Genomic DNA, 281570 nt, shown 5'->3' with positions numbered 1-281570 from the left:
TAATGGTATACCTCTATTATTAGAGGTGGCAGTATGCCCAGCAAAAGCAGTGCATCTCTCAAGCCTCCCCTGCAACTAGGGGTGTCCATGTGACCAAATTATGGCTAATGAGGTAAGCGAAAGATCTTGGGGAGGACTTCTGGGAAAACTTCTTTAAAGGGCTTCCAGACATTTTGTGACCTTAAGACTGAAAGCCATACACTCACATAAATAAAACAAAAAGGAGACTGGATCTTTGATGAACACGGAGTGCCGTAACAGCCCTGAAACCATTACTCCTAGGCTTCTTTTGCATGATAAATAAATTCTTATCTAGTTTAAGGCACTGTTATTTTTGGTTTTCTGTTACATGCACCTGGACCTAACTCTTAAATGATACTTTGTCTCAAGGCAAAAGTTTCAAAAGACTATAAACCACTGCAAGGGGTTCCCTCTTCAACACAGCCAAATCGCTAGCCTTGCTCCTCATCTTCATATCTGCTTTTCTCCCTGAGAGTATCAGTTTTGTTCAAATTTCCTTCTTTAAAATTGTCTTTAACATCTCTACCCCCTGTCAGGAAATCCCATGCCCTGCTCACAGGAGTTGGTCTCATATATTAAGATCCATCCTCTTTTCCTAAGCCAGCGTTTTCCCAAGCATAAATTACCCATTCTATTTAGAATATGACTTTAGCAAGAGAGTCCACAGTGGGTGTAGGTGTTCCAAGTCCAATTCCCTTGGAGATATTTCCCCTTAATCCTTCCTGGGGTCCAGTAAGTGACTATTAAGTCAAACACACCCACATCTCCCAAACTCAGGCATTAATTCAGAGACACAGTACTCTACTGTGAGTACACGTACTCTTTCCAAGCTGAGAAAGAGAAACATTTGATTCTTCTGTTATCAACATAGCTTCAACCCTGCTCACTATAAAGATAGCATTTTATGATTTTATATTGCAGAACAATACCAGTTATTTTTTAATCTTCTAGCTTTCAAACTGTGCCTACCAGGCATTTAAAAAAAAAAGGCATTTGAAGTTACCTTAAGAATCAGTCCCATAATTGAGCCATCTATCTCTTAATGGCCACTACTTTGCTACACAAATACCAAACTTTGGAATTACCCCATGTCTTTCCTCTATGCCAAATTAAATTCTTGTAGGTGTCATCCTCCTACTACCCTCTACTAAATTAAATTCTTGGTTAAGGTCTCATACTCCTACTGCTCCAGTAGAAGACAGGCTATATGAAGACATTATCCTCTGATACAAGTAATCCTCCACCTCTAAGGGGGGTGGGAAGGAGATTTGCTTTTCTAGTTACATGAGCAACATATTCTCATAGAGAAGTCCTCCAGATTGTTCTTTTGTTTTGCTTTTCTGCTACTGACCTTTTGCTTGTTTGCCTGTTCAAGGTTGAATATTTGCCTGGTGCCCTGCAGGATCATATGAAGTAAACATCTTTTAGAACCATACTGGGGAGGGAGGGCAGTAGTTCTATCCAGTCATCTGGCATTGCAGGAGCCTTTCCACTGGCCTTGTAAACTATGATCAGATTTTTGCACAAGACTATTTCCACAAAGGGCAAATAAGTAAAAATAAAATAGATATACTCTAACCATTCCATCTGACTCCTTGTTAAACAGTTATATCAAAAATTTTAGGGGAAAAAGAAAAAAAAATTTAAGGGAAGGTTTCACTTAATGGCCAGGGCAAAGGCCTTGTTCTAGTCGCAAATAAAATTTATATATCCTATTAAAGATATGGTCTCAGATTCCTAAGAAGGGACTATTTTGTCCCATATAAGAACATTTATAATATTATAGGCATCTATAATATGTATCAACTTCATATATCTGTAGACAAATGGAATACCAAGGAAAGGCACATCAACTCTTATTATAGGAAGCTAACTTCAGTTCAGGGCACAAGAGTTATAGGTAACAGGTTCTTGGAAAGGGGGGAAAAAAGGACTTGTCCTTTTTCTTCTCCTATCCTACTCACAGCTGTTCCTCCACCTCTGCTTCTTTGAAAACACTGGGGTGAATCACACATTAGTTAACTGGTTAGGAATAGGTAAGTTAAGGGAGAATTATGATAAGGGCTGATGAAAGACAGTATTCAAGGCTGCTTGAGAAGAGTGGAAATATTTAATCAAAGTCAATTAATTGTTACAAAACTTCCAGGGAAGTGAACAAAAATGAACCTAAACCAGAGAAGAAATTTCAAGTATAATGAAACTAGGAAACTGACACAACCCTACCAAAAAATATGAAGAATACCTTCCAATTTGCATCCAAATTAAGGAAAGCAGTGAGATTTGACAAGCATTTCTTCTAAGTAATAACTCAGTGCCATTTTTTAGAAAGTAAATGAGATTGTCCTAAAAGTCCAGCAGTAATCTGAAATTTGAAGAAATAAGGACTGGTGACTTGGGTGGACCAGGGAAAAATTAAGAACACCACCCTTGGGAGGTCTATTCCAAGATGGTAAAGAAGGTAGAACTGAAGAAGAGACAATATGACACACATTTTGGTTTTCCAGGACTCAGTTTCCTGACCCATAACTGAAAGTTGGAAGTTAGGGGCTGCTGAAGGGTTAACAATGACCTGAAAGACAGGTGTGCAATCGTTGACCAAAGTAAACTGAGCAGAGTAAATAAACACTGATTATAAGATAAAAATCCTACAACAGGATGGGTCTCTCCAAAACACTCAAACTAAAAAAAGATTTTTTTTCTTTTAAATCTTATTTCCAGTAGAAATGAGCACGTCTCATACTCAGATCTTGGTTTCTAACCCTACACTCCAATAAAAGGAACCAGGGTTCCTTGGAGAAATGACTCATTTTAGGACTGGGGCAGAAAATATACAAGATGATCCTGGAGCATCTTGTAGTGTCAGAAAGTAAGGGAGTACTCAAAACAGACCAACAAACAAACCCAAAACAAAACACCCCACATTGATGGAGGTATGTCAAAGGAGTACAGAAGTCAACTGAAAGATCTCTCAATGGCTAAAACTGAAACACTTGGAGCAACAAAATAAAGTGGTACTGGATTATAATCGAAGTATAAAATAAATATCCATGAGTTGATAGTGATATAATTATATGATTGAATTAAAAATGAGGAGAAGTGACAGAATTCCTGTACAGAAGAATGTCAAATAATCTCTGTAAATACAGCCTCCTCAAGGAGGTACAGAATAACTCTCCATTCCTTGAGTGTGGGCTGTACATAGTGACTTCTTTCCAAAGAGTACAGTATGAAAAGGGGGAAAAAATAACTTTACAGTGAAGAAGGCTGATAAACACCAACTCAGTCAGGTGATCAAAGTCAACATCAACTGTGATAAGCCATGTTGACAATATGTATCCTTGATATGATGTGATGAAATGGTATTTTTTCTCTGTAATCCTCCCCAAAACCTATAACTCTAGTCTAATTGTGAGAAAAATACAAGACAAATTGCAACTGAAGGACATTCTACAAAATACCTAACCAGTACCCCTCAAAACTGTCAAGGTCATCAAAAACAAGGAAAGTCTGAGAAACTGTCACAGCTAAGAGGATCCTAAGGGGATATGATGACTAAATGTAATATGGTATCTTGGATGGGATCCTGGAACAGAAAAACAACATTAGGTAAAAACTAATGATATCTTAATAAAGTATGGATGATAGTTAATAACAATGTATTAATATTGGTTCATTAATTGTAACAAATGTATCCTACTAATGTAAGATGTTAACCATAGAAACTGGGTGTAGGGCATATAAGAAGTCTCTGTACTATCTTCACAATTTTTCTGTAAATCTAAAACTGCTCTAAACAATAAAGCTTAAATAAGAAACTGCTGTAAAAAAATAAATAAAATAAAATCCAAAAATCCAAAAAAATAAAGCTTATTTAAAAATTTTAAACCTTATAATAATGCTACATAAATTTTTAAAAACCCATCATTTTAAGTGATAGGATTAATTGGAAGAAAATACGGATATCCCTAAGGCAATGGTTCTTAATGGAACTTGCATCCCAGGGAATATTTGTGAATGTCTGGAAATATTCTTAGTTGTCACATTTGTGTGGGAGATGTTATTGACATCTAGTGAATAGAGTCCAGGGATGCCACTAAACATGCTATAATACACAGAACAGTACATCCCATCTTCCCGAGAATATCCCAACCAAAATGTGCTGAGGTTGAAAAATGCTGCCCTAATTGATGAGGTTTGGGGACCTATATCAATGCTGACAGAAACAGGCTAGATTTTGTGTGTGTGTGTGTACGTCTATAAGATACATTCAAAATATGTATGATATATATGTAAATTATGAGATAATAATAAACATCTGTGAAACCATCACCCAGCTAAAGGACTGAAAATGGTGAGTCATGTGCTTCTCTGGATTCTGTCTCCCTGCCTCCTCCCGAGAAGTAACCATTGAGTTTTGTGTTTATCTTTCCCTTGTCATCTTTTATAAAATTGTGTGTGTGTGTGTGTGTGTGTGTGTGTACACAATATATTGGTTAGCTTTGCTTGGTTGTGCTTCCTCTTTAACTTTATAGAAATGGTATCTTAGTATATATAGTTTTCTCAGATTCACTTTTTTTGTTGTTTTTTGGCCACGCTGCGCAATATGTGGATCTTAGTTTCCCAACCAGGTATTGAACCTGCACCCCTAGAATGCAGAGTCTTAATCACTGGACTGCCAGGGAAGCCCCTGATTTGCTTTTTCATTCAGTATTTTGTTTTGATTTATCCATATCATTGCCTATTGTAGTTTATTCATTTTCACTGCTGTATACTATTCCATTGTGTGACTATGCCACAATTTATTTGCCCATCTCTCTTGTTGATGGACATTTGGGTTAGTTGCATATCATGTTTATTATATAGAACAGTGGTGCTATGCATATTCTTTCATATGTCTCCTAGTGCACATTTCAAGTTTCTCTCGGTTATGTACATATAGGAGTGGAATTACTAAAGTGTGAATGTCTTTAAATTGAAATTATGTTTAAGAACTCATTTTCTATCCTGAAGTCATAAAGATAGTCTCCTAAATGTTATTCTAAAAGCTTAAAAATTTTGCCTTTCCTTTTTGAGTCACCTGGAGCTGCTCATTGTATGTGGGTATGAGGTTGATATCTATTGATATATTTGTAATGAGGTAGAGATAAACTTCCACTCTTTTCCCCATTGATCTAAATGCCTTCTGTGTCCTACATCAAGTTTTCATATATGCCCACATCTGTTCCATTAAATAATTTGTCTATCCCTATGGCAATACTACATTTTTCTTGATTATTTGACTTTATAAATTTTAAGACTTGGTGAGGCAAATCCTCTCACATTGTTATTCTTCAAGATTGTCTTATTCTAGAAATCATTTCATCAAATTCCTGGGAATATTGCTTGGGATTGCTTTGAATCCATAGATCACTTTGAGAAACTATATCTTTACAATTTAGTGTCTTCTACTCCATACATGGTACGTCACTTCTTTAGGCTGGGTCTTTCCTAATACAGTTTCATTTTTCTTTCCATAAGGTATTACAGACATTGGTTAGATCTATTCCTCAGTATCTTTTATTTTTGTTTTTATACAAAATTTAATGGCATCCTTTGTGTGTGTGAGTGATAAAATGTACAGAACACAAATTTTACCATTTTAACTATTTTTAAGTGTATAGTTCTGTGGCAATGGGATTACCATTTCTAAGTGATATTTTCTTTTTTTTCTTTCTTTCTTTTTTTTTTTTTTTTGGCCATGCCACTTGGCTTGCAGGATCTTAGTTCCCCAACCAGGGATCGAACGTGTGCCCCCTGCAGTGGAAGTGTGGAATCCTAACCACTGGATCTCCAGGGAATTCCCTCTAAGTGATATTTTCTAATTGTTGTTGCTGGTATGTAAAATGAAACTGATTTTCATGTACTCATACCTAGACTTCTTACTAAACTCATTAATTTTAACAATTTTGACATACTTTTGGGTTTTTCTATATTATATTAATTGCAAATAATGGGAATTTGCTTTCTCCTTTCCAATATTCACATATTTTACTTCTGTTTCTTGTCTTACTGTACAGGAACTATGGTATAATACTGAATAGAAATTTAAGCAAAGGCCCAAAACATAAATAAAAAAAGATTGATACATTTTATTTTGTTAAAATTAAGAGATTTTGTTCAGCAGAAGACACTATAAAGAAAATGAAAAGAGAAGCCACATGCTGGAAGAAGATATCTACTATAGTTATTACCAGGGACACCTAAAAACCAATAAGTAAACAATAGTCAAATGGAAAAAAATAGGTAAAATACATTACAGATATTATACTGAAGAAGATTCATGATTGGCCAGTAAAATATGACATGATATTCAATTGTATTAATAATTAGAAAATGAAAATTTAGGGCACACAAGGCATTTTTAAACTCACTGGCTAAATATTAAAATTGTATGATACCAATTGAGAGTATGAGCAATTGGAGCTCTCAAACACTTGATAATAGTGGTAGTGAAAATGAATAAAATCACATTGGAAACAAAGTAAAGATGAAGATTAGCAAATTCCATGACTCTGCAGTTCCACTCCTGAACATATAACCTAGCGTGTAGGACCTAGAGAAATCTCTGTAAGTGCCTCAGGAGATGGGTACAAGAATATTCAGAAAAAAGATATTTATAATAACACAACGGCAACAAGGAGAAACTAGAAACCACTCAAATATCAATCAAGAGAATGGATAAATTGTGGCATATTCTCATAGAGAAATACTGCACAGCACTGAAAATTAATGAACTACATGGAATTGATCACAGAATCATAATATTGAGTGAAAAAGCAAATGGCAGAAGAATATTAAAATATTCAACGATTTATATAAAGTTCTTATGGTTTAGGAATTTGCACAAATGTCTTAAAACTATAATGAAAGCAAGGGTATAGGATTACCACTCTTCACACTGGGGATGGAGAGATTAGAAATGGGATTAGAAAAGGACATAAAAGGACCTTCAATTTTGCCTTTGAAATCAAGTTCTCCTTGGTGGTGCTTTTATTATTATGCTTAATAATTTATGTATTAAATTATTTTGAAAAAAATTTAGACATTCAGAAAAATTGTAAAATTTCTACAGAGCATTCCTGAATACCCTCTGTCCAGCTTCCTCTAATGTTAATCTTCTGTATAACCAGACTACAATGATCAGAACTAAGAAATTAAATCACTCAATACTATTAAATAAACTACAGACTTTATTTGTGTGGTAGGCAGAATTCTAAAGGTTTTTCCCTCCAACAATATTCCCATTCCCTGGTTTTGTAAACACTAATTGTGGGTACTGCTTGGAAGGGATTTTGCAGATGTAATTAAAGTTCCACATTAGCTGACTTTAGAAAACGGAGATCACCTGACTCAGATAACAGCCCTTAAAAGCAGAAGCTTTGGGCTTCCCTGGTGGCGCAGTGGTTGAGAGTCCGCCTGCCGATGCAGGGAACACGGGTTCGTGCCCCCGTCCGGGAAGATCCCACATGCCGCGGAGCGGCTGGGCCCGTGAGCCATGGCCGCTGGGCCTGCGCGTCTGGAGCCTGTGCTCTGCAACGGGAGAGCCTGCAGCAGTGAGAGGCCCGCGTATCGCAAAAAAAAAAAAAAAAAAAAAAAGCAGAAGCTTTCTCTGGCTGATGGCAGAAGAGGAAGGCAGAAGGAGAAGTCAGAGAGATTCAAAATATGAGAAGGACTAGCCTCACCAGTGCTGCTTTGAAAATGGAGGGGGCCACCTAAGAAGGAACACAGGTAGCCTCAAGAATCCCTGGCTGACAGCCAGCAAGGAAACAGGGATCTTGGATCTACATTCATGAGGAACTGGGTTTTTTTTGTTGTTTTTTTGTTTTTGTTTTTGCGGTACATGGGCCTCTCACTGTTGTGGCCTCTCCTGTTGCGGAGCACAGGCTCCGGACGCGCAGGCTCAGCGGCCATGGCTCACGGGCCCAGCTGCTCCGCGGCATGTGGGATTTTCCCGGACCGGGGCACGAACCCGCGTCCCCTGCATTGGCAGGCGGACTCTCAACCACTGCGCCACCAGGGAAGCCCTAGGAACTGGATTCTTACAACAACATGAAAGAGCTTGGAAGCTGACTCTTCCCAGACAGTCCAGATAAAAGCCTCAGCTGGCCAATTCCTTAACTTGGGCATTCTGAGACTAAGGAGAGACCCAGTCAAGCCCATGTGGGGTTCTGATCTACAGAACTTTGAGATAACAAATGTGTATTCTTTTAAGCTTCTAAATTTGCACATGGTAATTTGTTACACAACAGCAAATAAATATCATTTGTATTTTATCCATTTATCCACTAATGTCCCTTTTCTGTTGCAGGATCTCACATTGCATTTAGTTGTCAGTGTCTCATTAGTAACCTCCAACCTGTAACATTTCATCAGTCTTTGTCTTTCATGATACTGATAATCTTGAAGAGTGCAACAAACAAAAAATATTTTGTTGAAGTTCAAGTTTGTCTAGTGTTTTCTTGGGATTAGATTGAGTTATGTATTTTTGGCCAAAATACCATAGGAGCAATGTAACCTTGTCAGTGCAGTCTATCAGGAGTTCATGTCAACATGTCATATTACTGTTAATTTTAACCTTGATTGCTTAGCTAAGATGGTATCTGCTGAGTTTCTTTACTGCAAAATTACTATTTTTCTCTTTATAACTAATAAATATCTCAGGGGAGATACTTTGAGACTATGCCATCCTATTCTTAAAATTTTGCTCACTAATTTTAGCATCCATTGGTGGATCTTGTCTGCAGCAATTATTCTAACGATGGTTTTCTATTTCCCATATTCTGTCTATGCGTGTTAATTAGAATTCATCTGTAAGGAAGAGCTATCCCTTTTCCTTCACTTATTTGTTTCTTCAACTATTTATTTGTATCAGTATTGGCTCACGGTTATTTTACTTTATGGGTTATACAGTATTATTGTTACTTATTTTCTTGCTCAAACTATTTCTCTTTTGGTCACCGGGAGATCTTTCAGTAGACTCCTGTGCCCTTTTGGCATGTCCCTATCATTTTATAAGTACTTCTTTACTTTTTAGCGCCTCAAGATACTCTAGGCTCATTTAGTATTTTTGCTTCTGCAGCCCTGGAAACAATGACTTCTCTGAGGAGTCCTGGTTCCTTTTACTGGGGAACAGTATTTAGAAACTAAAATGTGGGCATAAGTTAATGACGTGTCATTGTTCGGCCTTCTCAGCAGGTAAAGCTTGGAAATATAAGTATATATACCTACCCATGCCTACACACACATCTATATTTAATTGTGCTATATTGCATGTTATAGGATAGAACCAGCCCTCTGTGAGGAGGACCTCCTTATCTTAATAAGAGTGGAGGGAAAAGTGCCCAACCAAATGTGGGTACTTAGCAGAATATTCAAAGTATTTTGTGAAAAGGTGTTGAGAGAAGGCATACCTTACTTGCCAGTAGTCTACTGATCTGAACCCTGACATAGTCACTCCCCCTCCACTATACCCACCAAGTAGTTGAAAGGTGAAACGAGAATATAAACCACTGATATCTAGTCCTCTAGATGAATCAAAAGCAAAAAAAAATTCAATAATTCACAGGTAAGTGGAGAGATTTATGATCTCTCAATGACTCACAGTATTCTTTAGTAAATTTAAGATCAGAATAGAACTACCATCACTCAAAAATAAGGCACCCTTCCCTGCCCTACACAGACAAGGAAAAACAATTCTAGCAGAAACCCATGCCAAAAACAACAATCACAAATGAAGTAGAAGAATATAATATGTGAAAACATATGAATTGTACTTTTAAAGAAGAACAAACATGGATAAGAGGAAACCTTTGGGCAAAATACTTCTTTGCCCTATTTAGGTAATTAAACAAGGACTCCATGAAACATGAGATTTTAAAATATAGGTAAGATGTAGGCAAAACATTCTCTGACATAAATTGTAGCAATGTTTTTTGGGGGCTGTCTCCCAAGAAAAAAGAAATAAAAGCAAAAATAAACAAATCAAACTTATAAGCTTTTGCACAGCAGAGGAAACCATAAACAAAACAAAAAGACAACACATAGAATGGAAGAAAGTATTTGAAAACCATGTGACTGGCAAGGGATTAATTTCCAAAATATACAAACAGCTCATACAGCTCAATAACAAAAAAACAACAACCCAATTAAAAAATGAGCAGAAGACCTAAACTGACATTTCTCTAAAGAAGACATACAGATGGGGCTTCCCTGGTGGCGCAGTGGTTGAGAATCTGCCTGCCAATGCAGGGGACGCAGGTTTGGGCCCTGGTCTAGGAGGATCCCACGTGCCGTGGAGCAGCTGGGCCCGTGCGCCACAACTGCTGAGCCTGCGCTCTGGAGCCCGTGAGCCACAACTGCTGAGGCCTGCGTGCCTGGGGCCTGTGCTCCGCAACGGGGGAGGCCACCGCAATGAGAGATCCGCTCACCGCGGCGAGGAGTGGCCCCCGCTCACTGCAATTAGAGAAAGCCTGTGCCCAGCAACGAAGACCCAATGCAGCCAAAAATAAATAAAATAAATAAATTTTTTAAAAAGTGAATTGTTTAAAAAAAAAGAAGACATACAGATGGTCAACAGGCACATGAAAAGATGCTCAACTTTGCTATTTACTAGAGAAATGCAAATCAAAACTACAATGAGGTACCACCTCACACCGGTCAGAATGGCCATCATTAAAAAGTCTACAAATAATAAATGCTGGAGAGGGTGTGGAGAAAAGGGAACCCTCCTACACTGTTGGTGGGGATGTAAACTGGTGCAGCCATTATGGAAAACAGTATGGAGTTTCCTCAAAAAATTAAGAATAGAACTACCATATGATCCAGCAATCCCACTCCTGGGCATATATCCAGAGAAAACTCTAATTCAAAAAGATACACACACCCAATGCCAAGACATGGAAGCAACCTAAATGTCCATCAACAGATAAATGGATAAAGAAGATGCAGTATATATACACAATGGAATATTACTCAGCCACAAAAAAATGAAATAATGCCATTTGCAGCAACATGCATGGACCTAGAGATTATCATACTAAGTGAAGTAAATCAGAAAGAGAAACACAAATATCATATGATATCACTTATATGTGGAATCTAAAAAAAAATGATACAAATGAATTTTTTATGAATCAGAAACAAACTCACAGACACAGAAAACAAACCTATGGTTACCAAAGAGGAAAGGAGAAGGGATAAATTAGGAGTTTGGGATTAACAGATACATACTACTATATATAAAACAGGTGAACACAAAGGCCTACTGTATAGCACAGGGAACTATATTCAGTACCTTGTAATAACCTATAATGGAAAAGAATATATATATATATTTTATATATATGTATAGAATATATATGTGTGTGTATCTGAATCACTTTGCTGTACACTAGAAACTAACACAACATTGTAAATCAACTATACTTCAATTAAACAAATGTAAATATGGGACTTCCCTGGCAGTCCAGTGGTTAAGACTCCATGCTTCCACTGTAGGGGGATGGGTTCAATCCTGTTCGAGGAACTAAAGATCCCCACATGCCGCATGGCATGACCAAAAAAAAAAAATGTATGTATGTAAGACAATAATGAGAAGAAAAAAGAAAAAAGCTGGCAGAGCTAGTGAAAGAATAAGGGGAAAAATTAAATTATATAATTTTAAAGCACATTAAAAATAGTAAGGAATCAAATTAATGCTATAGAAATCTGAGTTATAGTTGGAAAGAATAGGCTTGAGAAAATCATACAAAATATTAAGGGAAAAAACATATGACATTAAATAAAAATAAGGAAACGATCAATCAGAGACCAATAAATAACTAGCTAGTAATGCGAAGGAAGTAAATAGAACAAGTATAACACAAATTGAATATAGTAAATAATTTCCAAATCAAAAGAAAGATTGTCTCTGCAAGGTACAACCTGTATCATGTATTCATTTAATAAAATACTGGCTACTATGTGCTAGGCATTGTTCTAGTTGCTAAGAATACATCTGCAAACAAACACACACGAGTATCACTGCTTTAACTGATTTTACATTTTAGCAAAGGGAGATGAACGATAAATAAAAATGAGTAAGTTATATATGTTAGAGTAAGGAGAAAAATAAAGCAGGAAGGAGGAGAGATAGTAGGGTGAGTATGCATGATTTCCCATTCCAAATAGAGTGGTCAGGAAAGGTCTTAGTGGGAAAGTGACATGTGAGGAAGGATAGGAAGGAGCAAAACATGTAGGGGGAAAAGCATTCCAGGAAGAGGGAACAGACGGTACAAAGGGCTCTGAGATGGGAACCTGACTGGTCCCAACTAGGAACTACCAATCTGATGTTCAAGGAAGAGCTCGAGGCTAGAGAAAAAAATTTGGTAATCATCAGGCTATAGATGATATTTAAAACCCTGAAACTGTATCAAGAGAGTAAGTATAGTAAGAGAAGGTCAAAGACTGAGTCTTGAAAGTATCTGAATGCCATGAGTTCAGAACCAGGAAAGAAGATGGGAGTGGCCATAGAAGTACAAAAACATAACAAAAATGCAGTGTCCTGAGAACCAAGTGAAGAAAGTGTATCAAGGAGGAGGGAATTGTCAACTTCTGCAGATGGTTTGATTTAGATGGGGTCTGAGAATTGCCCATAAGACTGTTTCTAGAAAAATTAATAATGATTCAAAATAAGACATATCCTAAATAATTATCTAAATTTCAAAGATGAAGAAAAACTTTTCCAAGTATCTGCCCAAAGAAATAGCTTATACAGAAGGAAAAAGACTGGCTTCAGTCTTTTTCACCATAGTTTAATGATGCTGAAGGAGAGAAGGGCTATAGCTATAGAGTTTTCTGGGGAGTGACTCAATAGTTCTTCATCCACTTAAGTTTTACCTTAGATAAGTAATAAAATTTGTAAGGACTCAGGAAACAGATAACCCAAGATCCCGTCTAAAAAAAATCTTGAAAATTTATTCTACTAACTGGAAGATGAATTTAAAAAACACAACACTGTCAGTTATGTCTAAATAAGTGTGATTATTTATAAAATGTAATGTAATGATTATGACTCCATAGAAAATTTACATAATGTGAGAATAATAATCCCCTGGCAAAACTGACTATAAAGAAGGGAGAGAGTTAGTGGAGGGCTATTTTCTTTCATTTCTCAGAGTGGAGTACATTGAATTGAATACATTTTTGCTTCTGAAGTTGATGATTTAAGTATATTATTTAAAATTTAATGATAATCATTACTAGAACTAAAACTAGGTCTTCTAATTTACCAGAGGAAGTTGCCAGAATTCTGATACCAAAACTGTACAGAGAGACCACAAAAAACTCTAAAGTGATCCCATTTATTAATAGAGATATTAAAACCGTAATAAAAAATATTAGCAAAACAAATGTACCAATGTATTTTTTAAAATGTACCTTGACACAGTAGGGCTTATTCTGTGAATGCAAGAATGGCTTGACATGAAGAAATTTATGACAATAATTTGCTGCATTAAATGAAATAAGGAGAAAAGCTACACCATTATCTCACAATCATATACCACATTACCAAGATAATTTCAAATGCCAAAATTCAACATCTGCTTGATGTGTTAAATTGAATATCTACCTGATGAAATTCTTAGAAAGCTGGAAATGTCACTGAGCCAAACTTGGGTCTGCTGGCCCACATGCAGTAAAGCCAATCTACCGACACTAGGTTGTGGTGAAGGAAAGTGAAGCGTTTATTGCAAGGCGCCAAGCAAGGAATTTAGGACAGCTAGTGCTCAAAACACCTGACCTCCCCGATGGGTTTCAGCAAGGCATTTTTTTTTTTTTTTTCTTTTTGCGGTATGTGGGCCTCTCACTGTTGTGGCCTCTCCCGTTGCGGAGCACAGGCTCCGGATGCGCAGGCCCAGCGGCCATGGCTCACGGGCCCAGCCGCTCCGCGGCATGTGGGATCCTCCCAGACCGGGGCACGAACCCGTATCCCCTGCATCGGCAGTCGGACTCTCAACCACTGCGCCACCAGGGAGGCCCTCAGCAAGGCATTTTTAAAGGCAAGGTGAGGGCTGGGGGTGGTCGCAGGGTCTGTGATCAGCTCGTGCACATTCTCTGATTGGTTGATGGTGAGGTAACAGGGCAGTGTCACAGGGGCCAACATTATTAATCCTTATGTGCCAGTAGGTCTGGGGGCTATGCTCATGATCATCAAGTAGTTAATTTCTTCCATTTGATGGTGGTTTTAGCATCTGTAAAATAACTCAGGAAATGTGCATCAGATACTATTTTTTTTTTTGGCCGCTCGGCTTGCGGGATCTCAGTTCCCCAACCAGGGATTGAACCGCGGCCACTGCAGTGAAAGCCCTGAATCCTAACCACTAGGTCACCAGGGAACTACCCAAACACTATTATCTGGGTACTTCAGAGAGAAGCTAAAGCAGAGGATATGCGGGTGGGGTCTGTCCTGGAAGGCCCCGTAGTGTCCTGCTCGGTTACAGAGACAGAAGAAAAGTTTCCTCTTGGTGCTAGTATACTTTTTTTTTTAATCAATTTTTATCGGAGTATAGTTGCTTTGGTGCTAGTATACTTCTTACATCAATACTTTGTTGGTAATCTCCCTTTTTATTTTATTTTTTAAAGTTTAATATTTTTTTGGCCAGGCCTTGCTGCATGTGGGATCTTAGTTCCCCAGCCAGGGATCCACACCCCTGCAGTGGAAGCGCAGAGTCTTAACCGCTGGAGTGCCAGGGAAGTCCCTCTCCCTTTTTATTAAAAGGAGAGATAGGCCTCTGTTCTAGAACCTTCAGTAGATAATAGTATCTAGGTAGAATTTAATAACATTTTCTGTTTTCACTGTATTTGTATTTATGACAGCTCTTATGGCAAGTGATCGTGGTTTTTCCATTTATGATAGTGATATAAAAGAAAATAATTTTAAAATAAAAATACTGAGGTAAAAAAGTGAGGTGATTTAAAGAAAAATGTTAAGTAAACAAGAGTGAAGATGGTACATGGATAGAGTAAGAATTATGGAACTGGTATTGGAATGACTCAAGTTTGAGAACTGTTTCAGGCAAATGCTTCTTAAATAGGTCTGTGAATACACTCATGGAGGTCTGAGGGTTTTCTGCAACTATGTTTCAATTTGTCACATTTGTGTTTATAACATCTAAAACATCATATAATGATACTCCAGATCAGGTGGATAACTTTCACAACAAAGTACTACCATATGAATTTAGTGCCAATGTTTGTATTTCTATTTGCTTTCCTACCCATTAGAGCCACTTTGTCTTGGGCTAATGAGAAAAGAGCAGAGAGGCTTGATATGTAGATGATGCATTTGATTCAGAGAGAGGGCAAATACCATGGCATGCTAAGAAATGAAGGTACATAGAAAGTTATTGATACAACTGAGTCTTTGCCACATTGCCCACTGTCGTGAAGTTATATCCATGCTGGTATCCAGCTAATTTACAAAGGTTTGGCCCTACTAGTAGTTTAAGGACATTAATTTCGAATGGTTGATACCCAATTAGCGCCAGTTACTAAATATTTTGAGCATCTCCCATATCATTGGCCAAAGAACCTTTACTGCAGGAGTCAGCACTATATTCACATTGTGAACAAGGTTTTTTTTTTTAATAGTCAAACGATTTTGTCTCCTGAAATTAATAACTGTTAACTTGGATTTCTATAGCCTCTGGAATTTTTACATTTAATTTTTAAATCTATTTTGTTTACTGTTGGGTAAGAATCTAGTCTAATGTTTCTAAATATTTAACTGCCTTTATAATAAAACTAAGTCAATGCTATTTTAGTCAATGCAACTATTTCAATCAATAGTTAGAAAATTATTTTAGGACAACTACTTAAGTATCTTTTCTTTAAAAGCAGTCCAGAGAGGGCCTCCCTGGTGGCGCAGTGGTTGAGAGTCCGCCTGCCGATGCAGGGGATACGGGTTCGTGCCCCGATCTGGGAGGATCCCATATGCCGCGGAGCGGCTGGGCCCGTGAGCCATGGCCGCTGGGCCTGCGCATCCGGAGCCTGTGCTCCGCAACGGGAGAGGCCACGACAGTGAGAGGCCCGCATACCGCAAAAAAAAGAAAAAAAAAAAAAAAAAGCAGTCCAGAGGTGTAAATTACAAGGTTACATGGATGCATCCTTTAAAAAAAAAAAATTGTAGATTTCAATGTATGTAAATTTTACCTAAAAGAAAATAATTGAGTGGAATGGTGGAGAGTGGGTGATGTTATAGATGAAAAAAGAATGTCAGAATATTGATGTAGAAAGTCCTAGAGTAAGACTATTAGAAAACAAGTGAGAAGAAAGAAAACTTCATAGACACTTAAGTTGCTCATGAGAAAAATGGACGATGAAGCAACAATGTGAAGAGGGGACAAGGCAAAAACTCTGTTATCAGTTCTCAGAAGTAGATGCCTGAGAGTAACTGTGGAAAAGTACATTCTGTGGGTTCAGGTTAGGAGAAAAAAAAGTTATTAGAAATATAGTCTGCCTTGGGTTTACCAAGAAACACATGCTTGAAGCTAAGGGGTAGTAGGGTTAGGGGTTGCAAAATAAACAGCTTTTGGTCAAGTAGTGGCTACAGAAGAATCTTAGCCCTTTACATCAAGGACACTTAAAGTTTGGTTCCCATACTATCAGTGGCAACAGCACCAGCTAGAAATGCAAATTACTGGGCCCCACCTCTGAAGCAGAAACAATCAATTTGTTTAACAAGCCCTCCAGCTGATTCTGATGCATGTTAAAGTTTGAGAACTACTGCTCTACACTGATAATTTTAGAATTATCAGTGATTGGTAGTTGGGGATCATTAAACAATTCCGTTTATTTTTATGTTTAAAATTTTCCACAATAAAAGATTAAAAAACTCAAAAAGAGAATATATTCATATATTACTTATAAAATTAAAAAGTTAAAAATTGAACATAAAAGCTAGTTCCCTGGCAGTCCAGTGGTTAAGACTGTGTGCTTCCAATGCAGGGGATGCGGGCTCAATCCCTGGTTGGGGAACTAAGGTCCCACATGCCACATGGCCAAGAGATAAAAATTAAACAAACAAAAAACTAGACTAAAAAAAAAAAAAACTGAACATAAGGGAATTCCCTGCAGGTCCAATGGTTAGGACTCAGCGTTTTCACTGCCATGGGACTGGGTTTGATCCCTGGTTGGGGAACTAAGCTCCTGCAAGCCACGTGGCACGGCCAAAAAAAAAAAATTGAACTTAAAATCTAAAATTGTGATAAAGAACCATTGAAAAAAATTTTCCAATCCTCTGTGGGTTAATCCTTTTGTAAAAATACAATAAAAATAACTAAAAATTGAAATAAAAAACAAATACAGAATATTAATCCAATTTTATTATTAGATTCAAGAAAAATATTTCTCTGTCAATTTGCTCTGAAAGTTTCTAGACTTATTCTCATATTCCATTCTTACCTTCTTAGGAACTAGTTAACAATTTATAAACCAGCACCTTTTCACAGTCCTCACCAAACAAATGATTCTTGAATTATGTTCTCAAGGAATTCTGATGCTTTGTAAGCACATAATAGTAATATGAAATAATAATTATTAATAAGTATAAACTTACTGAGCACTTACCATGTGCTAAACACTGTTTTAAGTGTTTTCCATGAATTGATCTGTTTAAACCTTCCCTAAAAGATATTAGAAAAGTACTATTATTATCCCCTCTTCAGGAAGCTGAAGCACAGCGAAGTTGGGTAATTTGTCCCAGTTCACACTTTTGGTAAGTGCTGGTTTATAAACTTTTTTTGTTTTTAAAGTTTTGTTTAAAAAAATTCTGACAAATCAGGAAATGGGGGTTTAGGAGTGGTGGTGATGCAAAAGAGGAAAGCCTTGGGATGGGGACAGGGTATTCTCAGGGGTAGGTGGCAGCAGTGTCTACTTCACCCCCAACCTGTGTGTCCTCTAAAGGGTCTATCCAATGTAGGAGGAGATGTCTATCTCATCAGAGTTCATTAATATTGACCTCAAAGTGATCCTGCCCATCACTGAGGATCTTGGCATCCTTCTCACCTGACACAAGTGTGATGCCAAGCCCTTGGTGCCAAAATGGCCTGATCTGGCCACATAATGTAGGTAGGTGTCAGAATCCTCAGGAATTGTCATTAAAGGCAATGTTCACCTGCTCAGTGTCCATGCGTCAGCCGAACAGGTTGGTAGCCACAAGAATTCATCATTGAGAATCTTTAAACTGTTGATACTGGGAAAGCCTCTCCTCCCAGGGGTGGCAATGGCTGGGATGGGACGTTCTGCTCCACTATGAGCTTGGCCAGGGCAATGCAATGCTGCACAGACTTCACAAAGATTTAAGATTCTAAACTAGCTAGTCTGGCTCTAGACCACTCTTTTACCATACAGTACTATTCATTTCAGAGGTGTTCCTTAACCTAACTCAAACAGTGCCCCTTTCTAGTTCTTTGTTGTAGTGAATAGAATTTCCTCTCTTTTTGTGAGCATGGGCAGGAGGGTCCTCAGTTTGAAATCAGGCAGGATCAAATATACTTAAGCATCTCTGAAGAGGTATGTTGTCCTCTATTTCTAAGAGATCTACTTCCAAGGAGGGCCTAGGAAACTCCTAGGTGAGAACACACCCTCAGGGTAGAGAGTAGAGTGTACCAGTCTTAAGGACAAAAGGTCAGTGCTTAAGGGGAATGATGATTCTCAAAAGAGGGTAGTGATTATTACTCAGATTGTTCTCCGGCCTTGTCCCAGACTCATGCCTAAATCTTAAAGGATTTTCTGAGAATGAAAATGGAAAGGGCTGTTTTATTAAGAACTGAGAGACGCTGGGACCTCAGTGATACAGTATGGCAAAAAGAAAAATTACTCTTGAAAATCCACTGCTCAATGTCCATGCCTCAGCTGAGCAACTGGGCTGGCAACTGCTACTATAGGACAGTGACGAGAGACAGCATCTTCAGTGCAAATGGTGGAGTGCCCTGAACCAAGTACTGGTCATGCTAGCAGCTTTACATGGAAATGATTACATCAGGGCCAGGAACAGGCTGAGGAAAACGGACATAACTCATGGTGGCAGAGAGGTCAGTGAGTATGCAGGAAACACTTTCATCTCTACTCCTCAGACAGTTGGGAAGGACTCTGAAGGAAGGCTCATCATACAACAGACTGAGAAGACTCAGTGTGTGTCAGCTATTATAACCTAGTCTGCCTACTAAGTTGATAGAGCCCGAAAAATATGAATTATACACCTACACATTTTTCTTAAGCCTTTGAAGTTATTGCTTAACTACTGAACAAATAACATGTATTAAGGGAACACTTTGCAATATTTCTTTTTTTATTGTTTTATTTTGAAATAATTATAGATTCACAATAAGTTTTAAAAGAAGTACAAAGAGGTCCCATGTACCCTTCACCCAGTTTCCCCCAATGGTAACGTCTTAATAACTGTAACAAAACCAGGAAATTGACACTGGTACAATCCACAAATCTTACTCAGGTTTTGCTAGTTTTATAAGCACTTGCGTCTAAAGGTCTGTGCAATTTTATCATGTGTAGATTTGTATAACCCACCCCACAATCAAGCTATAGTCCTGCTCCATCACCACAAACATACCCCTTGCTACTCCCTTATAGTCACACTCATCTCCTTCTCGCTCCATATCCAACCCCCCCGCCCCCCATTTCCTAACACCTGGCAACCACTAATCTGTTTTCCATCTCTGTCATTTTGTCATTTTGAGACTGTCATATAAATGCAATCATATGGTTTGTAGCCTTTTGAGTTTAGCTTTTTTCACTCAGTATAATTTCATATGTTTGAGTCTTAGCATATATATGTTAACAATTATGGTTTTATATTTATCAGGGGATAAAATGATATTAAAATGTCCACCTCCCAGATTCATCAAATGGCTGGTCTTATTTCTGACTTACATTGGCATCTCTGTATTATTTTTCTGTCTTAAGAAGTCTTACCTATAAACATGAATAGGGTAATAATGCTGGTTAAATGTTAACTACCACTGCATATTGCAATGCCTTAAGGGAAATGTTCAAAGGTTACATTTTGTCCAAACATAATAATGGAGGGGGCAGGGGTGTCTCTTATCAGATGAAGGTGTTTCAGGGGAATTTCTTAGAATAAAAAAAAAAAAAAGAAAAAATATTAGAATAAAAACACAGGAGGGTTAAATGCTAGAAAATTTATAAACTAAATTATTTTAACTGTCTTACTTTTCAAAAGTATAGAGCAATTAGCAATTAGCAAATAAAGAATGTGTTATCCTCTTTACCATCAAGAAGCCAGTATACAGAACATAAAGCTCTCATGCAAAGCCAGGTCATGTGGGTGACATCTGATCATTCCAGAAACTCAGAAACTTCTGCTGACATTATAGAAGGCCACGGTTTTCCAATGCCATATGGATTATGGGGATAGCTAGGGTTCTAAAAGTGTCGTAGCATAACTAAATTCCATACTATCTACTGTTTTTGAATCAGAGAAACTCACAAACCTGTGGAACTGAATCCATCACAAGTCTTTTAAACTTATGACCAAGAGGCAGGGGAAAGGGCAAGGTTTCACCTTGTTTTCTGTCCGGAGTAGTTTTCTGATTATCTAGGCTTCTGTTGTAAAACTGGTTGTTAAGTGTTTAGGAAATGCCATACAGTTCTATTCATCTTAGTCAGGTATACTTTACACTGGAGACTTTTCAGAGTTATTGTTAGTAACATGGACAGTGAGTTTGAGACAGACTTTATTTTTTAATATTGAAATTTATTAGTTATCTTAAGGCATTGGCTAAGAGAAATAGAACTTTTAAAAAAAATAAAGAGTAAATTGGTTCAGCTTTTTGGGAATCATTTTGGCAATATTTATGAAATCTGAAAATGCTTATGCCCTTTGTTCTGCAATTCTGCTTCTAGCAATCTATTCCTCAGATATAATTATATGTGTGCAAAGATGTTCATACATACATGATGTTCTCTGCAATACTGTTAATTATTTTGAGTAATTAGAAACTGTAAATTTCCACTATTTTGGAAAAGGTTAAATAAAATTATGGCACATGAAATTATGAAATACTATGCAGTATTAAAAAGAATTAAGTAAATGAAAAGTACTGCCATGAAAAAAAAATCTCCAGGATTTTTACGTGAGAAAAGCAAAAACCAGTGAGGGTCTTGGAAGGATGCACACACAATTGTTACACTGGTTATCGTGGGCAGTGGGTGGCTTGTGAAGAAAAATAATTATAACTTTTTAATATTGTTTGACTTTCCCAAATGAGCATGTATGCATATTATTACTTGTGTAGCTAAAAAAAAAAAAAATTAAGGAAATTTCATCAACAGAATATATCCCTAAAACAACAATGGCAAGACCGCATCAGCTATTTATCTTGCTGATATTTTTAATATCCATCTAGCAATGTAAGTTGGCAATGTTTACAACTGCAATTAGTATTTAGATTTAACATACAAAACAAAATATATTTGACCTTTTGGAAAGTGGGATTTAGGTTAGATACAGTATTTTAAAAATGATCTCTCTGAATAAGATACCTGAGCTGTTTGAAAACTGTTTTGTCAATAAATAAATAATAAATAAACTAAGGGAGGAATCGATGCAACCGCAAAGGCTGGGACCTGATTTTCTTGGATAGCCCTGCAGTGCTTGGCACAGAGTAAGTAATAAATATTAAGTTAATGATGGATGAATCGACAGTTTAAATCTTTTAGGTAGCACCCACTTTTAAAAAGAGGGATAGTAGCAAGGATAGATGATTGAGCTTCTTGTTACTGGCTTTTCAAATGAGGATGAGAGGGAGCGGCCCCCTCTTTCTACTCAGGAGGTTAAGAATTTGGTGGAGGACAGCGTTTAGTGGCTCCCGTTTTGGCGATCTCTGAATTGAAAAAGCATTCAATTTCGGAACCAAACAGAATATAAAAGGGAAAAAAAGCGAGTTGCCACTAGTTATATGCTTCTAATTTTGCTCAGACTATGAGGAAAGGGCTTTAGCGGGTGTGAAACTGTAGGCAAATCATTCTATTCATGTCTAAATTTTCATCTGAAAAACGAGAATAATCACTCCCTCATAGGTTTTTGTTGTTGTTTTACAGGGGGAATGTGGAAACTTTTATAAAATGCTAGCAATACAGTGGCCATTCCATACTGTGCGATGAATGTTTCCCACAAATTCGATCCTACACAGTCGAGGTCGAAAAGCCCTCAGAGACTAAAACTGTATAAAAACGTAAATATTCTCAAGTTCGGGGCAGTCTCTTTCCCCTCTTTCATTTTCATCTTCATCCCAACCACACCTATCGAGGGTCACCGGGCGGGTGACTGGCGCTTCCTGGGGCTGCACGGCCTGGGGCTCCGAAGACCACAGCCCGCGCCGGGCCTCCCTGCTCCGGGCCGAGCCACCAACAGCCTTGCCCACCCGGGGCAATTCCGCGGCGGTTCTGGGGCCCTCGCAGGACACTCCTACCTACTCTCCGGAGTCGGGTCCCCAACGCTTTTCCCGCCGGTAGAGGGAGGTGTCCAAGCTAGGCCGCCCCGGGCGCAGAAGCCGGAAGGCCGGCGGAGCCCGCGGGAGCGCGGGCGGGGCGGCGAAGCGGGAAGCACAAGGCGCGCGCTCCCGTGAGCGCAGGAGGGAGGTGGGGGCGGGGCGCGCGCGCCGGGGCGGAGCACCCGGAGGCGGAGCCTCAGGGCGGCCGCAGGAAGAGGGCGCCCTGGAGCCGAGCCGGAGGGCGGCTGTGGGCGGGGCGCAGGGAGGGCGTCGACGCTGAGGGGCGGGGTGAGGCGAGGCGGGGACGCGCTCGGGGCGGTGGGGAAGGCGGGGGCACGGCGGTGGCGGGAGCGTCCCTGGTCTCCGCCCCTGCTTTCCACTCTCTTTCCACCTTCGACCGGCCGGAGCTCCAGAGAAGCGCAGCTTGCCGGTACCCGGAGCCGCCCTGCTGCCGCTGCCTCCTCCCTCCGTTCGCGGTGGGCCCGTCAGTCTCCGCACTGTGCGCTCCTCCGTGTGGGCCATGGATGGGTAAGTGCTCGGCGGCCACCGGGCTGCGCTTGCCCGCTTCTTCTCGGCTCTCGGCCGGACGCGCCGGAGCGGCGGAGCCGGGTACGGCGCCGGCGGCCCAAGGAGCGGCTTGGGCCGAGCCCGACGGCGGGGCTTCCGGGCGCCTCCTCGGAGAGTCCCGAGTCCCGGAGGGGCGGTCCGCCGCAGCCTCTCCTTCCCCCTCGCGGCGCCCCCGTAATGTCCGCCTCTTCACACCCTTCGCCCAAGGAAGCGGAGGAAAGCCCGGTGCAGCCCGCGGGTGCCGAGGTCCGCCCCCTGCCCTAGCGTCCGGGGAGCCCGGCCCGGCCTCCAGACACTTCCTCTCAGAAAATGGTGCGCGGCGCTGGGGGAGGCGGAGGCGGCGCTCGGGGCGGGCGTTCTCCCGCTCGGAGAGTTGCTGTTTACCGGGGAGGTGGGGCGGGCGCTGGAGCTTCCTCTGGCGGGGAGGCGAGTGGCCGCGGAGTGGCGGACGGCGAGGGCACGCGCAGGTACACGTCTGGACGGCGACCTGGTCCCGGAGCCGGGGTCCCACGCGGTCTCCAGGCTTGTGCTGGAAGCTCTGTTAACGATTACCGTACACCGGGCGTCTGGACTCGGTGACCAGGGACGCGTGCCCCTACCAACCCCCCGCCCCCAAGAAACTTGTGAATTCCCTGCGATGTATGCAAAATATAGCATAAGTGTGATTTTCGGGGAGCTTTGAAACGCTTTAAAAGTGAATGAGGTCTGTGGCCAAAATAAAGATTTAGGATCACCGATATAAATATTTCTCTGAGGACCCAGGATTATGGGGTGGGACCAGACAGATATTTGAATGATTAAGAAAACAACTAGATTAGGATCTTGGTGAATTAGTTGAAGGTCGTAGCCTATGTGCATCAAGATCCAAAAAAAAAAAAAAATCTCTATTAGAGCCTACAAATCCACTTGTTTATTTTCATTATGCACTTGAGATTTTGTTTGGCCTTTTACTTGATTTTGATGACAAGATTTCTGTAGACCTTTTGGTTGTGGAGTATATGGAACTTGCTTGAACAGTAAAGCCTCGTACATGTTACCATATAGTTGATTGTAATTGTGCTGTGTAAAGACGATGGAATCGTCGAACAATTTTTGCCTTCATTAGATTTCGTTTATCCTAGTTTTATAATAAGTCTATATGATAATATATGGGATTAACCCATTTGAATGTACATTGCACACTGTCACAGACGTTAGACAAAGTGCAATTTTAGATTTCATTTGTGGTGGTGATGTTCTCCAAAGTATTTTTAAAATTTAATTGAACCTATTTTTATTGTTTAATTGAAGCTTCTCTGAGAGCATCGTTGAAAACTCATTTCACACCACCTTTTTAAATTACACTTTATATGTGTGTAGAATTTTGCTATCTTAATTATTTGTATAATTAAGCCAATATTTCAGTTGAGAAAGGCTGTGGAAGTAGTATTTCACTGTGTGTAGTGAATTGTCTTGACTAGTGGTTTGACTTGAGATATGGAAGCAGACTAGCTTTTTGTATTGGAAAATTTATAGTGATAAGAAAGAGGACTCTTGGCTTATGCATCTTGGCTGTTAAACTCTTGGGCAACTGTGAAGTGCAGACTTACTCTTTCAGATAGTGTTTAAGAAGTTAACTTTCTCTTCACCCTAAATGTGGTTTGAAAGCTAAGAATGAGTTTATTGGTTTAAATATGTGGGGCAGTAAGACATACTGGAAGGTAAGTTCATTTGGGAGTTCAAGTAGCAGCATGATTTACTCTTTGCATCGGGACCAATACCGTAGTACATATTATACAATCTAATTTTTTATGCACAAATGTCAGTTATCACATTTAAATTTCAAACAAAATCTAAGTTTCAAAAGAAAAAATTTTAACTCTACATGGTTATTGTTTAAAACAATTAAATTTACATCATTAAACAAACATAAACTTGTTTACTTTTATTAAGTAATGATGGCAGGTTATTAACAATATATAGAATTTTATTATAGCTTTCTTTTAGGAGATATGGAGACAAACTTAATTGAAGACAGTTTTTTTGGGGGTTGGAAGAGATGGATTTTTGCTTGGCAGAACTATGTGGGTTTTTTACATCTTGGTGTTACGGGATATGGTTTTGAACACAGTGAGTTTATGCTTTTAGGAGGCTACTTAAATTTCTATATTCTTCCATAGCCTGAAAAAAGTCCTTTTTCATTATTTTGGATAGTTAAAAAAACAAACCACCAGTCAACATATCTTTCTAGTTCCACCTCAAATCCCAACTGTCGTGTGTGTGTGTGTGTGTGTGTGTGTGTGTGTTCGTGTTCATTTCCTCCTGATACTTAAGCACAGTTTTGATGTGGTAGAATTTTTTTTAAAACAAATCTTTGAAAATTTTGATGTCTGAAGTTTGATGTTTGTGTTTTTAATTCTGAGAGACTGTCTTAGCTATATTTTGGTGAGCCCTTTGGGTGGTAGATGCAAATTTGCAAGTTACCGTCTATTTCTGTAAAATCCACTCACTGGTTTTGTTTCATTTAAAACTTTAAATACGATAGTTCATACCAGTGATTTAAAAGAGTGAACTTTGGTGATTTAAAGTTTTGGTTTGGATTTGTTAAATAGAGGTAAATGGATAAACATGTACTCATTTTATTGAAGCACAACTACATTTTTCTAAATACCAAAAGAGAATTTGATTTATTATTTGTTTCTTACATTGCTATTAAAGCTTTGCTTTTACACTCTGCTGTTGCTAGACTGTCCCGTCACTTTTCTTTGTATTAACATTTCACAACTCATCACATTCTTATTTTTATTATTTGTTATTATAATGCTTTTTCTTTTTTTCTTTATCTTATTATCTCTGTCTTTTTAAAACTTGTTCTCTAACTTTGTTTTCCATTTTCTCTTTTTACTTTTTCCATACAGTGTTGTTACAGATCTTATAGCAGTCGGTTTAAAGGTAGGAATCTTTTAATATCCTTTCATAAGCATTTTTAAATCTTAGTTTTGGCATTTTTTTTCCAATGGTGAAATCATCTCACCTGTTCATAAAATTATCTGTTTTATTGTATGATGATAATTTCATTTTTATTTAGCTCCAACATAAGTAGACCTGTAGCTAATTTTGGATTTTATGTGTTTATAAAGAGTGGTTACAATATTATCTTGTTTATATAAAATGTGAACAAAAAGTTTAGCCCCAAATTTCGCTTGAACTATCAGGGTATTTATTTGCTTTTGTTGTTTTAGCAGTTACATGTAACCTAGGCTCTGGTTTATTTTCCTGCCATGTCCTTTCTTTTATCTTGTCTTGGATGCATTTATGAGTAATAAAGTAATAAGAGCAGCTAAAGTTTCTTCAATTCCTATTATATGCAAGATGCTTTACATATGTTTCACTAATAATTGAAACAGTTCTTCAAGGTAGGTGTTAATATTCCCATTTTAGAGATGAAAAAATAGGTTCAGAAAGTTTGTGTTCAAGGTGTGGTGCACCAGAGTTCAAACCCATGTCTTTCTGGTTCAAACCTGACCTTTTTTTTCATTGTACCTCGCTGCCAGCAATGAGGGGAGGGTACTGTCTAAAAGGTGAACAGCGGGAGAGCTGGATAATTAATATTTTACAGTAATGATTCTTCTAAGTTATAAGTCATTTCAGTTTTATCAAAGTCTTATTTATTGGATTCTAAAATACAAATCGAGTTCATCAATATGAGGCTTTTAAAATGTAAATGGAAGTTTTAAGATTTCTTTTTGCAATTTGGTATTTGGTGCAGCTGAGTTGAGAATCTAGTTCTAGAGACCACTTACAGTTCATATTACTGTAGAAAATGGAAATAATTCATGTGTATATTATATGTATTTTATGTAAAGTTGTTTTGCTGCTTTCTGTCCATCATCTCTAGCTAACAATTTCAACACTTCTGCATTTGGTTTTATTGGATCTGATGGTGGTACTCATATTCCTAAAACATCTTAAAATATAAACGTAAAGATAGCAGAGTTTTAGACTAACAATAGGATGTTCAAGATTAGCATAATTGGGGACTACTGCTTATACTGTCTTTTGAAGTTGGATGGAGTTAGCTTGCTTTGGCAAACTTCGAACATATTTTATGAGTTGAAAATAAATGGAGAAGCCTCTTGGTGGGATATACTTTTTTTTTTTTGGTAGATACTTATGTCAATTTCTCATTTGGGAATGATACTCATAGATTAGAAACCGCAGGCTTATGTCCTGGATCCCTTTTGGTTTCTCCGTAGGGGCCTGTGAGGGAAGGGATATTTAAAGTGAGAGTTGTTTTGGTCTTACCATAAATGTAATTTGTGATTCTAGAGTTTATCTGGGAAAAATGAATACATGAAACATTTTAAAAACTTACATTTGGGAGTTGAGGAGTTATGCTTGAAGGACTGTCATGCCTCTTTTATTTTGGGGAAAAAATATATCTTGATGATAGATAAGAGAAAAATTTAAATGTAAGGCTCAGGAACTAGATTTGAATACGCAATTAGGATCTCTGACTACCTGTGTTGCAGCAAGCACTTTGGAAACAAAGATCAGATCCTACTCTAAAGAAAGGATAAGCTGATTAGTTGATTCACTTGGCAATACTGGAAATGTCTGTAAAATTACTCATTATATGAAGAAAATTCTCATAAGTTTGTTCTGCTTCTTTCTTGGATCCCATCCAAGGAAGTTTAGTTACCAAGTAATAGGCCAATAAGGCTCATATTTCCTCTAGATTGTATAAACCAAAATTAGCAAATTTAAATAAGTTCTTCAAGAATGTCACTTATTTTCTTTTATTTGCTGTCTGAATATAATGACACAAGAAACAGTTTTAGCCAGTGAAAGAGTGGATTTCAGGTTATGCTCCATTAGTTGCTTTCCTGATGCAGAAAGTAATACGGATTTTATTTTAGAGAATTGAAAATACTCTTAAATATGAAGTCCATTACCTTAGTGAAAGAAAACTAAATTGTTTTTTAGAGATTAAGTGACTCACTAGAATGTGTCATGAGGGCAGGAATTTTTGATATTTCCTTCACTACTGTGTTTCCAGTGTCTGGCACGTAGGCTCTCAGAAATGCTTGCTTAATGAATGGATGCCAAATCCTCACACAGTCAATTAGGTGGCAAACTTATACTGGAGCCCAAGCCTTCTGATTTTGCTAGTGTTTCTTCTAATAGGTATATACCATGGTGAGAGAGAATTAAATTCTTTTTTTAGATTAGAATTTTCTTGAAGATGGATAAACATTTTTAGGCAGCTTAGGGCTGTGCTGTATTTGAGATTTATTTAGACCTAGTTGTATACCCTGGATGTTCTTTGCAGGGTATCTTTGCAGAGTTTGAACCTGCAGGTTCTTTGCAGGGTTTTTGAGCCTTGCCTAAATTAGGCAAAAAATTAGCTTTTAGCTTTTGGTACTTCTCATAAAATATTTCTTTTATTTCCATATGTTATTTTGTATTCTGAAATGCTTTTAAAAACAGCAAGAAGTAATTGCTGTTCTTAATTTTCAATTCTTTTAAATAAAGAATGAACCAGGTGATGATGATTGATGCTGGGCATGTTTCAAGAACTTTATTATACCAGATAAATCAAAGCATCAGCATTGTGGGTAACATAGCTTTTTGTGTGTGTAACTAAGTGTATTTTAAATTTCTAGTTCATACTTTAATTATTACTAGCTAGTGTATCTTAAACTCATATTTCTCACATTCCTGGATAATATTTCAGCATACTATAGTGGCCATTAAATGATTTTTTTTACATCTTTATTGGAGTATAATTGCTTTACAATGGTGTGCTAGTTTCTGCTTTATAACAAAGTGAATCAGTTATACCATTAAATGATTTTTTAAAATGATGATCTTCCATATTAAATATATTTTAGGGATTTTCTAGTTTATCTTTCTATTTTAAATGATTAGATGAGTATAGAAAAACCTACAAATTTAGGAAGGACTATAATTGGCTTCTAATAATTATCATGCCTGTCGCTATATAGGAAAAAACACTACAGTGTATTTAAATTAATTTTGAAGATTGATTTTCTATTGCTCCACCAGGAGTTAGCAGACTACAGCCTGTGGACCAAATCCAGCTTGCCACCTGTTTTTGTAAATAGTTTTAGTGAAACACAGCCATGCTCATTTGTTTCCATATTGTCTGGATACTTTAACGATACAATGACAGAAGGGTTATAACAGGGGCCATATGACCACAAATTCTAAAATATTTACTTTCTGACCCTTTGCAGGAAAAATGCACCTGCTGCTTGCTGTGTTTGAACTACAGAAAAGGCCTTTGCCAGAAATCTTTTTTTTTTTTTTTTAACTGAGCAGTAACTTACATAGAGTGAAATGCACAGGTCTTAAGGGTACAGTGCAATAAATTTTGACAAATGTATCCCCCTGTTTCCTGTTGCCCTTTTCTAGACCCAGTCTAGGCAACTCTTTTGATTTCTGTCGCCACAGATTAATTTTGCGTGTGTTTGATTTTCATATAAATGAAATAAATATTAATACTCCATATATATAGCATAAGCTCTTTGATGCCTGGCTTTTACTCAGCAAAATGGATTTTTAGATTTATCTATGTTCTATGTATCAGTAGTTCTTTCTTATTTATTAACGAGAGTATTCCATTGTGTGACTATATCACAGTATTTAAAAATCCATTCTCATGTTGGTGGGCATTTGGGTTCTTCTCAGATTTGAGCTATTATGAATAAAGCGACTGTAAACATTTGTGTATGTCTCTGGGTAAATGTGTGTTTCATTGTACACTATGCTTAGGAGGAAAATTGGATATGTGTATGTTTAACTTGGTTATTTTTTTAAATGTACCACTTTACACTTGGAGCCGCTTTGTATTCGAGTTCAGGTTGCCCCACATCCTTGCCAACACTTTACTGTTAGGAATTCTAGTGAGTATAACTAGAATGCCTAGTAGCATCTCATTATAGTTTTAATTTCTATTGACCTGATGACTGGTGGTGGTGTGTACCGTTTCATGTGCTTATTAGCCATCCACTTACCTTCTTTTATGAATGTTAACTTTTTTGCCTATTCTTTTTTTTTTTTTGCGGTATGTGGGCCTCGCGCTGTTGTGGCCTCTCCCGTTGCGGAGCACAGGCTCTGGACGCGCAGGCTCAACGGCCATGGCTCACGGGCCCAGCCGCTCCGCGGCATGTGGGATCTTCCTGGACCGGGGCACGAACCCGTGTCCCCTGCATTGGCAGGCGGGCTCTCAACCACTGCGCCACCAGGGAAGCCCTGCCTATTCTTTTAAAGTGGGTTTCTTGTAGACAACATATCGTTAGGTTTTTTGTTGTTGTTTTTTTTAAATCCCCTCTGAGCAATCTGTCTTTTAATTGGTATATGTAGGCCATTACCATTCACATTTCAAGGGATGATTAATTTAGTTAAATTAATAAGTGCCTTGTTCATAACTGTTTGTGTTCATTGGCTTGTTCTTTGTTTTTATTTTCTCCCTCTCGTTTTTTTTTTTTTTTTTTTTGCCTTCTCTGGTTTTAATTGAGCATTTTATATGATTCCATTTATTTCCTCTGTTAGCATCTTATACCTCTTTAAAAACTTCTTTTAATGGTTGCAGTATACATTTACAGCTCATTTTAAGTCCACCTTCAAATAATGCTATGCTGCTTCATGTATAGTGCAGGTACCTTAAACAGAGCATTTCCAATTTCTCCTTCCTGTCCCTTAGGACACTTATCCTTCATTTTACTTAACCATATGCAGTAATCACACAATACATTGTTACTGTTATTACTTTAAATAAACAGACTTTTTAGATCAATTAAGAATAAGAAGTATAAAATACCTTCATTTATTCCTTCTCCAACAGTCTTCCTTTCCTTATGTAGATCTGAGTTCTGATCTACATAATTTTTCTTCTCCCCAAAGACCTTCTTTTAACATTTTTCATAGGGCAGGTCTACTGATAATACATTTCCTTGGTTTTTGTCTGAAGAAGTCTTTATTTCTCCTTTACTTTTGAAGGATGCTTTTCATATAGAATTCTAGGTTGGTGGGTTTTTTTTTTCTCCATTAACTCTTTAGATATTCCACTCTACTTTCTTCCTGCTTCCATGGTTTCTGATGAGAAAGAAACCTCTGTAATTCTCATCCTTAGTCCTCTGTAGGTAAGGAGTTGTTTTTTTCTCAAGATTTTCTCTTTGTTTTTGGTTTTCTGCAGTTTGAATGATCTGCTGAAGTGCATATTTTTTGGTATTATCCTACTTGGTGTTCTCTGAGATCCTGGGTTTGTGGTTTGGTCTCTATCATTGATTATGGAAAGCTCTTGGTCATTCATTACTTTGAAATGTTTTTTTCTGCTTCACTCTCTCTTTTTCTCTTTCTTTTTTTTTTTCCAATTCTTTTTTCTCTTTGCATTTCTGTTTGGGAAGTTCCTGTTGAAATGTCTTCAAGCTCATAATTCTTTCTTCAGCCACGTCCAGTCTGTTGATGAGAGTTTGTATAAGATTGGTAGTATTTTTTCCTTAAATGTTTGATAGAATTCATCAGTGTAGCTATTTGTGGGTGCATTTTCTTTGCAGGAAGGTTTTTAATTATGAATTCAGTTTTAAAAAATAGATATTGTGCTGTTCAGATTTTTATCTTTCATTGCAGCACACAAAGTTTGGTGTGCTGGGTTTTAATTTTCAGTCAGTTCAAAGTATTTTCTACTCTTAGTGTGATTTCTCTTTTTACCTATGATTATTTTTTTTAAGATTTTATTTTATTTTATTATTTTTTTTTTGTCAGTTCATTGGTTTGTTTATTTATTTTTGGCTGTGTTGGGTCTTTGTTTCTGTGCCAGGGCTTTCTCCAGTTGTGGTAAGCGGGGGCCACTCTTCATCGCAGTGCGCAGGCCTCTCACTGTTGTGGCCTCTTGTTGCAGAGCACAGGCTCCAGACATACAGGCTCAGTAGTTGTGGCTCACGGGCCTAGTTGCTCCGTGGCATGTGGGATCTTCCCAGACCAGGGCTCGAACCCGTGTCCCCTGCATCGGCAGGCAGTTTCTCAACCACTGTGCCACCAGGGAAGCTCTACCTATGATTATTTATAAGCGTGATTTAATTTCTAAATATTTGGGGGTTTTCAAAGCCAAATCTTGGGATTTCTTTCTATTTTTAATTATTTTTATTTTTATTTATTTTTTTGAAATTTATTTAATTAATTAATTAATTTATGGCTGCGTTGGGTCTTCGTTGCTATGCTAGTTGCAGTTAGTGGGGGCTACTCTTCGTCCTGGTACGCAGGCTTCTCATTGCAGTGGCTTCTCGTTGCGGAGCATGGGCTCTAGGTGTGCGGGCTTCAGTAGTTGTGGCACGTGAGCTCAGTAGTTGTGGCGCGCGGGCTTAGTTGCTCCGCAGCATGTGAGATCTACCTGGATTGGGGCTCGAACCCATGTCGCCTGCATTGGCAGGCAGATTCTTAACCACTGTGCCACCAGGGAAGTCCCTTTCTATTTTTTTAAATGCTACTTTGATTAGAGGACATGCTGTATACCATTTCACCCCTTTACATTTTCTGAGATTTGTTTTAATGTCAAGCTATAGTCTGTCTTTATGAATGTTCTATGTACACTTGAAAAAAATGTATAGTTTACTTTTGTTGGTGTACTGCCTTATAAATGTCAATAGAATAAACTGGTTGAAGTTTCAAGTTTTCTCTAACTTTCCTGATTTTCTTTCTATTCTGTTAATTACTGAAAGAGGAGAAGAATATTGGAATTTCCATCTGTAGTTGTGGTTTTTTTATTTCTTTTTGTAGTTCTGTCAGTTTTTGCTTTATATATTTTAAAGCTCAGTTATTACATGCATTCACATTTAGGAATGTTATATTTTCTTGATGAATTAACCTTTAAAAAAATCATTTGTAATATATATCTTTATCTAGTAATAATTCCTGTCCTGAAATCTACTTTGTGTGATAGTAATGTAGTCATTCTAGTCATTCCAATTTTCTTATGATTAGTATTTGTGGGGTATATCTTTTTCCTGCTCCTTTTCCTTTTCTTTTAATCTGTCTGTGTTTAAGATAGGTTAAAGGATGGATGAGCCAAAGAGATAACAAATAGCAAGATGGTAGGCTTAAATCTACTTGAAGGATTAGGTTTCAAAGGACTGGCTTCTCTTGCTTTCTCTTTGTTTACTCTGATAAAAGTGAGCTACCTTATGGAGAGGCCCATTTACAGAATGAATCCTGCCAGCAACCACTTGAGTGAGCTTGGAAGTGGGACCTCCATTTCCTCTACTGAGCCTTGAGATGATTGCAGTCTGTGAGAGACTCTGAGCGAGAGGACCTAACTAAGCCATGCCCAGGTTCCTGACTCTCAGAAATTGAGTTTAAAAATACTTGTTTTTATAAGTTGCTAGATTTGGGGGTAATTTGTTATGCATCCATTCATAACTAATACAACTACCTAACTCAAAGTAGTGAATAAATACTGAAAAATGAATAGTAAAATAGCTTATTAATGTCCAAGTAAGATCATGTAAATGCAAATACTTTTTTGGTTGTAAATCACTGTGCATATGACGTTTTTATATTACCACATTCTCTCTAATAGCTTACCATAATTTATACATACTTTGATTATTCCCTTTTAAAGGTTTTCTTTTTTCATAGTATACTAATGTGGTGAATTTCATTGATACCTTAGTTTTTTAAAACTTTAATACAAACTTACAGAAAGGTTGTAGAATAGTGTAAAAACTTATATAACCATTACCCAGGTAATTCACATTTGCCCCATTTGTTTTATTATTCATTTATAATGTTTCTCTCTTTTTCTTTATACATATGTGTATGTTACTTTCTGTAGATATACATATATCTCTCTATATTCTTTTTTTCACTTTCTGAATCATTATTTGGTTAGCATGATTGTCAGCCCAGCTTCTCCACTATATTAAGTTACTAATTTTCCCTTTGTAATTAATAGTTTGTCATGGAGATTCCTTGAAACTTCATTGATACTTTATTTTACTTTATTTTTTCACCCCTAAATACTTTAGAGTGTATTGCCTAAAAATAAAGACATTTTACATTACTGTAGCATAATTATCAAAATCTGGAAGTTAATCTAAAATGTTTCCTCAGTCTTTTTGATTCATGATACTGACATTTTAAAAGAATATAGGCATGTTATTGTGTAGGATATCCCTTACTTTGAGTTTATCTGTTTCTTATAAATAGGTTATGTATTTTTGCAGGAATACCACAGAAGTCATGTTATATTCTCAGTGTATTTTATCAGAAGGCAGAGGATGTTGATTTGTCCTATAACTTGTAATGTTAACTTTGATCACTTGGTTAAAGTTGTATTTGCCAGGTTTTCTGCTGTAAATTTACTGTTTTTCTCTTTGCAACTAGTAAGTATTTTGTGGAGTGGTACTTTAAGGCCATGCTAATATTATTTTAATTCTCAAATTTTAACATGCTAGTTTTAGCATCTATGTGATGGTTCTTGCCTTAATTCGTTATTATAATGATAGTTGCAAAGAGGTGATTTTCTAATTTTATTTTTGGAATCAAGATTTCATTCACTAGCTGCTAAAAATGAACGGATTAACTTTTCATTCTTTTGCTGTTTTGTGGAACAACTTTTTTCTTCAAAGTTTAGTTGATCTCACCTGCAAAGTCATCTAGACTGGGGTTGGTAGTAGGGGATAGGGATGTCTTTGTCTATTAGTTCACTGTCTTTAATTCTTATGGTCAATTCAAGTTTTTTATTCCTCTCACAGTAATTTTAGGATTTGGATTTGCTCTTTTGCTCCACTTTTTTTCTCTTTTGAGTTAATAATTAACTCACATATTTTAAAATCTTCTGTTTTCTAATAAATGTATTTACAACTATAAATTTATCTTAAAGTACTAAAGCTGGATCCCACAAGTTTTGGATTTGTGTTTTCATTCTTATTATATCTAAGTATTTTTATATTTTCCTTATAGTTCTTTAAAAATTTCCTTTATTTATTTATTTTTGAAGTATAGTTGAGTTACAGTGTTTTTTTAGTTTCTGGTATACAGCAAAGTGATTCAGTTACATATATATGTTTTTTATATATATGTATATATATTCTCTTTTTCAGATTCTTTTCCATTATAGTTTATTACAGATACTGAATATAGTTCCCTGTGCTCTACAGTAGGGCCTTTTGTTTATCTGTTTTATATATAGTAATTTGTATCTGCCAATTCCAAATTCCTAATTTATCCCTCCCTCCTCTCTCCCCTTTGGTAACCATAAGTTTGTTTTCTATGTCTGTGAGTCTGTTTCTGTTTCTTAAATAAGTTCATTTATATCATTTTTTAGATTCCACATATAAGTGATATCATATGATATTTGTCTTTTTCTGACTTCATTTTAGTATGATAATCCCTAGGTCCATCCATGTTACTGCAAATGGCATTATTTTATTCTTTTTTATGGTTGAGTAATATTCCTGTGTATATATATCACAACTTTTTTATCCATACATCTGTTGATGGACATTTAGGTTGCTTCCATGTCTTGGCTCTTGTAAATAGTGTTGCTAGGAACATTGGGGTGCATGTATCTTTTTGAAAAAGTTTCCTTTTTAACTCCAGAATTATTTAGTGGCTTTAAAAGTTTAGTTCCCAAACATTCGCCACTCTTTTTAATTTTGTTTCTAATTTTATTGCAGAGAACATAGTATGTTCAGTATATTCCTTTGGAACATATTGAGACTTCTTTTATGAACTAATATGGGAGTTGGCAAACTATGCCCAAGGGCTAAATAGGGCTCACTGCCATCTGTTTTTGTTTTTTTTTTTTTTTTTTTTGCGGTATGCGGGCCTCTCACTGTTGTGGCCTCTCCCGTTGCGGAGCACAGGCTCCGGATGCACAGGCCCAGCAGCCATGGCTCACGGGCCCAGCCGCTCCGCGGCATATGGGATCCTCCCAGACCGGGGCACGAACCCGTATCCCCTGCATCGGCAGGCGGACTCTCAACCACTGCGCCACCAGGGAGGCCCTGCCATCTGTTTTTATACATCCTGCAATCTAAAATGGTCTTTATACTTCTAAATGCTTGACAGAAATCCAACGATTAATACTTTGTAACAGGTGAAAAATAGATGAGATTCAAATCTCAGTGTCTATAATTAAAGTTTTATTGGAACACAGCCATGTCATTTTCACATTGTCTGTGACTGCTTTTGTGAGTTATGACAGAGACTGTATGGCCCACAAAGTTTAAAATCCCTTACTCTTTGGCCGTTTACATATAAAGTTTGCCAACCTGATACAATGTCTGTTTTTTTTTTTTTTTTTTTTTTTTTTTTTTTTGTGGTACGCGGGCCTCTCACTGCCGCGGCCTCTCCCGCTGCGGAGCACAGGCTCCAGATGCGCAGGCCCAGCGGCCATGGCCCACGGGCCGAGCTGCCCCGCGGCATGTGGGATCACCCCGGACCAGGGCACGAACCCGTGTCCCCTGCACCGGCAGGCGGACTCCCAACCACTGCGCCACCAGGGAAGCCCCAATGTCTGTTTTTATAAATGTTTATTCTTAGCTGAATGTCTGGTTCTGCATTCAGTGTATCTATTAGTTCAAGTTATTAATTGTATTTTTTTTTTCTGGTCATATTTTTTATGTTTGGTCTATTACTTGCTAAGAGAAATGTATTAAAATTTCAATTCAACCTTTGATTTATCTTTTTTCCTTACATTTCATCAAGATTTTTCTCACATTATTTTGGTTCCTGAAATCCACATATCCCTTCAGCTTCTACAGCTTCTCCATGGTTGATTTTGGAGATGGGAGTTAACAATTCATGTTAGCTTCAGGCTTCAGACCAACCTATTTATTACTTAGTACAGGAAGTACAAAGGACAGTGGTAGCTTCAGGCTTCAGACCAACTCATTCTAGTTTCAGGCTTCAGACCCACCTATTTATTACCTAGTACGGTGAGTACAAAGGACTATCACCTGGATATGTTATTGTGAAATTTTAGAGTTCCACCGATGAAGAGATGATTCAAAAAGCTTCCGGGGAGGTGGGGGCAGAAAACAAGTCAACTTCAAAGAAATGAATGTCAGACTGGCATCTTACCAGCCCTACTATATGCTAGATGAAAATGGTGAATCTTTTCCTAATTTTCTTAGGAAAAAATAATTTTTAACCCAGAATTCTTCGCTGTCAAATGATTAATTATGAGGATAGAATTTTCAGACATGCATGGAGCCAGAAGGTTTACCTTGGTGTTTACCATCATTTAGGTAGTTGTTAAGGTTGTACTCCAGCAAAATAATAATGAGAACTAAGGACAAGGAAGACAGTTCAGGAAAAAGTTGAGTCAACCCAGATGAAAAGTGAAAAGAAGACTTTAGTTAATAACTGTTCAGAAGTCCTAGAAAGCAGTCATTCTAGATTGAAGCAGGAGAAAAGGGGATTTTAGGAGGGAGATCTTAGGAAGAAAAATGAGGACTACATAGAATGAGTGGTGCCATGAAGAGTTTGGGGAAAATATGATGATATAGTAAAGGATAGTAGTGTGAGGAGAACAAAGACAGTTTAAAAATGTCACGGAAAGCAAAAATGAATGAATGAATAAATAAATAAAAATGTCTGATTATGAACCAAATTAGGATGTAACATAATGTTAAGAAATGGTAGAGTATAATAAAGAATCCATTTGATCTTGATTCTAAGAATAGTCTTTTTCAAGTGGTTCTAAGGTTGTGACATTAGATTCATAGAGTAAAAGGTGAAGTGTTCCAGGATTATGTTTCCTTGAACAATATTTATATAGTTATAAAAGTGTAAATGCTGTTTATTGATTTTCAACTTTGAGTCAACCTTTGGACAGGACAGGAATGAACAAAGCCCAGAATGCTATTGTTGGAGGGCAGAATGTAACAAGCATACCAATAAAAGTAAAAATGAAGTTGGCACAGGGAGGGAGGGAGGGAACAGATTACTAGCCCCAAAAGCTTTCTTTCAAAATGGAGAATCAAGAGGTAATGTCAAATTGACAAAACAAGCAGTAAAGATACAAGTGTAGTATTTAAAGTTCAAAGATACTTACACAAGAATTAAAATTAAGAGCATATATTTCAAACATTGAGAGAACAGAAAAAGGAATTATAAGAGATAAACTAAGTTTTCGTATTAGAGGTCAGCCAGTTTATTTTTAAAGTTGATAACTTAAAAGTAGTGGTATAAGCATATTATCTAATGTTGTGGTGGCAACCATTAGAATAAGAACTGTTTAAAGATTCTGTTTGGGTGGAGAGATTTGCTTTTATCATATAGACTATTTTGTAAAATTTGTTATAGTACACGTATTTGATAAAAGTAAAAATTAAATTCATGAATAAAAGTTAAAAGAACAGAAGTAATTCACCAAAAAATAAATTCAACTGTGTGTATAGGGAGATCTCTCATTCACATTGTTGTCCCCCTTCTTGTCTTTTCCCCAAAGATAACAATTTTATTAGTTTTTTCTTTACCCTTCTAGTACCTTTTTAATGCAAATATAGGCAACTGTACATATTTTTCTTCCTCTTCTAATATAAAAGACAGCATATTCCTGTGCACTGTTCTGCACTTTTTTTCTCTAAGACATAGGAAATCTTCATTCAAGAGAGGACTCCTGTGAGTCCTGAGGAGTTGTATAGCAGTTTTAGGTGAAAGAAGAAATAGCCACATCTATAACTAGTCATAGATTTCAAGATCTCTTTATTATTGATAGGATAAGTAGGCAGAACATCAACATTCTGTTCACCAGTACTGCTTTTGCCTCCCTCTCCCAGATTAAAAAAATGCATTTTATCCCTACCCTGCTGGGTATCAGTATATAAGAAGTCATTTTAAAAGGAAACTTTGCATATCTATTATAATATTAGACTAATTTTACAGAAGAAAAAAACCTGTGGTGTTACTGTAACATGATACCCTAGGTAAAACCTAATACCCTAGTGACGGGCTGGATTCAAACAAAGGTTTGTTTCCAAAACCCATGCTCTGTTTTTTACCCCTTGGTGTCTATTGGTTTTAGGAAAACTAATATTCCAGATAGTATTTGGTTAATAAGCTCCATTATTTTTGGACGTTGGTTTGTTCTGGGATAAAAATAGTATACCATTGTGTTAGAGATGGAAGCATAGCTTACAGTCTGCTAAAGGAGTGAAATATACTTGTAGTTTCACTAAGGTGAAGGGGAGATTGGAGTACAACCCTGTTTTGTTTTGTTTTTAATTAATTAATTAATTAATTTTAGGCTGGGTTGGGTCTTTGTTGCTGCACACGGGCTTTCTCTAGTTGCGGTGAGAGGGGGCTACTCTTCATTGCAGTGCCCGGGCTTCTCATTGCCGTGGCTTCTCATTGTGGAGCACGGGCTCTAGGCGCGTGGGCTTCAGTAGCTGCGGCATGCAGGCTTGGTAGGTGTGGCTCGTGGGCTATAGAGCGCAGGCTCAGTAGTTGTGGTGCACAGGCTTAGTTGCTTTGCAGCATGTGGGATCTTCTCAGACCAGGGCTCGAACCCGGGTCCCCTGCATTGGAAGGTGGATTCTTAACCACTGCGCCACCAGGGAAGTCCCACAACCCTGTTTTTGTGATGCGTTGGAATTCCATCCATTGAGACTCATAGCCATTCACTCTGCTCTTTCTCAACTAAAGTAACATGAAAACTAGCCTATGTTCGTTCATACAGTGTGGCTATTATAAAATTCAGAGGTGCCTTCAGATCGTTAAATGGTGCAAGAAAGAATTTTAAATTAAAAAAAATTTTAAACATTTTTGCAATGATAAATATGTTCCGTAGAATTGACCAAAAATTCCCATGAAATATATTTGATTGAAAGACCCAGGTATGGAGCTTAAAACAAATGTTGGCAAAATTTTTTAAGTTCTTTTTTTTTTTTCAAAATAAAAATAGCCCATTCCCTTTGATTAATTAATGTTTAAACGTGACAAGTAAAGGAGAAGGTAAAAGCTAGTAAAAGCTAGAAATAATAATTCCTGATAAAATTTAGGTGAGTTTGCTTTTAGACCTTTTCATATGTTCACAGTATATGTGCATATTTATTAGTAATTCGCTTTACAAAAATGGAAACAATACACGTTATAACTAATTTATATGGCTTAAAAAATGAACAGTATCTTGTGAGTTTGTATCAGGTTGATAAGTCTGGTCCTTTATCATTTTAGTAACTGTCTACTATTTCATTGCATGGATCTGTTGTAACTCATGTAACTAATCTCAATATGAACATAGTGGTGGTTTAATATATATATATATATATATATATATATATATATTTTTTTTTTTTTTTTTTTTTTTTTTTTTTTTTTGTGGTACGTGGGCCTCCCACCATTGTGGCCTCTGCCGCTGCAGAGCACAGGCTCCGGACGCGCAGGCTCAGCGGCCATGGCTCACGGGCCCAGCCGCTCTGCGGCATGTGGGATCTTCCCGGACTGGGGCACGAACCCATGTCCCCTGCATCGGCAGGCAGACTCTCAACCACTGCGCCACCAGGGAAGCCCGTGGTTTAGTATTTTAGTAGTTTAGTGTAGCAGTTAAAAGCATGGACTCTGAAATTGGCCTGCCTGGGTTTGAATCCTGACCCCAACTCTTTATATGTAGTGTAATTTATATAAGCTACTTAACTCATTTATGCCTTATTTTTCTCATTCACAAAATGTTAATAGGCTTTCCAACTCTTTGTTATGAGAATCTAAAAAATTGTTAGGATTTGTTTATGAATGTGTGAGAAGAGGGAAGTTTCAGTGATAGGCTTAATTTAAAAATTTGTAAGTTTATATGTATTTCAGAAAATGGTGTCAATATAATATTACTCTAGGGCAGTAAGTTATTAAGTATGACAACTAGCCAAAACCCAGACCTTGTAATTTTTATGGGACATAGCTATATACTTTCCAGAATTCAGGTGATCACAGGACACCTTTGTTAGAAATAACATTTATTTATAAGCAGTTTTATGACCAGAATTGTGTCTTTTTCTGCAGCTGTATTGGAAGAGGATGTTTTATCCTTGCCTTACAGAGATTTTTTTCACAAGCAGTTTAATAGTGCCTGTGGTTTCAAAGTTAAGCACTAATATTCCATTAGTTACAACCTTGAGGGGAAAATAGAGAGTTGAAAGAGGTTTAGAACTTAAAATGTGGAAAGGAAAAGGATAGAATTAGTATTTTTAATGAATGAGGTATGAGATGTAATATTTTGAACCAACACTGATCACCATAATATTGCTCAATGCTTAGCATTTTATGACGATTTGATAGTTCACTGATTCTAAGCCCCCCACCCCTTTTTTTCTCATATTAACATTTCTGACATCAGGGTGCATCTTAGTGTTGATAATGTACTACAATTTGGTTGACAGCACTTTTTCTTTCTGGATATTAGATAAAATTATGGGGTCTTACACTTGAAGCCTTCTTAGATTACACGAAATATGTTTGATAAAGCACATAGAACAGTACTGGCACATATTAAGCAGTCAGTATTAGCTATCTTTGTATTTGTTTATTTTGTTCTTGTAAAGGATGATTACATGTACATATCTTCACGTACAGTTCTAACATAAAATAATGTCTAGATGTGGAATAAATGAATCAAAGGATTGGCATAAGATATTGAGAGGAAATTTGTTTATTAGACTGGAGAGCAACAGGTATGTCAGGTGAAAAATAAACCAGGCCTAGATTTTAATTGTACCACCTACCCTCTCTGACCTATGTCGAATAATATAACCTCTGATTCTTTGAGGGATAATAATACCTACTTTACAGAGTTGTGAGAATTGGAGAATACGTATAGTAAAATCTTTAAAATATCTGTTCACTGACTATAGGACAGAATATTTTATATTTAGGCCTATTTGGGATATCCAGGACACCTTTGACTTCTTCTTTTTCTCTCACTCCATGTCTAATTATTAGCATATCTTTCTAAGTGTATTCATAATTCAACCACTCTCCCCAGTAACACTCCCTTTGCCCCTCATCTGGATTATCACCATAGCTTCCTACTGGAGTCTCTGCATCTTCCTCTGCTTCATTGCAAACTATTCTCAACACTGCAGCCAGAGTGATCGGTTAAAAAGTAAATCAGGGCTTCTCTGGTGGCACAGTGGTTAAGAATCTGCCTGCCAAATGCAGGGGGCCCGGGTTCGAGCCCTGGTCGGGGAAGATCCCATATGCCGCGGAGCAACTAAGCCCGTGCGCCACAACTACTGAGCCTGCACTCTAGAGCCCTTGAGCCACAACTACTGAGCCCGCATGCTGCAACTACTGAAGCCTGCACGCCTAAGGCCTGTGCTCTGCAACAAGAGAAGCCACAGCAATGAGAAGCCTGCGCACCGCAACGAAGAGTAGCCCCTGCTCTCTACAACTTGAGAAAACCTGCGCGCAGCAATGAAGACCCAACCCAGCCAAAAATAAATAAATAAAATAAATTTTAAAAAAGTAAATCAGATCATGTCACTCCTCTGTTCACAACTCTTTGTCCCTCGTTTCACTCAGTAACATTTTTTAGAATGGCTTTCAAAGCACCAAATGCTATGACATACCCTCCTTGTCTCTTTAGTTTTCTTCTCTCCTTGCTCACACTCTTTCAGTCACAGTTGGCCTCCTCACTGTTTTCTAGAACATGCAAGGCATTTTATCTCAGTTTCCTTGACCTACAACATTCTTCCCTCAGATACCTATATAGCTTACTCCTTACCTCCTTAAGACTACACTTAAATGTCACTTGCTCTTAAATCTTTCCTTGACCACTCTATTTAAAAATCTCATTTCTCCTCTTTACCCCTCGTTGCTCCTTATCCTGCTTTTTAAAAAGCATTATGACTTTAAAACATACTACACAATTTTCTTAATCTGATTGTTACGTGTTTCCATCTGCAAGATTGTAAACTCCACATGATAAGGGCAGGAATTTTTGTCTGTTCACTGGGATTTTCCCAAGTGCTTAAAGACCCTGGCATATAGTTTGGTGCTCAGTAATTATTTGTTGGATCTGTTGAGTGAATGAATATTATCGCTAAAACACTTTTACATATTGAAGTCAATATGTATGATCTATGCCTATATAGTAGGAACTAAATAAATATTCAGATGAATGGCATTTTGATTGGATGTCATGAATTAGAAGGCTTTTGGAGGAATAATTTTGCTAGTCATTAAAAAAAGTGTTACTATTTACTGCTATGAAGTCCATATAAAATGAAGACAATAAAAACCATTTTATTGAAACTGTGTCATAAATGGGATTGTGAACATTGTCACAACTGTATATTTGAAGAATTTACTCCATCTTTACCACCTTGTTTATTCTCATTGTCTTAAAATCTCAACAGTGGCAGCTTTGGAAAGGAAAATGTCACAAACAATTTGGTAACTATTCTTTTTTTAGGGTAACTGTTCTTTAAGAAATATGTTTAGAGATAATCACACTCATTTAGTAGATGAGAGTGTTGATGGGGCCACAGAGTTTGTGGGGATATGATCTCCAAGTCATATGTGAGGCTTTGGGGTTTGGGTGTGTTTAGAGCAATAGGAGCTGTGAATAGGTGAATGTTAACAAAAACCTAAATGTTAAAAAAAAAAAAAAACTTGGGGGCTTCCCTGGTGGCGCAGTGCCTGATCCGCCTGCCAATGCAGGGGACACGGGTTCGTGCCCTGGTCCAGGAAGATCCCACATGCCGCAGAGCGGCTGGGCCCCTGAGCCATGGCCGCTGAGCCTGCGTGTCCGGAGCCTGTGCTCCGCCACGGGAGAGGCCACAACAGTGAGAGGCCCGCGTACCGCAAAAAAAAAAAAAAAAAAGTGGAGTTATCACGTACTGCCTCACAATTACTCTGAAACCCTTACTGAATATTCAGTTTATTCCCTTGTCTTTATAATTATCACTCTTTTATTTATTTATTTATTTATTTATGGCTGCGTTGGGTCTTCATTGCTGTGTGTGGGCTTTCTCTAGTTGCGGCGATCAGGGGCTACTCTTCGTTGCGGTGCGTGAGCTTCTCATTGCGGTGGCTTCTCTTGTTTCTGAGCACGGGCTCTAGGTGTGCGGGCTTCAGTAGTTGTGGCACGTGGGCTCAGTAGCTATGGCTTGTGGGCTCTAGAGCGCAGGCTCAGTAGTTGTGGCGCACGGGCTTGGTTGCTCCGCGGCGTGTGGGATCTTCCCGGACCAGGGATTGAACCCGTGTCCCCTGCATTGGCAGGCGGATTCTTTACCACTGTGCCACCAGGGAAGTCCCATTATTACTCTTTTTTAAGCAAAAATGTTTTGAACACAGATTCCATTTCATTATTAGGTCCTGTAGAGGGGGATATAAAGGTGAGTCATCAGCAAGTGTATATAGTATGGTGAGACTGTACATAATAATATGTTTTTCTGTTTATGGAAAAACATAGTAACAGCAGGATCAACATGAGTTTTCTTCTCTGTGAAATGTTTACAAAGGGTCACTAGACCTTTTGCTAGAAATTTTACAGAGGGGGCTACCTTAGCTTTAAGGTAGGACTTGAATATTAATTTCAGTATTTAAGATTCTTTTATTTTTAAAAAAAGATCTGGAAAATTGTGAAGTTTTTTTTGATAGCTCCTTTTTTATGGTCATAATATCTTTATAGACTAAAACAAATGATGTCTTATTCTTGAATTTTAGGTATGGTCTGAAGTTTAACCATGAGTTAATGGTTTATTTTCAGAATCTTCCTTACATGTTATTTTACTGGCTGTTTCTCAGTTGTGTGGATTGCTTTTTATTATATTAATAATCTCACTTTAATGCTAAATAAAACCACTTTCCATCAAATTTGATAATAAAACACTTTATTTGTGCTGCTTAATGACAGTACTCTTTTGCTTTGTTGGCCCAGTGTATTTAATTATTCTTTAGCAGGAGAGAGCTTCAGTAATTGATACTTGAGGCAGTGAAGCTGACTGGTGTATTGACTTAGCCAGAGAGCTAACAAGTCCCCAGAACAACTGTTGCACTTATGTAAATTTACTGTGTGTTTCTAAGGAGACGGTTGATCCAGTATTGTTCATGCCCCACCCCCACCCCATGATGTCTTCATGATTTGATTTGTTAAAGCCTTTTTGTTTAATGTTAATTTGTTTACCCGTGGTACAGAGTCTTTTTTCTTTCACTTTTTAACAATTTCCTTATGTTGATCATCTATAGTCACTCATCCAAATAAGCTTTCCATCATTTTTTTGTCTTCATTCTTCTTATCTTCCATCTATATCAAACTATAATCTCTTATCATAGCCATCAGACCTTTTGAGAGTGACACTGACCCTCCTTGTTCCCCCTGAAAACAGGAAATAAATCTCTCATGTGAAAGTATCCTCCTTATACTAGGAGAGTAGAGGGCATCCTTATCACCAGAGATAGGAAATTCAAGGCAGAGAAAGGTGACTAAACAAACTTTGTTACTTCTTTATTAATTTGCTACCCCAAGCCCCAGACTCTTTGTTTTGTCAAATCTTCCCAAATAATTGTTTCTTTGTCTAAAAGGTATAAAAACTGCATGCTTTTGTCACTTCTTGGAGTCTCATATCTTTATGAGCTCCTGTATATATGAAATTAAATTTTGTTTTTCTCCTGTTATTCTGTCTCATGTCAGCTTAATTATTAGACCAGCCAAAGAACCTAAAAGGGAAGAAGGCAAAAGTTTTCCTCCTCTACTAGACTGATACTCATTTTTACCTAGGTCTGCATTGCTTTTCCTTGACTATCATGGAAAATTACTTTTCAGACACTTGGGATATAACTATTAAGCAAGTAGTCTGTAATTATAGGCAGTGATATGTTTTCAGGAGAAAGAATTTATGTCTAGGAAAGAAAAGTTTTTTTTTTAAAGAAGGAATCTTTAAAGTAACAGAACTGATTGTGTTTTTCTCACTTTTTACAAAGCTTACAAAGTAATATGACTCTTGGGATTTGAGCTTTATGATATTTAAAAACCTTTATTTTCTGTAATCTGAAAATGAATCCTTGGGGTAAAAGCTTAGCCAGTAAATTTTGATTATCAGAATTTTTTTTTTATGACTGCATTTTCAAACGTAAGCTCTTTTTTCTCTGTCTTTTGTTTATCATATCCTGAAATTATTAGGGTCAAAAAGTTACCAGTTTTTTAAAGTATCATAATTATTTGAAATATGTGTTGTTTATTCTGTATGTTAAGTGGTAAATCCCATCTCTGATATGAAACAGTTTCCAGATATGAAACTTTTGGATCAAATATTTTAATTTTTCTTATTGAGTAATAAGACAATAAAAATAAAAATAGGCATTCCAGCACTTCACTGGATACTATAGGGTTTGCTTTATTCATGCATTATTTTACACATATTCTTTTTTTTTTTTTTTTTTTTTTTTTGTGGTATGCGGGCCTCTCACTGTTGTGGCCTCTCCCGTTGCGGAGCACAGGCTCCGGATGCGCAGGCTCCGGATGCGCAGGCCCAGCGGCCATGGCTCACGGGCCCAGCCGCTCCGCGGCATATGGGATCCTCCCAGACCGGGGCACGAACCCGTATCCCCTCCATCGGCAGGCGGACTCTCAACCACTGCGCCACCAGGGAGGCCCCACATATTCTTTTTGAAAGCTCTTCCTGTTACTATTGAAAGATCTAGTAGAATTATCAAACTTGAATGATTTTATTTTGAAGACTCTGTAATGTTAACCATCTCCTTATTATAATAGTTTATATTTTGTGTAGAAACATTGAATGTGACAATTAAGATGTTGCATAAATTTACTTAGTATGCCATATAAATTTAAGTTAGTTTTTCCAGTTTTTCTATGTTTGACTATTTGATCACATTTTTAGACAAATTTTTCTTTTACAGTTAGAAATCCAAATGGTGATTTAGAGGTGAAGAATAAAGGTTTAGAAAAATCTGTTAAATGAATAGTTTTATTATATGTGCTCTACTGATTCATCATTTTTCCATTAGAGGAATTAGGCCAACTGTGAAGTTAGGGAACACAGTCCACAAAAGACTCCCCTCAATTCTGACAGAAACTGTAAGTCCTGGGGGTTTCCAAAACCACCCTCTGGTCCCATAATTTGCTAGAAGAACTTACAGAACTCACTGAAAGCTTTTGTACTCTTCATTACTGGTCATTACAGGGACAGGATAGAGATTTGAATTAGCCAAGGGAAGGAACACATAGGGCAGAAGTCTGGGGAAGTATCAAACACAGAGCTTCCTTTGTCTTCTCCCTATGGTGTCAGGACACATTACTTTCCCAGCATCAGTGTGTGACAGTACTCATGGAGTCAAACCGGGATGCTTACCGTGCTTTGGTGATTACATTTTTATTGAGGGGCTCCTTTATGTAAGCATACTTGATTGCTCTTGAGGCTGATCTTAGTTAAATCACCTCCAGCCCCTCCAGGCATGTCCTGACTCTAAGACTGTCTGGTGACCCAAAACCCCTCGAGTTAAAAAAAAAAAAGACACTTTCTCAGGCATGACCTTAAAGGGGTTTAGAGATTACCTCCCAGAAGGAGGGGGCAAAAGCCAGACCTCTCTTTGAACAGGGTTAAATTCTTTACAGACTGTGAGCCAATCTCTGAATAGTATTAAAATGTCCAGAGTTAGAGTCATGTGCCAACTCTAACAATATTTGAAAGACCTCTATAGAAGTAAAAATGCTTCTTAGTAGTCACTTGTAGTGTAGTAGGAACTTGAAGTTACTATATATACTGTTAAGCAGAAATTTGAAATTTCTTGCAGTTTTACCATCTTTTACCTTCACTCAAAAAGAAAAAAATTGTTTCTTTTACTTCTTAATATTTATTCTATGGATAGAATATAAAATATGGAAAATGCTATATTCTAAATAAATACAGCATAACTTATGGTATCAATAAATTACAAGTGATGCTAATATTTAGTAATAGGGGAATAGTGAGTATGCAATTATAGAATTTTAAGAATCCATTAAAAATAATTATGATAGAGACTGTAACAAGGTGACAAAAGCTTATCAGTTAAAAGGATTACAGAGAGGAACATAGATTCATATTATAACTTTGTACAGTGCATAGTAAGATAAAACAGGGGGCTTCCCTGGTGGCGCAGTTGTTGAGAGTCCGCCTGCCGATGCAGGGGACACGGGTTCGTGCCCCTGTCCGGGAAGATCCCACATGCCGCAGAGCGGCTGGGCCCGTGAACCATGGCCTCTGGACCTGCGCGTCCGGAGCCTGTGCTCCACAACGGGAGAGGCCACAACAGTGAGACGCCCGCGTACCGCAAAAAAAAAAAGATAAAACAGAACTATCAAAATGAAAAATGATCTAGCTAATTAACATCTACAGATCTTTTCCTGAGATAATTGGATAAGTATGCAAAGATGCTTAAATGAGGATGGTTATAGAGAAAAATTTGACCTCCTTTTTCTCTATAAACAAGTATCAGTGTTCTGCAGGAAAAGTTCTAATGCCCACATGTTTTATTCTTTCTCACTCTCAAAGGTTAATCATAAATGGGACTTTATTAAATCTCCTTTGCAATCCTGTACATTTTGATTTTATTAAAATCCAGTCTTTTATCAGTTCATCTGACAGAAGGAAATTTCCTTTTTGTTAGTATCAAAAAGTTTGTTTCTTTCTAAAACTTTAGAAAGTTTCCTTTATTGAAAGAATATCTTTCACATTTAGGAGATTGCTGTTCAGTACTAATTACATTGCATACATATAACTATTGGCATATATAGCTTTTGAAGAGGATTGAGTAATGAATCATTAGTATTTATTTGCCACTGTTTAATGAGAGGTGTGTATATTAGAAATATTAATCCTCGGAGCAACCTATGAGTATGGGTACCATTATGACCCTCATTTTGCAGGTGAACAACCTGAGCCTTAGAGAGGTTAACTAATATGTAGTATCATATAAAGGTAAGTTTGTGTAGCATTTTCAAACCTAGATCTGGTCTGCTCCAGAAGACTACATTTTAAACTGCTATACTATTATGCTTCTGTGTTCATTACAGCATCTGTTTATAGTAGTTCTCAGTTGGCTACACGTTAGAGCTTTGGAAATACAGGTGCTCAAACCTCAGCCTAGAGCTACTGATTAAGAATCTCTGGGGTAGGACCTGGTATATAGTATTTATTTTAAACTTGGATATGTGATTTTAGTCTATAGCCAAGGCAGAAAACCATTATATTGTACCTGACACTATGCTATAGGGCATGGGGGAATATAAAAAGTATAAGGCACAATAATAGACCTCAAAGTAGCTGGGAAAAAACTGTACCTATTTGACAAAATGTGTGATATTGATAGTTATATACATAGGAAGAATATATTACGTGAAGTGTACTAAAACCTAGGATCTTGCACATTTTAATGTTGAAAGACAATCAAAATTCAGGTCAATCTCTTCACTTTGGGGATGAAAAATTTTCCAGATGTGGTATTAATTATCACTGACCAATAGGTAGGACTGGATACGTTGTGAAGAGATAGTGTTTGAGGCAGGAGAATAGCATAAAAAGTAGCAGAAATAAAGATGATGTATTTGGGGAAAATTAGAAGACAGGAGTGTTATTGTGAGTAGGAGGTCCAGATTAGAAGGAGCTTTTAATCACCATCACAATACATTTAGACTTGATTCAATAAGCAACAAGGAATAATTTCACTTTAATAGTTGATTGGAGATTTATTTGTTAGGAAATTAGGTAACAGAGTTTACTGAATGAGATAGAAACAGAAAGAACCATGAGTAACTCATTTCTCTCCTCATATTGAAACTGAAATGGCATGTGTGCATTAAGAAGACCACAACTTTTTTGGATTCTTAGCTGGCAAGCCTTGTCTGGGGCAGACCTGTGTTAACAGTTTAACACCTTCTCTAGATGCCTTTTAAGTAATCTCGTGTAACTCCAAGAAAGTGCTTTCCTGAAAATTTGTTCTTTCTAGCTTTTTGATAATGAAATTACAGAGTAAGAATTGGTTCCTCTCAGCAGGTAACTTCTTTGGAGGGTGGAAAGATGTTTTGCACTTTTGGTTCTCTTATCCTCTCTTTGAAACATCTGACTTTTGTGACACTGCTTTATTCTTGTTTTTCACAGATCTGTCTTTTAACTCTGGTAGAATTCTCATTTGTCTCTCCCTTGAGCTGTTGTATCCCTTTGTATTTTGTTTAGGAGAGGCTATAATATTTTCCTAAAAACTTTTTTCATTTTACAAAGAACCATTTACTCATAACATAAAGTTGTGTCATTTTTCTGTTGTATGTTATCTTCTGATTCCTTCCTTTTCCTTATGTATAGATTCCCATAAGGAACTCCTGTGGTTGTTCTTTGAATGTTGCTTGTTTTTGAAGGGACACCTTCTGGACCACCATTGTATAGAAGGAGAGTGTGAAGGATGAGCTCTGAGAATGAGCTGTGGTAATTGACAGCTTGACCAGTCTTTTCTTATCCACTCTTTTTTTTTTTTTTTTTTTTTTTTTGCGGTATGCGGGCCTCTCACTGTTGTGGCCTCCCCCGTTGCGGAGCACAGGCTCCGGACGCGCAGGCTCAGCGGCCATGGCTCACGGGCCCAGCCGCTCCGCGGCATATGGGATCCTCCCAGACCGGGGCACGAACCCCTATCCCCTGCATCGGCAGGCGGACTCTCAACCACTTGCGCCACCAGGGAGGCCCTCTTATCCACTCTTGAGGGTTGAACACAGTGATGATGGTAATGACTATTCTAGGCTGGCAACAAGTCTTTCAAGTCAGTAGGGAGCCTCTGGCTCAGAATGATGTTATCTCTTCATAGTTGTGTTTTGTTTTGTTCTTAACTTTTTATTTTGAAAAAATTAGAGATTCACAGCAAGCTGTAAAGGTACTACAGAGAGATCTTGTGTACCTTTCACAGTTTCCCCTAATCGTTACCTCTTACATACTTACACTATCAAAATAAGGGCATTGGGTTCCTGTGCATTTCTTCTGTTTGTTTTGTTACTAAACACTGTGCCAAGCCCTGAGAGGGTTGCACCCCCCCGGTGTGTAACACATCTTGTGTCTCTGTAGCCTCCAGCAACTCGTATCTTTTGAACAAATCCACTTTGGCATGGGGACAACTCAGAATGCAGTTGACAAAACTGACTCGGAAGCAGGAACTATTTGAGCACGCCCCTGTAGAATACTTGTTTGCAACTTGCTGACTTCCATTGAAGCACGTGTGTGTGTGTGGGCGTGTGCACGTGTGTATGTGGGCTGAGCCCTGGTGGGTCTAGAAACTCTACTCGCCTTCCAAAAGCCATTCGATCCGAGGAGAAGCCCCACTGGCCAAACTACACAGATCTGGAGGGCCTTGGGTGGACCCCAGAGGCAGGCTCGCAGTTGGAAACCAGGCACGCTGTCGTGCTTTTGCTGGGGTCCTGAGCGCTGCCGTTCACCCCAGAGCCGACACGGCCTTCCAGGCAGGCGCGGCCTGGCATTTGCCTCCCTGCTGCAGCCGGTTCGTGGGCTCTGCAGGATGGGCTCCGCAGCCACACGGCCACCTGCCTTCCCTGGCTCACTTTTTTATGCACAGAGGGGAGGTGTGTGCGGGCATGAGGTGCGCCTCGGTTTATAACGTGGCTGCAGCGCCCTCACTTCCCGGCCTCAGGTGAGATGTTGATTTATTATTGCTGAGTAACTTCTCGTGGTAGAAACCAAATTTCTTTCTATATATTACATATGGATGTACACACTCATGCGAAATATATTTACTTCCAGGGGATCTATTTATGTTCCATTGGGAGACATTCTTTCCTATGAGGAGTCTCACCTGCTGCTTTGTGTGTTTGGTCAGGTTCCTGGCACGTTTTGTTTCCTGTTGTTTAGTAAAGATGCTCTTTCTGGGGGAAAAAAATCAAAACAACAACAACACGGTGGGATAGGGAGGGTGGGAGGGAGACGAAAGAGGCAAGAGATATGGGGATATACATATATATATGTATAGCTGATTCACTTTGTTATAAAGCAGAAACTAACTGTTCTGATAAGTATGTGGTGATGTCATGGTCTTAATTTTTATTTGAACTGATCTCTGTGGTTTTGATTTGCATTTCCTTAGTGACTCATGATGTTGTGCATCTTTTCATGTGATTATTGTATGTATATTTTCTTGGAGAAATGTCTGTTCAGATCCTTTGCCTATTTCTAAATTGCATTATTTTGTCTTTTTATTATTGAGTTATAAGAGATTACGTTCTGGGTACCAGTCCCTCGTCAGATAATAGATTTGCGAATATTTTCTCCCATTTTCTGGCTTGTCTTTTCATTTTCTTGATGGTGTCCTTTGAAGTACAAAAGTTTTTATTTTTTATGAAGTCTAATTTATTTTTATTAATCTATTTTTTTTTCTGTTGTCACTTGTGCTTTTGTTACCAAGGAACCATTTCCTAACCCAAAGCCACAAAGATTTACTTTTATGTTTCCTTTTAAGAGTTTTATAGTTATAGTTTTACATTTACGTATACACCCTTCTTGAGTTAATTTTGGCATATGGTGTGAGAAAGGGGTCCAATTTTCATCTTTTGCAAGTAGATACATAGTTTAGATATATAATTTAGTTTTGACTACTTTTTGAACTCTATGTAAATGCAACAATGTAGTATGTATTATTTTGTGATGGGTTTCTTAGTGTGAGATTTTTGTATGTTATTGTGTAGAGCAGTAGTTCATTCTCCTTACTGTAAATCATTGAATGAATTTATAAAGATTTGTTCATTCTATAGTTGATGACATTTGATTGTTTCCAGTTTGGTTACTAGAAATAATGCTGCTGAGAACATTCTCATATGTATAGGTGCACATAGCAGGCAATCTCTTGAGTGTATGCATAGAAATAGAATAAAAGAGATCCTAGGATATTTATATATTCAACTTTAGTATATTGAATCAATTGTACCAATTTACACTCCCACTAGCAACATGTAACAGTTCTCTCACTTCACATTCTTATCAAAACTTGATATTGCCAGCCCTTTTAATATGTTTGTATTTCATTGAGGTTTCAACTTGCATTCCCTGATGACCACTGAGGTTAAGCATCTTTTCATACGTTCATTGGGTGTGGTATTAGTCATTTAGATATGGTTTAGAAAAACATTTCTTGTGTACTTACAAAGTTGGTGGCTATTATGGAACTATACAGTTATGTTTTTATTCTGGGAATCAGGCTGAAAGAGCAGCTTCTATTTGGGATATGCTCCTCTTGTTTCAGAGGGGAAAAGGAAGAAAAATGGCAGAAACTAATTCTGTCAAAAGTTCTGCTTGGATTTAGGTCATGTAGGTCATGTCCATACATACTCCATAGGCCAAAGCATAGCACAAAACTGTGCTCAAGGTCAGTGGGTCAGGGAGGTATCCTCCACTCAGACGCATTGCAAGTCACATGGCCATAGATGGGGATGAATGATTCTTTCACAGGAAAAGAAGGACACGAATACTTTGGAACAGTAATAAAGTATACCACTTTACTTATGAGGTGCCTGTTCAACTCTCTTATCATTTTCTGTTACCTTGATTTTTTTCATATCAATGCCTAGTGGGGTACCCCCGCCCCCGCCAGCCTTTCTTCTTTTTCTTAGTAAGTTCTGGGTATACAGTCTTTGTTGGTTATATATACAGCAGTATTTTCTCCCACTCTATGACTTGCCTTTTTAATTTCCTAATGGTGTCTTTTGTTAATAAAATTCTTTTTTTTAATTGAGATATAATTGATAAATAACATTATGTTTCAGATCTACAACATAATGATTCAATATTTGTATATATTGTAAATAAAAATTATAACTTCATTTTTGTGTAGTTTATCAGTTATTTTAAATAATTGTGTTTCTTGTTTAAGAAATCTTTCCCTACCACAAGATTATGAAGGTGCTTTTTTCTGTTATCTCCTAGAGTCTTTATTGTTTTGTCTTTTACGTTTCAATCTGCAGTCCACCTAGAATTAATATTTAGTTGACATTTTAACATACTCCTGCAAGTCTAGAAAAGAGCTCAAGTGATTTCAAAGTTCGTCCGTCCTTCCTTCCTTCCTTCCTTCCTTCCTTCCTTCCTTCTTCCTTCCTTGCTGCGTTGGGTCTTTGTTGCTGCGTGCAGGCTTTCTCTAGTTGTGGTGAGCGGGGGCTACTCTTCGTAGTGGTGCAGTGGCTTCTCTTGTTGGAGAGCATGGGCTCTAGGCACACGGGCTTTGGTAGTTGTGGCGCACAGGCTTAGTTGCACCACGGCATGTGGGATCTTCCCGGACCAGGGATCGAACCCATGTCCCCTGCATTGGCAGGCGGATTCTTAACCACTGTGCTACCAGGGAAGTCCTTCTAAGTGGTTTCTAAGACCAAATTAATTCAATTTACATGTAGAAAATTGATATTTGATATTGACACTACACTCGTGTCGAAAATGTATCTATTAGTAACACATAGTTTATCAAATTCCTCATATATAAAAACATGTTGGGCATGTTTAAATTTTTACTACATTTAAAACTTCAAAAATTCACCTTTCTGTATCCGCTGGCAGGCAGCTATACAAAGTCTGTCTTTGTCTGCCAATATCTGTATTTCACATATTACCTGTATTTCACATACTCTCAGGAAGACCTTTGCTTTTAGTGAGGTCATAATCCAAGTCTTCCTGGAATTTGAGATTTTCAATTTTATTTCATCTCACGTGCTCACTTAGTTCCTTTCTCTTATTCCAAACTGTCTCTATAAACTTACGGGTGAAAGACCAAAGGGAATAATTTCTGGATGTTTAATACAGGAATTGTTTAAATAATTGTATTTATATTATGCAAACGCATTGGTGGTTTGCTTTTCTTCAGCAAAGGCTGAGGTTGTTCCCTGCAGAAGTGGTCCTTACTCCTAAACATTATATCTGTCGGAGCACTGTTGATGTTATAACTTTTGTAGGGTAGTTTGGGGATTAGGTTTTATCATCTAGTAGACTGAAATATTTGTTCTTAAAAGTTGATGGAGCTTGGGAATTCTCTGGTGGTCCAGTGGTTAGGACTCCATGCTTCCACTGCAGGGGCCCGGGGTTTGATCCCTGGTTGGGGAACTAAGATGTTACAAGCTGCGTGGCACCGCCAAAAAAAAAATTGACTGAGGGCTGAACAAACTACCAGTTGAAATAGGTTGTTTTTAAATTTATACACGGTGTTTATTGTACTTCCTAGATATAAACATTTTAATCTTGGTAAAAGATCTTATGGTTTTACAATGAAAAGGCTAGACTGACTTGTCTTTCAGCTTTGACAGTTCAATTCTGGAATTGGTCAAAACTCTTACCTGAAAAAAAGTGTAAATTACTTAAACAGTAGTTGTTTAAGAAATAGGGCTTCCCTGGTGGCGCAGTGGTTGAGAATCCGCCTGCCGATGCAGGGGACACGGGTTCGTGCCCCAGTCTGGGAAGATCCCACATGCCGTGGAGCGGCTGGGCCCGTGAGCCATGGCCGCTGAGCCTGTGCGTCCGGAGCCTGTCTGCTCTGCAACGGGAAAGGCCACAGCAGTGAGAGGCCCGCGTACCACAAAAAAAAAAAAAAGAAAGAAATAGTACACATTAAAGATCATTTTAAGGATTAATGAATGAAAAAATCACTTATTTAAAGGATTTGACCAATATAGAAATAAATTGCATCTTTGTGTTCAACTTTTAAAAATACACATCTATGAAAAAGTCAGGGAGTGCTACACAATTATTTGCACGCAAATACTTAAAAATATACTACAGGACTTCCCTGGTGATTCAGTGGTTAAGAATCCGCCTGCCAATGCAGGGGACATGGGTTCGAGCCCTAGTCTGGGAAGATCCCACATGCCGCGGAGCAGCTAAGCCCGTGCATCACAACCACTGAGCCTGTCCTCTAGAGCCCATGAGCCACAACTACTGAAGCCTGCGCCTGGAGCCCGTGCACCGCAACAAGAGAAGCCACCACAGTGAGAAGCCTGTGCACTGCAGTGAAGAGTAGTCCCCACACCGCAACTAGAGGAAGCCCAGGCGCAGCAGCGAAGACCCAAAGCAGCCAAAAAAAATAAAAAATAAAAAGCCATCAGTCCTTTATAAAAATATATATATATACTACAAAACTTAACATACTTAATACACCAAAATGTATTTAAAATATACTAAATATACTTAAAGATATACAACAAAAACAATGTCAGGATTCAACCCCTAAATATGGTTTTGACACTTCAGATGTAACATCTCAGAGAATTGAGTTTCATTCAAAAGGGTTGTGGGATTATGCCCCCAATTATGTGATGGCAGTTCTCTTTTTTATAACTAACAATCATGTGGATGTTCAATAATTTTTGTTTACTATTAAGTTCACTTCCAACCTTTAGATTTTATGATTCTTGAGGACTTCCCCTTAAGTGCCTTGATATTCAGATTAAGTAATATTAGCTTTTAATATTTTTAGTAGTAAATATGGACCATTATCCAAGACTTGTTTTATTAACAGAATATTGCTCTTGCTTTTCAGCGGGGTTCTGATGAGCTTCTTTCTTCCGACAGCGTTAACGGACCTTTTACCATGAACAATTCCACTCGTTCTGCAGGTGTGTATGGTGAGTTTTCATTTTTTCAAAATCTGAGATGTTTTCTTTCTCTGGGTTTCAAAAATATTTTTTTCACAATGTTCTTATTTTGCTCATCTTATAAACATGGAGTGCTATTATTTATAACAAAATCTAAAATTTGTGGCAATGAAGTTCATGTAGATGAAATTACTAGTTACAGCACTTAAATTTTAAGCATTAATTTGGATTTAATTAGATAATTACTTTTTTGACTGACATTCTTTGTTACATAGTTGTGATAAAATTATCACGGTAAGTAAAATTATCACAGTAAAATTATCATATAGTTGTGATAAAATTATCAGTAAGTTGGTGATCTAGAACTATTGAGTAAAAGCTAGATTTAAAAACTTGTGTTGAATGATGATGGATTTAGAGTAGAAGTATTAAAACTATAAGTTCACATGACTTTAAAAATAAATGTTCTTGAAATTTAAGGACTGTAAAATGAATTGGAGGAGTGCAATACTTGACAGAGAGTGAGCAACTGCTCACTATTGCTATTGCTGTATAGGAAATCCTAGTAAGGGAGGAGAATTTGTACTATAGCAGTAGTAGTTGTGATGGAGAAAATTAGAGAACTTAACAGAAGGTGAAATTGATGGTAATTGGTGATTAATCGAATGTTTGAATAAGGAATTCCATTGATGATTTATAGGTTTAGACTTAGATAATTGGATAGCTGAATTGTGGTGCCTTCATTTATATTAGAAAGTACAGGAAGAACAGGGTTGGACAATATGGCAGGTTCAGTTTTTTTTGTCTTTTGTTTTTTTTTTGGCCACACGGCATGTGGGATCTTAGTTCCCCGACCAGGGATCAAACCCGCACCCCCTGCATTGGAAGCACAGAGTCTTAACCACTGGACCGCTAGGGAAGTCCCCAGATTTTTATATATTGATTTGAGGTTCCTCTGGGGACATCCAGATGGAAGTGTCAGATAGGTAGTGGGTTCTGGTCTCAACATCGTAAGAGAAATTTGGAAGTCAATATCATATACACTTAACAACTGAAGCCATGAGAGTGGAGAGTCTCAGAAAAGGTGAGATTTTTATCCAGATGTTTTGGTGTTATAGGGAGTTAGGGAATGAGTAGACCTCACTTTCCAGACCCTGAGTTACATGATGTTTGGGAGAGTGAACAGCCTTTATGTGAAGACCCTATAAGAGAAGTGAGCCAGGTTCATTTAAGACAAAAGATGTAAAGAAAATCCAGTGAAGAGATTAAGAATGTTTGGGAATTGGTCAGCCATGGTACATTGCTCTAGAAGACTAAATGGAAGGATTTTTTAGGCAGGACAGCAGCAGGGGGTTTGTCCATGTGGAAGTGTGAACCAGGGTACTTAGAGCAGGAGATTAAAGCGGCTTTCTCAAAATTGACCTGGCATCAGAATCACCAGGAGGGCTTGTTAAAGCACAGTTGCAGAGTCCATCCTCAGAATTTCTAATTCAGTAGATCTGGAGTGGGTCCTGAGAATTTGCATTTCCACAAGTTCGCAGGTAATGATGATGCTGCCATATGAGGGACCACACTTTAAGAGAACTGCTGAATGAAGGAAATGCTAGAAATCTGAAGTTCCTAAACCTGATTATCCTCTTGATCTGGTAGGCTTTTAAGAAAATTTCGGCCCTTACTCCTAGAGTTAACAGTACGTCTAGGGTGGGACCCATGTGTTTGTTCTTTTTTATATAAATTTATTTATTTTTTAAATTTATTTTTGGGTGCATTGGGTCTTCGTTGCTGCACATGGGTTTCTCTTGTTGCAGTGAGCGGGGGCTGCTCTTAGTTGCGGTGCACGGGCTTCTCATTGCGGTGGCCTCTCCTGCTGCAGAGTACGGGCTCTAGGCAAGTGGGCTTCAGCAGTTGTGGTACTCAGGCTCAGTAGTTGTGGCTCACGGGCTCCAGAGCGCAGGCTCAGTAGTTGTGGCGCACAGGCTTAGTTGCTCCACAGTGTGTGGGATCTTCTTGGATCAGGGCTCAAACCCGTGTCCCCTGCATTGTCAGGAGGATTCTTTTTTTTTTTTTTTTTTTTTTTTTTTGCGGTATGCGGGCCTCTCACTGCTGTGGCCTCCCCCGCTGCGGAGCACAGGCTCCGGACGCGCAGGCTCCGGACGCGCAGGCTCAGCGGCCATGGCCCACGGGCCCAGCCGCCCCGCGGCACATGGGATCCCCCCAGACCGGGGCACGAACCCGTATCCCCTGCATCGGCAGGCGGACTCCCAACCACTTGCGCCACCAGGGAGGCCCTGTCAGGAGGATTCTTAACCACTGTGCCACCTGGGAAGCCCTTGTTCTTATTTTTAAAACTGAGGTCAGTTTGTTCGGTCATGTTTACAAACTACTGGGATGGATGACCAGAAGGACTGACATCCTGGTTGATTTATTACTTAGGAAAAGAAGTATGAGCTGTGAGTTTAGCTGGCATCAGTAGTCTGCTGTGTTTTGCTTTTATGTTTTCAATTTCTTCTTGTATCCCATTCCATTCTAGGCTCAGTGTTTTTCTTCTTAAAGCACGTCGTCTTTAGTAGCTATTTCAGCAAAACTCTATAAATGGTAACCTCTTAGACTGACTAAAAATGTCTATTTTGATATAACTATTGAATGGTAGTTAGCTATTTAGAATTCCAGGTTGACAGTTATTTTCTCTCAGTACTCTGAAGGTATTGTTTTATTCTTTTGGCATCTGTTGAGAAGTCTTTTGTCAGTCCAAGTTATTATTTTGTAGATAGTATTAGTTCTCTGTAGTTGTTTTAACATTTTTCTCTTTAATTTTGTTCTGTGGTTTCTCTAGCTGTGTCTAGGTGTAGATCACTAGTTCTCAACCCTGGATCTTCACTAAAATAGCTTGGGAAGCTTTGAAGAAAATACAGATATCTTGACCTACTCCACACCAATTCCAAAATTACAGGAGGGGGAAGGGGGACCTAGGCACTGTTTTTAATTTGTTTCTAAAGTTTCTTAGGTGATACATGTAAGGTGCGGCCAGGGTTGAAAACCATTGCTGCAGACTTACTTTCATTTATTCTGTCTAGGAGTGACCCTACTTTCCAAAGAATTGTTTCCTTTTGGAACTCCAGTTAGGCGTGTATAGGACCACCTCATTTAGTCCTGCAATTGTTTTAACCTCTTACATTTATTGCCACCTTTTTCTCATTAAGGTCCTGTATTTTGGATAATTTCCTTGAAATGTTTTTCTGATTCACTCATTATTTGTTCAGCTTTGTCTAATATGCTGTTTAATCCTTCTATTGAGTAATTGATTTCAAGGCATATATTTTTCATTTTTCTCTGTTTTATTTGATTCATTTTTAAAGATGATCTAGTTTTGTTATTTAGAAAAACAGTATCGTGTTCTTTCCTTATGGTTTCTATTGCTTTTTTCCCCTAATTTTTTAATTATTTAAAACAAAATTTTTGGGCTTCCCTGGTGGCACAGTGGTTGAGAGTCCGCCTGCCGATGCAGGGGACATGGGTTCGTGCCCCGGTCTGGGAGGATCCCACATGCCGCGGAGCAGCTGGGCCCGTGAGCCATGGCCACTGAGCCTGTGCGTCTGGAGCCTGTGCTCCGCAACGGGAGAGGCCACAACAGTGAGAGGCCCGCATACCGAAAATAAATAAATAAATAAATAAATAAATAAAATAAAAAATAAAAGTTTGCCACTATCCTTATTTAAAAAAAAAAAAAAAATTTTATAGTCTCAGATTTTACAATTATGGAGTTCTTGGGGGTGCTAATATTACTGGGTTTTGTATCTGCTAGTATTTGCTTATGGTATATTATTTTTCCTTGATTCATAATTTTTGGTTGTGAGGTAATCTTTGGCTGAATTATGTTTTTCTTCTGTGAGAATCTTGAGGGAAGTTTTGTGTTTGCTCCGCTAGACTTGCTAGGATATCACCAGCCCCTAACATGTCCTAATGTATATGTTAATTTATTGCTTTGGGGATTCCTACCAGAAGGGAAGAGAAAATTAAAAATCCAGACATTTACATTCAAATCCATGAACAGAGATAGACTTCCTTGTTAAATACCTGTGATACATGGAAAATTTCTAATTTTAGTTTGCCTTTTATGAGGGGATGGCCTGCTGAAGGGTTTGCCTGTTGATACCTAAAAACTTTTCTTTTTTTAGGTCACCTATACATTAAAAATACTTCTGTAATACTTGATTCAGTATTTGCAATTCTCTAAAAGCTTCAAAAACTAAAGATTTTGGTACTCCATTCCTTGACTTCTTTGAATAAATATTTCTAATTGATTTTGAACAAATCGTGTCAGAAAGTTTTTAGGGCTCATTTATAAACAAGTTAAATCCCTTTGTAAGTTACTTAAGTAGTTCTTCAAAGGCACAAATAATTTTAAAAATCACATTGATAATGGATAGCTAAAAGAAAGCCATGTATTGTGTTGAAAGATCTTTTTTGTATTCAGTACAGTCTTCAACACAAAATTTTTGTAGTTCAGTTAATTTAAATTTGGATTTTAAAATATTTGTAAAATTTGACGACTATAATTTTTCTATCTGTAGAATATTGCTTGTTTGGTAACAAGTTATGTGTGCACCAAATCGATTGCAGATACATGTCTACTTTATGGGACTGTCAGAACACTGTTTTTGCCATGACATCTTGCTGCACCAAAAGTTATATTTGTATTATTACCCCAAAGAAGTTTTATTTTTAGCTGAGTTTTTAAAACTGAATTCTCATTAGTGTCACACATTTCACTTTTGATAGAATGACTTCCCAAAAACTTGCCTTTGATTCCATTGAAAGTATTTAATATTATACCACTATTGGGTAATAACTGATTTTCTAATGTTAGCAGATGATGATAAAACTGATACAATTTAGCTGTTTGCAAAGTTCTGTTAGTGGTGTCAACATATTAACATCTGACACTTTATTGTTTACACATGGAGAAGAAACTTTGCAAGTTAAATTAATTCAGAATTACAGATTTATGGATTTACTATAAGATATAAAATGGAATGATTATAAACGGAATTGTATTTCATGTGTTACTGGCCTGTAATTCCCACATTTTCCACAGACTGGCAGCCTGGCAGCCAAATGAATAGCATAGGTAACAGGTTGAATACTGATGGAAGGAGTTAGGAGCTATCCTTAGCTACTTGTGTCCCAGTGCATTTCTTCTCTTTTAAAAAAATTTTTTTTTTAATTTAAAAAAATTTTCTTTTCAAATTGTTTTCTTTTTTTTTTCCTTTGGCTGTGTTGGGTCTTCGTTGCTACATGCGGGTTTTCTCCAGCTGCAGCAAGCGGAAGCTACTCTTCATTGCGGTGCACGGGCTTCTCATTGCAGTGGCTTCTCTTGTTGCAGAGCACAGGCTCTACGCGCACGGGCTTCAGTAATTGCAGCACGCGGGCTCAGTAGTTGCTGCACACGGGCTTTAGGGCGTGTGGGCTTCAGTAGTTGCGGCACGCGGGCTCAGTAGTTGTGGCATGCGGGCTCTAGAGTGCAGGCTCAGTAGTTGTGGCTCATGGGCTTAGCTGCTCTGCGGCATGTGGGATCTTGCCAGACCAGGGCTCAAACCCATGTCTCCTGCATTGGCAGGTGGATTCTTAACCACTGCGCCACCAGGGAAGTCCCCACTGCCACTGCATTTCTTTCCTTTTTTCTTCCTTCCTCCCTCCCTCCCTTCTTTTCCTTTTTAAATCAAAGACTCTGTGTGTTATCTGTGAAAAAGTCATGAAGAGATTCTGTCTCACTGGTTAACATTGGTTAACATTCAGATTTAATCACTGTACATGTGGTTTATAAACTACTAGATGAGACCATGGCAAAAACTGGAAGTTAAAAATATCAGTTGGATCTACTAAGCCTATTCTAGCTTATTTCAATGCAACTGTTAATAATTTTTTTTCAAAAGAGAAGATGTTAAACTGTACAGGTTGCTAGAACAATGATGCCAAATTGTGACTGTCCCAGGCAAACTGGTCGTTCTGCTTAGATATTAATATTCCTTAAGAATGTCTCTTAGCGTATAATGGACATGTGAACTTTAAATTATTTTGTGTAGTTCCAGAACAGCCCCTCATTCCCCATTCTTTCCCCACAAAATCTTAGGGATTCTGAAATGTTGATCTTTTTGTGTAATTATTTTTCCATCTGGGAATATGGCATGTGAGTCCATGGTTTTAGGTCTTATTTTATGTCCTTTGATAATTATGAGAATGTTTTATACTTCTCTACGTAAATCATATGCTTTTCCTCCTAAATTTAATCTTAGGAATTATGGCAGAGACTGTTTGTTGGGTACCCCAATACTTTCTATTTTCTTTAGCAACAGAGCTCTAATTTTTATCTGGGCACATTGCCACCCAGATTAAATGACTGCTTTTCCAGTCTTCCTTATAGCTAGATGTGGTCATGTGATTAAGTGCTGTCTAATGAGATATAAGTGGAAGTGTTACTTCTGGGGCATCTCTGCATGTTTTTTTCCTCTTTCGTCTTGCTGCCTGTAGGAGTTCTAGCTTCCATCTGTGAGAAAAGTGCTCCAGAAACCTGCCCTTGAATCTACTGGTAGATATTAAGCCACACGTGCCTTACCAGTAGGGATGGTATATCAGCTCTAGCATAAAGGCTATTCTAAACCCACCCTAACAAGACTTAAAAACAAGCTTCAAAATAATTACCTGATCTTAAAGTAACTTAACTTTTTTCCAGAAAGGAGTCTGGCACTTTAAAAGAATAAAACAATTCCAGTGCTCACAATGTTGAGCATTCAATCAAAAATCGCAACCCATAGGTAGGAGAAAAATCAGTCAACAGAAACACACCTAGAAAATAACAGATGATGAAGTTAGCAGATTTGTACTTTGGAACAGTTATTAAAGTATGTGAAAGGATTTAAAGGAAAATATCAACATAACAGAGAGAAAATGAAAGCTAAAAATCAAATAGAAATTCTAGAGATAAAATTATAATATCTAAAAAAAAACATGGCGGTCTTCCCTGGGAGCGTAGTGGTTGAGAGTCCGCCTGCCGATGCAGGGGACACGGGTTCGTGCCCCGATCTGGGAGGATCCCACATGCCGCGGAGCGGCTGGACCCATGAGCCATGGCCGCTGAGCCTGCGCGTCCAGAGCCTGTGCTCTGCAACGGGAGAGGCCACAGCAGTGAGGGGCCCGCGTACCGCAAACAAACAAACAAACAAACAAACAAACAAACAAAAACATGGTATGGCTGTAGCAGCACTAATATTCTGTAAAAGAAATGATCAGTGAATTTAAAGACAGCAATAGAAACTAAAGCACACAGACCAAAAAAAAAAAAAGACTGAAAAAGAAATGAACAGAGCCTTAATAACCTGTAGAACAAAATTAAGTGATCTAAACATATATATAACTGAAGTTCCAGAAAAAAAGTTGGGGGTGGGGAAACAAATATATCTGAAGAAATAATGACTGAAAATACTCCAGATATGGTGGAAACTGTAAAGCCACATATCCAAGAAGTTCGGTGAACCACACGCAGGATAAACACAGTGAAAACCACACCAAATCTCCTCATAATCAAATTGCTGAAAACCAGGAATGCAGAACAAATCTTAAAAGTAGCCAGAGGAAAAAAGTCACATTTATTCAGAGAAACAAAGATAAGAGTAATGAGAGAGTGCTTGCCTGAACCTGTGCAAACCAGAAGACAGTGGAGCAACATCTTTAAAGTACTGAAGATAAATACAATGAAACAAATTCTATATCCAGTTAAAATATTTTTCAAAAATAAAGTTAAAATAAAGCCTTCTTTGAGGCACACAAGAGCTGAGAGCATTTGTTAGTAACAGACTTACATTTTATGAAATGGAAAAGGAAATTCCTCAGACTTGAGGAAAATGATACCAGGTGGAAACTTGGGTCTACACAAAGTGGTAAATATGTGGATATGTGACTTTTTCTTTCTCATTTTTTTGGATAATTTAAAAGATAATTGAGGGATTCTGGGAAGATGGTAGAGTAAGAAGCACCAGGAGTCTGTCTTTCTACCTAGACAACAATTGCAGTGGCAGAATCTGTCTATAACTAATTGGGAACTCTGGAATCCTTTGAAGGCTTGCAAGTTCCAGGGGAAGACTTGGAAGGTAAATTGTGGTTAATTTTGGTCAATTTTAGCTCTTAGCGCAGTAGCAGCTACCCATCCCTCACCTCAGTCACATGGCAGGCAACTGTGTGGTTCCAGAGCAGCTTACAAATAGGAGCCAGGGTAGGCAAAAAGGACCTTGTCCTTCAACTTCAAGGGGTCTGTACTCTGATTGCTGATTGCTTCTTCTCATCATTCAGGTACAGACAAAGAGGTAGGCAGCCATTGTTCTTGCATCTCCCCCTATTGTTGCAAGCCAGCACGCCCCACTCCCAATATATGTGATTTCCAGAGCATATAAAGGGCTAGTGCTTTCCACACCCTCCTCCCCTTCATTTTCCCTTTTTTTCCCCTTTTGGGAGCCAAATATTGAAGACTAGGACATTAAAAAACAGCTGCATCTACAGGGAAAGTTAGAAAGTGATAGTGCATGCCCAGGAAAAGGCTCAGAAGACACCTGAGAAGAACTTAAATTTACACCTCAAGCTGATCCTTGGCGTAAACACAGTCTAAGACAATCAAAAACAATAACACAAATGAGAAAACCCCTAGAAAGTGGAAGAATCTGATTTCCAGAGTTACCATATTCCCAAATTTGATGAAAAACATGAATATAAACATCCAAGAAGCTTAATGAACTCCAAGTAAGATGAATTCAATGAGACCCACACTGAGACACCTTTATAATCAAACTTTCAAAAGTCAGAGACAAAGAGAGAATCCTGAAAGTATCAAGAGAGAATCAACTTATCACATACAAGGGATCCTCAATAAGAATATGACCAGATTTCTCTTCAGGAACTTTGGACAGAAGTCAGTGGGCCAGTATATTCAAAGTGCTAAAAGAATAAAACTGTCAACCAAATATCCTGTGTTTGGTAAATTTTTCTTTCAAAAGTGAGAGAGAAATTCCCAGATGAGCAAAAACTGAAGGATGTTATTACCACTAGATCTGCCCTGCAAGAAATTTTCAAAGGAGTCCTTTAGGGTGAAATGAAAGGACACCAGACAGTAGCTCAAAGCCATATGAAGAAATAAAGATCTCAGTGAAGGCCCTTATAAAAGCCAATATTACTCTAACAATGGTTTGTTATCTACTTTTTGTTTTCTGCAGATTTAAGGGGCTAATACATTTTTTAAAAATTATTAATCTAAAAGCTACCAAGTGACTTGGTTTGTAACTCCACATTTTGTTTTCTAAATAATTTAGACTAATGCATTAAAAGAATTGTTTGTGTTTCTGGGCACACATTGTATAAAGATGTAATTTTGTGATAATAATGGAAAGGGGTGGGGACAGAGCTGTAAAGGAGCAGAGTTTTTGTATGTTATTGAAGTTAAGCTGGTCTAAATTCAAATTAAAGTGTTATAACTTTAGGATGTTAAATGTAATCCCCATGGTAACCACAAAGAAAATATCTATATGATATGCACAAAAGGAAATAAGAAAGAATACTTAGAGTAGTCAGAATCTTAGAGACAGAGAATAGAATGGTGGTTGCTAGGGGCTGGAAGAAGGGAGGAATAGGGAACTACTATTTTTTTTTTTTTTTTTGCTGTACGCGGACCTCTCACTGTTGTGGTCTCTCCCGTTGCTGAGCACAGGCTCCGGATGCTCAGGCTCAGCGGCCATGGCTCATGGGCCCAGCCGCTCCGCGGCATGTGGTATCTTCCCAGACCGGGGCACGAACCCGTGTCCCCTGCATCAGCAGGCAGACTCTCAACCACTGCGCCACCAGGGAAGCCCCTCAATTGGAAGCTTTATGTCAGTTTCACTTAATATAATTATTTATGTAGTTGGGTTTAAGTCTTTTTTTTTTTTTTTTTTTGGCCATGCGATATGCAGGGTCTTAGTTCCCCAGCCAGGGATTGAATCCGCACCCCACTAAGTCTTTCATCTTGCTATTTATTTCCTTTTTGTCCCATATATTTTGTTCTGTTTTTCCTTTGTTTCCTGGCTTTCTTTAGATTATTTTTTATATTCCATTTTATTTGTCATTTATTATTTTGTATTTCATTTATTTATATTTCTTGATAAATATATGTATCCTAAATATATATATTCACCTAATTACAGAGCTTCAGAATACATAAAGTAAAACTAATAGAACTAAACAGAGAAATAGACAAATCCACAATTACAGCTGCAGATTTCAACACTCCTCTCTAAGTAATTGATAGTGTAGTAGATAAAAATCAATAAGGATCCAGAGCAGGCATTAGCAAACTCTGCCCAGTGGACTACATCCATTCCATTGCCCATTTTTGTATTGCCCATTAGCTAGGATTGATTTTTACATTAAAAAAAACAAAAAACATTTATTTATGTATGTATGTATGTATGTATTTCGCTCTGCCTGGTCTTTGTTGCGGCATGCAGTATCTTCGTTGCAGAACGCAGGACCTTTAGTTGCAGCACACGAACTCTTAGTTGCAGCATGTGGGATCCAGTTCCTTGACCAGGGATCAAACCCAGGCCCCCTACATTGGGAGTGCGGAGTCTTAGCCACTGGACCACCAGGGAAGTCCTGATTTTTACATTTTAAATGATGAAAAACACAAAGAATATTTTCTGATACATGAAAATTTTCTGATACATGAAACTTACATGAAATTAAATTTTGCTGTCTATATATAAAACTTTATTTGAACACAGTCATACTTATTTATTGGCTTGGCCAAAAAGTTCGTTCGGATTTTTCTGCTAAATGTCAGCTATGGCTGCATTCATTTTACAACTGCAGAGATAAATAGTTGGTTCAGAGCCTGTATGGCCCACAAAGTCTAAAATATTTATGTGACCCTTTAGAGGAAGTTTGTAGATCACCTAATATAGAAGTTTTCAACACTATCAACCAGCTTGACCTCATTGAGATACGGAACAGTCTCCCGCACACCATCATCATACATATTCTTTTCAAGTTCACATGAAATGGTCAGCAAGGTAAACTATATGCTGGGTCCTTAAGTCTCAGTAAATATGAATGCATTAAAATTATGCATTAGAATTGTATTAGCAGTTTTAAGAAATGATCCTCAAATATGTGAGAAAAAAATCTCCAGTTGCTTGGAAAAAGAAAGTAACACTTAATCCATATATCACATAAGAAGTCACAAGGGAAATTAGAAGATATTTTGAAGTGAATTAATATGAAAACACAACTTACTAAAGTTTGTAGGGTTCAGCTAGAGCTGTTCTTAGAAGGAAATTTACAGCTTTAAATATTTTATTAGAAAAAAGTCTAAAATGAATGATCTAAGCTTCTAAGCATAGCATAAGAAGAGCAAATTAAACCCCAAGTAAATAGAAAATATTAAATATGAAAACAAAAGTTAGTGACATAGAAAATGAGGATTAATGAAACCAATAGCTGTTTTTTAATGGATCAATAAAATTAATAAACCTCTAGGTAGGTTTATTAAAAAAAGACAGAAATTACCAATATTAAGAACTATCCTGTAGACATTAAAAAGATATTGTTATGGACTGAATATTTGTGTACCCCCAAAATTCATATGTTTAAGCCCTAACCCCCAATGTGATGCTATTTGGAGATGGGATCTTTGGAGTGGGGCCCTCACTGGGATTAATGTCTTTATATGAAGAGATGCCAAAGAGCTTGCTTTTTCCCTCCACCCCTGCCATGTGAGGACCATGTGAAAAGGTGGCTGTCTATAAGCCAGGAAGAATCCTCACTAGAAAGTGACCATGCTGACCCTTGATTTTGAACTTCTAGTCTCCAGAACTGTGAAAAAGTAAATTTGTATTGTTTAAGCCACTCTGTCTGTCGTTTTTTGTTATGGTGTCCTGAGCAGGCTAAGATAGATATCAAGTGAAAATTGTGAACAATTTTAAGCCAATAAGTTTGACAGTTTAGATGAAGTGGACCAATTCCTTGAAAAACACAGGTGCAAAAGAAATAGAAAACCTAAATAGCCCTGTACTTGTTTTAAAAATCAAATTGATAATTAAAAAGTCCTTCCAGGGCCTCCCTGGTGGCGCAAGTGGTTGAGAGTCCGCCTGCCGATGCAGGGGATACGGGTTCGTGCCCCGGTCTGGGAGGATCCCATATGCCGCGGAGCGGCTGGGCCCGTGAGCCATGGCCGCTGAGCCTGCGCGTCCGGAGCCTGCGCGTCCGGAGCCTGTGCTCCGCAACGGGGGAGGCCACAACAGTGAGAGGCCCGCATACCGCAAAAAAAAAAAAAAAAAAAAAAGTCCTTCCAAAAAAAAAAAAAAGTCCAGGTTCAGTGGTTTTTTGTGGCCATATGGGTTATTTGTCAAAGGTTGTCATACTCTGCATTTAAAATGCAGGTGGATTTTACTATACCTAAAGAATACCCTAATAAAGTTGAATTTTTAAAAAGATCCATATTTCTGGGATAGTTTTCTTGGTAGATCCCTTCAGTTTTGAGATGGGAATATATGAATTTTTAAAAAGCCTCTTCCACTTATCTCTTTGGAACATAATTACTATGTAGTAGGCATTCAGGACTTTTCATTATATTCAAAAAATACAAGATTTATGCAGGCTAAGTATTTTGAATGCTTATTTTCATAATACAATTTTGGGAAAGTCTGTGGTATATCCTTTTGTACAGGGAATAATTTGTCAAAGTTATGTATTCAGTGCATTGCAATTTTCTTGTTTTCTCTTTTATTAAATTATAATTCCATATAATTGCTTATGTGCATTTTTCATTTTTAGATTGTTACATTTATCAAGTCTTTAGATATAGCCTTTTTGGGTCATCTAGATGAGTAGTTCTTAGGCTTTTAGATTACACAGAATAATAAAATTTTCAATTAATTTTAAGCAATGTCAATTTTGCAAAGTAAGAACATCAAGAGAAAAAAATCCAATGTTGTCCACAATCATTATTTTAGCACCAAAAAAGTAGAAAGAACATACTTTCCAGGTAAAATAAGCCCTCCTAAGAAAATCAAGACATAGATTATTGATCACTTTGTACTAGGCATTACACCTAGCATTTAAATGTTATCATATTTAATTTTCCAAATACTCATACTACATTTTCCATATACTGTTATTATACTCATTTTATCGGAGAAGAATCTCAGGCTCAGTTATGTCAGAACAAGATGTCTGATTTCATAGCCCATGCTCTGAACGTAGTGCAGGCACTTTTATAATGCAGAACAATTAACAACCTAAAATGGTGATATATTTGCATAATTCTTGATAAAAATTTGTCACCATAGGTCTTTATTTGATAGTTCAGTGCAAACTCAAATAGCTTGTGTAGGTATTCATTTTTTCTCACACATAGTTTTACAGAGATTCTGAACACCTCAGTTAAAGAAACAACCTTCTTAATGTTCATTCATTCATTTTGGAATATTCTGGGTAAACTTACAAAAGCCTTTGGCCTTTAGTATGTTTTTCTAGTCTTTAACACTTTGTGCTGGTTAAGAACGCACAAGGTGGTGGTATTGTTGTCTAGCCATCTAGGCTTACAGCGGGGGAGGGTGCAGAAAAGCACTTCATGCTTGGCTTTCACTCTTGTCCAGGAGGTGATATTTGGCATTTAATCTAGTGACAGTATTATCATTATAATCCTCATAACCCTGAGCATACTCTGAAAATTTATTGTCACTGTCAAGTTGCTTACTTTTTTCTACAAATGGTAAGACACTTTGAGATTTTTGTGGTTAAGAAAATTACCTTTAAACTTAAGTTTGAATAATGCTTTTATCACTTGCTAGCTGTGTACAAAAATTATTTAATCTCTGAACCTCTGTCTCTTCATCTGTTAAAATTAATAATATTTAACTTAGTATATTTTTGTCAACTCCAGTGAAACAGTGTAAATGAAAACAGCGTGAAAACTAGAATCTAATGGACATTTTAGGTAGCTGGCATCCTGTCAGGGTTTTTAGAGCAGGATAATGACATGATACATCTGTTTAGGTTGATATGATGTTGGATCTGAGTGGAAGTGGGGGAGGGGTGAAACTAGAGGAAGGGAGAGTAGAAGGGGCCAAGATCATAGGTGAGGTGATATTGAGAGTGGAGATGAAAATGGAATCAGTCATTTTGGAGGGAAAAATCAATATTTCATGATGAGAAAGGAGAAGGAACCTCTTGCCTCCCAGATTAATTTCCAACAAATATTTGCTGATTATTTTCCACACTCTGTCCTAGGCATTTGTTATATACAGGCACAGACCTGTAGGGACCTCTAGGAATTGATGGTATTTGGGTCCAGGTAGGATGTTGCCTGCATTCATGAACATAGAGAATTTGGGAGCAAGTGCTGGTTTTGGTATTAAGTCAACCTATATACCTGTAAGCAAGTTGAGTTCTGTGCCACAGCTATGGATACAAAATACTGCCATATAATTTTTACATGGTCCTCATGAAATTTGTTTATTTAGGATCACAGACACCTGATTGTAAAGTTTCATTAGTGTTTAGAAAAATGATAATCTTAGGTGTTTGGAAAGATTATATTTTCCTCCTAATACTGCTAAGTATTTTAGTATTAAAAAAAAACACTGTAATGAAACTTTTGGCTTTCAGATAATTTGCATTCAGTCTTACTTGGTGCTATTTCTGGGAGAAAAACATTTCTGAATCTTATGTACATAAATTTGAGTACTTGTTACAGGCTTGTCAGTTCTAGTTATTGTCACTGTTAAAACATAGGCTTTAAATAAAATTTGGCTGTAAACTGGCATAATAGATTTCTTAATTTTACAGCAGTGGTTCTCAAACTTTAGGTTGCTTCAGAATCATCTGGAGAGCTTGTTAAAACACAGTTGCTGGGATGTTTCTGATTCAGTAGGTCTGAGGTGGGGCTAAAAATTTGCATTTCCAGAAAGATGATGATGCTTATGTTAAGAACTGCCTGTTATATCATAAGGAATAAGATTATCCTAAGAAACCACAATTTAGGTTCTAAAAGTACTTTAAAAATAGAGTGGTAAAAATTATATGATGCCTAAGAAATAAACTTATTTTCATAAACATGCGTCTCAAATCCAAATCCTCGTAGGGTGTGATAAATATAAAATTTTTATTACTGTCTTTCCTAAAAGTTGTTATTCTTATTTGTTTAATTAGTAATAGGACAAATTAGAAAAATACCTTTAAAAATACATTAAAGATATTATAAATATTGTTCTCTATTCACAACAAATAGTTGACTATTTAGAGGTTTTGATACCTCTAAATATGTAATTCATTTACCCAGCACTTTTCCTTGACGTTAAAAATTAGAGTTCGGGCTTCCCTGGTGGCACAGTGGTTGAGAGTCCGCCTGCCGATGCAGGGGACATGGGTTCGTGCCCCGGTCCAGGAAGACCCCACATGCCGCGGAGCGGCTGGGCCTGTGAGCCATGGCCGCTGAGCCTGCACATCCGGAGCCTGTGCTCCGCAACGGGAGAGGCCACAACAGTGAGAGGCCCGCGTACCGCAAAAAAAAAAAAAATTAGAGTTCAATTTTTAAAAAATATAATACCTGCAGTGAAAAATCAACCCATTCATTGAAAGGTGGATAGTTTTGTTTTCCACTGTCTTCTACTCTTCTCCCATCAGCCCCGTAGTTCCTGAATTTCAAAACCTGAAACTCTTGGAATATCAAATGTCAAATGTGATGATATGGTTAATGTAATATGTCAACCCAAATCAGTTTCAGTAATTTTTTTTAAAATCTTATATTTTTTAGCTAATGGGAATGACAACAAGAAATTTAAAGGAGATAGACCTCCCTGTTCGCCTTCCCGTGTTCTCCATCTTCGCAAAATTCCAAGTGATGTCACCGAAGCAGAGGTCATATCATTAGGTCTACCATTTGGCAAAGTAACTAATCTTTTGATGTTGAAAGGAAAAAGCCAGGTATGTAAGTTTTAAAGATTGACCCACAGTTATTATCTCTGGGTGTTAGTGATAAAATGATTTTTAGGGGGATTACCTGGCAGTCCACTGGTTAGGACTCTGTAGTTTCACTGCCAGGGGTGCAGGTTCAATCCCTGGTGGAGGAACTAAGATCCCACAAGACGCAAGGTGTGGCCTAAAAAAAAAAAAGATTTTTATTTTCTTGAACTTTTTTTTTTCCCCTAAATTTCATTCTATTTAAATAGTTTTTAAAACAGAACTTTTTAATGACAGGAAGCAACAAACAAAAATGTTAATATAGGAAACAGGATTATATCTTATTCATTGACTTGTTAACAAACATTTTATATTCTTAATTACAAAATGGTTTATGAAAATATCCTGTGATTATCAGAAGAGATTGGATTGATTACCATCAGAGATTGGATAATGATGTCTGATTCAGACTCCTCTATCTTTAGTAAACTATTTAACATCCCTGTTTAATGCAGATGAGGTTATTAAGAACTGGAGAAGTTAAATAATATGTCTTAGTATTCAGCCCTTGTTGTGTTTACACATTTTTCTTGCATCTTCTGGAGATAGTGCATGCACCTGGATCTTTTTATCACAGATGCCACTATTGAGAATAGTATGGTTGGCATGGTTTGAAAGAGCCAACATGACCATGTCTAATGGCTGTGAAATGCCTAACTGCCATGTGTTATGTACATTATCGTGTTTCGTGTAGTGTATCCTATGTTTTTTGTCAAATAGCTCTGAGAGGCAGCAGGCAGTGTCACACTTTCCTTTGTTTCTGCAGTTGGTTCTAGGTTTATATTTATCTGTAGTGCTAATTGACTGTTATGTTAATTGCTTGTCTTTTGATCATAAATCCTGTTTAGAAAATATCTTGTTAGTAATTACTTCAGCAGGAGATTCTGATGTGAGTCACTAGTAGTACTTGTGAGCATCATCTTTCCCATGGTTCTTGTAGGTGGAGTGTTGAGGACAGAGTAGGGGTTATTTTCACCAGCCTTTCTGTGGGTAGTGACTTTCGGTTTTCTCTCCACCCTATATAATGAAAATTGATCCCTTTGGATGCTTTGGGAAAACATAATTCTTTTACTGGACTCCATGTGGAAAAATTTATTTTTACATATGAATTTTTAGGTTGTATATACATTTAGGAAAAAATTCCTGTGATAAGAATCATATTCCAAAGACATTGTTCAGCTTTTCCTTTGTGTGACTGATGTTAGACATTGCAGGAGTTTAGAAACATTTAGAAAGGAGTTTGCAGGAAGAGACTCTCCCCATATAATGAATATTATTAGAATACAGTTTACAAATTCTTTGTTGAAAAGATGATTAAAAACCAGATAGGAAATATTGCCATAGCTATTTTTGTTACCTTGATCATTTTTATCCACTTCTCTTAGAAATATTAGAAAAAGTGTATTATTGATACAATTGGATAGCAACTTTGAAGTGTGTTGTGGACATCTGTACCTTTTAGATAGTATAAATGACTCGAAGTCTGTTTTATTCATCGAAGATAGTGATTTGGATCAGGGGTTCTTCCTGCATTTTAAATTTGAGATGTTCTTATAGGTAGTTCTGAGGGCTCAGAACGCTTAGTAGATGTCTATATTTTATCTTCTTAACCATTAAGATAGGGTGATAAAACCTGCCACCTTAAAGGTCTGTAAGTATCCTATTCCTGTCATAAGTTAATGGGAGTCCTGACAGCTAGGAGAAGCTTTATACAGAATAAGACATAAATACCAAGGAGCTTCTTCTATCTCAGTTCTTCTTGTGTTAGTCTTCAAACAGCTAATATTAGTACAGTGATTACCAATATCCAAAAAAGGTCACCTGAATGACCCAAAGCAATATTGACTTAATGTAAGAAGTTCTCCCATTTCCCTAATTTGTACAATTGAGCCTTTGCACCTGAATGCTCTAATTGTATTCATAAATGGCTGTTTCATAAAAAGGTAGAGAAGAGCAAATCATTATGCCTCATCTCTGTTTGAGAATTTTTTAGGAAGAAACTGAAAGCATCTATTTATAGTAGTGATGCACAGGTTTATTTTTGCCTTTTTAATTATTTCTAGATTTTAGAAGAAACAGAAATAAGAAGAAAATCAAAAACCACTTAAAATCATTTAATCAACTGGCAATTTCCCAATCCCAAATCGTTTATTGAACCCAACTTTTTTCAAATATGTTTTCAGTTACTGTCAGTGATACACTTTGAAACAAGTCTTTTCATCCCCTTGGGGGCAATGTGATTTCTCTTGAGAATACGTGGGTTTAGAGCAAGCTGGAATGACAAAGTAGTTCTTAGCTGCCTTTCAAAAACATGAGCTTTCACTTTACTTTCTTGTGTTTACTGCAGGCTTTCTTAGAAATGGCTTCTGAGGAAGCTGCTGTTACTATGGTGAATTATTACACTCCTGTTACTCCTCACCTTCGAAGCCAGCCTGTTTTTATTCAGTATTCCAATCACAGAGAACTTAAGACTGACAATCTGCCTAATCAAGCTGTAAGTATTAAAGGTATTTCTAAAAATAGTTATAAGAACACGTGATATAATAACTTAAATATAATTTTCTGTTTTTCAGAGGAAAAAAATCATGTGTTTTTCTTCATCTTAGAATGCTCTACTGGTAAAGATTGTTTATGTAAGTTCTTACCCAAAGACTTAAGAATAAGAAAGCACTGCCATTTGGAAGTAAGTTTGAAGATATGGTGTTAGTAATGGCAGATATTTAGTTTTCCCTTGAAACTGTTTTCATGAGTGGAAAAAAACATACGTTGTTATGTCTCTCTTAAAAATCTCAGATCTGAAAGAAACTATAGAAGTCAATCCTTTTCTTTTTACAGAACGTGTAACATTTGTGTGTTTAGAAGTCAATCCCTTCTTTTTACAGAATATGTAACAAAGGCATTGAGAAGTTGAGTGATGCTTCTATTGTGATGTTAACTAACTGAACTTAAGATGTTAATAAGAATTTGTATAGATATGTTCATTAAATGAATTTTGACTCTCCAAGATGAATGTGGAATATAGAATATGAACATTTCTTACCTCATTTTCCAGTTTTTATTTTGATATAATTCATGTTCAAACTTCTGTGTCTCTCCAGGTTGATTTTTAAGTAGCTAAAATAGTAATTTGAAGTAACTTCAGGGTAGGAAAAATTTATCCACAAAGCAAGTACATTTTAAGAAAGAGGTTTTTTTAATTACGTTGAGAGCAGTTTGGCCGTGATACTCTTGCTCTAGGCAAAAGAACTCCTTCAGCTCTTTGACTCTGTTGAAAGTCATTATAATGCAAGCTGCTGAATTTATAGTTTTCTACATTTTTAAAAACAGTGACATTTCTTGCACACAATCCTTAACTTATCTAAGAGATATTAATGGCCTGTAATAAACTGTCTAAACTTAAGAGTAAATGAAATGTTAGATATTTTTAAATAGTATAATTTTTTTTAATGAAAAATTGCCTTGTAAATTGGATACATGCTCATGGTAAAACATTCAAACAATCCAGAAAAATAAAAAATAAACAAAACAATCCAGTTACCCAGATATAACTAATTAACTAACATTTTACTGTGTACCCCTTCTCTATTCAGGTTATTGTCTATGTATATAACTTTATACCAATGGAATCCTAATAGTTTGAAAACTACTAAAAACTAATTATTTTTTCTCTACAGTATGTCAGGGATGTTGTTTTATGACAACAAATATAGAATTACTTCATACTTTTTTTTTTTTTTTTTACTTCATAATTTTTAAATGACTGCATAATACTCTCTTCAAAAGGGCAGCCATAATTTATCCCGTTTCTTTTCTTTTTTTAATTTAACATCTTTATTGAAGTATAATTGCTTTACAATGTTGTGTTAGTTTCTGCTGTATAACAAAGTGAATCAGATATATGTATACACATATCCCCATATCCCCTCCCTCTTGCATCTCCCTCCCACCCTCTCTATCCCACCCCTCTAGGTGGTCACAAAGCACCGAGCTGATCTCCCTGTCCTGTGCTATCCAGTTTCTTGTTGTTAGATTGAGATTGTTTGCCATGTTATGCTCTTACAAATAGTGCTATAGCAGCATTCTTACATATCTTGGCACACATGCAGCATTATCTTATTTATGTTTCTGGCAACAAAATTGCTGGGACTAAGCCTATGCATGTTTTATGTTTCAATATATGTTGCATGATTGCTTTCTCTAAAGCTTATTTGCTGATTTAGGGTGCCACTGATAATATATGAGTAAGTAGTTTTCCTGTCCATCTGTGTTAATATGTTAACAAATTGTATCTTACTGTTTACTCTCTTTTATTTAATAACTTGTGAAGTATTTATAGTGATTTCTGTTAATGCAGTTTTTCCCCAATTTTTTCAATTGTGGTAAAATATATATAACGTAAAATTTACCACTTTAACCATTTTTAAGTGTATGGTTGAGTGGCATTAAGTACATTTTCATTGTGCAACCCATCACCACCATCCATCTCCAGAACTTTTTCATCTTCCCAAACTGAAACTCCATACCTGTTATACACTTACTCCTCATTTCCCCTACCCCCACCCTGGCAGCCACCATTCTATACACTTTCTGTCTCAAAGTTTGTCTGCTAATGCAATTTTAAAAATATTTTTATATAATAGTCAAATCTCTGAAGTTGTATTATGGTCTCTGACATGGGTACCATACTCATAAAAACCCAGGATAGCAAGATTAAAAACATTTTTTTTACCTATGTTTTCTTATACTTTCATGTTTTGGTTTTTATTTGTAGAGTTTAAATCTTTGTTTTGTTAAGAATATTTTGTGGGTGGAGAGTGAGGCTTTGGTCTTTCTCTTACTCCCAGCAACCAGTTTCTCTTTTGTTGTAGTTGAATAACCCATTTATCAATATTATCCACTCATGGGACTTCCCTGGCAGGCCAGTGGTTAAGACTTTGCCTTCTAAGGCAAGGGGTGTGGGTTCGATCCCTGGTCGGGGAGCTAAGATCCCACATGCCTCGTGCCAAAAAACATAAAACAGAAGCACTATTGTAACAAATTCAATGAAGACTCTTTAAAAAATGATCCACATCAAAAAAAATCTTTAAATATATATATATATATATATATATATATCCACTCTTGTGAAACTTGTCTTTTGTCATGGTCTAGTTTTCCATACACAGACTATGCGTACTTACAACCCGCATATATACACTTGTTAGACACAACTACACATTCTGCTTGCATGACCCCCATCTACCCTCATGTGTGTGTGGCTCACATGGTATGCAGTCCATGTCTAATATGGACTACCTTTTGGATTCTGTTCTGTTCCATTCCTAATTCAGTGTCCCTAAGGCTTAATATGTTGTAGGGCAAGGCCCTATTCTTTACCCTCTCTTTTTCGAAATTAAATGGATAATATGTTTTGTTTATTTCTCAGGGTATATTAGCATTATTTTGATAACTCCTAACCCCAAAAAACACAGTTAGAATTGGGTTGATTTTATAGATTTATTTGTAGATAATTAACATGTCTATATTGCTAACTGATCCTTTTGAGGAGGAAGTTATATTTTATTTCCTATCTTTCAGAAGAATTTTTAATTCTCCTTCATGTAAGTCATGCAGTTTTCTCATTAGTGTTATTCCTAAATATGTTAAAGTCTTGAAGACGATGTAAACAATTTAATAAAACTCTTAAAGACTGGATTATTCCAAAGGGAAACAGTGAGAAATCCCAGTTGCTTGGCAACCAAAGCCAGCCCAAATGACCTAGTTTATTCTTAGATAGCCTTGATTTCTTCCCAGTACCCTTTCCATTTTGTTACTTTTGTCCATTTTTTGCATTGGTGTTTGATAAAATAATATTTTTCTTTTATTCAGAGTCCTACACCAAAGCTGAACTCAAAATTGAAGGTCCTGTTTGCATATATAAAATGTACCAGATGTTTTTCTATTCAGACAGCCCTCAGAAACTGATAAATTACTGTTTCATTCTCTTCTCTTTGAATAGCAAGCTATCCCAAAACACGCACATAACTTCTTTTCCAGCTTATGGACATACTTGGCAGAGGGTGAGGTGAATATCAAGTATCTTTGTCCCTTGGTTTAAGCTAAAATTATAGGTAAAAAATTTAGATCCTATTTTGAGGTACAGCATTTGAGGAGTGGTTGTATTAATAGGATTCATTTTTGTATAGACAGTTTTTCTTGACCTTGTGGGTGGAAGTTTATAAATTTGCAAAGATGACCATGGAAGGACTTCCCCTTAAAAAATTTCCCAAAAAGTCATCCAACTGAACACTTAAGATCTGTGAATTGTGTTGTATATTCATTTCCATCTCAATTTTAGAAATGTCTTCTTCACATTATCCAGGCATGTTTAAATTTTACATGAAGTATATATACCTCCCCCACCTCAATAAAATATTTGTTGATTTTTCCATCATACTACTGCTGTTTCCTTTACTACTAGTTAATGTAACCATTCCGGAGGATTTGTTGCTGAAACATTTAAAACTATCCCATAATAAGAATTCTGCTGCCTCAAAATGTTTAGTATCAGATACACAGAAAATATGTCTTCTGTGTACCTGAAATACCTCTTCATGTTAAGAAGACATTTCTTTTTTTCCCCCTCACTTTTCTGTTGTCCTCAGTGGAAAGTATGCCTCCACTTTCATTTTTTTTTACCTAAATATTTTTGCCTAATTAAAAATTGAAACTATAGAGTTACTTATTAAATAAATCTTTTTCTCAGACTTTTATTGTCAAAAAAAATTTTTTGCATGCCTGCTTTGCAGAGACTTTTGTACTCTGTGAAGTACTAATGCAGAGTATATTGACAACTCTAGAATGATAAGGACAATATATACCATGGCTTCTCATGTTTCTCCACTGTGGTATCTTCTGTGCCAAAGAGGAAAGAGTGAAGGAAGAGAAACAACAACAGTAGCAACAATAACAGTAATATAACAGTAGTAAGCATATATATAGAATTGTTTAATAAAAAGGATTGATAGAATGATTGATGGGTAATGAAGTAAAAGTCAGTGAGGTTGGGAATTCCCTGACGGTCCAGTGGTTAGGACTCTGCACTTTCACTGCGGAGGGCCTAGGTTTGATCCCTCCCTGGTCGGCGAACTAAGATCCCACAAGCTGCGCAGCGCAGCCAAGAAAAAGTTAGTGAGGTTAAGTTTCCTTTCAGTTATGCAGGCTTAGTTTTGATAAGATTTAATCATCCTGATAGAAGAAAAGGCACCATTATTCCACTGACAGCCTCACTATGATGATTTTTCCTAGATATTATGAAGTTGTGATGTCCAGTATGGTAGCTGCTAGCTAAATGTGGCTAAATTTAAATAAATTTAAAAATAAAAAATTCAGTTCCTCAGTTGCACTAGGTACATTTGGAGTGCTCACTAGCCACTTGTGGTTAGTACTGTCATATTGCATACTATAGATGTTGAACATTTCCATTATCACAGGAAATTCTGTTGGACAGCACTGTTGGTCTTCCATGTCTCTACTTAACCTTTTTTTTTCTGTGTGTGTGTGTGTGTGTGTGCAATACAGTTTTAATAACTAATGTTCTTTTCTGCTGACTCTAATCCCTGTGTTAATTCTGAGTCTTTTTTGAATGACCTCCCAACATCATCATTGCCTATTTAAAGGCTCAAAGTGGAAATGTGAGCCAGTTTTCAAATTTGAAAGCAGTACAACCCTTTTTTCCAAATAAAATCGTACTGGGGAGCCCACTATAAAATAGATAAACTGCCATGTTTGAAGCAGAATTAGGATGCTCAGTATTCCACACACTTGGCTTTACAAGAACATAGTTTTGAAAGCTAATGATATAAAATATTCAAATAATTCATATATTGTTCTCAAATATGATTTGGAAACAGCATTTGGTAGTTTGTGTTTTGCTTGATACATAAAAGTATGTATATGACATAAAAATGCTGTTAAAAGGTTAAAAAAAATGTATATAAAAGTGGAAGTTGTTCAACTCTTAAGTGTACAGAAGTAAAAGACTGCCACTTTTCCAGAAAGATACTTATTTTAATGTTATTTTTCATAGCAAAACGTTGGAAAGCTACTAATCTCACATTAGAAAGGTGGTGTAATAAATAGTAAATTAAAAATGAAAGTCATGAAAACAAAACAATTGTTCATATGAAAAACAAAGTACTGTGACAAAGTACTGTGTTCTTTAAAATTGCAAGTGAGTACAATATGTAAAAATGAAAGAATCTGCATTAAAGTGGTAGGATTTTTTCATTTTGTGGCACAAACATTTTACTAATTATCACCATTCTTAGGAAATTATAAGTACGGAACAAAAGACTGATGAAAACTTGCATTTAATTTCAATAACCATTAACCGTGCTTTTTTTCTCTTCGATTTTCTCCTCTTTCACCTACTTTATATTTTAAATAATTGTTTTAAATTTTGAGACAGTCACAAAATTTAAAAAGAGTTACAGATATAATACAAAGAACTGTTGATTCCTTGAGGCATTTGGGAATAAATTGTTAATCTGGTCTGTGTTCATTGGCCAAACTTTTAGTGTGCATTTCCTTCAAAGAAGAGTATTCTTCTACACAACCAGAATACAGTGGTCAAAATCTGGAAATTAACATTTGATGCATTACTTCCCTCCAATCCTCAGTCCCCGTTCAAGTTTTTCCAGTTGTCCCAATAATGTTTGTTTCAGCAAAATAAGCATTATTCATAATCACATGTTCCATTTAGAAATCACATCTTCTAGTATCCTTTTATGTGAAACAGTTTACAGGGTTTTTTTGACTTTCGTAACCTTGACGCTTTTGAAAATTATGGGCTACTTATCTTTTAGGCCATCCCTCAATTTGAGTTTGTCTTATGTTTCCTTGTGATTAGATTCAGTGTATGTAGCTTTGACAGGAATGTCACAGAAGTAATGCTCTTTTTTTCTCATTGCATCGTATCAGGGAGCACATAACTTCAGTTTGTTGCATTACTGATGGTGTGCTCTTTGATCACTTGATTTGGCTGGTGTTTGCCTGGCTTCTCCACTGTAAAGTTGTGACTTACGAAGGGGGAAAGAAGAGTGTTTGGGGGAAGGTACTTTAAGGCAGTGTAAATATACTGTTCCTTATCAACTGTCAATCTATATCAGCCTATGGACTTAATGTTTCCCATTTCATTTGATGGGTTTTTATTTGTTACAGTCATTATTTTGGTTCTCAAATTGTCCTATATTTGGCCAGTGGGAGCCCCTTCCAGCTGTCTTCTGTGTCCTTTTGGCTCGTTCCCATCATTCTTTGAAAACTTCTTTGCATTCTGGTACAAAACAGCAACAGCAAAACCCCCACAAAACCAGAAAAGTTACACACTCATCTTGTGCTTTCCTTGCTCCAGCTTTAGAGTTAGGCATTTTTTAGAGCACCTGCTTCCTTTTAGTGGAGCATGATATTAAGAAACTTTTCTGCCTGCCCCTGCTTGGCTTCTAACATCTCATGCCAGGCTGCCCCTCCATTGAATTACTTCCTTAGTCCATTCAGGTCCCCATGGACCGACCTCCTCTTCACCCTGCTTAGATTATTTTTACTACGTGTGGACCCCTTCTTAACTCTCCCTGGGTTCTGACAGTCCTGGCTAGGCTACTCTCCTCTGGATGCCTTTCTTACCCATCTCATGCTCCCTAGGTTCTGACAGCCAGCAGTGAGCCACCCACTCACAGATACCTTCCTTACCTTGTTTGGGCTCCGGTTTCCCTTACCAGGCGGACCTATCACATGGATGCACTCCTTGCGTTGCTCAGGCTCTGATGCTCCGTGCCAGGACGCCTTTGTATAGGGATGCTGTCCTTGCCCCACGCTGAACCACAGCTCCTCTCTTCCTCCGTATTTAACGCCTATCATATGCCACCCAAAGGCTTTAGAACTCAGTTGTCCAGGGAGGAAAAAAGAAGAGGGGGACTTCAGTGATTTTTTTAAAGTGGCCTTTAATGTTACTTTCACACTGTCTTTTTTCCTATTGTCATTTAAAAATTAGGAAATAAAAGTAATATCCAAATTTTCTTCTTTTTTGGCCATGGTTTTGTTTTCATTTCTTCAAGTAAATTTAAGAACTTTCTTAAATATTGTGTCATTGTGATAAGAAGGCAAGACTTTTGATTCTTGACTGATTACAATTTTAGGATATATGCATCCAGAGAAAGTAGATATGTATATTTTTATTTAACTATATTACTTCATATTAGTTTACATCACCTAACTTTAAGGATTATATACTGCTTCTGTGTAACCACAAGTTCTCATTTGGTATTGTTAAATAGAGAGCCCAAGCGGCACTGCAGGCTGTCAGTACTGTCCAGTCAGGAAGTCTGGCCCTTCCTGGAGTTCCTGCTAATGAAGGCCCAGTCCTGCCTGGGCAGAGCCCTGTGCTCCGAATAATTATTGAAAACCTGTTTTATCCTGTTACCCTGGAAGTTCTTCATCAGGTAAGGAGGAACACTCTCACGAAAGCAGAGTCAAATATGACCTCTGTAACTTTGGATGTTTTATGTCTTTAGTTTTTCAGGTTGTTGATTTTGGTTAATGTATTTGTTTAAATAATTTAAAAAAATCTTCAGCATCCTGTTTCATGCAAGAAATAGTATCAATTAGAGATAGTTTCTTGAAAGCCTCCATTTTCTAACTTAAATACTTGATTTAAAAAGGTATGTAAGAATTCTGTTTTTTTATACCTAAGCATGAAAATGAACAAAGCACAGACTCCTATAAAAAGCACCGGTAGTAGTTGTTCCTCAGAAAGTAACATCAATATAGAAAACAACTAATCTGTTTCTATTGACTCCTCCCTACACTTGAGTATTTTTATTTTAAAAACTCTGAAAGGAAAATATGAGTCACTTAAATAAGGAAGTATCATGTTAAATACTGACTGATTCTCAACATAGCTTTCATAGACTACCCATTACTATGTCTAAACTGTCTTGATAAGAGGCAGTGTATCACATCATGGCCTACTGTGAAGATATAGAATTTAAGAACTGGAAGATCGACCACCTACCTAGTTACATAATTTTGTATTGAATAATACTGAGGCTCAGATACTTGATGAGTTGAATATTGTAAAGTAATTTAAGAACCAGTTAGAACTCAAGTCCCCTAATGTCACCTCCAGTATTCCATTTCATTATACTTGACAACCTAAGTATAAAAATTATTTTAAAACACTAAAACATATTATATGCTTATTTATGTATGTATTTATTTATTTATTTATGGCTGCGTTGGGTCTTCGTTGCTGCGTGCGGGCTTTCTCTAATTGCGGCGAGTGGGGGCTACTCATTGTGGTGGCTTCTTGTTGTGGAGCACGGGCTCTAGGCACACGGACTTTAGTAGTTGTGGCACGCGGGCTTCAGTAGTTGTGGCTTGTGGGCTTTAGAGCACAGGCTCAGTAGTTGTGGCACACGGGCTTAGTTGCTCGTTGCGGCACGTGGGATCTTCCCAGACCGGGGCACGAACCCGTGTCCCCTGCATCGGCAGGCGGACTCTGAACCACTGCGCCACCAGGGAAGCCCCCTCATTATATATTAAACAACATGATCTCAGGCCAGTCTAGACTCATTTAACTGTTTTCCAAACCTTTGGATTTGTACTACTGAATGAAGAGTCATAGGGGTGTGTGTGTGCATGTGTATTTAAGAATTGAAATGTATCCTATCCTATTCTCACATTTTACAAATAAGGGTACTGGGGACCTTAGAAGTTGTTACTTTCCCCACAGTCATTGTACCAATTGGTGATAGAACTCAGATATATTTCCTAATATGGTTCATGTGCTATGCATGTAAATATCAAAATATACCATTTATTATGCCTACTTTATTCCCTGTGATAGTTTCCTGAGTACCATTTTCTAAATATGTGCATTTGTGAAGCATGTCCTATGGAGGGTTTTAGCAGTGGTATCCGTAGCCACCGTTGGTTTCCTAAAAGTGTTCAGCAGTTACTTAAGTGATTGGTTTCTTTGTTCTGGTGGATTTTCTTTTCTACTGTTTATCCCACAAAGTGGCATTGAACCCTCTGTGATCCATCAGCATTTTTTGTTTGCTTTTGCTACTGTGGCACTGTAGCTACTGCTAACTTCTACTGCTTTACAAAAGAAGTTATAGCACCTGTGGCTCAACATTGCCATCAGTCAGCAGTGAATTTAGTCAAGGTTGTGTGGGCCTGTCTTGTCATTCCACTTATCATTTCCCTCAGACCAGTAACAAACCTTGTTTCTCTCCCAAAAGATCATGGGTCCTTCAGGTGAAGAGAGGTAATTGAAAGAGTCTTCAATAGTAACCATTGGGATAGGACTCTCAGCCCTTTAGTTATGGCACTCTCCTGTTTAATCCTCCTTCACATTGCTGTAGGAAAACACCAAAACTTCTTAGCGAGGCACTTAAGTCCCCATTCGCAGACTTCTCCCCATCTCTTTAACCTCAATTCCTAACTCTTCTGCTTATTTAGCACCCTAGCTTTTCTGGCCCTTTGACCCTCTCCCCCTCCCCCCCTCTTACTCCTGTCCTTGTCCATTTCTGTCTTCTATTTCTTAGGCCTGGAATACTCTTTACCAAGATAGCCACTTAGCTGAATCTACATCATTCCATTTGCAGCTCAAATTCACCTCCTCAGAGAGTCTTTCTCTAATTACATTAATTAAGCCCTCTCCCCCTGACACTCTATTCCATTAGCCAACTAAAATGTAGTATAGCATAATGATTAAGGATACAGTATCTGGAGCTGGTTTGAATCCTAGCTCTACCACTTACTACCTCTATAACCTTGGACAAGTAACTTACTCCCTCTATGTCTTTTTCTTATTTATATAATGGGGATGAAGATGGTATCTATTTTATACCTTCATTGTGTGGATCACATGGGTTAATGCATTTAAAGCACTTAGAACAGTGCCTGTTACATAGTAAGTGCTCAAGAAATGTTAGCTGTACTTATCAGATGCTAGTAAATTACATTGTAAGAAACTGATCCTTGGTCTTGTGGGTAAGATGTAATTTCATAAGTAATAGCATAAAATGTGATAAATATTGTGATTGGAAAAATACATGGAAGTGTGGCATTGGTTGCACATGTTATAATTAATTAGTAAGTAGAGTTGACATTAGCTAAACTGCTCTCTAACATCTATGGAAGCTAGTGTTTTTCCTTTAGCTCATGGTGAGGGGATTAATAATGACTGAGATGGGAGTGGTGCTATTTCAGATGAGGTAGGTTAGGGGAAGTGTTTACAGTATGTTGACATTTGAACAGAAGCTTGAAGGATGTGAGGGTGTAAATTATGTGTATATATGGTAGAACAATGATCCAGTCAGAAAGAACAGCAAGTGCAAAGTCCCTAAAATGGAAGTGTGCTTAATGTGTTCAAATATCAGAAAAAAGGACTATATCATTGGAGTGTAAAAAATAGGAAAGCCATAAATGATAGGCTCAGAGAAGGTGTTAAGACTAGATGATGCAGAGCCTTTATAATCTTTACACTGAGTAAAATAGGAAGCCATGGAGGATTTTGAGTAGAGGAGGGAGATGATAGGTTTAATGTTCTTGTGGCTATGTTAAGAATACACTGTAGGCTTAAGTGGAGGCTCTTATCATAGTCCAGATGAGAGATGGTGGGGACGTGAGCACTGCACATGGTGATTACATATATATTTGGAATGATTTGCTGATGGGTTTAGTAGATGTGGGTTATGGAGAGAAAGAGAGTAATCAAAAATGCCTTCCAGGGCTTCCCTGGTGGCGCAGTGGTTGAGAGTCCGCCTGCCGATGCAGGGGACACGGGTTCGTGCCCCGGTCTGGGAGGATCCCACATGCAGAGCAGCTGGGCCCGTGAGCCATGGCCGCTGAGCCTGTGCATCCGAGATTGTGGATGTGAGCCTCTGGTAAAATAGAGCTATCTTATGCTAAGATAGTAAAGACTGAGGGCGAAAAAGATTTAGGACGGGGTGGGAGGAAGGGGAGGAATCAAGAGTGTGTTTTGGACATGTTAAATTTGAGATACCTGTTAGACAGTCAAGTGGGAGATGTTGAAGAGACAGTTGGGAAATAAGTCTGGATTGGGCATAAGAATTCACGCTGGAGAATTGGTAATCATTTGCATATGAGTGGTAATTACGGCCATTGGATTGGATGGCATCACTTAGAGAGTATTTGTAGATAAAGAAGGCATTCATCAACTGTTCCATTACATAAACTCAACCCTGCATTCTAAAAAATTTCTTTTGTGTACTGAAGGAGTAGGTGAAAACAGTATTTTTGTGGAATCCATTACTTCCAAGTACTGTTATATGTGGGGTTATTTTATGAATGTCCAAAAGATGAATCTCTTCAGGATAAAGGACTTATCTTTTTGAATTGCAAAATAAAGATAAATAGCTTGCAAAAACCAATTATTATGGTATCAAATAAAAGAATCAACACTAGTAATACAAAATTCTAGTTCTTAAATCTTGCTGTTTTGTTGGCTACAAAAACTACTATAAACAAATTGTGGCCAATGTGCTTGCCATTTTAAAAAGTTCTAATAATGCTTTTTACAAGTGAATACTGGTGAACAGTTTCTGGCAAGCCCTCTTTATAAACATCACCCTGAAGATTAATTTTATCAGAATTTGATCTTTAGTATTTTATTAGTCCCATTTTAAAGTCTAAAAAGATTAAAATGCACAAGAAATGTCAAGAGTTGAGTATGTGTTTCTTATGTTTATGACAGCAAAGTAAATATATTAGGAAATAGTCGAAGACCTTGTAATCTATAAAAATATATATTAAACTTTCCTAAACATTGATCTTTTGAGACCAAATCTATTTAAAACTGAGTATTTTGATAATTATAAAAAAGTTGTTAAAAACCACACTTCAGGCATTCCTGAATTCCCCAATGTTGGTGCTCACTTACTTTATTCAAAAGTATCAGATTGGGGACTTCCCTGATGGCGCAGTCGTTAAGAATCCACCTGCCAGTGCAAGGGACATGGGTTCGGGCCCTGAGCCAGGAAGATCCCACAGGCTGTGGAGCAACTAAGCCCATGCGCCACAACTACTGAGCCTGAGCTCTAGAGCCCGTGAGCCACAACTACTGAGCCCGCGTGCCACAACTACTAAAGCCCACATGCCTAGAGCCCATGCTCTGCAACAAGAGAAGCCACCACAATGAGAAGCCTGTGCACCACAACAAAGAGTAGCCCCAGCTCACCGCAACTAGAGAAAGCCCGCGCACAGCAACGAAGACCCAATGTAGCCAAAAATAAATTAAAAAAAAAAAAAGTATCAGATTGATCTTTGCAGCTACTCTTTCAGTAAATACAATCCACGGGGCTCTAGAGAGCTATCCATGGTTAGCCAGTTGAGTTCATTCATATTCTCTTGGCACATTCAGATGAAAATTACACAGCCAAACACATCTGTCAGGGAGGATATGCTTCAGGTTGTTGTTCAAGTTAAATGAGGGAAAGGAATGGAACCATTAACAAAATCTGAAGGTTAAGTGGAAATTAACTAGGTTCTATAGCATAATACAGTATAAAATCCCAAATTTTAGAGCAAATTATATGCTCTTGTTACTTCATTAACAAGATATTTTACATCAAAAATGTTTATCATTTTAAAAATTGCATATTGCCATAATTCTTCAGTCAGGTCTCAGAGTATAATTTGTTATCAATTAATAATAAGCATTTACTCTGTGCCTCTTATATGCCAGGAATTGTACTCAATGATAGAGAAATGATTAAGACAAGGTATATACCTTCAAGGAGCTTTCAGTCTAAAGGAGACATATATAAACAAGTGTATAGACCAATGTAAATAAAACAGCTAGATAAATATTTGTATGAGGCCAAGAGGGGATATTAATATTTGGTACTAGAGAATGAACTCTATTGAGATTTGGGTGAGGCTAAGGATTTTCTGGTGGCATTATTCCCTGAGCTGAGTTTTGAAAAAGATAAATGAAAATTTACTAGGTATTAGGTAAAGAGTTACAGGAAAAGGGAAAAGCCACATGTATAGGCATGGAAGTCTGAAACCACTTAGTGTATCTGGAGAACTACTATAGACAATTCCTTACTGTTGATGTAAATAGTGTGGTATAAAAAGTGTCAGGAAATGAGGTTGGAGAGGTACACCAGGAAGAGATTGTGTATGTTATACCAAAGAGCTTGGATTTTACCATGTAGATAATGGGGAGATAGTGAGGAATTTTAAGCAGGGAACAGTGTAATCTGACTTGTACTTTAGAGCATTACTTGTGTCTGCAGTGTGAAGGAGGGAGGTTAGGCAGTTACTTTATCTCCTTTTATATATATACATACACATTTTTTTTTACATACACATTTTTAACGTCTGTTACTACTCCTTTATCAGGTGAAAAAAAACAAACCTCAGTTGATGCACTTACAATATATGGATTGATGTGTGTGCATGCATGTAACACCATAGTATCACCAAGGATGGAAATTAAGAAAACATAATACCTTTTCCCAAGAATGCTTATACCTATATCTTAAAGAAAGATACAACATAAAATCTTTGACAGCTGAGAAGAAAGTAAATTTGGTATTCTTCTATAAACTTTAAGAATATTATCTAGGACATGAGGGTGTACTGAGGAAATAACCTGTTACAAGACCAAAGTTTTCATCAAAAGAACAAAACAAAAAATTTCCTAGTGTTTTTCAAAATACAGTTATAATGAGGGGTTAAGGTCTCAAAGTTCTAAACCCTGAAATATGACCATAATGAAATTAACTACATTTTATTAAAAGTTTTAAATTTCAATAAAGAGCCTTCAGACTATCTGACTTTTAAGGAATGGCATTTTCTGGTGATCCCTTCCAAGACAAATTGATTACACAAATCTTGTTGATCTTCTTATCTCTTATAAGAAATGTTTAACTCTAAGCTAATAATATGTTAAAGCATATCTTGCCAACAATGAGTATTTGGACTTTAGGATAGTTATTTTATCTTGGAGGGTGGTAAAATACACATAAATTTTATCATTTTAACTTTTAAAATTGTACAGTTCAGTGGCATTAGGTACATTTATATTTTTTTGCAACCATCACCAAATAGCATGTATCTCTAGAAATGTTTTCATCTTCCCGTTGAAACTCCTGTACCTATTAAACAGTAACTCCCCACCCCATTCCTCCCTTTTCTCAGCCCGTGGCAACCACCATTCTTCCTCCTGTCTGTGAATTTGCCTACTCTAGGTTCCTCATATAAGTGGAATCACGCGTCATTTGTTGGTTTTTTTGGTGTTTTTTTTTTTTTTGCGGTACGCGGGCCTCTCACTGTTGTGGCCTCTCCCGCTGCGGAGCACAGGCTCCGGACGCGCAGGCTCAGCGGCCGTGGCTCACGGGCCCAGCCGCTCCGCGGCATGTGGGATCCTCCCGGACCGTGGCACGAACCCGCGTCACCTGCATCGGCAGGCGGACTCTCAACCACTGCGCCACCAGGGAAGCCCTCATTTGTTGTTTTGAGACTGGCTTATTTCCCTTAACACAGTGTCTTCAGGGTTCATCCATGTTGTAGCATGTGTCAGAATTTCCTTTGTTTTTAAGGCTGAATAATATTTCATTGTACGGATATACCACATTTTGTTTATTCATTGATCTGTGGATGGATACTTGAGTTGCTTCCATCTTTTGGCTATTGCAAATAATGCTGCTATGAACATAGGTGTTCAAATATCTCTTTGAGTCTCTGCTTTCAATTCTTTAGAGTATATACCAAGAAATGGAATTGTTGGATCATATGGTAATTTTATTCTTAATTTTTTTTGAAGAATCCCCATACAGTTTTCCATAGCCACTGCACCATTTTACATTTCCACCAACAGTGCACAAGGGTTCCACTTCCTCCACTTCTTCCCCAACACTTAATCTTTTCTGTTTGTTTGTTTTGGATTTTTTAATTGCACCTGTCCTAATTGGGGCATGAAGTGGTATTTTGTTGTAGTTTTTATTTGCATTTTGATGATTAGTGATGTTGAGCATCTTTTCTTTCTTTCTTTTTTTTTTTTTTTTTGGCCACACCACGTGGCTTGCAGGATCTTAGTTCCCTGACCAGAGGTCGAACCTGGGCCCTTGGCAGTCCTAACCACTGGACCGCCAGGGAGTTCCCATTGAGCATCTTTTCAAGTGCTTGTTGCTATTGATTATCTTCTTTGGAGAAAGATCTATTCAAATCCTTTGCCTGTTTTTAAAATTGGGTTTTTGTTGTTGTTGAGTTGTAGGAGTTTTTTTTATATTTCTGTATATTAACCCCTTATCAGATAAATGATTTGCAAATATTGTCTCCCATTTTTGTGGGTTGTCTTTTAAAAGTCTGTTGATAGTCTTTTGATGAACATAAGTGTCCATTTTGATGTAGTTTAATTTATCTATTTTTTCTTTTGTTGCCCATGCTCTAGGATAGTTATTCTTTTTTTTTAAGATTTATTTATTATTTACTTATTTATTTTTGGCTGCATTGGGTCTTAGCTGCGGCATGTGGGATCTTCATTGAGGCATGCGGGATCTTTCGTTGCAGCGTGCGGGATCTTCGTTGCGGCACGCAGGCTTCTCTCTAGTTGTGGCATGTGGGTTTTCTCTTCTCTAGTTGTGGTGCACAGGCTCCAGCACGTGTGAGCTCTGTGGTTGTGGTGCAGGGGTTCCAGAGCACAAGGGCTCTGTAGTTCGTGGCATGCGGGCTCTCTAGTTGAGACACGCGAGCTCAGTAGTTGCAGCACACAAGCTCAGTAGTTGCGGCGCGCAGGCTTAGTTGCCCCACAGCATTTGGGATCTTAGTTCCCCAACCAGGGATCAAACCCATGTCCCCTGCATTGGAAGGCAGATTCTTTTTTTTTTTTTAATACATTTATTTATTTTTGGCTGCTTTGGGTCTTTGTTGCTGCGCATGGGCGTTCTCTATTTGCGGCGAGCAGGGGCTACTCTTTGTTGTGGTACACCGGCTTCTCTTGTTGCGGAGCATGAGCTCTAGGTGCACAGGCTTCAGTAGTTGTGGCTCACAGGCTCAGTAGTTGTGGCTCATGGGCTCTAGAGTGTAAGCTCAGTAGTTGTGGCGCACAGGCTTAGTTGCTCCTCAGCATGTGGGATCTTCCCAGACCAGGGCTCAAACCCATGTCCCCTGCATTGGCAGGCGGATTCTTTACCACTGGACCACCAGGGAAATCCCTAGGATAGTTATTCTTGATCATTCTTTCTGATAATTAAAAAGCAGAACCATTTGCCTATTAAGGAGACACATACATAGTATTTGATAACAACAAATTCTTACCAGCATAGGGAATACTTATGTTTTTATCCTTAGAAGCAGAAGGGCGAGTTTCTGGCTCATTAAAATCCAGATTTAAAATGGAATGTCAGAGGAAAGCAAAATGCATTGTAGTAACCCTGGCCCTGAACTTGTGGTGGGGAAGTATAACAAGTGTTGTAAGAGCATTGGTAACCAGCGGTCTGTCAGGAAACCTTCCCCCAACTCTGTTTATTCCGCTTCTCTAAAGACTCTTTAGAGACGCCTTCCTTGAGCACCCTTGCACCTTCCCAACTTGCATTCCAGTTCACTCTCATCCCTTTCCCTTTTATTTTTAAAACAAAACACTTTTTTATGACCAGACATTGGTATTTATTGGCTTATTTGTTTATCGTCTGTCTTTCCTTATGAGGGCAGAGACTCGTTTCTTTCTTTTTTTTTCTTTCTTTGAGGATTTTCCAGGTATTTTTTTTCTGTTATTGATTTTTAGTTTAAATCTATAATTGTTTGAGAATATACACTGTATGATTTCTATTATTTTAAATTTGTTAAAGTGTGTTTTATGGCTCAGAATGTGTCTATCTTGGTCAGTGTTTCATGCAAAATTCAGAATGTGTATTCTGTTATTGGGTGCACTGTTCTATAAATGTCAACTAGATGCAGTTGATTGATGATGCTATTTAGTTCAGCTATATCTTTACTGATTTTCTGACTTCTGGATCTGTCAATTAGTGACAGAGTGGTGTTAAAGTCTCCAGCTACAATAGTGTTTTTATAGTCCAGCAGCTTTTTTTCTCAAGTATTTTGATTCTTTTTCATTAAGCACATACATATTAAGGGTTGTTATGTCTTCTTGGATAAATGACCCCTATTATTATTATATACCCTCCCTCTTTATCTCTGATAATTTTTCTTCAAAAGTCAGCTTTGTCTAGATTTAATATAGCTGTACCAGCTTTTCTTAAAAATTAGTGTTAGCATGGTGTATCTTTCTCTCCCTTTAGCTTAAGTCTTTATATTTAAAGTGGGTTTCTCATGAATAACCTGGAGGTAGGTTTTGTTTGTGCTTTTTAAAAAGCCCACTCTGACAAGTATGTATTTTAATTAGCATATTTAGAACATTCACATTTAAAGTGATTTTTTATATAGTTGGACTTATATCTACTAGGTTGGTAACTGTTTCCTACTTGTTTGTTGTTTCTTCCCCCTTCTCTTTCTGCCTTTTTTAGGTTTTTTTTTCCTGTTTCACATTTTGTTTTTTACTAGAGTTCTTTAGAGCATTTTTAGTTCACAAAAACCTTGAGCAGAATATATATACCTCCTTACCGCCACAGACATACACAGTTTCCCTCTATTATTAACATTAGTATGGTACTATTGTTTAAAATTGATGAGCCCATATTGAGACTCTTGTTACTGTTTTGTTCACTGCTGACTTTCTAGAGCTTAGAACAGTGCTCTATGAGTATTTGATGAATTCATAGAGCATTGAACATTTTGTTGTTCATTTTGTTGAATATTTTGTAGTTTTCCTGTCTATAAAAATTTCAAGAAGTAGATGCTGATTCTCAGGCTGAAATAATTGATCTGTATGTATATACAGGTATATGCTTTGTAACACCAACATCTCATAGCATTAATTAATTCCTCTTGTAACCTCCTGATTCAGTATTGTGCCATTTATGACATGCTATAAAATAGGTTAAATATTTAGTGCCTGTTATGTGTCAGGCACTGTTTTAAGCCATGCATGAGTATTGAAACATGAACATCTTAGGCTTGATTGAAGTAATTTTGGTACCAATAGTTTTAATAGAGGAAATTATTTTCATTTAAAACTGGGATTCAGGGGCTTCCCTGGTGGCGCAGTGGTTGAGAGTCCACCTGCCGATGCAGGGGACACGGGTTCGTGCCCCAGTCCGGGAAGATCCCACATGCCGTGGAGTGGCTGAGCCCGTGAGCCATGGCCGCTGAACCTGCGCGTCCGGAGCCTGTGCTCCGCAACGGGAGAGGCCACAACAGTGAGAGGCCCGTGTACCGCAAAAAAGCAAAAACAAAAAAAAACCCTGGGATTCATGAATCAAGTTGTATTTATAAAGATATGTTAGCAAATTTTTTCCTTAAATTTAACCTAATGTGAACTTTTTTCCAGATATTTTCTAAATTTGGCACAGTCTTAAAGATTATCACCTTTACAAAGAATAATCAGTTTCAAGCCTTGCTTCAGTATGCTGACCCATTGAATGCACATTATGCCAAAATGGTAATTATGATCTTTTTTTCATTTTTCAATTGTTAATCAGTCACTTCAGTGATACCAAAGAAAGCCATCATGTCTTCTCCTTTGCTGTAGTTTACCATGTGGTTTTTTTTTTGAAAATTGTAATAAAATATACATACTGAAATTTACCATTTTTAAAATACTGTTCCATATGCTCTTCTTATAGTCTAAAAATTACTTCTTTCTTCATATGAAGTGGTTTCAAATCACCTGTCATTTCTCAGATTTCTGGGACTCATTTCTGTTTGTCATATTTAAAGTCTAGAGTTGAGCACAGTACTTCTGATATAATCTGACTAATAAAGTAGGATTATCTTTACCCTAGTGCCTCATTTTCTTATATTAAGTGAGCCAAAGATTGATTGATTTCAGTATTTTTGCAACCATATTCACTGTTGAATTTCATTGAGCTCTGAATTGCTAAAGACATTAAATCTTAGGAAATATGCTGCATTCAATTCATATTGTCTTCTTGTTAGTACATGAGTGCTTGACTTTTGACAAGATGTAAAACTTCACATTCAGTTTGGTTACGTTTGATCCATCTCCTGTTGAGATCTATCCCTAACTCTAATTCTATCTTGTATTGGTATCTGAATTATTTCTAATTTTTTTCCAAAGATAGGGACTAAGGTTTATAGTACTTTTGTGTATCACAAGGTATCTAGCTCTTGATTAGGAATAACATTTATATTTGCTGTACCCTCTACCCACATATATTATTTTGTACCTTTATGATGGCATACTGGTCAATAACTATTATGATAAGTCTGGTTTTTGTATATTTTTATGTTTTTTGTTTTATTGATATTTTTATGTTTTGGTTTCTGGTATTTATTTTTATAAATTGAAGTGTTTGTGGAAGTCATAAGTAGCTATAAATATCCCTTTGGTAAGTCTTTATTATTTTCAAAGGAGGGATTGCTGATTTTTGGTCTTGTATCTGATCTGACTCAAAACTTCCCTCAAGTTTATTACTCAAAGAAAATAAACTTACAAGAAAAACAGTAAGTGGTAGATAATATTTCACATATTGTGGTTCTGACAGGTACCATTTACAAAGGCTTTATTTCATCTTAGCCTATATAAATTACACTAAAATGAATTAAAATGAAATGTAAAATTTAAATATCTTTAAACATTTAAAAATAATCATAATAATAATTAGTACAATGTACAATAATGTATAATAGTTTTCTAAGCTTATACATTTCTCCTCTTCCATTTGCTCTTATCATAGACAAGATAGGGATTATTATCCTTACTTTACAGATGAAAAAACTGAGAAATAGAGATTTTCATTTTCTCTCTTAGGCTCACACAGTGACAGAGGTAAAAGTAAACACAGGTCTTTGGCTTTTAGTTTAGTCCTCTTTGCTTTATGCCTGATTGCCACTCTGTCAAAGTAGAGGCTACTTGATTTATTATTGTTATTACCTTGCAAAACATCAGTCCCTTTCTTACATGCTTTAGGCTCTGGATGGCCAGAATATCTATAATGCATGCTGCACTCTGCGTATTGACTTCTCCAAGCTTACCAGCCTTAATGTGAAATATAATAATGACAAAAGCAGAGACTTCACTCGCTTAGACCTTCCTACTGGTGATGGCCAGCCATCCCTTGAACCCCCTATGGCTTTTGGTGAGTAGTTCTATTTTGGGTCACAGAACAAGCTTTCTGAAGTTAAAAGTTTCATTTATTAATCCATATATGTCAGGTGGTTTCTTCTTGGATTCTCTCAGGATTTCTAAAGAAAAGCGAGAATCATGGAACCAAAACGTGTTCATTAATTGAATCTTGATATTAGTAGATTCTATTAGTTGGCAAAAACAAGTAGATACCTGAAATTGAATTTATTTTCTAACATTAATATTACTCGTTCTTTATAAACCATACAACCATTTGCTTGAAATTAATAGTCATATATTACCACTGGTTTAAATAAGTTGATTTATAAGGTTGGCCAAAAAGTTCCTTTGGTTTCTAAGTACAAATAAAAGACACATTTTTCATTTTCACCAAGAACTTTTTTTGCGGTACGTGGGCCTCTCACTGTTGTGGCCTCTCCTGTTGCGGCCTCTCCCGTTGCGGCCTCTCCCGTTGCGGAGCACAGGCTCTGGACGCGCAGGCCCAGTGGCCATGGTTCACGGGCCCAGCCGCTCCGCGGCATGTGGGATCTTCCCAGACTGGGGCACGAACCCATGTCCCCTGCATCGGCAGGTGGACTCTCAACCACTGCGCCACCAGGGAAGCCCCACTAAGAACTGTATTGAACAACATATTCACCCTTTTGTTCCACTACCTTCTGCCGTTTTTCAGGCAACTTCATAATTCCATCTTCTCAAAACTTTTTATCTTTTTGAGCAAAGAACTGTTCCAGGTGCCTTTTACAGTCTTCCGGGAAATGGAAATTTTTTCCATTAAGAGAATTTTGTAAAGACTGAAATAAATGAAAATCCGAAGGTGTAATGTCTGGTGAATACAGCAGGTGAATCAGAACTTCCCAGCCAAGCTGTAACAGTTTTTGTCTGGTCATCAAAGAAACATGTGGTCTTATGTTATCCTGATGGAAGATTACGCATTTTCTGTTGACTAATTCTGGACGCTTTTTGTCGAATGCTGCTTTCAGTTGGTCTAATTGGGAGCAGTACTTGTTGGAATTAATCGTTTGGTTTTCCGGAAGGAGCTAATTAAAATAGAGGACTCCCTTCCAATCCCACCATATACACAACATCCCCTTTTTTGGATGAAGACTAGCCTTTGGTATGGTTGGTGGTGATTCATTTCGCTTGCCCCACAGTCTCTTCTGTTTCACATTATTGTACAATATCCACTTTTCATCGTCTGTCACAATTTGTTTTGAAAACAAAACGTTTTCATTACGTTTAAATAGAGAATCACATGCGGAAATATGGTCAAGAAGGTTTTTTTCGCTTATGTGGAACCCTAACATCAAAGCGATGAACATAACCAAGCTGGTGCAAATGATTTTCAGTGCTTGATTCGGATATTTTGAGTATGTCAGCTATCTCCCACATGGTATAACGTTGATTGTTCTCAATTAATGTCTCAATTTGATCGCTATCAACTCAACTGGTCTACCCAACTGTGGAGCATCGTCCAGCAAGAAATCTCCAGCACAGGGCTTCCCTGGTGGCGCAGTGGTTGAGAGTCGGCCTGCCGATGCAGGGGACACGGGTTCATGCCCCGGTCTGGGAAGATCCCACATGCCGCGGAGCGGCTGGGCCCGTGAGCCATGGCCGCTGAGCCTGCGCCTCCGGAGCCTGTGCTCCGCAACGGGAGAGGCCACAACAGTGAGAGGCCCACATACCGCAAAAAAAAAAAAAAAGAAAGAAAGAAATCTCCAGCACGAAACTTTGCAAACCACTTTTGACATGTTTGATCAGTCACAGGACCTTCTCCATACACTGCACAAATCTTTTTGTGTGTTTCAGTTGCCTTTTTACCTTTCTTGAAATAATAAAGTATAATATGCTGAAAATGTTACTTTTTTTCTTCCATCTTCAATATTAAAATGGCTACACAGAAATTCACCAATTTTGATAAGTTTTTTTTTTTAATGCACGCTGATCTGATAGCTGTCACAATACAATCTAACAAAACTGTTTCAAGTGAAGTTAAAGACAACTAAGTGCTACTAAAGGCATCTTACAGAAAAAACCAAGCGAACCTTTTGGCCAGCCCAATATAACCAGCAAAATACTGGTGTAAGTGGTCTTGAGAGAAATACTTTTCCTTTTTTAAGTAGTGATACTTTAAAACAAGGACCTAAATTAGTAGTATGTTTTTCCTTTATTCAAAGAAGAGGATTTACAATTTTTTGTTTTTGTTTTTTAAACATCAGAACTTTTCATCTTAACCCTAAGTTTGTGTGAAGTTGCATTTTTGCACTAATAAAATAAGTCTTCTGCATTACTCATGCAAATGTTGCTTTGGAGAGCTTCCTTCTTTTATTTAAAATTAGTTCTCAATAATTTAAACTTTAAAAATAAACCTTTATGTAAAGGGAAAAGTAGTGGAGAGCCTACTTGGGTATATCATTAGGTTAATATACTTTTTGGTTTTGCAGCTCTCGAAGTGTGGTTTATTATTTAGATAAAGTATTTTAATTTTATTACCCTTTGTGATAGATTTTTCTTTCCCAGATGACACCATAAAATATTAGTTGAGACTTTAAGTGATATTTAGTTTATCTTCATGTTATAGGTGGGAAAAAAGAATCCTTAGCCAAATTGTTGTCCAAAATTTTCTAGAAAACAGATAGTAAATTTAGTGTAAAAGCCTTTTGTTATTTATAACTGAAAATGCCAAGTGGATTGTTCAGTTCATGTTCCTAAATTGTTAAAGTTTCTGTTTTAGTCTGACCAAATTTTTGTGTTTTATACAGTTGTGCTTCCATATCTACAGGTTTGGAATCTGTGGATTCAACCAACTGCAGATCAAAAATATTTGGGGGAAAAAAATTCCATAATGTTCCAAAAAGCAAAACTTGAATTTACCTTGTACCAGCAACTATTTTACATAGCATTACAGTGTATTTACACCTATTTACATAGCATTTACAACACAGTAGTTATTATAAGCAATCTAGAGATGATTCACAGTATGCAGGAGTATGTGCAGAGATTATATGCAAATACCATACAATTTTATATAAGGGACTTGAGCATCCTTGGATTTTGGTGTCTACAGGGTGGTGGGTTGGGGAGTGTGCTGGAACCAATCCCTTGTGGATACTGAGGGACGACTGTATTTGTTATCAGCCCCTACTAATATGTACAATTTGGGAGAGCCAAAGGTCTTTGTAATTACCATTTTAATAACAAATGATAGAAATTGGGGCTATCACTCAAGTTTGCCAAAACTTGGCTATCAAATGCAGAACTGCACATATTTCAGTAATTGAATACATACTGTTGGTATAATTAATGTTCTGCATTGTGGAAGGAGGACATTTTTAAAATACAATTAAAAATTTTGGTTTCTGAATATAAAATAATCAGAATGTTACCATCCTTTTTTTATTGTATTAATAAATCCTTTGTCGTTGCAGAGTAGTGTCTACATTCTAAGATAAATAATTCATCAAACAGAGAACAGTACTTTTTTATGTGTTGTGTGAAAGTTTACTCTGCCTCTCACAAATATTTGAACAGTTCACTATTCCCTCTTTTTTTTCTCCTGGCTTCAGAAACACCACACTTCCATGACTTTTTCCTTACCTCACTGGCTGTTCTTTTCTTTCTTTTAAAGATTACCATTTAAAGGTCTTAGGGCTAAGTTGTGAGCATTCTGTCCCTCTTTTTAGAGAAATATATTATACCTATAGAAAAGCTTGTAAAACATGTGAATACAGTTTTAAATACCCATGTGATTACTACCCAGATTAAGAAATAAAATTTTTACACATACTGAAGAAGCACTATTTGTACCCCTCTCATTTATTGTGTTCCCACTCTCCCTGCTCCAAGATAACTGTAGTCTCAAATTTTTGATGATAGTCATGCTTTTGCTTTTCTGCTTTTCCCCTGTGGTTTGGTTTGGGTTTTTTTTACTACTCATTATGCAGCCCTGAGTGCTAATTTAAAAAATTCTTTTCTCCTATATTTAGAACTTTATCTAAATGGAATCATACTGTTTGTTTTCTTTTGTGATTCATCCATGTTCACATATGTGGCTATCACTTATTCATTGTCAATACTGTCAAGTGTATAGATTCCCATTGTATGAATACACTACAGTTTGTTTATCTATCCTACTGTTGATAGACATTTGGGTTGTTTTAGTTTGAGGCTATTATGAACAGTGCTGCTGTGAAATTTTCTTGATTACCAATGAAGTTGAACTTACTTTATTTATTGGCCATTCTCCTTTATGAATTTTCTGTTAATTCTTTTGCCTGTTTTTGTGTTTGGTTTCTTGTCTTTTTTTGTTTATTTGTGGGAATTCTTTATATATCCTAGACACTAGTCCTTTGTTGGTATTATGTGTTGCAAATAATTTCTCTCAGTTTTGGCTTATTGGTTCATTCTCTCCATGGTATTTTTATGTAGTCAAATTTATTTGCCATTTCCTTTATATTTGTGTTTTTGTGTCATGTTTAAGAAATCCTGTATTACTTTGACATTATAAAGATAAATACTTATATTTTAAAGTTTATAGTATTTTAGTAACTTTATTGAAATACTTTAAGTTGCAAGAATAGTTCAAAGCATTCCCTTATATCCTTCAGATTCCCCAGTTATTAACATCATGCCACATTTACTTTATCATCTCTCTGTTTATATGTGTGTGTGTGGTGCTGTTGTTTTTTTTTTTCCTCTGAGTCATTGGAGAATAAGTTGCAAGCATGGTGTCCCTTTTAAATACTCACTGTATATTTTCTAGGAACAAGGACATTCTTACCTAAATACCGTTATCAAAATCAGGAAATTAACATTCACTCAATACTATTATCTAATCCATAGACCTTTTAAAATTTTTGCCAGTTGTGAAAATAATGTTCTTCATATGAAAATTTTTCTCAGTATCAGGTTAATTTATTTGTCATGTCTCTTGGGAGTCCTTTAATTTGTAACATTTCCTCATTCTTTGTCTTTTATGACCTTTAAAATTTTAGAAGAGTTCAGGGTTGGGTATATAATAGAATTTCTCCCAACATGCATGTCTGGTTTTTTGGCTGAAATAATGTTGTGTCTTTCTCATTTCATTATATCAGGAGACACATAATGCCAGTTTATCCTATTCCTGGTGATATTAACCTTGATCACTTAAGGTGGTTTCTGCCAAGTTTCTTCCCTGTGAAGTTACTGTTTTTCTCTTTGTAATTAGCAACATATCCTTATAAGGAGGATACGTTGAGACTATAAAAATAGCCTGTTTCTTATGACTTTTCACCCTTTAGTTTTAACATCCATTGCTTTAATTAGTTGTTACTTTGGTAGTTGTTGCTGTATTGGTGATTTGCTAATTCTGTCATTCCTTCTCATTTGTTAGCTGGGATTTTATTATAAAGAACTTTTTTCTTACCAACACTCCATTCATTCATTCATTCATTTTTATTACATAAATTCGTGTGAATTTAAGGTTTATAATGTGCTACTTTGATGTATTTATATATTGTAGTATGATTCAGATGTAGTGATATTTATCACATTACACAGTTTTAGTATAATATTGTTGTCTGTATTCATTATACAGTGCATTAGCTCTCTGTGGCTTATTTACTATTCATTGTATTTTTTCATGTTAATATGAACTTGTAGGTTCTTATTTTATTCTATGGGTAATAATTTCATAGTATCATTTTTCATTTTATGTTCAAACTCTCCCAGATTTGGCCAGTGGGAGCCCTTTCATACTAGCTTCAGTGGCCTTTTGACATATCTTCATCATTGTTTGAACACTTCCTTACTTTCTGGCAGAAGATATTTCAGATCTTCTTTACTTTCCCTGCCTTAACACTGCAGTCAGCCATTACTCCAATGAGCCCTGGTTCCTTTTAGTAGGAAATAGTATTTGCAAATCAGTATCAAGGTATATATGTGCTTATTGCTAATAGGGTGTCACTGCTTCTAGGAACTTTAAATGGACATGACTAGGATATATGTATATGTGTACTTCATAAGTATATTTCTCTGTGTGTGTGCATGTGTGTGTTTGTGTTTTAAAAAACCGCAAGTTTTAACTGTTAACTCCAATTCCAATCCAGCACCCTTTTTTTCATATTGGTGATTCCCTTCTTCAAGAATGAGAAATCTAGTTTCCATTAGCCTCAACATATTTACTTATTTGCTCGATCCTATAATACACAAAAAGTTCAGAATTAACACATACCATTAACTTGAGGTTAATATATGCATGAGTAGTTTTCTGAGCATTGTTCCATTGGTCTATTTATTTGTCTTTCTTTTTGTCATTACCACAAGTCTCAATATCTGATAGAGTTAAGTCTACTTATTCTTCAAGAGTATCTTGGCAATTCTTGACCATTTACACTTAGGAATTTTAGGATCAGCTTTTCAAGTCCTCAAAGGGGAAAAAAAGCACTATTAGGGTTTTGATTGGATTATATTGACTTTATAAATCACTTAGAAGATAATTGACAGCTTTACAGTAGTCTTCCAGTCTTTGAATATTGTACATATCTCCATTCATTTGTATATTCTTTAGTGTCTTTGAGTAAAGTTTGGTGACTTTTCCCCATAAAGGTTTGCATATGTTTTGTTAGAATTATTCCTAAGAGCCATACTTTTTAGATTCTAATTCTAGACCAATCTTTATGATCCATGTAACTTTGGGCAAATTGCTTAACTGCTCTGTACTTTTGTCTTTTTATATGTGAAATTAACATAATAATAGTACTTAACAGGTAAGAGTTGTGATGAATATTAAATGTGCTAATATACGTAAAGAGCTTAGAATGGTGCCCTGTAAGTTTTAGCCATCACTGTTATTTGGTTTTTAAACTGTTGCTAATATACAAATGCAGTGTTGTTGTTTCTTGATTTCATATTCAGCAACTTGGATAAACTCTTATTTCTTTCTCTAACTACTCTAATTAATTTTTCCTCTTACTTTAATAAGATGCACTGAACTTGTAAAATTTGCATAGAAATGGAAAAGTATCTAAAATAGTGAAAGGAAATAAATGCAAGGCTTAATATAAAGCTGCAGTAGTCAAACCAGTTTGATAGTGTTGAAAGGTTAGATAAATTAATGGAGCAGCATATAGAGTCTAGAAATCAACCCACATGTATGTAGTGAGTTGATTTTGAGCAAAATTGCCAGTGTAAAAATTCAGAAGGGAAAGGAAAATCTTTCAACAAGTAGTTTTTGGACAGGTGGATATCCATATTGGAAAGAAAATAAACATTGATCCGTATCTCACACCATACTGACACATTGACTTGAAATGCATCTTAGGCCTATATGTAAAACTTAAACCTATAAAACTCCTGGAATAAAACATAGAAGAGGGGACTTCCCTGGTGGTCCACTGGTTAAGACTCCCAGCTTCCACTGCAGGGGGCATGGGTTCGATCCCTGTTTAGGGAACTAAGATCCCATATGCCATGCTGTGTGGCATGGCCAAAACAAAACAAATAAATAAATCTTATATTTAAAAAAAAACTTAGAAAATCTTTGTAACCTTGGGATATGCAAAAGTTTCTTAGGTAAAATGCAAAAAGCACAAACCATAAAAGGAAATAATTTATATATTGTATGTACATCAACATTTACAAGTTTCACTGATTGAAAGGTACCATCAAGAAAACCAAAAGGTAAGCTATAGACTTGAAGAAAATATTTGCAACACATATATATAAGACAAATTCGTTATATCAAGTTATACAAAGAACTCTTATAGCTCAGTAATAAGAAAACAAACTATTAAAAAATGGCCAAAAGATTTGACAAGATATTTTACAAAGATTGTATATGAATGGCAGTAAACACATGAAAAGGTGCTCAACATCTCTAGTCATCAGGGAAATGGAAATTAAATTACTGTAAGATATTATTACATACCCATTAGAATAGCTAGAGTTAAAGTTTCCTGTACCAAGGATGTGGAGCATCTTTTACTAGCATACTGTGTTGATGGCAATGTAAAATTTAGGAAACTCTTTGGTAAAGAGTTTGCCAGTTACTTAAGTTAAATGTGCACCTACAATATAACCTAGTCATTTACCCAAGAGAAGTGAAAAAGTTAGTGTCCACACAAATACCTGTATGCAAACGTTCATAGCAATTCTATTTGTAATGACCAAAATCTGGAAATATTCTATTACAGGTGAATGGATAAACAAAATGTAGTTTATTGATGTTATGAAATACTATTCAGCAATAAAAAGGAGTAAATCGTTAAGGACAACAGGATTATGTTGAATGAAAGAAGCCAGACAAAACGTTATTATGGGGCTTCCCTGGTGGCCCAGTGGTTGAGAATCTGCCTGCCAATGCAGGGGACACAGGTTCGTGCCCCAGTCCGGGAAGATCTCACATGCCGCAGAGCGGCTAGGCCCGTGAGCCATGGCCACTGAGCCTGCGCGTCCGGAGCCTGTGCTCCGCAACAGGAGAGGCCACAGCAGTGAGAGGCCCGCGTACCGCAAAAACAAAAAACAAAAAACAAACATTATTATGAATGAAAGAAACCATATAAAAAAGAACACCTGGTATATGATTCTGTTTATATATAATTCTATAAAATGCAAACTAATCTTTAGTGACAGAAAGATCAGTTAGTTGCCTTTTGTACTTGTACATTTTATTGTATGTAAATTAGAAAAGAGAAATAAGTCATATCATTTCAGTCTAATGCTGACAACCCTCCAAAGGCTCCCTTTTTTTTCAGTGTTAAATGCCCACATCCTTACATTGGATTGCAAGCCCTATACCATCCACTCCAATTTTACTCTTTCGACATATCTCCTTTGATGTTCTCCCCTTGCTCCTTTTGCCCACCAAACTGGCATCCCTCTAAAACATGTTAGGTATGTTCCCACCTCCAGATTGTTCCACTAGTTATTCCCTCTTCCTGGAGGGCTTTTCTCCCAGATAGCCTCAGATTTTGCTCCTGCTGCCTTCTATGACCTACCCTGACCAACCTTCCCTCAGTACTCCTGATTCTTCCTGTTCTATATTTTTAGTAGTATTTATCACCTTCTTATGTATGCAGTTAACTTATTTACTGTGTTTATTGTTTTATTCTGTTTTCATCAGTCGAAATAAGCTTCACCAAGGTAGTTTTTATTCTTCTCTACTTAGTTTGCTGATATTTGTGCCTGACACAAAAAATATTTGTTGAATTAATGTTTATTTATTCTTTGGTTTTTCCCACTACTGTTTTCGAAGTTTAACACTGTTTTGTATTTTCATCTAGGATTTTTAACTTTCATACTTATTTTACCAAAATATAGAGTTAATCGATACCTGTAATCTTTTCTTATATAATACAAGAACTTTAGGACACTTCAACTCCTTTTACCTTCTCTTACCTCCTCCTAACTCAAGATATTATTATGTTTAAAACTTTTTAGATTTTAACATTTCAATTCGTTAGTATTATTTTATACAATCAATATTCATTTAGATTAAGCCATATATAACTCTCTTAAGGCCTTTCATTTCTTCTTGCAACTCAGATATGCCATCTGGGATTGCTTACCTTCTGCCGGAAGGATATCCTTTATTATTCACTTAAGGAGAAGGTCTGTGTTAACATGTTTGAAGTGTTCATTTCCCCAGAAATGTCTTTATTTTGTTGTCAGTTTTAAAAGATATATAGAGTTCTAGGTTGACAGGTTTTTTTTGTTGTTGTTGTTTTTTTCCAGTGTATTAGAGAAATCAGTACACAATAGTCTGGTTTTCATTGTTGCTCTTGGAAGGTCAGCTGTCAACCTAATTACTGCTGTTTTCTCTCTGGCTATTCTTTAGATTTTTTTTTTTTCATCTTTGATGTCTATAGTTTCAGTATGATGTGTCTGTTTAAGGATTTATTTTTTTCTACCTGGAGCTCAAAAACTTCTTGATTTGGTGGATTGTTGTCTTTTACTCGTTCTAGAAATGATCTTCTCATATATTTCTCCTTCACACTTTCTTTTCTTACTTTCTGGAATTTTGATTAGACCTGTTATAGTCTCTTATTCTGATTATCTCAAACTTTCTTTCATATTTTCTGTTTCTTTATCTCTCTGAGCTGCATCCTAAATAATTCCTTAGGGACTTTCATTTTACTAATGGTCTCTTCACCTTTGTCTAATCTCTTGTTAAATTTGTCTGATAATTTTAGATTTCAATAATTGTGCTTTTTATTTCTAGAAATTTTATTGATACTTGGTTTTTTTTTTAAGTATTTCCCTATAGATATTTTTCAGCATGGCTTTTATTTCTTCAAACATACTATTTAAAATCAAATCAAATCAAATCTGATAATTCCAATGTCTGAAATCTTTGCAGTTATTTTTCTGCAATTAGATATTTCTTTTTCTACTTTCTTTTTTTCTTTTTGAGTTACTCCAAAAGTTTAGTCTGCTACTGTACCAGCATTTTTGAAAAACAAAATAATTGTGCTTTTTTTACATAGTACATACTCTTTGTAATATTTTAAATGGCTCTGTATTTTGTCTAGTGACTCATCATAATTTATATAATAATTCTCCAATTTAGACATTAAGCTTGTTTCTTTAGGGCTTTGCTATTATAAATAACACTGATAAACTGATTTCATAGGTAAAAATGTTATCTCTTCATTTGTATTACCTTAATTGCTGTTGTGGTAGTACCTTTTCCAAATGTAAAATATGTATTTTTAGTTATGCAAATCTTAAACCTTTTTCTTAAAAGTTTGTGTAAACCATTGCCTAACTGGTTACTTTGCTAAAATGTTTCTGTTTCTGCTTATTTGGGGAATGTAGATTTACAGAAACTTTACAAATGATTCTTTTGTCGAGTATTAACAAACGTTCTTGTTAATCATATTTTACTTGGAAACAATTATTTAAAATTTGACCCTGGTAATTGTTTGCCAATTCTTTCATTTATTGCTATTTAATGTTCAGTGAGTGTTATCTCAAGAATTTTCCTCATTTCTCTAAAACCTACTACAAGTCTTCTGCCTCATACCCCCCACCCCATAGCCATTTGTATTACTCTCTTTGTTTTTTTGTTTTGTTTTGTTTTGTTTTTTTTGCGGTACGCGGGCCTCACCGCTGTGGCCTCTCCCGTTGCGGAGCACAGGCTCCGGACGCGCAGGCTCAGCGGCCATGGCTCACGGGTCCAGCCGCTCCGCGGCACGCGGGATCCTCCCAGACCCGGGCACGAACCCGTGTCCCCTGCATCGGCAGGCGGACTCTCAACCACTGCGCCACCAGGGAAGCCCCTGTTTTGTTTTAAAAGTACGTCCCTTGCCCTTCCCACAAATCTCAGTGGTTTACAGCAATTAACATTTATTCCTGTCACATGACTGACACTTAAACAGCTACGAATCAGCTTTTGCAAACATCCTTCACATGTCCTTTTGATGGAGGGCCCAGGCTGAAGGTGTCACTACATTTGAGACACGGCATTCTTGTGGCAGAGAGTAAAAAAATAAGAGAGCTGGTGTAAACCCATAACGCCTCTTAAAGCTTCTGCATAGAGGCAGTTTATGTCCTGTCTGTCCGTGTGTTCCTATCACATGATTGAGTGCAGTGGGTGTTGCATAGAAATGTATGCTCCTCCCACAGGAGACACTGCAAGTCACATGACTGACCAGCGTTACATGGAAGGGTCAAGTGAATACTTGGCAACAGTAATACAATCTACAGTATCTCTTTTTTTTATATATATATATATTTTTTTTAATTTTATTTATTTATTTATGGCTGCGCTGGGTCTTCGTTGCTGCGCGCGGACTTTCTCTAGTTGCGGTGAGCAGAGGCTACTCTTCGTTGCAGTCCATGGGCTTCTCATTGCGGTGGCTTCTCTTGTTGTGGAGCACGAGCTCTGGGTGCTTGGGCTTCAGTAGTTGTGGCTTGGAGGCTCTAGAGCGCAGGCTCAGTAGTCGTGGCGCATGGGCTTAGTTGCTCCGCAGCATGTGAGATCTTCCTGGACCAGGGCTCGAACCCGTGTCCCCTGCATTGGCAGGTGGATTCTTAACCACTGCACCACCAGGGAATCCCTACCATATCTCTTCCTATGTTTAATTTTCTAGTGTAAACTTTCGCAATAACCCATACCTGTACTGAAGCCTCTTTGATAAGTCTTCCTTTATGCCTTAAATGTAGTTATTTCTGTTATGAAAGAATCATTTTACCTATCATCTTCTTTTTTAACTTTTTACTTTATATTGGAGTATAGTTGATTAACAATGTTTTGTTAGTTTCCAGTGTACAGCAAAGTGATTCAGTTATACATATACATGTATCTATTCTTTTTCAAATTCTTTTCCCATTTTTTTATTTATTTATTTATTTTTAGCTGCGTTGGGTCTTTGTTGCCGAGTACGGGCTTCCTCTAGTTGCGGAGAGCAGGGCTACTCTTTGCTGCCGTGCATGGGCTTCTCATTGCTGTGGCTTCTCTTGTTGCGGAGCACAGCCTCTAGGCGCGCAGGTTTCAGTAGTTGTGGTGCTCGGGCTTAGTTGCTCAGCAGCATGTGGCATCTTCCTGGGCCAGGGCTCAAACCTGTGACCCCTGCATTGGCAGGCGGATTCTTAACCACTGTGCCACTAGGGAAGTCCCTCTTTTCCCATTTAGATTGTTACATAATACTGAGCAGAGTTCCCTGTGCTATACAATAGGTCCATGTTGGTTATCCATTTTAAATATAGCAATGTGTACATGTCAATCCCAAATTCACTAATTATCTCTCCCCCCCACCCTTCCCCACTGGTAACCATAAGTTCATTCTCTTAAGTCTGTGAGTCTGTTTCTGTTTTCATTTTATGTATGATCTTGAGCCTACTTGAATGTAAGTTTAGCAAGGGCAGAGATTCTTGTCTGCTTTATTCATTGCTTCCTCAGCACTAGAAGAATGCTTGCCTCCTAATGTGCTTTCAATAAATATATGTTTCCCTTCTTATTTCATCACTCTGTCAGTTATTCTCATTTTCTGTGTCTTCATTTATTGTTGGTTCTCTCTGCTAGCTCTGTCCCTGAAGTCTCTCAATGACTATATTTTCTTGAATTATTTTAATCACAGCTACATATTTAATAAATTCTGTTAAATAATTATCTTTAATGAAGAGAATAAACTTATATGATCTTTTAACTGCTCTGGAAAATGTAGCCTACATACTTCTTCCTATAAATATGCATATCAGCCTATCATTAGGGTAAAAAACATCAAAACCTTCCCTTGGACTCTTACAGTCTAGCTTCTCACTGTTGCTCTAAAACTATTGTTTACCTTTTACATTTCTCACTCTCTTTGACTTTTATGGAAGGCCCCCTCCCCTAAAACTCTATGTCTCTAGATCCTGAGGGACTATAATTCATTATAATTCACTGTTTTGTTTTGCTTTCTAAGGTTCTCTTTTTCTCTTTTCCTTAGAATGTTCCTCTTCCTTCCTCTACCACTTAAGTGTACTAATACTCCCAGGTTCTATTTTTAGCTTTCTTCATTTCTTGCCTTGTGCCCTTTTTAGCGGAGCTTTCATTCATGTGGCTTTCACATTTATTTCTATATAGATGATTTACAAATCTGTGTCTTGTAATAGTTAGAAATTCTGAGTTTGCCCCCTCATTTCCACTTGTGGCATTCCCATTTGAGTGTCTTACTGTCACCTCAACCTTAACTTGTCCCAAACCAAATTGTTTTCCTACTAGTACTGACTCCTCCATTGGAACTAACTCTTGTTTTTATTGATGGTTCACAGTCACCAGGCTTCTAAAAGGAGAGGGAATACCAGCCTTTGTTTAGCATCCAGTGCACACTAAGCACTGCTTTTCACTTACTGAATGTCCAGCTCAAGTTTTACCTCCTGAGAGACCTTCAGACAATCACAGTGATCCTTTGCAGTCCCTTCTTCTTAGACCACTTGCAGTATATTTGTATTTAAACCCCTAGATCCTCAGCCTGTGAATCTCCTGTAATTCATACTTTTAGTTTGTAAAGCCTCTCAAAGGCAAGGATTTTTATTTCATATTTCTTTTTGTCAGCACAGTACCCCCCAGGTACAGTACAATTTAATAAGTATTTGATGATTTTTGCATAGAAACAATGCTCTAAATAAGGACAAGAATATCAACTTAAATAACAAAACTAAATAAACTAAAACTAAGTAGCAAACTAATAACTCAAAATTAAATAATATTGTAGCTGTACTCTTGAACCTTGAACCCAGTTGAAAGGGATTAGCCTCTGAAAGTGGCAGAGGCTCTTTACTTACCATTAAGGATCACCTGTTGAACAAATCTTTACTCTGTAACAGAATCTCTTTATCAGTAATACACCTTCATATAGCCATTTTATATTGCTATAACCATATTTATAGAAGGTAGTATATTTATTTTAGCTTCTCTTCCCCGTTAGGTGCACCAGGAATAATTTCCTCACCATATGCAGGGGCTGCTGGATTTGCCCCAGCCATTGGATTTCCTCAAGCTACAGGTGACTAACTCTAAAGTTGAATTTGAATTGATTTCTTAATGATGGTCTGTATTTTCCAGGAACTTATCAAAATGAAAAATATTACCATATTTGAAGGATTTATAATAAAAGCATTAGGTGTTTCAATCATGGAAGTGGCTCATGTACAATATATGATGCACAGCTTCCTTGTGTTTATAAATAATTCTCTCTGGTTCCATTCTCAACTCCAAAATTCCCTTGTATATTCTGCATCATTTATACTTGCCATTGGCACAGATAACTATAGGTTGACTATATTAATAATCTCTGATTTGCCTCTTTGGTTATTATACAAAATATATGAACTGCTTGCTTATAAGCTTATCAATTACATGTTAAATAGACTTGTGTGTTATTTATCTTTGTGTCCTTAAATGCCTTTGATGGCATTTAATACATAGTATGCAGTCAGCAAACATTTGAATTAATAAACATTTACTGTTAAACTTATTTGTAAATCCTCTTTTTTTGTCTTTTTGATTAATGGGTTTAGAAGATTACCGTAGAGGTTATTATGCATGCTGTTTTTATTTCAGAAAAAAATATTTTTTTTTCTTTAAGTAATAGAAATAATTAAGAGATAACAATCGGTTAATACTTTGATAATGACTCTCTGACTCTTTTCCAAATAGTAAACAAAATGAATTTGATCATAACTTAAGGAGAAGAAAAAAATACTTTATGGTTTTATTGCTGGTGCTTAAAGAATACACTTGAGGTTGGTGATTAGAAAGAAGAGTGGCTTAGTGTTAAGCCTAGTCTACACAGTGCCTTTTTACAGCTTCCAGCTGATTTATGAATATAACTTTTAAATTGCAACATAGTTGCTTTCTGGCAATAATCTTTGTATCCTACCTTTCTAATTCTGGGAATTTTAACTACTCTCTTCACTGGAGAGGATAAAGTTCACTAAAAAGAAAAGTGATTTAAAAGGTTGAGGTTCATTTAAGTTTTAGGTTTTTGGTGGTTTTAAGACATCTTAACATATGTTTTAATTAAGTGAGTAATTCTACCTATCCCATTAAAATGAAGGCATTATACATTGTTTTTATGTGTTTGAAGCTCCCAAACGTTTAATTTTTATACATTTGGAGGTAGTGATACATGGTTTCCCTCATTTTAGTTATTTCTTTCTACACACTGTATGTATAAAACACTGTAGTAGATGTTAAGAAAGAGAAAAAATGTGTAAAGAGGGCTCCTGAGTTGATAAGACTTTTAAGGTGTAGCAGGAGGATGTACATATACACATACACACATATATATACCCTACAGTGTAGCTAAGGTGTAGTGTTGGCGGTATATAATAGACTTAAGGAAGTTATTCAAAAGTTGCAGGAGCATGGGAAGAGGTCATGCAAAAGACTATTGAGTATAGATTTCATGGAAAAGCATCCACCCTAAGAAGGTGATCTGCACAGTTTTAAAATTCAGCAAGATGATGGTAGTAATAACTTCCCTTAGATTGTCAAGCAGAATAGTATGATTGTAAACTATATAGCAATGTAATTACATGATTTGTGATAAACTAGTCAGACTCTGTCTATTATAAGGAATTTGGAGCTTAAAGAATCAATAAATTAAAGAACTGGTTTATTTTATATCAACTAGAGATTTTATCTTAGATAATTTTTAAGCTGAGAATACAAATAGTGGGACCTTCTGAGGAAGTGTAGTGTTTTAGGTATAGTATATAGTGTCAATATTCCAGTATTGTAGAACTTTCAGTAGTTCTGAAATATCTGGGGGAGTAGTGAGCTCTGAAAATTCTTGCTGGAAAAGAATCTTGAATTCTATAAATTTGCTCTTGATGGTAATAACGTTTTACAAGGTTACAAAATGTTTTTTCCCCATGCAGAATGTATGTATACAATTCACCTGTTTTAGATGTACAACTCAGTGATTTTTAATGAATTTACAGAGTTGTGCAGCCATTACCACACTCCAGTTTTAAAACATGCATTACTACCTAGCATGCATATATGTGACTTCTGCTGAAGGACTTTTTACAAAAATATGTATCTGGTTTTATGGTAGAAGTCAATATGAAAATAACATATACTTTAGAGAAATGTGCTGGAATATATTTGTTTCAAGAAATAGAAGGAGTACTTGTAGTTATAGACCCTTTGAAAAACCTAATGGCTTTTAAAACCAGTGAATTTGGTTGCTATGCAAAGCACTGTATAAATAATAAAGTACTAAGTATGATAGTATCAACGAATAAAGAGCTCTACTTCCAGACAGACTCTGGAGAGCAGAAAACTGACCTTTGTTATCCTTATGGTAGCTTGGAAACATTTTCTTCTCTATTTTTGCTTTTGTCTTCATTTATTTACTTAAGTTGTATTAAGTGTTGTAATTCTCCAGATAACTAGAATATGAAATGCTTTTGATGTTTTGAAAAGGTCTGTCAGTCCCAGCTGGACTAGGTCCCGGAGCTCTTGGTCCTCTCGCAATCACCTCCTCTGCTGTCACTGGAAGGATGGCCATTCCTGGGGCTGGTGGTATACCGGGAAATTCTGTTCTACTTGTCACCAATCTTAATCCTGATGTGAGTTGAAAAGTATTATATGTAAAAAGTCTTTCAGGAGGAGGTATTGTAGCTTCTGACCTAGAGTTAAATTCAATGAAAATGTTTATTTTAAGAATTTTTATTAAAATTCATCACTAGTATATATAGAAGCAGCATGTAAAAAAGTCAGTGCTTTGAACAAGTAAACTTACTTAAAATTTTTACTTAGACACTGATATTTTGTGTTATCCTTTTCAAACAGCTTATTACACCACATGGACTTTTTATCCTATTTGGTAAGTAATTTTTGTTGTTGTTTTTTATATTATCTATGATGTGAATTGAGCATATTGCATCATTCAGTAATATTTATTACTGCTGTGTGCCTACTAGTGTGTTTGACACTGAGGATAGAATAGCAAGGAAGACTTAGTAAGTGATTACAGTTACAACAAAGTTTTATAAAAAGGGAAATAGAGATTGTAATAGGAACATACAGCTGGGAGACCTAACCTAGCTGAGGGAATCAAAGATGAGGTACCAGTAGAAATGATAGTTAAGCTGACTTGTGAAAAGTGAGGACACATTAGCCAGGCAGAAAGGGAGGGCAAATGTCCTTTCACAGATAGTAGCAGTGAGAGACAGAACTCGTGGAACATAGAAATGAAGCTCAATGGAGAGTGTAAGGGAGAGACATGTTGAAGCTGGGCAGATGGATAGGGGCAAGGTCATTAAGAGCTTTGTAAGCTATATTAAAGAGCTTCGTTTTTAACTTAAGACAATGGGAATCCATTGACTAGTTTTAAACAGGAGAGAGGCATAATGAGATGTTGATTATAAAAATAACCCCCTAACTTTCCAATAGTGTGCCTCTCTCAGTTAAAAAAAATATTTAGCATGTACTCCTAATCTATATATGATTAATTATTCATAAATTTCATCCATCTTTTACTATACTCTTTAGTATAATATGTACAAACAAATATAAGAGCAATAAAGTGATATTTGATATTTTAAAGATTTTTTTATAACACTTTTAAAAATAAAAATCTATTAACATTTAGTGAGAAGTATGATTTAATATGCTTCATTATTTTCAAAAACCTTTTTCATTTTGGTCCAGTATCCCAAGAACTGATTCTAAATTCACTTTATTTTAGTACTTGATCTTAATGGTTGTCATAAATGAAAAAGATACCTCATAAAGATATGCGAGGGAATCCTCTGGCGGTCCAGTGGTTAGGACTCAGTGCTTTCACTGCCAGGTCCCGAGTTCAGTCCCTGGTCTGGGAACTGAGAATCCCACAAGCTGTGTGGGCACGGCCAAAAAAAAAAAAAAAAAAAAAGATAGGCGATTTGAATGGAAGTGTTTCATTGTTGCATTAATTGAACATTATACAATCTGCATTAAAAAATTGTTTTGTCTTTTTAATTAGGAGTGTATGGTGATGTACATCGAGTGAAGATAATGTTTAATAAGAAAGAAAATGCATTGGTTCAGATGGCAGATGCAAGTCAAGCTCAGCTAGGTACTAATGATTAATAATAATAATGATAACCTGCCCCTTTTGTATGTGAATTTTCCTATAAAATAAACTTATGGCTAGTAGGAAGAGTACCTCCTTATGTTAATATCTCCATTATTATTTGGATCTGCTTATATTTTAAGATTTTAAAATATTTATTATTCTTTGAAGTTCATTTATCTATTTGAATATATTGTTGATGTTTAGAGCTTTGACTCTAGGGTTTTTCCATTAGCTTTAAACTAATAAACATGACTTGTTTTCTTTCATTTTATTTGTTTGCTTGTTTATTTATTTTCCTTTCAAATTAAGTTTTCTAGAACTGTTGCATGGCATAACAGTTTGGGAATACTTCATAATGATGGTGCAAGAAAGTGTCATTCTACAATCTCACCGTTTATTATTATAGTGGCTGTTGAAATATTACTACTCAGATTTTTTATTAAAAAAAGCTTTACTTGGGATTAAAAATAGATAGCTAGTGGGAAGCAGCCACATAGCACAGGGAGATCAGCTTGGTGCTTTGTGACCACCTAGAGGGGTGGGATAGGGAGGGTGGGAGCGAGACGCAAGAGGGAGGAGACATGGGGATATATGTGTATGTATAGCTGATTCACTTTGTTATACAGCAGAAACTAACACACCGTTGTAAAGCAGTTATACTCCAGTAAAGATGTTTAAAAAAAAATTTACTTGAGATTAAACTAATTTATTCAATAATCATTTCCTGAACATGTGGTATGTTTCAGGCATTCTGGAACTTCTAGAACTCTGCTAGGAAAATAGTTACTTTTTGTTGTATTGCTTTTCTTTCATTACAGAAAAAGAGTCATTTAATACATTTTCGTATATAAGAGTTTTTAAATTTAAAACCATTTAAGCCCTCAAACTGACAGTATAATTTTTTAAATGACAAGTAAAAAGAATTATGATAGACAGTTTTACAGAGACTCTATCTTAGTACCCAGACTTTCCTTATTTTCTTCTTATGTACCAGCAATGAACCATCTGAGTGGTCAGAGACTTTATGGGAAAGTGCTTCGTGCTACACTGTCCAAACATCAAGCAGTTCAGCTTCCTCGAGAGGGACAAGAAGACCAAGGTCTGACTAAGGATTTTAGCAATAGTCCTTTGCATCGCTTTAAAAAGCCTGGCTCTAAAAACTTCCAGAATATTTTCCCACCATCGGCTACTCTGCATCTTTCCAACATCCCGTATGTATATGATTAGTTACTATTCATTTAGATGATTAATAATCTACAGTATATGGTTTGGGGGGTAAAAACTGAAATTATTCTAATGTAGCAGTTGTCCTATTCACTAATTTCTCATAAGATGATTTATTTGCCATCATGTCTTAAGAAGTTTATATCTAACCATACACTATGAAAGTGAAAGATAGCAATGTTTTAAATTTTTCTTTCCAAACAGAGAATTAGCAACTGTTACCTCTCAGTTATAGAATGGCAAAAATCTGTGCAGAAATATTCCACTGGTGTATACTTGTTCATCCTTTTGTATAAGTAAAGACCCTTTAGTGACCAGCATAGCAAAATCAAATAATTTATGTATCTAAGAACTTGGTAAAACTGAATTCTCTATTTTTTACCTATAAGCTGCAAAGCCATATATATATCTAAAAGCTAAAAATTTTCTTGTAACCACTCTGTATTTAACCAGTGTTGTAGCAGACTTGTTCTTTAGTCATCATCTAGCTTAGAGATCGACAAACTATAGCCTATGGTCCAAATCCATCTGTTTTTGTAAGGCCCATGAGCTAAGATTGGTTTTTACATTTTCAAGTGGTTATGGAAAAACAAAAAATTTTTGTGATTAGAGAAAATTACATAAAATTTAAATTTCACCTTCCATAAATAAAGTTTTATGGAACACAACCACATTTATTCATTTATGTATTAGCTATAGCTGCTTTTGAGCTATAACAGCAAAGCTGAATAGTTACAACAGAGGCTGTATGGCCATCAGAGCCTAAGAAATTTACTATATGGCCCTTTATAGAAAGCACCTGGCAACCCCAGTTTTAATTCTTGAAATCCTTGACGTACAAAGGGGGCTGTGTTGGGTCTTCGTTGCTGTGCACGGGCTTTCTCTAGTTGTGGCGATCAGGGGCTACTCTTTGTTGCAGTGTGCGGGCTTCTCATTGCAGTGGCTTCTGTTTGTTGCGGAGTGCGGGCCCAGTAGTTGTGGTTCATGGGCTTAGTTGCTCTGTGGCATGTGGGATCTTCCCAGACCAGGGCTCGAACCTGTGTCCCCTGCATTGGCAGGCGGATTCTTAACCACTGCGCCACCAGGGAAGTCCCAAGTTGGCAATTTTATATAACTTAATCTAATACATGAAGAGGGATAAGCTTTGGGAAGGAAGGGTAAAAGCTGTGGGGTATAGTTGTGTGCGAGCATGTATATGAAAAGTTAAAGACTGAGGGAATGGAGAAGGTTACAGTGCTGGAATATTTCTGAGAATGAGAATGGGATTTGAATAGGAAGAGAAAATAATTATTCAAAATGCTGTTGAATGCGCAGGCTCCTAGCTAGTCTCCAATTAGGCTATATGGAGAAACCTTGAATCCGAATTGGGCAATGGCTCAAACCTCATGCCAGCCAGGCAACTGGAAGAGTCACTTGAGAAAAAAATCTAGAAATTTAGCACCTCATCACTACAGAGTCAGGGAGAGAGGCAACATATTTAAATACTAAAGCAGGCTCCCTCTTAAATACATTTATCCAGGAGCTGGTCTCAAGTTGCAACCTGCATTGGACATGTAGGTAGAAGAGAGAAAGGACGTTAATACTTTTTTTAACCATCTGCCTAGTCTGGGCATGTGCTGGTGTTTTACGTGTGTTACCTCATTTAATCTCCATAATAACCTTCTTTTAAAATTGTGGTTAAATATATAACCTAAGTTTTACCATTTTAACCGTTTTTGAGTGTACATTCACATTAAGTACATTCATAGTGTGCAACCATCAATTATATCCATCTGCAGATCCTTGTCATCATCTCAAACTGAAGCTCTGTACCCATTAAACAATATCTCCTTGTTTCTCTCTACCCCCAGTCCCTGGTAACCACTATTCTACATTCTGTCTCTAGCAATTTATCCATAATAACATTTGGAGTAAAGGTCATTAGTTTCATTTTAACAATGAAAGTGAGAGGCTCAGATTAAGTAACTTACTCAAGAGTGACATACCAGGTGAATGAAAAATAGAATGTGAACTTATATCTGTCTCCTTGCAGAGCCAATTGTTCTATAACACCCTCCTTGCTGGGAGTTGTGAGATGAGGAAGAGTCTACTTTTAGTCAGTTGATTCACTGTGATAGACCACTGTATTAGTTATCTACTGCTGCGTAATAGATCACCCCAAAACTTAACAGCTTAACACAATAGTAGATGTTCATTATCTCAAACTGTTACTGTAAGTCAGGAATCCAGAAGTGGCTTAGCTGGGTGGTTTTGGCTGAATCTCTCATAAGGTTGCATCTGAAGGCTTAACTGGGGCTAGAGAATCCACTTCCAAAGTGGCTCACCATATACTTAGTTGTTGACAGGAGGCCTCAGTTCCTTGCCACAAGGAGCTCTCCATAGGGCTGCTGATTGTCCACGTGAAATAGCAGCTGGTTTCTTGCAAAGCTAGTGATTCAAGAGATGGCAAGGTGGAAATCGCAGTGTCTCTCAGCCTCAGAAGTCACATGTGTCATATCTACAATACCCTGAGCGTTACAGAGGACATCCTTATTAGATGTGGGAGGGGAGTACCAAAAGTGTGAATACTAGGAGGCAGGAGTAGTTGGGGGCTATCTTAGAACCTGGTTACCACATACACATGTTCATAGTTACCCTGAAAGTAATTGAAAATCTACTGGCCTAGTAGTGGAAAACGCTGGACCATAGAAGACAAGTCAGAGCTAGGGAAGTATCTTTGGAAGTACTAGAGTTAATTGTGGGTAATAATCCCATTGAAAGAATAAATATAGAAAGATTTTCTTGTTCTTTATATACTGCCCATGTCCTGTGCAAAAGATTTGAGACAAAATTCCATCGTTTGAGAACATGTATGCATCATCAACCTTGAACATCTTTCAGGGCACTTGCAAATCATATCTTCATTGCGTGGCTTTATGCTCTTTGAAATGTGAAAATTCTGGAGACTTGATGATTTCAGGAGTTAATCTTTGCATCATTTAAAAATTAAGGATAAAATAGTTGACTCTCTCTGTAATGTTTTCACAGCCCCTCTGTTACAGTAGATGATCTGAAGAACCTTTTCACAGAAGCCGGATGTTCAGTGAAGGCTTTTAAATTCTTTCAGTAAGTCCATGCTTTTAAGAAATACATTAACATTATTTAATATGATCTGCAAATGTTTAAGGTAGTTTAATGAAGTCTTCTAGGTCTGGGGAAGAGGTTTGTAGGCAAAATTAATTCTATTTGCTTTTTCTATTTCTTCTACCATTTTCAGGAAAGATCGCAAAATGGCACTCATTCAGTTGGGTTCTGTGGAAGAAGCAATCCAGGCTCTCATTGAACTTCATAACCATGACCTTGGAGAAAATCACCACCTCAGAGTTTCCTTCTCAAAATCTACAATCTAACTTTTCTGTGAATTTTTCTCCTAAGACTGGACCATAATTTCAGTAAAACCTTCAGACATAGACTGAAGCAGCTCAAGACCAATTCTGCCTCTTTCACAAAAATAACTCTTCCTGAGTTTTGATATTCAAGTATATTCAAAAAATCATGGGATGTTCTCTTTTTCCTTAAACCTTCTGCCAATACGTCATCAGAGGCGTGTTTTTCCTTTGTACCATAGTTTCTAAAATGAAAATAATCTTCAGGAAAAAAGAATCAGGAAAAAATTTTTTTTCAATAATTTAATTCCCTATATTAAATTGGATTTCAAGAGGACGGTCTTTCTTTGCGTTTGGGTCCAGATCAGCCTTATACAACATTTCTAAACTCCTTTGTACTTCGAAAAATTTAAACATATAGACTTTTAAAATTACTTGACATAAGTAATTTAAATTACCTACAACCAAGTTTTTAACTGTATGATTCAGAAGTTTGACTCCTCTAGAGAACTGTGTCCCCTTGTAAGTTACATCAGTTATTTGGCATATACTGATACTTACTATACATAAACAAATTGGGTTGTATTGGAAGCAAATTTATAAATCTGCGTGTTTTCTTTCAATTTTTTTTCCACTATAAGACACTCCTTTGCATACCTTTAACTTTTTAAGACTATTTGGAGAATGAAGTGTCTCAACTGTCTCCAGGGAAATTAAGTGGAATCCAACCAGGATCTATTAAGATGTCAGAATAATTAATAATTTTATTAGGAAAAGTCATGTTTTAAATTTCAAAATGACACTTGCCGAATAATATAATATGATCTTGGAAAATTTAAAAAGAAAAATAATCCTACTTATAAACTACTTTTTTATAGTTGTTTTCAGAAAAAAGTTTACAGTCTTAAGGAAAATATTCAGGTCTATCATATGGTTTGACAGATTTTTTAAAAGTTATTTTTGGTAAAGTCTTCTTTTAGAAAAAAATCAATCTCAAGGGTTTTTTGTACCACTATAATCTCTAATACTTATTCAGAATTACTGTGTATTTACTTAATTTCCTATTATGTGCCTTATTATGTGCTTATGATATAATAGGTTAGACTTTTATCTAAGTATCTTGAAAGCTATATCGTGGGCTTGGTGAGCATTTGGTTTTTTCTTTCCCTGTTCTGGTAAGGATTTTAAGGTTTTTTTCATTGCAATTTTAAGTGATTTTCAATAACTAGTAGTTTCTATTCAAATTTTTTGGTGCTTTGGTATAGAGATGGGGTGAGGAAGGGTTAAACGGTTTGGGGAATAACTCAGTGCACACCTGTAGGCCTCTTCATATTGTGACCAATAGTGGTCATTGCCAGTTATAGCATACCAATTTGGGGCTATAACATGCAGTCTCAGTTCTGGATCTTGTCTGATCTTTATCACCCATTAGAATTTGTCTCAGGATTACTTGGTTTTTGTCATATACTCGTGAGAACTTGCTTTTCTTTGTTAATGTAACTTCATTACTGAGTGCCCACATATATGGAGTATGAGAAGGTAGATTCTTTCTCATACTGTGTCCCTCTTTTTAGTTGAATGTGAGAGTACATTTTAATGTTGCTTCAGTGATTGTATAATGTAAAATTGTTTCTTTTTAGTTAGATACTTTGCTTTTGTTAATTATTCCTTCAGTGCTTGATCGGAGTTTTTTAAAGCAGAATTTGTTAAAAGGGTCATTTTTGTCCACCCCTTTTACACTTCTCAGATTCTCAGAGTGGCTCATCTCACCTTTTAAAAGAATATCTCAATTTCTTTGCTATATTCCAGCCATTAATTTGAACACAGGAAGAAATTTTATAAAAAATTGGAGACTACAAAAGGTAATTGTTAAAAAGCAGAATTCACTCAACGCTGAGCAACAATTAGTTGGTAGAATACAAAGGAGGACACTATATTGAGATCTTTCAAATGGATCAGTTTTAATATTGGCTGATAGGTATAATCATTTATCTAATTTTTATTTTTTCACTTATGAAATATATTTTTACCAAAACACTGAGTAAGAGGGAAGGGGGAAAAAACAATTTATTTAAGAAATCTCCCCAAATTGCTTCATTTTTTTCCTTCCATACAGGCACTATTATAATTTACAGTGGAATGTTAAATTGGTTTTTTTTTAGTTGGGAATTATTGTGTAGTTTAATTCATGATTCCTATAACAGTCAGTGTAAGTGTAGCAGAAGTGTAGCAGAAGGGAGATCACAATGGTATTGAATGTAATTTTGAAATAGGGAATGGCCTTTATATTTGAGAGAACATTTGAATCCTTTTCAGGGATTTGCATGCGCGTATGTGTGTGTGTGTATAGATAAGTATATACATACGTACACTTTTCTAGTGTTGTACATACATATGCACATTACATACATCTTAATTTATTGACAAAGAACATTAATCAAATTAAGATTTGGAAAAGGTGAGATATTCTTGTTTAAAATAGTGTGTTTGCAACCATCAATTTGTGTCTAAAATTAGCTGTAGCACATGGATGTTGTCCATATTGGGCTCTTTGCTCTTTGAATTATAGAGGTCTACAGTATTTGTGTTGCTATAGTTTCTGTAAAAAGATTTTAAAATATCAGGTCAGTGGAAAAACTAGATCTTTGGTTTTTTTGTTTTGGCATGCATTTAGTTGATATCTTCTGAGCAATGTTTGTTTTTGCTGTTGAGCTGTCATAGTATCCTATTTTTTAGTTTATTTACTTAATTTTAAGGAGTATTGTCTTATTTTTGGAGGTGTCTGACTTTGACACAAAGTATGTATATTCAGGACTTGATTAAAAAATAGCAGTACACATTTAACAGCAATTTATGCCAAAAAGTTCTACTTTGAGATTTAAATAACTTGCATAGCAGTAAATTGTGTTTCCTGTGAGATACAAATAGAAAAATAACCTTAATAATTTGATATCTTACAGGAGAGTATCAGAATTACCCAATAGCTCCTGCAGAATGCCATAAATTCGTTATTTAAGGCTAAATATTGTAATGTTAATTTGTAGTAATGTTTCTGATTTTGTTGAAAGTTGCAAATCTCACAGTTTTTAGAGACACAATTTTTGCCTGCCTATTCCTTATGGAAGCAGTGCCCTTTTTTGGCTCCACCTAAGATGGTGATTATAGGTTCTGCTTCAGTTGATTAAAAGTAATTCTCATGGGGGCTTCCCTGGTGGCACAGTGGTTGGGGGTCCGCCTGCCGATGCAGGGGACTCGGGTTCATGCCCCGGTGCGGGAGGATCCCGCATGCCGCGGAGCGGCTGGGCCCGTGAGCTGTGGCCGCTGGGCCTGCGCATCCGGAGCCTGTGCTCTGCGGCGGGGGAGGCCACAGCAGTGAGAGGCCCGCATACCGCAAAAAAAAAAAAAAAGTAATTCTCATGAATGTCTCTGATCAGTTTTATATAAACTTTTGAAAGCTTCCGTGTCATTAGGCAGCAAAGGTTATACATTTATATTAACATGTAATTCCTCTTCTGTTTCCACTAAGTATTTTTGGACAAAAGATGACAAGCTCAGAAGTATGTGTTTTCCCCCCCAGTGAGTCACTTAAAAGGCCTGTTTGCCAAACTATCAGCCTATCTCTTAGAAAACCTAGTGTGTACTGCTATTTTTAAAACCAAAAAGACAGCATGACTCTGCGTAAAAGCATTTTTCTTAACTTTTCCTTTGTTTTGATCTGTTGTTAACAAGAATAAAACTGCCAGACTTAAAATATTCTACTATTGTGCTAAAAGAAATACAATTTAGATTGCACAGAACTTTTTCTTTAAAGAAAATATATAACTCAGCTGTCTTTTAAGAGCTGTGTTATTGTCTACAAGACTATTTGCAGTCTTTTTTCAGAGCAAATTTTAACAGCTAGTTGTGAATGATTTAAAAAATAGAAAATTACTAAAATATTAGTTTTAGGGGTTTTATAGAGGGAGAAAAAACAGGACCAAAGGTTATGTGCCTTCTTCAGTAGTCTTAATTGATCTTTTCTTCCTATTTGAGACTAAGGTAGTATCAGTATTCTGGTTTTCAGGAAATATATACTATAGTTTTAAAAGAATGTTGTCCCACACACCATCCGTTCAAGCAAACAGTTGTAACTGTAAAATGAAGTCTCAGTTACACTTTTTGCCTTCATCACATAATATTCATTATATAGCGTTGTGCAGGTCCAAGAACAGAGCTGCTCTTAATCTTTGTGGTAGTCATCTTAGTTTCTGTAACCTGAGGCATATGTTCCAGAGAACAGGGATATTTTTCTGGGCCAGTGACCTTGGTGATAATAGTCATGATTGAAAGCTGCTCGTGGCAAGCTTAAATCAGCACTGTAAACAGATTTTTGTTGTTGTTGTTACATTATTTTTAGTTCTTGAATCTATGTAGTAGTTGTAATAACAAATATTCAAATAGCTATTTTTGATGTCATTAAAAAAAATCATACTCTAGCCTTTTTTTCCCCTTACCATTGTTACCCAGATCTTTAAAAAATTCATCCCACATCCAAAAAGTACTAATTATAAAGATTGCTGACCAAGCAAAGTTTTGCATCAAAATGTCACCTCATTGCTCTGACCAAAGACTGACTGTTCTGGTTTTGACTCCTTTCTGTTAAGCATTTCTTTTCCCAAGCTCCTTTCTGAAAGAAGATCCAGTGCAAAGCGGCCTTTACTTTCTATTTCCTATCGGCGAATAGACTACTTAGAGAAAATGGGAGTTTAAATGTGAACAGAATGGATTAGGACAACATGGGTTTCATGGGCATTTTCAGTACTGTATTTAAGAAAAAAAAAAAATAGCACAGCTAGGAGCCTCTGACATTGTCTCGTGTTTTATGTGGTCTGTTCATAAAATTCCCTTTTTCAGTTTATAAGAATGTTCATCTAACAGAAGAAAATGCTGTAAATATTTGTAACAACATTTTTTTTAAAACCAGGCCGAAAAAGAAAAAAAAAAACGGTTTTTGGGAACAAGTTAACATATAAAGTGGTTTTATATAAAACATCAGTTGTCTTGTATATTTTGATAAGCAGCAGTACCAGCTTTCATTTGTAACACAGTTTGTGGCATTGGAAGAAAAGGATTCTGTGATTATTGAAGTGAATTATGTTATAAATGCGAAGAGAAGATAAAATATTAAAAAACATATTTTCTGAGTGCGTAGTGCATGTTTAATTCAAGCTTCTGTACACTACAGTATATTCCATTTTTGTTCAGTTTGTATATTTGCTGACTATTACTTGATATCTCTAATCTCTTTCCTAACAAGTATAGCATTGTAGCATGCCTTTTAATAAATGTCATGACATCTGTACTCTCTTAAAAATATTTCTGTGTTCTTGTCTGTACTTTGGGTTTCCCCTTGTCTTACCTGTAATTCTAATGATGTCATATTTTCTTTGTCATAGCCATCCATCTAAACTTGTTATAGTGAGAGCATAGTAAGCACATATTCATACCACTTTAAAAACTGAAAAACCTTAAGTCTACTAATCACCTCTCTTTTACTTAAGGGACAGTTCTCATTTTGAGAAACAATGCTTTTCTAACCCTCCTACAAATAGCTTCTTCAGTGGCACGCCCCCTTTGTACAAGTACATGGCACATTTGCATGAGTGATGTCTTTCGCTCTCTTTCTATGCATCTCTCTCTCTCTCTCTCTCTCTCTCTCTCTCTCTCTCTCTCTCTCTCTCTCACTCACACACACACACACACACGTGCAATGCCAAAGAAGAGTTGGAACATTTTTTCCAGTTCAGTTTTTGACTTCCCTAGGGGATGAGTATACATAAATTTTGAGACATTTCGAGGTGTGATCACAAACCAAGTTTGTGGGGTTTTTTGATTAAAGGGTAACACAGTTACCAGCTGCCTATATATTGCTTTTCCATAGGCAAATGTTTTATTTCTAGGTTCTTTAAAGCGTTATTGGATTGTAGGAGTCTAAGCAGTCATTTATTTTAATCTTTTATTCTAGGATCTCTTTTTTTTAATGTTTATTTATTTGACTGCGAAGGTCTTAGTTGCCGCATGTGGGATCTTTCCTTTGGTTTGTGGGCTCTTTGTTGCTGCGTGCGGGCTTCTCTAGTTGCAACACATGGGCTTCTCTCTAGTTGTGGTGCACGGGCTCTAGAGCACACGGGCTCAAAAGTTGTGGCACGCGGGCTTAGTTGCCCCACAGCATGTGGGATCTTAGTTCCCTGACCAGGGATCAAACCCGTGTCCCCTGCATTGGAAGGTGGTTTCTTAACCACTGGACCACCAGGGAAGTCCCTATTCTAGGATATTTTTGCAAGTGGGAATTTTTTCTTGGGGGGGTGGGATTTATTTTTAATGGAATAGAAAACTAGGTAACTACTGCTGATCTTTGCTGGCTCATCTAAAATCTATTGTCTCCGTGAATGTAACTAGATCAGCTTTTTTTTTAAGATCTAGAGGCATTTTTATCAGGAAAAGATAAAATAATCCTATGGCCAAATAGGCTTTTATAAACTTGCTTGACCATGAAATGCTTATTTACACAGCAGAGGCTTGTAACCATCATTAACAGTCACAAAGTCTTGAGTATAAATGGATCTAAGAGGCTACCTAGTTCAATTTCCACCTTTTAAAGATGAGCAGCTCAGAGAAGGAAGTGACTTGCCCGAGGCCACATGCCAGTCAATGGCATAGTCTGGACTAGAACCCAGGTCTCCTTAACATTATCCGGTACTCTCCATTGCACCCTGATGTTGCAGTTCTGTGCTGCCAAGTGCTGTGAGGGTCGTGTTCTTGAAGGTCTGTACATGGGGTTGGGGCGTTTATATACTCTTCTGAGTATAAATTCCCAAAACCAATTTAAAGGCATTGCATAAGTGCTGGGGGTGTTTTTTTCTGCTGAAGAGTAAAAGTGCCTACCTACTTCTGAAAACTTTAAAAATGTAATTTCAGGACTTCCCTGGTGGCGCAGTGGTTGAGAGTCCGCCTGCTGATGCAGGGGACACGGGTTTGTGCCCCAGTCTGGGAAGATCCCACATGCCGCAGAGCGGCTGGGCCCGTGAGCCATGGCCGCTGGGCCTGCGCGTCCGGAGCCTGTGCTCCGCAACGGGAGAGGCCACAACAGTGAGAAGCTCGCATACCGCAAAAAAAAAAAAGTAATTTCAAGGTGCAAATTTGAGAAAGCTAACTCTTAAAAAAGGTAGTTACTACAGTATATGTATTAGTTTGCTAGGGCTGACATAATAAAGTACCACAGACTGGGCAGCTTAAACAATAGAAATGTGTATTCTTACAGTTCTAGAGGTTAGAAGTCCAAGATCAAGGTGTCACCAGGCTTGATTTCTTTTGAGACCTCTTTCCTTGACTTGTAGGTGGCCATCTTCTCCCACTACCTTCACATGATCTTTCCTCTGTATGTGTCTGTGTCCTAATCTCTTTTTATAAGGACACCATTCATATTGGATTAGGGCCCACCCATCTGATCTCATTTTACCTCAATTACCTCTTTAAAGGCTATATCTCCAAATACAGTTACATTCTGAGAGATACTGGGGCTTAGGACTTCAACAGAAGAATTTTGACGGGATGTAATTCGGCCCTTAACGCTGTTCAGTGAAAATTATTCCTTCAGCTCACCAAGTACTGATTGTACCAGAACTGAGCTTTGTGCTGGGAAAGATAATGAGAAGTTAGGGATATGGTGATTTACCTTTTAGAACTGTGTAATCTAGTGGAAATGACAGCCTAAATCCATAAATCAAGTAGTCTTCAATTCTTTCATTCAATGGAAAGCCTTCCAAATGGATCATAACGCCTCCCTCTAGGCCATTCTAATCAGAATACACATGGCTAAAGCTATCCTACAGCTAATTATGAATATGTAGGAACACATACCCTGCAATAATTATCTCTAAGAAATGTCATTTCAGAGCAATGATCATTTCTAAGACATATGCCATTACTTGAAGAACAGTTACAGAAATAATCAAGAGGATACTGTCAAGCTGTACCCAATTTTTTTTTTTTTTTTTTTTTTTGCAGTATGCGGGCCTCTCACTGTTGTGGCCTCTCCCGTTGCGGAGCACAGGCTCCGGACGTGCAGGCTCAGTGGCCATGGCTCATGGGCCCAGCCGCTCTGCGGCATGTGGGATCCTCCCAGACCGGGGCACGAACCCGTGTCCCCTGCATCGGCAGGCAGACTCTCAACCACTGTGCCACCAGGGAAGCCCCGTACCCGATTTTTAAGCCCAACATTTGTAGGTAATTAAACTAGGATGCTATGTTAGGAATAGTTAGTTAAAAGTATTAAACCCACTTTGTTTACTGTTTGTGTGATCCTACATCAATGATTTTTTTTCTATTGTCTACTTCCAATGGAAATTCTTCATTATATGTTTCTATCAAAACAATTTATGTTGAACTTATAAAATTATATAACGGTTTTCTTAGAATTACTGCATTTGTAATCTGGGTTCGGATGTAGAATTCCTACCTCTGCTATTATAAAAATATAATTGAGTAGGAAAAGTTAATGAGTCTAATGTTCCATGAAGATCCCTTTATCTATCTTCTTTCATTTCTATGTTCTAAGGACGTAGGGTAACAGGAAAAACTCATTGATTTTGTTGGAATAAATTGCCCACAGTTCAGTTAGGTAAGCACCTATATCCTTGTTCTATGCCTAAAATTATGGAATTATCTAAGTCCTTGATCCTACAGAAAACAAGTGTCAAATTCTAACCTGTTAAGAGATTGTCTTTAGCCAAATGAAAGCCAGTATTAGTTACATAAATGTTAGACAAAGTACACATTAGGGCAACAGGCACTATGAGAGAGAAAGAAATTTCGTAACGATGTATTTTTATAGTGGAATACTTTATACAAGTGAACACAATAAAGCTACATAAAACCTACAGGGAAGAATCTCACAGATGTGATGTTGAACAAAGGAAGCCATACACAGAAGAATATGTAATGTATAATTCTATTTACATCAAGTTCAGAAATAGGGTAGTGGTTACCTTTGGGAAGGAGGTAATTGAGGGCTTGAGGAGAGGTTTCTGGTTTGTGGTTAATGTTTTATTTCTTAACCTTTGTACCAGTTACCCAGGAGTGTTTACTTTCTGATAATTCATTGAGCTTGTACACTTAGGATTTGTGCATTTATCTGTGTATTATACTTCAATTAAAAGGATTTTGAAAAATGATTGTAATTGAGCAAGGAACTGTAAACCATTTTCCTAGCTTCTTAAATCAGCTGATTATTCTACTGAGTAAGTAAGGCCATGTTATAAAGTATTCAAGATACCATGCACTGAGTTTCATCATGGCACTCTCCTGCATATCTGTATATTGCATTTCTCTGACCATGGCATACCTATGGGAAAAATGTTTCTCTGACAAAACAAAAATCACACACTGTGTTTTCAAGTAAATTTTATCATTTTGAGTGGTTTTACACCCCACTACCTTCAGAAAAGATTTCATTAATACATTTTAGTTTTGTTTTTGCAAATATAAGCCTGATCTGGTAGATTGTTTGATATCTAACCCCTTATGCATTTCCATCAAGAAGAGCCAGAAAAACCTCCCTAGCTCTCTGGCATCCTACGAGGAGACTTTATACCAAAGGCTTAGCAGAACTTCTTGTCATTAAGATTCTTAAATATATACTAGTTAGTATAGTAGGATGGAGCCCCATATTCCCAATACACAACTACAACTAGTGGCAAATCTTGTTTCCTTTACTCTTCATCCACTCCCTGGATTATTTTGAAACAACTCCTAGTCTTCATATAATTTCATCTCTAAATATTTCAGTATTTATAAATCCATACATTGCAGTTGTTGATACAGTCTTTTAATATGTAGCTTTCCTTTCCATCCTTTTTTTTCCCTTGCAACTTAATTTGTTGAAGAAATTGAACTATTTGTTTTGTGAAAATTCTAACAATCTGGATTTTGCTGATAATGTCCCCATGATATTATTTCTTTAATAGGTCTCACCACCTCAAATTTTCTGTAAATTGGGAGCTGCTTCTTTCCTTACCTCCTGCCTGCCTCCCTCTTTTTTTTTGGCAAGAATATTTCATAGATGGCACTGGGCACTTATATAATGTGTCTTTTCTTGTAGTAGCCATTGCTGATCATTGCATAGGTCAGTTAATATTTAGGGATTGCAAAATGGCAAAGTTTTATCTTTTTGTGTGATTTATTTGGATTACTTCTATGTAAAAGAGAAACTTCCCAATATCAACTATTTGGTTACTCTGAGGTACAATCTCTATAGGAAAGACAAGATAAATGCTTGATTCTTCCACTTGCCTGTTTTTGAAATAATTACTTTGATTCCTATCATGCTCCAAAAATTTGTTTACCTTGTTTTTTTTTAACTTGTGTTTTTATGAAAAATTTCAAACATTTTTAAAAGTAGAAAGACTAGCACAATGAAACTCATGTTCCTGTCACCTAAATAATGCATTCGTATTCAGTGTTTTATCTTCTATAACCATACTCATTCTGTCCTTGTACTTGGAAAATTATTGACTTAATTCATTTCACACAGTACTTTTCCAACTGGTAAAAAGTTGTATATAATATTTAAAATTTTCTGCCTTGGGACTTCCCTGGTGGCGCAGTGGGTAAGAATCCGCCTGCCAGTGCAGGGGACACGGGTTCGAGCACTGGTCCAGGAAGATCCCATATGCCGCAGAGCAACTAAGCCCATGCGCCACAACTACTGAAGCCCGCGTGCCTAGAGCCCGTGCTCTGAAACAAGAGAAGCCACTGCAGTGAGAAGCCCACGCACTGCAATGAAGTGTGGCCCCAATCAATGCAACTAAAGAAAGCCTGCTTGCAGCAATGAAGACCCAACGCAGCCATAAATAAATAAATAAATATCCTTCTTTAGAAAAAAATGTATGCCTAATTGGTAATTATAGCCATGTTTTTAATTGCTGGTTTTTTCTGCTGTGCCTTTTTTTTTCCTTCAGTCACCTTGCCAGAAGGATTTTTAAGAACCTGCTTTTCACTTGTTTTGATCCCCCAAATAAGTTTATTTTTTCATTAATTTTTTTTAAATGCTGTCTTTGGATTTATTGATATGTTGTGGTTCTTCTGCAAAAGACTTTTGGTGTGTTAAATCATAGCTGTCTGCTTTGATTGCCTTGTTTATCCTAAGGATTTCCACTGCATATCTATCCCTTATGACAAAAACAATAAATATGAGCTTGAGAGTGAAATAAAACTAGGTAGGAATAAAAACTTACTTGAAAAAAAAAAGTTTAGGATTATCCCAATGATTCTCTCTCTCCCATACCTTTTATTCCTGTACTGCCTTTGTGTAGGCTGATTTGATAGACAAATATGTTTGTTCACTGGAGGGTCCAAAGTAGTAAAAGTTATTCTAACCATACCATCAAGTGTGTAAAGCACTGGTATGTCGTTTCCTGCAGCATGATACTAGCTTACAAACTAATTCTAAAGAATTTACCTGATTCATTGACAACTAGTGTTTCTAAACATCTCTGAATATGGTGTGGTGGCTCTCAGTGCCAGATTTTCCAGAACAGGCATAGAATCTATTTTCAGATCATGCTTCCAGTTTTTTATTTTTTTCAAAAATATAGTTCTTAGAGCTACAGAAACAACTATTAAATAGTGTGCTTGGCATGTGACAAGGCAGCTCACTTCTAGACTAATCTATAAATTCTCACAAAGGCAGAAAGATAAAAGAGATTACAGGGTTCTAATGATAACCCCTATTCACTAAGAAAGCATAGCCTCTCCTTAAATAAAGCACTCCTGCAGAGACCAGTATACAGTAGATTATCTGTTGAATAAATAAAGATTTGCATTTCCTTACAGCTGTTAGGAGCTTCTGGTGGAAGCAGCCCCCCATTTTTTTCCCTTGGCAGTCCCCATCCTTCACCCGTGAAGTAAAACTACTGAGACCATTATAGATAGAACCTTGGTGCTTCTGGTGACTTTGTAAACAGAAAACTGGTTATTATAGACCAATACTTTGTCTAAACCAGGCTGCCCGCTGGTCATTGAAATACACAGGGAGCTTGAGTGAATACTCACAGAAGGAGATGGGGGCCCTGCCTTAACCTACAAAAACACCTCTCCACCTCCACTTTAGGGCTTTGGGAATTTGGTGACAAACTCCAACAAAGTGTGTGTATTCACAGATTTCTACCCTTAACTGGAACTATTGCCTCTGAACTATCCATTTTCAGGGTAGCCATAACTTGTTCCATCATGACCTCTAAAAGCATAGATTTCCCAGATATTGTCAGTCCAAAGGAAGCCAAAATATTCCCTTGCATAATGTATTAGTTTGCTAGAGCTGCCATTACAAAGTACCACAAACTGGATGGCTTAAACAGCAGAAATTTATTTCCTCAAAGTTCTGGAAGTTAGATGTCTGAGATCAAAGTTGTCAGTAGGTTTGCTTTCTTCTCTGTGTGTGTCCTAATCTCTTATAAGGACACCAGTCATACTGGATTAGGGCCCACTCATGTGACCTCATTTTACCTCAGTTACCTCTTTACAGGCTCTGTCTCCAAATACAGTCACATTCTGAGGAACTGGGGGCTAGGACTTCAACAAGAATTTTGAGGGGACACAGTTGAGCCGAAAGCACACATTTTTCCCTTAGGAGCTCATGGCCCTGCTAAGAATCTTCAGGACCTTAAGAGCAAGACTCTGAGAAAAGCTGTCTATTCTTTAATCTCATTGACTGGGACCTGTGCTCTTTGTGCAGGGAAAAGAGAATTGAGATTGCAGATGTTTGAAAAGCAAAATTCTTAAATTGTTAAAAACATAAGTCTTATACCAAAGATAGCATGAGTTTAAGTTTTATTTAACTCATTAATGAAGGAGATGGCAGAATGACAGAGCTGGATAGAAAAGAATTAGAAGAACTAGGTTTTGGGCTTCCCTGGTGATGCAGTGGTTAAGAATCCGCCTGCCAATGCAGGGGTCACGGGTTCAAGCCCTGGTCCGGGAAGATCCCATGTGCCACAGAGCAACTAAGCCCATGCACCACAACTACCAAGCCTGCGCTCTAGAGCCCGCGAGCCACAACTACTGAAGCCTGCGTGCCTAGAGCCTGAGCTCCGCAACAAGAGAAGCCACCGCAATGAGAAGCCAGAGCACCACAATGAAGAGTAGCCCCTGCTCGCAGCAACTAGAGAAAGCCCGCACACAGCAACAAAGACCCAATGCAGCCAAAAATTAAATAAATAAATAAAAAGAAGAACTAGGTTTCATATAATTAGTGGGGAAAGGAATTCTGAAATGAGATTTCTAATTTAAATATAAAACCAGTTAATCTTCTGCAGGCAATTAAACCGTATAACATTTGAGGTTCTCTTCTCTTCCAGATACTTAAAACAAAACATCCTTAACAGCTTTCTACAAGTTAACCTCTAACATAGGATTGTTAGTCACCTCATCATCATTTGGTATTATTTCAAAGTTCTATTTTTCTTGCATGAATAAAGTCATCAGTCAGAATCTAACACATATTGTCATTTATCCTGAGTCTCCTTGAACAACTTTGCCAGCCATGGACCTTAAAAGACGCAGTTCTAAAGATTGGCTTCTGGCATGACAGCATGAGGGGCTCTGCTGACCTGCTCCCCAGTAAGATTGGTGAAAAAAAAAAAAAAAAAGGTTTAAGGACTCTGGAAATGGTCCTAAAGATAAACAGCACACAAAGAAACATGTATTCAAGAACATCTACAAAAACCTAGTAAGAAAGGTCAGAGTCTATGGTATTTGAACCAAGATGGCTTCCTCTCTCCCTGGTCCCAGCTCCCAGGCAGACAGCTGCAGCCAAGACCATCTCCCGGCTCACAGAGGATTTTCTTCCTGGGAGCTGCAGAACAACAGCTTTTCTCATCTTACCCGCAGCCATCTGTTGCTGAGACTAAGTCCCGAGTGTGGTCAAGAGGTGGGGGCTTTGCTCTTCCACCGAGCCCCTAATCATGGAGTCGAGACTTGTTCTCAGATGGGGCATGTTGAGAATACTGGGGCCTGTCACTTTTGCCCTGGCTACATCAGGACAGACTTAACATGTCCATTTAAGGAGACTTGACTTTATCTTGCACACAGTGGAGAACCATGAAAGTGCTTTAACTTGTGTTGTCAGTATGGCAGCCACTAGTCACATGTGGCTTATTGAGCACTTGAAATGTGGCTAGTCCAAACTGAGAAGTGCTGTAAGTAGAAAATAGACCCTGGATTTGAAGACTTGGTACAAAAGAAAGAATGTTAAATATTTTATTAATAATGTTTCATATTTAATACATGCTGAAATAATACTTCGGTATATTGTGTTAAATAAAATATTTTGAAATTAATTTCGCCTGTCTTTTAAAATGTGACTGCTAAAATGTTGTAAATTACATATGAGGTTCAAATTTGTGGCTTATAGTTATATTTCTATTGTTCAGTGCTGCTTTAACTCACTGAATGAAGACAGAAGAAGGTCAAGAGCATGATTTCTGAATCCAGACTGTCTGGGTTCAGAAGAGCTGTGCAAAGATCCTGGGCAAATTTCTTAGTTTCTTGGTATATTAATTTGCTAAGGCTGCCGTAACAAAATACAACAGACTGGGTGGTTTAAACAACAGAAATTTATTTCCTTATAGTTCTGGAGGCTGGAAGTCCAATATCAAGTTGTCAGCAAATTTTGTTTCTTCGGAGGCCTCTCCCCTTGCTTGCAGGTGGCCATTTTCTTGCAGTGTCCTCACATGTCCTTTCCTCCGTGCTCATGCATCCCTGGTGCCTCTTCGTCTTCTAAGGACACCAGTCATATTGGATTAGGGCCCCATTCTTATGACCTCATTTAACCTTAATTACCTCCTAAAGGCTTATCTCCAAATATAGTCACATTGGAAGTTAGGGCTTCAACCTATGAATTTGGGGGGACACAATTCAGTCCATTACACTTGGCATTTTGGTGGCCTCTCTATAAAATGGGGATGATAATAATACCTTTCTTATAAAATTGTTGTGAGGAATAAATGAGTTACTATACATAAAGTACTTAGAACAGTGCCTGAACATATTAAATGTTATCCAAAAGCTATCTTTTTTTTTTTTTTCAAAAGCTATCTATTATTGAACAGTCATTTGTTCATCCAGGTCCTCGATCACATGATAGACTGACCTTCATCTTCCTGTAAGGAAATGATCCACACCCTCCAGCTAAGCCAGAAATTTGAATTAAACAGGGTGCTGTCAACAAGGTGGAGCCTCTGCAGACACCTATTCCTTATCCCTCTACCAGTGTCTTTTTTCAGCACTATTTTTTCCATTTACAGCAGTTTTTCTCAACTCTTCTTTATTCTCCTTTGATAAACATGCAAATCTCATGCTCCCCTTTAGGGTTATTAGAAAGTTTATAATAATGTAACCATCATAGCTAAAAACAAAACAATAGCAATTTTTTTTTTTTTTTTTTTTTTTTTTTTTGTTGCTGTACGCGGGCCTCTCACTCTTGCGGCCTCTCCTGTTGCGGAGCACAGGCTCCGGACGCACAGGCTCAGCGGCCATGGCTCACAGGCCCAGCCGCTCCGCGGCGTGTGGGATTTTCACGGACCGGGGCATGAACCCGTGTCCCCTGCATCGGCAGGCAGACTCTCAACCACTGCGCCACCAGGGAAGCCCAGCAATAGCAATTTTTGAGAACAAATAAATGCATATTGGTCTTTTTTAAAAATCCATGTTTTTTTACCTTATTAAGGTGGTTACCAATGTGAGCACTGAGTGTACAGTACAGCTCACCATAAAGGCTTTGCATCTTATGCAGTGTGGAAGACAGCATTTTCTAAGTCAAGTCTGCACTTGCTTGGTTTGCATAGCCAGAGGCGCAGACAAATCAGCTCAGCAAGGGTACAGTGTTGGAAATGATATAACGGCACACAAATCGCTTCTCTTCTCTGTGATAAACTGGGAACTACTTTATCCCCATATTCTCCAATATGCTTTCCTAAATGTTCTCTTATGTAACTGACTCAAACTTGTGTTCATTTCAACCCTTCTTGAGATTTTTCCTGGCAAAGACTAAATATCAGGAAGGAAGAGTTTTCCCCCGGAGTTTCCCAAAGGAAATTGGGGTCTACCCCTGACACGAGGAAAAGTTATCCTGAATTTATCCTGCAGCTGGACTGGAAGGGGTTGGAATTTGTTTTTCTTGGAAGCCAATCTCAAAATCCTTGTCCTTTAGAACACCATCAAGATGAGAAAATGAAAAGACATTTCAATATCAACTTGAATCTAGAAATGGATTTTTGTTATAAATGCTTGCAGGAACAAGCAAGTTTGGTGTTCGACCCTTTATAATTCAGATTCAGTGTCTTCAGGGCTTCAATTCTATATTCCAAGCAAAACAAGCTCAACTGCAAAGTTAGGCTTTTTCGAAAATTTTCAAAAGTTAGCCTCGCCCTAAAGTAGGGTAATAGTTTCTAAATTTAGCCAAGTGAATATTTCTTTGGCCACCCACAAACTTCAGTATGGGACTGAAGAAATTTGTACAAATTTGGCACCGTCATTCAGATATTCACAAAAAAGGCCAATACGCCAGTCGTTTTCTACCCACATCCTGATTGCCTTGATGGCGACCTGCCAGCGACTCTAAAACTTACTGCAGCCACACCCATTGTTTGTCCCTTTTTTCCTCTTTCCCTCCTGTGACCAGGTTCTCATTCCCTCCTACCTCCCCAGAGATCTCACTCTGTCCACCATCCATTATCTATACCCATTGGCTCGTCTCTCCTGCTTCTTCCATCTCATCTGCTTCACTGGATTTTCCTGTCAGCCTTTTAAACATTCTCAACTCTCTCCAATCTTAAAACAAGGAAATGAAACCCCCGATGCTCCTTTGCCTACCATTCTACATCTCATCTTCCCCTTCACAGCCAGACTTCCAAACAGAATGGTCTCTGCTTCTTCATCTTCCTATACTCATCAAAGCCCCCTCTCTCGTGCATGGGAAGGACTCAAAATCAGAACTTGCTTTAAAATAAAAACCTACACTCCCCTTCAAACAGAGAATACTGACTTTGTGTTTGCACAGGTGGTACCCAACATGCAGTATAGATGTTTGCTGAGCGCCATCTTGGTCCCGCAGCTTGTTCTGAATGCTTTCTCATTCCATGTTCTCCACGGGCCTGTCACCCTAAAGTGTCACACTTGAATCTCTGTATTTTGCATTAGGAAGTGAGTTTTTTAAAAATAAAAGTATTTTCTATGTTTCCCCCCATTCTGAGAGTCTGACATGCTCCCTTCCCACCCCCTGGTTGATAATCACTGATCTAAAGAGAGTAAACATTTAGGGAAATAATAATTCCTTCTTTCTTCTAAGTAGACTATGGACCCAGACTTTCTGCGCCAGTAGCAATGACATCCCCAGGAAGTATAGCCGATTAGAATGCAAACACAGCCTTGCAATTAGGGCTTCTGAATGCCAGGTGACCTTTACTCTCACAGTGGAAAGGTCATTGTCATGTTTCTCTTTTAATTTGTGACTGAGAGTGAATGTCATCACCCACCATCTCTTGCTCAGAAGAGATTACCAGCCACTATGTAAATAATGCAGCTACAAGTAATTTGATTTCCCAAGACTGCAGACCTTTAAAGGGAGGTGATCCTTTATTTAAGGAATAACAGAGATGAAACCTGGAGAGGTATCATCCTTGGTGAAACCAAGGCGAATATGAACATACCTCCTGGCTCCAAACTCGGGAAATTATTGGCCATTCATTCAGTACACGGTAAAGTACTTACTATGTGAGGTCCTGGGGTCACAAGGTCGAATAAGACAAGGCTCCTTGTCCTGGTTAGAGGGAGAGAAATAACTAAGCAGGCATTTATTAAGCACTGTAAGAGAGTATTTATAAAACACCAGAGGAGCACAATGAAAGGGAAAGGAGCCAGAGTGAAGTCTGGGCAGGGTCTTGAATGATGTAATAGTCAAGAGAGTGTAGGTGATGCTGTGATAACAGATAAACCCTAAAAGTTCACAACTTTCATCAATAAATAAAAGTTCATTTCTATGAACCAGGCAACCATCCTCCATCTTGTAGTTACACCATCTAAAACATGGCCTCCAAATTCTCCTCAGCAGGGAAAAAGCAATGATCCTTAAAAGCCCCGGTTCTTCTTCTTTTTTTGGCCAGGACGCACAGCATGTAGGATCTTAGTTCCCCAATGAGGGATCGAAGCCACGCCCCCTGCATTGGAAGCACAGAGTCTTAACCACTGGACTGCCAGGGAAGTCCCAAGGCCCTGGTTCTTTTTCTTTTTTTTTTTTTTGGCCCTGGTTCTTAAATGCCCCACTGCTTGTCTGAGAAGTGACACATGGGACATACTCATATCATATGAGCCACAACCACAACTACTGAGCCCGCGTGCCACAACTACTGAAGCCTGTGCACCTAGAGCCCATGTTCCGCAACAAGAGAAGCCACTGCAATGAGAAGCCTGCACACCACAACAAAGAGTAGCGCCCGCTCACCACAACTAGAGAAAGCCCGTGCACAGCAATGAAGACCCAATGCAGCCAAATAAATAAATAAATTTATTTTTAAAAAATACAGTGTAATTGTGTTCACAGGGTACAAATTTTGAATATATTGTATCAAAAACAGTAAATCAAAATAAAAAATTCAAATTATTTTAATATTTACAATTTAAGAAGCTGTTTTCTAGGGACTTCCCTGGGGGTCCAGTGGTTAGGACTCCACACTTCCACTGCAGGCAGCTTGGTTTGGATCCTTAGTCAGGGAACTAAGATCCCACATGCTACGAGGCACAGCCAAAAAAAAAAAAAAAGTTGTCTTCTAAAATAGTCAAAATCCTCTGTTAAAATGAAGAGTAAAATAAAATACACATTATGATGGGTTAATATCAACATTTGAAGTCAAAATCATTTTAAAAACCTGACTTAATTTAATTTTGTAAAGATTTGATTGTCTATAAAATCTAAAAAATAAATCTATAAACTTAAAACTATTCACAGTTCTAGCCTTTAATACTCATTTAGCTGCCAACAGTAAGGAACTGGGATCATGCATCATATGCATTAGATGTAGACCAATATATTTACCAATTTAAAAGTCATATGAATTGTTTTTTTTTTTAATTTTATTTATTTTTTTATTTTTGGCTGTGCTGGGTCTTCGTTGCTGTGCACAGGCTTTCTCTAGTTGCAGCGAGCGGGGGCTACTCTTCGTTGGGGTGCGCAGGCTTCTCATTGTGGTGGCTCCTCTTGTTGCGGAGCACGGGCTCTAGGTGAGCAGGCTTCAGTAGTTGTGGCACATGGGCTCAGTAGTTGTGGCTTGTGGGCTCTAGAGCGCAGGCTCAGTAGTTGTGGTGCACAGGCTTAGTTGCTCCGCGGCATGTGGGATCTTCCCAGACCAGGGCTCAAGTCCATGTCCCCCTGCATTGGGAGGCAGATTCTTAACCACTGAGCCACCAGGGAAGCCCCATATGAATTGTTAAGGTTGCAAAATACTCAACTGTCATGGTTGCAAAAACTGTGCAAATTCGTGAGTACCTCTAGAGCCATGGATTAGGTATAATGTGAAGATATCCTCCCCCCTAAATTATTACCTCCTCTGTCCCCCTGCTGAGTGCACTCACCTCCAGCTGCCGCTGTGTCTATTGCCAGTAATTTATGTGGGATTAAAATGTATATATTTTTGTAAGTCACTTTCTTTTTCTTTTTAAAATTTATTTATTTGTTTTTATTTGTGGCTGCTTTGGTCTTCGTTGCTGCATGTGGGCTTTCTCTAGTTGTGGCGAGCAGGGGCTACTCTTCGTTGGGGTTCGTGGGCTTCTCACTGCAGTGGCTCCTCTTGTTGTGGAGCACGGGCTCTAGGTGTGCGGCTTCAGTAGTTGCAGCATGCAGGCTCAGTAGTTGTGGCTCACGTGCTCTAGAGCGCAGGCTCAGTAGTTGTGGTGCACAGGCTTAGTTGCTCCGCGGCATGTGGGATCTTCCTGGACCAGGGATTGAACCCATGTCCCCTGCACTGGCAGATGGATTCTTAACCACTGCACCACCAGGAAAGTCCAAGTCACTTTATTTTTCAATAGGGCCAAGGGGCCTGGTGGCTGAAACAGCCTGTGCCCACTGTCACCCATGTTGACGGGGAGCTGGGAACACAGAGCTGGCCTCCCTCCCCAGACACCTGCTGGCACAGCTGGGGAAGCAGCAGTCGCTTCTTGGATCCAAGTCTGGCCTCGGGCAGGGGCTGGGCAGAGAGGGCTGTTGGAGGGTCACAACCACCGCCAGGCCATTCTTGTCACCACCGTGACCTTACTCTCCTGCCCTGCTCAGGCCTGCTGGTGTCGTGCCTGGGTGAGGGGCAACACCAGTGTGTGGCACAGGCTCTAAAGTGGGTAGTAGGGGGTAAGATCTCTCCCTGGGGTCTTACTCCCAGGCCAGGGGAGATGAGCGTGACAGTGCACTTGTGAGGCTTTCCTGAGGGCAAGGCTCCAACAGCAGCCTGACAGGCCCCCTCCCCACTCCAGTGGGTGTAGCCGAAGCTACAGCCTTGATCCCATCCCACCCCATCCCCCAAAAGACGAAGTCAAATAAATGAGTTGATTGACAGAAAGAAAGAAAGAAAGAAAAACAGATAGTGGACACTCAGCACTACTGGAAAATGGTATTTCATCATGAAAGAATCTGTTACATCCGTACTATCACAGAGAAGGGATTTAATAAGTTAATTATCTGTCTTCTCTCTCCTTTACGTGCTTTCAGTTCTCAATCCTCCCTACCCTTTGAAGTATCTACCTCTGAGGTCAGGAGTGATATAATGAGAAACTTTCTGGGTATTTCTGGGTATTTGGAAGCTGCCACCTCTTGTTTCAAGAATGTGGGGCAGGGATTTCCCAAGTGATGCAGGGGTTAAGAATCCGCCTGCCAATGCAGGGAACACAGGTTCCATCCCTGGTCCGGGAAGATCCCACATGCTGCGGAGCAACTAAGCCCGTACGCCACAACTACTGAGCCTGCGCTCTAGAGCCTGCCGGCCACAACTACTGAAGCCCGCGTGCCTAGAGCCCCTGCTCTGCAACAAGAGAAGCCACCGCAATGAGAAGCCCGCGCACCACAACGAAGAGTAGCCCCCGCTCGCTGCAACTAGAGAAAGCCCTTGCGCAGCAACGAAGACCCAGCGCAGCCAAAAATAAATTAAAAAAAAAAAAAAGAATGTGGGGCAAGAGATGTGGAGAAACATTTCCTGAGTCTGGGTGGGGTTGATCATGGGGGTGGATGATTAGAGTTACAGGTTGCTTATGACAATGCTAAGAGGAAAAGCCTGAGCGATTTTTAATAAATTAATTTTCAGGTTTTTCCTGTCTTTCTTTTCTTCTTTATAATTTTTCTGTATTAAAATGTTTCACTTTCCCAGGCGGCTGCCCAAGGTGGCAGAGGGTCAGGTCCTGGTGCTAATGGCCCCAGCCGTCTCCCTGAGCAGCTGGTCACCCATCGAGGTCAAGCAAGTACTGCAGGGCTGGAAGGTGGTGGACATGCCCTGTGAGGGGACCGACATTTCTGGCAATTTCTACAGAAGCAAGGTAAACTTCCTGACCTTCCTTTGCAAGTGGATGAACGCTAACGAACGTGCAGCTGCCTCAGCTCCCGAGTCCCTTGCCGCATCTTTCGGATGGTGCACGGACGGCTTTCCCCAAAACCAAGTGATGCCAAGCCGCCCTGAGCCCTCAAGGTGTTTGATGGGACCCCACTGCCCTATGGCCAGAAAAATCAAAGCGTGGTTCCTGCCGCTCTCAAGGCCATGCGCGTGAAGCTTGTGTGAAAGTGTGCCTCCCTGGGGTGCCTGGCTCAAAGCGTTGGCAGTGACAGCAGCCCCTGGAGGAGAAGAGGAAGGAGAAGACCAAGGTCGGTTGCAGAAAGGAAGGACAGCTCATGACGCTACGGAAACAGGCTGAAAAGAACGTGGAGAAGAAAACTGATGAATACGCAGACGCCCTCGAGACTTTCAGATTCCTGGTCTGAGCCTAATGAAGACTGTTTATTCCTCAAAGGAAAAAAAAGAAAAAGTTCCATAATTCACCCATATGACTTTCATAATCAGAAGATGAACCAGAATGTGCTATTTTGTACATTAATAAATGTAATTCTTAAGAATATGCCTGTCATTGGCAGGGCCCTCTGAAAAGTGGGGCTCAGGGTGGCGCTCTTCTTGCTACAATTTAAGAGCATCCTGGTTTGGAGACACTTCCTGGGGAAGGCCTTTGAGAGCACCGGAGGCTTAGGGCTGGACATTAACAGGATTTTCCTTTCAACTTTGGACTCTCTTCTCTGAGTATCTGTGGCAAACCAGATATCTCCAACCCTTAGGAAATTTCTTTGCAGTTCTTTTTTGTTTTGGGGGGGTTTTTTTCAGAGAAAAGCCCTCTTCTGTCTGTCTTGTGTTCTCCTTTGGGTCCCTGTTTTCATCTGTTGAAAATCTACCCATCTTTTAGGGTCTACTTTGAAGGCTTCCTCCTTAATGATATCTTTCTTGATCTGGACAGCTGGAAGGCCCCTTATCTGAGGCCTCATAGGCCTTTGTTTAAGCCAGACAAATGCTTCTTAGAAACTAGGTTGATCTAGAAGCCATAGTCCTTCCTACATCTTGGCGGAGGCTACAAATGTAGTATGTGGTTTAAGGAAGACACGGAACCTCCTTGCCTGGAACCTCCCCTTTTAGGCCACTCTGAACAGGTCCTGGGAGCCAGCCTGAGGTGATTTCAGGCTCATTACTTCTGGGTGAGGTGGAGAGCTGGTCTCCAGAAAGCCATTTCTTGTGTATTCTGGAGTCATCATGTTCTAAAAGACCAGAGGTAAGTGCAATGGACTGTATCCAACAATGTGAAATGTAATGGGTAGGTATTTAAAGTCATACACTTGAGTTATACAAGATGTGAGTCTGTTACAAGGGTTTAGTATTAGGACCTGTGGGAAAAGATCCACTTGATTCAACACTGGTCAGACTATTCCTCAAGTATAGTGCTCAGTTTGGGGCATAAATAACTCTTTAGGTAGACGTAGCTTAAAACAAAAACAACAGGGACTTCCCTGGCGGTCCGGTGGTTAAGACTTCACCTTCCAACGCAGGGCAGGTGCGAGTTCAATCCCTGGTCAGGGAGCTAAGATTCCCACATGGCTCATGGCCAAAAAACCAAAACATAAAAAACAGAAGCAATATTGTAACTAATTCAATAAAGACTTAAAACAACAACAACAGTAAAACAAAAAGTAGTGACCCAGAATGATGACACTCAAAGACACGTCCTAGAATGCCATATGGAGAGGGAGTCCAGCTCAAATAAGCTTTGATTTGTGAAAAGGCATATCAGTTAAGTTGAGAAGGGAGGGATTCTGAAGAGCCAGCGTGCTCACAACTTACAGTCACACCTACTGGTTTTGCTGCCTGGCACTATTTACCCTTCTGATAAAACATTACCCTGTGTTTCCATCAGGAACCCCTCCTTCCCAGCTCAGTCCTTGGGGTTTGGGTGAGGCTGACCCCACGCTCAGGCTGAGCCCTGGAAGCTCTAGGTTAATTATTGATCCTGTCCAGGACTATGGTGTGTTTGGTTTACTATAGGCACCTGTCCCCAGGGAGAAATAGGCTTCAGGCTTTTGTGTCACTTCTGGGAAAGAGCTTTCTCTCTCCACTGGATTTGAAGCTGAGAGGGTGTAAGAACTGCTTTGCAGCAGCCGTCATATAGTCGTGAGGGGAAAACCTGAAGAACAGAGCAAGCAGAGCTAAGAAGAAGAAACTGGATTCCAGGGACACTGTTTGTGTTTGGTCAAGTCACACCTTAAGTTAGATCTGCCAGTGAACCTCTTAGGTTATGGGGGCCAATAAATTCCAGTTTTGCTTTCAACATTTTGCATCATATGAAGTCACGTGAACCAAAAGTCTCCTAAGTAGCACACAGCAGGGAAATGAAGCAGAGGGACCCAGGAAAGAGGAGTTTTGACAGCAGCTGGTGAGTTGGTAATATGGAGAGCTAGTCGGTTTGAGCAGGTGCAGGTGGCTTGATTTCGATGATGTGTGACACCTGTGTTTTAGGCGAGCATCTAAGGGTTGTGGCCTGTCAGCCTAATATTGTGCCTGTTATTGGCAAATTATATTTAAGAAGTAGCTACCGTGATGAGAAAGAATAATCTGATTTAAAAATTACCCGTGAGTGCTTAAGGTTTATTCCACAAACCTGCCAGAGAAAATCAAAGCATAAGAAATCTTTTGAACTGGCTAATACGTGCTTCATTTTCCATTACCCACTTTGGCACAGATTCAAAGTTTCTCACTCATATCCATTTTAAACACCACTGTGCAAACAAGTCAGTACAATGTGGGGTGTCATCAGAGTCTAGGAGACAGTCACCTGGGGATAGATCATCTAGGAGCCACCAAGTCCTTGAAAGAACAGGAAATGAGACATGTAGGGAGGTGACTAATCTGAAGATTGTCTACATTGGCTTCTTCCAAGGATGCACAGCTGAACCAAATATTAACATCCACTTGCAACCTAGGACAGACAGTGACTGACTCCAATCTTTCCTTCTTTCCTCAAATATGTAGAATACTTACTAGGTACCAGGAGTTTTGCCAGATACAGGGATAGCTGGTTAATACAGCACTCAAGTGGCCTTGAGCAACTTATAGTCTAATGGGAAGGACAGACAATTAAATTCTGCAAGTGACTTATAGGGCAACTTTGGAAGTAGAAATGTATACTTAATATTTGTGTATTTCACTGTATGTAAATTATACCTCAGTTTTAAAAAACAGAAATTAAAAAAAAAAGAATCATAACTGCCAAATTCACTAAAATTAGCATCTAATGAACTTTTAATCAGATATAAAATAATAAATATTATTACCCTCTAAAAAAAAAAAAAAAAAAAAAAGAATCACTTAAAAAGTGGTACTAGAAATCCAGGCAGGGTATTATGAGAGCACCAAAATAGAGGTGATTTGTTGAAGATATAAAGCAGATGTCAGATTAATAAAAACATGAAAGAGCCAGTGCACCTCCAACCCATGAAAGCAGAGAGAGGCTCTTCAAAAAAGTGAACTTTCTAATTAGAACACCAGAATAACCTCAAGTTCAGAGACAGCAGGGACAGGGAGAAGGAGCTGGTATGATGGTGAACTGGTAATTAATTCACGAGCCGCAAACATCTGCACCCATTTTCTGCCTTAGAAGTGGTGGGTCCTGGATTTCTTCCCCAAGTGAAAATTTTGAGTAAAGCTTATTGCTTACCAAATAAGATGAGATTTATGATACATGAGTCTTCCATAGAAGGCCCTGGAGCCAGAGAGTGTAGCCATTGTGCACTTTCCCCCTCCCACCCTCAAAACCATTAGAGCTAGGACCACTGTAACCAAATCTCCATTTACTCCTAAAAAAGCAAGGATTCTCACCTGGCCTGGGGAAATATATCCAAACTACTAATTCTAAACAGATGAGACTCTCATGTAAAAAAATAACGGGCAATTGAAAATCATGAAACAAATGAGGAAAACCAGCAGAAGTGTCATCCAATGCTACAAATAAATGAACAACCTCCTGATGAAAGAGTTAATCAGGAAAGAAAAGAACTTTAAAATATGATAGTTGGTATACTCAGAGGAAGTCAAGAAGTTATCACATTTACAGAAATAAAAGCATTCTATAAAAAGAAAGAGTTCTTGGAAATTAAAATCATGATTGATGAAATTAAAATAAAATTTCAACAGATGGACTGAAGAGCAGAATAGGTATGAATGAAGATCAAATTAGTGAACAGGAAGATTGCGTTAGAGCAGTCTCCCATATTCAGTGAATAAAGGCAAAGAAGATGATGAGAATAAGATAAATACGGAGCCATGGAGGCTACAGGCATGCTTTTAGAAATTGCCTACCATACATTCCAGAAGGGATAAATAGAAAGAACTGAGAGAACTAAACAATCAAAGAATTAAAGAAAAAATGTCTCTGCTGAAGAAAGGCTCAAATCTACAAATTGAAAGGGCCCAGTGAGTGCTGGGCAAGAATGATGAAAAACTACATCCTGATGAAATTTCTGAATTCCAAGGATAGACAGAAAATCCCCAAAGCTTAGGTTGAGTGTCATGGGAGACAAATCACCTGGAAGGAATTGGTAATCAAATTAGCCTGTGGTTCTCATCTGTAATACTAATACAGAAAACAAAATTCTGAGGAAAAATTATTCTGAATCCAGATTCTAGACACAATTACCCTATCATTTAATTATTTTGAATTCAGAATTCTCAACTCAGTTAATCTTTAAGTAAATGATGAGAGCAAAATCAAGATATATTTGGACATGCAAGGATTCTGAAAGTTTATCATCCAGGAATAGTTTCTGAAAGAGATACGATGTACCAGAAGATGAAGAAGAAGGAGGAAGGGGAGGAAGAGGAGGAGGAGGAGGGGGAGGAGGAGGGGGGAGGAGGGGGGAGCAGGAGGGGGGAGGAGGAGGAGGGAGGGGAGGACAAGGAGGAGGAGGAGGAGGGGGGAGGAGGGGAGGAGGGGGAGGAGGAGGAGGGTGAAACAGGAAGACATAGGACACAAAAACCAGCAGTTAGTAAAGAAACCAGTAAAACCTGCAGCTAAGTCCATTGCAAAATAATTGAATACGCTATTTCTAATTTGAAGATTGCACTATTTACCAAGGTCGGTGATATTAGTCTTCACTGTTGGCTGGTATTTATCAAGCAAAGTCTAGCTCCATCAGCCTTCACAGCTGTTGTGGGCTTGGCTTCCTCAGCAATTGTGTCAGTCATGGTTAGAGGCGCCCCACTTCTCCTCAAGGCTGTGGGTGGCTGCAAGTGTCCTCAGGGTGATTCTAGGTCCGGAAATGGGCTGTCAGCAGGCTTCCTTTTGGGGTTTGTGGAACAAACAGACCAACAGCTGAGGCTTCCTCAAGTGAGGCAGGTGACTGTGTGTGTGTGTGTGTGTGTGTGTGTGAGAGAGAGAGAGAGAGAGAGAGAGAGAGAGAGAGAGAGAGAGGGAGAGAGGGAGAGAGAGAGAGGGAGAGAATTGGGTGACAGAGCCCCAGTCTCGCTTGGTGTTGCCCCTGCCTCCTGAGATCAGGGGGAGGATGGTTGAATACTATGCCAGCTGCTCCCTGAACTTCAACTGGAGTGCCTGAAGTTTGCTCCAAATTCAAATCTTCCGCTCCTCCAGCTTCTGCTGGTGGGATCACAGGATGTCTTAGTCCTGTCAGAGCGCCCTTGCCAGTGCAAAATGAGGAGGGAGGGCCTGCTCTACTGAGCCATCACTTCCCACCCATGTTCGCTTTGCTTTTCTGAGAACACTGGTGTCCTGGATGGGTGACAGGTCAGACAGCACAGCTTCTAGAACAGCCATGTACAGCAGCCAATAGTCTACTTGTAACCCACGCTCCACAAACTAACTCCAGGTAGGGTGTTTGGTTTGTTTGTGTGTGTGTTCTGGAGGAGGGAGAGGCGTGCTGAGGAAGGCAGAATAATCCTGCTGTTTCTCACATGGCAACAAAGTGTCTGAGAGTCATTGAGCTTTTAAGAATGACAAGTCTGGGGCTTCCCTGGTGGTGCAGTGGTTAAGAATCCGCCTGCCAATACAGGGGACACGGGTTCGAGCCCTGGTCAGGGAAGATCTTAGTTGCCGCAGAGCAACTAAGCCCATATGCCACAACTACTGAAGCCCACGTGCCTAGAGCCCGTGCTCCACAACAAGAGAAGCCACCGCAATGAGAAGCCCGTGCACTGCAACGAAGAGTAGCCTCCACTCGCCACAACTAGAGAAAGCCCGCGCACAGCAACAAAGGCCCAACACAGCCAAAAATTTTTAAAAATTGAAACAAACAAACAAAAAAACCCACAGTGATGGTGGCTTTAAGAATGGTAAGTCGGGACTTCCCTGGCGGTCCAGTGGTTAAGACTTTGCCTTCCAATGCAGGGGGTGAGGGTTCGATCCCTGGTCAGGGAGCTAAGATCCCACATGCCTCGTGGCCAAAAAAACAAAACATAAAACAGAAGCAATATTGTAACAAATTCAATAAAGACTTTAAAAAGGGTCCACATCAAAAAAATCTTAAAAAAAAAAGAATGGTAAGTCTACCAGTACTTGACTTAGAGACAGTCTTCAGCAGGGCATTTCTCCATAGAGACAGGTGCCTGTTATCAATCGGACAAATCTGCTTGAGAGGATGACTCCATTCTGGGAGGGTCAATGTGGCCCCTTTCAGGAGGCCTTGCGGTGATCTCAGATGTCATGTCAGCTAGGGATAGATGTGTGTGACAAATGTGTGTGAGTGTGGAGTGTGGTGTTACAGAGGGACGACTTTTATCTGTTTCAAACCCTCTATTTTTCATCCAACATCATTCAAAGGCTTCAAACATTTAAATCATTCCTGGTAATGCAAACTTCAAGCAATAAGTTCAACACCAGAGTATATCCAACTCATTAGAATTAGATAGTCAAACCATTCCCGGAATACCCACAGATAAGCAATTTATTTACAATTTGCAAGCCCGCTAGTAGCATGCCCAAGCCAGCCTCTGGGAAAAGCAGTATGTCATTTCTGGTCAGGAGTGTGATGACCAAGCAAGGGACTTTTCCAGGAAACTTCCAGGATATATGGTATCCAGCCTCCCTGTCCCTCTTCTCCTTCTGGCTTTATATTTTATCCAGATGAGAACCCACCAGGCAAACCCCAAACTTTACATTGTAAGCAGACACACTAAAGAGCTGCCTGGGGGGAAATGCTAGAGATACTAGGCCAGTGTTCATTTTCTGTTTTCCTGCCCTCCTTCTCCTCCCACCCGTGGCTGCCTCATAGCCCATTCAGGGATCTCTAGGAATCCCATCCATTTACGTCTCAGGGGTTGGGGGATGGGGCTTTTCCAAGGGACCTCTCCTATAATTCTGATTTCCCAGGATCCAAAATTGATTTGGGGAGTCCTACATGTTAGTGCCTGCCAGGTAAAATAAAAATTGGTACCTACATTGTTTTCTTATTGATTTTTAAAATCATTTTAATCATGTTTAAATGTACAGTTCAGCGGCATATGTTCACCTTGTTTTGCAACCATTGGCACAACCCACGCACAGAATTTTTTCATCTTGCAAAATTGAAACTCTCTACTCATTAAACATCAACTTCCCATTCCCCTCTCCCCCAAGCCCCTGGCAACCACCCTTCTACTTTCTGTCTCTATGAATTTGACTATTCTAAGTAACTCACATAAGTGGAAACTTACAGTACTTATCCTATTTTATTTTATTTTATTTTATTTTATTGGCCATGAGGCTTGTGGGATTTTGGTTCCCTGTCAGGGATAGAACCCAGGACCCTAGGCAGTAAGAGGGCGGAGTCCTAAACCCTGGACTGCCAGGGAATTTCCAGTACTTGTCCTTTTTTAACTGGCTTATTTCACTTAGCATAATGCCCTCAAGGTTTATCCACAATATAGCATGTGTCAGAATTTACTTCCTTTTTAAGGCTGAATAATATTCCATTGTATGGCTCTACCACATTTTGTTTATCCATTCATCCTTTGATGGATATTTGGGTTGTTTCCACCCTCTGGCTCTTGTGAATAATGTTGCTGTGAGCATGGGTGTTCTTTGTTGTCACTGAATGTTTTGATTGTGTAGCAAGATGCATTAAGATAGAGTTCAATATTTCTTAACCTTCGATGATGGGAAACAGGAACAAATTGGGAAACTCTCTGGATTATGTATACCTGCTTGATGTACTTTAAGATCACTTCCACGATATATGGTCAGTAATCTCAATATTTTAGGTAGGATTTAAATATTTTGTCTAATCACATGAAGGCTCACTGATGAGTAAATTATTATAAAAAAACTTTTTAAAAAGTTAGAAGTTATTTTTTTAAGTGTGGAAAATTATAGTTTTTCTGGAGAGCCAGGAAACTGGCATTTGGTGGCCTGAAGCCTGAAGAAGCAGATTGTAGTGAACAATATGTACACAGATGAGGAAAATAAAATGCTTTGAACTGGTAAAAAGTGTACTATGCATTTTTTTCCCAACAATTCCTACATAGTGGTTCTGGAGTAAATCTGAAAATATTATAAAACCTGCACAGGGCCTTCCCTGGCAGTCCAGTGGTTAAGAGTCTGCGCTTCCACTGCAGGGTGTGCAGGTTCAATCCCTGGTGGGGGAACCAAGATCCCGCATGCCATGCAGCACGGCCAAGAAAACAAAACAAAAAAACCCTAAAAATATGAACATTGTGTTAATATGTACAAATGGTAACTTGAAGTGTGCATATAATTTAAAACAATTTTAAATTACATGTGTTTTCATTTTTTTAAAAAAATCTTGATATCATGGAAAAAAAGAGCTCTGTCTAAATTCTCTTTTAGAAGATATTTGTGTATTGGCCATGCTCTCTTAAAATAAGAACATTTTTCTTAAGCTAAATATTTTCTCGGCAATAATCTCATTGCTCCAAATTTAATGCTGGTTCAATATTCTCTTTTATTTATTTATTTATTTATTTTTTTTGTGGTATGCGGGCCTCTCACTGTTGTGGCCTCCCCCGTTGCGGAGCACAGGCTCCGGATGCGCAGGCCCAGCGGCCATGGCTCACGGGCCCAGCCGCTCCGCGGCATATGGGATCCTCCCAGACCGGGGCACGAACCCGTGTCCCCTGCATCGGCAGGCGGACTCTCAACCACTGCGCCACCAGGGAGGCCCTCAATATTCTCTTTTAATTCTAGTGACAAATACTGATGAGGAGATAATTTTTCATTCTGTGATTCCATGAACTCACCATTGGGTAGGATGTAGTTTTTTTTTTTTGCAAAAAAATATTTGTTTGAAAGCAAAAAATGAGCCAATAAAAAGAACTGATGAAAGTCACACAATCTAATGTAGAATATGAGTATAATGTATTGTACTAACGTAAAATTTTCAAAATTTAAAAAACATGGTTCATGCAAACATAAAATGAAAACTTATCTAAGATTTTATTTAACCAATTCATGAGGGACTCAGCAAGATGTTGACTTCAAAGGAGAACTAGTAAGATAATAAGGTTTAAAGGAAAATTTGAAGAACATATATGTATATATATTATATATATTTCAGTTAGGAATGATGAGTTTGCTAATAGATGCAAAACTGGGTATCATATAAGACAAAATCTAATTAGGTTTATCTTATTTTTTATCTGGCAGAAATCACCCATATCTCTACTGGAAAAATTAACTTGCATTGCTATGGACAAGAATCTTTTGCATTATCATCAACGTTCTGCAAGTTAACTTTACCCCTACAGAGTTATAAATAGCCTAGTCAATAAAAAGTCCATCAAAGGTGCACAACCCTCTAGAATCAATCTCCAGAAGGGCTACTACACAACACCCAGCACCCCACTGAAAAGACACCCAGTAATCTCTTTTGCCCATTTCCAAGTTTTGGATATTTTTCCCTGACATCACCAATTAAAAAAAAAAAAAAAAAAAATATATATATATATATATATATATATATATATATATATATACTTATACACATATATACACAAATGTATTTAAATTTATTTATTTTTCAGGGGAGCATGGCAGAGAAGGAGAGGTATAGGTTGGCTTAAAAATGTCTTGAATGTATTTTTGTTGAAACAGTGACATGATTTCAAAGTTCATGGAGAGCAGAGCTTAACAAAGAAACTGTCTAAATAATAGGAGATAGTTTGCAGTACCTGCACTGTCCATCTCCTACTCCCCAAAGCAGGCTCTTATCTTTGCTGAGCAAAAAATAATTAGCAAGAAAGCCTGCTGCAAAAGGGCCTCGGAAGTGTATTTTTAACGACTTCTTTTTAAGGCTGCACAACAAGTTGAGCCCTTATATGGGCGTGTTCATGGGTGGTTAGGGTTACAGTGGGCTCAAGGCGCAGAGAGAAAGCAATTGAGGATATGGGTGAAGGAGTGGGGGGCTCTGCTCTTGGGGAGCCCTACAGACATCCCCAGCTGAAAGCCTTCAACCTGGAACTTATTTTTTCTCCCCCTGAAGCCTCTCTACCCTAACTTGCCACAATTCCCTTTGTGTTTCTGTCTCAGTGACTCCTGCCACCATCAACCCAGTTGCCCAAACCAAAAGTTTCGGTGACATCTGTAACTTCTCTTTTCTTGTCCACCAGAGTCCACTGGCCATAAAATCCAGTGGATTCCACCCAATACCACTCTCATTTGCCACTTCTCTCCATACTCATTGTCAGTGCCCTGCTCCTGGACATGTCCTCTCTTGTCTGGAGCCCTGAAGCAGCTCCAGGCCGTCTCCCTGCCTCCTCAGACCCAATCCCAATCCCACAGAGCCGACCCTGGGAGCCTTTCCTGATGAGGTCGCGCTGCTGAGAACCCCGTGACAGCTTCTGAGCAACCTCCTTGACTTGCTTTATGAAGTCTTCTTTATTTCCGCGGCTCACTGCCGCTCTCCAGCCGTCCGTTCCAATCTGAGAAAGTCCTCTCGCCATTGCTAGAACACACTCTCTAGTCTGTCTCTTTGCCCACGCCTCTCACCGCTTAGACTCCTCTCCCGCGCCCTTCTCACTCTCAGGTCTTCGCTTACTTCTTCCTGAAGCCTCCTCCCTGACGCCCCAAGCTGAGTGTCCTCGGAGCAGCAGGAAGTCCTGCCAGCTCTCTCGCCCCAGATGGTCTTGTCGCCTAGTCAAGCCTGTCGCCCCTAGGTGGCCTGGACCGGCGGCTTCTCGCCCTTAGAGCTCCAGCCACGTCGCCCGGCTCGCTTTCAGCTCCTGGAAGATTCCCGCTCCTTCTGCCCCTCACCCCTCTTCCTTCGCCATCCCGGGGGCAAAGGAGCTCCCGACCGCCTTGGATCCCGCGATCGTTCCACACGCTTAGAGCACGGGGGACGTTTCCTTCTGGCACAGTCCGGGACTCTACGTTCAGCTGTGTCACTAAGCCGGGCCCGCAGCGTGTCCCCGGGCCCCCCGCGTGCCTGGCGCGCAGCAGGGGGTACGACCAGGTGAAGCCGCGAGTGGCTGAACGAGCGTCGCCCCCGGCGCGCGGGCCTGGCGGGGAGGAAGGGCCCGCGCGCCGCCGCCGCCGCCGCTGCTCCCCGGGACCCCGCGGAGCCCTCAGCTCCGTAGCTTGGCGCCGGAAGCGGCCCGCCCGGCCCCCTCCCCGGGGCGCCCGACGCCTTATCTCGGCGCCTTGGGGCCGCAGGAGGAGTCGCGGGCGCGCCGGGAGGGAGGCGGAGGCGGCGGCATGGCCCGGGGGCCCCGGGGCGCCGGCTTCCCGCCTGGGCGCCTGCTGCCGCTCCTGCCGCTGCTCAGCCTGGCCCTCGGCGTGCCCCGAGCGCCGGGCGCGGACGGTGAGTGCAGGCGGGGAGCAGGCGCAGCGCGAGGTGGGGGTGGGGGGAGCACGGCGGCCCGGACGACGCCGGGCGCGCCCCGGCCGCTCCCCCGCCCCTGGGCCGGGCTGGCTAGGAGCCCGGTAGCGGGGCGCAGGTGGGGGATCGGAGGGCGGGGCTCCGAGAAGCGGGAGGGCCTCCCGGGCGGGCTTCCCCGCCTCCGGCCCGGTCCGGGACTGCGGGAGGCAAGTGCGCAGAGGCCTGGCCCGCGCCCCCGGCGGCCCTGGAGCGAGTGGGGGCCGGGCGCGAGCGAGGGGGCCCCCCCAGGAGAGCCGCGCCCGGCGCGCGAGGGCGTGGAGGGGCGTTCCGCCTGCACTGTCACGCTTCCGGCCCGGCTGTGGCTTTTCCGCGACAAATTCTTGACCCGGAGCAGTTGTCTTTCTACCTTTTAATTTGTTCCCTTTGATGAAGAACCAGATGCTAATACGGTGAGGAAGAAGTGTAAGGAAGTTTATGGGAATAAAGCAGCCATTAAGCCTTTCATTCAACAGATGAATGGTCCTTGAATAGTTTCCCTGTGAAGGATGTGAGGCCCTTGTGCTGGTCCTCATTGAGCTCATATTCTGCAGAAGACAGACGAGCAAATAAGCCGTTTCTTGGCAGTTGGAGTAGTTTTTATTCCCCCTGCAGAACGTAGTGTTGAACGTGGTACGAGTTACGCAGAGGATTCAGACACGGAGGGGAGGTGGCATTTACTCAAATAACTGTAATAAAGGCAGAACGCCATCAGTGCTCTGAAGAGGTGGGTGGTCAGAGGAGGGAAAAACTACTTCTGACCAAGGGAATCTGGTGGCCTCATGGATGAGGTGACCTTTGAACTGGGCCAACAACGATTGGTAATATTTGGATGTGGGAAGAGGAGGAAAAGGCATCCCAACTCATAGCAGAGGGCACAGCAGCTCTCCACAAATATGTGTAGAATGAATGAATTCCAGGTGGAGGGGACAAAGTGAGGAACCACAGGAAGGCATGAAATCATGGGGGCTGTGTTTCAGTTTGACTGGTATGTAGGAGGTGCGTGGGAAATGGGGGGCAGAAAAGCAGATTGGATTTAACCAGAAGGCAGAGTGTTGTGACTGGCAAACCAAGGCATTTAGACTTAGTTGTTCCTGGGCAGTGAGTAGCCATTGGAAATCACTGCAGCTTTTAGTATAGGGAGTGATGTAAAAGCTGGTATAAGAAAAGCTTCCAGCTTCCTTCATAAAATGAAACACTCCTGTAGTGGATGGCAAATTCTATGTAAGGAGATATGAGGGGACTTTGTGGCTCAGACTGCTGTTCCCCTCAATTTTCTTTACCTTGGGACTTTTACCATCACTGGACGGTGTTTTTCTTGACAGCCAACCTCCTGGAGTGGCCATTTTTATACATCAGATGCTCTGGTGGGCTTTCTAACTTCCTTCTCTAACTTGGTCTCCCACAGCAGTGTGTGTAAAAGCTTGCAGATGCTTGGAGCCTATTTCAGAATCTTTGTGTTAAGACTGTAGCCTAGGAATCTGTCCACTGGGGTCCCATTGGCTTGCTGGCCTGAGATGGTTGAACAAAGTAACTACCTAAGGCCATCCATCTGCAACTGCTTAACGGCTGTGGGGTGAATTTTGGGAAATGGAAGCCGGGGTTACCTGGTTGAGCCTCCTCTCCTTACGCAGGCATTTCCCCATCATTTACAATCGTGTAGAACCTGGTTTGATTAAGGGCAGGTTTCCTTGCAATGTGGGAACTGACTGGATGCTTAGGGCCATTGAGGAAGTTGTAATATCTGTTCTAGAAGTTCTGAGGCCGGAAGACTGGCCCCACAGTCATGACAGCAGGAGATGAGGACTGCATGTAGGTGATAAGGTGGAAAGGGAACTGGAAGGACTTAATGACAGATGTTAAGGTGCAAAGGAGCAGAAGAGGGAAGTTGGAACACTAAGGGTTTAGGACTGGGTGAGTTGGGTATGTGGGTCTATGGGAGGAGAAAAAAAGATTTTGGAAGAAAGATGCCTAGTTGTTTTGGAGATCCTGAATTCGAGGTAATGCTAGGACTTTTGGAGAGATGAAACCAACAGGGAGTTGAGACTGTGGACAGTAGGTCTGTGCAAATGATGGAGACTCAATGGTCACTTGAAGCCTTGAGGTTGATAAGAGTAAGAGGACCAAGAACAGATTCTTGGGAAGACTAAGTTCAGATGGTAGATGCACAAGGAGGAGAAAGAGCAGTGGCCACACAGATCGGAGGAAGACCGGGCTAGTAGAGCATCAAGGAAATTAGGGGAAGCGGAGCCAAGTGAGTGGAGACTGAGAACAAGGCTTTGGATTTGGTGACTCTGTCAGTGGAAGCCAGAGCTAGCAGAGCAGTGAGGGTGAGAGCCAGATGCATAGGGCTCAGGTGAGTGCAGGACTTTGGCTGCAGAGTAGATATTCTTTAAAGAAGATAGAAGATAGAAGGAAAGAGAAGATAGCATTCAGTTGGGCTGGCCAGGTCAGTGCAAGAAATTTTTTTGCTGGGGGCAGTGGTAAAGCAGACTCCGACACGAATGAGGGGAATTATTGGGTAGAGGGAGAAACTGAAAATGGAAAAATAAAGGAGATATTTATTGGAGCAGGTCAAAAAGCAAAGTTGGTCTACAAGTGGGAAAGCTCGATAGGGAGAGAAGAGGGAAGGAGAAGAATGGAGAACAGCTCTTCCCTTCCTCCACAGCTAGCTACTTAGTGCTGTTCATTTTTCAAAAGCAGCCCAATTGTCCTCCCCGCTGGAAGCCCCTCTGTACTGTATTACATGGGCCACTACACACTTACTTATATACATACATATTTATAAGGTACCCTTGCTCTATACACTTACACCATATTGCAATGTAATTGTTTACTAGACTAAGAGCTCCTTGTGAGTAGGGACTGTGGCTTGTATTAGGAATCTGGTATGGAAATAAACGAAGACCACTCAAATGAGAACAGGCAAAGGCTGTTTATTCAGAGCTTGCTCTAGCAAAAGAGTCAGCGATCATCATTTACATTTGTCAGAGACTCACAGGCAGGCCGGGGAGTGTAAAAACTTTACAGTGGAACAGAAAGGAAGGTTTCAGGTATGCCCCGGTTGGTTGGGGGATGTTGCCATGGGGAAGCTGGAGATAGCTTCTCTCTGACAGCAGGCATCTCGTGTGATTGGTTAGGGGAGTGTATTTGGCTTTCTCTGATTGGCCCTAAGTTTGAAGCGTGGGCAAAAATTATGGAAGTTGTCCGATATTGATTAAATCCTGACCACTTGGGACTTCTTGCTACAGAGGTTGTGGTTTGACTTCCTAGACCGATGGCTGCAGATTGTGGGTCAGAGTTCTATTTTTATGTGTGGTCTGGGGTTGTCCATTTGTATATTCAGTCTCTCACAGTAACATAGCTGAATTACATTTAATTGTTATCCAAGACGTTTCAGGGAGGAGAGAGTAGGGGAGCCAAAGTCAGGTGGCCTGAGTGTGAAGGAAGTGTGAAGTGGTAGTTGGTAGAGCAGGAGGGTGTTGGTGGCGGACACGGTGCCAAGCCCTAGGGGAACAGAGAGGTTAGGAATGGGCCAGGAGGGCTGGAACCAGTCAGTCCTGTTTCTTAACCTTTTCCTGGCATTGCTCTGAGTCTGGGAGTGGCTGGGGTTTGGGAAGGCCAGAGGGTGGACAGAGGGCAGGCAGAGGCCTTGAGAGGCTTGGGGAGCGATGATGGAGAGGGTTGGGGAAGTTTTTACTGTGTAAAGTACACCTGACTTCCTGAATCGTGCATTCCATAGGCTTGGTCTTCACTCTGTCATCATGAATCACAGCAGCGTATTCCCTGTTCAGAGTGAGGAAGAGGAGGAAAGAAGGGAAACGGAGCTGGTGTGTGGTTTTGGAGCGACTTACAGTTGCTCAAAGTAATGTAGCAGGATTAGAGCCAATGAAGACGATCCCTGCCACGGCCTGTGTTCCCCCTCCAAGGACTTGGCCCTGAGCACATCCTCAGCTTCTGGTCAAATCCTAAAATGTGCTCCTAGGTCTCTGCAGCCAAAGGTGGCAAGAGGCCTATTGGCCTTAGCTCTGCAGAGGAGACAGGGGTGTTGAATTGCATGGATCTTAAAAAAAAAAAGGTATTCAGCTTGCTCAAGAATGTGGGGCAGCCTGTTCATGTGTGACATTCAGGACATAAACCTAGGGTGTGGCTACTTTGCTCAGAGCTCAAAAGCATTGACATTGGGGTGCTCGGAGTGGGTTGGTTCCTAGTCTGGAGGCCAGGTGTGGGACCCCCTCTGCAAGTTGGTCTTGGTCAAACAGGAAAATGGTCAGAAGAGGGCAAAAGAGCAAAAGAGCAAAAGCAGCTGCGGGCTGATAACCGTTTTATACAAGGAAAGGTTCTGGGTTCCTGATGGGGAATGGCAGCCCTGGGTTGGGGAGGAGAAGGGGACTGGATGATGGTTCCCATTGCCCCACAAGGATTATACTGCTTGAAACAGTAGAGTGCTCTCTGTCTTGGCAGATTTTTATTTTATTTTTTATTATTTTAAAAATATTTTATTTATTTATTTTCTTTTTGGATGCATCATGTCAGTTGCTGCATGCGGGATCTTTCGTTGTGGTGCGCAGGCTCCTCCTTGCAGTGCGTGGACTTCTCTCTAGTTGTGGCAGGCAGGCTCAGTAGTTGTGGCGCAGGCTTAGTTGCCCCACGGCATGTGGGATCTTAGTTCCCTAACCAGGGGTGGAACCCACGTCCCCTGCATTGGAAGGCGGATTCTTTACCACTGGACCACCAGGGAGGTCCTTTGGCGGATTTTTAAAGCACAGGCTATGTTTTTGTTTTTGTTTTTTTCTGTGAGGGATGTTGAAGAGGAGGTCTCTCAGGTTCCTTCTGTCTCTGGAATTTGATGCCGTCTCTTACAAGCAATGCAATTTTCCACAATGTTGCAGAAGACTTGGGAATTCTTTCTCCTCCTGAGCTTTGCGCCCCTTTGCTTATTTCCTCAGGTCATTGGATCTGTTTCCACATGTCTCCACGAGTTTGAGAGACAGGATCTCAGGAAGGTTGTGCAGCGGGCTTGTTTGGTCTGACCGTGAATGGCTGGGGATGAGATTAAGATTTGAACTCAAGCGCTCTATTTGTGCTTTAACACTTCCTTCTTCCCTTGACAGTGGACAAAATCTCTTCACTGTTTTGTCACAGTCCAGCTGCTGTTATTTCAAGAGTGCATGTAAGTTGTTGCTTGAGTATTGAAATACAGAGCGAGAGGTGCAGTCTCAGGCTGGCAGCCTCCACTCCATCCCGTTGTGGAGGTTTATGTGATGTGTGGGGGAGGGGAGGGAGGGGTGAGCAGGGCTGAAAGGGTGAGGAAGCTGAATTTCCAACTTCTGAGTCAGGTATTACCCAGAAGGCTGGGAGGATGTGGAGGAAGCAAGGAGTGATCGCGGAAATGAAGGTATTATGGTTCCCAGAATATCAGCCCCATGAATAGTTGGGCATCTGTCCACACAGCAATGTTGCTTTGGGTTTTTGCATCAATGCAGCTCTCCATCACTCTCTTCATTAGTATAATTGGGAGCTGGCTAAGCTGTCAGTACCTTCATTTACTCATTAACAAAGAGCTGTTGAGTGGTTGTATTAATAATGTCTCACATTCTAATTGCTTTATGCGTATTAACTCATTTACTCTTTAATCCTCAAAACAACCATATGAGGTAGGTTTATTATCATCCTCATATTACAGTTTTACAGGCAACTGAGGCACAGAAACTATCAAGGATTACCCAGCTAGCAAGTGGCCAAGCTAGGATTGTAGCCCAAGTGATCTCTCTCTCTCAACCCTGCTCTGAACCAGTGTGTCTCCTACCAGGCACTGCATCATGCATGACTTGTTTCTAACAACAATAACAATAGCTATGGAAAGAGACATAGATATTCATGTAAATTAGCTCTTTGTCTAGTGCTCTGAGCTCATACAGCATTTATATTTCTCATTTAATCTTCGCAACACGATCTCCGTCTTACAGATTAAAACCAAAGCTCTGACAGTTTCATTTGCCTTCCATCACATAATTAGGGAACAAGAGAGAAGACTCCAGCTGAGGATGAGACACTAAATCCTGTCTGGTCCTCTCATTGTTGGATGTGGATTTAGCTGGGTTAGTCACTACAGGGTAGAGAAGGGAAGTGAATCTTGGGTGGCAACCCTCAGCTGGGGGACACAATAATAATAACAAAGAGTGCTCGGCAGGCTTTTCCTCCTAGATTTTTGGAGTCCGCACTCTCCTGTTTCTCTGCCAGTAATTCTAGGCATCCCTAGGGCAAGGGGAAGAGGGGGGTCCCTCGCCCCTGTAGTAGTCCCCTTAGTTACTGTGTGGCAGCCACCTCTCTGCTCTCCTGAGCAGAATCTGCTGAAGACAAAAGTCAAGTCATCCTTGACTTGGATGAGAAGCTGCTGCCTGACACAGTTCCACCCCCAGGTTATAAGGAAAGCACAGTGGTCTTGACACAGGCCTGCAGAATTCTTCTCCATTGGGTTATTCTCTCTGTCATGTTGGTCCCATAGCTATGCTGTGCCTCAGTCTAGACTTGGTGAAAGATGTCTTCGGTATTACCTTTTTCTTTCCCCAGGATTCTGACTAAGTCCTTGAGATTGAGGGAGACTTTTCAGTGTTGCTGGTAGTGTGGTGCATCTGGGATCTTCTTAGAAATGCAGATTCCCAGACCCCACTCACACCTACTGAATCAAACTCTTTGGGGATTCTGTTTTAACAAGTTCTCCAAGTAGGGTGATCCACTGTCTTGGTTTGCACCAAACTGAGGGGTTTCCTGGGACAGGGGACTTTTAGTATTAAAACTGGGTTGAATTGGTTACTCTGTCTCCAGTGATTCTGTGTGTGTGTGTGTGTGTGTGTGAGAGAGAGAGAGAGAGAGAGAGAGAGAGAGAGAGAGAGAGAAAGAGAGAGAGAGACAACAGATGTTTATTGTTGTTTTAAGTTGCTAAGTTTTGGAGTAATTCATTATGTAGCAGTAAAAAAACTATAAACTAGAAAGGAATACATATGTAATTAATGTCTGCAAAATTTACAATTGTTGCAAAATTGCTTTATAGACTAGTTGTATACATTTATGCTCTTCTCCAGTGATTCTTAACTGAGCTTTTGACCAATGGACACTATTATGTGGTCAGAAGCAGCCCCCAACCCCACCCCAGCCCCTGCCTTTCCTTGTATTGAGCTTGTGCTTCCTACCCCCCTTTTTTTTCCCCCAGAAGACAACTTTGTCCCTCAAGCAGTTAGAACTAAGAGGGCCTCCCTACTAGGCCCTGCAGACTGGGCTAATCATGGCTGAACAAGAAGCTTCAGCTGAGGCCCCTCTACCTCTGGAAACCACTTTCTCTTCTGTAGGTGGTCTGGGAAGCCTTTGGTAGACTGGCACACATCTTGTCTTTTTCGCCAGTATGGGAAACAAACATTTATTGAGCCAAACATGACAGGTACTGTCCTTGGGGCTACACTTATGCTAAATTATTCCTAATGGATCATTAAAACAGGTACCCTAAGAATGAAGTGTCAGAACATTAGAGGGAAAGGACTTCAGGGGCCCTTGAATCCCTGCTACTCAAAATGTAGTCCACATGGCAGCTTGTTAGAAATGCAAAATATAGGGTCTCACCCCAGACCAACTGAATCAGAGCCTGTGGTTTAACAAGATCAGAGCCTGTGGGTGGTACTACTTTGCTTCTTAATATTTCGTGTTTATTAGATTCTTTCAACAGTTACATGAGGTAATCATTTTCTATCTAATGTAAGTTTCTGGAACTGGATGGATATAAAAATGCTGCCATCTTTATAAAGATAAATATTCCATATAGGAAAAAAATCAAACATCTTATCATTTTATTGTTTATTTCATTAGTATAGTGTTTGTGTCAATAGAAAAAAAGAATACAGATACATACATATATATGTATAACCGAATCACTTTGCTGTACACCTGAAACTAACATAATACTGTAAATCAACTATACTTCAAAAAAAATGTTTAGTGTTTGTATCTATTATTGTACTACCCACACACATTGGGGTGAGTGTTCATCATTATATGGTTGACCACAGCTGGGTTTGTGGAGGTGACCCAGGACCCATTATTTAGAAGGTATTTCCAGGATTTTGGTTGCATGTGATTATGGATTGACAGTGTCCTTATGGTACTGTTTTAAAATGTTGTGTATTAAAATGTTAAAATGGTTAAATAAATTTACCCCATATTGGTGGACATTTAGTATGGGGACTCATTCTCCCTTCAGCTCTGTCTGTTGCCCCTATAATCAGAAGCCTTCCTGGTCTGTTTTCTCCAGGTTGTAAAACTCCATCTTATGCCAGGGTGAGTTAGGGGATCTGAGCATCTAACTACTCCTCCATATTTTCAACTTGTTCCTTAACTCTCAGCCCCTACCCTTTATGTTTGCCTTCTGGGGTGCTAAGTGACTCCATTCCTGAACCTTTCAAGTTGGCTTTTATTTACATTTTAAATTTTATTTTAATTAATTTCCCCTCCCACCCTCCCTCCCTCCCTCCCTTCCTTCCTTCCTTCCTTCCTTTCCTTCCCTCCTTCCTTTCTTTCCTTCCTTCCTTCCTTCCTTGGCTTTTACTTCTTCCTCTCAGGCAGTTCCCATATGTCCATCTCTTTCATCTTCTGAAATATTGTCAACATCCTTGTCTGCTGTCATCTTCTCTCCCAGGGTTTATACCTTTCTGGTCCTTGATTTCATTTTTAAATTTTTGGGTGAGGGTTGCAAGTGTATTAAATCTGCTGTGTTTAACTGGAAGTCTTTCATTTGTAATTTAAAAGAAATTGTTATGTATTTTTTGTTACAAGCTCTTTCTTATTCCTAATGTTGTATGTTTGTATATAACCTTTTTTTCCTTCACTGGTCTTGTGTTTTGGCTACTGGTCTTTATGATGCACTGATTTTGGCAAAAGTTTTTTGCTTTTCCAATGAATTTGAATATATTTTCTAATTCTTTAACATCTTTTTAATCTTTACTGAGTCCTAACCACCTCCCTCATAAACCCCTATTTTGTTTTTTCCTTTTTTTCAAGCTTCTTGTATTAAAATTTTAGTTTCTCCCATCCCCCCAGCCGCCTGCATTTCTTTCTCTCATTTAAAATATAAAAACATGTCAAACTCAAATTTTCTGGTGTAGATAAGCTTTTATGTCTGGTATTAAACATTTCAATGTTGATATCCTCTTTGCCCCAAGAATTATTTAGGAGAGTGTTCTGTAGTTTCCAAGTAGGTTTTCTTTTGGGAATGCAAGTCTTATGTTCTATTTTGTAGTTTTATTACATTATTACATGGTAGTCAGTATGACCTCTATAATTTCTACTTTTTTTAAACTTGTTGCATTTTTCTTTATGGTCTGGGATATAATAAATTTTGTAAATATCCTATGGTTAATTTAGTATTAGTGATAAGCATGACTTGTCTCATTTTTGTGTTATATTTTGTTTAAAAAAAAAAAGCAAGCATGGTTAAGAGAATTTATATATATCCCTTTCTCAGTTGGTTTCAAGCCTAGAGCAGCCTGAGAGCAAGTCTTTATTGCCTGGGTGGTAATGGGGCCAAGACTAAGATGAAATTCCATGCTGATATGTTCTCCTTACTAGGCCACGCCTGATATTACAGACACTGGGAGTGCAACACAGTATCCCACATAGCCTCGGGTAGAAATTCTTGTTTGATCTTGGGCCATGTATCACCATCTGGTAGATTTGAATGTTTCAGGAATTTTAGCCCCAAACATTTTTGCTGCTTATCTAAATAATTGGGATCTGGTCATCCTGCTGGGACCTGGCTGTTATCTCACTGACATTTTAAACACATTCACCACTGTTTCCCTAAAAGGAAAATGGATAGGGCAATAGACGAGTTCTTCTCCCTTCCATTTGCTTTTTAAGTTGTAGGCAGTAGGACTGCAGTTTCCTTTATCCAGTTGGTCAATAAAAATACACTTAATGTTTATACCATGCCATAATGATGTATTGGCAAATGATATACTCCCTGTCCTTGAGAAGCTCGTTCATAATAGCAAGCTGGGAAGACAGAGGTGGAATAGAATATACTGACAAATTAATATGGTTGATATGGAAATGTACAAGTGTTAGGGGCGCACAGAGGAAGATTGAATTTTCCTCAAGAATGGAGGAATGCGGAAAACCTTAAGGAGAGTGTGATGATTAAACTGGGTCTTGAAATAGGAATAGGTGCTTGTTGGATAGGGAAGGAAAGATAGGCATTCTAGACGAAGGGAACATCGTGACTATGGCATGACATAAGACAGTGGATAGCATGTATGTATGGGAAAGAGTAGCTGGCCTCTTGCCTGGAGAACACTGTGTGTATTTGGGTTTGGGAGCAGTGAGGCTGCAGGAGTTAGTCTGGGGTTAGATGGAAAAGAGCACTGATTGCCACGTAGAGGGATTTGCACTTTACTCCATCGGCAATGGGTAGCCATTGCAGGTTTCTAAGGATGGGATAAGGTCTACCCTTCATAATTTTGGTATTCAAATTTTGGTTCTCCATTTTAACGGTTTATTACCCAAAATGTGACTCACCTAGAGTAGGTGATTGAAATGTTCTTTTCCTGATATATATAATTTATGATTCAGCTTCAGATGTCTGTGCCACTTGCCATGAACATGCTACCTGCTTGCAAAGAGGAGGGAAGAAGATGTGTATTTGCAAATACGGATTTGTGGGCAATGGGAGGACTCAGTGTATTGGTAAGTTCTGAATCCTGGGTTAAGTTGAAAAGTTGAGTCAAGAAACAAGATTCTCTAGAATTAAAGAGTTGATGTCTTGGGGGAAAAACATTATTTTGTTCATGTGTTTTTATTACAAGAAGGTTTGTCAATTATAATAAGTCTTTGTTTTAGTGTTGGGATGTATCCTTTCTCTAGCGTTTCCAAGGAATTATCCCTCATGTTAGAGGTCATTGAACTTGAATCTCTGGAAACTCTCTGACCTAACACAGATTTGAAATCTGTTTTAACTCTTGAGTTTAACTTAACAACTCGAGTGAGTATTGCATTTTTAAATTTCTCTAGTTGTTTTGATAGGAAACTATTTAGTACCATGGGGAAAAACAAAACACAGTTGCCAACTTTTTGGCTGATTAGTGAAATACTGTTGCTTTGAGTCTCATGTCTACCAGAATCCATCCTCTACAAATTTTTTGTAGTTGTGACCCTTTAGGGTCTTGGATGACTTAAAGAAATACAGAGACCTTTAGGCTAGAAACATCTGGGGTAATTTTTTGTCTCATAGCATTCACCATGCCATGAGAGTCAGACAATATCCAGGTTCAAGCCCCATTCAGAGAGAGGGAGAGTTTCATAGTAACTTTGTAGTAGTGAATGTTAAGATAATCACAGTTTCCTCCCAGCAACCATGTTACCTGCAGTAAAAATATGGATAGTTTTGCCTTGTAGCTGTGGATTGACAGTATATACGGCCTTGTTGTGGTATCTTTGTTTTTGTTTTGTTTTGTTTTGTTTTTCCTCCCTAAAGAAAAATGGCAATTAAGTCCTGAGTTTAAATAGTCATATTCTACTTCACAGGTACATGTTTTCACAATCATACACCATTGCCTGTTCCTGCAGGCTGGAGTTGGGCCTTCTTGACCCTTCTCTCTTTAGAATTCTGCCCATAAGATTCTTCCCCCACTGCTTATGAGCAGGTGCTTGGAAATGAAGTTGGGATTGGGGAGCACAGACAAGGCTTTTCTACTCCCTCCCCTACTGAAGTCCTCCTTTCATGAAATCTCACTGCAATCTTGATTGTTCTTTGACTTCTGAACAATAGAAACTTCTCTGAGTGGGTGGAGGGGGCTTTATTAATTTATGTGGTACTTGCTCCCAAACACTAGACACTGCATATCACAGTACTTGGCCTGATGAGACCACGCTGTAGGTTACAGGTAAGATCATAGGTGTGCCAGAGGTGCTATAACATGGTATTATGTCAAGGGACCTAAGAATTCTAGAATCTCATACAAACACAGATGTCCCTTCTGATGAAGTCTGCAGGGGAGATATGCCTCAGAAACAATGGCAAAGGACAGGAATATTCCATCTTATGCACAGGTGGACTTGTATCTGAAACCCCCGTGCCCTGCTCAGTAAGCTGGACTGACTGGACACTTGGCCTGGCAATGCCTTGAGGGTCTGTTCTGCTCATCTGAGCGCTCATGCAGATCTTACCACAGATGGTTTTAATGATGAATAGTGTTCCAGGTTTAATTAAATTAAAAAAAAGATAATATAAGAAAAATGAAAAAAATAAAACCCCACCAGATTTTGAGTGGGGCTGGCGGAGGGCAGGGGGGTTGGCTCTTGAGTTAGCAGGAATGGAGTGCAATTGTGGGAGGCGACTGAACTGCTTTGAGGGAACCAGTAGTGGAATAAAACACTAAATAACAGACAAGAAAACTCCAGTTCATAAGTTGATGATATCCCCCTGCCAAAAAACTAGCTGGTTAGATCAGCTCTCAAAGGTTGCAAAAGAAATTGGTCACAGGAGTTTCCTCTGATGGTAGAGGCTAGGGCAGAGTCAGCAAACTGGAGCTTGTGGGGGTGGGGGGTGGGGCCGAACTTCACTGCCACCTGTTTTTCATTACTAATTTGTTTACTGATTGTCTGGGACTGCTTTTGTGCTCCAAAGTATGGATGAGCAGTTGCAATTGGAGACCTCTGACTGGCCTTTGACAGAAAAAGTTTGCTGACCCCTGGGCTGGAGGACGGAGATGGGAGGGAGGTTTACTTTCATTTTACATTGACGTCAAATTGTTGAATTAGAAATACTCGGGGCAGGTTCTGTGGTCTCATCAAGCATCACATGTTCCAGCCCCTCCTCACTGGGTGATTAACATTATTTATAAGGGTCACTGACGATTAGCAGGAGCTGCTTCTGCCTCAATATTAGCCCTGCCCCTGGGTGAGGCTTGAGCACTAATTCCATTGTGTCTCCTGGTAACTCAGAAGTAACAGATTTTCCAGTTAATCATTGGATGTAAAATCATCCTACTCTGGTTTTCGTTAAAAAAAAAAAAAAGCAAGAGAATGGTTAGGCTGGAAAAGTGGGATTCTGTTGGATTTGTTTCCCCAGGCCTATGACAAGATCTTTTTAAGTGTGGAGAAGTTCAAAAAGCATTCCCTTCTCCCAATCTTCAAATAAGATGGACTATCAGATTGAGATGTTGGGTTTCTCTTGTGGTTTTGTAATACACCTGGTGCGAGACTACGAGGGGCCCGCGTCCTGTAGTCTGAGAAGCATAGTGAGAGGAGAAGAGGCTGGGGAAATAGATCTTTCTGCTGTTGTCACAGAATATTGATTCTCAAGTCCATAACACAGGAGAACAGTCTGGGTGGTTGATCGTGGTATGGATTGACAGCCCTTTCTGTGCGTTGTCTCAATGTATCAACAGATAAAAATGAGTGCCAGTTCGGAGCCACTGTGGTCTGTGGGAACCACACATCTTGTCACAATACACTGGGAGGATTTTATTGCATTTGCCTAGAAGGATATCGAGCCACAAACAACAACAAGGCGTTCATCCCCAATGACGGCACCTTTTGCACAGGTACTCGGGAAGGGGGCTGCAGTGATGGCAACGTGGTGACGGCAGGACGGTGCCTGGTACCTGGGATGTGGAGGAGGGCGAGGGTGGGGACAGGACATAGTGTGATTTAAGGGAGGGACTCTCCTTTGTCTATGAGGGAAATTTGGGCTTGGACTGAGTATTAGTTCATATTAGGGAATTATTGTTCACTTTGTTAGAGGGAATAACTGTACTGGGGTATTTAGGATAATATTCTTATTTTGCGAGCTGCATGCTGAAGTACCTAGGGGTGTTATTATGAAGTATCTAGTGTTTATCTGTAAGGTACTTTAAATGGCAAAATGTGAATGATTGTTGAATCTTGGGGGTAAGGGTGGGACTAGGGGAGACTGTAGTATTCTTTTTCTTGTTCTGTGTGTTTGAAACGTTTTATAACAAACAACAAGAGGGGGCTCTCCGAGATGGTGTGCCATCTGCAGTTTCCTTGGAGTGACTCTGGTACCCGCCAGCTCTGTGCACGTTGCCCAGGGGGCGGGCCCTGTGATGCAGCAGCATGCTGCACCTGTTAGAGACGTGGGCTTGTCTCCTGGAGGAATAAGTTGAGTGAGGAGTGAATAAGTCGAGCTTTTAGGACCTCAGTAGCTTTGAAGGTCAGATTTGGGGCATATGTTGGTCAAATACAAGGGGTGGGCAAAACCCTCCTAATTTTCAGTAGCTCCTGTATTATCTGAACTCTATTTACAGCCTGTCATGATAATATAGCTCTTAGGTTTTCTAAGAAAATCTTTGAACAGTAATGAAGAGGAAAGGCAGGAAAAGACTCCTGGTTCTAAGATGGTTTTGCATAGTCTTAATGACTCTCCTTAAAAGCTTTGTGATATTTAAAGGTTTGGGGGAGAAAAAAAGAGAGAGGAGAGCATTTTTTATCTTTGTACCCGCAAGGAACCACAGATTTTGATGCTCAGATTCATTCTCCCTCTTGACCTGTACCAAGGTAAAAATCCCTCAAAGGGAACATTTGATTTATTCTTGGCATGAATGAACACATTCCCTCAAAGAAAACATTTTACAATATCTTGTTGTTTTAGGTAGCAAGTTACTTGCTACATGATTGCAGAAGTGCAGTGCAGACCCGGTGCAGCCCAAATAAGTAAATTTTAAAAAAAAGAGTAAGTGGAGAGATATGAGACTGATGTGAAAATAAGGCTCAGGGCTGCCATCTCTCTACCAGCATGACTCCAAATAGGCATGGCTCTGTTGTGTGTGCCAAATAGGCATAGACCCCAGTGTTCAGGGTCTGCTGAAAACTGCAAAATACTCTTTCTCTGCCTTTGAATTCCTCAGCTCTTGGGAATCCATCCTGACTCTATTGACAACAGCAACGTGCTTTATCATAAGCTCATTTCCTGCAGTACAAGGGCCTAATGCCATTTCTTCTAGAGAAATGTAACAGCACTTCAGCTTTGGCTGAGAAATGAGAAAAATGGCGGTTGGGTGTGTGTGGGGGAAAGAACCTGGAGGGAGTGAATGCTTTGCTTTGCCATTCGTCATTTCCTGGAACCTGCTGCCCCAAACCTGTATCCCATAGGTCTGCCCATGGTGAAGTAAACACCTTCATTCCTACACGTAAATCACCACAACTGAGACCAGTGTAGTCTGTTGGTGTCTCTCCCAGGTCAGGAGCCTTGTTTTCCACGTGAGCCTTTGCCCACAAGCTTCTCAGCTGCCCTGTTGTTTCGGGTCCCAGAGCAGCCTGCTGTGGTCTCAGACACAAATGCTCAGCTCCATCAAGATGCTGCTTGCTCGATGTGGGCTGTGCTCACTAGCCTTGCAGCCATCCTGAGATTTCTCCCAGTGCTATCTCTAACAGAATTCTGCTGCCCAAATCCCAATCCTTTGTTTTAGCTGGATTTATTCCTAGAGTCATGCTTTACCACTCTGGAAGAAAGAAGAAGCAAGGAAGGATAAACCCAAGGGAAAAATCACACTGGGGACATGTTGCTCGCTACTACCCAGAGCAGTGCTCACAGCTATTAGCTCCTTGCCTTACTCCCTGTGGAATCCCCTGCCTCCTGCTTAGATCTCCAACTGTGGTGGGTGACGGCCTCAGACCCCTGCTACTGCCCCAGTGCCTTGGAAGGAAAGGCCAAAGATTCTCAATCAAAAGATGGTTAAAACAAAGCTCCATCCCCCCAAATGCCAGAGGCCTTGACTAAGGCCCCATTGTCACTCTTGGGGAGTGATGGGGCTGTGCCTGAGCTCCCTCTGCAGGTTAACATCTCCCACCCTTTACTCTTGCCTCTTACTTGCTCAAGCCCCAGGATATAGATAACCCAGGTTCTTCCCAAAGGCCCTGTTGAGTATAGTAAAATACATACACAGGGTTCTTTTTTACTCTATTAATTTAAAGTTTTGGGAGGAGTAATAGGGACTGGAGCTGGGCTTAAGTTTATTTTTGAACTGTCTGTAAAGTAGGCTTTCCTAAGCAAGCTATCAATATTAGCAAGATTGTGAAGGAAATGCTTAGCCCTTTAAGTTCAGGCTCTTTGTTCATGGCCAGCGCATCTCTGAGCATGAATATGGTTTTTGAAAAAAAAAATTATTTATTTATTTTGGCTGCACCAGGTCTTAGTTGCATGGCACGTGGGATCTTCAGCTGGGCATGTGGGATCTAGTTCCCCAACCAGGGATCGAACCTGGGACGCCTGCATTGGGAGCCCGTTGTCTTACCCACTGGACCACCAGGGAAGTCCCCATGAATATGACTTGAAAATGGTTTTCCACTTATTCAGCTACTGCTTTTGCAAAAGTTATGTGTCAGGAAAGGATGGAGCTGTTACCCTAGGATGAAGCTCTAGAATAAAGTCTGGGTGAATGGGTCATTTACTTCTTTTTTTTTTAATTGAAGTATAGTTGATTTACCATGTTGTGTTAGTTTCAGGTGTACAGCAAAGTGATTCAGTTATATATATATAACTTTATATATACATACATATATATATATATATATATATATATATATATATATATATATATATTATTTTCCCTTATAGGTTATTATAAAATATTGAGTATAGTTCCTTGTGCTATACAGTAAGTCCTTGCTGGTTATCTATTTTATATGCAGTAGTGTATATATGATAATCCCAAACTCCTAATCTATCCCTCCTCCCCACTTTCCATCATTTACTTCTGATTATAATGATCCAAAATTGTTCTTGCCAAAAGGAGACAGAAGAATAAGTCAATATTTCCCCCCAGAGAAGAAATATAGCTTTATTTTGTCCATTTATTTTAAAAAAATACTTATGTAGAAAAGTCAAGCAATTATGGACACATATAAAGGAGAAAGAAAAAAAATTACCTAATATTAACCCAGAGTCAACAACTCTTTTTTTTTTTTTTTTTTTTCCGGCTGTGTTGCATCTTCATTGCTGTGCACGGGCTTTCTCTTGCTGTGGTGAGCGGGGGCTACTCTTTGTTTCAGTGCGCAGGCTTCTCATTGTGGTGGCTTCTCTTGTTGCAGGGCATGGGCTTTAGGCGCGTTGGCTTCAGTAGTTGCAGCTCGTGGGCTCAGTAGTTGTGGCTCGTGGGCTCTAGAGCGCAGGCTCAGTAGTGGTGGTGCACGGGCTTTGTTGTTCCATGGCACGTGGGATCTTCCTGGACCAGGGATTGAACTCGTGTCCCCTGCATTGGCAGGCGGATTCTTAAGCACTGAGCCACCAGGGAAGTCCCTGAACGGAATTTATTACATGGCTGTACCATGTTACTTAACTCATTATTTTTTCCCCTATTGTGATTGTTTTTCTGTTTTTTGCCATTATAAGAAATGCTCTAATGAACATTTTTGTACTTACATTCTTACAAGTAATTATCTCCTTATTATAAATTCTGGAAAATAATTTCTATGTCAAAGGGATACGTACACATTTTACATTTTGATACATAGTGCCAGACTGTATTCCAGAAAGTTCATACCAATATTCTCTCTCACTAATCATTTCATGAAGGTCTTCATTTCTTTACATCCTTGCCAACACTGGATAATATCAATACATGATATGAATTTAACAGTTCTGATTTTAAATGGGTGTTTGTGTTCCTCTAATGTGGCTTCTTAAGATGTAGGTTTCTGAGCTGAACTTGGCATTTGAGGAGGGAAGGTGGCCTCTGTCTTAGAGCATTTAGATCTAGTGCAACAAGCCATGTGGCCACTCCCGTGATTCCAGCCAAGAATCCTGTGACAGTGAGTGTATGCATGTGCAGGCTCATTGCTCATGGTCAGGGTCACGGTTATGAAGGAGTGGCTTGTGCTCCAGGGAGAACTGAGTCAGTAGAGAGGCGAGGTCCACTCACTTATTAGCTAACACGTATTGAGGACCAAAGGTCAGCCAGGCACTGTGCTAAGTGCTTTCCACATGTTTTATTTAACCTCTGCAAAAAGACCTACTATAATTAACTTCATTTTACAGAAGTGATTTGGAAAGGTCAAGGAACAGGTATTAGTACAACTAGTAAGTAGCAGAATCAGTTCTCAAACCTGGGTCTGTTTGACGTTCAAATCCATGAAAAGACTTTAAATATAGAACACCAGGGCCCTGGCATGTGGTCAGAGTGTCCTGCTCAGTTTTGCTACTTTCTACCAAGGAGTTGTTCTGGCTGTGGGTAAAATTAAATAATCCTATATATAGAATGGGGCATAGGGAATTTTCTCCCTGGTTTAGTTAAGTATGTTAATAAGGTTGCTCAGAACATTTTTTCTTCACAAGCTAACGTGTTGTAACCTTGGACACCCCATGGAATCTGCCACTACGTGGAGAAGCTGTTCTGATGAATTTAATGTGTTTATCCAGCCAAGATTCTAGAAGTTTATTTATTTATTTTTTAAATTTATTTATTTATTTTATTTATTTTTGGCTGTGTCAGGTCTTAGTTGCGGCAGGCAGGATCTTTGTTGAGGCATTTGGGATCTTTCGTTGCAGTGCGCAGGCTTCTCTCTAGTTGTGGTGTGCGGGTTTTCTCTTCTCTAGTTGTGGCCTGCAGGTTCCATAGCCCGTGGGCTCTGTAGTTTGCAACACACAGGCTCTCTCATTGAGGCATATGAGCTCAGTAGTTGTGGCACATGGGCTTAGTTGCCCCGCGGAATGTGGGATCCTAGTTCCCCGACCAGGGATCGAACCTGCGTCCTCTTCATTGGAAGGTGGATTCTTCACCACTGGACCGCCAGGGAAGTCCCTCTAGAAGTTTAGAAAAGGGCTGGTTTGTGAGCATTAGGAGGTAGCAGGGGATTAAAAGTCAAAATCGTGTCATACTCATCTCAGTGATACAGGGTAGATACATCTAGACATCATTAAGGCAATTGATATCTTTGACAATCTCTGTGGAAAAGATAGAGAATTGTTGATTGGATGATGGTACAGTTAGACTGTAAAGGGAGAAAGGGTGTGGCATAGTGATTAAGAATAAGGTCTGAGGGCTTCCCTGGTGGCGCAGTGGTTGAGAGTCTGCCTGCCGATGCAGGAGACACGGGTTCATGCCCCGATCCGGGAAGATCCCACATGCCGCGGAGCGGCTGGGCCGGTGAGCCATGGCTGCTGAGCCTGCGCATCCGGAGCCTGTGCTCCACAATGGGAGAGGCCACAACAGTGAGAGGCCCGCGTATCGCAAAAAAAAAAAAAAAAAAAAAGAATAAGGTCTGAGAAGCCAGATGTCTGGCTTCTGATCCTGGCTTTTGCACTGCTTAGCCTGTGTGACTTCAGTCCAGTTAACCATTCTATGCTTCAGTTACTTCATCTATAAAATAGAGATAATAATAGCATCAACCTCCCAGAGTTATTGTGAGGATTAAATAAGATGGAAAATAATCAGTAATAAATAATGAAGTGTTTAGAACAGTGCTTGGCATGTGCAAGATGACATGCAGGAGTTATTGTTATTAACAATCATTATAACAATTATTGTTATTAGGCTGTTGAATGATTGTACACAAAGCAAACTGATTAATGCCTATAGTGACTCATACAGAGCTAATCAGTATCTAGAAACTCCAAGTCTTTTCTATACCACTGCATCTTTGCCTTATAATACTTGGAGGCCTTATTTCTAGCAGTCTACCGAAAAATTCATTTTTCCCACTCACTATCTTTGAGGAGTCTGAGGCAGGGGGACAGGCTGGAACATGGCTTCTGTGTTAAAGGTATATATATAAACGCATTTTACAAATTCCTCAGTGGAATAACAAAATCTTGATAAGCTAGAATGATGGATCCAATCTAGGAACACATGTTAGATCCTGCAATGTTGAAATAATTTCTAAAGTTTGTACTAGATTGAGACTGATTTTATTTTATATTACTTTTAAAAATCCTTTCTTAACAGTTACCAAACCTCCATGATTCTGTTATCAACAATTGTTTGTTTTACTGGTTTCATTTCTTACCACGCTTTGTTGTGTTTTACGATGTCTTCCCCTTTCTTGACATTATTTATTCTGATGTTTTTCACTGGCTCGAGTATTTTCTCAAAATCTTTTTCAGAAAGGAAATGTCAGTAGTGTAGTTCTTGAGATCATTCATGTTCTAAAATGTCATTCCTTTGCTTAAATATAGCACGATGTTTTGCTCTCTTTTCCTTAGAGCTCTATAAATATTACTCCAGTGCTATCTAGCATTTAGTGTTTCAGACAAGAAGTCCTGCGTCAGATTGGTTCTCTTTTCCTCATAGATTACCATTCCTTTCTCTCAGGAGGTTTTTTTTTTTTTTCTTTCTTTTTGCGGTATGCGGGCCTCTCACTGTTGTGGCCTCTCCCGTTGCGGAGCACAGGCTCCGGATGCACAGGCCCAGCGGCCATGGCTCACGGGCCCAGCCGCTCCGCGGCATATGGGATCCTCCCAGACCGGGGCACGAACCCGTATCCCCTGCATCGGCAGGCGGACTCTCAACCACTGCGCCACCAGGGAGGCCCTCTCAGGAGGTTTATAGATTTTTCTCTTATTCCATGAAATTCAGAATGACTCATTTTTCAACATTCATGCCTGTCACCTTAAAAGGCTATTTGGATTTGAATACATAAGCTGAGAGATTTTTCTCTTGATATTAATTCTTATACATTTACTCCATTCTCTTCTGTAATTCCTTTTAAATAATATTGAATATTTTGGGTCTGTCCTCATATCATTTTTTGTCCCATAGTTTCTATCTTATATAATTAATATTTCTACGTGCTTTGGAGAATTCCTCAGGTTGAAATTTGTGAATTTATTTTCTAGCAGTGACCAACCTATTATTCAATGCCTCCACTGAGTTTTTATTTTTGGCATTCATATTTTGTTTTTAATTTCCAAGACTTCCTTGTTTTCTCAGAACCTCCCCTCTTTTTCATTAATACAGTATCCTCTTAACCTTGTTTGGACTTCACAGTCTCTTCGTATGTCAAGAGTGTCTTGGTTATTTCTTACTGCATAACCCCACTCCTCCCACCCCACCATTACCCCAAATTTAGCGGTTTAAAACAACAATTTATCATTTGTCACAATTCCATGGCTACGTGATTTTGTAATGTGTAGACATAGTCAGCTGGTGGCTGGGCGAGGCTGGACTGTGCTGGCAGATGAAAGAAGGCCTCTCTCAGGTCTTCCCTGGCAGCCCAGTGGTTAAGACTCTGTGCTTCCACTGCAGGGGGCAAGGGTTCGATCCCTGGTCGGGGAACTAAGATCCAGCATGCCGCCCGGTACAGCCAAAAAAAAGAAGGCCTCTCTCACACATGGCTCGGGCCTTGATGCTGGCTGTTCACCAGGCCACTTTATTTCTCCTCCATGTGGCCTCTGTCTTCACATGGCATCTCATCTTTAGGGCCTCTCTCCCAAGCACGGATTTTCTTCAGCATGGACACTGGATTCTAAAAGAGGGAAAGAGGGGGACTTCCCTGATGGTCCAGTGGTTAAGACTTTGCCTTCCAATGCAGGGGGTGCAGGTTCAATCCCTGGTCGGGAAGCTAAGATCCCACATGCCTCACGGCCAAAAAACCAAAACATAAAACAGAAGCGATATTGCAACAAATTCAATAAAGATTTTAAAAGTGGTCCACATAAAAAAAAAAAATCTTAAAAATAAATAAATAAATAAATTTAAAAAATGACGGAAAGAGGAAGCTACCAGCCATCTTCTCAGGCTGGGTCCAGAGTAGGCACTGTATCACTTCTGCCGAGTTCTATTGGCTAAAGCAAGTCTCAAGACCAGCTCAAGGGGAGGGGAAATGGTTTGCATTCTTGATGGGAGGAGAAGCATACAAGAAAGGAAGGAGAGGAATTGTTGACAGCTATCTCTGGAGCTGATCTCCCACAGAGTTCCCAGAGTTTGCTGCACTAAAGATGTAGGTTGATCAGAATTGGTAACTTGGGTCTCCTCCAGCAACTGAATGAATTACTGGTTCCCAGACAACAATCAGGAAGGGATGAGGTGTTCCTTGGTCCAAAACCAAAAAACAAACAAACCAATATAAAGAATGTAGTGAATTTTAATAAAATCACAGTAAACAATTTAAAAGGATTCTGAGATTATATTCTTCCTTTTGGGGGTGGGTTGTTAAAATATTCTTTTTTTAAATGAAATCATAGTGCTAGTTAAAAAAAAAAAAGTCTTTACTGGCAAAATAGAATATTGGCCACCTTATATCAGTCCTTCCAAAATGACTGGTCTTTGAAATCCCAGAGTCTGGGAACAACCAGGCTTTCTTCAGTCACAATGCCCGCCTGTCCTCTGCCCCCCAATGGTTCTTGCAAATGTCCTGGAAAAAGTCCCCTTTTCCTTAAGGTACTTTTCTTTCTCTAAATGAAATTGGTGTGTGTGTGGCTCTGATGGAGTTTCCAAAGTTTTAAATTTTGTTCACTACGCCAGGTCTGGGGGAAAAGACTGCTAACTGGCAGAGAGGTTTCTTTTTCAGCCTCTGAATTATTGTGTGGTTTTTAGTCCTGGACCTGCTACCACTGGCAATCTTCAGTCAAGGGGAAAAGTTGGCTAAGGAGCATGTCTTGTCCATCTTAAAGGCTATTTTAAGCCCTTCTAATCTTGGTAAAATTAGCGAGACCCTTCTGAGTTATGTTCTTTACTTCTTGCTGCATTGTCCTATGCTCATGAGCTGGAAAGCATTTTTCACTCTGGTCTAAATTGTTTTGTATTAGGAGTTCTGCTTCAGATATTTTAGTATGAGGTTGAGGCTATCCTTATTTTATAGTAATTGAGTTGTTTTTTTTTTTGCGGTACGCGGGCCTCTCACTGTTGTGGCCTCTCCCGTTGTGGAGCACAGGCTCTGGACGCACAGGCTCAGCGGCCATGGCTCACGGGCCCAGCCGCTCCGCGGCATGTGAGATCTTCCTGGACCAGGGCACGAACCCGTGTCCCCTGCATCGGCAGGCGGACTCTCAACCACTGCGCCACCCGGGAAGCCCAGTAATTGAGTTTTTTTAGCATACTTTTTTGGGTTCATTTTGTTGGGTTATTTGTTTTGTTGATACTTGTTGGTTTTTGTAAATTTTCAGAACACATTGACAGATATTTATTGAGCACCTCTTAGGGCCTGTGATGTGAAGGATACAGAAGAAGAACTCTTAAGGAGTAAAATAAAATTCATGATACAATTACAAACAAATGCATTCACTTATAAGTGTAGATTGGGAATGTGAGAAGTGGCTGTCACAATGTCCCCCCACTTTTTTTCTTTTTTCTGTTTTTCTGTCCCTTCTTATATTTGGGATGGGTCTCAAGACATAGACGAGTGTGAGGTTTCCGGCCGGTGCAGGCATGGAGGACGGTGCGTGAACACTCGTGGGAGCTTTGAATGCTACTGTATGGATGGATACTTGCCAAAGGGTGGGCCTGAGCCTTTCCATCCAACCAGAGATGCCACGTCGTGCACAGGTGGGTTTCTGCCAAAGATGCAGCATCCGAAGGTGAGAGTCTGTTGGTGGTGACTTTCTCCTGCTCTGAGCCTAAGTCTGTGGGTCTGTGTTGGGGATGTGTGTTGGATCTGTTCCTTTGTAACCTATGAAATAAAATAACAGTCAAGATAGAAGGGGCTATATTAAAAAAGCTAAAATTAGTATGCTTTGGGGATTTTGAGTAGTTAATAGATATTCAGATATTAACCATTATGTTAGATAGTAAACAGAGCTGATCTGGTAAGAGCCACCATCTCAAAAGTGACCAGGGAAGTTATAAAAGCCTATATGTCTTAAGGTATTGTGCAATTCAGATGTTTTACTTTGCTGGGCTAGGCTTCTCCTCTTTAGTTAGTATCAATTAGTGAGGGTTGATTGCCAAATCCTTTCAGTTTTGTGCATGTATAGATGCTATTACCTGTGGAAGGCCAGAAGAATGAATAGAGGCACTCACTGGAAACATGCCCAGAAGTCATGTGGAAATGAACCAGCCTATTTAAAATATGGCTTGGGTGTGTATAGGTGAGGGGAGAGGGCATGAGGTAGAGGTGGAGAGAGATTATGAATTTTGAAAATTCACATTCATATAGTAATGAGTTTGATGTTAATTTGTTTTCAGAAATAGACTGTGGCACCCCTCCTGAGGTCCCAGATGGCTATATCGTAGGAAATTATACCTCTAGGCTTGGCAGCCAGGTTCGTTATGCTTGCAAAGAAGGATTCTTCAGTGGCCCAGAAGATACAGTTTCAAGCTGCACAGCCTTGGGCACATGGGAATCCCCAAAATTAAATTGCCAAGGTGAGTTTTCCAAAGGTCCAGCTTCCCAGCTTACACCATCTTGAGATTGTTTTCGTATTTCTCTCTAAATCTCTCTTTGGGGTACTGAATGAATTAAATAAATCCAATAAATTCCTATTGTTTCTAATAGGTTTTCAGTTGATTCTCTTGATATTTATAGGAATAATATTTTATCATCTGCAAATAATGATAATTCCATCTTTTGTTTTTCTATGTTTATAAAAGTTATATTTTTCTCTTGACTGACCACTTAGCTTGTGTTTTCAGAACAAAATTTAAGTAGTAATATTGACTTTGACTATTCTTTTCTTATTCCTGACTTTCATGGGAGTGTTTCATTATTCATTCATGATCTTGGCTTTTTGATGTTACATACATCTATTTATATTCTTATGTACACTGAGAGAGTGCTGTGAGCCAAGTGCTGTTCTAAGCATATATCTATCTATATATATATATATATATCTATATCTATATATATATCTATATCTATATATATATATATATATAGAGAGAGAGAGAGAGAGAGAGAGAGAGAGAGAGAGAGAGAGAGAGAGAGACTCATTCAATTACAATATCCTTATGAGTGTGTGCTATTATTATCACATTTTACAGATGGGAAGACAGAGGCATGGAGAAGTTAAGTAATTTGTTTGAGGTTATCCAACTAGTGATAGAGCTGAAATTTGAACTTAGAATTCTAGTTTCTGAGATTGTGTGCTTAATCACTCTGGTATATTGCTTCCATTTTTGTGATGATGTTGGCTTTTGGTTTGTTTCTACTTTTGGCTTTCTCTCTCTTCATCAGTTCACCAGTTTTTGACTATATGTACATAATATTGAGGAAGCCTTCATCTATTCCCATTTTACTGGGATTAAAAAAAAATCAGAAATGAGTAATTTTATCACGTCTTTTAGGCATGTATTAAGGTGATCATATATATTTTTTCTCCTTTTAACCAGTTATATGCTGGCTTATATTTCCTGATCAATACTAGTTGCTGGAATGGATTCTTCTGGGTCTTTGGTGTTTTTTTTCTTTTAATCGGGATTATATTTGCTAAATTTTACTTCGAAGTCTTGCATTGATATTCATAGGTGAGATTGGTCTATTTTCCTTTTCTATGCCATCTTTGTTGGTTTGGGTATTAATGTTATTCTAAATTTTGAGGAAAGAATGTGAAAACATTTCCTTCTTTCTCTATTCTCTGGAATACTATAAATAGGATTTTTAAAGATTTCACCTAGAAAACCATCTGGATGTGACACTTAGGGAGAGGCAGTCCTTGGGATAGTTAAAAAAATTAATACTTACTGGTCCTGTTTAAGTTTCCTATTCTTGTTGATATCCATTTTGGTAATTTACATATTCTAAGAAAAATCATCTATTTCAAGTTTATTTTCAAATTTACTTGTAGAGAGAAGTGTAAGGCACTCACGTTTTTGATTTTCTGTAGTTATTTTATAATAGTGAAATATTGGAAACAATTTCAAATGTCTGTCGATAAGGAAATTGGTTAAATAAATCATAGCATGTACATAAAGTGGATATTTTGTAGCCGATAAAAATTATGTTGGGAAGAATCTTTACTGACATAGGTAAGTATTAACAGTATACTACTGAGTTACAAACTGTATGAATAACATGGTCTTAAGTTTGAAAAATGTACATGTAAATGTACATGAAAATGTTTCATATGTACATGTATGTTTATGAAAAAGTTTAAAAAGCTATATATCAAAACATTAACCATGGTAGTTGCCACTGGGAGGGATCCTGGATGATTTTTTTTTAAATAAATTTATTTATTTGCTTTTTACTTTTGGCTGCGTTGGGCCTTTGTTGCTGTGCATGGGCTTTCTCTAGTTGAGGCGAGCAGGGGCTACTCTTCATTGCAGCGCACAGGCTTCTCATTGCGGTGGCTTCTCTTGTTGCAGAGCACCGGCTCTAGGCGCTCAGGCTTCAGTAGTTTTGGCACGCGGGCTCAGCAGTTGTAGCTCGAGGGCTCTAGAGCGCAGAGTCAGCAGTTGTGGCACACGGGCCCAGTTGCTCTGCGGCATGTGGGAATCTTCCTGGACCAGGGCTCGAACCTGTGTCCCCTGCATTGGCAGGCGGATTCTTAACCACTGCGCCACCAGGGAAGTCCTGGATGATTTTTGTATTTTATATATTTTCTGTATTGAAGGAATTTTTTTAATGTATTAGAAAAAGTAACAAAGTTGTTTCCATTTTGGAAAAAAGAAAAAATAAAAGTTTTCAGTGAATTTATTGCGTGCATAGCTAAGAAACCTCAGTGATGCACTTGGCTAAGTTAATCCTTTTGATATTGATTTGCAATTCAGGCTCTAAACACATTCTGATAATTATCATCCTGCGGGTTAAGAAATTCTAAACGTACAATTGAGTTCTAACATTATCTTTCCGTGGATCAATTGAAATACAGAGCTTAGATTAAAATGTGCCATAATGCATATCAAAGAATCCCCTAGAGATTTATATAAGAAACTCTGTATAAGATAATTTGTATTACTTTGAAAATCAGTAGTCATCCGGATTATTGTACTGAGAATGTAGAAAGTTAATTTAGAGGAGAGGGCTTGTTCCATTTCCCAAAGAACTGTCATTTAGCAGGTCTTCACTTCTTTTTTCCCTCCTGTCATAACTGTTCCCTTCGCCTGCTGACACCCTCCCCCTTCTTCCTCCCCCGTTTCACCATATGGCCACCGGCTTCTCCTGGCTGTGCCTGCTTCTCTCTAAACACACCCCTTCTTATTTATCCCTCATTCTTCTTTGGGGCTTCAGAATCTGGGCTATGTGCCAGCCAGCACTGTATTTTTAGCTCAGCGTTATGAAGCCACAGGAATTGGGAATTCCACTAAAAACACTAGCAAACTGTGAACTTGGATGCTGAGGAGCAGGTACTTTTGAAAGGAGCAGCCGTGCGTTCCAGACGGCAGCGTGTGTGTCCGATAACAGACTTCTCCATCAGAGAAGACACAGCTGGAAGCTCCTGTTGTTTGCCTTCTCCCAATGACCGTGTCCCTGGAGGCTCTGCTGCTGCCTTGGGGGTGGGGGTGGGGGCATTGTGTCACAAGTTCTGCACCTAAGCAGGCCTCAGACGTGGATGTTGGGAGTGAGGATGAAATCTTCCAAAATGTGTAGGAATTTGTGGAAACATCCATCACACACTTCCATCCGCTCTCTGGAAAAGACACAATCTCTAGCTTGCATTTCCTGTTATTTTGCTATTATTATTACTTTCTTAAACATTTTTCTGCTGAACATTTTATTTTTCTAATTTATTTATTTTTGGCTGTGTTGGGTCCTCGTTGCTGCGCACGGGCTTTCTCTTGTTGCGGAGCGTGGGCTCTAGGCACGCGGGCTTCGGTAGTTGCGGCACGCGGGCTCAGTAGTTGTGGCTCGTGGGCTCTAGAGCGCAGCCTCAGTAGTTGTGGCACACGGGCTTAGCTGCTCCGCGGGATCTTCCCGGACCAGGGATCGAACCTGTGTCCCCTGCATTGGCAGGATTCTTAACTACTGCGCCACCAGGGAAGTCCCTTATTATTATTATTTTTTTTTGATTTTCAGAGAAGGTGCCAGTTGTAAGTGACGGCTTAAATAATTTGAGTTTTTATAATTCAACCAAGCCAGGAGCAAGGTGAGGGAATCACTTTAACTGTGTTATCATTAGCAACAAATCCAGAGTCCAGCATACTTGATAGATCCTGTGACTAGGTAAGTCTGGAGTCTGGGAGCAGAGTAAAGACAGGTACACCACGAACTGTTCTATAAGGGTGAACTCCTAAGTATCATGTGAGAAGAATGGGTAAAGACTAAGAGAGTTCAGGTGGGGAGATTGGGTGGTTCATGGAAGGGGTGGCATTTGTGTTCTTCCCTTTGGTAGTTTGCCTCCCATGGAAGGGTCCAGTGATGAGTGGTTTGCAGTGTAGGCAGACCGGTTGAGGGTTCTGGGACTGTCTTCCAGATTTTCTTCCCATCCTTTTTGGGGCCTTATCTTCCTTTCGGGCTGGGAATTCTCACCAGCAATGTGTCTGGTACTGAATAGTCCCTTTAAGAATCAGCTTCCAAGCTTCCTACTTCTTAAAACCTTTCTAAAAACAGTGAAATGACCACTGCACTTAGAATAAAATCCAAACTCCTAACCATGGGTTTTGAAGCCAACAGGGGTTTGTCCTTTTTGGCTTTTATACAGGTTATGTCTCCCATCATTCTCTCCCAACCAGTATGTCAATCTCTTATCAGTTTCAGGGCCTTTTTTTTTTTTTTTTTTTTTTTTTTTAAGGTACGCGGGCCTCTCACTGTTGTGGCCTCTCCCGTTGCGGAGCACAGGCTCCGGACGTGCAGGCTCAGTGGCCATGGCTCACGGGCGCAGCCGTTCAGCGGCATGTGGGATCCTCCCGGACCGGGGCACGAACCCACGTCCCCTGCATCGGCAGGCGGACTCTCAACCACTGCCCCACCAGGGAAGCCCAAGGGCCTTTTCTCTCTACTTGAAATAATTGCCAACCTGTTTTAAAAATTGTTATTGTGGTAAAATACACATAATATAAAGTTTACCATTTTAACCATGCTTAAGTGTACAATTCCACGGTATTAAGTGCATTCACAATGTTGTGCAATTAACACTGCTGTCCATTTCCAGAACATTTTCATGATCTCAAAACAGAAACTCTGTACCCATTAAACAAGAACTCCCCATTCCCTCCTCCCTCTAGCCCCTGGTAACCTCTGTTCTACTTTCTGTCTCTGTGAATTTGTATTGTAGGTACCTCATATATGTGGACTCATGCAATACTTGTCTTTTTTATATCTGTTTATTTGACTGAGCATAATATTTTCAAGGTTCATCCATGTTATAGCATGTATCAGAACTTCATTCCTTTTTGTTTCCTTTCAGTTTTATTGAGATATAATTGACACACAGCACTGTATAAGTTTAAGGTGTGCAGCATAATGATTTGACTCACAGACATCATGAAATGATTATCACAATGAGTTTAGTGAGCATTCATCCTCTCATACAGATACAACATTAAAGAAATTAAAAAATGATATTTTTTTCCTTGTGATGAGAACTCTTGGGAATTACTGTCAACAATATTCATATGTCATGTTGTACATTTCATCCCTAGTACTCATTTATCTTATGAGTGAGAGTTTGTACCTTTTGAAGAATATCATTCCTTTTTCAGGCTGAATAATTTTCTACTGTATGTGTACACCACATTTTATTTATTCATTCATCTGTTGAGGGAGACTACCTGCTTTCTGCACAGGAAGCTCCTTCTCATCTTTCAAGTTTCAGCTGAAATGTCGTCTCTGACATTCTCTTGCTTAGTACCCAACACGTAAGTATATTATTTATCACTATTTTCATAGTTTTTATCAATCTGCCCTACTGGGCTGTAAATCTGGGAGCTCAGTGACCATGTAGTCTTCTTCAGTATCATCTCTTCAGCACCTGGCACAGTGCCTGGCATACCTAAGGCCTGTAGAAGCACTGTGAATCACCCCCAAAAGGTGGCCCAGATGATGGCAGGCATAGTGAAATTGGCTTCCGGACTGCGTCCCAGCTTGTCCTGTGGCTGAGCCTTGCTGAAACCCTGGCACGTGGGCTTCAGTCGTTGTGGCTCGTGGGCTTTAGAGCGCAGGCTCAGTAGTTGTTGCGCACGGGCTTAGTTGCTCCACGGCATGTGGGATCTTCCCAGACCAGGGATCGAACCCGTGTCTCCTGCATTGGCAGGCAGACTCTTAACCACTGTGCCACCAGGAAAGCCCTGTTTATTGGTTTTTGATTCAAATGTTCTATTTACAGCTAGAACATTAAAACAAAGAGTTTTAATGTTATTTTTTTTAAAAAAGAAAGATTCCTATGCAGCTCAAAGCATCAAAAACCATTTCACCTCTGTGAATGGAAGATCTTTTTAAGAGACATGCTGATAAACTCGTGTTTTTTTCTTCCAGAACTCATGCTGATAAACTCGTGTTTTTTTCTTCCAGCACTCATGCTTTTACCTACTCTATCACCTCCTCTGCAGTTTCTGAAGTGTTCAGATTCTAGCCGTTTCCATATTAGACACTATTTGTTGACAGTAAGTGTTTTAATGTGAAATGGAAAATTTTCTTTTTCCTCCAAATGATCTATGAATACGATCTGAAGGAAATGTATTATTAGTTGAGGTTAAAGTTCATGGGAAACTTTAGAATAAAAAATCCATCAAAAAGTAACTTTTTTCTCTCTACTGTCTTAAGGGCAAGTACACTTTTTGTTACTGAAGGGCTTAGTTGCAGCCGTTAATAAGCTATGGACACTTTTGAGAATGTGCTTCAGGGAATGCTATAACCCTCCCATTTCCTTCTGATGACTGTGGTAACATTGTCTAAATTCAAGTAGCCACATATTGCGATGTTAGATTCCAACGCCAACATCAGTGATGTACGTAGTTTAATGCCCAAGTGATCCTGGATTGAGGGTCTAACTAAGTTTGGCCAAACTCAGAACATGCCATAAAGTGCATGAAACTTTGTCATAAGGTTACGCTTTCAGCCTTATTCCTTAGGCCATATTTCTTACATATAAACTTCACCAAAATTAATGTTCCTAATGATATTAATAACTCACATGACTACAGGGGATATTCTAAAGATATAGAATATAGACACAGCCCACAAAGAGCTTACTGTTAAGAGGGGAAGAGAATATTTTTATAAATGAAGAAAGTATAGGTATAAATGCTGAATTATCAGATCTAGAACATGAATGTAGTGTAGACTCTGGTATTCATCTGCCTAGACTGTTTGGGCCCTTACCACCTACCGTGTTGTACTAAATTCCAGGTGTTACATAAACCTTCTGATCTGATCCTAAGGCACAATAGAGACTTCTTCCTATTATTGTTGGGTAAAGATGAACACTGGCTTTAATGTGATTTTCTTCCATTTTCGTACTTGTATCTGCCCTTTTACTGGAGTTTTTCATCTAGTAGTTTATTTTTCTTGGAAGATCTTTTTTTTTTTTTCCCTTTGCTCAATATCAATAAGCGGAATAGGTCAATCATTTATTCCCCCAGCATTTGGCAAAATGTCTGCCTCAATTTATAGACATTATTGGTCATTATTTTTTCTTTCTCAGCTTGGTATTTTTTGGTCTCTAAAACAGTCTTGGATTAAGCCTTATTTTACTCTGTTATTTCAGTCATCAATCACATTATTGTGCTGATATGTGTAATAAATAGAAGTCATTGGTGATACAGTCAGTTGTTGATTAGATCCCATAAATTGCCTATACCTTTCATCAAACAGATTTCCTTCTGGAATATTTTCTTGGGTAGAATTTTAAAGCTAGCAGTGAGAATAAACATTTTTACCTTCAAGATATGAAACAGAGTTACAATATCAATGTGGTCCTTGGAACTGGCACAACACATTTACCCCCAGGGAGACAGACCTATTTTGAAGTTGATTATTTGAATAAAATCACAGATAATAGGATACTAAGGAAAAATTCCCAGCCATGTTCATAATTAGTTGACTGTATTCCTGATGCAGATCCAAACGTTGTTAATAATGTAATTAGCCAGAGAAACGTGTGCTTTAATGAACACCCCTATGCATATGCAATACAAAATTTGTGCTGCTTATTATTATTTTTCTTTCCTTTGGATGTTAACTGTTTTTAAATGTCTTCTTTCCTTGCGATAGTGATATCTTTATTACCTATTGCAGTATCTGTTGGATTGATTTTTGAATATGTCTTAATAGGGATCACCTGCTTTCTTGGGTACCATTTGGTCTGAGTAGAAGCGGCAGTGGCTGCCATCTCTCTTAAGCATGGTGGGAATATCTGTGATGGGCTTATGTTCCAGGCAAGACCTGGGCCAGACCCCCATGTCATAGGGTTAAACATCAGTACCAAGAAGACTTCAGGGCAAATACAGTGGCAGAGGAATTCCATTTCCAGCAGCTCTCTTCTCTGGGAAAGTTCTTGGAGACAAGATTGGGACAGAGGGACTTGTCAAAGAACCCTTCCAGACTGATTTAAATGCTTTTTCATGCAACCTTTTCTTCTGAGGTTTTAGCTAAACTATAATATGGTCAGTCCCAGTCAGAGCCTAGAGTGGACCCCTTCAGTGTGAAGCTGCCCAGATATAATGGACCTGGACTTTGGGGTCACAAAAACCATGGTTTGAATACTGGCTCTGCCTTTTTTTTTTTTTTTTTTGGCTGCATTGGGTCTTTGTTGCTGCACACAGGCTTTCTCTAGTCGTGGCGAGCAGGGGCTACTCTTTGTTGCCGTGCGCGGGCTTCTCACTGTGGTGGCTTGTCTGTTGCAGAGCACGGGCTGTAGGTGTGCGGGCTTCAGTAGTTGTGGCACGTGGGCCCAGTAGTTGTGGCTTGCAGGCTCTAGACCGCAGGCTCAGTAGTTGTGGCAGACGGGCTTATTTGCTTTGTGGCATGTGGGATCTTCCTTGACCAGGGCTCAAACCTGTGTCCCCTGCATTGCCAGGCGGATTCCTAACCACTGTGCAACCAGGGAAGTCCCGTGGCTCTGTCTTTTAGTAGTGGTGTAATTTTTGAATGTGACAGACTCTTAGGACCTCCATTTTTGTATCTATAAACTACATGAGAAAAACCCATCTACCTTGCAGTAGGGCTTTCTGTGAGAAATAAATGAGATAGTGTATATCTAATAGACTACCTTGTGTTTAGTAGGATTTTGATGCATGCTATTATAATTAAAATTATTGCAGTTTAAACAGCTTTCCCAGAATTCACTGGTACAAGACTGATATGTATTAGTTTTTGTGGGTCTTTTTCTCAGCTTTCATCTACTTGGTGTCTGGTAGCTATGAGTTACCTCTTTTGGATACAAAATATAGAGGTAATGTGTTCCTGTCTTGTTATATATACTTACAATTTACTGATGTGTGTTTCCTTCCTCAGGAAGGAAGTAACATATATTGCATCTTGAACAATGATAAAATAGTAGCAAGCTACCAGTGAACAACTCTTTATTATTTACTATGTAAAAACTACTATTGTAAGTAGGCATTGTGGGGAAGCAAGGGATTATAAGATAAAGATTCTGCCCTTTAGGAACTGTCCATATATTTGGGAAGACATAGTCATTAAAACAAACCCACAGGGGGCTTCCCTGGTGGCGCAGTGGTTGAGAGTCCACCTGCCAATGCAGGGGACACGGGTTCGTGCCTCAGTCTGGGAAGATCCCACATGCCGCGGAGCGGCTGGGCCCATGAGCCATGGCCGCTGAGCCTGCGCGTCTGGAGCGTGTGCTCTGCAACAGGAGAGGCTGCGATAGTGAGAGGCCCGCATACTGCAAAAAACAAAACAAAAAACCCACAAAATCCTCAAGGAGGAAATAAAGGTCACATGAATAGGATAGATAAGTATTTTGATTCTACTGCTTCTCTCACTCTCACATCCAGTCTATCACCAAGAACCTTGTTCTGCTTCCAAGATGCATCTCGAATCCATCCTCTTCCTTCCATCTCCGCCATCACCTCTCAAGTGCATCCAAGACCTCATCTCTCCTTCTGTTGGGCTACTGCTGTAGACACTAACCAACCTCTCCTTTTACTCCTGTTCTCCCATCCCTCATCTACCTAACAGTCAAAATGGTCTTTTAAAAATCTGTCAGATTATTTCATTCCCTCGCTTAAAATCCTCCAATGGCATTCCACGGCTTTTAAATAAAACCCAGGCTCTTTCCTAAGGCTTACAAGGCCCTCTGTGACCTGGCTCTGGTCTTCTCTGCACCTTCATCTCATGCCACTCTCCCTCTTGCTAACTGTGCTCCAGCCAACAGGTTGCATTTCCCTTTCTGGAGCATATCAAGAGCTTTCTCGCCTCAGGGTCTTTGCATTGGCTATTTCATTTGATTGAAATGTTCTTCCTCTGGTCCTGGACAGGACTGGTTCATTCTCATCCTTCAGGTCCTAACTCTGATGTTACCTCCTCAGAGAGCTCAAACCGTTCCTGACCACTCTATTTAAAAAGTCTTTCCTATCCTATCACGTTATCTTTCCTCCTACATAACATTTACTACAATCTGCAATTACCTTGTTGATTTATTTTTTTGTCTAATTATTCTCCCCCTAAGTTCTGCAAGGGCAGTGATATTTTCCATTTTGTTCTCTGCTATAGTGACCAGCATAGTGTCTGGCATGTACTAGGTGCTCAGTAAATATATGAATAAATGAACAAATGAACATAGGCCACGAAACTTCAGAGGAAGAAGGGATCCCTGTATTAGTCATGGAGCAGATTCATCACTGGGAAGGATTTTGCTAGGTCTGAGGGAGATAAGAGTGTACCTCGAGGAGAGAGAGAGGATGAGCAAGGTGGAAGGGGGTAGAAAGGGGGCATATACTGTAGGTTTTCAGAGATGGAGCTGCTCTTGAGAGGCAGTGGGTGTAGGAGAAGGAATCTGAAGGATGTGGATTCTGCTCCTAGCCATCACATGACTACCTATGTGACTTTAGATGTTTTATTTAACCATGTTGAGCCATTTTACCTGTAAAATGGGGGAAATAATCTCTCCACGGAGGGTTACTGTAAGAAGTAATGATATATACTTGGGGCCCTATTGGGATGCATATGATGCTAAATGGTAGCTATTCATACCAATATTTAATTTAGATTCTCAGCTGCGGGTATGCATACATATCAAATTTGCAGCTTTGTAGAAATGTGGATGCCAAGAACCCAACTCAGTACTACTCATTCAGAAGAGTTATCTCTGGGTGAGGGTGGGGATGTGTGTGTGAGACTCCAGCATGGATGATTTTTCAAAAGCTCCCCAGCTGATTCAGATTGTATAGCTATTGTTTAGAACCATGTGTTTAATCCAAACCACTCCGGAATCCTCTCTAAATATCTCCTGCCAAGGGACTGTCCAACTCAAATAGCTCTGCGATGGGAACTCACAGAGTTGGGTCCAGATTGCCTACCACTGGACATCTACCTGAGTCCCTAGAGAACAGGCTATTGATTTCTTATCTACCCCCAAGTTAATATTAATTTTAAAAAATCTTGGGACTTCCCTGGTGGTGCAGTGGTTAAGAATCCGCCTGCCAATGCAGGGTACACAGGTTCGATCCCTGGTCCCTGAAGATCCCACATGCTGGGGAGCAACTAAGCCCGTGCGCCACAACTACAGAGCCTGTGCTCTAGAGCCTGCTCACCGCAACTAGAGAAAGCCTGCGTGCAACAACGAAGACCCAACACAGCCAAAAAAAAATCTTGTCGTCCCAGCTAAAGCCACCATGCCTTCTATTATTCTTGGTGATGTCCAATATAGGAGCCAATTTAGTTATCTTCTGTACTCTTATTCCTTTGGTATCTATGCTTCTCCCCTAATCCGACTATCTGTCACCAGGTTCCCTCCCATATCTCTCCAATATGCTGTTTAGAATTCCAGCTTCAAGGTCCATAGACCTGCATAAACCTACACCCTCAATCTATTCACTGATGATCCCTCTAATTTCCTGCTGTAACTGAACCCTGGCTTAAACTAGATGTTTTTGATGTCAACAATCACTGGGCAGTCTTAGGAAACATTAACCACCTGTTCGGTTGGTTGCTCATGTACACACAAATATACTCATGTCTTGGAATGTTTTGGGCCAGTAAACATGTCTAAAGGTTTGATGTTGGGAAAACATTCTGAGGGCCAAGGGGTCTTGTCTTGTGTCTGGTCAACATGTATGAGAAGGGAACAAATTCCTATGAGCAAACATGGGACTTGAGAGATAGATAGGGTTGGAGGATTTATTTAATGACCACCTCATTCTGGTCCCATAACTGCTCAGGATTTGCATCTGCACTGACCAGAGCTTAACTCTTTTTTGAAAAATCTCAGAGCCAAGTGACTGGTCAGGTGGGTTGAGCTGTTATATTGAGAGTCTTATGATAACTCCAATGACAACAGATGAAACCCTGCTCCCAGAGGCCTCCCTCAGGGAAGTAACTCTGGGGTTCTAGAACAGACCAAACATCCATAAGGGGTTGGAGAAGAGTACAATTACAGTAAATCCGCCAATTCTGTATCAGAAGCTCATTTAAGAGAAGCCACATATTTCTAATGCTGTGAATGGTTAATGGGGAGTTGGGAACAGATCATAACATTTTCTCTGTTTTTGTATGCTTTATCTCCATAAATGGACTCATATTTTAAAAGTCTGGATATCAAGAGTGCTTAATTTTCTTGGCTTTCTGCAGATGGGGGAGAAAACTAAAAATCAGAATGAAGGCCAAAAGTTATGTATTTTTCTTTCTGGATTTAGGTATAACTGGATTACATTTGCAATTATTATGACTACTTTACTTTATATTTTATATTTATTACGTTTTCTTGAATAAAATTGTGTCTATGAGCTCCCCACTGCTGTATGGGAAATTTAGCATGTTTTATTTCTTCTCTTCACTTCGCTGCTCAGATTTTATTGAAATAGTTTGGAATTTAATTTTCAAATTATTAATTTTTTCACATTTTTCAGCCTTTAGTTCTAGAATCCTTTATTGCTAGTTCTATCCAGCTCTACAGTCACACTTAAATGATTATGGAGACTTACCTGTACATCCTGCTGGTTTCATTGCTCACTAATGTTTCTTCTAAAGCCCTGTCCTTCTCCTTTCTTAGGGTATTTATTCTGATTCATTTTTTGTTGTTGTTGGTCTGAGGTTATTTTTAAACTTTTTTCCAGAAAAGATACATGTATAGATTTTTTAAAAATTGTAAATATCTGAAAATGACTCTTTTATTCTTATATGAAGTAGAGTTTGGCTGGGTCTAAAATGGTAATGTCATAATCCTTGTCCTTCAGATTGTTTTCTGTAAATATTCCAGTGTCTTCTGGTAGTCAGAGTTGCAGAGAAGAAATTTCATGTCAATTTTATAATTCCAGGTTTGTCTCCCTCTATGCAACTGATTTATTTTTCTTTGAAAGGTACATATATATTGAATGTTTAGACTATAAATACTTTCCCCATTAATTTGCTTTAAAAAGTCCAGAGATTTTGTATATATTTCATTTACTCTTCAGTTAGCAAAAAAAAAAAAAAAAAAAAAAAAAAGAAACTACATTTGCATTATTATCTACTCAGGAGTTAATGATCTGAAGATACATACTAAAAGGTACCAGAAAATCTTAATATGTAAAATAACCCTGAGATGGATTATTTCATTGACCAAGGAATTCTCTATAGTATAAATAATCTCATAATTGGAATATTTTCTATACATGCATGTTTATAAATTTTATTAAACTCAGGGATCTCTATTTTCCTTACTTCTGAACAATCTTATTTTAAATACCTGCAACTGGATTATTTGATGGGGTTAGTGTTTTCTCTTCTCCCATATGACTGGACTCTATCATTACTAAATATTTATTTCTAAAAGGTGAATTATGGTGTAGAAGTCATGGGTCATAACAAGTGCTGTGCTACTTCCCATTGCAGAAATCGACTGTGGCCGCCCTCCGGAAGTGCAGCACGCGGTCCTGGTGGGGAATCACAGCTCCAGCCTGGGCGGTATGGCTCACTATGTCTGTCAAGAGGGCTTTGAGAGCCCTGGAGGAAAGATCACTTCTGTTTGCACGGAGAAAGGGATCTGGAGAACAAGTACTTTGTCATGCACAGGTATAGACTCCATTCTGTGGGTCTCCTGTCTCGTGGAAGCAAACAGCAGAACCTAAAACCTTCGATTGCTTACCCTGTATACTGCCCTGGCTGTGCCATTTACCTGGGCAGGTACCTGGCTTTAGGTTTGTCAGCCAAACCCTGAAGATTCAGAGGGTGGATTGGGAAAATAAGTTGGACAGGAAATTTTATGCATCTAATCTTTTGAAACCCACCTTAAATCACAGTGATTCCTCTCTCTTCTGCTTGGTTGCCAGAGATATTTTTCGCCATGAACCATTTTCTCAGGGGGGAATACTTAAAAGTCCTAATTAAGCACATGTTGACAGCTTTTCAGAGAGAAGGTGGTGTAATGTATATCGAGGTTTTTAATGTTTATTTTTAATTGTGGTAAAATATGAGCAACATAAAATCTACCATCTTAACGATTTTTTCAGTGTTAAGTATATTCACGTTGCACAACCAATCTCCAGAACTTTTTCATGTTGAAAAACTGAAACTCTATACGGGTTAAACAGTAACTCCCTACTTCCCCCTTCCCACAGCTTCTGGTACCACCATTCTGCTTTCTGTTTCTATGAGTTTGACTAATTGACCTCATGTAAGCAGAATCATGTAGTATTTATCCTTCTGTGACTGGTTTATTTCACTTAACATAATGTACTACAGGTTCATTCATGTTGCTGCCAATGGTGGGATTTCCTTCTTTTTTTTCTGGCTGAATAGTATTTTGTAGTATATATATAAACATTATGCTTATCAATTCATCCATTGATGGATGAATTGTGTTGCTTCCACCTTTTGGTTATTGTGAATAATGCTGCTGTGAGCACGGGTATACAAATATCTCTTTGAGACCTTGCTTTCAATTCTTTTGGATATATACCCCCAAATGAAATTACCGGTGAGAAGGAGTTTTGATACTTCAGTACATATTCTAGCAGTGCCATGTGTTAGCTGTGTGTCATTAGGTAAAGCATTATTCTCTCAGAGCCTCAGTTTCCTCATCTATAAAGGGGAGAAAATAAAACCTGTTTTTCCTACCTCAAATAGTTGTTGAGAGGAAATCAAATGAGATAATCTATGGGGAGCATTTTGAAGTTTAAACCACTGTGCACATGTTAGGTCTTTTACTGAAATTATTAACCTTGCTTGAAAAGGATCTTCTCACGAGTCAGAAGTGTAGACTTCCACATGCTTTATTTCACACCTCGGCCTCCAAGAAATAAGATGGGAAAAGGCAATGGTTCTTAGGTTTGTGGTGGTTGGCCGTGGGTGTGACAGATGGTTGTCACCTGGTCTTGAATGGCTCTGGGAATTTATTTCAAGCTGTTAACTTGCTTGGCTCTGAAGACAGATCTCTGAAGAGTGAAATCTCTAGGTAGCTTTGGTCTAGGTCTCTGGCTTGATTTTGTAGCAGAATTACGGAAGAATGTCTTAGGTGTTGCCAATCAAAGTTTTCCATAGGAAAGTCTAACCAGAGCAAATACCACATGTGGACTGCTGGTGATTATTTGTCCACAGAGGAATGGTTCATGACCGCCTTGGGGTTAGGAATTTGATGAAATCTCTCAATTTGTTCAGTAGATGTTTATTTAGCATACACTATGTGTGAGGTACTTTGCTGGACACTACCTTCTTGGAATTTACAGGGCAATAGGGTAAATAGACTTTTCTCCAAAGAAATGCACATACGGATATACATATAATATTTTACAAAATCATGGACCTCTGAAGGCCTTGGGTAAAGCATCTCTGGAGTAGATGAAGAACTTAGCTCTGCTGCTGAGGCCCTGCCTGTGCCATGCATTTCCCACATTCAGTTAATCTCCACCACAACTGCAGCAGGCTGTAGGCTAGAGATTGCAATCATAGTAACAAGGAGGGGCAGACACGGATGAGAACCCAGAGATCGAGTTCGGCCTTCTCTTAGGTCCCATTGACTTGCCGAACTTGCACAGAGAAGCAAGGGCAAACCTGTAACTAACGCCAAGGACTCCAGAGTCCCAGTCTTCATACTTGGGGACATTGAGAAGAGCTAATGCCGTTTTGAACCAGACTGATAGTCATTCCAAACTATTATTGCACCTCCAGCAGCACCTCTAAGAGTTATTTGGAGGAAGTGAGGCAGCTGCCTCGTGGGTTGCTGAATTCAACATCTGGGGAGGTGGTCTTGGCCCAGAGCTACCTATGGAATCCCTTGGTCAGAGAGCTGGGCCTAGCTTCTGGACCCTCAGCCATTTTCTTCATTGTTCAAGCTGCTGTGCCTCCACCATTCAGAATTCAGTGGGGGTACCAGGATTAGTCACTCCATGAAAAACCAGTGGATCTGCATGGGGCATAGTAAGCTATTAATTAGCTGATGCTTATAGAGCACTTTGAAGAACAAACATGTTATGTAACTGCTAATTATAATTACCAACCTCAGCCTGCCACCGTTCACAAAGTCTGTGGCTCCAGCTGCAGCTGTTTCCATGGGTTTATGCAAGCTTTGATTTAAGGAGAGAAAAGGCTTTCTCCCTGAGGGCTGTGATCTTTCTGAGAGGAGGCCTCTATGCCCTCCATCAAGATTGGCAGCTAAATTCAATTTCCGCAGATAAAGGGGGCGATTTACATGCTGATTAATTCATGGCACAGTGCACATGATCGCTGGGTAGGTAGGTACGAGAGGCTTCTGGAACTGTAGTGAGAGATGCCGATTACCATGGCTCTTGCTCAGCTGCCCTCCCTTCCTTCTTTTTCCTGTTTTTCACCAATTTCTTCACACCTCCCCTTCTGTCCCAAATCTCTCTTGTGTATTTTGTATTTACCTCCTTCAATGTTCACTTTTGGGTTTTTTCCCCATCTTCTTTTACGTTTCTGCCTAACCTGTGAATGCCTTGTACCCCTGTCCTTTGTTTTCATTCTGTTTACCCATCTTTTTATACATGAGTGTTTCATTCTAAATAGAATAATTTATCTTCACTTTACGTGAGTTGTTGTTAGTTAAAAATATTTTTGGAGTCCCTATTTCTTTGGATTAATAGGACAGATCTGTGTGTATGTGTATATATACACACACACACACACACACACACATATATTTAATTTTATTGAAGTATAGTTGATTTACAATGTTGTGTTAATTCTGCTGTACAGCAAAGTGATTCAGTTAGATCTGTATATGTTTTTAATGGAGTGTGAACTCTGGCAAGGTGGTGGGACTTTTTTTTTTTTTTTTTTTTTAAGGCCAGTTTAGACTGGAAACTCCAGAGAGCTGAGAATTAGGCAATTACTTTAGTGTCTGGAAAAACCCCAAGTGGAAGCTTGATGTTCAGTGAGTCGGTTTACCTCAAGATCAAAGGGACTGATTCATTCTTGATAAGACTGTCCCTGGCTTTCATTCTGCACAGGTCGTTTGGCTTTTTACGTTTAGAATCTGAGTTAATAATGATGAAGTTGACGCTCACTCACTCCAGGCTCTCTAAAGAGCAACATCTCTATGGAAACACAGACTGGCTGCTGGGATCCTTTCTGGGCCCCTCACCCGACTCAGGGACCGAGTCCAAATGCCTCCAGGCCTCCTGTTAGCTCCTGCCCCTTCTGTTTTGTTGTTGATCCTCCTCTTCAGCCCAGTGAGTGCTCACTTGCAGCTAGACAGATTTCAGATAGAAGAGAAAGGTCAGCTGGAATAAATGGGCATATTTATGCAAATAGCCACATGGCTGGGATTTGTTTGAATCTGTGCATACTGTTTAGACCGTCAAGCATTATAGCTACCATTGATCGTGCACCCACTTAAACACCCACGGCTCTGCTAGGAGCCTTGATGCTTGATTTCATTTTGTCCTCAGAAAAACCCTGTGAAGTATTGATATTTTCATTTCATAGATGAGTAATCTGAGACTCAAAAAAGTTACACAACTTTCACAGGGTCTTTCAATGACTAGTAAATGGCAGAGACAGAATTTGAACTCAGGCCTTTAAACCTGGAAAGCCCACGATCTGTCTCCTGCCACTTTCCTAAGCTTGAATTATTTGTAGACCACCCTGACAATGTTTGCCAGAACAAAAGTATTTTTTAATTTAATAAGTTTCTTAAAACGACTTACGTTTAAAACTTAAATTTTTAATTTAAATTTATTGATCAAAGACACAGTAATATATGTGATATCATGAGTTTGATGAACACCTGGGTTTTTTCAAATATACACAAAAATCAATACAAAGCAAACATATAAAAATGTATTCATGTGCCACCAAAAAATCATCCTAAAGTGTATAACGCATTTTAGGAAAGCACTACTTTAAGCCATGCTGCTTCTACCTATTTTATGTGACCCTAATGACTTAAAAAGAAGAAAGGAAGCATAGCAAAACTCTTATAGCCAAACATGCATTTATTCAAAGTTGTCACCTTGGGAAGCCATACCCTCATTTCAGTGATGCTGCTATTATCAAAGTGTGTTGGTTTTGTAATCTATTTGGGAATTGCCTTTGGAGGTAGTTTATGAGTCATATTAGAAGACTGGTCATATCACTTTTGAAATCAGTTACTAGAAATGACATTGAGCTTGACATTCTGTTAAGGTCTCTTGAATTTATTCTGTAGGACCTTTTACTGTTTTCAAAAGTAGAGAAAATGGATATAAAATTGGAAACCAAGAGTGTGCACTAGACTAGGCCCTGCCCACAATGGGACTTCTGAGAGAGTAGTCTGTGCTCACTGTCTCTGTCCCCTCCCACCCTGTTCTCTTCTGAGCTTCCTGAAGGAGAATCAGGCGTCCAACACCCCACTTCACTGCCGCTCTCTCTCAAGGTCACTAAAGACCACCTGTCAAATTCTTGTTCTAGGGTCAGTCCTCCTTCCTCTTAACCTTTCCACAACATTTAGCATTGTTGATTATCTATCCATACATTTATCCATCTATTCAACCAGTCTACCAAATGATAAATATTTAAAAAATATCTATGTCCAACCAACTGTATTAGTTTCTGGGGATGGAGAGATAGATAGATCTTGTCTTCGCTGTCATAGAGCTTACATTCAGGAGAGATAGACATTAAATAACTAATTACAAAATTATTTAGTTACAAACATGATGAGTACCACAGAGAAATACTGGATGCTAATAGAATACTAAAATACAAAACTTGATATATGTACATTTATACACACACACACACGCACGCACCCATGCACCACATGCAGAATCTAAAGCAAAGCAAAGGTACTTTATAACCCACGGAGGCTTTGGTCCCCAAAGTCCAATGCAGAGTTCAGTTGGATGCTGTGGGGGCCTACTTTGTTTAGGCCAGAGAAGCCTAAACGTCCTACAACTGGACAAGGCAGAGACCTGCTCTGCCTGCCTCTGTCCAAAGTCAGACCTCAGATCTGATCATGGCACCACGTGCCCTCCACTGGGGAAGAAAGAGCCATATGAGAGAAGAGCAAGAGGTCGAGCCCCCAGTGCTTATGTTTTGCTCCAGGCCCTTCTGGGGTGGGAGTGAGGAGGTTGGGGGGATTGGTGAGAAGGAAGGGAGAGAACGTTCGAGGAAGCAGACACTCCTTCAGATCTTCTCTTTCCTTGACTCTCGAGGCATCACACTCTCCCAGCCAACCTCCGACCTCCTTCTGCATTCCTCTTTCTCCTCTAGTTTCCCCTTTGGTTTCCATGTGTCCCAGTGCCCTGCTATCATGCCACCTGCTCTCTATGTCCTACCTGGGCGTGTCACCTGCACCCAGGGCTTCAACTACCATCTACCCATTGATGACCTTCAAGACTGTTTTTTTCACCCAGGTAGATTAACTCAGACTTAGCACGTTCTAAACACAATTCGTTCGTCTCTTTCTCACAAACCCAGTCTGCTTCCTCCTATATTTCTTATGAGTACAGTAGAAGGCGATCTATTCAGACTCTCAGGCTCAGAGACTGGCAGTCAGCCTAGACTCCTTATCTCGCCTCCTACTGCTTTCCTTCAGAATTGCTCACGGTTTTACATACAGTGCCCTGATTTCATCTTTTCACCTTTTTGCTGAATAACTACTTTAGTGCAAAGGCTCTGGGCTTTGGAGTCTGGCAGGTCTAGCTTTGAATCCTGACTTCACTGCTTACTAGCTGTGTGACCTTTGGCAGGTTACTTAACTTCTCTAAGCCTCAGGCCTGTAAAACGGACACGATAATGTCAAATTCATGGTGTTATTTTGAAGATTAGATGAATGATACATTTAAAGTACTGTACATGCTATCTGGCCCATAGTAACAACTCAATAAATGTTCACTCATTATTGATTTTATGATTGCCTCCTATGACTGCTGGGAAAATGTGATCAAATCTATAAAGACCTATGTATCACTGTTGGATGTATTGTAATCACTGAGTAAAGGGTATCACATTCTTTCCTTGTGACCTCCAGTGTTGCCTTCAAAATACACCAGAGTTATCTTTCTAAAAAAAGAAGTCCCCATCATCTTCCTGCTTTTAGCTCTCCAAGGCTTGTCGGAGTAAGTCTGCGCTTAGTCTAGCGAGCAGGTCTTCCCAAGCCTGATCCCTTCCTCTCTCTGCAACCTCACTTCCCCTCTTTCCTCCTCCCCAGCACGTTACACGTCTCTGTCGCCACTCTGAATCTGCCACACCCTTTACACTTGCAGGCATTGGACCTGCTGTTCTGTCTTCTGTCTTCCTCACTCTTCAGCCATTCAGCCTTGAAGGTCATGCCCCCCACGAAGCCAGCTTCCCCAGGTCTTCCAGTGAGAGTTGGTGGCTTCTTTCTCTATACCCTGTGGTACTTGTGTGCAACTTTGTTCTGATATTTATCAAGTTGTAATTTTTCTGCTTCTATGTTTGCTCCCTCCGCTAGAAGCCAGGACTTCTGATCATCGTCACAGCCCAGTGCCTGGCATGGGAGGATGCTTGGCATTCGATAATCGTTCAGTTCAGGGTCACTGGTGAATAAAGTGCCGTGGAGTCAGTTCCAAAGAGAACTTCCAGAAATGTTTTCAGTTTTCGGTACTATTAGCATTAGGGCGTAGCCTCCCAAGTCATCTCTTTTAAAGGGGCAGCATGGATATGGATGTTTAATAGCTGATACATTTATAACGAAGTCTTTGCAGCTGATTCGTAGACACCTGGAGGGAAAAGCAACTGGATTTTGTTATACTACTCCTTGGGATGAAATAGCTGACATCCCTATAATCAGATCTGGGTCCCTCTGTGCAGAGAGCATGGCACAGCCTGGAGGCAGATAGCATTTTTGAGATGTTATTTGCAGTTGTCATAGTGAATGAGCAAAAAGGAAGAACAAGAAAGGAAACTTTCATGTTTCCTTTCTAATCTCTGCTTGGGTGGCAAAGAGGTCCCGAGTGGGAAGGAAATGTGCTTTACTGGCAACTCAGAGAGAAGGTGGGGGGTGGGATGTTTCCTTTTCCTTCTGGACCAGGGGGTGAGTATCAGAGGGATGTGGGAATGAGCAGAGGAGTCTAGAACTCTAGGGCTTTGAAGGTCAGTGGAGAGGGAAAGGGCCAGGAATATTTGGGGCTTGTTCAAGCTGATAAAAGACTGGTGCCAACATCATCATTATGCTACCCAAGGAGGTGAGTGGATAGGTCTTTGCATCTATCAGGATACCCATGTCCACAACTGGAGTATTTCTTTGATTTCAAATTATCTGTGCTCCAGGGAGAAACACTGATGTAGAGACCCAGGGGTGCTTTAGACAGCCATTGGTGATCCTCAGGTGTCTCTCCAGAAGTTTGCCTGTTTTCCTCTCTCTGCCTCCATTTATTCCCACTTATAGTCAGCTGACCTGGGCTTACCCAAGACCAGGTAATGTGTGACATAGAATCTCGGCAATGCTGCTGAAGGGATGATTTAGTAAAGATATAAAATCTTCCATAGGCAAAGAGAGCAGTAGACTAGGGTCTGTCTAAAGATAGTATTGGTTCTGAGTAGAGGAGAAATTAGTCAACCCTACAGGTGCCTGAGGTGCAGGCTCCCTTTCCCACTTGGAGGCTGAGAAGAGATTTACTAGAAGGGAAGGATGGGAGCTGAGATGAAGAGAGGCGTCTTCTGGGGCGGAGACTTATCTTTCTCAGCCTTCTTGATGGGAGTCTTACCTTGGGTTTCCCAGAAAGCAGGGCCTGAGGCAGAGGGTTATATTTTTTCACAGTAGGGCATGCTATCCCAGGAGGCAGGAGTGAGGGCCAAGGTGAGGAGAGCAGGGAAGGAGGCAGAGCCAGTGTGAGGACGCCTTGTTGCAGTGGCCTCGCTGAGTGCAAGTATCGCTCCATCGGTGCGACAGCGCCCCGAGAGGTCTTTGTAGGTCTGCCCTTCAAGGGGAAGAAAGATAAGGGGCAGACTTATCTAGTACCTCCTGTCCCCCAGGAGGTGTTAATGCCCCCCCCCACTTCCAGGTTGCATGTGCTAGGGTGTGCAGCAGGGAAGCCCCAGCATGGGAGACAATGCACGGTCATGGTATCAAAGCCCACACAGGGCTGGAACAAGGAACAGGAGAAGCTGAGAGGTTCTAGAACATCCACAAGGGATGTCTGATTCAATGGGGAAGCTTGAATTTGGGCTGAGGAACATTCCTGTGTGGTGAGGTGATGATTCCCTTCTCCAGAGGTGATGGTTTGGTAACTTCTACCCGCAGGGAATTTTATTCCTTTTGATGTTGGTGTAAGTGAAATTTTTTTTTTAATTTCCTTTTTGGATTGTTCCTTGCTAGTGGACAGAAATGCAATTGATTTTTGTACGTTGACCTTGTATCCTGCAACCTGGCTGAACTCCTTTCTTAGCTTTGTGTGTGTGTGTGTTTGTGTGTGTGTGTGTTTGTGTGTGTGTGTGTGTACGTGAATTCCTTAGGATTCTTTATAGACAAGAGTATGTCAACTGCAAGTAAAAATAGTTTTACTTATCTGCAGGGAATTTATTAAATGGATAAAAAGCTAGATCCTTGCCCCCTTCCCATCTGGACAACTTCCTAGGTGGTTTACTAGGTTCATTGGAAACTGTGTTACCTCAGGAACCGAGGCTCTAATACTGGTTCCCACATTGCCAAATATATTACATGAAATACACACAGAATATATAAAAAAAAAGCAGAACAACTTGAAGAAATTAGTGGCTTCCTAATAAGTCAGGATTAAATAGCTTCAGTTAAAGGAGCCCTGGAAGTATCCAGGGACCTTGTGGAGCATTTATTTAGTTTACCCTAACGGGTTACTCCTGAGGAATGGTCCCATGTGGTGATGCGTGTCATTTCCCTCTTGGGAACAGCAGTGACCTGGAAATAATGCTCTGGGTGGGATGAGGAAGCCGGAAGCTGATCTCACCTGTGCAGCTGCAGGGAAGATTCAGGGCTCAACTCTGGGCCGCTTCCTATCCCACAGGAGTGGAACACCAGTGGCATCCAGTGGCCTGTCAGACCAATCACAGGTTGGAATTCTCACCCACACTTAAGCAGGAATCTTTCCTTTTCCTCCAAATCAGGTAATGGGCCAAGCTCACTCATGGTGAAGTTAAATTGGGTGATTGGCCTGGGGTAGCTTGAATTGCTGATTCGGCTTCTGAATCAGAGCATGAATGGTGATCATCAGAGAGACCAGCTGGGCAGATAAACTAAGTCATGCCCTCTAATGTGGTGGCCATTAGGGTTTTTCCAAAGCCCATCAATGCATTTTGTGAGTGGACTCTCTCTTTTTCTATTTTAGAAATAATTATAGAAATTAATGATGTGTCAGTGTTTAATAACACTTGTGTGAGGTGGCAAATAAACCCAGGAAGAATAAACTCCAAGATCGTATATGTGGTAAGTAAAGTGAGCTCCTTTTTCCTGCTAGGGCAGAAATGGTTACCATGGGAATAAGAGTAGGAGGGTCTTGCTTCCGGAAGTGCTTCTCAATCTAATAGCTTTCCAATCCCATAGTCCTTTAAAAAAGTGAACAGAATTTTTAAGATATCTGGATTATTTTATTTTACATGTTGTGTTTAGTATATTTGTCATCCTCCAGCGTGTATGTGTGTGGGATGTATTTATATTTGGCATCGTCATTATCGCTTGTTTGCAAGCTCTTGTATTTCACTCCCCCAGAACAAGCCTAGAAGCATCTGCTGCCTCGGTGACAGTTGGCAGTGAGCGGGTCTCAGGTTGTGTTGCCTCCATTAATTGCTGGTCATTTGAGTGCAGGATAGCACTCCCTGGAGATACTCCTCATTTTATGTCACTTCTCAGCATTTATGGATTACTGGGCTGATCAGATTTCATCATCAGATACCTGATAGCAGAGGTTTGCCCTATTTATCTCCCCTGGGGTGAGCAGTGCAGTATTAAAGGGAGTAGTAAGAGAGTAGGTTCCAGCACCACAAAAATCTCTCTTGTTTGTTTTAACTGGAGTCACGGTGGGTTCTCTTGTCTTTTCCCCTCACAAAGATATACATAAAAGGACGACGGTTGGACCCCATGGAAACAGTTCATGAGGAGACAGTTAATTTGACCACAGACAACAGGACCCCGGAAGTGTGCCTAGATCTGTACCAGGGCACCAACTACACCATGCACATTTCTACTGCCTCTCCCAGACGCTCTGTGCCAGCCATCATTGGGTTCCAGACAGCTGGTAGGTGGAGGTGAAGTCTCATTTCTTCCTAGAAAATGCTAAGCACAGGATGTGGGGAAATGTGCTTCAGAACCTACTGGTCAGGAGAGTTCATGGTTGCTCTCTGAGATTTGTAGCCGGGGGATTAATTGCTCTAGGGCTCAGAACCAGAGCGGGTCTGGTAGGAGAGATTCCTATCCTATGGTGCCAGGCTGAATGGTCACTGATGTATTGATTCTCAGCTGCGTCCTCTGGTTGACGTGGAAGGTAATAAGGTATTTAAAAGAGGAAAACAGTAGGTGATGACGCAGTCCATTTCAGTTATCCAAGGCAATAGAGGGTAGCCACATGGCTTATCTTTGGTAGGAAACTCAAAAGTCATTCACTCTTGCCTATGGGAAAGGTGGAGCCAGGGAGGCTGACCCAGGAGCTGTGCTCCAGGATGGGAACTGACCCTAGGACTGATTGGGGTTGGGGAACTGAGCTGAGAGTGGGCAGGCGGAGAGGGGGAGGCAGCCCTAGGATGCAGGATGGTAGATGTGGGGTGAAAAGAGGAGTGGACAAGAAGGAGCTTCAAGAAGTCATAATAAGCCCCAAGGCACATAGTTATCACATGGATTTTTATATCATCATGACAATTACAGTAAGTTTTTTTTTTTCATAATTCTGGTTGTGGGGTGTCAGGACTAATTAAACTCCTAATAAGCAAACCTTGAAAAGCCACTGGTGTCATTTATTATTTTGGATGAGTTGAGGTAGTTCTCAACTAGCTATTTGATGTCCTAATTAAGAAAACTCAACCTTCAGGTGTTGCTGCCACTAGGAACTGGGAAGTAACATGGATGTGGCAGAAATAATTGAAGTCTGCCAGTCTTAACAATATCAAGCCAACTGTGAAATTATACAAAATAGGTCTCAGGGTACTTGAATATAAATAAAACAAAATGATTTATTTCTAAGTAAATACTAGGTAGGGAAAGATATTGTCAGATTAATATAGTAACTAGAGAAAGTTGTTCAAAGTTAAAAATAAACTACTGTGGATTTATTAGGAATATGTCTTCTTTAAAAGAGTATCCCAGGACTCTGAACTCATCTGTCTCTGTTCAGTCAGAATGACAGCTTACTGTTCAGTGTCAGCTGTTTTTACTAATATCCTCTTCAACCTCTTCAAGTTAATTTCCACTGAGAAAAGCATGGCCTTTTGGGTCAGACATACCTGGATTTGCATCTTAACTCTGCTGCTTAAGAGTTGGGTGACCATGGCTGAGTTTTTTAATGTCGCCAGACCTCCTTCCTCTGTCTGAAATGTTAAGTGGAATTGGATTAAATTTGCAAATTAATCTAGTGAGGATTGGGATTTATATTGAATTATTCCAACTGGGAACAAGGTATGTTTCTACATTTACTCCATATCTACTCAAATTTTGTCTTTGCTGTTTCCTTATGCACTCTTGTGAAGGTCTGTCATTCCCTCCTCTATATCCTGCACATTTAGCCATCTGATTTCATTATTAGCATTATGCTAGTTCTCTTTAAATGAATTGGGAAGTTTTCCATATTTTTTATACCTTGGAAAAGTTTATACCACTTTAGAATTATCCCCTTCCCTTAAAGTTGGACACGTTGCTCTTAATATTATTTAAGTTTCACCCCTTTGGGAGATGATTCTTTGATAACTTTGTCAGTTTCTTCTATGCTTTTGGGGGTCTGTTTATGTTTCTTACATTTTCTTGAGTCAATTTTTATAATTTGTAGTTTCCTAAGAAACGTCCATTTAGCTGTGATTTTAAATATATTGGCAGATATATTGGCAGAATGTCACATGGAATATTTGTTTACAACTCCTTTGGGGTTACAGATTATATAACGCCAGGTTATTTCGATTTGTAGTTTTGTGTTTCTCTCTTTTTAACACTTGATCTGCTTCGCTTGGGTTGTCTGTTTTATTACTGTTGTTTTCCCCCAAAGAGTAATCTCTTGGGTTTTTTCATTGTTTTTCTTTCTCTGGCTTATTAATTTCTCCCCTTATATATATATTTTTATTATTTCCTTCTCCCTGATTCTCTTAACTTCGTTATATTGTTCTATTACTAAATTATTGAGTTGAATGCATAGTTCAACTTATTTCCATTATTTTCTGTTTGATAATAAAAGCCTTCAGTGCTTCTTTCTCCCTTCTGGATTTGAGCTTTGGCAGAATTCTTTAGGCATTTATACATGTTCTCTTTATCTTTACTTTCAAGACATGGTATAATTGCTATTCTGATTTTCCCTTGATCGAATAATTATTTATGAGGGTGTTAATATATGTTCTTTTTATTTTTACTTTCGAAGCATTATATACTTGCTATTTTTTATTTATATATTTATTTATTTTTTTGGCTTCATTGGGTCTTTGTTGCTGCATGTGGACTTTCTCTAGTTGTGGCCAGCAGGGGCTACTCTTTGTTGCAGTGCATAGGCTTCTCATTGCGGTGGCTTCTCTTGCTGTGGAGCATGGGCTCTAGGCGCATGGGCTTCAGTAGTTGTGGCACACAGGGGCTTAGTTGCTCTGCAGCATGTGGGATCTTCCTGGACCAGGGCTTGAACCTGTGTCCCCTGCATTGGCAGGCAGATTCTTTTTATTTATTTATTTTTATTTTTTTATTATTTTATTTTATTTTATTTTATTGCTTTATAACAAATTTAATCAGTTATACATATACATATGTTCCCATATCCCCTCCCTTTTGCGTCTCCCTCCCACCCTCCCTATCCCACCCCTCCAGGCGGTCACAAAGCACCGAGCTGATCTCCCTGTGCTATGCGGCTGCTTCCCACTAGCTATCTACCTTACGTTTGGTAGTGTATATATGTCCATGCCACTCTTTCACTTTGTCACAGCTTACCCTTCCCCCTCCCCATATCCTCAAGTCCATTCTCTAGTAGGTCTGTGCCTTTATTCCTGTCTTACCCCTATGTTCTTCATGACATTTTTTTTTCTTAAATTCCATATATATGTGTCAGCATACAGTATTTGTCTTTCTCTTTCTGACTTACTTCACTCTGTATGACAGACTCTGGGTCCATCTACCTCATTACAAATAGCTCAATTTCATTTCTTTTTATGGCTGAGTAATATTCCATTGTATATATGTGCCACATCTTCTTTACCCATTCATCCAATGATGGACACTTAGGTTGTTTCCATCTCCGGGATATTGTAAATAGGGCTGGCAGGCAGATTCTTAACCACTGCACCACCAGGGAAGTCCCTACTTGCTAGTTTGATTTCCTCATTGATTGAAGGATTAATTACGTGTGTTATCAAGTGGTAGGTTTAAAATATTTTTAACATTTACACTTTGTTGTTGATTTCTAGGTTTTTTTTTACATTTTAGTATTCTTTGTGGGGAATTTATCAGCATTTTCTTGGGGCTTACTATTTGGCAAAGTTTTGTGATAATAGGTAGAGTGTTTGCTTGTAAGGTAGGATCTAGTCTTAAATCAGCTCTAGTAGTAAGGTTTTTCAGGACTTCTGTTTTTGTTGTTGTTACTGTTCTTTGCTTACTTGGATTGCCATTCTTCTTAGTTTCTCTTAGAAATTCTAATTGTTTTGTTTCACACATTTTGATGTTATGATATTTATGTTCGTGATTGATATCTTAACTGTAGATTCTAACTTCCACTATTAAGAAGTGGCTCACTTTAGCCTATTTAATTTTTTTTTGCCCCGATTTTCTTGATTTCTTTGTGCTCTGTTTGCATGATATGCCTTTGCCCCACTTTTGTTCTTCTTAAAAGCTATCTGGATAACATTGCTATAGAGGTACTCTAGGAGACAGCATATGTTGCAAACCTTTTTGAGAAAAATAGTAGTTAAGCAATTTACATTAGTGTTGTTTGTGATATGGTTTTCCTTTCTTCTGTCATCTTAATTTTTTCTCTTTTTTTTTTTTTTTTTTTTTGCGGTATGCGGGCCTCTCACTGTTGTGGCCTCCCCCGTTGCGGAGCACAGGCTCCGGACGTGCAGGCTCCGGACGCGCAGGCTCAGCGGCCATGGCTCACGGGCCCAGCCGCTCCGCGGCATATGGGATCCTCCCAGACCGGGGCACGAACCCGTATCCCCTGCATCGGCAGGCGGACTCTCAACCACTTGCGCCACCAGGGAGGCCCAATTTTTTCTCTTTTTTATGCTATGTTGTTATGTCCATTGTTTTCTCTTTTTGGTGCACGGATTTTCTTTTTTCAGTGATTCAGACAGTATAGATTTTGCTTTTATTCTATATTACACATTAAAAAACAAAAATAAAAAAATCCTATTTGAATGTGTATTTCTCTTATTGCCTGTGTTGACTGAAATAATGTTAACTTCTCCCCCAGTAAGATAAGGAAGTTAGCATTCTTTACTTCCTTTTATTCCTTCCCCTTTTGCTTCCCTTATGTTATTGGTTTAATACAGCATTTTATTGCCAGATTCTTATTTTTAATTATTTTTAACATGTACTACATTTTTAAAGGATTCATTTTTATATTAATTTATAGCAATATTCATAACAATTATTTAAATAGGTATGTGTTTTAATAGTTTCAGTGTTTACTACCAGTCCTTTCATACCAACGCATCTCTGTCTTTCTCTGTATTTTTATTTCTCTCTCTGCACAGTGACTTCTATCTTCTTACTGAAGAATGGGATACTTTCTGAGCCCCGGATTATCTGAGAATATCCTTTTGTTGTCTTCACAAGTGAATAGGAACTTGATTGAAGATAAAATTCTTGGGCCAAAATCTTTGTTGTCAGAATTCTGGTGGCATTTCACATTGGCTTTGGGAATTTAAAGTTTTGAAAGAGGAATTTGAAGGTGTGATTAAAAAAAAAATCCTATGTAGGCAATCTGATTTTTCAGCCTGGATATCATAGAAGCTTTCTTTATGTGTGAAGTTCAAGACTTTAATCATTTACTCATGCACATGGTAAATGTTTATTGACCACTTACTATGTGTTTGACATTGTTCTAGGCATCAGGAATTCAATAGTGAATGAGACAGGAGTCCTTTCTTTCATGAAATTTCAGTCATGGGTTATATACATGTTAATGTTTTTCACAAAGTTTTCCTAGTACCCTGTGAGATTTTGGATCTTCAAATTTCAATCTATCTACACATTAGGAATATTTTCTTTCATTAAATCTCTGATTATTGTTTTTGTTTGTTTGTTTTAGCTCTTCAAATACTCCTATGTGGAATTCCTTGTCTGTCTGCATTGGTCTTCTATTTTCTCTTTTTTTATATCCGTGCCTTTTTCCTTTGCCTTCTGTGAGTACTTAGCAAGTTTGTTCTCTATATGCATATATGCATATATGCATTGACATTTCTTTTTTTTTTTTTTTTTTTTTTGCGGTACGCAGGCCTCTCACTGTTATGGCCTCTCCCGTTGCAGAGCACAGGCTCCGGATGCACAGGCTCAGCGGCCATGGCTCACGGACCCAGCCGCTCTGCGGCATGTGGGATCTTCCCGGACCGGGGCACGAACCCGCGTCGCCTGCATCGACAGGCGGACTCTCAACCACTGCGCCACCAGGGAAGCCCGACATTTCTTTTTTTAAAAGATTAATTAATTAGTTAATTAATTTTTGGCTGCGTTGGGTCCTCATTGCTTCACGCAGGCTTCCTCTAGTTGCGGCGAGTGGGAGCTACTCTTTGTTGCGGTGCCTGGGCTTCTCATTGCGGTGGCTTCTCTTGTTGCAGAGCATGGGCTCTAGGTGCGTGGGCTTCAGTAGTTGTGGCACACAGGCTCAGTAGTTGTGGCTCGCGGTCTCTAGAGCTCAGGCTTGTGTAGTTGTGGTACACAGGGGCTTAGTTGCTCCATGGCATGTGGGATCTTCCCGGACCAGGGCTTGAACCTTTGTCCCCTGCAGTGGCAGGCGGATTCTTAACCACTGCGCCACCAGGGAAGTCCCTGCACTGACATTTCTGATGCACTTTAAATTCTGTTGTTGCACTTTCATTTCTTTTTGCTTTTTGTCTCTTCTAGTTCCCTTTTTGTTTCTGCCTCTCTCAACCAGCTTCCTCTCTGCTATCACATTCTCTTACATCTCATCCTTAATCTGTTTGAATCATCTTTAAAATTTTTTTACTGAAAGTACAGAACAGATGTTGCTGAATTTTACCATTATTTTGCTCACTATTTTTTTCAGCAGTGTTCATTCTTTGCCTTCTAGGCGCCATCTCCCTCTTTTTCTTTGTAAAATCATTTCATGGGCTTCCCCCCCTTCTATATTATTTATCCTTGGAAGATAAAAGCTTTATTTAGGTTTGATATTTCCCTCATAATAAAATGGATGGCATTCCCTTTGATCTTACTTTTTATTGGATAATATTGGTATGCTTATCTCAGATCTCATCTTGAAAGATTTACTGCTGGTTGATGATCCAGTATCCTTTGGAGAGCAGCTGTGAGAAAACCTACTGCCCCGAGTTTTATTTCTGAGCACTTTGCTGTCTTGAGTGGTGAAGCTGTAGCTCTTGGGCCAGCTCAGCATTGCCTGGCTTCATTATGGTGCTATAGCCTACAGAGGTAGGAGGGAACCAAGTCTCTCCTTTTGCCAACCCAGGCTGTCTGTCAGGTGGAACCTCCAGGTCCCTAGGCCTCCCCTTAGAAGTCCTTCCCTGTTACTGATCTCCATTGTGCTAAGGAAAGGCTATTATTATTAGAAGTAGAAATAGTGATAACAGAGTATATAACCCTGGGTGCCTATCAGAATTGCCTGGTGAAGTAAAAAAAAAAAAAAAAAAAAAAACCCACAGGTGTCCAAGCTTTACTTTAGATCTGCCATGTCTGAGTGAGGCTGATGTGCATTTAGGATTGGGAACCCCCAGGGTAAATGGCTCCAGCTGGAGCAGTCCTGTGGCCTATCCTTGCTTCCAACCCCTACCTCTATGGGCACCAGTCCTCCCCTATTCCTTCTTTTGAGATTTTGGAACCCTGCTCCTTTGCTTGGAAGGCATGTTGATTAGAGCTCTCAGCATCTTTCTTTACCTAGTCTCTTCCACATTGTGCTAAGCAGAAATATCTTCGTGTTTCTGCCTTATGGATGGCAGTCAATCCTTCTTTCCAGCCCAGATGCAAATTTTGACCCATTTTCACTATTCTCAGTCACTTCTGTCAGGGTTGGAGGTGGGAAGTGGGAGCCAGATGCTTTTGTTTTCAGACTATAATGGCTATAAGTGGGAAAATCATATTGAGATGGGAATTCTGCAGACAATACTTCTGCTTTATGCTCTGTTTGTGTACAGACATATACTATATGTGGTATTTCTCACATACATTTATTTGGTATACCTCAAAATCATGTGCGTACTTGGGGAAATTTTTGTTTCTGGTGTCCTTATGAAATCTTGAAAATGAAAGCTATGAAGATAACGGAGAGCACATTGTGATAGGTCTTCAAATTCTCTCTCATAACCATATTTTACATTTTCCAGCTATAGCTAACCAAGAATATTTTCTCCCACAGCTAATTGCCTGGTGCTGCCTATGTCAGTGATATTTAAAATGCTGTGGACAATTCCAATTTTGAGTAGAATAATTTATTGTTATCATTATTACTTCTTAGGTAACAAAGACTCCCATGGGAGAAATATAACTATCTTATAGTAATAAAAAGCTTCTCTCTGTAGACATTTAACTTTTTCTCACTTGTAGAAAATGTACAGACCTGTTTGTTAGGAAATTTGCTTTTCCTTGAAAATTAGCCATGGTACTACTAGACTCTCTGTGGGTTCTTTAATTCATTAGTAACAAATTTTTTCTTCTTCTTCTTCTTTTTTTTCATTTCCTGCATTAAGGAAATAGAACATCGAAGGAATGAATTAGGCTGCAGGAGGCATGAAATGACTTTTTTTCTATATAGCAATGCAAATATATCAGCTCTCTGATTATTTCATTGCCTCATCTGAGTAGCTCTTGAAATACTGTCTGCTGTGAGAATAAACATCTTGCCTGGTCATCTACTTTCTGATCATCTTCTAGGTTGGAAACACCTGCTCTGAGAGTTCTAATCCCTGACCTTTGACTTTTATTCAGCTTTTTCCTTATTCTCAGACTTTCTGGCTATTGATATACTTACCTTCATGACATTTTATTTATGGACCATCCAAGTGATAGAATGAACTCTCTAAAAATCTCACAGCCTTGTGAGTTTACAACAGTTTTAAAATGTGCATTATTTCATTTGATTCAACAGCCTATGATATAAGAAAAGCAAACGTGATTACTTGATTCCACAAATAAGGAAACTGAGGTTCAGAGGGGTTAAGTGACTTAGCTAAGATCATGCAATTAAGAAGTTGTAGGGCCTCCCTGGTGGCGCAAGTGGTTGAGAGTCCGCCTGCCGATGCAGGGGATGCGGGTTCGTGCCCCGGTCTGGGAGGATCCCATATGCCGCGGAGCGGCTGGGCCCGTGAGCCATGGCCGCTGAGCCTGCGCGTCCGGAGCCTGCGCGTCCGGAGCCTGTGCTCCGCAACGGGGGAGGCCACAACAGTGAGAGGCCCGCATACCGCAAAAAAAAAAAAAAAAAAAAAAAAAAAGAAGTTGTAGAGCTAGGACTTGAAACCAGATTTGATGCTTCTGCTGTTAAACACTGTTGGCTCTCGGAGTTTCAGTTGTCCTTGGCCATGGTATGTTTTGCTAAGAAGATGTAACCTTTCCCTGTGTTCTTTCTTATCTTTTAGGTGATGATCTCTTAGAAGATGACAGGATTTTCAATATTTCAATACTTAATGAAGCTTGTTTGAAATTGAACAGGCATTCTAGGAAAGTTGGAGCAGAACGAATGTACCAAGTAAGAAGATCTCTTATGCTATTCGTTAATGAATTGTGTCACTTAAAAATTTGGGTACTCTCCAAGTGGGGATCCAGAGTATTTAAAAACACTAATGGAATGAACTTCTAGACTGTTTGATTTTTGTTTCTAGAGATGGATATGAGATGGCTGCAAGTGAGGGACTAAATTGAAGGAAGACACTATTGGGTGATTTGCTCTCATTTTCTCTGTCTGGTATTTCACATGTATTATATTTTATTTTGGTTCATTTATAGTTGCAGCTTATTTTGTCAACAAATTCACACTCGGATGTGGGTTTTTAAGAAACTTATTGCAGGGCTCTTGGTCCTCACTTAACTTGAATTTATAAACATCACAAATCTCAAGTAAAATTATAAGTATATTCAGGCAGGAACTGAAATTTATTATTTTTGTATCATTTTTAGTGCCTAGCAAATCATCTGGCAAAGAGTAGACTAAGTAAGTATTAAATTAGAATTAATTCATTAACCATTTACCAAAAGAATATCATGTATTAGGACCTGGAAGTTCTATTCGAACTAATATAAACATACAAGTAAACAGACAACTACAATATGGTGTAATGAGAGCTTTGATAAAAAGTAAATAAATGGAATAGGAGTCTGTATGTACGTGTATATATGTCCAGGTACAATTTAAAAATATATATATTTATTTGGCTGCGCTGAGTCTTAGTTGCAGCATGCAGGATCTAGTTCCCTGACCAGGGATCAAACCTGGGCCCCCTGCATTGGGAGCACGGAGTCTTAACCACTGGACCACCAGGGAAGTCCCCATGTCCAGGTACAATTTTTTTAACAAGAAGCAAAAACATTGCAGAGTCATAAACAGTAAGTAGGAATTAACCAGATAAAAGATGTTGGATGAGGTGACGAAGGGCAGTGTGGGCAAGTTGAGTAGCTTATTGGATAATTGAGAATGTGGCTTTCTTGGGGAACAGAGAAAGCAAGGGGGAGTAGGAGGAGATGAGGCAAAAATCTGAATAGTGATCATCCCTGTATCCTGTACTTTTAAGCTTGGATCTTATTTTTTATGTCTATATGGAGGCACTGAAGGATTTTAAGCAGGTGAGTGAAATATTCAAATTTTAATATTGGAAAGAACACTGGACCTAGAAATATATTCAGGTACCTAAATAACTTAATATAAAACAAAGATGATTTTTCGAATGGGTACAGAAATAAATGGTTCTGGGACAACTGGTTAACTACTTGGTTAAGAAGATAAATGATTCTCACTTCATGTCCTGCACTAAAATGATTAAAGAGTTCAATTGAAAAAAAAATTGCTATTTTTTAATATGTTAGACAAAGGTTAATTTAAGTAACATGTGAAACACTCTTAACAAATCCATTGGAAGGAAGTGAACATTCAAAGGCAGTTTGTAAAAGAGAATAGATACTGCCAAAACACACATGAATACACACATGAAAAAAATTTTTAAATCATGAGATACCATGATTTTTCTGTAAACCTGGAGAAAGTATTACTACACACAGCCGTGGGCCCTTAAAGTGGCATGACTTTTCTGGAATAGTTATTTGTTAGGATCCATAAACTTCCACAAGTATACTATAATTAATTATTCAAACATATACAGAAAGATTAAACTGTTCTCTGAAGCTTTATTTATAATAGGGGAAATTGGAAACAAATGTCCATCCATAGGGATTTGATTAGATAAATAATCATACATTTATTGGATAGAACACTATGCAGACATGAAATACCTTCTGCTTCCCACTGGACAACATTTGTTGCTGTGGACCAATATTCCCATTGAAATGGTCTCTTTTTCTCCTGTTGGTCTGAGCCTTCTCAGTCTCTTTCACAATTTAAATCTGATTACCCCCAAGGTTGTGCCTTCCCTGTTCTCTTGTCATTCTATACCCATCTTTGGTTGTCTTACCCATTCTCCTGACCTCCTTGACCATCTCCATGCTGAAGACTCCTAAATCGATTTCTTTAGGGCTAATCTGCTCTCTAAGCTCTGGGATCTGTACCCCGCAAAAGGCTCCTGTGCTCCCTTTAGCACTGTGTTTTCACATAGGTGACTCTCCTACCTGCAAAGCCTTTCCCTCCTTTACCTGGATAACTCCTGCTCGTCCTTCAGTGCTCAGCTCAGTCATCTCCCTGGTGGGAGGCCTTCATCGACCTCCTCCCCCAAATGCTGTCCCTGCTCTGAATTGTTTTTCCTACCCTTACTTTTCACATCGCCAACTCACCTGGTTAATGCTAATTTCTCTTTCGGTCCACAATTAAGATGAGGAAGCCTTCCCTGATTCCCCAAAGAGGAGGGTCAGGTGTCCCTCCTGGGTACTCCTCCAGCTTCATGTATTATAAAACTTATCCCTGGGTATTTTATTTGCCTAGATACTTACCTGTGAGTTCCTTGAGGTTAGGACCTGTATCTTATTTACTATTGTATAACCAACACTGTATACTCTGGCTGGCAAATAATAGGCAGTCTGTCTATTTATACAATGAATTAATGATAGAGAAAAACTTTCTAATATGTTGTTAAGTAAAAGGACTATATTATAAAATTGTACAGACTGTGTGATCCGAAGTTTGTTAACTAGAAAGTAATTTTTTGTTTATAGACTGAACTACATGTAGTTTAGAATGAGACTGACTTTGTATAGAAGTGCAGCCTCCATAGTTGTGAGGTTTTTCTCCAGCAGAGGGCAGCAGTCTGAATGCAGAAGTGGTGAAGTCAAACATCTGGATTGGCCCAGGGCTTTGAGTTTTCAAGAATGGGTGAAATTGAGAACAAAGTGGCAAGGGTGTTGAGGGTATCAGGCAAAGAGAATGGTGGAAGTGATAGACAATGGTATCCGAGATAGGTGGGAAGATGAGGATGGGGGTGTTAAAATATTGGTAGAAAATCTTGAGTGAGGAAATCTTGGGGGATTTCCTGAGAGAGATCAGACTGAGTGGGAATGAGTGGTCCAGAAGAACAAGGAATTGTGAGATCTTGGTGGAGCAGCTCAGAGGATGACAGTCAAGGATGTGGCGGTGGATGTGGGTAGCTGAAGCAGAGTGGAGGAACTTCACAGCACTGAACTCAAGCAACTCTGAGGCCAAGTTTTGATGGCTTACCTATAAGGACCTTTATGTTACCCAAGAGAATGCTAGGAACTGGGGGAGAGAGGAATCTCCCAAATGAGCCAGGGTCTTGGATGTCTGTGGAAGAATGACAGTGATGAGGAAGGGTAGAGGGTGGAATAGCCAATGACACGAGCATCAAAGGAAACACTAAAAACATGTACATCCAGCTAAAACACATTGATTGATCAAGGGCTGATCATATTACTTCTGGGAACTTCACATGTTTTATTATCTTTTTTCTCTTATAAATCCCTATATTATACATACATCTTGAGTTGGCAGTGGTTAGAGCATTATTGGGTTACCAGTGTGTGTGATGACTCTGTGGACCAAGAACTGGTTTACAGAACTCTAATAGGAAGCCTCCAGTGAAGTACCATGACTCAGTTGCTTTGAATGCATAATTTGGGGTAGTCCTCATACAGTGTAAAAAGTCTGTTCCATGAGGCTTGTCTATGGATGCCTTATGAATGAAAAAAAATGAAAAGGATTTTTCCCAGTAACTCCAGTACTGTCTCCTTCACCTGGGAAGGCTCAAGGGGTTACTTTAGAATAGCCTGACATTTTGTCCATCTGAGATGTAGTTATGCATTTTAAGCTTAGGTTGAGAGGGAGGTTGAATAGGGTACGTAGGGTAGCTTTGTAAAGTTCTTGTCCGGTTTAGCCTGCTATTGTATTAAAAATAATTCTGTGTGGGTGAGGACAAGTAGAAGGAACCTTCCTGCTTTCTTTCCATTTTGCTTATAGTCTAGACATCTGCAAGCCAAATGAATTTAATGCATCACTTTCTTTTAATCTCACCACAGTTTAAAGTTCTAGGTCAAAGGCGGTATCTGAATAATTTTTATCACGCAACATCATTTAACTTCACAACGAGGGAACAAACCGCAGTGGTGTGTTTAGATCTGTATCCAGCAACTGAGTACACAGTGAATGTCACCCTCCTGGGATCTCCTGAGCAGCACTCAGTGCAAATAACAATAACAACCGCACCAGCAGGTGGGTGTAGTTGTCCTTCTGTTTGGTATCTCAAGACAACAAGTTAAATATGTGTATTGAACTGTACAACATGGGGCAGAACGATAGCCTCAGAGTCAAGAGACCTGGGTTCTAGTTCTAACAAACTACCAATGTTCTCTGGGACACAGTGTCCCTGAATCTTACCACCTCTCCCCTTTCCCACTTGGGTTCTGGCTCAGAGACGGTACAGACCAGGAGTGGACTGCTTTACTCAGGAATTCCTAGGAGTGATGGATTGAGAATACTGTAAGGCTTCCTATCTCTCACCTCAAATTTAAGACAGCTGAACCCTAAGGGTAGTCACTATGGGCAACTAGAACTAACTTCCAGGAGATCAGAAATGTAAGCTGCAGTGTGTTGGACATGGGTAGGACAAGGAGGCCTCCTGACGGCGCCGTACGAGCACATTAATCCGTCGCAGAGAACAGTGGCCTAAAGCAGGTCAGGCTCCTTCTCCTGTAGCTTGCAAGGAAGCCCAATAGAGGCGGCTGTGTCAACTCCACAGGCCTCCCTGGTGGGGAGGGATGCAGAAGTCTCTACCATTTCTTTTGTTCTTTCATCAGTTGGGTTGCTTTTTTTAAAAAAAAAATTTATTTATTTATTTGGTTGTGCTGGGTCTTAGTTGTGGCTCCCGGCCTCCTTAGTTGTGGCATGCGAACTCTTAGTTGCCGCGTGCATGTGGGATCTAGCTCCCTGACCAGGGATGGAACCTGGGCCCCCTGCATTGGGAACGCAGCGTCTTAACCACTGTGCCACCAGGGAAGTCCCTCATCAGTTGGGTTTAACGGACAAATTTATGGGCAACCATTGAAAGAAAACAGTAGAATAAGATAGGTCTCGCTCCTACCTTCCTGAGGCCTTTATCCTGTTCACCGACTGATCTTTGTGGGTCAGTAGTGGGCACGTTGGTCTTTGTACTTGGAAGGCTCTGAAATGCAGTAGACACAGATGAGGGCCACGCAGCACCGGAGGCCGAAAATTCACTCTTTATTGTATTTTTCATCTCAGATTGTGCCTTGTATCAGCAGAGGTTGCACGCTGAAGACCTCCTGACAGCATAAACCTAGCCCCCACATACATTTCTGGCTACAGAATAATGCTCACAACTTGAATATGCATTTCCTCCAATTATTAAATCCTCAGAGAAATTAAAGTCTAAAAATAACACCCACCTCTCCCTGTAAATTAACGTGTAAAGGCACTCAAGTCTCAGGTTCTTTCCTCCCCAGTGCCTTCTCTGCTAAGCCTCCATTAGAGTGGCCTCCCTGAGACAGGGAGTGTGTTCTAGCTGTTACATCCTATGAATCTTTTTTTTTTTTTTTTGTAGTAGATGTTATTTCTTAGGTACCTCCAAAGTTGAATTAATCTTATTCCAAGTTTCATTGTCCCATTTCTCAACATGAGTCCCAGAGATACAAAACTTAGAAAAGCGAAGTTACGTGATAGTTATACAACACTGTGAATGTACTAAATATCACTGAATTGTATACTTTAAAGTGGTTAATTTTATGTTGTGTGAATTTCATCTCACTTAAAAAAGAAAAGCCAATGGCTTAGATACGTTCTTCTTGCACCTGGGCCTCAGTTACCTTCTGAGTGATTCGTACGTGACGTAATGCAAGTAAAATGTTTAGAATGGTGCCTAGTACATAATAATGATGATGACAATACTAGCTTTGTTTATTGAGCACTGAAGATGTCCAGGCATTTTTCAAAGTGCTATCCTTCGGTCAACCCAAACCTACCCAACCTTTTGAGGAAGGCATTATTTTATTCCCGTTTTACAGATTAAGGATCGTGAGGCACAAAGAAGTTAAGCAACTTGCCCAAGATCACACACTTAGTGAGATGTACAACTGGGATTTGAATACAGGCATTCTGGCTCCAGGGCCCTCAGTTTTAATCAGTACATCTACTGCTTTTTACTAAATATTTAGTGCTTAAAAAGAAAAAAGGGAGAATTTTGTTCCTAGAACCTAGTGCGTAAGTCAGTCTAGACCCACCTTGCTTTTTTCAACCTTGGACCGTGAGCAAAAACTTCAAATGCCATGGATGTGTAAATGCATTCGTTTAATAAGTGTCCATTTCTTATCTACTGTGTGTCAAGCAGGTTCTGATAGCTGACAACGTAGCAACAATAAAACAGACTCAGCTGTCATGGGGTTGGAGTCAGGAGGTTGGAGAGGAGACAGATAAACAAGTAAGGCAATATATGTTAGGTGGGGCTAAGTGGTAAGATGAAGAATAAAGCTTGGCAAAGGGAGTGGCAATTGGTGGTCAGGGAAGGCCTCTATTATAAAGAGACATGTAAGCACAGGTCTGAAGGAAGTGAGGGGGAACACCAAATGACAGGCATGTCCTTGGCATGTTCTGGGTACATCAAGGGAGCCAGCGTGGCTGGAGCAGAGTGAGCTGGAGAAAGTGGTGGGAGATGAGGTCTCTAGCTCGAGTATAACGAGGGGGCCATGGTGTCAAGTTCAGAAAGTGAGACCATTGTTACCTCCTCCTTTGCAATGTGGACCCCAGGTTATCAGCAGTGCGTGTAATCTAGCATGTGATGTGACAGCCTCTATAGGTTACTCAGCTGTCTGAATTCCACCCCCTGTGAATTTCAACTTAATTTGGGAAATCTCTTCTCTTGAAGTTATTGGATTCAGTCTGACATCAGGCTTCCCATCTGTTGTGGGGGAAGGAAATCTATGCTTTTTGAAAATTTTGGAACTTTGCCAATGGTGGTTCCAGGTCTTTCTTGGTGTCTATCCCAAGTATTTAGAACCTTTTATTTTCATGTCTCCTTTGAGTCCTTTTTCTACCTACCCTCCACCATTGCTGAAGATCTTGATCTGTGCAGTGAAAGAGCCTCCTTTCTTTGTGAGCAGGACATCCCATATTTATAATAAGAAGCTCTTCAAGTGTAGCGGGGGGGCAGGGGGAGAGATAAATTAGGAGTTTGGGATTAACCTATACACACTACTGTATATAAGGTAGGTGAACAACAAGGACCTACTGTATAGCACAGGGAACTGTACTCAATATCTTGTAATAACCTATAATGGGAAAGAATCTGAAAAAGAATAGATATATATGTAAAATTGTATACCTGAATCGAACACTTGAAACTAACACAACATTGTAAATTAATTATACCACAACAAAAAAAAAAAGAAGGAGGGAACATACCAAATGGGGAGAAAAGTACTTCAATAAACTCATATTTAACTAAAAAAAAAAAAAAAAAAAAAAAAGAAGTGCATTGTCTTGCATGCCTGCCTCCTTCACACTCCCAGTTTCCTGCTGTTTTCTCGGAATTTCTCTATCCCCAGGAAGATCCTAAGTATTGCTTTAATTCTGAGCAGCATGGCTTCCTATTATTGAATGCCTTGCTTCTGAGTCCTGCTTCCTGGTTAGGAGGTTTCCTTTGTCTTCCCTGGAGTATCACCCTCAGCTGATCCTTGAGCTGCTGTTGAGTTTCTGGAACCTGTGTTTTCACTGGTCTAATGAGGTCTAGGAAGTCCCCAAGTTTTCGTGGTTTTTCACCCAAGCCCCACTCTTCCTTAGAACTGAATTTCTGAGACTTGAACTGCCTGTGCTTCTTTGATGGGAACTGAAGCATTCTTTCCTGCCACCATTTCTTTTTCTGCGTCGGGAGAGATAATCCTCCAGTGTTCCAGGTCCTTCTAAGTATTCCTACTGCTCCAGCAGGCCAGCTGAGTAGTAAGCTTTCAACCTTCCATGCCAGCTGCTTCTGTTCCTTCTTCCTCCCCAGGCCTGGCTAATACCTTTTGCTCGGTCTTAGTACTTTCCTTCTCTGTATTTCCTTTTTGTTTTCATACGTACATTTTTGTTCTCCTAACATATTACTTTCGATTCTGCCTGTGAGGTCTCTATAGAGCAAGAATGGTGCCATGTTCACCCAGTGTTCAGGTAAATTCTGCCCACCTTCCCTTTTGTTAGGAGGTATTTATTTTTATTCAGTTCAGCCTATAACCTCAGCCCTGATCAAGGGTCATGCTCCCTGGATCCCTGGATCCTCCTTAACATTTCTCTGCTTTTCTGTTCCTTCTTTTCAAGTTCTAAATCCTTGCATTTCCCAGGCAGGCTTCCTTATAGCCTGGGCTATACCCTCTCTTTCATCTGTAAGAACAATGCCACCTTGGAATTCATTTAATGATACCTGAAGAATTCTACACTGATCCTTCTAGTATTTCTCTTTTTAAATATGTCCACATTTTCTGTAACTACATAGCACCACAACTCCAGTTATTAAAGAGTTCTCCATTAATGCCTACTCTGGGTTCCCTATTTAAAACTGTGAGAGGATCCTTTTTGATAGAATAATACCTGACTCTGGGTACCCTTTTAGGGGAGTCATTTTAGTTTGTTCTCCAAAATAGTCCCTTTATTCTTCTCTTTGATGATTTTCAGCCATTCCCCTGACCTAGTAAGTATTTCTACTTTTCTAATCTCTTTAGAGCAGTTATGTTTAGATATAGCTCCTTTTCCTTGTCATAGATTTCTAGCTGGGCTAATATGATTTCAAATTTCCTTCTCCTCCTTGGTGTGCTTTCCTTCACTCTTTTCCATTCTCTCCTAATCTTGTCCCATTTGCAAGATCAAAACCTGTTTTGTAAACTGATTTCATTCCTTGTTCAGAGGTTGGGCAAATCTCATCTTTAGAAACAGAGGGTTCTAGGCATACACCTTTTATGACTCCTTCCCAGCACTTGAGGTTGTAAAATCCCCCTGGATTTTATCCTCTCCACGCAAGAAGAATCCCTGGTGTAGAATCCCCAGTCTGGGGCTCTGTAAAACAATCCAGAGCAATTTGAGAGCCTGTGATGTTGGGGTGACTCCTGAGCTTGTAGACAAACCATGGATTCAGTCTTTTTTCAGATCTCTTTCTTCTGAACAAGATAAAGAGGGACAGAATTTTGGGCAGCTAATCTCCTGTTGTCTGCTAATGTCAGGCTCCCCCAAATGCTTTCTGAAATCTATCAAAATCTTCCACTAATGCTCTCTTTGTGCTTCTCAAACTTTAGCGAACAAAGAATCAGCTGGAGAGCTTATTAAAGCACAGGTCCTTGGGCTCCATGCTAGAGGTTCAGATTCAGCAGGCCTGGAGTGGAGACCCCAAATTTTCATTTCTAGAAAGTCCCAGGCCTTGCTGATGCTGCCAGTCCATATTTTGAGCAGCACTGCTCTAACCACATAGACCTTAGCTACTTCTGGGCAATTTAAAGCCCTCACTTGAAAGAAAAGACCCGATAAAGAGAAAGACAAAAAAAAAAAGTGATAACCAAAATAATTCAAAGTGCTCATGCCTAAGAAACCTAAGTGTTTTTGCCTGATTTGTGAAGTTTTCCTGGTAATCGAATATCTACCTCATCTATTCTTGCAGTTCCAGCTATAGAGACCAAGAGCCTCCATCTTCCCTGATGGTGCTTTGCTCCCCTGTGGCGGCTCCTCTCTTTATATAAACTCAGAGTCCCAGTCAGTGTATTCACATGTTGCGGGGGGAGAGACTGAATCTGACCCCTCCTTCCTGCAGACTGACAAAGAAGTCAAGTATCAACTTTATGGCCTGAGCAAGTTCCCAGGAACTACCCCCAACACAGTTTCTAGTACTAAACTTTATATTGGAGAATGAGGCTTAGAAATGGCCAAATGGCGTTTTCTACTGCCTCTCCCCCTGGAAGTATGGGCAGTTGGATCTGCACAGGGACCTTGCCTGGTTTACCCACCCAGTCTTAGGCTGAAGATCTGAGGAGGGGGAGTGGGCAAAGACAGGTTACTTACCTCTTAGAGACTGGAGATACACATGCCCCTTGTGCCTAAGCGCAGGCAGGTCCCAGAGAGCAAAAATCTGCATCTTTTTTGGGCAGTGACCTGTAATATATGAACTCCACCTACTAGGAAATGTGACCCAAGGAATAGCAGTCTCCTTCTTACCTGTCAGATTACATATTTACTGTTCATTCCTTGAGGATTAGTGAGTAGGGAGTGGAGAGAGGCCAAAATTGTCCTTTCCTTTATAAAAATGAGAAGACAGGTAAATAGCAGCCTTGAACACACATGACCTCTGTAATGTTAGAGGGTTGATCAGGAAAGGTCCATTCTAGTTCTAGGAGTCTATGTTAGGAAAGCAATTTTAAGTTCCTTCAAATTCATTTATTTCAACATCCAAATTTCTTGACTGATTTATTTACCATCATTATTTCATTTATCTATTCTATTTTGTGTTCTTATTGATATATACAGCTTATTCATATAGTAAGAGTTTACTATTTGTGTCAAATATTTCTCCTGTTTTATCATTTCTTTTAATTCTCTTTATGGTGTTTTTGACATGTAAAGTTTTTAGATTTCTAAATAGTCCAATCTATTGAACTTTTCCTTTGTGATATTACATTAATATTAAATATATAATTTTTTTTTTTTTCGGTACACGGCCTCTCACTGTTGTAGCCTCTCCCGTTGCGGAGCATGGGCTCCGGACACGCAGGCTCAGTGGCCATGGCTCACGGGCCCAGCCACTCCGCGGCACGTGGGATCTTCCCAGACTGGGGCACAAACCCGTGTCCCTGCATCAGCAGGTGGACTCTCAACCACTGTGCCACCAGGGAAGCCCTAGAATTTTTTTTTTTTTTTTTTTGCGGTACGCGGGCCTCTCACTGTTGTGGCCTCTCCCATTGCGGAGCACAGGCTCTGGACACGCAGGCTCAGCGGCCATGGCTCATGGGCCCAGCCGCTCCGCAGCATGTGGGATCTTCCCGGACCGGGGCACGAACCCATGTCCCCTGCATCGGCAGGTGGACTCTCAACCACTGCGCCACCAGGGAAGCCCAGCCCTAGAATTTTTTTTAAACAAAATTTTAAATTTATATCCCATCTTTTTTCTAGGAAGGAGTTTAAGTGACCTGCATAGGTATATAAAATAAAAGAAAATAAGTTAAATAGGTAACCTAAAGAAGAATGAAAACAAAGTCAGGGACATAAAAAAAGATGTCAGATAAGGCTAAGAATAGTTCATATCCTTATAACCTATTTACTTGTTCATTAGTGGTTCACACGTTTAGGTTTAAGTTTTCAACCCATCCAGTCAGAAAGGGAGCCATTATATTATCCATAAGGTTACAACAAAGCAGTGTTTTTTGGGAGAAGTACAATTATTTTCAACACCACGATCAGATAGGAATTTCTGATTCTGGGGGGCTTCATAAATAGTTCTATGTATGAGCAGCATTTTATGAGGATTTTATGATGCTGTTTCTTACATCATCCCTCAACATGGCTCATTATATTTGAGGAAAGCACAATTCATTGTGGGGTAGACAAGGAAAGATTCCTTAGAAATGCCTGTGCTCTGCTGACCTGGCTTGATTCAGGGGTAGGATTAGGTTATTTTAGATTATTTGGAGGAATGACTGGAGTCCATGTTTCTCAGGCAATGTTTCCTAAATATTGTTTCTCTCAACTCAGATTTGATAAATGATGGGGCCATTGTGCTTCAGACAGTCCTCTTTCATCCGTACCAAGGGAGCAGTTGGTCTGTGTTGCCAGTTGAATAACAAGAATCTGTGCCTGAAAAGAAGGCTGGCCACCTCGGTTAGAAGGCGGAGCCGAGCCTAGGGAGCTGAGCTAAGGGAATTGTATGAATCTGCTTCTCCATGGTTGAATCCCAGTTCCTCTCCATATAATGTGACCACATACTTTTAGCTTGAAAATCTCATGGTAGTTGTAACTAGATACCAAATTTGTCTTAAGAAAAATTTCAACAAAATAACAGTCAAACTCCCAACTTTAAAATATGTTATATCCTTCTAAGACAAACTGAAATGTACATCAAGGACAACTAAAGGATAATAAAATGATACCACTATTTATAGAGCTATAGAGATGTTATAAAAATAGTAACTTTGCTTTCAAAATAGTTGACTTGTAGCCATTCTTTCCAACAATACTTACCCTGCAAAACCAACTGTCTATTTAGGCTGCTCCTAATTAGAGGTTTTAAAACCATATCATTTATGATCAAGAGAATACTGGTTTTTCTGTTCTCTTTAGCAGAGGACTGCATGCATTTAGTTACTTCTAAAATAGTGTTGGTAAATTAAAAAAAAAATCTAAAGAAGGGACAGACCACTTTTTCCCTCTGTTCCCTGGTAGAACGCCTAACTGATGAGGTGGCTTATGATGGCAGGTTTTCTAACAGTATGCGTAATTTGAGATCTACAGGGACCTTATAAAACTTTCCCCATAACTGATTCCTGTTCACAGAACCGAAGTCCAAAGAAAACATAATAAAGAGTAAATATTTTAACATTGTTTCTGACATTTTCCCACAAAATGATAAATATTGTAACAGTATTCTGTAGTGGAAAAGTTATGTCTGAAGGCAGCCTGCTTCTCTTATAAACCATCAGCCTGAGAAACTCATACTTGCAGTTGGCCAAGCCAGAAATTGGCATATGTTTTGTATGGAATATCCAATCATCTGTAACACGCCAAAACTGGGGAGAGTAAACAGTTGTTCTTTATAAGATAAGATAATGACATTGTAAGATCCAGCTAGGTAGAACCATACCCATGGGGTATATAAAGATGAATAAGTTATTTGGAATTGAAGCCCATCACTAAATGGGTTTTAAATGGCTCTAGAAGCAATGGGTTCATCTCATTCTTTTCAGGGCCACAATATTCTAATCATGTGTACAGACAAAGAGGCTCCACGACTGTCTTCTAGGCTGAAATCAAAGACCGCTTGCTTCTTAGTGTACTCTATCCAGTAATACAATGCAAAGGAAAGCTAACTACAAGATGTTCTTTTTTATTTCATTTCCTTGTGACTTTTTAATTTGATATAATTTCTTTTTTTAAGAAATTTTTATTGGGGTATAGTTGTTTTACAATGTTGTGTTAGTTTCTACTGTACAGCAAAGTGGAGTTCCCTGTGCTATACAGCAGGTTCTTATTAGTTATCTATTTTATACATATTAGTGTATATATGTCAATTCCACTCTCCCAATTCATCCCACCCCCATCCCCACCTCGCTTTCCCCCCTTGGGTCCATATGTTTGTTCTCTACATCTGTGTCTCTATTTCTGCCTAGCAAACCGGTTCATCTGTACCATTTTTCTAGATTCCACATATATGTGTTAATATACGATATTTGTTTTTCTCTTTCTGACTGACTTCACTCTGCGTGACAGTCTCTAGGTCCATCCATGTCTCTACAAATGACCCAGTTTCATCCCTTTTTATGGCTGAGTAATATTCCATTGTATATATGTACCACATCTTCTTTATCCATTCGTCTGTCAATGGACATTTAGGTTGCTTCCATGACCTAGCTATTGTAAATAGTGCTGCAGTGAACATTGAGGTGCATGTGTCTTTTTGAATTATGGTTTTCTCAGGGTATATGCCCAGTAGTGGGATTGCTGGGTCATATGGTAATTCTATTTTTAGTTTTTTAAGGAACCTTCATACTGTTCTCCATAATGGCTGTATCAATTTACATTCCCGCCAACAGTGCAAGAGGGTTCCCTCTTCTCCGCACCCTCTCCAGAATTTATTGTTCGTAGATTTTCTAATGATGCCCATTCTAACTGGTGTGAGGTGATACCTCATTGTGGTTTTGATTTGCATTTCTCTAATAATTAGTGATGTTGAGTAGCTTTTCATGTGCCTCTTGGCCATCTGTATGTCTTCTTTGGAGAAATGTCTATTTAGGTCTTCTGTCCAGTTTTTGACTGGGTTGTTTGTTTTTTTGAGCTGATAATATATTTTGGAGATTAATCCTTTGTCTGTTGATTCATTTGCAAATATTTTCACCCATTCTGGCTTTTCGTCTTGTTTATAGTTTCCTTTGCTCTGCAAAAGCTTTTAAGTTTCATTCGGTCCCATTTGTTTATTTTTGTTTTTATTTCCATTACTCTAGGAAGTGGGTCAAAAAAGATCTTGCTGTGATTTATGTCAAAGAGTGTTCTTCCTCTGTTTTCCTCTAAGAGTTTTATAGTGTCCAATCTTACATTTAGGTCTTTAACCCATTTTGAGTTTATTTTTGTGTATGGTGTTAGGGAGTGTTCTAATTTCATTCTTTTACATGTATCTGTCCAGTTTTCCCAGCACCATTTATTGAAGAGGCTGTCTTTTCTCCATTGTTTATCCTTGCCTCCTTTGTCATAGATTAGGTGACCATAGGTGCATGGGTTTATCTCTGGGCTTTCTATCCTGTTCCATTGATCTATATTTCTGTTTTTGTGCCAGTACCATATTGTCTTGATTACTGTAACTTTGTAGTATAGTCTGACGTCAGGGAGTCTGATTCCTCTAGCTCCGGTTTTTTTTTTTTCTCAAGATGGGCTATTCGGGGTCTTTTGTGTCTCCATACAAATTGTAAAAATTTTTGTTCTAGTTCTGTGAAGAATGCCATTGGTAGCTTGATAGGGATTGCATTGAATCTGTAGACTGCTTTGGGTAGTATAGTCATTTTCACAATGTTGATTCTTCCAATCCAAGAACATGGTATATCTCTCCATCTGTTGGTATCATCTTTAATTTCTTTCATCAGTGTCTTATAGTTTTCTGCATACAGGTTTTTTGTCTCCTTAGGTAGGTTTATTCCTAGGTATTTTATTCTTTTTGTTGCAGTGGTAAATGGGATTGTTTCCTTAATTTCTCCTTCAGAGTTTTCATCCTTAGTGTATAGGAATGCAAGAGATTTCTGTGCATTAATTTTGTATCCTGTTACTTTACCAAATTCATTGATTAGCTCTAGTAGTTTTCTGGTAACATGTTTAGGATTCTCTATGTTTAGTATCATGTCATCTGCAAACAGTGACAGTTTTACTTGATCTTTTCCAATTTGGATTCCTTTTATTTCTTTTTCTTCTCTGATTGCTGTGGCTAAAACTTTCAAAACTATGTTGAATAATAGCGGTGAGATTGGGCAACCTTGTCTTCTTCCTGATCTTAAAGGAAGTGTTTCAGTTTTTCATCATTGAGAATGATGTTGGCTGTGGGTTTGTCATATATGGCCTTTATTATATTGAAGTAAGTTCCCTTATGCCCACTTTCTGGAGAGTTTTTATCATAAATGGGTGTTGAATTTTGTCAAAAGCTTTTTCTGCATCTATTGAGATTATTATATAGTTTTTATCCTTCAGTTTGTTAATGTAGTTTATCACATTGGTTGATTTGCATGTATTGAAGAATCCTTGCATTCCTGGGATAAACCCTGCTTGATCATGATGTATGATCCTTTTAATGTGCTGTTGGATTCTGTTTGCTAGTATTTTGTTGAGGATTTTTGCATCTATGTTCATCAGTGATATTGGTCTGTAGTTTTCTTTTTTTGTGACATTTTTGTTTGGTTTTGGTATCAGGGTGATGGTGGCCTTGTAGAATGTGTTTGGGAGTGTTCCTCCATCTGCTGTATTTTGGAAGAGTTTGAGAAATATAGGTGTTAGCTCTTCTCTAAATGTTTGATAGAATTCACTTGTGAAGCCATCTGGTCCTGGGCTTTTGTTTGTTGGAAGATTTTAAATCACAGTTTCAATTTCAGTGCTTGTGATTGGTCTGTTCATATTGTCTATTTCTTCCTGGTTCCATCTTGGAAGATTGTACTTTTCTAAGAATTTGTCAGTTTCTTCCAGATTGTCCATTTTATTGGCATAGGGTTGATTGTAGTAGTCTCTCATGATCCTTTGTATTTCTGTAGTGTCAGTTGTTACTTCTCCTTTTTCATTTCTAATTCTGTTGATTTGAGTCTCCTCCCTTTTTTTCTGATGAGTCTGGCTAATGGTTTATCAATTTTGTTTATCTTCTCAAAGAACTTGTTTTTAGTTTTATTGAACTTTGGTATTGTTTCATTCATTTCTTTTTCATTTATTTCTGATCTGATCTTTATAATTTCTTTCCTTCTGCTAACTTGGGTTTTTGTTGTTGTTGTTCTTCTTCTTCTTTCTATAATTGCTTTAGGTGTAAGTTTAGGTTGTTTATTTGAGATTTCTCTTGTTTCTTGAGGTAGGATTGTGGGTCATCGTGTTTTCATTGTCATTTGTTTCTAGGTATTTTTTAATTTCCTCTTTGATTTCTTCAGTGATCTCTTGGTTATTGAGTAGCATATTGTTTAGCCTCCATGTGTTTGTATTTTTTACAGCTTTTTTCATGTAATTGATATCTAGTCTCATAGCGTTGTGGTTGGAAAAGATACTTGATACAATTTCAGTTTTCTTAAATTTAACAAGGCTTGATTTGTAACCCAAGATATGATCTATCCTGGAGAATGTTCCATGAGCACTTGAGAAGAAAGTGTATTCTGTTGTTTTTAGATGGAATGTCCAAAAATATCAATTAAGTCTATCTGGTCTACTGTGTCTTTTAAGGCTTGTTTCCTTATTTATTTTCATTTTGGGTGCTCCGTCCATTGGTGAAAGTGGGGTGTTATAAAGTCCCCTACTATTATTTTGTTACTGTTGATTTCCCCTTTTATGGCTGTTAGCATTTGCCTTATGTATTGAGGTGCTCCTAGGTTGGGTGCATAAATATTTACCATTGTTATATTGTCTTCTTGGATTGATCCCTTGATCATTATGTAGTGTCCTTCTTTGTCTCTTGTAATAGTCTTTATTTTAAAGTCCATTGTGTCTTATATGAGTATTGCTACTCCAGCTTTCTTCTGATTTCCATTTGCACAGAATATCTTTTTCCATCCCCTCACTTTCAGTCTGTGTGTGTCTCTAGGTCTGAAGTGGGTCTCTTGTAAACAACATATATACAGGTCTTGTTTTAGTATCCATTTAGCCAGTCTGTGTCTTTTGGTTGCAGCATTTAATCCATTTACATTTAAGGTAATTATCGATATGTATGTTCCTACCAACATTTTCTTAATTGTTTTGGGTTTGTTATTGTAGGTCTTTTCCTTCTCTTGTGTTTCCTGCCTAGAGAAGTTCCTTTAGCATTTGTTGTAAATGGTTTGGTGATGCTGAATTCTCTTAACTTTTGCTTGTCTGTAAAGGTTTTAATTTCTCCATCAAATCTGAATGAGATCCTTGCTGGGTAGAGTAATCTTGGTTGTAGGTTTTTCCCTCTCATCACTTTAAATATGTCCTGCCACTCCCTTCTGGCTTACAGAGTTTCTGCTGAAAGATCAGCTGTTAACATTATGGGGTTTTCCTTGTATATAATTTGTTGCTTTGCCCTTGCTGCTTTTAATATTTTTTCTTTGAATTTAATTTTTGATACTTTGATAAATTTGTGTCTTGGTGTGCTTTTCCTTGGATTTATCCTGTATGGGACTTTCTGCACTTCCTGGACTTGATTGACTATTTCCTTTCCCATGTTAGGGAAGTTTTCAACTACAGTCTCTTCAAATATTTTCTCAGACCCTTTCTTTTTCTCTTTTTCTTCTTGGACCCCTATAATTCGAATGTTGGTCCGTTTAATGTTGTCCCAGAGGTCTCTGAGTACTGTTCCTCAATTCTTTTCATTCTTTTTTCTTTATTCTACTCTGCAGCAGTTTTTTTCCACTATTTTATCTTCCAGGTCACTTATCCATTCTTTTGCCTCAGTTATTCTGCTATTCATTCCTTCTAGAGTATTTTTAATTTCATTTGCTGTGTTGTTCATCATTGTTTGTTTGCTCTTTAGTTCTTCTAGGCCCTTTTTAAACGTTTCTTGTATTTTCTCCATTCTGTTTCCAAGATTTTGGATCATCTTTACTATCATTACTCTAAATTCTTTTTCAGGTAGACTGCCTATTTCCTCTTCATTTGTTTCATTTGGTTGGTTTTTACCTTGCTCCTTCATCGGCTGCATATTCCTCTGTGTTCTCATTTTGTTTAACCTACTGTGTTTGGGTTCTCCTTTTTGCAGGCTGCAGGTTTGTAGCTCCTGTTATTTTTGTTGTCTGCCCCCATGGGTGAGGGTGGTTCAGTGGCTTGTTCAGGCTTCCTGGTAGAGGGGGCTGGTGCCTGTGTTCTGTTGGGTGGGGCTGGATCTTGTCCTTCTGGTGGGCAGGGCTGCATCTGGTGGTGTGTTTTGGAATGTCTGTGAACTCAGTATGGCTTTAGGCAGCCTATCTGCTAATGTGTGGGGTTGTGTTCCTGTCTTGCTAGTTGTTTGGCATGGGGTATCCAGCACTGGAGCTTGCTGACCTTTGGGTGGGGCTGGGTCTTAGTGCTGAGATGAAGATCTCTGGGAGAGCTCTCGCTGATTCATAGTACATGGGGCAGGGAGGCTTCTTGTGGTCCAATATCCTGGACTCAGCCCTCCCACCTCAGAGGCTCAGGCCCGACACCTGGCCGGAGCACCAAGACCTTGCCAGCCCCATGGCTCAGAAGAAAAGGAAGAAAAAAACAAACAAACAGACAGAACTCTAGGACAAATGGTAAAAGCAAAGCTATACAGACAAAATCACACAAAGAAGCATACACGTACACACTCAGAAAAAGAGAAAAAGGATTAAAAAATATATATATATATATATATAAAAGGAAGAGAGCAACCAAACCAATAAACAAATCCATCAATAAGCACTAAATACTAAACTAAGATAAACATAAAACCAGAAACAAATTAGATGCAGAAAGCAAACCCCAAGTCTACAGTTGCTCCCAAAGTCCACCACCTCAATTTTGGGAACATTCATTGTCTATTCAGGTATTTTTCAGATGCAGGTTTTATCAAGTTGATTGTGGGATTTAATCTGCTGCTCCTGAGCCTGCTGGGAGAGATTTCCCTTTCTCTTCTTTGTTCGCACAGCTCCTGGGGTTCAGCTTTGGTTGTGGCCCCGCCTCTGCATGTAGGCCACCCTCAGGAGTCTGTTACCCACCCGGACAGGAGGGTGTTAAAACAGCAGCTGATTAGGTCTGTCTTGCTCACTCAGGCCAGGGGGAGGGAGGGGTACAGTAGTCATAATTGGAATGCGGGGCGAGCCTGAGGTGGCAGAGGCCGGCGTGATGTTGCAACAGCCTGAGGCATGCCGTGTGTTCTCCCGGGGAAATTGTCCCTGGGTTATGGGACCCTGGCAGTGGCGTGCTGCACAGGATCCCGGCGGGGCGGAGTGGGTAGTGACCTGCACTTGCACTCAGGATTCTTTTTTTTTTTTTTTTTTTTTTCTCTTTTTGCGGTATGTGGGCCTCTCACTGTTGTGGCCTCTCCCGTTGCGGAGCACAGGCTCCGGATGCGCAGGCCCAGCGGCCATGGCTCACGGGCCCAGCCGCTCCGCGGCATATGGGATCCTCCCAGACCGGGGCACGAACCCGTATCCCCTGCATCGGCAGGCGGACTCTTAACCACTGCGCCACCAGGGAGGCCCTGCACTCAGGATTCTTGGTGGCAGCAGCAGCAGCCTTAACAGTTCATGCCCATCTCTGGGGTCCGAGCTGATGTCTGTGGCTCATGCCTGTCCCTGGAGCTTGTTTAGGCAGTGCTCTGCCTTCTTTGGGCACTCTGGGAAGGAATCCCTTCTCTTCGCACACCCCGAAACAATGGTCTCTTGCCTCTCTGGCAGGTCTAGTCTTTTTCCCGGACTCCCTCCTGGCTATCTGTGATGCACTAGCTCCCTTCAGCCTGTGTTCACGCAGCCAGCCCCAGTCCTCTCCCTGGGGTCTGACCTCCGAAGCCTGAGCCTCAGCTCCCAGCCCCCACCTGCCCTGGCAGGTGAGCAGACAGGCCTCTCGGGCTGGTGAGTGCTGGTTGGCACCGATCCTCTGTGCGGGAATCTCTCCACTTTGCCCTCTGCGCCCCTGTTGCTGCACTCCCCTCCATGGCTCCAAAGCTTCCCTCCCCCCATGCCCCATCCCCACCAGTGAAGGCGCTCCCTAGTGTGCGGAAACGTTTCCTCCTTCACAGTTCCTTCCCAGAGATAGGGATCCCATCCCTATTCTTTTGTCTGTATTTTTTCTTTTGCCCTACCCAGGTACGTGGGGAGTTTCTTGCCTTTTGGGAGGTCTGAGGTCTTCTGCCAGCGTTCAGTAGGTGTTCTGAAGGAGTTGTTCCACATGTAGATGTATATTTGATGTATTTATGGGGAGGGAGGTGATCTCCATGTCTTACTCCTCTGCCATCTTGAAGGTCTTCTCCTGGTTTATAAGTTTTTAAATGGCATACTGTAACTTCCATGTATTGCCTATATAACATTCAAACTAGTCTATTCTATTTCCCTTTTTCTTTATTCCTTCTCCTCTCAATTTTTCAGTTGCCTTATTTCTACTTTATCAGAACATATACTGTTTATATTTTATCCTTCCATCTTGCCCCACCTTTATTTTAGTCTTAGATTTACAGTTTAATATATCAGATGCTCACCATCAGTCTTTTTACTGAAGTTTCTTCAGTTACCTCTTGGATGAAGCTCATTTTCTAGTAGATTCCTTAAGAGTACAGTATTCCCTGAGTTCTTAGATGTTTAAAACTGTTTCTCTATGGTCTTGATACTTGAAAGATAGAATAGTTGGATATAAAAATCTTGATTTACACTTTCTTTGTTTGAATTTCCTTAAAATAACTTCTTTTGTTGCTTTTTTATGTAGCTTTTGAGAAGTCTGGCGCAGCCTAATTCTTTTGCCTTTGGATCTTAATTGTTTATTTCTTTGAGTGGAGATGCTGAGGAGTTTTTCTTTATCTTTGAAGTCTAATAGTTTTACTTAGCTAAATCTTAGGGCTGATTGTTCTGGGTGAGTTTTCTCAGGTATCTGGTGAATCCTTCCAGTATTTATATTCAGGTTTTTTTATTTTTGTAAGGCTATCTTGGATTATAGTTTTAAATATTTATTCTGTTTCCATGTTTTTCTTCTTTAGAGACTTTAATTATACATATGTTGGATCTTCGCCTATATTCCATGTCAACCACTTTATTTATGATCCTTTTTACTTTCTTTTTAATCTCATTTTTATTCTTTTTGGTGGTTTTCTTGTATTTGTTCAATACATTTATATTCTAATCTATCCTTCTTTGGGCACCATGAAATTTAGTCTTTATTTCTGATGTGATTTTGTCTTTTCCTTTGCTTTTTTCCTGAATTCAGTCACTTGTGTTTCATTTCCTTCCTGCTTTTTGTTCATTCTGTTCTTATTTTCGAATTTCTAACTCAAGGTGTTTTCTTTATATTCCAAAGGCTTGTTTGGGCACAAGCCTGGGCACAGCGATGAAGACCCAACACAGCCAAAAAAAACAAAACAAAGCAAAACAAAACCCAGGAAATTAACACTAAAAAACAAAACAAAACAAACAAACAAACAAAATATATATATATGAATCATAGATAAACATATAGTAAATAAGAAACATATACAAACCTGTGGTGTTAAAGTTTTATAAAGTGTGAGAGATTAGGGGAAAAAATGTTTAAAAAGGCTCCATGTAGGGCTATAATGAAAAAAGGTTGAGAAATACTGTCATAACTTTATAATAGTTACTGAAACCTGGTTATGTCCTATTTCAATATTTTTATTTTAACTTTTTTCTTGTTATTCTCATTAATCTTCCCCCCAAAATTTAGCAGTAATTGTGTTTTTGTTCATTGAGCATGCCAAGCTGATTTCTGCATGTGGGGTTTTGACCTTGGAGCCCCCTCTGTCTGACCCCCCTTCCTCCACTCTTGATGCTCACTCACTCATCCTTCAGGTCTCTGCTCACATATCACCTCCACAGCGGACCTTCCATAACCATCTTTTCTATTCTTGTATGATGCTTTTCATAGTCTTTACCAGTGCACAAAATTTTATATATATATATATATATATATATATATATATATATATATACTTAAAAAATTTTATTTATTTTATTTGTTTATTTTTGGCCGCATTGCATCTTCATTGCTGTGCGTGGGCTTTCTCTAGTTGCAGCGAGCAGGGCTACTCTTTGTTTCAGTGCACGGGCTTCTCATTGCGCTGTCTTCTCTTATTGCAGTGCATGGGTTTCAGTAGTTGTGGCACATGGGCTTCAGTAGTTGTGGCTTGTGGGCTCTAGAGCACAGGCTCAGTAGTTGTGGTGCACGGGCTTAGTTGCTCCACGGCATATGTTGGATCTTCCTGGACCAGGGATCTAACCCATGTCCCCTGCATTTGCAGGCGGATTCTTAACCACTGTGCCACCAGGGAAGCCCTATATTTCTAAAATTTATTTTTTCACTTGTTTATTTTCTGCCTTTCTCACTAGAATGAATTCCACTAGGTGCAGGGACTTTGTTTTCTCACCACTTTATCCTTAGCCCCAAAGCATACCTGGCACATGGTGAGAACTTTCTATTCACTGAATAATGTGTAAACTTATCACGTTCCAAGAAAGTCCATTGGAATCACCATTGGAAGTATATTCCACTTACAGGTTAATTGGTGGAGGATTGATATCTTTTCACGTTTCAATCTTTCCATTCAAGGATGTGGCATTTTCTCTTTATTGTTTTATTTTATGTCCTTCTGGGGGAAAAAAATCGTCTTGTAAGTTTTGGACATTTCTAGTTACATTTATTGCTAGGTATCTGAAGTTTGTTCATGGTTTCTTCTCTTGTGAATAGAAATCTTTCAATTTTTCTATTATATTTTATTTGTGGTTTTAGTTTATTTGTGTCAGCAGGCCTGTGTTCATTGTGGGGTCTCAAAGGGAGGATCTATTTCCTTGCTCTTTCCAGTTTCTAGCCCCTGCCTACATTCCTTGGCTTGTGGCCCCATCCTCCATCTTTAAAGCTCATCAGTTCAACCTTAAGTTCTCTCTGGCCCTGATTTTCTTGTCTCCCTCTTTTAAACACCCTTGTCACTGCATTGGGCCCATCTGGATAATCCAGGATAATCTCCCTATTGTAATCACATTTGCAAAGTCTTTATGCCATGTAAGGTAACATGGTTACAGATTCCAGGGACTAGGATGTGAACATCTTTGAAGGGACCATTATTCAGCCTACCATACTTGTGCTTACAGATATGTAGAAAACGATTAGTTTTTCTATATTCTTGTCTTTGGGTGCATTTTGCCAAACTTCTATTATTTTTCTGTCATTTTCAAACAATTGCATATTTGTTTTTCAGTTTTTTTTAAAATTTACTGTCAGTTGCATAATTTGTTCCCTTTCTTTCTGGTATTTATAGCTCATTTTTTTCCTTGCCTTGTTCTGCATTGTCTAGAATCTCCTGACTAATGCTAAATAATAGCTGTGAAACCATGCATCCTTGGATTGTTCTTAACTTTATTAGAAATTGTTTTACCACTGAGTGTGGTGGTTTCTAATAAACCTTCTTTTAAATCAAGGAGTTTTTATCAAATTAAATCCTAGGTTGCTAAGATTTTTAGGCAGGAATGTACATTAGATGTATTAACCATTGTGCTTATAAAAGTGACCATATGTTTTTTCTCTTTCAATCTATTAATAGCTTTCCTAGTAATGATCATCTCTGTATTCCTGGGGTAAATCTCCCTTGTTTATACTGTATTGTTCTTTGAATGTACTGCTGACTTCTATTTGTTAATATTTTATTTTTGTATTTATATTAATAAGTGAATTTGGCATAGTGTGTTTAGTAATTTGTTGTGCTGTCCTTGTACACATTGGACATTGTGGATTATCCAGTCATACTGAGTGAATTGGGAAATTTTCTACCTTTTTGTATGGTCTGGAACTGTTTAAATACTACTGAAGTTACATGCTTTTTGAAAGTTTCATAAATGTGAGTTTCCTTGGGCCACTACTACTTATCTCTAAAACCATCTTCCTTACCTTCCTTAAAGGTTGCTTTATCCTGAATCATCCATACTTTATCCCTTACTCTGTCTTACAGCATTTGAAGAATAGCTTGTGACCTGTGGAACAGGTTTTCTCTGGGCAAAGCTGCCCCATCCATAAAGAGGGGTCACATCTATCAACTAGGCTTCATTCATAGGAGCCTGTCGGTCCAGGGGCTTACACAATAAAGGTTTGGCTCCCATGAGATTTTCTTTTTTTTTCACGTGCTTTGGGAGTTCTTTATCACTTATTAATCATCACAGTGTTCCTATGAAACTTCTTAGCAAGTCTGATGTATTATTTTCAGTTTAAGGACAGGAATCATCATTGAAGGAAATAACCTTTGATACCAGAGTTTTGAATAACCAGTCGTTAAAAAAAATTTTTTTTAATTGAAGTATAGTTGAATTACAGTGTGGTTTGAATAACTAGTCTTTATTTTAAAAAGCTTGGGGGATGTGCCTCTGTATTATATGGTACAGTACTGAACTGTCTTTTGGATTCATTACCATGAAATTGAGCAGAGACCACTGAATGCTTCTTTGATCATAAGAGATGAGGAAGACCAAACCGAGAGGGACCACTCCCCCCTTTTCATCATGAAAAGCCTGACTGCTTGAGGTAGCCTTTTTCATTTCCTCAAGGAGTAATTCTCAGTTCTCTGCCGAAATGTTACTCTCAGCTCAGAATTTCAAACTGATGGTTGTTTGTCTAAATGAGGTTGTCCAAGGCCAGGACAATGAGTTGCTGTTTTAGCTTACTAAACCAAGGGAATTTGCAGTGGATCGACTTAAATAATTTTTTAGGAAGGATTCTCTGACTGGGTATCTTTTGATCTTAAATCTTTCATCAGGACTGTGTTTATATAAATATAAAAATGGTGTTTCTTGGACTGCTACCACTGATTTCTAAATTAAAATACTGCTGAAGTCATCCTCTGTAAATGCTTATCCTTGGAATATTGTTCAATTAAAAGGTAGTATTTTGGTATAAGGTGTAAGTTGATTTCTCATTCTTTTCCCCTTGCAGTAAAGCAGACCATCAGTAACATTTCAATATTTAATGAAACCTGCTTGAGATGGAGAAGTATGAAGACAGCTGATATAGAGGAGATGTATTTAGTAAGTTACTGAAAGTTACTTTGTTTATAGGTGTTTGTCTTGTGTGGGAGGTTCAAAAAATATCAACAAACCAAAAAAACTACATATATAGCTGCCATTATCAGTGGAAGATTTATAGTGACAATTGCAGTAAGAAACAAGAAAGTGGGAACTTCTGCTGCATATTTGAAGACAGAGACCTTGGGGATTGATGAGAAAATCATGAGAGGTTCTTTGTGCAACATAGCCTGATGCAGAGCTGATGTTCAGGCAGTGTCATGGAAGGAAGCCAGTGGCTTTTGCAAGTGTGTGTCTCTCCACACCAGTGCCTCTGGTCAGGGTCTGAATGTGTTGCCTGGAGAGTCAAGGGGAACTTCTAAAGCTAGATATGGTTGTGAGTAAGAAAGGTAAAGACCATGGGATGAGCTGCTACTAGGAGCAATTAAGTAGGAAGAAAAGTGCATCTATTGGCCCAGGTGCTGGCATGTTACAGTAAGGTGCAGGGAATGTCAGAAGGGGGCGGGCAGAGGAGAAAAACTCTTCCCAGGTTTTACCAAACCGACTAGGATTACCCTAATGCAGCAGTCCCCATTCTTTTCGGCACCAGGGACCGGTTTCATGGAAGACAATTTTTCTACCGCCAGGGGGCGGGATGATGGGTCAGGCGGTAATGCGAGCGATGGGGAGCAGCAGACAAAGCTTCACTCCGTCCACCACTCCCCTCATGCTGTGTGGCCTGGTTCCTAACAGGCTGTGGACTGGTACCAGTCTGCGGTCTGGGGGTTGGGGACCCCTATCCTAATGCACGTTCTGCCCTGGGAGAAGCCTTAGTTCAGATTCTGAATTTTCTTTCTAGGAAATTGTTCTTTGGTTTTGCTCCTGTGGTTTAGCCAACAGACTTTCACATTGGGCATGTGCCGTTATATGTGTGAGAACAAGAAAGAGAAAGTTGTCAGTGTTGGGGCCTCGAGTTTTTGTGCATTTTGATTTAAAAATATGTTTATGATACTGATAATATTGTAATTACAATATTTATGGTATTAAAACTCTAATATTTGCTTTCTGCTGTATTTCACTTTCTGAAGGAACTTTAGAATCAAGAGTAACAGAGTGTGAGAGAAAGGGTAGATATCCAGGCATTCAGAGCCTTTCAAGCTAGCAATTCACCTGGTGAACTTTTCTATGTTTTAGTTCCACATTTGGGGCCAGAGATGGTATCAGAAGGAATTTGCCCAGGAAATGGTCTTTAATATCACTGCCAGCAGCCAGGCTCCTGAGACGTGTTTGGACCTGAGGCCAGGTACCAACTACAGTGTCAGCATACAGGCTTTGTCTTCTGAACTTCCTGCGGTCATCTCCCTGACAACGCAGATAACAGGTAAATCTTGAATAACAGCATTTGGATGAAGGAAGTCACCGCAGAGCTGTATAGGCTCAAATAAAGAGGCACACTATTACTTTCTATCTTTATATAATGAACTTAAAGAGAAAGAGGAAGAAGGATGTGAAATTGGAGAGGGGAACTAAGGGGACTGCAGCCTGAACTGCAATGTTTTATTTCTTAAAAAGTTACCTGAAACAAAATAGGAACATTGAAGAAATCTGGGTAGTGTGTACCTGAGTGTTGGTTAAATTCCTTCTGGATATTTGAAATATTTAAAATATTTCATACTTAAAAAGAATTTTTCCTATTACTCTTTCTTTCTCAGTAACATATTTAGTTCTTATTCTGTTACAAGTACCTTAAGAGTAGGTTACTCTCAGGGAAAAATGACTGGGAGTCCCACTCTAGTCCCCTAGAAGATCACTTTCCACTCATTTTCTCATGTCTCCTCAAATCTGTGATGCTCACTCCATCCCCCAACACACACACTCTGAGCTAATATTCCGACTATTAGCTTCTTGTTTCTTATTTCACTGAGGAATTAGAAGTATTCAGGTGAGGGGGTGGTGGTGGGATGAATTGGGAGACTGAGATTGACATATATACACTAATATGTATAAAATAGATAACTAATAAGAACCTGCTGTATAAAAATAAATAAAAATCAATCAATCAATAAATAAAATTTAAAAAAAAAAGGAATCAGGTGAGGACTTTCCACTCCCAAATCTCCCATTGTTGCCTTCATGCAGAACCTATATTTTATCTTCTCTCTTGTCCCCACTCCTAAGGCGAATCCTCCCTCAACCCGTCATCCCTTCTTGCCTCATCCTCAATTCCCTCCAGTAAAGAATTAGTCCCGGGCTTCCCTGGTGGCGCAGTGGTTGAGAGTCTGCCTGCCAATGCAGGGGACACGGGTTCGTGCCCCGGTCCGGGAAGATCCCACATGCCGCGGAGCGGCTGGGCCCGTGAGCCATGGCCGCCGGGCCTGCGCGTCCGGAGCCTGTGCTCCGCAACGGGAGAGGCCACAACAGTGAGAGGCCCGCGTACCGAAAAAAAAAAAAAAAAAAAAAAGAATTAGTCCCGGGCTTCCCTGGTGGCACAGTGGTAGAGAGTCCGCCTGCCGATGCAGGGGACACGGGTTCATGCCCTGGTCCAGGAGGATCCCACATGCCGCGGAGTGGCTGGGCCCGTGAGCCATGGCTGCTGAGCCTGCGCGTCCGGAGCCTGTGCTCCGCAACGGGAGAGGCCACAACAGTGAGAGGCCCGCGTACCGAAAAAAAAAGAATTAGTCCCGGGCTTCCCTGGCGGCACAGTGGTAGAGAGTCCGCCTGCCGATGCAGGGGACACGGGTTCATGCCCTGGTCCAGGAGGATCCCACATGCCGCGGAGTGGCTGGGCCCGTGAGCCATGGCTGCTGAGCCTGCGCGTCCGGAGCCTGTGCTCCGCAACGGGAAAAGCCACAACAGTGAGAGGCCCGAGTACCGCAAAAAAAAAAAAAAAAAAAAAAAGAATTAGTCCCAACACTGCACAAGCATGTTGTAATATCTCATTTTTAAATGAAAACATAGAAAAGATAAACACACTTCTTTTGATCCCATATTCCCTCCAGCTACTCTGCCTTCTCTCAGCCCCTCTTTACAGTAAAACTCCTTGAAAGAATGTTGTGTAGGCTCCACATCATTACCTCCTCTTCTTTCTTTAACTGGTTCCAGTCCAGAGGCATTTGTCCTCAATGCTTTACTGGAAGTGTCTCCATCTTGCAAAACCCACTGCCCAATTTTGTTCTTATATGATTTTCTCTACAGCATTTGGCATTCCATCCTTGAAACACCTTTTCTCTTGGCTTTTGGATCCTTCTACCTTGCTGGCTGTTCCTTCTCAGTTTTTTTTCCACTAGGTCCATCTATTGGGTTGGCCAAAAATATCGTTCAGGTTTTGCCATAAGAGCTTCCAAAGAACCCAAATGAACTTTTTGGCCAACCGAATACTTTTATTGATGCCCCTCCCCTCGCCTTCTTCTATTCCTTTTTCTTCGTTATTTACTCTTTCTGCCTAGGCGATCTCTACCAGTCTCATGGCTATAAACATTACCTATGTGCTGAGCATTCCCAAATATGTATCCTAGTCCCAATCTCTCCTCTGAGCTCCAGACTCATGTGTCCACCTGTGTCCTAAACATATCCTATTGAACATCTAATAGGCAAACCCAGTAGAACTTTTGATTTCTCACCTCTTCCCTCACCCCCAAATCCATTTCCACCCAGGCTTCTCTATCTCAGTTATTGGCATTCCTATTCACCAACTGCTCAGGCCAGAAAGGAATCATAATTGATTCTATCTCTCCCCCCATTTCTAGTCCATCAGCAAGCTGGCTTGTTTCTGAAATAAACGTTCTGAATCCAACCACTTCTCCCCACCTTTGCCTTTACCACTAGCAACCTAATCCAAGACAGCAACTTCTTGCTTGGACTCCTGCAATAGCATTCTAACTCTTCTCCCTGTTTTCACAGTTGCCTATCACCTGCTGCCCTAAGTCTTAATCTTCACCATTACTTTAAAAAATCACTCAACGTGTCATATTGAATGAAGTAAGTCAGACAGAGAAAGTCAAATATCATGATATTGCTTATATGAGGAATCTAAAAAAATGGTACAAATGCACTTATTAACAAAACAGAGTCACAGATGTAAAAAACAAACTCATGGTTACCAGGGGAAAACGAAGGGAGGGATAAATTGGGAGATTGGGATTGACATATACACACTACTATATATAAAATAGATAACTAATAAGGACCTACTGTATAGCACAGGGAGCTCTACTCAATACTCTAATGACCTATATGGGAAAAGAATCTAAAAAAGAGTGGATGTATATATATGTATAACTGATTCACTTTGCTGTACAACTGAAACTAACACAACATTATAAATCAACTCTACTCCAATAAAAATTAATTTAAAAATGCATATAAGAACATGTCATCCCCAGCTCAAAACGGTCCTATGAGTTTGCATTAGTGTTCTAACGGAATCCACGTTCCTTACCATGGAACATGGAGTCTGGCCCCTGCCTACCTCATTGACCTCATCTCCCTCTGCCCTCTTTCCTTCTCACTAAGCAGCAGCATCCTTCCTTGTTATTTCTCAAACGGGTCAAACTTGTTCTTGCATCCAGGTCTTTCCATTTGCTGGTTAATCTCTGTGGGACACTCTCTCCACATGGCTTCTTTATAATCACTCAGGTTTCTGCTCAAGTGCCATTACCTAGAGAGCCTCTCCCTGCCCATCCTTTCAAAAATCATCTCCCATTGCCACCCCATCACTCTATCCATTTCCTCTGCTTGAATTTCTTCATAGAACTCATTTTCAGGACTCGTATTTTAAAATTTACTTGTTTATTTTCTTTTCCCCTACTAAAATAGGAACTCTTTGAAGACAGAGACTTTTGTCTGTGTGTTCTACATTGAATCCCCAACACATAAGGACAGTGTGAGAACACATAAGGACAATGATAGCACAACAAAAGAATATTTTTGTAATGAATGCATACGAGGGCTAACCCCCAAATGGCCAGCAGGTGGTATTGGCATTGAAGAAATGCCTGGTTAGTTAATAAAGGTTTTAGACCAAAAAGAATTCACCAACTTTGGGGCTGGAAAGAGATGTTCAATTTGGGCATTTTTTCCCATGGTGATTTATCAAAATGGATAGCTATTCAGTCTCCTACTCTTTGGTCCTTCTCATGTTTTGATGGTTTGCATTGCTGATTCACATTAGCATTTCATATTTTTTTGAGCTGGGGAGAGGGTGTTTCATCTTGATGAGACACTTACTTCTACCTTGTTTTTGTTTTGTTTTTGCGGTACACGGGCCTCTCACTGTTGTGGCCTTTCCCATTGCGGAGCACAGGCTCCGGACGCACAGGCTCAGCGGCCATAGCTCAGGGGCCCAGCCGCTCCGCGGCATGTGGGATCCTCCCGGACTGGGGCACGAACCCATGTCCGCTGCATCGGCAGACAGACTCTCAACCACTGTGCCACCAGGGAAGCCCTTCTACCTTGTTTTGTACGCTAAATATTGCCCTGTAGCTCAAGCACCCTGTGTCTGTGTTCATGGCCACCAGGGGACACTGTTGAGCTGTTTAAGTTCATTGAAACCATGACTGCATATTTTTCACTCTAAAGAATTAGCAATTTTTTAAAAGTGTGAAAATTCACATTGTTAAGATCTTATGAAAGAGTAACTAAACAAATAAAATAAGAACAAACCCCAAGCCCTCTCTTTAATAAGAGAACCATATACTGATGTGAAGAGGTATGCCTGTTTGCCTAAGATGTGGCTTTGTTTCAGCAAAATTGTGAACTTTTGAATTTTACCAGAAATGTGAGGCAAGGGGTTTGGACGTGGAATACGCAGCAGCTGATTTCCCAGAAGAAAAGTGAATGGAATTTCCCTTCTGAGTGTCTTACATTAAGCTAAATCTTACGGATGGGAACAGGATGAAAATGAGCGCTTTAAATATATTGCTGACCTCAGAGGAGAGTGAAAGCTTTTGGAATGTTGAAGGACAGAGGCAAGTGTTGTAGTGGCAATGGAAGAGGGTGCTGGTGAGAAAGGTGGTGAGATGGAGGGCTATCACAGTGCTTCTGACTCATGGCCCACGTGCTTCCGCAGCAGCCCATTGATGGGAATTCATCAGAATAGTGCCACCATTTATACACCCTTATGTAAGAACAAACTTTCATCCTTGATGTAAACCCAAAGGGTCAGAAGAGCTGCCCCACACTGGTTATGCTACTTTCTAGCCAAGTCAAAAAGCTTGTAGGCAAAATTTTCTTCTCATAGAGAGAGGGAGAGAACCAGAGAGGGGAAAGTGGGGGGAGGGAGAGAAAGAGAGAAAGAGAGAGAAAGCAAGTGCCTGCAGGAATGTAAAGATAAACCACTTGTTCCACGCGATGTGGTGATCATTTGTGGTTGAATGTTTATTATGGAACCAAGAATGCTGGAAGAGAAAAGGGAAACGAATATGTAAAGGAAATCATTCCTTCCCAAGTCCACCTTCAACACCAAGGCTGGCAACGTACACAGGAACTTTCCCATCTCTACCTGCATTCGTAATAAGAAAAACAATGTACTTTTTCAGATGTTCAGGAAAGCCACTGAAAACACAGGTATGTCCCAAGCGTTCTCAGGCTATCCCTCTAACAGAGAGGTCCAGTCAGGATAGCTGTAATTCCTCCTACAGGGCTGGGGACCACTGCCCCCTCCTCTGACCCCTCCTCTCTTACTGTTAAGTGTCCTTAGGAAGGACCATGCAGGACCAGGTGTCTTGATGTTCTTCTGCTGTGAGCTTCTCTTCCACAAACCATCCAAGGACTGTGCACTCCTGTGTCCTCAGTGAGGACCTTGTCTTCTCAGGCTGGTTCCAGGGTACCACACTTATTCCTGCTGTTTCCCCTGGGTAGGAACTGCCCCGGAGGTTAGGAGAGGAGCTGGCCTTCATCCCAACTGTTTTTCTTCCTCCAGGCTCTCTCTAAGGCTTTCACGGACACAGGTTCTTTGACATCTGAGGACCTAATGTTAGGTCAGGCCAGGAGGGAGGCACACATGTCCTTCCATACCTCCATGGGCCACCTGTTCCTCTCATGCCCAGAAATCTCTCAGCTACTTTCCAGCTTCAAATCAAAACCTAGCCTCTCAAGGAAATGGCTATATGGGGATGGATATCTCCCCACTCTTCTCACTGAAAACATCTGCATCCCTGCTGAGGCCCCACTGAGACAAGATGGTACACCACAGAGGAAAATGGGCTGGATGTGTTATGTTCCTATATTAATGCTAGCTTTTTACAAAATATGGATGGGAAAGTTTCTTTATATCAGAAGCCTAAAAAACAGTGTTTCTCTGTGTTATAGAAGTGGGGGAAGGGTATACTGCAACTTAACAATTTAATTCAGTGAATACCTATTGATTGGTTATGTACAAAGACCAGTGCCAAGTGCTGAAGGGGAGATAAAGATAAAAAGAAGATTGTTCCTTCTTCCTGGGAAGCCAAGTCTCATAACCTTATTGATGGGGAAGATGCAGCTCACCTTGCGATATCTGATGACTTATGGTGTAAGCTCCCTTTGCTCTATTGCCATCAATTTCAATTTATCATGCCTTGAGTGGGGGCTGTGGTCCAGTTGGGGAGATGCTGAGGATTAGAAAAGAACCATTAGGTGTCTTTATTTTTATATATTTATTTATATGTATTAGTTCCTTGTGTTTACTTGAAGTTTATAGCATAAGGTTGCGACCTTTGTTTAGATTTGGTGCAGATAAAATTTTCTTTTACTTTTTTTTTTGGTTCATTTTAATGGGTTTTAGAGGAATTTTAACACATTTGCACTTCTGTTACCTCCTTCCTCTCATTGATTTTAATAGCTTGCCTACATTAATGGTTTTAATCTTTTGTTATACATATTACACCCCCAGGTTATTTACTCTTTAATTTTCTTGTCAATATTCTTTTTGACATTTAGACATTTTAAGTTTTCATGTAATCAATTCTATTGATTCTTTTATAGTTTCTCCCTCTGGTCATGCCAAGAAAAGCCTTCCCCACCCTGAAAATCAGATCAATAATTTTTATTCTCTACTATTTTCAAATGCTTCTTAATGGTTTTGCTTTTCACATTGAAGGTTAGACCCATTTGGAATTTGTTTAGATGCGTGTATAAGGCTAAATTTACATGGTAATTTTTTTCCCCCAGATGATAAGCCAGTTTCCCCATCACCTTTGGAATGACTGTCCAGGCCACACACTATATTCTCATTTATTTATTTGGGTCTCTTTCTCGATTGTCTAGCTTCTTCCATTGCTTTGCCTGTCCTGTGCTTGTACCTTCCTATTTCAGTTATTGTAAATTTATAATATATTTAATATTTTGTAGGACAAGTCCTGCTTCATTGCTTTTTTCCTGACTCTTCAAAGTTTTCTCAGATGGTAGCCTCCATAATTTCCTTTGTCACTTGCTTCTAGTAGAGAATGGATACTGTTGACGCCTAGGGGTAGTAATGAGTATGTCTCCTCATCTCACATACTCAGGGGGAAAGAACTCCAGCCTAGACACGACCCATTTCTTGCCTTGGGTCTGATTTGGTTTAAATCAGTAATGAAGCCGATGGAAAGGAGAACAGGTCTGCCATAGACAGCAGGTTGGGGGATGGGAAACAGCACCTTGGAAAATATGGCTGGAAGTTAAGATTATTTAAACTCAAAACTGTGGCGAAGAACCAGCCTGATGAAATCCAGGCTTTCACATTCGAGAGAAAAGGCAGACTGTTTTTAAGGTGGGGAAGGCCTCGAGCAGGCAGACCAGAAAGCAGTCTAGAAGTCACGTGTTGATGGAATCAACTGCATGGTAGTGGCACATTTAGAATGGCAACAGTGATGCTGGGACTGACAAGGGGCAGCGTGGTACAGAACAAGCAGGCGATGGCCTTCCTGCCCCTGCTGTGGGCCCTCCTTCTCCAAGCTGGGCGAGCACTTTGTTCTGCTGTTCCTGGGGTGGGTGAGAAAACTGGTGGTTTTAAAAGGTTAGCCAAGAGATTAGAGGACCTAGAATTATTAATCTCAGAGAAGAGCAAACAGAGGAATAACGTGAGCTTAAGGAGAGTTCTCACACAGAAAAGAGTAAACAGTTAATCTCCCTCTGGGCTGAAAACAGGAAATGTGTGATAAAAACCACTTACTTTACTGTGAGGAAAAAACATCATGAATGAAAGGGCATTTCATTGATAGCCTGAAGGGCTGAGTGCAGAGATACAGTAAATCCCCTACATATGAACCTTCAAGTTGTGAGCTTTCAAGGATGAGAACGTGCATTCACATGTCCAATCATGTACGTTAGTTCACGTGTCTGGCATACATTGTCACATGCGTGCATCCTCTACAAGTGGTTGTGCTTTTGCGTACTTTACTGTGCAGAACTGTATAGAGTACAGTAGTACGGTATCTTTATTTCAAGCCCAGGATGACCAGAAGCAAGTGTAAAAGCCACGGTGATGTAACTGGTATTGCTAAGAAGCGCCAGGAATTGGAGGCCCAGAGAAAGGATGAAGAGAGACAAGAGGAAGAAGAAGTAACTGAAGAACTGAAGAGATTCACAACACAGGAAATGGCCAGGGGATTTCCTTTGTGTGAGGAGGCACTGTGAGTTTTTGAGGCACAGGACCCGGACGTAGAACGGTACACGAAGGTTGCAACAGCCGTTCAGGATGCAATCCAGTGCTACCGTGTCATCTATGATGAAAAAAAAGAGCTACTACCCAGACATCACTGGATCATTTTTTCAAGAGGGTAGATAGAATTGAATCCAGCAAGGAACCAGAACCTGTGCCATCCACGTCAGGCCTGAGTGAAACTGCACCTTGCCCTCCATCTCCTGTTGCTGACGATCCTTCAGCTCTACCATCTCCCACCTCCTCTCCCTCCTCCAGTCAGTAACTCTTCTTGCCTGTTCACTCGATGCCAGCCCCTGTATGCCAGCTGTTGTACTGTACTACTGTACTTTTCAAGGTACTGTACTGTAAGATTAAAAATGTTTTCTTTATTTTTGGTTTGTTTGTTTATGTATTATTTGTGTGAAAAGTATTATAAACCTATTACAGTACAGTACTATATAGCCGATTGTGTTAGTTGGGTGCCTAGGCTAACGTTATTGGACTTACGAACAAATTGGACTTAACAGAATCACTCTTGGAACGGAACTTGTTTGTACGCAGGGGACTTACTGTACTCAAATGCTCACATTTCCCTGGGGAACCTGGTGGGGGCTTTTTAAACTGCATTTTCCCCTCTCCCCATTACCGCTGCAGGAAGCTGGCCGTTGTCTTTCTCAGGGGTGTCAGTTATGGAATCTCTTACTGGACACCTCTTGGAAACAGCATAGACCTTCAACACCGTACCGTGAGGTCTTAACTGTAGGTGGGGGATTGTTCCCTAACAAACCCACGGATTTATGGAAAACCTAATTTGTGTGGCGTATCTGGGTGACTTTGGAAGAAATTCTAGACTTGGCACTGTTTAATAAGAGCTATAGGGGACTCTCACTCATCCACCTGGTCTTAGATGCCTGGGTTTCCCGGTGGTCGCCTTAGGCCCTCGTCTCTTCTCAGATGCATTTCTACCTTCCCCCATGGGCAGCCGTAGCCTCTTCTATTGATGACTGACTCCATATCACGATCACAGTTTGCTCCTAAGCTCTAGACCCGCATTTCTAACTGCCTGCTGGACGATTTCACAAGCACTTCAAACTTAACAGGTCTAGAAGTGAGCTGCGTCTGAACCTTCCCTGCAGACCTTGACGAATGACGTCACCACTGACTCAGTGGCCAAAACCAAAGCCCAGATTCCTTCCCCTCCCTTATCTTCCACCACCTTCTGTTCCGTCTCCGCCCCACGTGTCTCCTCCATCTGCCCCCTCTTCTCCCTTCCGAGGGCCATCACTCGCTTCAGACCTCAGGCACTTCTTACCTAGATTTTGGAGAACCTGTGCTTTTGCTCTTTTCCAATTCATCCTCCAACAGGCGGTCCAAATTGTATTTCTAAAATACACATCTGCTAAGCATCGTTAGGTGGCTTCTCATTATTTCTAGGACCTCAGATCTGACCTATACTCACATGTCTCACTCTATTGCCCACTTCTACCCAGCTGGGACTCAACCTTTCGGACACGCTGAACTCCTGCAGTTCTGTCTCAGCTCGCACTCTCTCTCACCTCCTGCCCCTGCGTCTGTTCCTGTATTTGATAGGCTCACCCCCCCTGCCCTTGGTGTTCTTCCTCTGCACTCCCACCACCCTCTTGTGGAACTTTCTCGTAGTTCCAAGCACTGCCTGTTTATAAGACTTTCTCCACTATTAGACTCTGAGCTCCTGGAAAGCAGAAACCATGTCTTCCATAGCTGTTTCTCCCAGCCTCACATAGAGGTGCATAGAGGTGGCTAATAAATATTTGTTGAAAGGCAGTGTATGAATAACATATTCAGTAGAGCTTTAAAAATTATCTAGGAAGGTCTAAGTTTTTATTTATTATAATTTGAATTGAGAATTTCCACCCCAAAGCTATTTTCTAATTGGGTAAATAGAGTCTTGAGTGTCTATTTTGGCCTCTTAGTCCTAATTTCACTGTGGCAGGATTCAGAGGAATTTCAGGGGAGGTGGTGTTCATATTTTATTCTTCTCTTTCTTCCTCCCTCCCTTTATAAATCTCATCCACTTGATAGCACTGTGGAGAAGATTAAATGAGATGAGGCATATATAGGACACATCTATATATGTGTTGTGTGCCCAACACATGTAAGCTGTGTTACTCACAAGGCAGAGTGGCAGCTGGTACATTTATACCATGATTATAACTCCCAGTTAGATGCTAGAACGCTGGTGCAAACCAATCAACCAACACTCTCCTCCCTGTGGAATATCTACTTGGGAAATCTGGTTGCTGGGGAGAGCAAGATAAGGGCAGACAGCTGTGCGATTATAAAGGATCTAGAAGTCTAGGGAATTCCCCGGTGGTCCAGAGGTTAGGACTCTGTGCTTTCACTGCCGAGGGCACAGGTTCGATCCCTGGTGGGGGAACTAAGATCCCACAAGCTGCATGGTGCAGCCAAAAAATATATGTATAATAGTAATGATAATAATAATAAATAAACTGTTCCTAAAGGATCTAGAAGTCTGATAAGCTGGTCTCCCCACCAAATAAGAACCTATTTACCAAGTTAATTGAAATGCCCACAGCATCCACCATCTGTCAGTGCTGGGGCATCATTTTTTTTTAAATTGTAATAAAATATATGCAACATAAAATGTACCATTTTAATTACTTTTCAGGACACAATTTATTGGCATTAAGTACATTCACAATGTTGTAAACCGTCACCATTATCTATTTCTAAAATGTTTTCACCCCAGGCAGAAACTCTGTTGACCATTAAGCAATAACTCCCCATTTCCTACACACCCCCTCAACCCTTGGCAACCTCTAATCTATTTCTGTCTCTATGGATTTACCTGTTCCAGATATTTCATGTAAGTGGAATCATGCAATAGTTGTCCTTCTGTGTCTGGCTTATTTCATTTAGCCTAATGTGTTCAAGATTCATCCATGTCGGAGCATGTGTCTGAATTTGCTCATCTCTTCTTACATGAAAACTTTCCTCTTGATGCCCCATGAGGACCACTTTTTTTTTTCAGTACGCGGGCCTCTCACTGCTGTGGCCTCTCCCGTCGCGGAGCACAGGCTCCAGACGTGCAGGCTCAGCGGCCATGGCTCACGGGCCCAGCCGCTCGGTGGCATGTGGGATCCTCCCGGACTGGGGCACGAACCCATGTCCCCTGCATCGGCAGGCGGACTCCCAACCACTGCGCCACCAGGGAAGCCCAGAACCACTTTTTTCATGCTTCTGCTCATTCTGATCATACCCCCTTTCTTCTCTTCAACATGTTTTCAGAGCCTCCCCTTCCGGAAGTAGACTTTTTCACTGTGCACGGAGGGCCTTTACCACGCCTGAGACTGAGGAAAGCCAAGGAGAAAAATGGACCCATCAGGTCAGTAGAGGCCTCTTTTCCATGGCTGCCCAGTGATCTCCATGGAGTGTTTTGAAAACTTTGATTTGAGTGAGGAGGAGACTTCTCTTTAGGTGGCTTCACTGGAGTAGTTGAGTCAGTGCAGTCAGGGCCTCATTTTTTGTTTCCTGGGGTACAGACTGGGCCTTTAATTCCAACTAGCACCCTCCCTAATGAATAGAGAGACTTGTAAAGTACCAGAGACAAACATTTGGGCAGCTGAGCTCGAGAAATTAAATCCGTTCCACTGGTCATTAGATGAGCACTGGTTGGGTGCCCGTGACATGTCAGGCTATCACTTTGCACTCACACCTCCAGGTACATCCTTTAGTGATGGTGGATCAGGAGCATCATTTCATTTACCAAAGACAGAATATATTTTCCTTTATTTAAGGATGATCTTGGGGGTGGCAGTGTAGTGCTTTCTTTTTTATTTGTTTATTTATTGAAGTATAGTTGATTTACAATGTTGTTACAATCTCTGCTGTACAGCAGAGTGACTCAGTTATACACATATAGATGTTCTTTTTTTAAATATTCTTTACCATTATGGTTTATCACAGGATATTGAATATAGTTCCCTGAGCTATACATTAGGACCTTGTTGTTTATCCATTCTAAAATAATAGTTTGCATCTACCAACCCCAAACTCCCAGTCCATCCCTCTCCCTCCCCCACTCCCATGTGTGTAGTGATTTCTGGAAGAGTCATTTGGATAATTCTTTTAATTCATTCATGTATTGAGATGTGAGCAAGACACTGCATTGTTAACAACTGCTTCTGGGACTCCAGGTGGTATTAGGATGGAATTAATTTGCCTCAGTTGCTGGACTACCTTGTGTGCAATTAAGCTTTTTATTTACAAAGGTCATGGCAGGATTAGGAAAGCAGAATTATTCCCTTTTTAGAGAGGAAGATTGAGGTTTGCCTGGAGAGATGAGTAACTTACTGACAGTAACAAATCAAGGAGATGGCAACAACCTGTTTCCTTGACCTAACTTACACCACCTATGTCTCTCCTGACCCTTCGGTCTAATGACCCTGCTGTACAATCAAGGTAAAATTCGTGAGGTATCACAAAACTATAAAAAAGAAAGCATCGATATTATGTGTCCATTTGTAATGAAACTTGAGCTTTTTGTGTCTATTAGTTTGAGTTCAGTAAGTGCTCAAAAGTCTTTCCAGGCATGGATATGGCCTAAGTTGTTCTGTTTCTTGATTCCTGACAAGTTACTGGAAGGCATTGTAATTCTGTTGCTATATGGAGAACAGAAGTTGTGATCTCACTGCCTGAGAGAATTTGCAAGACGTACGTGATATTTAGGCCAGATGATTATGTCAGGCAGAAAGAAAAGCCAAATGACAGTCTATCCTTGTGGCTCTGTGCCGGCCAGTGCCTCTAAAACAGGAAGTGGAGATCTGTGAGTCATTCAAGGGAGGGTGGTGGTGAGAAAGAGGGGAGAAGTCCTTCCAGAGCAGTCATGCTCTAAACAGCCACAACTGCTTCCCCAACATCATCGGAGCTAATTACCAGCAGGCAGTTGGGGGGTTTTCTTGGCCCGACTACCTGGTTTGAGCTGGGGGTAGCAGCACCGCCAGTGTGACAGGCCGGAGTCTGCCTTGTACATTGTCAGGGGACAGCGGCTTGGGCACATGGTGGAGCAGGGGCTCTGGGGCCACACTCCCTTCCTTAGCTTGGTGATCTTGGGTGGATGATGCAGCCTGTGGCTGGGCTCTCTTAATGCTAGTGTCTCCCACACTTTCCAGATTACAAGTGTACCTGGGGTGCTTTATCAGCTGTATGAATTCTGAGACTCTACTGGAGATTTTGATTCAGTAGGTCTGGGATGGGGGCTGGGAATTTGTGCAATTATCAAGCAACTCGGGTGATTATGATCATGCTAATTTGGGAGACTGCTTTATGCGTCATGAATGGTGCCTCTACTGGGCAACGTTCAGAACCAAAAGAGTTCAGGTGAGCCTTGAACTTTCACTTGAATATCACCACCTACATGGAAAGATGAGAGGGACTTGAAGATGTACTTATGGACAGCATGGAGTCTGCTGCCTATTTACTTTCTTACCTGTGGCCATGATTCATAGGGATGTCTTCAAGTTCCCAGGAAAGTTTGTTGTTATAAGCGTTCCGTTGTCGGCAGTGGAGGCTTAGTAAATGTTTACTAGTGATGGCAGTGACAACTTATTGCCCAGCAGCCTTTACTTTGTCCCTTTTGTAGAAAGCCCTATGCTGAAAGTGAACCCAGAAACTTTGTGGAAATCAGGGGCCTGAGGACACCTAGGAATTTGCGGAGCCTGGTTGGTGGATAGTTTCCAAATCCAACACCTGCTGTTGGGGAGGACTCCCTTTTCTTAACCTAGTAACTCATGAGCTCTTAGGAAGCAGGAGATAGGGCGTTAGGAATGCGGAGCAGGAAGCGTATACTTATTGGTAAAATAGAATTATGTGTGCTAATGAGTTTTGGAAAGTACCCTAATCGTATTTGGTGCTGATGCATGTTTTTCTTCTTTACTGAAATTTCAACTCAAGAAACATTAGTGAGGAATCAGTCACAGCCAAAGAGCTGTGCAAGGATTTGCAAGGATACAAGAGTAAATCATTCAATAAAGACGCACATGTAGAGAATGGACTTGAGGACACGGGGAGGGGGAAGGGTAAGCTGGGACGAAGTGAGAGAGTGGCATTGACATATACACTACCAAATGTAAAATAGATAGCTAGTGGGAAGCAGCCGCATAGCACAGGGAGATCAGCTCAGTGCTTTGTGACCACGTAGAGGGGTGGGATAGGGAGGGTGGGAAGGAGATGCAAGAGGGAGGAGATATGGGGATATATGTATATGTATAGCTGATTCACTTTGTTATAAAGCAGAAACTAACACACCATTGTAAAGCCATTGTATTCCAATAAAGATGTTAAAAAAAAAGCACCCCTATGAACTTACAAAAAAAAAAAGAGTAAATCATTCAGATCCCTGCTATCAAGCCTGATAGAAAAAGCAGACATCCCAACACCTACTATACTAGAGGCAGGAGATGAGTCCCAAATAGATGGGAATAAAAAGAAAGGCGTGATTCATTCTCAGAGTTTTTTAAAAATTTTTTAAAATATCTTTATTGGAGTATAATTGCTTTACAGTGGTGTGTTAGTTTCTGCTTTATAACAAAGTGAATCAGTTATACATATACATATGTTCCCATATCTCTTCCCTCTTGCGTCTCCCTCCCTCCCACCCTCCCTATCCCACCCCTCTAGGTGGTCACAAAGCACCGAGCTGATCTCCCTGTGCTATGCGGCTGCTTCCCACTAGCTATCTACCTTACGTTTGGTAGTGTATATATGTCCATGCCACTCTCTCGCTTTGTCACAGCTTACCCTTCCCCCTCCCCGTGTCCTCAAGTCCATTCTCTAGTAGGTCTCTCAGAGTGTTTTTGTTCTTACACTTCCTTTCACTGACAGATTTTCTATTTGGTGGGATAAATAATACTAAAACACATGACAAAAATGACACCTGATTGCTAGCGTGTTTCTTTGTCCACATCTAGGGAGCATATGAGATTTTCCCTTTCTGGCTCTTTCAGGATATTGTCAGACTAGATGAACTCATGGTGATCTGTACTACATGCTTCTCATTCATTTCACAGGAACTTTGGTATCAGTACGTGAACTGGAGGGAATGTAAATCACATGAGTTCCGTTTTAGGTACTGCATGTGATTGTGTGGAGCCTTTTTGCAGACTTAGTGCATTAACTCTTGTAGGCATTTGGCCTCCATGTGACTACTAAACCCTTTCCACAGCTGGATTTTATTTGTCCATGTGAAAATCACTGATTAGATCAACTTTAAGACACATATACTCATGCAGCAACTTCTCCCAGCTAAAGAGGATTTACCGGATAGCCATCTGCAGCCAGAACTTGGAGAGATCCCTCACCCAGTGTCATCTGGCATTAACACTGTTGGTTCCAACTGGAGTTCCATGACTGTGGGAGCTGTCAGACCGTAAATCCCACACGGGCAAGGACTTTTATCCAGTGTTGCATCTCCAGTGTCTAGAAAAGTGTTGATCTCATAGCAGGTGCTCAACAAATATGAATAAATGAATGAACGAATCCCCCAAGCAAGGATCTGATAGACATTTTCTTTTCTCTTCCAGTTCATATCAGGTGTTAGTGCTTCCCCTGGCCCTCCAAAGCACATTTGTTTGTGATTCTGAAGAGGCTACCTCATTCTTTAGCAATGCTTCTGGTGCTGATGGATATGTGACGGCAGAACTGCTCGCCAAGGATGTTCCTGATGATGCCGTGGAGATATCTATTGGAGACAGGCTGTACTATGGGAAATATTATAATGCACCCTTGAAAATAGGGAATGATTACTGCATTATATTAAGAATCACAAGTGAATGGAATAAGGTATATTTCTTTAAAAACTCTTGTGAATTCTATATTTTCCTCTTCATGTGAAATTTAAATATTTGAACATTTGTTTTCCCAATATTTGAGATGAACACTGCTTGTAAGAACAATAAGAATGTGTTGAATCTTCACTTTATAAAGGATGAGCAGGTGAAACCTTTTTGGAGGTTGATATTCTGAACTTGCTGGGGGACCTGTTTGGACTGAATTAGTTTGGATTCTTCTTCTTAAGCTTCACGAATGCCCTCATCCTATTGCACTGTTGAAGCCTAAGTTGGAGAGGAACATCTAGATCTTTCTGTCACTTCCCCGTACTCCTGCCAGACTGCTGCCTCTCCTCATTCTCCAGGAAGCCAGGAGGAGGGGCAGATTAAGCTCAGCACTATTTTCTGGCTCTATTTTCTGCTTCTGTTATTTCCTTGGCTATTGCGTAAGCCTCACTCTCCTCTCTCCATCCTTTGAAAGGCTATGTTTTTCCAGTGCTGGTTCTTCCTTGAGACATAAAACTATATATTCATTTCAGAATGAATAGATGGGGACTTCCCTGCCAGTCCAGTGGTTAAGACTCTGTGCTTCCAACGCAGGGGCGTGCAGGTTTGATCCCTGGTCAGGGAACTGAGATCCTATCTACCATGTAGTGCGGCCAAAAAAAAAAAAAGAATGAATAAATATAATGAGCTGGACAAGCAGAATAGCAAGAGCTGGATGGGTCAGTCAGGGGTGGAAGATCTAGAAGAAGCATTGTGATGGTTGCCTTAGGAGGACTCAAGGTTTGGTATCAATTCATATCAGTTGGTAATGGAAACTAGAAAAAATAATATTAATAGAAATATCTCTTGACTGATGAATTTGAGCCATCGTGTAAGGTTCATCACATATTTAAAACTGAAACACGCAATTAAATTCTGTATAGGACTCAAGTCAATGTGCCATTATCATGCTTGATATAAAACTAAGAATATTTCCAAGTAGCAAAAAGTTCTGGTGGTGTTTTGTGGCAATTATGTAGGGATTAAGAATTGGAAGACTAAAGTCCAGAATATATTGCCCTGACTTTGTTCCACAGGTGTTTATGACTTAGACAAGGCCTCCTTGCTGGTAAATTACCCAGAGATCCTGACTTGGTGTTTCTAGCCATAGACAACACTGTCAGTACCATACGTGTGCAACTTAGAGATTGCTCAGAGAGCTTCTGTCTCAGACTGAGACTTTGGTCTGGGAGGGTGTATTAGTTATCTTGGGCTGCCATTTCAAAATGCCATAGACTGCGTGGCTTAAACAACAGACATTTATTTCTCATAGTTCTGGAGACGGGGAAGTCCAAGATTAAGGTGCAGGCTGCTTTGGTTCCCTGGGGAGGACCCTCTTCCTGGCTTGCAGACAGCTGCCTTCTTGCTGTGTCCTCATGTGGTGGGGACTGAGTGAGCTCTGATCAGTCTTCCTCATCTTATGGACCCTGATCCCATCACGTGGGCCCTACCCTCATGACCTCATCTAAACCTAATTACATTCCAAAGGCCCTGTCTCCAAATAACATCACATTGGGGGTTAGGGCTTCAATATGAATCAATATCAATTTGGGGCACAGAGGGAATGAAGTGGGAGGTTACGATAAGAGTTCTAGTTTATAGGGAACTTGCCTGTGATGTCATTGATGCCTCTTTTTCATACAGCTAAGTGGAACACGTGCTTGTTCTTTGAAATCATTGATATTTGGACTCACCTATTTGAATTGCTATTACTTCCCCTGTGGGTTTCAAATATATTAGTGTTGCAGTCATATTAAAATCAGTCGTGATTTATTTATTTATTTTTCTTTTTAAAACAGCTTTACTGAGATGCGATTCATATAATTCTAAAGTGTACAATTCAGTGGTTTTTAATATGTTTACAAGATGGTGGTAATGCAACAATCACCATCTAATACTCAGACATTTAGCAGTGATTATTTTTAATATTTATTTTTAATTGTGGTAAAATATGCATAAAATTTACCATTTAACAATTTTTTTTTTTAGTTTCTGCTTTATAACAAAGTGAATCAGTTATACATATACATCTGTTCCCATATCCCTTCCCTCTTGCATCTCCCTCCCTCCCACCCTCCCTATCCCACCCCTCCAGTCGGTCACAAAGCACCGAGCTGATCTCCCTGTGCTATGCGGCTGCTTCCCACTAGCTATCTACCTTACGTTTGGTAGTGTATATATGTCCATGCCTCTCTCTCACTTTGTCACAGCTTACCCTTCCCCCTCCCCATATCCTCAAGTCCATTCTCAAGTAGGTCTGTGTCTTTATTCCTGTTTTACCCCTAGGTTCTTCATGACATTTTTTTTCTTAAATTCCATATATATGTGTTAGCATACGGTATTTGTCTTTCTCTTTCTGACTTACTTCACTCTGTATGACAGACTATCCACCTCATTACAAATAGCTCAATTTTGTTTCTTTTTATGGCTGAGTAATATTCCATTGTATATATGTGCCACATCTTCTTTATCATTCATCGGATGATGGACACTTAGGTTGTTTCCATCTCCGGGCTATTGTAAATAGAGCTGCAATGAACATTTTGGTACATGACTCTTTTTGAATTATGGTTTTCTCAGGGTATATGCCCAGTAGTGGGATTGCTGGGTCATATGGTAGTTCTATTTTTAGTTTTTTAAGGAACCTCCATACTGTTCTCCATAGTGACTGTACCAATTCACATTCCCACCAGCAGTGCAAGAGGGTTCCCTTTTCTCCACACCCTCTCCAGGATTTATTGTTTCTAGATTTTTTGATGATGGCCATTCTGACCCGTGTGAGGTGATACCTCATTGTAGTTTTGATTTGCATTTCTCTAATTATTAGTAATGTTGAGCATCCTTTCATGTGTTTGTTGGCAATCTGTATATCTTCTTTGGAGAAATGGCTATTTAGGTCTTCTGCCCATTTTTGGATTGGGTTGTTTGTTTTTTGATATTGAGCTGCATGAGCTGCTTGTAAATTATGGAGATTAATCCTTTGTCAGTTGTTTCATTTGCAAATATTTTCTCCCATTCTGAGGGTTGTCTTTTCATCTTGTTTATGTTTTCTTTTGCTATGCAAAAGCTTTTAAGTTTCATTAGGTCCCATTTGTTTATTTCTGTTTTTATTTCCATTTCTCTAGGAGGTGGGTCAAAAAGGACCTTGCTGTGATTTATGTCATACAGTGTTCTGCCTATGTTTTCCTCTAAGAGTCTCATAGTGTCTGACCTTACATTTAGGTCTGTAATCCACTTTGAGTTTATTTTTGTGTATGGTATTAGGAAGTGTTCTAATTTCATTCTTTTACATGTAGCTGTCCAGTTTTCCCAGCACCACTTATTGAAGAGGCTGTCTTTTCTCCATTGTATATTCTTGCCTCCTTTATCAAAAATAAGGTGACCATATGTGCATGGGTTTATCTCTGGGCTTTCTATCCTGTTCCATTGAGCTATGTTTGTTTTTGTGCCAGTACCATACTGTCTTGATTACTGTAGCTTTGTAGTATAGTCTAAAGTCAGGGAGCCTGATTCCTCTAGCTCCGTTTTTCTTTTTCAAGATTGCTTTGGCTATTCTGGGTTTTTTTGTGTTTCCATACAAATTTTGAAATTTTTTGTTCTAGTTCTGTGAAAAATGCCATTGGTAGTTTGATAGGGATTGCGTTGAATCTGTAGATTGCTTTGGCTAGTATAGTCATTTTCACAATGTTGATTCTTCCAATCCAAGAACATGGTATATCTCTCTATCTGTTTGTATCATCTTTAATTTCTTTCATCAGTGTCTTATACTTTTCTGCATACAGGTCTTTTGTCTCCTTAGGTAGGTTTATTCCTAGGTATTTTATTCTTTTTGTTGCAGTGGTAAATGGGAGTGTTTCCTTAATTTCTCCTTCAGATTTTTCATCATTAGTGTATAGGAATTGCATGTTATCTTTTATTAAATGCACCTGATGCACTCAGCATCAAGGCAAAATTTATTCACATTCAAAACCTTGTGGCCATTTTAAGCTTTTCCCAGAATTTATCAGTGTAAATATAGTTTTTCAATTTTTAATAAAATAAACCAAGAATGACTAAGGTTGTCACTTGAAAGAGAATTACTTAATGAAGTTGAAGGGATCTTTCTCTAACCTCTACTATTTGGTTTCCTTTGGGAAATTTTTTGCTGACTTTTATCATAGATCAACAGTAATCCTAGCATCCCTAACAGACACATGTGCCTGTAATATCAGCAGGGGAGAAGAAGAGAAGGTATTTCATTCCAATGAGTTTGTGGGTTGCTTCTACCATGGATGAGCTTTCATACATGTTCCTTTAGCTTTCTTTCTGGTTCTTGGCTATGTTTTGGGTAACTGAGTTTGCCTGGTAAATATCATCTAGAGAAGTGAAGTATTCGTATATACTAGGCCGTCTCATAGCCTTGCACGTAACATGCATCACTAGTTCTTGCTGAACCTGGATGTGACCCCAGAATCCTTTTCAACATACTGTAGCTCTCCAGGCAGTCAGTGCCAGTTGCTGAGAGCTGGCAAGGGGAATGGAACTTACCACCATCCCTGCTCTTTCCTCATAGCATGTGCTTCCTGAGATCCATTGGAAAGCTTTAGGGTCATCCATTCCTAGGGTCACTTCTGTCTCTGCTGCCCACGCCAGTCCCTTTGAACACTTGGTGATCATAAGGCTAAATTGTAAGATGTTAGAGCTAGAAGAGATTTTAAAGATCGTGTGGTCCAAAATAAGAGATAAAACCCTGCAACTTGGAGGGCTAAGGTGTGTTATTTAAACTGACATCACATGCCACCCAATTATATGTGTTGCTGTGTTTTCCTTTATAGGTGAGAAGAAGCTCCTGTGCAGTTTGGGCTCAGGTAAAAGGTAAAACCATTTTCTGCCTAAGACTGTTCTCCTTATTTCTCCTCTGTCCACTCTGCAGCATCAAGTATGTGTTAATGAGATTTCTTTTTAAATTGTCACAGGTGACAAAAACGCATCTCAGACTAGCCTACAAAAAACCATAGCTGAAAAGGATGAGGGGTGGGAACTTATGGAATTAGAACCAGAGTGGCATCACCAGGCCTCCAGAAACTGGGACTTGGGACTCAATACCATAAGTAGGACTGTCCCTTTCTATCTGTCTCTATCTCCTCTCTAAGTGTGAGTTGGCCTCATTTTCTTCTACTATAAGCTATGTGGTGTTGGCGGGGGGCGGGGCGGTGGAACCAGCTGCCCCAGCTTAGCCACTTCAGTGGGAACAGACAGTTTTTCAATTCAGGGAGTCTCTTCTAGCTAAGTGACTATCCATTGGATGAATCACTATTAAGAGAAGATAGGGTAGTGTGATTAGCCTACCTTGGGTTTGGGGCTTACTGGTATGGCTGCTTGGGGGCAGATCAATGTGATCAGCAACCTCACCAGGGTTGCATTGAGAGGGGGACATGATCCCCATCAGGAAGAAGCACAGAAAACCATGTTGGCAGACCAAAACAAAGAGCCACAAGCAGTCCACTACTTTCAACCATTTGGCTACTTAGCATGTGCACACACATACACATACACTATTTAGAAAAACACCCTCCATTAAGAAAGTGAAATGATCCTCCATACAACCAAAAATGGAACCCAAGTAGAAGACAGCTCAAAGGTGGGTCTCTTACTGAATCCAACTCCAAGACCAGGGTTCCTGGGGATGATCCGTCCCTCTTGATCTAATTAATCTAGATGTGCTTCTCATGATCTGTTAGCAATCTATGATTAAATGGCAAACTTAATCATTCTCAAACCACAGTATATAATATGAAAGGGAAGGGTGGATAATCACAATAAGTACGTTCATTTAGAAAGGAAGAAAAGATAAAGAACCGTGCAGTGGCCAGGGGGCCGATAACGGACCACATCCTGCTGGACAGGAAAAGCAAGCATCTCCTGCCCTGGCAGCAGAATGGGTCGCTTGGTCAGTTAGTTTTGGCTGCCTCGGGCTCTGCCTGATGGGAGAGCAGCCTTGTCCCTTTCCTCCAGAGCCTTCCCTAAGAGATGCAGAGAGAAGGAGCCCCACTGAGTGCCTACAACTTAAACCTTCTGCTTCATGGGGGCAGTTATCTGGGTGGCGGAGTTGCCTTAGGGATTGAGCAATCACAGGTCCTTGTTTGCCAGGCTGGGATTTCCCTGGCAGTACATTTCTTTAAACCAGCAGGCAGCCAGCCACTGGATTTGATTCATAAAAATTCCATTAGTTTGTAGCTAATACCAGAAATCTTGTCAAGTTTATGACCTTTTGAGTCTGGAACTTTTCCTTGTGGTTCATGAATCCTAGCAACAGCCTGAGGAATTCTGCTTTTAGCCCAGAGTATCGGTTTAACTCCTTACATCCTGTCCCTCACCTAAGAGCATCATAAAACAATAGGCTGGGGTGCTTCCAGGAGGGTTCCAGTGGATGGTGCCTTACAATTGGGGGGTTTGTTACCCTGTCTGTAGAGGGTACCTAGCAGGAAATGTTTGGGAGGAACCTGGAGAAATAAGCTTCCTTCATTTTCTGCTTATCCCCTAACCTCATTTCCCATGTATTTATCTCTTCAGCAAGGGCAGGGTACACGGATTTTCACCTGGGCAAGGCACATTACCTGACTGTCAGCCATCTTGGATTGTACATTGCCAGGCAGCCAGGGCCTCTCTCTCTTTTTTCAATTTTCTTGAGAAAATAATTTACATATAACGTTGTCTGAGTTTAAGGTGTACAATGTGATGATTTGATTCACTTACTTATTGCAAAATGATTACCGCAGTAAGGTTAGTTACTACCTCCATTACCTCACATAATCACCGTATATATATGTAATTTATGTATATAGGTATACGTATATATTTATGTATATAATTTGTGTATATGTATTGAATATTTAAGAACTACTCTCCTAATATCTTTCAAATGTGCAATACAGTACTGTTAACTACAGTCAACATGCTGTACATTAGAATATGTCCCAGAACTTAATTATCTTACAACTGGAAGTTTGTACCCTTTGACCATCATCTTCCCGTTTCCCCTACCCCCTAGCCCCTGGCAACCACCTTTCTATTCTCTATGTCTACGAATTCAGCTTTTTTAGATTCCATGTATAAGTGAGATCATTCCATATTTGTCTTTCTCTGTCTGACTTATTTCACTTAGCATCATAAGTGAGGGCCTCTTTTTTTGTTTTTTATTTTTTTTGCATTTTCTCTCTGTATATTTTTAATATCTTTATTGGAGTATAATTGCTTTACAATGGTGTGTTAGTTTCTGCGGTATAACAAAGTGAATCAGCTATACATATACATATATCCCCATATCCCCTCCCTCTTGCGTCTCCCTCCCACCCTCCCTATCCCACTCCTCCAGATGGTCACAAAGCACCGAGCTGATCTCCCTGTGCTATGCGGCTGCTTCCCACTAGGTATCTATTTTACATTTGGTAGTGTATATATGTCCATGAGTGAGGGCCTCTCTTAACAAAGATGTGCGCTCTTACATTTCTGCGTGCAGATAGACTAAGCCCCTTTCTTAGAATTGAATGATGGCCACGAGAAACAATCATGCATTCCAACATTTGGAAATTTTTCTGCCAATCCATTCCCTGGAGATTTAAGGGTGGGGTGGAGTTCCTACAGGAAAAGAGGTGCTTTTACCAGAAGAATGGAGATGTGCAAGCATCATGGACAGGCACAGATACAATAGCTTCCAGAATCCGCTGCTTTCAGCAGCTGTTCAGTGTGATTAACAAACTCAAACTGGGTAGAAGAAATGGCCAAAGAGCTGGCTACAGTCATTCTACTGTGATTAAGTTAACAGGAAGGATTTTGCTTTGGAAATATCTAAGTGGCTTTTGGCAATGCTTTTTTCCCCTCATGTTGAAAGAGAATCTGAACCTTTGAATTCAAGCTACTGGAAAGAGCTGAGATAATAGAAAACCCAGTTATGTTGAAATTTTGAAGGCAGCTCTAGCAGATATACATCTACATATGGAATGGGTTGTGCGCTCACCTGGCAGTCTCCTTTTGCAAAAATTTTGCAGCCTGCCATTTCAGAAAGTAATTTGGAGAGAACTAGGATCCAAATAAGTCCTCAATTTGTTTCAGTTCACTCATGCCAAGCAACAGCCCCATTCTTGCCCTTGCCCTCTGATGAATTATGCTATTTACCTTTTGCACGTTGCCCCTAAAAGAGCTTTGTGATGACTATCAGGGAGCCAGCAGTCGGTTTGATGGGAAGTGCAGAGGCCTGGGCTTCTTTGCCCGAGTCCTGCTACTAATCAGCTGAGTGTCTTGGAAATTATATGTAACTTGGCTGGTTCACTGTCGCCTTCCTCCAAGATCTCTGCGATCCCTTCCAGCCACAAAGTACTATGATTCTGTGCTTTCTTGAGTCACAGAGCAAGGTCATTTGATATATGTGAGATGATGATAAACTGTAATCAGGGAACATCCTTTAGTCATAGGCATGAAAGCTCTGAGTCATTAGTGACTACTCCTCTTTCTCATTTAGCCCACATTTTGCACTTGGGCAGACCTCTCTGACTGTCATTTCTGTGTTTACTCCCTGAGCAGAGGCCTTTGGATGACTGGCCAAGCCTCTTTCTCATCTCCCATCACAGTTTTCGGGTTTCCCTCTTCACTCAAGCCTACACTACCACCTGACATGTTCCCTCCACAGTTCTCCAGTATTTCTTTTTCTGGTTTCCAAGGCCTCAGTTGGACACCAATGTACCCTTCTGATTGCATCTCTCATTCTTCTCCATTCAAACCGATGTGTCAGCTCTTCTCTGGATATGGCCCTTTCTTTCTCTCCTTAATGTCTTGCTCATACGATTATGTACTTACCTCCACCTGGATTGCCCTATAACCTTCCTGTAATTTCTGTTTATTACAACCCCTCCTGTTCTTCAAGATTAAAATCAAATGCCATCTCCTCCTTGACACTTTTTAAAATTTCCTCAACAGGGCAGGATCTCCCTCCCTCTCTTTAGCCATTCTGCCATACTTTCGAGTCACTGGTATACTTGTTTTTTCTTACTAGATTTCATACGCTTGAGAGAGAGCATTTGAAGGGCTGGAGCAGTGCCTGGCACACAGTAGGTGCTCAGTCAGAATTTATTGAATTGAGTTGAATGATTACTGGGGAACCAACAGTACAGTCTGGTGAGAAAAGAAGCATAGTGGGTGCAATACTTATCAAATAAGCCAGAGAAGATTAATATCAAGGTATAAGCCTAGTGTGTACATTATCTATGAATATACTATGTGCATGCATGTATACACATATACACTCACACTCATTTTATTTTATTTTTTGAACATCTTTATTGGAGTATAATTGCTTTACAATGTTGTGTTAGTTTCTGCTGTATAACAAAGTGAATCAGCTATATGTGAGCATATATCCCCATATCCCCTCTGTCTTGTGTCTCCCTCCTACCTCCTTATCCCACCCCTCTAGGTGGTCACAAAGCACTGAGCTGATCTCCCTGTGCTATGCGGCTGCTTCCCACTAGCTATCTGTTTTACATTTGGTAGTGTATATATGTCAGTGCTACTCTCTCACTTCATCCCAGCTTACCCTTCCCACTCCCCGTGTCCTCAAGTCCATTCTCTACGTCTGCGTCTTTATTCATGTCCTGCACCTAGGTTCTTCAGAACCTTTTTTTTTTTAGATTCCATATATATGTGTTAGCATACGGTATTTGTTTTTCTCTTTCTGACTGACTTCACTCTGTATGACAGACTCTAGATCCATCCACCTCACTACAAATAACTCAGTTTCGTTTCTTTTTATGGCTGAGTAATATTCCATTGTATATATGTGCCACATCTTCTTTATCCATTCATCGGTCGATGGACACTTAGGTTGCTTCCATGTCCTCGCTATTGTAAACAGATCTGCAATGAACATTGTGGTACATGACTCTTTTTGAATTATGGTTTTCTCAGAGTATATGCCCAGTAGTGGGATTGCCGAGTCATATGGTAGTTCTATTTTTAGTTTTTTAAGGAACCTCCATACTGTTCTCCATAGTGGCTCCATAGTGTATCAATTTACATTCCCACCAACAGTCCAAGAGGGTTCCCTTTTCTCCACACCCCCTCCAGCATTTATTGTTTGTAGATTTTTTTTTTTTTTTTTTTTTGCAGTATGCAGGCCTCTCACTGTTGTGGCCTCTCCCATTGCGGAGCACAGGCTCTGGACGCGCAGGCTCAGCTGCCATGGCTCACGGGCCTAGCCGCTCTGCGGCATGTGGGATCTTCCCGGACCAGGGATCGAACCCGTGTCCCTTGCATTGGCAGGTGGATTCTTAACAACTGAGCCACCAGGGAAGTCCCTCTAGAAAGTCTCTTGACAACATTTTCTGAGGTAATGATTTGCCAGGCTCTTTAGCAAGAGATATGTTCCATGGCTGCTTTTGCTGGTGCCAGCTCTCCTGTAGAGTCTCCAGTAGACTCAAACTGCTCTCAACCTAGTTGTAGAGATCTGCGTAGTGCCGACCAGTAGAAGTCTCTGCAGTGATGGAAAGATTTTAACGCTGTGTTGTCCAGTATGGTAGCCACTCACCACTTGTGGCTACTGGGCACTTGAAATATGCACTTAAAATAGTATGACTGAGAAACTGAATTTTAAATCTAATTTAATTTAAATTAATTTAGATTTAGATAGCCACCTTGTGGCTAGCAGCTACTGTATTAGACAGCACAGAATTGATGATGAAAAAGTTAAGCAGCTTGAACTGTTCTCAAATGTGCTACATTCACTGCCAGGGAAATAAGTCATCTATATTTTGAGGGTCTCAAGTCCAGGGGCTATTTTTCCTCTTAAGCCCCTCTCCCCTTACGGTAACAGATGTTTGCTTTTGCTGTTTTCAGCTCTTCAATGGCAGTGTTGGATTACCCAGGGGGAGCACTAAGCATATGCCTGGTGCATTGGTAAAAGGAGGGTACAGACAAATGAAATATAGTTGGCCCTCCATATCTTCGGGTTCCACATTCATGGATTCAACCAATCATGGATTGAAAATATTCAGAAAAAATAATTCCAAAAAGTTCCAAAAGGCAAAATTTGAATTTGCTGCACACTGGCAACTCTTTACCTAGGATTTATTGAATATGTTGTATTTACAGCTATATACATGGCATTTATGTTGTTTTAGGTATTATAAATAATCTAGAGATGATTTAAAGTATACAGTAGGTTATAAGCAAATACTACACCATTTTATACCAGGGACTCAAGCATCTGAGGATTTTGGTATCCAAGGGGGGCCCTAGAACCAATCCCACATGGATACCGAGGAATGACTGTAATTTGATATTCCAACAATGACAACTGCAACAAATCATCTGGAAAAATTTGGAATTGATTGCACTCCCTTAAACTTATTCCATGACTTGGTGGTATTTTTATTTTTAATTCTATACATGCAAAGTCAGCCCCCCAAGATCTTCTTAATGTCTGGTGGCACCATTGTACAGATTTTTGTTCTTCCAAAGAGGAATTTGAGCAACCACAGCCCGAGGCCCCATAATCATCAGCCTGTGGAGGAAAGATCTGGGCCAGCACCCCTGACTTCTGAGGGAGAACATGACCCACTCTGCTGCAGAAAGAGCTGGATTCAGATCTGCACTGGGAAAGCATGGTGCTGTGGTCAAAAGCAAAGACCCTGGAGCCAGGCAGCTTGGGTTTGAATCCTGGCTCTGTCATTTACTAGCTGGGTGACCTTGGGCAAGTTTCTTAACCACTCCATGTCTGGATTCATCATCTATAAAGTGGGAATAATAATAGTACCCAGTGTAATAATACCTGGTGCCATTATTATGGTACCCAGTGGGTGGTTAGGAGAGGTTTTAGAACAGTGTCTGGCACATAGTAAGTGCTAAGTAAGTGTTTGCAAGTTAAAATGAGATCTTTAGTTTAGAACATGATGCCCTGACTTAGTCACTTGGCCCAAATGTACAACTCAAATGTGCGTGTTTTTCAGTTAACAGCCAGGGATCTCCCTGGAGTTGACATGCGATACACCTCTGAATAGAACATACGAATGTCTTTCAAAGAGCTTTTACATCAATTTTCTTATTTTATCTTCACGGCAACCTGCTGAACAGAGCAGGGAGGTACTACTTTTCTTCCTGTAGGGGAAATGACAGATGACTCTACCCAACAGAGAGGATTTGTTTGCTATGTTTGTTTTTCTTTTAAAGATTTATTTATTTTATTAATATTTTTATTATTATTATTATTTTTGGCTGCATCGGGTCTTAGTTGCAGCACGTGGGATCTTTGTTGAGGCGCGAGGGATCTTTTGTCGTGGCATGCGGGCTCTTTATTGTGGTGCTCGGGCTTCTCTCTATTTGTGGCAGCGGGTTTTCTCTTCTCTAGGTGTGGCGCGCAGGCTCCAGAGCGCATGGGCTCTGTAGTTTGAGGCATGCAGGCTCTAGTGGAGGCGAGCAACCTTAATAGTTGTGGCTTGCGGACTTAGTTGCCCAGCAGCATGTGGGATCTTAGTTCCCCGACCAGGGATCAAACCCGCGTCCCCCAGTGGCAGATTCTTTACCACTGGAGCACCAGGGAAGTCCCTGTTTGCTATATTTGATCACTGGAGCTATCATTTTTGGAGCAAAAGTCCAAATGACATCAGAATGACATCTTCCTCGACGCAAAGGAAAACTGCCGGTAAAAATCGATCAAGTGTAATTGACTTGAGAGAGGACCAACACACACAACACAGGATGCTGTATGTGTGTGCCCAACAAATCAGCTTTTATCCCTTGTAACTTGAATGTGGCCCGGTTTTACGCTTCCTTTTCAAAAATGTCGTAGAACGGTTTTTCCTGATGCCCTGTTCTCAGGGCCAACTGAGGGGGCACAGAGGAACTCTGGGCATTCTTGGGATGGTTTGTTAAATGGGGCCAACCTCTGGTTAAAACAGAGCGAGGACAGGTGGATGTGCACCTCCAGGGAGGGCCGTGATTCCGTGCTCTGTGGGTTCAGCGTGTGGTTTTGTCCCGCAGATTCATCGCTCACGCTGCAGCAGATGGTAGGCGTTGGGCTAGGCTCCCTGGCTGTTGTGATTGTCCTCGCATTCCTCTCCTTCTCAGCAGTGTGGTATGTGCGACTGTCATTTTTGAGGAATGAGTGGAATGGAGGGAGGGTGGGGCTGGAGTCAGAGAGAACAGCTGGGATTGAGGAGGGTCAGAGGGGGAGTGCGGGAGGTTGTCCCAGGCTCAGCAGGTGAAAGGCATGGGTAACTCTGCACCTCAGGAGGGAGGGGCATGCCCTCCAGTCCCAGGAAGAGAGCAGGGTCAGTGATGGCGCCCTGAACACTCACAGAGTGGTGGCTCATCTCCTGTACCGCTTCCCGTGCACACACGGGGGTGCACCGCAGGAAAACCTAAGTGTCAGTGAACTCTCTTTTCCTCCACCATGTCTAGATTGCCAATGCTGCGTGAAGACAATGCACTGCTGCTGGGGCAGATGTTATGACAGCTTCTCAGGTGTCTGCACAAAGGCCCTGTGTGTGTGTGGGCCTGCAATCCCATTCCTGGATTCAAGACAGTGACTATCTCTTTGGAATCCCCCAAAAGGAGGACACTCGGGAATCGTTGATGTCTTCCCTGCTACACGACCAGTTCTGTGTCTCTGAACTTGAGAACCTTGATGTACAATGTAATATTGACCACAGGCTACAGGTCACATGGACTGGCCTGTGTTCTCCTCTGAGTGATGCCTGAGAGTCAGCTCCTCTAGGCACTGAATGCAAGAGACTGTCTGCCTCTTCCTTTATAGCATCTCTGTCATTAATTCAGAATCCATTCTTTTACAATAAGTAATGAGATAGACTTAAGTGTGGGCTAGAATTTGACTTTATGAAGGAGGTCATTGCAAAGGCTAGAGATCATTGACATAGGCAAATACGGTAAACACTTTAGAAGCCCTTTCCGACAATTGGTTGACACACTAATTAGAAAGTATGCTAGCCTGGCCACCCCAGTAAGTTCCCTGCAATATCTGTTAGGCAGTGTTGCTTTGATACAGTTCCTTTTGTCTTATATGTATTCAAAAGCCATAAGTCTTCATTCCAGTAAAAATATTCTGTTAAGTTAGACAGTTCTCTTCCACATGAATGTGTAGAACAGTCTTGGCAAATTTTTTTTTCCACGGAACATTTCCTAAAAATGCTCTGTGCCTCCTTTTAGACTTGGGGGTGGTGTGGTAACAATGGGTTGCAACACTATGAAGCCCACGGCCAGAGTCCTGTGTTTACAGGGGAGGGGAACAACGCCGGTGACACGATCATCCCTTTTATCTACAACATCAGTAACTATGAGTGTTACTTTATCATGAACCATTTCCCAGACCTACTGTCAATATGCTGAATTTACAGATGGAGTGGATTCGATTTGACTTTTAAAGCCCGAATCAGTGTTCTTGAACTTTCCTCCCTAACCAACAGTGTAACTCCAAGGCTCAGCAAGGAACGAAGGGAGAAGAAGGACGGAGGCTTGTGGCTTCTCTAAGTGATGGTGGTGTCCTCCTCTGCCTTCTCCCTCCCTCTCCAGGCCTAGAGAATAGAAAGCATGGGGGGGGGCAGTGATATTGCCCAACTCGGGGTGCAGCATATATGAACGTGGTCCTAGAATTGGGCAACACCACAGTGTTGAGGAAAAGGGACAGTCTTTCCCACATGGTGGGCTGGTGTGTTCTCCACCGGGTCACTGGGCACCGGTGAGGGACACATCTGAGCAGCCTGGGCTTGTAGGCAGATGAGGAGACATGAGCAATGATAGGAACAGGTGGCAACTCTCTATGAAGCTGCTCCCCCAGGGGGATCTGACCCAAAGCATATCCTCTCAACTGGGAAGAGTCAGAGAGAGGGAAGTGATACCCTGATGCTTGAGTTTTCAAGGCCAGCTGTCAGCCCTGGCCCCAGCCAGTACTGGGCAGTATTAGGAATAATTGTCCTTTGTCCTCTGAGGTGTCGTCTCAGACTACAACTTAGGATCAACGTGTAGAACACTTCCTGCTCTCATTCAGGTGAACTGTAGAGTAGAACTCTCAATAGACTAATACAAATAGCTTCCGACTTTTAATTTTTATGTGCAACAATTCAAACTCATACAGTTTTCACAGCTCTTGAATTAAATTTGGAATCTTTACAAATTATTTGGTTAGTATTAGATAGGGTCTCTGATGAGTAAGGATTTTCCTCCAAGCCTCCTCTAACCAAAGAGAGAATCTGAGTTTCTCCCCCTTATTATTATTTTTTACCAGTTCTGTAAATATCATATGTTTCTGTAGTCCCCCTAATTTCAAGTTCTAGAATTAACTGCCAAAGAAGCTACATATGTCCACATGGGAACTTAGCATAATTGTCATTGAAAAGAAGAAGTCCTATTTGCTTGGTGTGAAAAGTTTCTCGTTAAGAAAACTGACTAAATATGAAGTAAAATGTACTTCTGGGTACAGTGCAGAAATGTAAAAGCAGTTCATGAAAGAATACTGAAATAACAAAACCATAGATTTTGTCCCTTCCTCTAAATGTTCCAAACGATAGCACAGAGTTGCTCAGTGTTAATACTTAACAGAAGTAGGTGCTGAGCATTTGCAAGAAGGATGTGCCATTTTCCTGCAGTTCTTTTCTGATCATTTTCTCATGCACATGAAGGCAGCCTTAAGTTCTCTGAATTCGCCTGGTAGCTTAACCACAATACCGTCCCTTTTCTTCCCAAGTGGATTCCTGGTTAAGGCGGAGAGAGCATCTCAGAAGACCAAGAGTGGGTCTTTCTAGAAGCATGCAGGGTCCTTCTGTTGACGGACTGATCAGGTAGCATTCAGAGTTGGGTTATGAGTGCCACTAAATAAAGCTAGATCCTCAGATAGTGATGGAAGAAAGATCTTTTCCTTATTAACTGTCTTGGGGACAGTGTGTAGAGGCGAGTGCCAAGATCCAGTCTTGAGCTCCCTTCTAGACTAGGAATCAAAATGGAGGGTTGCCCAGATATGGAGCAGATTGTTCCCTGGCTGAATTTTTTATTTTTTTATTTTGGTGCCCATAGTTTTTATCTCCACCATAGCTTTTGTTTATATATGTTCTTTCATTCCATCCTCACAGCAGTTCTGTGTGGTGGGAAGGTTAGGAGTTATCATTTTCCCATTTTAGAGTGGAGAGATGGGTTCAGACAGAGAAGTAACTTCAATTGTGGAGCCAGATATTCTGCCTGCAAGTCCAGTTCTCATTCCTGGGACTTGACAGGACATTTGGGTTCCTGGGAGAGTTAGGCCTTTATATTTCTGAACTGTGTATATATATATACAATATATATATATACTATATATATATATATATATATATATATATATATATATATATTGTATATATATATACACGCATTGCTTTTACTATTATAGCACCTGTGTCTTTTTATACTTATCTTTTCACTGTGATATACCTTTCCCCATCACTTCTAGAAGGACCACAAGCAACCAAAATAGATGAAGGTTAACTAGGGAAAATAGGTAATAGCCTATCCATGACCCCAGACCTAAAATTGCAGCTGGGCCCTTAAGATTAAGACCAGAGCAAAAGTCATTACCTTGAAATTCCATAGTGGATTGGAATAAAGTTAGTATTTAAATTGATTTTAAAGGAGGTAAAAAAGAATTCTCAAGGCTCCCTTTTTTTGCTAATCTCATATTCCAATTTCCTAACCCTTTAATTTTTCCATTCCCTTCATCAGAGAGAAAACCAGTGGGTAGTAGATGTCAATCAAATGGTGTTTTAAGGACCATTTGCCTCCCACAGCCGTCGTTGGTTAAACTCAAGTGCCTGATTTTGAGAGGAAAGTGCGTGTGGATTTTTCTGTGTCCATTTGTGGGCAGGTGATGCAGTGAGGCAAATCAATTTAAAAAAGTGTACGTCCATTGTTTCAGAAAGAGAGAGAATGAATGAGTCATTCTGGTGACATGTGTGTGTGTCCATATCCATACTTTTTTGGCATAACTCAAGGTTACCAAAATGGGGTCAAACTAGGCATGTGGTTTGTAACATGCATTGGACACATTTTTCATGTCAATCATGATGGCATTAAAAGTTGGTACCATAATTTATTTAACAAATACTCTGTTGAGTATTGTGCATTTAGAGTATTTCCAGATGTTTACTATTCTTATATATGTCTGTGTAATTGTATGCAGTTATCACTTACGCTAAATTCCTAGACTTGAAGTTGTTGGAATGAAAACTATATACATTGTAGATTTACTACATATTGTCAGAGGAATCTCAGAAAGTTTATACCAATTTATGCTCTCACCAGCAGGAAGCCTCAACATACCTGGGCATCGTTGATATTCTTAATCTTGATTAATCTGGTAGGTGAAAAATGACCTTTCAATGTTTTGTTTGCATTTCTCTGACTAATTTGCATGTTGATTGGTCATTTGTAATTCTGTTGTGGTGATGTGCCTTTTTTCTCAGTAGTTGGCTTGTCTTATATTGATTTGAAAAAGTTCTTTGTATTATAGTAATTTTCACTTTTAGCTGTCACACGTGTTGTAAACAAATTTTCTACTTTATTATTTCCCTTTTGACCTGTTTGTGTCATGCATTGCCACACAAAAACTTTAAATTTGTGTAGTCAAATATATCAGTCTTTTTCCTTATGTATTTTGCCTTTGGTACCATGCTTAGAAGGACCTTCCAATCTCAAGGTAATAACTATAATTCAGCAGTTAAAAAAACCATTTAAATCTTTAATCCATCTGAAACATTTTAGTATAAGGAGTGAGGTCTGGAGGGGTCTTTTTTTGTTCTTGCTAAATGGTTTAGCCAGTTGTTCTATGAATATTCCTTGACTGTTATTTTTTTCCCCTCGTGATTTGACTCGTATACTGAATCATATACTAGAGTCTATTTCTGAACTTTCTCTTTTGTTCTGCTGATTTATTTCTGTGCCAATACCACCTGCTATAAGTTTAAAATAGGTTTTTTTTTTTAGTACCAACTAAAAGTAAGTTACCACCCTTTTTCTGTTAATTCTCAGAGTATTCTCAGGTTTTATTATATATTTATTCATGTATACATATTTATTATATGTAAACTAAAGAATTATTTGGTCAAGTTCCCCCCAAAATCTTCATATTTTTCTTGGGAATGTATTAAATAAAGAGTGTTCTTATCCCAGAACATAATATGTGTCTCCATTTAATGTTGTGTGTGTTCCTGTGTAGCGTGTTCTAATTTTCAACTTACAAGGTTATTCATACTTATTTTTGGTTGTGTGTGTCTAGATATTTTACATCTTGTTATCCTGAACCCTTATGTCACTACCTCTGATCCTGCCCCTGAAAGTGCATCCCACAGCCTCTTACTGCTGGCATTGTTAGAGTTCTATTGCCCTGGCAATCTGCCTTTTTTTGGGAAAAGTCACATCAAGATGGCTCCTCCAACTCAGTTACTTTCCTGGGTATCTACTTGACTCATGGAAACTCACAGACCCTTGCCATGCCAAATGAGGGATTGCCCCACCATCACAGATCACTCCAGCCACAGACTTTAGTTTTCTTACCCATTAGACCCTTTGGCCTCCATCAGTGGAAGTGTAGCTTCTACTACATTCCAATGTGGTTCCCACTTTTTTGTCCTGATGCTGGCCTGACAGCCTCAGCTTCTTGACCCCTGGGTTTCTTTTTTTTTTTTTTTTTTGCTGTACGCGGGCCTCTCACTGCTGTGGCCTCTCCCGTTGCGGAGCACAGGCTCCGGACACACAGGCTCCGCGGCCATGGCTCGCGGGCCCAGCCGCTCCGCGGCACGTGGGATCCTCCGGGATCGGGGCACGAACCCGTGTCCCCTGCATCGGCAGGCGGACTCTCAACCACTGCGCCACCATGGAAGCCCTGACCCCTGGGTTTCTTATCCTTGGAGTCAGGTACCAGGCCTCTGTGTCCTCTTAAGTTTTAGGAGACACAAAGTCTCTGAGTGGAGGTCCCCTTGAAGCTCCTCTTTCCTGACTTGCACTGAGGAAGGTCCCCTTACCTCCTACCGTTATGGTGGGGGATAGAAAATGCAGAGAATGCCAACAGCTTTCCCTAAAGAACTACTTTCTTTTGGCCTTTTCAATTTTAAACCCCTTTATAGCCTGGGTATTGGGCTAAGGATCACAAGACCATTTAGAAATCCTTATTTTAGAATATGGGAGTGTTTGCAACCTATTATTTTCAATTTTTTGGAACGTTGGTTGAAACAAAAAGCGTCCAATTTGAGGCAAAATGATAGGAAAATACAGTTCACAGAAAAAGAAATGCAAATGGCTCCCAAATGTAAGAAAAGATGCTCAACCTTACTTTTAAGAAAAGTGCAAGTTAGTGAGGTTTCATTTCTCACCCGTCAATGAGAAAGCCAGAGATTCAACAACACACTCTCTTTTGAGGCTGTGGAGAAGTAGGAACTCAAACATTGTTAGTGAGAGTACAGAATGGTACAACCTTTATGGAAGGAAATCTGGCAATATTTACATTGCCTTTGTCTTTAACCCAGCAATCCCACCTCTGGGACCTATCCTATGGATTCACCTGCACATGTTCCAAATGACACATGAACAGGGTTATTCATTATGACGTGGATTATGATAACAAAAGCTTAGAAACCACCCAAATGCCTCTCAGGAGGAAATTAGTTACATGAACTATGATACTTCTATGTACACAATGGAATACCCTGAGTTGTAAAAAAGGAATGAGGAAGGACTCTATGCATTGATATGGGGAGATCTTTAAGCTGTATTGTTTTAATGAGGAAAACAAGATGGAGAATAGTGTATATCATATGCTATCTTTTATGTAAGAAAGAGAGGGAATGAGAATATTTATTCAATTTTACATAAAGAAACACAGGAATGATAGCAATGAGTTGATGTAAATGGTTACAAATGGAGCAAGAAAGAATGGGGTGGAGGTGGACAGGGTGAGAGTGAGTCTTTTAAGTGTTTATCTTATTTTTTTTTTTTTTTTGTGGTATGCGGGCCTCTCACTGTTGTGGCCTCTCCCGCTGCGGAGCACAGGCTCCGGACGCGCCCGCTCAGAGGCCATGGCTCACGGGCCCAGCCGCTCCACGGCATGTGGGATCCTCCCGGACCGGGGCACGAACCCGTGTCCCCCGCATCGGCAGGCGGACTCTCAACCACTGCGCCACCAGGGAAGCCCTGTTTTGTTTTTAAACATGTAAGTATATTACTATTCAAAAACATAAAAACAAAATTTCATAAGAAAGTGTTCCATTTAATATCCTATTACATATGTGTCAAATAAAAATATGATGGGTACTGCTTAGTTTCCTTCTAAACCCAAGACACTTAGATTTGGATAAGTTTTGTTTAATTTTCCATCATAAAATTGGTGGGGCATCCAGTGCTGTCTTTTAAGATTTCTGAAAATTCCATGAGGGGTTAAAGGTGGATGTGTTATATTCCCATGATCAACTCTAGGGCCTACTTTCTGCTTCCTATGAATTAATTTTGCTGATGGATCATCTCATCCTCCTATGTGGGGTCCCTGTTCCCTCCTGCATCGACTCACCTGTGGAACTCAGCTCCTTTTCATGATTTCCATCCAAAGTTTCACTAAGGACTTGGGGCATTTAGATAACGTGAATGGACAGTGTATTAGTTTCCTACTGATGCTGTAACAAATTGCCACACACTTGGTAGCTTTCAACCACACAAATTTATTATTTTACAGTTCTGGAAGTTGGAAGTCTGCCGTGAGTCTCACTGGGCTAAAGTCAAAGTGTTGGCTGAGCTGTGTTCCTTCTGGAAGCTCGAGGGAGAATGCATTTGTTTGCCATTTCTAGCTTTTAGGGGCTGCCTATATTCCTTGACTGTGGCCTTTCCTCCATCTTCAAAGCCAACAGTGTGCCATCTTTGAATCTCTCTCTGACTCTGACTCCTGTCCACCCCTGCCCCCACTTCATTTATAGGAGATTACAGTGGGCATCCCTGGATAATCCAGGATAATCTCCCATCTCAAGATCCTTAACTTAATCACATATACAAAGTTCCTTTTACCATGGAAGATAACTTATCCACAGGCTCTGGGATTAATACGTGGACATTTTGGTGGCCGTTTTTCTGCCTATAACACGAGAGTATTATATTTTAGATACGCAAATAATTAAAAGTGGATGTTAGTTATCTTTGTTCTTCGAAGTTTCCTTCCTTTCCCATCCCTTCCTGTCTTCATTCTTTATCAAATCCCCTAAATTCCTGAAATGCAGAACAACTCATCTATGTCTTTCTTTTTTTTAACCAAAGTAATTTACCAAAGTAATTTTTTAAACAAAAATAGTTTCATCCTTAAAAAATTCTGTTGCCAGCTGTTAACTTAAACTTCATATTTTTGAAAAACTTCTGAAAATTTCCCAAAGTTTCGAATGTTGAATGCATTCTTCCTTGTTTCACAGTGCTGATTCAGATTTCTTAAAAATTTTTTGTGAATCTTTGGTAATGTGATTTTGGGGGACAACTAGAAACTAGTAGATGAAATATTTGAGAGAGAATTATAGCAAAGGCTATATATGCTTTTTTATTTTTTTATTGCTGTGTAACAACTTACCACAAACGTAATGGCTTAAACTAGTACACATTCATTATCCTCCAGTTTTTATGGGTCAGGAATCCAGGTTTGGTTTAGTTGGTTTCTCTGCTCAGGGTATCACAAGTCTGCAAGGAAGGTGTTGGTTAGGTTGCATCTTCCTCAAGAAGCTCGACTGGGGAAGATTCCCTTTCCATGCTTATTCATATTGTTGGCAGAATCCATTTCCTTGTGGTCGTATGGCTGAAGGTCCCAACTTTTTGCTGGCTGTCAGCTGGAAGCTGTCCTCAGGTCCTAGATGCCAGTCATAGCTCCTAGAGGGCCATTTGTAGTTGTTTGCCAGATGGGCTTCCTACACAGACGGCCCAATTCATCAAGTCAGCAAGGACAATCTCTGAATACAGGGAGGGCCCAGTTCCTCTTTTAAAGGGCTTTCATATGACTAAGTCAGGCCCACCCAGGATAATCTACCTTCCAGTGAAGAGTGACCCTTAGAACCTGAAAGAGGGCTCAGCTCCAAGAACCAGAGGGAACTCGGGTGGTCTTGGGATGATCACTGTGAATTGAGATCTCACAGAGATGAACACCAGATGATGCAGACGCTGATGCTTTGCTGTGCTGGGATGGTCAGGGACAACCATGAGGCTCTCCACCATGCTGCTTTCTGGCCAAAGAGGGGCAGGGCCCAGGAAAGGGGAATTGTTATCACAAGACCTAGGAAGGGGCAGCAGATGGGCAGTGCATCTCTTGCACTGAACAATGAAGACAGTGTCTTGGTCCTGGTCAGAGAGTATAAATGTCCATACTGCATGTGGCCCTGTAAGGGAGATGGTGCACAGGGCTGCCAGACTCAAAGACTCCAGCCTGTCTGCAGCTTGCTGCCAAGGGCACAAAACAGCTGAGTCTGACTTGACTGCCTGTGATCAGCATTCATGAGCATTTTTACTGGATTTCTTGTAGAAAATTAACACATAGCTATCTGGTCTGAATATCAATCAGAGTTTGTGCATCTGGAACAGCTCACTGGATTAGATGGAGGCTGAAGGAACTCCACAAAGGTAAAAGGACCAGCCCCCATACTGACCTCGTGAGACTGCATCTCAGTGTCCAGCTATAACACACCTCTGGTGTCAGCCCCTTTCCTCCACTTCCCCTCCTCTCTGCGGCCACTCCTCTGACTTCCTCTCCCTCAACATGCAGGCTGCTGCTGCAGACCCCTGCAGACCTCTGTAAAGAGATCACTCAGATGGGGGTGGAGCTAGAACAGAGCTGGAAGCTACACTGGAGATACAGCTGGGAGGGCACGTGAGTTTCACTGTGAGCCAGACATGGAAAGACCAAGGCTTGTCACTGGATGAGACAGAAGAAACAGAGACCTACTTCTGGACGGCAGGAGGCTGTCTGCTTTCCTGGAGGGACACACAGTGCCGGACAGACTTGGGGAGTTGCCTGTGTGTCTCGGAGGGCTGCCTATGTGCATTGGAGGGATACTTGTGTTTATTCTACACTTGACCTGGGACTGTGGTCTGTATTGATTGTATTGCACTCATAGCTTTCCAAGGTTGGCTGGCCAGCTCATCATCCTCAGCTTCTGCCTGCAAGTGAGCTGCCAACTGGCCCTTTATTGTCTACCCAGCTTTAGTCAGCTCCGTCACCCAGGTCATTGCCCTTAATTCCTGGGCCTTCACCAGTTTACCAAGAATAAATTGTTTGGACTACTTCTAGTCTGCTGCTGTGTATTAGCCTGCATTTTTGGAAACTCTGATGAAGTTTCCAAACTGACTTACCTTTTTTTGCTATATAACTCCTGCTTTGCATAATTGTTTGCTTCATCAACCACCATTCTGGTAAACTGAAAGAAAAAGAAATTGTTAGAACTGAGCAACAGGGAAAACAACTTATTTTGAACCGATGCTTTCTGAGTGGAATGAGAGCCTGAGACTTGAGCCTGAAGGAGAGGCTGCACAGCTATGCTGAACTTTTAGGCATTTCAACTGAGAAGCTCCAAAATTCTCTGATCTTAGTGAATTCCTATCTAATTCTGAAGAGATTCCCCAGGAACCCCACTCTGAGGGTGGTGATAGGCCACTAGAGTCATTTAAATCTGTGTTTATAAGATTTATAATGAACACTTACAGTGAAAAGAAAGCTTTAAAAAAATCCATAGCACACAGGGATGAGATATGACACCCAGTGAAAGAAATCATAGTTTAAGTTAGCCTGAGTTATACTGTGTTTTGGAAATGCTCTGAACTCAATACTTATGCCATGTACTCTAAGACCAAAGTATGTAGATTTTTTTATTATTATTATTCTCAGGAGTAAGCTTGCTGAATCACCACAGGCTTTTTGGTTTTTTAACTACCTGTTTGCTGAATGTCACTGTCCATTTGGCTTGGAATTGCTCTAGGTCCACCCTAGAGCCCACCTTTTGAGCCTGTCATTTGGCAAAGTGCATTATTGGTGGTCCTTCCTGCTAAGTATAGAGCTTGGTAGCGATTTCAAATTAGTGGGGAATGATTGATTATTAGGGAAGTGTGGGAATCAATGTCTAACCACTTGGGGAACCATTGTTTGCAATAAATATGAATAACAACAAAGGGAAGCCTCTTGCACTGTTGGTGGGAGTGTAAATTGATGCAGCCACTATGGAGAACAGTATGGCGGTTCCTTAAAAAACTAAAAATAGAATTACCATATGACCCAGCAATCCCACGACTGGGCATATACCCTGAGAAAACCATAATTCAAAAAGACACATGCACCCCAGTATTCACTGCAGCACTATTAACAATTGCCAGGACATGAAAGCAACATAAATGTCTATCAACAGAGGAATGGATAAAGAAGATGTGGTACATATATACAATGGAATATTCCTCAGCCATAAAAAGGAACGAAATTGAGTTATTTGTAGAGACATGGATGGGCCTAGAGATTTTGTCATATTTAGTGATGTAAGTCAGAAAGATAAAAACAAATATCGTATATTATCACATATATGTGGAATCTAGAAAATGGTATAGGTGATCTTATTTGCAAAGCAGAAATAGAGACACAGATGTAGAAGACAAATGTATGAATACTAAGGGGAAAGGGGCGGGTGGGATGAACTGGGAGATTGGGATTGACATATATACACTATTGATGCTATGTATAAAATAGATAACTAATGAGAACCTACTGTATAGCTTAGGGAATTCTACTCAGTGCTCTGTGGTGACCTAAATGGGAAGGAAATCCAACAAAGAGGGGATATATGTACACGTATAGCTGATTCACTTTGCTGTACAGTAGAAACTAACACAACATTGTAAAGCAACCATACTCCAATAAAAATTAGTTTAAAAAAGAATAAAAGCTGTTTAAAATCAATTTAAAAAATGAGTTAATAGGCTTACTATATAATAGTCTTACACATCAATAACAAAAACTGTAAGATCCTCCTGCAAGGGGAAAAGGATGATAAGACAATTCACAAGTTCTGCTGTTATTTTTCTCTGGAAGTCACTCCTATATTTTAATTTTTCTTGCACCAGCAAAAATGAAGCAAGAAATGAAGAACATAACATGGGAGTAGGAAGCCAGGTGGACATCAGACAGCTGATCAAAATGTTCACTGTCCAAAGGCTAGGTGTGATTTCCATCCTAGCTTACACAGCCTGTCTTCGACCTTTCTATTCCCAGATAACACTTTTCTTTTCTTGCCTAATACTACTCTTCTCTAATTGATAGCTTCCAATGGATCATATCTGTCTGAGGCGTGTTTCTTAAACCCTAAGGAGGATTTTATGTGTGTCCTCTATCTGGAGTATAGCCAGGAAACTTCCCAGTACTCTTTCAAAGAAATGAGACTGGAAGTGTGAAATCTAGTCCCGTCCTGTTAGTTTAGCATTCATTGTGAGCAGACTGGACTCTTGCCCAGCTGAAAGAAGCTGACGTCATCTGCTTTCATTTGACCCTGAATTTCCCCTCTGATTGAGACATCAGTCCAACCTTCGTTTCACAACACCCAGCAAATATTTTACTGAATGCCTTCAGTGATGGAGTTTCTACACTACAAGCAGAATGACAAGCAGAAAGACAAGAGGGAAGGGGTGCAAAGAAGAAGAAGAGGGAAGGGGGTAGCAAAGATTACTCAGGTGGAGTTTGAGCTGGACCTTGAAGGATTAGGAGGGTTTTATCAGGCAGAGAAGACTAGGAGGGAAATTCCAGTAATGGAAGTGGGGAGGGGTATAAGAATATGAACAAAGGCAGGAAATTTCAGAAGAGACATTAAAGATCACATGAGAGGGATGGACCAACGTAAGAGAGACATTACCAAAGTAAAAATGAAGGAATTGATGGTGCATTGGATTGGCTGGGTGCTGGAGGGATGCAGGGAGGTACTTATGGGAAGGAAGATATGCTTATTAAGCCTTTGAAAATAACATTTAGAAAGAACATCTGCTACACAATTTGTGACTCTAATGAGACTTTTTTCCCCCAAACATACTAGATATTCATTTAAATATACTTCTTCGAAGTAGTTACTTTGAAAAACTAAATAAACACTTATTCCAGTGATGCTATTAGTGTTTGAAAAATCTTTAGAAATCCCCTTTGGGAATTGCCTTCAGAATTTGTTTATGAGCCACCAAAGAACCTCAAGCAGTTTTATTACCTCACGGTTTTCTGTCTCTGTTTCTCTACATACGGTGAAAACATTATATATGCATATAAAACATGTATCATTAAAACTGAACCAGTTGGACATTTCTTTAATTTTTTTATTGTAGTATAGTTGATTTGCAATGTTGTGTTAATTTCTACTGTACAGCAAAGTGATTCAGTTACATATACATTCTTTTTTTTAAATTAATTAATTTTATTTATTTTTGGCTGTGTTGGGTCTCCATTGCTGCGCCGGGGCTTTCTCTAGTTGCCGCGAGCGGGGGCTAGTCTTCGTTGTGGTGTGCGGGCTTCTCATTGCAGTGGCTTCTATTGTTGTGGAGCACGGGCTCTAGGTGCACGGGCTTCAGTAGTTGTGGCTCGCGGGCTCTAGAGCACAGGCTCAGTAGTGGTAGCGCACAGGCTTAGTTGTTCTGCGGCATGTGGGATCTTCCCGGACCAGGGCTCGAACCCGTGTCCCCTGCATTGGCAGGCGGACTCTTAACCACTGCTCCATCAGGGAAGCCCTATACATTATTTTTTAATATTCTTTTCCATTAAGGTTCATCACAGGATATTGAATATAGTTCCCTGTGCTATACAGTAGGACCTAGTTGTTTACCATTGTATATATAAAATATTTTGCATCTGCTTACCCCAACTTCCCACTCCATCCCTCCTCCACCCTCCCTCCCCCTTGGCAACCACAAATCTGTTCTCTATGGACATTTCTTTTACAAGCTAGAACATGTGGGGGGGACTTCTCTGGCAGTCCAGGGGGCATGTGTTCAATCTCTGGTCAGGATCCCGCATGCCACTTGGCATGGCCAAAAAACAAAAACAAAAACACTAGAACATGTGGCAAATGGCTTTTACCTATTTCCAAAAATTGAATACAATCTGAAAAACATTTCACTTATGGACTCAGAACACCCCCCAAAAATGTGCTTCAGGCTCCGATGGCAATCTTCAAAGGGGGATTCCAGCAGTATTGAGCCTCCACAAAATTGAAGTCATGTGGAACTCCACAAGTGACCTCCACAGGTGAGTGTTGCCACAGGGACCTTGTCCCACTATTAGATACATTCTGGGGAATTTCTGTCCTGGTGGCTGGACAAGTTGTCATATGACAGTTTATGGTCCATGTTGGCTTCCTATGCAGTCACTCATGATTAGAGGCCCCCCTTCCCCAAGTCCCCCGTGAAGACCTTGCCAAACCTGGGAAGGGAAGGGGGTTTCCTAAAACCATCGGGGACTAAGACCACCTAACGGCAGAATCTGAGGAGGACTGGACTTCAGCTCACTGTCCATTCTGGCTTCATTTCACAAAAGCAGAGCCCTTCTGCAGAGGGAAGAAAGCCTTTCCGGTGACTGGAATTGGGAAATAGGCTGCGGTGTTCCTCTAGGCACTGAATCCACTCTGGGGCAGACAGGACATGTCCTGTCCACAACCACATTCCAGGGCAATGTTCTGGATCCAGAAAGAATGCAAAGCTTAGAAACAGCTGAACAGTATTCCTGGAAGGTACACATCGCAAACAGGCAGTTGTGATTCCTCAATAAATTGCCCAAAGGGCATGAGTGTGTGTGTATTGTACATGTGTGCATATTTATGTTGCCTGTTGTGTGTGCACACGTGTTATTGTCTGATGCATGTGTGTGTGGTATGTTCACATGTGTGTATGGTACACGTGTGCATATGTGTGTTGTCTGTGCACACGTGTGTATTGTGTGGTGCATGTGTATGTGCTATGTTCATGTGGTGTGTGTATGGTTCATGGCTGCATATGTGTGTCTGTGCACATGTGTGTATTGTGTTGTGTATGTGTGTATGGTATGTTCACATGGGGTGTGTGTGTGTGTGTGTGTGTGTGTGTGTGTGTGTGTGTGTGTGAAGGGCGCTGGGACGATCCTGGCAGGAGTGAGTGATAGGAACTGCCATTGGTCATCCCTCTCCCTTCATCTTCAGAGTCTGTGGGAACAGGTCAGTAGAGACAGGAGAAAAATTCTATCAGCTGAAGAACCGATACTTTTTCCCTTGGGAGGAATAATGATGTCTTCTCAATGACTACACAACTCTTTTCATACCAGAGTAGCAGCAAGTTGTCTGTCATTTGTATTGCACATATTTTCCCACATTTGTCCTTTGTCTTTCAACTTTATTTATAGGGCTCTTGTCTGTTTTTGCCATTGGAAAGTTTTCACTGTTACATAGTTGAGGTTATTAATCTTTTGTTTGTGATTACCGGCTGTCATGACATGTTCAGATAGACTTTCCACCCACGATTATAAAAATATTTGTCTAGTCTCTCTCCTAGTTCTTATATAATTTTGGTTTTTACTTTAAAACATTTGCTGTATTTGGAATTTATTTTGTGTAATGAATGAAACAAGAACCCACATTTTATTTTATTTATTTATTTATTTATTTTTTATTTTACAAATTTAATCAGTTATACATATACATATGTTCCCATATCCCCTCCCTTTTGCGTCTCCCTCCCACCCTCCCTATCCCACCCCTCCAGGCAGTCACAAAGAACCGAGCTGATCTCCCTGTGCTATGCGGCTTCTTCCCACTAGCCATCTACCTTACGTTTGGTAGTGTATATATGTCCATGCCGCTCTTTCACTTTGTCACAGCTTACCCTTCCCCCTCCCCATATCCTCAAGTCCATGCTCTAGTAGGTCTGTGTCTTTATTCCTGTCTTACCCCTATGTTCTTCATGACATTTTTTTTTCTTAAATTCCATATATATGTGTCAGCATACAGTATTTGTCTTTCTCTTTCTGACTTACTTCACTCTGTATGACAGACTCTAGGTCCATCCACCTCATTACAAATAGCTCAATTTCATTTCTTTTTATGGCTGAGTAATATTCCATTGTATATATGTGCCACATCTTCTTTACCCATTCATCCGATGATGGACACTTAGGTTGTTTCCATCTCCG

General features: G+C 39.7%; 2 protein-coding genes across 5 annotated transcripts; both read left to right on the top strand.

Moving 5' to 3' along the window:
* Positions 1 to 23014: 23014 nt before the first annotated feature.
* PTBP3 (polypyrimidine tract binding protein 3) lies at positions 23015 to 126030 on the top strand. Of its 4 annotated transcripts, none has more exons than XM_060101337.1 (15): positions 23015 to 23099; positions 26036 to 26069; positions 56643 to 56718; positions 72530 to 72699; positions 75083 to 75229; positions 83046 to 83210; positions 94193 to 94303; positions 95795 to 95963; positions 110359 to 110436; positions 112866 to 113011; positions 113235 to 113268; positions 114409 to 114501; positions 115496 to 115712; positions 118753 to 118830; positions 118982 to 126030. In XM_060101337.1, exons 1-15 carry the CDS (start codon positions 23092 to 23094, stop codon positions 119112 to 119114), a joined length of 1659 nt encoding a protein of 552 aa, XP_059957320.1. In that variant the 5' UTR covers positions 23015 to 23091; the 3' UTR covers positions 119115 to 126030. The 4 variants fall into 4 exon arrangements, with proteins under 4 accessions (XP_059957320.1, XP_059957319.1, XP_059957321.1 ...); XM_060101336.1 differs by having other exon boundaries at positions 56643 to 56727; XM_060101338.1 differs by lacking the exon at positions 26036 to 26069 and having other exon boundaries at positions 23016 to 23099.
* Positions 126031 to 152279: 26249 nt separating this feature from the next.
* Positions 152280 to 268682, top strand: SUSD1 (sushi domain containing 1). The gene is made up of 17 exons (XM_060101326.1): positions 152280 to 152487; positions 163159 to 163272; positions 165975 to 166130; positions 175872 to 176024; positions 176664 to 176843; positions 190348 to 190527; positions 200220 to 200317; positions 200939 to 201125; positions 209821 to 209930; positions 213872 to 214064; positions 234843 to 234934; positions 236105 to 236291; positions 247800 to 247896; positions 252092 to 252350; positions 257197 to 257236; positions 265391 to 265484; positions 265811 to 268682. Coding segments are annotated over exons 1-17 (2247 nt in total). The 5' UTR covers positions 152280 to 152381; the 3' UTR covers positions 265812 to 268682.
* The last annotated feature ends 12888 nt before the right edge of the window (positions 268683 to 281570 follow it).

This window comes from Mesoplodon densirostris, chromosome 6 (assembly GCF_025265405.1).
Source record: "Mesoplodon densirostris isolate mMesDen1 chromosome 6, mMesDen1 primary haplotype, whole genome shotgun sequence".
Lineage (NCBI taxonomy): Eukaryota > Metazoa > Chordata > Mammalia > Artiodactyla > Ziphiidae > Mesoplodon > Mesoplodon densirostris.
Note: the sequence above shows the minus strand (reverse complement) of the source record. Positions and strands in the feature narration are given on the sequence as shown.

Coding starts and splice junctions, on each gene's coding strand:
- PTBP3 (XM_060101336.1), top strand. Junction 75,230..83,045: donor ACAATCTGCCTAATCAAGCT/GTAAGTATTAAA, acceptor ATTGTTAAATAG/AGAGCCCAAGCGGCACTGCA. Junction 113,012..113,234: donor TCACCAATCTTAATCCTGAT/GTGAGTTGAAAA, acceptor CTTTTCAAACAG/CTTATTACACCACATGGACT.
- SUSD1 (XM_060101326.1), top strand. CDS start 152,382: ATGGCCCGGGGGCCCCGGGGCGCCGGCTTCCCGCCTGGGCGCCTGCTG. Junction 176,844..190,347: donor CCCAAAATTAAATTGCCAAG/GTGAGTTTTCCA, acceptor TTCCCATTGCAG/AAATCGACTGTGGCCGCCCT. Junction 247,897..252,091: donor GAGAAAAATGGACCCATCAG/GTCAGTAGAGGC, acceptor TTTCTCTTCCAG/TTCATATCAGGTGTTAGTGC.